This window comes from Myripristis murdjan, chromosome 15, assembly GCF_902150065.1.
Source record: "Myripristis murdjan chromosome 15, fMyrMur1.1, whole genome shotgun sequence".
In the NCBI taxonomy this organism is placed as follows: domain Eukaryota; kingdom Metazoa; phylum Chordata; class Actinopteri; order Holocentriformes; family Holocentridae; genus Myripristis; species Myripristis murdjan.
In genome coordinates, this window is record NC_043994.1 from 1,791,250 (window position 1) to 1,997,871 (window position 206,622).

At 40.0% G+C, this 206,622-nt stretch overlaps 1 protein-coding gene across 4 annotated transcripts; it reads right to left on the reverse strand.

Moving 5' to 3' along the window:
* Positions 1 to 22,526: 22,526 nt before the first annotated feature.
* On the reverse strand, positions 22,527 to 196,752 carry ltbp1 (latent transforming growth factor beta binding protein 1). 4 transcript variants are annotated; one of them, XM_030070900.1, is made up of 33 exons: positions 196,062 to 196,752; positions 192,180 to 192,250; positions 169,156 to 169,531; positions 152,091 to 152,236; positions 138,019 to 138,186; positions 121,785 to 121,991; positions 121,097 to 121,401; positions 119,320 to 119,422; positions 111,246 to 111,305; positions 103,003 to 103,125; positions 99,297 to 99,464; positions 89,643 to 89,816; positions 84,677 to 84,699; positions 83,943 to 84,045; positions 81,825 to 81,911; positions 80,148 to 80,273; positions 78,115 to 78,240; positions 74,255 to 74,380; positions 73,282 to 73,401; positions 71,615 to 71,737; positions 68,527 to 68,652; positions 65,135 to 65,263; positions 63,087 to 63,209; positions 58,315 to 58,443; positions 47,141 to 47,278; positions 39,923 to 40,084; positions 39,149 to 39,238; positions 35,087 to 35,215; positions 32,889 to 33,029; positions 31,986 to 32,171; positions 28,860 to 29,021; positions 25,243 to 25,392; positions 22,527 to 23,743 (listed from the first exon to the last, which is right to left on the reverse strand). In XM_030070900.1, the coding sequence occupies exons 1-33, from the start codon at positions 196,442 to 196,444 to the stop codon at positions 23,562 to 23,564; spliced, it is 4,965 nt and encodes a 1,654-aa protein (XP_029926760.1). In that variant the 5' UTR covers positions 196,445 to 196,752; the 3' UTR covers positions 22,527 to 23,561. The 4 variants fall into 4 exon arrangements, with proteins under 4 accessions (XP_029926760.1, XP_029926763.1, XP_029926762.1 ...); XM_030070903.1 differs by lacking the exon at positions 99,297 to 99,464; XM_030070902.1 differs by lacking the exon at positions 78,115 to 78,240.
* Between the last annotated feature and the right edge of the window lie 9,870 nt (positions 196,753 to 206,622).

Sequence of the window (206,622 nt, forward strand, 5' to 3'; positions counted from 1 at the left end):
CCCAATACAACTTGCAGTCAGGTGAGTAAATCCAGCCACTCACTCACTTCATACTCAACACCAAAATGCAACATACCCTTTTCAGTCTGAGCAGGTTCCACTTTACTTTTTCCTGTGTGTACTGCAGTCATATTTTTTTTTTGACAATTTACATAGTTACATATTGTTTACATATTGTAAAGCAAGTAGCAAAATCCAATATTTCCCTAAAACAACTCAACTTCTGCCCAAATGAGTAGATTCCTTCAATCAGCTCTACTGTACTGTAACACAGCTGACAGCAGAAAACAAAATACAGCTGTCAGTTTGAACAAGGTTCTCCTGTGAGCTACACATTCAAATGTGAACTTACAGTAAAGAATTGCATCCAAACTCAGAAAGACTTTGAGGTGAAATTTTACTGTATTGATGGAAAAACTGAAATACTATAATTCACATGCAGTATTACACAGAAAAACTCAAAGGAGTCGAAAAAAATACAGAATACAATTTATAGGCCCCTTTTTTGTAGGTGCATACTGATTGATTGGTGAATGGTGATTGGTGGAAAGGGTAGTGATGCAGGTGCACTAGTGATTTCACAGTGATGCAGGTCATTTCTATCAGCTGTGAGCAGATGTTTTGCTTTTGACGACCACAGTGAAGTCAATGGAGTCAGGGCCATGGAAATGACACGTGAGAAGTGTTGTGCAAAAGAGCGTGAAAAATGTATTAATACAATGAAAAGGTATGAACACATTTGCAAAAGAAAACTTCTGCTGTGGTTTGGAGGTGAAGATGATGACAAAGTGGATCCCAGTTTCATTAGACTGGAAAAAGCGAATGAAAAAAACTGTATTCAAAATTAAACACTTTGTTACACCTAACCTTGCCTGCTTGATCTGCTTTTGGGTTCTGTCTGCATTGGTGACAATATGACTAACTTCAGTACACGTGACAGACAACAACTTGAGATGCTGAAAGGGCAGCCTGCTTTCCAAAAGTATTGCAGAGAAAAAACACACTTCTACACTGAAATGCCTAAGATAGAGCTTTGGATAAACTGGACTTTGATTTATATCTCAGGTAAGCATCCAAACAAAAATAATGTCACAAAAAAATCATGCTTAGATGATGACATACATTTTCAGTAACTTACTCTTTGTGCATCAGGTTCACCACCTGCTGGTGAGGGGTAGGGGGTGGGTGCAGAGTTGGCTGGATAATGGGCAGGAGTGCATTTACATGTTGTGGACCTTTGCAACTGAAAATGGCCCGTGGAATATTGAAGATGACCTCTTTGGTTCTCTGCCCGAAAAAGGCGGTTTGCCCTCTCCGAGTTGGGAGTGAGTTACTGCTTCAAGAGGAGGAGTTTATGTATCTCAGAGTCTTGTTCGTGAGTTACAGTAAAATGGAGCGGGAGATTGACAAGTGGATTGGGGTGGCGACAGCAGTTATGCGGCTGCTGTACCGGACCATCGCGGTGAAGGAGTTGAGCCAGAAGGCAAGGCTCTTGATTCACCAGTCAACCTTTGGTCCAACCCTCACCAAATGGTCACGAGCTCTGGGTAGTGACCAAAAGAATGAGATTGCAGATACAAGTGGCAGAGCTGAGTTTCCTTCACAGGGCAGCGGGGTGCACCCTTAGGGCAAGGAGCTCAGACATTCACAAGGAGCTCGGAGTAGAGCCGCTGCTCCTCTGCATTGAAAGTGGTTTGGGCATCTAGTGAGGATGGCTCTCGGTCAAGATGTTCCAGGCACCACCACCTGGGAGGAGAGCCAGGGCAGACCCAGGACACACTGGGGGGACGGGTCGTGGTGGCAGCAGGCCTGAATAAAGGGCAGAAATTGAAGATGAAGACCTCTTTGGAGGGGAGTGCGCCTGAGCTGGTCATGAGTCTGAAGTATCCACTAGATCCTGGTGGGCTCACCTCTATGCAGCATGCTGCACTGGATTTCAAGCTAAACTCCTCCATAGGAGAGATCTCTTTTCTTATTCAGGTATTAGGGTTAGGGTATTAGGGTTAGGGTGAGAGGCGCCAGGGACATCGTTTTAAACTGCATGAACCATTCAGGCATGTAGGCAGTGCCTCTCAGATTAACAACATTGTACAAATGTGAGTGATTGATTCATTAGTCACTGAGCATTGAGTCTAGTGTCAGTTTTAACAGTGGACAGCTGAATCGATATAATGGCAAGTTATTAATGTCTACTGAATTAGACCAAGTTCAAGTGTATTTAAAGCCCAAAGTCACTGTTTGCAGTCTCTGTACATGCACACAAGTTTACAACAAACAGGGCAACACCCCCTGACTCAATCCTCATAGCGGGCAAGAAAAACTCCCCCAGAAAACCCAACCAGTGCTCATGCATAGTCTTTTGGGTAGGCCTTGTTCTCCATGTGTGTTGTATTTCTCACAGTAAACATTGTTTACCAAATGGACTCTTGCAACTGAATTAATGGAGCGTAGTGTTACTTACAGTAAAGGTAAAGTTAGCTTCTTGTTGGACTGTGAATTTGAGCAACTATATGAATGTGAAGATGGGTATTACTAGAAAAGAGGGTAGCACTCTGTTGACTTTCCTAGGATAAATGAAGGCTAAGAAAACATCAAAGATGAGCACCAGCTAGTGACCCCAAGTATAGCATTTCGCAATGAGCAATTCACATGGACAGCAAGCTAAGGAAAGCACTGGGGACCGTGAACATCTAAGTGCTCTCCGATTAAACAACCAACCAGCTATCAATAGAAAAACCAGCAGCAATGACAAGGCTGCCTCTCTGTTCTTCTGCACCACATCAGCATCCATACTCTACACAGAAGTGATTCCAGGACAGGAGGCAGACAGTGCTTAAAGAGAGCTAAGGTTGACCTTGACTAGATATGCATTAGAAACAAATTCCATGCATTGAAACCAAAATTTGAAACACACTATGCATTCCAGCTTTCACTGTAAACAGTGGTGGACATTAACAAAGTACATTTATTGGACTACTGTACTTAAGTACATTTATTGAGTATCTGTACTTTACTTGAGTATTTGTTGTTGTTGTTTGCAAACTTCTGACTTTCATTCCACTATATTTCAAACACAAATATTGTACTTTTGACTGCACTACATTTTTTTAAAGGCTGTTGTTACTTGTTACATTTAGGCTGTTAGTCAGCTGTTGATTCCCCCCCAAAAGCGCAGTTGGCCACACAGTAAGTTCCTCACAGGAGAAAAAACAATCACTGTTGCCGCTGATATGATCTGAGATTACAGTAAAGTGATGTAATGTTCTAAATGCAACAGATTGTTATAGCTGTTCTGTTATTTGCTCACTGCTTTTGTTCACACATTACCGACAATTAATCAATCTCATTGTGCAAATGTTTAGTGAAAGCAGCCGTAGGCATTCCCTCTATCATATCGACAGAGGTGTTTGGTCTATATTAGTCAGTTAGGTGGATTTAGAGAGGTGCGAGGTTCTGTTAATGCATCATGAAGACAACACAGCAGTGTGTTGACAACAAAAAAGAAAATGTACATTTGTACTTAAGTATTGTTAAAAGCTAGTACTCCAGTACTTTAGCTCAAGTCAAATTTAGACTGAGCAACTTTCACTTGTAGAGGAGTAACATCTGACCAAGAGGATCTGTCCTTTGACTCCAGTAAAAGCGTTGTGTACTTTGTCCACCACTGACTGTAAAATATACAATTGCAATATGTCAGCTTCATATTTCCTCCAGCGTGCAGTAAGCATAGTCTTTATGGACACCTTTTGGCTCTACTCTTAAAAGGAATGCACCATGGCACCAAGTTATCTAGGTTTGTCAGATTACACAGCTGAAAAACACAGGATGGATTTTGGTTTTCTCTTGTCCTGCATCTGGTCGCTTCACTTTATGAACCTACTGAAAATATTTGACAAATCGGTAGGTGCACCTTAAACAGATCTCGTCTGTGTGTTCTTGTGTGCAACATAAGTATGGAGGTGCATATTCGCTGAACGCCCAGAGAGTAAACATCAACACCAAGCATGCATGAATGAATGGGAACCCCCAAGTTTCTTTGTAAGAGTGATGCATCACATCCAAACTAGCTCTCACAACTGAACAGTGACCTGTAGTACAGCCTAGTGTGTGACAGGCTACTCTGCAGGCTCTAGTATGGTCTATAGAAGAAACAGGCATAGTTTGGACAGCTACAAGTTGTCAACACGTTTTCACTCCAAAAGCCTGCAGATGATTCCCCTGGTTAAGACACGTTTAACCAAAGAGGAGGAACCAATGAGTAAAACCACCTCATGTTGTGTTTGGTGGGAGTGAACATGGCACCATGGCTGCCTGTTCCCAGTATACTGCATAGGGGTCGACAATATGGTGTAGTGTTGCCATCCGGAAAATGAACAGTTTTGTGTTTTAATTGATGGCATAACATCAAGAGGTGTTCTGTTCTTCAGGCCATCTGAAACTGTGAAGATTTTCTCTGCTCAACAGTAAATATTGCCTGTTCTACTAAGTGTTGCAAAATTCCCGGAATTTTCAAAGTTGGAAAATTTCCATGGGAATTTTTGGAAATTAATGGGAATAAACATGAATAAACGGGAATTTTCCGGGAATTTTCGGGAATGTATATTCACTGCATTCACTTGATCATATACATGTACACATAATAAACATTTTGGTTTGTTTTAAGCAGATATGCATGCAAACATGTTACATTATAATGAATTTCCAGGGAATTTTCAGGAATTTTATAACTGGCAATGAGTCTTTTACATCGCTGTGGAGGAATTTTGGCCCACTCTTCTTTACAGAAATGTTTTAATTCAGCCAAGTGTTCGAGCATGAAAGGCCTGTTTAAGGTCACGCCACAGCATCTCAATTGGATTTAAGTCTGGACTTTGACTAGGCCACTCCAAAACCTTCATTTTGTTTTTGTTTTTTAAGCCATTCAGAGGTGGACTTGCTGGTGTGTTTAAAAACCGTATTTTATATTTACTTGGGTTATCTTTGTCTAATATCAAAATTTGTTTGATGATCTGAAACATTTAAGTGTGACAAATATGCAAAAAAATAAGAAATCAGGAAGGGGGCAAATACTTTTTCACAGCACTGTATGTCCCCCTCAGCAACTAAAAAAAGTGATACTGATGCTGACATTCATTTTATTGATTATTGTTTATTTTTGCCCCATTCACCTTAACAACAAAAACGAAAATTTCCAAAATTCCCAAACTTAAATTTCCATGGAAACTTTTTAAAATCCTCATTCAAATTGATGACAAAAAAACCCGAAAATTCCCAAAATTCCCAAGCCGGATTTTCCCGGGAGTTTTTGGAAAAATTGGAAAAAACGTGACAGCAAAAATCTCCTGAAAATTTCCAATATTCCTAAGCGAAAATTCCCACGGTCATTTTCGGAAACTTTCCAGGAAATTTACCGGAAACTTTCCACCCCTTTGCAACACTAGTTCTACTGTTCCGCTGTAAGACAGCATGGGACACATCAGTGCGTCAAGCAGTAGTTTCCATCTTTTCCATGTGAAATAACACGTTTATTCACACTATTTGTGTCTGTCAAATAGTTGACGCACACGCTGACGCTAAAGAGGGAGGCAGTGTGGAGGAAAATCTCAGTTGTGAACTATCGAGCAGATGTGTTTTGTTGTGGTGCTAATTTCTTGAGTGGGGTTTTAAAGTTTCTTGCTAGTTTGCACAAATATTGAGAGGAAACTGATGCCAACAGGGGCAGCTTGATGTGACTAACAAGGTGTAAAGATGTTCTTCTGTTCATCAGTTCATCTCAAACTAAAGATGGTCTCTGTTTTTTCAATCCATCTAATCTACAAAGATATTCTCCATCCTTGTGATCTTGAGAAATTCATTCTCGCCAAGATATTCACAAAGACAGAAGCGAGGACTGGCAATTACTTGATAATGATCTCTTGTGTTATGGTGTTTGACAATAAATGATCATAATTGGTGTATTAATTAAGTGAGTGGATGCTACCATTTTTATTGTATATTTTCTTGCCCAGCAAGATTTATTTGCTTTCCAGTGACGTTTCAAACCATTAGTCATTTCATCCACTGTAAAATTACATTTATGTAGAGTAATTCACAGCCCATTAAAGCAGGATGATGAAGTGTTGTCACATAAATGAATATGTTTTGCTGTTATAACTCTATGGTTGAACAGACAAAAAGAGCGTCAGTTTCAAACACTGAGACTTCATCAACAGAAGAGGATCTCACAACACTGGACACACTGTTTGACTGACTGGGAAGTGTAAAACCACCACAGCAGTAAGCTCCTGATAGCACAGAAATCAACAAAATAAAACAAAACCAAAGGTGGAGAAAACAGCAAATTCACTAAAGACAGAGACAAAATCAAAGCAGCACATCATTTAGGTTAGCTTGTGACAAAATGTGACCAGGCCTTGTTTAGATTAGGATATTCATGAACACATCAAAGCAGTTATTTATTTAGTCCCATTGTTGATTGTGTCCAGCATCAATAAATGTTGTCAAATTAAAAGATTACGATATATATGGTAAAGCTTTTGGCAAGTGGGTGTAACTTTTTCCCACCCTTTTTTACTTGGTGGAAATATGCTTGTTTCTAAAATGACATTTTGTAAACATTTGGCACTTGCTGGGTTCAAGGGTCAAATTTATGGATTATGGAGCTCAGTGCTGGGGTAAATCCAGCTTTCTACATGCAGAGGTGCAAAAGAATGCCACTCAGATTGGAAGTCAAAGATGGAGAGGAAGTCACAGAAGATCTGAGAGCTCCACATTGCCAAAATATCCATATATGACATCACAACCAAATGGCAAACAACACAGTCAACAAAAAACTTTTTCTCCGGATTTTTGTTTGAAAACACATCCAACTTCAATCTAGCATTTGCTGTGTATTTTATGATGGTGTAGATTCATTGATTCATTGTAATCAAATGTAATAAATTACATTATTCTGATGAAGTAATTAAATTACAATACTTATTACATTGTAACTAGTAATATGTGACCCATTACATCTCAGAATTACCCTTTCCAACACTGCCTATGGGCATAGTTTTTTTTTTTTTTTTTCCAGTAATAAAATGTTTAGTTGCTGTTACAAACATTACAGCAATGATGACCAGTGCCAGAGACAAAAATGAAATAGAATAAAATACAAGAAAATAATAGAAATAAATGCCTATAAATGCAATGTAATAATGCAATAATCCACCCCACCCCACCCCCATCTCTCTCTCTCTCTCTCTCTCTCTCTCTCTCTCTCTCTCTCACACACACACACACACACACACACACACACACACACACGCACACACACACACACACACACAGACACTCACACATATACTCTATAAATAGACTCAGAGTTTACTAGAAACAAGGGTCGAGGTGTTGGACAACTCAGCAAACAAAGTGTGAAGACTTACTGGAGACAGAGACAGAGGAAGAGATACGGGCAGAAATAGAGAGAGAGGAAAATATAAAGAGAGAAAGAGGTACGGAAGAGGTGTGTAGAAGATGTGTGCACAATACTGTAAAGAAGCAGAGACGGCAAGCGGACAAGGAAAAGGGAGAAATCTAGGCGAAGAGGATAATGGGACAACAGGAAGACTTTTAAATGGCACACTGTCCTTGTCATCGTCATTGGTCTTGCTCCTGAACCAAACTGCAGCACCATCAAAGCTCTGAAGTTTTACACATGACATCCTCCATGACACACTCCCATCGCAACACTGTCATTTAGCTCCATGTACAACTAATAACAGCAGGGAAATTAATACCCTTCATTCAGACAGGGAGAGGAGAGTGATGATAAGGCTGGCATGTGACCTTGTGACTGGTGAATGGTGCTTGAGAACAACACACACACACACACACACACACACACACACACACACACACACACACGCAGCAACCACAGCGTATGCATGGCCTCTCTTCCCAGCAGTGTTGTTTATCAGTGTGACCTGAGTTTTAGGAGGTTGCTGTGTCTCTTTGTGTCTCTAGTTAAGCTTCAGCAAAAAGTCACAGACAATGAAAACACAAACAGTGGCCACACTAAAGCCACACTGGCACCACTCTAAAGGTCATTACACAGCGACAACATTTTGAGGAATAACATGACATCTGCCATGTGATGGATGCTTTCTGAACAGAGCCGCAGCAGACACACTTTGAGCATGTTAGTTTCCTTTTCCCTCTCAGTCTTTCCTTGAAGCTGACGCTGCTGACTGCTCTTTCCCGGTCTCTTTAGATCTCAACATGGTGTTTGATACAGTTGGCCATGACATTCTGCTAATTTGAAAATTGGGTCAGCATCCAAAATAATGCTTTGGCAGGTTCTGCTCCCCCCTGATGAAGAGAACCTTTTTTCTTTTAGCAGAATTTGGAAGACAGTGAAGTGTGTGCTTTGCCATCCTCTGTATCCCAAGATCGACTTTGTGCAGTTGTCATTTTGGAAAGCTAGCTACAGTGGCAGCAAGTAAAAAATACAAACACATGAAATACAAATGTAAGTTGTTTATAGTGTGACCCATTTTGATTTAGAATAAATGTAAAATTAGAAAATGAAATCATAACTCCATCTTATATTTACATTAAACACCTGAGCTTAGCATAACTAAAAGTTCAGGCTGCACTAAGCAATTTCTGACCAAAAGTGGGCGCTGAGAGCTCAAACTGCATTTGCAAACAGAGTCAGTCCTGCTTCCAGCTTCACAGTACATCACCAGATCATCTGTACAACACCAAAAGCTGAGGGTAAGTTTTTGTTTTTGGATGGAAATGAGGGGCGCATGTCACTCTCACAAGGTTCCTATTGGATTACCTGGATCATGTCGTCTCTGACCTCAAAAGTGCGTTGAAGCTGCGGATTTTTCGCTGGAACTTAAGATAAGCTTTGAATGAACTTGCGGGGCTGATCTGAAATTTGGATGCGTTTATCTGCAGAATGTGCAATTCTTTGAATGAAGCTGAAGCATTCAGTTTGGAACATCACTGGCTGTTTGTTGTAGAGTAATGGTAAATGGTAAATGGTTGGAAACCCTGATGAGGTAAGGATGAATACTCAGCAGACCGTCCCATTAAGTGACTGGAAGGTCGTCTGAAGGCCAAACGTTCACAGAGCGCGTCCCTCAAAGCAGGCAGCCTCTGAATTTGGACAAAGTTAATGATTCATGCAATGTTCTTGACAATCTGTAGGCTTATATCAAGCCAGTTTTGCTATTTGAACCTGACATCTATTTTAGTGATCAATTCAGTCGTTGTTCCATCTCATTGTTATCCTGTTTTTGTTTGTCAGAAGTCTTGAAGCTGCATTTTGCTTGCATTTTAGCCCGACGTCACTGGCTGCCTGTTAAATTTAGAACTGAATATGCCACTGATAAGCTCAAAGGATCAGTGTGGCCGTGGCCCTGGCAAGTCAGCTTTTTTGTTGACTCTTTAAAAGCTGGTGCTCTCTTGGCTGTCAGGGCGGCCAAGCTCTGTCCAAGAAGTAAAGGATACTGAGTGATCGTCTTTGAAATCACTCATTAAGCCATACTTTTTAAGATGTGTTTTTTTTGTTTGTTTGTTTTTGTTTAGATTCATGTTTCATTTTGTGAGTACTGACTCTTCTTGATCTGGGATCTCTTCTGCTCGCTCTCCTATCCTTATCTCAAACTTTTTATTCACATGTTCAAGTGCTTTTTGTGTTCATGCTGTTTCTGCTGCCTTCCTACCTTTCTGTAAAGACAGGACAAAATGTTTCTGGAAAGAACTTACTTGATTCTGTCATCCACTTTGACACTTTATAAATTGCATTATGCATTATGTGATTTTTTTTTTTTTTTTTTTTTAAATCAAGGGAGGCCAGTAGCTTTGTACCATATTGGTTTATGGCACAAAGCTACTGGATCGCAGAATCAAATAGGTTCTTTACAGAAAAGAGAGCAATTTCCTTGAATTTCCTTCGGGATGAATAAAGTATCTATCTAACTATCTATCTAAATAAGTAATAAAGTTTATGTGACTATTTTCAGCCCTTTTTCAGCAAAATGACAAATCATACATCAGTTACAGAAATATGACTGACAGCAGAGTTTGAGGCATATCACTACCAGCAGATGCATTTCAAAACCACAAGTTGTCCCTGTTTTTGAATGGAGGTCTTTCAGATAGCCAGCAACCACTAAGAGTTCATTGTGAGTTAAACTATGATGCCAGCAATAACCACTGTTGCTAGACACCTGTGTAGTGGTAAATAAAAAAATGAAAAAATGATGACATCCAATGAATCAGTGATCATCAAAAGGCAAAGCAATAGTTTATCCATATCCTTTACATATGCCACATTTGCAACCCAAACTGTTAATATATAGGTTGAACTCTACCTCTCAGTTGCTGTTAGCTCCTCTTGAATGCTCCCTTGTGGTGTCCGAGCTGCTGGCTGTGGTCGTGCTGTGACACTCTGGGGGAGTTTGTATTGTGAACTGTGCCGGCTGAGCGAGCCTCAATCTGTGGAACAAGAGACCAGAGAGAAAGACACTGAAGACAGAGAGGGGAGGAGAGACAGAGAGAGAGAGTGGAGAGAGAGAGAGAGCAGGGAGAGGAGGGAAGAGCATGTGATTCCAGTCCTCTTTCTCTCCCAGCGCGGTCTCTCCTTTTCCTCTGCCTTTCCTATTTCAGCTCTAATTATCTCCTCTCATTTCCACCCTGTATTGCTCTGTTTCTCTCATTTATTATTAATCTAATCTATTTTCCTCTTCCCTTTTCTCATATTGTTGCACCTTTTTTGCTCCATTTTCTCTGCATTATTCTACCTCTTACTTAGCTGTTTGAAAAAAAAGGGGAAAAGGTGATGAGTAATTTCGCAAGAAATGACCCGAAAATTAGCAATAAATAAATAAATAATAATAATAATAAAAAAAAAAAAAAACATTATTTGTATAGCACTTCTCAAAACATAGCAGCAGTTATAAGGTCTTGTCATTTACAGTTTGTTAAGAGTCTGCCAGCCGTGTCCTGAACCAGTGGGAGTGACAACAGTCCAAGCAGGCTGAGGTGAAAGATGAGATGATGCATCTTTCACCTCAAGGCCACTTGAGATATGAAATTTTTAACTCTCGCAATGTTCCTCAGCTGGAGGAAGCCTGATCGTCTTCACTTGGTGATTTGTTTATCAAAGCAGAGGTCAGAGTCACAGAGCACATCTGGAGCACAGGCTGAGTGGTGAGGTTACCATGACTGGTTTGCAGTTCACAGGTTAGCTGTGGGGCCCAATAAGAGCACCCCAGATTTAGACTCCCTGAGCTGGAGGAAAATCTGCCACATCCAGCAGTTAATATCAGACAGACAGTTTGTAACATCAGAGAATTTGTCTGTTGCTGCCAGTCAGCAGAACATAAAGTTTGCTTATCATCTGCATAGCAGTGGAACTTAATATTATATTATAATAAAAAACAAGAAAGCTAACAAATTAATAAGCAATTACAAGAAAACTATTTGGAATCATGATCATTATATATTTAAAATTGAATTACAAAAAATTAGTGTGCCAGTAGTGGTGTTAGTGTTGGCCTCTTAGTAGCGGTGCTATCTTCCTGCTCTATATGCTAACTGTTAGCCTCCTGCCACTGAGGTGGACTCCCCCCCAACTAACATTACAGGAAAAATAAATAATAAATAAAATAAAATAAAATAAAATAAAATAAAATAAAATAAAATAAAATAATAATAATAATAATAATAATAATAATAATAATCACCTTAAACTACTCAAAATGTTAAATGATCAAAGTCAGAGTTTGATCATGTATAGCAGATTTTTTGAAGCCCACATGGTGTAAGCAAAGGTAGAACTATTTTGTGCAGTCCAAGCTCTCTGTGCTGGTCCTCAGTTAGTACGGTGGCTGGCAGGAGCCTGAAAGGTTCATGAAACATGTGATGGAGGGGAGTGGAGGAAGACAAGAAGTGAGCTACAACATTACTTTGCAGCTATCTTTTAGTATCTGCAGAAAGATGTTATGTTTGTCCTCCAACATGAGCACATGTGTTCAATAAAGAAAACAGTTGATAGCAAACTGAAGGAGTCTGCTTGTTTCTCTGTGCTGCTGCTGCTGCTCTGCTGCAGAGCAGGGTTGCCAGATCCGACTGACAGTTTCCAGCCCAATCAGACCTTAAAATCCGCCCAATTCAGTAAAAACCAGCCCAAATCATAACCTTGCCAGAAACCCATGCAAAACCGTAAAACTATTACTTACGCAACAGAAAACCAATCATAAGCATGCAAAGCTTCATATCTGCATTAAATAACCAAATAAAGAATGCACTGAGACAACCAAATACACAAACTGCAAAACGCACCTCTGGCATCGTAGCGTAACCACAATCAAGGAATCAAATACTGCAAAGAAATGTGAGCAACAAAAAATCTGGTAGGCTCTCTCTTTCTCGCACACACACCTCAGACCCAGATTAACAGTGTGGTGCCCTTGGGTGACCACACTTTTTAGATCCCCTCCTCTCACTTCCACTTCCTCAAACGTAAAAAAGTGAAATTTACTATGGATAAAGACCATAGATTTACATGAACTTATTGCTAAAGTATAGTTCTGTTATTGTTCTTTTGTTTTCAGAAACAGATAGTAAAGGAATGAAAACGCAATAGTGATTTGATATTCAATTAAAAAACACAAACAAAAAGCCATTTTCGTTTTACTGGTCTGAAACGACAGGCACAAAAATCTAAAGGATTTTTTCCTTTTCCTTCCTTAGTAAAATGGTCTTTGAACATATTTTCTATCATAAATAAACTGTACCATTATTAATGAAATAAACACCGTCTCTCTCTCTTTCTCTCCTCGCTGCTCTATACACATCCGTGACATTCAAAGACACGCGGTGCCGTTGTTATGTCTACACAGCAATAATTGATTAAGACACCGACTTGTCATAGATGCGCTCATGTCAATCAAATTTTCCAAAATAAAACGAGTGTCACAATATTTTAAAAAACCCGCCAAATGTTGACAAAAGCAGCCCAATTTTTAACTACCCGCCCAACGCGATTTTTCCCTGCCCAACGCAATTAAAAATAGCCCAATTGGGCGGAAAACCGCCCAATCTGGCAACCCTGCTGCAGAGTGATAGCCTACAGGAAGTGCAGAAACAGATGTTGATAACAGGAAGTCACAGTTACAAGCCTAGGCCTCAAAACTATCTGTGTGCACACAGTAGTCATGTGTGCTTTTTAGTTCCAGTCCACCCATTTTGAAATGGGTGGACTGGAACATCAATAAGTTGTTACAACATTAATTAGTAGACATTAATATAATGGTTGTAAACAAACGAGGTCATCATTGCCCAGACTGGTGGTCTCTGGCCTCAACACTACATTTTACATTTTGAGTTGTATTTGGCAAGAAAACCAGTGGACCAGTGGCACTGTCCTTCCACAGCAAACACCACTAAGGCTGTCAGAGTTTCTGCAAATGATAGGTGGGAGTCTACTGGTGAAAAGGTGCAGTAAGCTGGTCCAAACTGCAAAGGCAGCCATGGATAAGCTATAGCCAACCAAAATGAACAATTCCCAATATAAGCAGAAAGTGTAAGATTTTACCCTGGTTTAGGCTCACGGTGAGGACATGTTCTTACCTTTCATTCAAGCCTGAATTTTTGCCTGAACTATATATTTCCTTTTAGCCCTGTGGCATCTAGGAACATCAGAGACACAAAACACAAAACCTGGAACACTCACAGGACTCTAAGGATTAAGGAAATGTATGTGACTGTGACTGTGACTGTGACTGTGGGTCTTCTAAGCCATTCTAAGAAGAATGGCTTTGGCAGAAATCTTTCACACATTGTCTTAATACAGTCCAGTAAAATAGTTAAAAGTGGGTCTATTTTGTGAGCTTAATGACAAATGTATTTTATGATTTTTTCCCAAAGAACAAAGCCTGATATAGCGCCAATTCAACAAAGGCCCAGGAGGCACTGTAGCTTCACATACTGGAGCTTAAGTTGTTCATGTTGACCTAGCCAATCATTTCATATCCAAAGAATGTCCTCATGGGCTGGTAGAGGTGTTTCATTTCCAGTACAAACAAACAAACAAACAAAAATCTTCTTCACATCTACTTCACATTTGGGAATCCAAAAAGCAGGTGCAACATTCTAAAGACCCAGTGACATACTCCAAAAATGATCTGTAGGTCTCTCTGTGTCCAATCATATGCCCCGACCCCGCAGAGGCTGTTTCAGTCTCATACTAAAGCCATGGTAGACTTCTGTGCATGTACCACCCAAACAGAATCCACACACCCTCAAACCTAAAACCACAGACAGAATAGGAGTAGAAGAGATTCCTTTATTTAAACAAAATTAAGCAAGTAGTGACAAACATCAGAAACCAGAAATTTGTACAGGAAGGGGACAGTTGAGTTTCAAAGACCTTTGGTATTGGTTCCATTTATGGAACTGCAAAGTTCCATAAACTGCAAAGTATTTCAGAGTTGTTTTGCCCAACTGGAACAGAAACACCTTTCATGTAGAACGAGTCCAGTCATTTTATGAAAAAACCTAGGACAAATTGCAAGAGAAGCAAACTCAACTGATTTTGTATCCTCAGTTTGTCCTGAGTGAGGGGAAAAAAGTCCCAAGAAATCCCATTGGTGGAAAGTTTTGAAAATCACCTATTTATGACCACATATTACCAAAAAACACTGTTTTTAACACACAGGGGAAAGGGGTTCAAAATTTTACTTTCAGATATCACTATAAAAATTCACAAGATGATTACACACACAAAGACAAGAAAAAAAGTCAATTACCAGTTTTTTGAATTATTCTGTTCACACATGCATATCACACATTATCTGATTTGATATGCGCTAATAAGGAATATGAGGAATAAATGCCAGAACAGATATTTAAACAGTGGATTAAAAGGTTACTATATATATAGTAACCTTTTAATTCACTGTTATATAGTAACCTTTTAATTCAAGGTTACTATATATATAGTAACCTTTTCTTACTGCCTCTCATAACACAGACCTGGCTGGACACGTTGAGGGAACTCTCTGAAGCCCTGGCATTGCTGTGACACAACGACCGAGGGAAACTTGATCTGAATTTGGAGCATTTAACCATTCTTGAGTAAAGAAATTCTCAACTTCCAATCACCATCTCACTTTCATAGTTCAAAGTCACATGTCACCTTTCCATGACCGATTGCGTTTCTAACCACTGCTGCTTCTCTATGATCGATCTGTTCTTTTGTTCTGTGAGAGGGATAGAACAGAAACCTATGAAATCTACAGATGTGCAGCAACGATTTATGAAATCATATGTGTAAAAGCAAATCTAGTTTGCCAAAGTTAAACTTGGTAACATTGTTATGAGACACGAGACAGAAATATCTTTATGATAATTTAGAAACGAGGCTTCAGCGAGCACAAACACAGAATGGGGTTTGAAAAATAGGCAGGTGGATGTTAGGAGCACTGAGCAGCCATGACCTTGCTGTCGATGCGTTCTAGTTGGTCACAGATCTTAATGATGTCAGCGCATGTCGTTTCTCCCTCGCTCGCTCACCCTTCTGTCACTCAGCCCCCCCCCGCCTGCCCGCACTGCCCCATTTTCCATTGTTCCCTCTCTAGCTTCACTGATCCATGCAACCCTGAACTCTTCGACACAAATGACGGCATGTCCCTTTGTGAAGAGGCTCTGCATGAATACACACTGCTTTTCTGTTCTTTTCTTTTTTTTTTTTTTTTGTCTTGGAAAAGGTCTGGATGTTGGTGCAGCAAACATTATCCAGGTTGTTAATTAAGATTAGATTAGATGAAACATTGTTGACCTCTGTGCTGTTGAATCACCACAACAGAACACAGTAAAAGCTTACAACAAAGAAAAGTAGCATATAAATGAGGATAGAGGAAAAAACTGTATTAGTGAAAAGTACGGTGTGCAAAACAGCTTCGACAGAACTCGCAAAGACAAGGAGAAAACAGGAATATGTGAGATTTGAAAGAGTTATCCTGTTGAAACCTGAGCAAATTCTCTAGCTTTCTGTCAGAAACATGGCAAAAAAAAGGTGATTAGCCAATTTGCAAGAAGTTAATTAAAAGAAAATGATCATTTGTGAGAAATTACAAGCAAATTATTAGAAAATTGGCCAAAACATCTAGAAAACAAATATTTGTATTTTTTATAATTATATATTTCAAATTATCCTACAAGAATAAATACCATAAAACTTACTCCAATAAAAAAAGACCATAAAATTAGAAAAAAAAAAAACAAAACATCAACAACAACAACACAAAAACGTGAAAATAAATAAATACATTAAAAAAATAAAGTAAATTTTGTTCAGCCTGTTCATGGGTTCCTGGGTTTCAAATGCTTACACTAAAAAACATCATATCACCAAAAATCATCATATATACAGGAAGATAAAGAGAACACAATATATTTATGGGTAATATGTAATATAGCATATGTTACAACAAATATGTTTTCCTATTACTAGTTCTACAGAAAGTTAGACACATGAATGTAGGTGAATAGACAGGCACTGCAATATTTGTTTTATAGAAATTTGTGCAAAATGGGCATTACAAGTTGTCAAAACTGTAAATACAAAATCATTTTGACATCATCTCTGATCTGAAAGATTTACTCATGAGTGGTAATAGATATCTGTTTGCACCTTTACTTTAAAAATGCAGAGTCAAAATAACTTGAAAGCTGGCTGTTTGATGAGTTAACATGACTGAATATTTGCACTGGGTAATAGATGATGCTGCATGGCTTCCTGGTGCTCTAGCTCAGCCTCTGGCATTGGCTCTTTCCCTGTTATATGGAGCCAATGGAAATCTCTCACTACAGGATTCAGCTTAGGACTAGAACCCCCAGTCAGACTAATAAAACAGCTAGCAACAGAGGATTCCTCCAGTTCGGTCAGCTGGAAGGAATAAAGAGTGGGATAGTGGGGGAACGCTGGCCCTGGATCACCACAGAGCCACTGTAGTCACTGATGAATTAATAACTTTGGATTGACCATTATGGGCTCTCACACGCTGTTGTCAGTATAAGCTATTGACCATTCTGTTCCAGAAGTCTCTGAAACAACATTCAGATGATTATGAGACACAAAAAATTCCAGTGAAATGCAGACTGATGTAGTTACTGATCAGAATGTTAGCTGGGGGGAAGCCCACCTCAGTGGCAGATGGACTCAGTAACATTTGAGAGACTTCCCCTTTAGCTAAGGGGAATCCACAATGGGGGCTGCATAGAAACATTGGGAATATTGAACAAATGAGTAATTTAGTTAATTTTATGTGCCTGACGGTTCTGGCTCCTTGTTGTCGTACAACACATAGGCTACACTCCCAAGGACAGGGCACATCATACACACTCCACTGCACTGTTGATACACTGATGCTTTGTGGTACATAACTCTTTTTATGTTGCTCTAGGCAAATTCAATAAATTTCAATAAATTCAAGAATTTAAATTCAATAAATTCAAGAATTTATTGAAATTTAATCACAAAGTATAAATGACAGAGTTGGACAAAGAAGAGACTCCCATCCCCACTAATGGAGACATTGTAAATTCTCTACCCTATTTGTCCAAATTAGGTACTCAGACATGCTAGAAAATCCAACCAATCAGTGGAGGATAGGTGGTCATACAAACTCCCACCACAATACAGAAACAGCACCTTGAAGAGGGACCCGCTGTTAAAGGTCCAACATGCAAGGTAATAATTTACGTTCTTGAATGTGCAAATGAACATAACACAGTAACAGGGATTGATACGTGCTGTTGACCAATACTGTTCAATCCACTGTGATGGCTGCTTGGCTTTTGAGCTTTCAGAATAGTCAAGATGCTGTGATAAAAATGATTTAAAAAGTACTATTTATCTCTCATACTCATTTAACTCTTGACTCATTTAACTCTCATACTCTACTAACCACTTGATGGTGCTAAATCTCTGTAGAATTACATATTGTATCTTTAACTGACCTAAGAGAATAGCCTACACTGTTTAAATTACCAGTGAGCATTGTTAATGCACACATGTGTAGTGATTTATCTATCATGTAATTATTCTTGGAAATGTTCAATGTATTTGCTATTATTCAAATAACATTTGTTATTGATCAGTATAATCAGGTTTTTTTGAGTATGATGCAAAAATAATGTAATAAAATTACCAATATAAAATACCAATAAATTCACCTACAAGTAATTTATGTTTGATCAGGTTTATCAAAATTATAAATCCACAATATATATATAGCAAGCCTATTTAAAACAGAACAGCTTCCCTGAGACTCTATAATTAAAGCTGAACAGTTGTCAGTATTTGAACACTAATGTGCCTTTTTTTTTTTTTTTTTTTTTTTTTAAACAAAAACTTGTCTCAGTTTGCCCTCTGGTGGTTAAAATTAGGAACTGGTGCTCAAGTGATGTCGCTGCCTCAAGGACTGTCTCTCTATAGATATGTCATTTTGCAAAATCATGCAGCAGGCAGAGAGAGGCTCAAACTGGGTGCAAAATGACTCTTTAAAAACTTAGAATCTAATTCTCCATGAGAAACAAAATGTGCAAATTATCAGGTGTCACATCTGCATTTTAGAGCATCAATATATTGTTGTAAAATATAATTGTAATATCTTTGAATACTTACTGTGAGCAAAAGAGACCATAGTGGAAATGACTGGTAGCCTTCATCTGATCTTCAGAAATCAAGTTGACTGGTACACTTTCACTTTCACTGCATGTGACACTGTGTCTGCATTTGCTGGCCGTGGAAAGAAGAGTGCATGGGAGACATGGAAGTCTTTCCCAGAGGTCAGTGATGCTTTCCAGGAACTCCTGTGCATACCAAGTGAGGTCAGTGAAGATTCCATGTTACTGCTGGAACGATTTGTGGTGCTCATGTATGACCGAACCAGTGAGAGCATGGAAGTGAATGATGCCAGGAAACAGCTTTTCTCCCTGAAGTCCAGGAGTTTAGAAAACATCCCTCCAACCCAGGCTGCGCTCAAACAGCACATCAAGCGTACTTGCTTTCAGGCCAACATTTGGAACCAGTCACTGGTCCTGGATCCAGAGATGCCAGAACCATCTGACTGGGGCTGGACAAAGGAAACCACTGGGTGGCAGCCACTCTGGACCACTCCCCCTGAAGCAGCAAAGTCTTGCCATGAGCTGATCCGCTGCAACTGCCAGAAAGGGTGCACTGGACGGTGCTCGTGTGTCAAAGCTGCACTTAAGTGTACAGATCTCTGTTTTTGTTCTGGGGATTGTTAAGATTTTAGATCATTGCCATTTTGTGATCCTGACATTAAAGGACCGTCATGTTGTCTGTTTGCCACTTCTCCATCCCTTGATGGTTTTTTGTTTTGTAAAGCGACCTTAGGTTCAATGAAATTTTCTGTATAAAAAATATAAAGTTAAAAATAAATTATTAAAAAGTTAAATAATAAATCAATTAAAAATAACTTATGATAATTATTATTGTTATTATTGGCATTATTATTGTTATAATCATTTTTAACATCATCATTACTCATATTATTTTGGAAATAAACTACCTTTTTGCACTGTTCACCTCCCTTTGTCTGCATAATTTGACCTCCACATTGATCTAAATGCATATTCTTGAATTCTAGTGATTTCAGAGGTATCATAAACAGAATGGGCACCCTAAAGTTGGTAGGAAATGACACCTTAAGTGTTTTTCTACTGTGTTTGGTTCCTAAGTCCTCCAAAGGAATCTCATGTTAGCTGCTTCTATCCACCATCTCATTCATTCCTTCATTACCCAAAGCTTGTGACCAGTTGGAAGTAAGATCAACCAGTAAACAGACAACTGCTGAGGGGGCAAACCAACTTTTTTCTCCAAGAGAAAACCATGGCTTGGAGGTGCGGATCTTCATTGTGACTGTTTCAAACCTCCCCAGTGCATGCTGGAGGTCACCGCTCGATGAAGCTGGCTGGACAATATTGTTCAAAAAAAGCAGACACAAACTTTAGTTTACCATACTCGACATCCTCCAATCTCAGACTGTACCTTGGAAAGAGAACTGGTAACAAAGTACAGCCTTGGAGTAAAACAGCCTTTGGAGATGAGGTTGGCTTCAGTTATATGGGGACCAAATGGCAGTGACACTAGCATCCCATATTCTTGCAGCAGACCACAAAAGGACATCTCAGGGCACATGGTCATAAGCCTTTAGCAGGTCTACAAAGCACATGTCAACTGCATGGGCAAAGTTGGACTTGGGTAAAGAGTTTGTCCACTGTTCAGTGGCCAAGATGGAATCTGTTTCCATTCTGACGTTGAGCAGTGGGATACTGAGAGCTGGAGCACATTCTCTGGTCCCCCTTTTTAACCCTTCCAACAAATTACCCAAAACTTACATTTTTACAAATTGTAAAAAGAAAAAAGTGCAAGGAAATTACCATTAAAATGACACAAAAGACAAAAAAGACACAAATAAATAAATAAAATAAAATGAAATAAAATGAAATAAAAATAAACAAAAATAAAAAATAAAAATAAAATAATGACACAAGTCTTTATTTTTACAAGAAACCAAAAAATATAGTTACATGACATTTACATTCATAGTCATCAAAATTCTACATACGCAATTACAAGAAAATTGGCATTAAATGAAAAAGAAAGAAAGACAACAGGAAAATCACCGGTAAAAAACCCTTCAAACTTAAATGGTAATGGCATTTTTATTTATATACCAAATTAAACATGAGAATATAGGTAACATAAGCAATATAAATATGACAATATAAGCATGAGTAAAATACAAATTCTGTATCAATGAACCCCACCCCCAACACATATACAACATCAGACAGCAACTAAATAGCCCAAAACATCAACACAATCAAAGAGAAACCTCTGCTCTATCACAGAGCCACAGGTCGGGTCACAGTTAGCCAGCAAGTCAGAAATGTACTGAGGAGCTAAACCTTTAAGAGATTTATAGATTATTGTCAGAATATTGAAGGTGATTCCGTAATGTGCTGGAAGCCAGTGAAGTGATTTGTGTACTGGAGTGATATGTTCAATGCATGTAAGGACTCTGGCTGCTGCATGTTGAATGAGCTGGAGTCCTGCTGACTGCAGATAGAACGTTAACCTGATAGAAATGAATGTATGAACCAGTTTCTCAGAGTCAGGTTGAGATATTAGTGCTGTAACTTTTATAACATTTTTAAGCAATTAAACACTGTTCAAAACCAAGATCAGGATCCAAAATAAAGGTACGATTTCTGACTTGGTCTCTGGCTTTCAGAGACAGAAAGTGTGAATAAATTTCCTGTCTCTAACTTTTAGGTCCGACTACGAGTATCTCAGTCTAGTCTGTATTCAGCTGCAAAACGTTTCCTGAACTCCAGCAATTAATAAAATCAGTACAGTTAACTAGTTTGTTAAGAGGACTGAGATCACCAGATTGGGTGTCATCGGCATATGAATAATAATGAATAATAAGATATAGGCCTATTATGCCTCTTTACTATGATGCTAAGTGGGTGCATGTACAAAGTGGTCCAAGGAAACCCTTGTGGAACCCCAGAGAAATTTTTTGTATTATTCTGATAATTGTTAATCAACTGGGAAATGTAGGTTTGTCTGGCAGATTTCATATCTTTGTTGTAACAGTAGAGTATGTTTTTATAGCTCTCAAAATCAACTTTGATTTGTTTCTTTTGCATTTGCATTCAGCTGTCTGGCAGATTCTTTTTGCCCTCCTGACTTTGTCACTGTCCCTGCAAGGTGCTTTTGGTACTCCATGGCTTTTTATACCTTTGGTAGTCTGAGCAGCATGATCAGTGACCTGACACATAACATTAGAGAAACTGTCCACCATGGCATCAAATGATGCCAATGGGTAATGTGCACTTTGAAAAGTCATATATAAATATATATATAAATATTTATGTTCATGAATTTATTAATATCTATTACTAGCATGTCCTCCAGAAGACCTATTTACGTTCTTTGTATTAGACAGAAATCTCGGTGAATATACATAACTGGATCATCAGTACACTTCTTGACTATTATTTTGTTTTCTGCCCTGTTCTGCTAACAAGAAGCACTGCATAACTACATTGAATTCATCATACAGTGTGGGATACAACCAGTGATGCAGTGCTCACTATAAACTATGGCCTTCAGTAGGTGTTCATTTTCAGGCAAACAACCACAAACAAAAGAAACTAATCAATGGTGCTACACAAAAAGAATCATTAATTTGTGCATTTGTTTACCTCACAGTCCCCAGCCTCATAAGCCAATGATGCTAGTGACTATTACAGCATGTACCCTCTGAAATTACAATATAAAAATTCATGTCAGCCTAGAAAGCTCAGCTCTTTTCCACAAATAAAAAGGTGGTATAAACTGAGCTTAGCTGACTTGATCCTCTGTTACACCCCTCGGTGCAGCGTTACATCTTCAGTGGTAAAAAATGACAGGTCAGCCAGTATAAATATCACAATTTGTGATTTATTACCGAGGAGTTTAATATACATTGTAATATGAATATCCATACAAGAGCTTTATTCATGTACAAATTACAAATACATCAGCTGTTGTCTCCACTCTTCTGTTTAAATGTACAAAAGTTTTTCCTCCCATCGCTGTCCCATAGCAGCTTTGCAACCTGGCAAGACTTTGCAGTAAAATGCAGACAAAAGAGAAGTATGGAAAATACACATAAAGCAAAACTTCATTTCATTCATCTGAAAAACAAAACAAAACAATACAAAAACCAAAGAAATATAGCCAAGGAATAACCAAAGGAGGGGAATATGACTGCTCCACAGGGCAGATGAAGAAAATGAAAAGAAAGAAAGAACAAAAGAAAGAAAGACTTAAACCTGCCATTGTCCCAGAGAAGTAGTTTTACGTTTGCATTTTATTATCATCATAAAACAAAAAGGCCCCAAAAGCTTATTTCCAAAGACTTAACTTTAACAACATGCTTTAGTACAGTAAAATGTGCATACTGCACATTTGAGTGAAGCCATGGTGCAGAAACAAGCTTAATGGCAGACAGAGGGATGACGATGGAGGAAGAGAGGGAACAGAAAGCTGGCCTCTTCACAGAATTAAATATCCACACTGATTTTGACTGGGTAGAAAACAAAACTCGATCCCCCAGTAAGAGTCCATAGGGTTTGTCGGTGCGTTAAATGAGCAAAAGGCCCCCTTTAACACGCATAAAACTCCTTTTAAAACAAAATAAGAAACAAACTTACAAAAGGAACAGACAAAACAGACAATACATTTTATACAATGCTGTGTTTCTCGTCCCCACATAGGCACCACATAGATTAACTTGAATCTTCATCTCAAGTAAATTACTTTTTTGCTCATTTCATTATGTGTGTATTTTATACAGTGCAGATTATATGGGCTTTGATTAATAAGAGTGTGTGTCTGAGTGTGTATGTGTGTGTGCATATGTATGTGTGTGTGTGTTAAGTGTTTCTTGTGTCCCCCTAGTGTTTGTCCACATTCACTGTGTGTGTGCTTGTGTTGTCGGTGCTGTGTGTGTTGTTGCCTCCACACAGTAGTTTGGTTTTTCCGAGGTGGTGAAGCCTGGCAGACACACACACTGGTAGGAACCCTGGGTGTTGATGCACTTGGCATTTTTACACAGCACCATCCGAGTGTTGAGCTCCAAGCACTCGTTCACATCTGGAGGCAGAGGAAAAACGCAACATTTAATTGGAAAGAAGAGTGATATTGAATGTTTGGCCCAGTTTACCCACATTTTATGTTGCAACAAACCATTTAGTAAATCATGCTAAACATTTCACAGCATACAGTCAAAATCTGTCGATTTTCAGATTTGAATTTTTGGTTGAAACCTGATTTTATAATGTTCTACTTCTGCGGGTAACCAACCAGGTCTCATCAATCTGTGTATAAATAACATCATAATAACAATAACTTTGAAATTACATGCAGTGCATACACAAAAGTCCAGTATTACATGCCAGTCAACATCAACTTCTGTGGACAGCAGATGTACAACATAAACTCATGTGCAGATGTTACATAATTATTGAGTATACAGGAACATTAGCTCATTAGCTGAAAAACTCATGGGCAGAATACCAAAATGACTTGGTTAATTTTGGGAAAAAGGTTATAGGAAAGTTTATGGTTAAGGTTCTGAAACATTAGCTAGCAAGTTAATATTAGCAAGCTACTATTAAAAACAAACACTGGACAGAAACACTGGTTACTAGAAACTAAATTTAGCCTAAACAACAACAAAGACTTTTTTCATCAAATATTTTTAAAAAATTACAAGAAAATTGTATTTCTAATTTTAAAAATAATAAACTTAATCATTAGATCAGTGATTATGGATCGAGGTAAAATTAAACTAGTCCTAATCTTGCTGAGGGCCCTCTATAAGACCGTCAAGGGCCTCTGGGAGTCCCCAGGGACCCACTTTCAAAACCACTGTCCTACACCATCATAAAGTGCATTATTGTGCTGTCATGAAAATGAGCTCAGTGCTTGCAGGTACACAGGAGAGGATATGTTAATTCATAAGATGGCATATGAAGACCAAAACATAATTATTGCACAACCCTCTTATTCAGGGAACAAGAGGGCTCTTGATAACTCAAAATTATACCCTTTACCTAACACCGACCTCACCACTGCACTCCAAAATCATTTCACAGGCTTGCCACTTTAGAGTTCACATGAACCAGTAAAGCTTTAGAGATGCTGAGAGGCTTGTTCACATGAGTTTGATTGTGTTTCCAAGAGCAACCAAACTGACAGTGGAGGCCAGTTAAAGGTCTTGTCTGTGGTGTTGTATTGCTGGTGGAGAGCTGAGCGGCAGCATTCACCTTCAAACCATGAAGTTGCATACTGGCCAATGGTTGACCATAAAAAGGATAAAATGTCTGTTAATTCTACAATTAACAGACATTTTATCCTTTTCTCCCACCATTGGTTTCCATTCATTCCACTATGAAATGAAAATGAACTTTCAGAGACTTCAGACTGTCTTCACAGCAGTATTCCATCACTGGAATAAAGTCGTCCACATTAGTTTTCCTAAAAGCAGCAGTACTGTTGGGTTTTGAGGACTTGAAACTGGGCAGAGTGAAATGGTCTCTGGGCTAGAAAGTCATCCCTTTGTTTTTGAGTATTGCTTGTTTATCTCTTACCAATGCATGCCATGCGTGACATGTCTAGGGTGTATCCATCGAAGCAGTCGCAGGTGTAACCCTCCTGAACTCGAACACACCGGCCATTCTCACAGCCATTCAGTATCCCACACTCCTCTGCTCGCAAACCCTCAAAGGCCTGGTATGGTCCTGTAGGGCACAAACAGAACCTCAAATCCTCAGATAAAGACGTGAAATCAACTAAACAGCAGGCTAACTTGAATAAATTTGCTGTGTGAATCATTTTAACATCAATAATTCATTTTGAAAACTTATCCACCAAAAAGTGATCCAGATGGATTAAATCTGAAAATTGTATTTTCTGGAACAGATTACAATTTCTGATCTTGAGGATTTGGACCTGGAATTAGCAATCCAACCTTTAATCAGGATGTCTCATGGAAATGGAATCAGGTCAACTAGACTTAGTTATATGTCTTAAAAGACGTTTCACTCCTTATCCAAGTGGCGTCATCAGTTCATGCTGTTCACTAGACTAGACTGGTGAGTCTTGGCTGTGATCTCCATGTGTGGTGATTGGCTAATGGTATACAGGTATGCTTGGGCATGACCTCCAACCTGCAGTTAACTTAGCCCAGGGGTGTCCAATCATGTGCCATGGAGGGGAGAGGCTGCAGGTTTTCATTCCAACCAAGACCTCCACTAGGTGACTTCACATGATTGGACACCCCTGACTTAACCTGACACACACGCAACAGTGAGCGAGTCTGGTTGTGTTCACTTGTCTGCAACACAGTCACCAGAATAAAATACTGATATTTTACATTTCTGCAAACCACGGAAACATTGAAATGACACGTTTCTAAACCAACAACATTATTATTGTCACCCTGAGCTGGGTGGGCTCTGCTTTTTTTCCTTGCCACTGTAACACATAACTTTTGTTATGATTTGTCACTATACAAATAAAACTGAACTGAATTGATTTGAAAAACAATAATTCCCAAGCAACGTATATGAGATTTTTGTACACCACAAGCAAAGATCAATTCAGGGGAGAACAATGACATCAAGTGCACAAACCTCTGGTTCAGGTCCAAATGACAAAGGAGCTTCAAGGCAGTGCAAAGGGGGAATATACAGAGTGCAAAAAGGGCATGGAAGGAGGAAAGCATAGAGGCCATTTTTAAATATAGTTACACAGTTATACATATAAAGTTACACAGTCCATTAGATGAGCAGGTGTTCCTGGTGTGAGCATGAACATTGCATTGAGTGCACTCAATTCTCAACTTAGCTTTAGCCACTTTCATTAACTCATTAGCTACTTTCATTAGCTTTGTTAGCTTGTTAGCTAAGGTTAGCTAGCTATCATTGTGGTTAAGGTTAGGAAAGGGTCATGGTTAAGGTTAGAAAATGTTTTGTTGTTATAGTTAGGGTTAGTAAACGGTCAGCCAATGTTAGGTGGCTAAAAAGGAACACTGAGTTTGACATGAGAATCGAATGCAGATCTTCCAAATGAAAGTCATGTCCTCCACCCCAACCTTCTTCCTATGCAGACTTTGTTGGTCTTTAAACAACGTCATGGTACAAACTTCACTGTCACGTCATATGGATGTGGATGGATGCTATAAGTTGAAATGTTCATGTGAAATGTATTTTTGGTTGTAAAACGGCAGTGCTTGGCGTGATAGTTTTGGCTTCATCACACTCAGTCGAACACACCCTACCACAGATATCCTGCTCCTCCCTCGCAAACTGACTGTTGGCTCCCTCTGCTTTCAACCTCATTTCAGATCAATTTATTATTTTTTATTAGGAGAAACCATCAAAGAAAGTGTTGTGATTTTGACTATATGGTCCGTCATCTTTTGCCCATTGCTTTCCACACTGGATTGCTCAATTCTGAACTGGGGTGTTAAACTACTGTTCACTTTTATTTCTCAAATGATTATTATAACGGACTTGTTATCAAGTAAGAGATTCCAGTGGCCTTAGATAGGAGCTACCAATCAACATTTCCTCATTTGTTTAATTGTTACAAGGTATCATGTTTAATTTTACATTGACACACTGGTTGTACTTGTAAAGTATAAAATCATGTGAAATTACCCATAGACCAGCAGGGAATTTGTGTCTCTAAACCAAAACCCTGCAACAAATAACTCAAAGGAACACTGTATCACTTCTGTAACAGTAGAATTATTTTTTACCATTATTATGATTATTATTGTTATTGGGATATGTTTGTCGCTGTGTAACAACTACAATACTTCCACAGTTGGATGTAGAGGTATGATACAGTATACACGGGCATACTTAAACCTGAATCTATCATGAATAGGTATATCTAAGTGGACTGCAGTCAGCTAAACAGTGTAATTTCACATCATAACTCTGGAACAAGTGTTGGGCGCCCTGGTGGCTCACCGGATATGAGCGCGTACCATGCACCAAGGCTGAGTCCTGACTGCAGTGTGCTGGGTTTGAATCTGACCCCAGGCCCTTCTGCTGCATGTCATCCCCCCTCTCTCCCCTGCCTTTCCTGTCTCTCCCTACTGTGACTGTCAAATAAAGTTGAAATGCCAAAAATAAAAAAAAAAAACCTCTGGAAAATGTGTATTACATTTGAATTGCATAGTAATACACAAATGAAAACATAGTGAAGCTCAGCGGAAAAATGTACCAACTGATGCATGACGTCACTGCAGTGGGCACATATGTGATAATATGTTCACAAAACCTGGCTAAAGCTATTCCTTACATCTCCTTTCTCTAAAAAATATGTTTGTTATCTGACTCTCTTTATATTCCAAAGACACAAAAACAATAATCATTTGGAAATGTAGACATGCCAGGGTAAGTTAACCCAGTGGTGGTTTTGGGCATGCTAATCAATGTAGATTGTTAAAATGGTTTTTAAATGTTTGAAGTGTACACAATGCATGAAATGATTAAAACCACTACATGTAACAACTTTTTATGAAATGCAAGATTTCAATTCAAAACCAGTTATTAACAAAACATTCATATTCCCTCACAGGTTCTTATACTAACATGTAGATATTTGAATGGCCACAAGATGGCAGCAAAGCACTGTCACTTCTCTTTGAGTCAACAGGCATCATCTGGGAATCTGAACCCGGGCCCTGTCTTATTGCTCTTAGACAGCCTGGCTGTCTGGCCACTGTGGAGGTACATACACGCTTCCAACCTACTCACCCGCAGCATTTTACTTCTTTGGTATCACTTTGTGGAACTGCCTCCCCCTGCAAATCCTGATTTGGAAACTTCACTTTGTAATTTTTTAAAGCAGAGGTGTCAAACTGGTGCCACAGAGGGCCAAGAGGCTGCAGGTTTTCATTCCAACCAAATACCCCTGCAAGTGTTTTCACTGTTTAGTCCCTCCTTTCTGCTTTACAGTGCCAATCGCCTGATGTAGTTTTTGGTTGGAATAAACTCTACGCCACAGAAGCTATCTGTCTGTATGGCCTTGACCATACTTGTTGCAAACCCTCCACTCTTTGTATGATCTTAACATGAGTCTTCACCACAGACCCACAGATTTCTTTTCCAGGTTGCTCTTGTAAAAGACTCTCAGGTTTCAATGCTATTCCTCTGTTAGCATAAAGGACACATAAAACACAAATACTCACTCTCCTCTTCCTCGTAAAGGGGTAGGACGGCCTGCTGGTCAGGTGATGGTGCATAGTCTGGGCTGACTTCATATTCATGGACTGGGCCAGCAACAAGGGCGTCACGCCCATATGGCCGCCGGCCAGCACCCATAGGCAGGTTACACATGGAGGCATAGTCCTCTGGAAGAGAGGTAGACAGAGCAAAATGATGCATAAATCATAATTACATCTGTGTGTCTATCTATCTATCTATCTATCTATCTATGTATACATACATACATACATACATATATATATATATGTGTGTGTGTGTGTGCGTGTGTGTGTGTGTGTGTGTGTACATATATATATCATAGTATGCACCCATAGTATCATCTCTCCTCCATTAGAACTTTTCAAACACACAAAATGACTGATGATGAATGATAAATAGTTTTCTTATAAGTTGTTTATACATATATAAATAAGAAAAATACAAGAAAATAATTTAGAAATTTCCTCCAAAAATTATGTAAAAAAAAAACAAGAAAAATAAACAAAATGATTTTTTTTTTTTGTTTGGTGAATTAAAACCTTTGAAAATAAAAGGCTCCTGGGTTTGAAAGAGTTAAATCTATTACTGCAACTACTACTGTGACTACTATCAAAGCTAAGTACTGCTTCATTTACCAGTACTAATGCTGCTACTTCGACTTCACATTTTCACAACTTCAAATTTAAATCTTCCAGGTTATTTTTCTAATTTGTGGTTGCCATGACTCAGTTTCCTCATGTGACTAAATAAAGTTTCATTTTATCTTAGAATGACAGGAGGAGAAAGAAAGAGTAAATTATTCCTATTACTACTGTTACTAGCATATTCAAAATATGGCATGAATGAAAGGGAAAGGCAGACTGCGAAAGAGAGATGGGGCAGATGTCCTTTGAGAGAAAGGCAAAGGAAGAACAAAGTGAGGGACCACAGCCAAGTACAAAACCACAATTTATCTTCTTAAAATACTTCAATAACGACCATAAGTGTCACGCAAAAAACAGAAATAGGTTTGAAAAATTAGCGAGGGCTCCTCTCCTGTAAAATGGAGTCACATCAATCCAATGTCAGTAGTTTCACAGGAACTTGAAAGTAATTCCAATGCCATCCTCGCCTAGTTTAGCAGACAGTTGAGGAACCTAGGGAGGTGAAAACATGAATACTCAGCTTGGGTACTGGCTTAGCAACTTGCTTCCCCTCCAAATGAAGATTTTATCACAGGCATGTGAGCAGGAAACACTGCTTGTGTCTGCATGTGTGGAGGCATCATCTACATAAACTGGAGTGTGTGCTTAATGGAAAAGAGATGCAAACCATGTCATAATAATGACACAAGACAATATCCTCAGGATCCAATATCTTAGCCTGTAAAATCTGACCAAACCAAGGCAGTGAAGGAGCTCACTGTTTGGCCGATACAAAAAATTTAGAAAGCTCAAACCAGGAAATAACAACAGGCTGGTTATAAAATTCTATAGCGGAAGGAAACCAGAAATATAAATTTTCATATAGCAAGGGGTCTTTTTACTACACAAAACTGCACATAATATTGCTTAACATACCTTCTGCTAGCTTTAACGTCAAGAAACATACCACTGTGCTGTGGCTTCTGCTGTGGCTATGCTATCAAACACAAGAAACTCAACGCACATCCTGAAAATGATTGTCAACAATGCTTTTTAACAAGTTTTACTTAGCATTTATGATAATACATTGCCTTGTATACATTCAAATCATTCTGCTGCTAATTTGGATTATGCAGTGTTCATTTGAAATAAATTCAGTCTGAAGAGCATGGCACAAGTGCATTTAGGATGTGTGTAAGTCCACTTTTGCTATTTTAATAGCGGAAAACAGGCTGGTTGCTCAAGGCGCCTGGTTCAAAAGGCTTGTACTGAGTCTCTTCATTAGTCATGGCTGTGTTTTGGGCGTAACATGTAGTAAACCAATCAGAGCTCCTATCCCCTTTAAAAGCCAGGTGTGTCACACCTTGGTGGGTTGCTGTTATAATGGAGGATTCTCCAGGTAAGAAGGAAGGCTTCTCTGCAGAGGAAATGGATCTGCTCATGCATCAAGTGAAAGTGCACAAGGTGAAGCAGTGTCCCTGTGTGTGGAACAAGCAAAGTGGACGCCCACTGGCGCCCCCTATGTAGGCCACCATTACTATCTTGAAAATGAGCATCAACCATGTAGGGTTGAAACAAGGTCAACTGAACTCTTTGTAGATTCCTGAAGACGTTCCAAGAAGTTTCTTCAGTTCTTCCTGGATGAGAATGAAACGTCTTCAAGAATCTACAAAGAGTCCAGCTGACCTCGAATCAACCCTACATGGATAACAACAATCTGGATGACTGAGAACCTACATAGTCAATAAGGTTCAAACTTTCAGCTGCCTCCAGACAGCAACGCAGCAACACTGCAGCTGAGCACAGCTCATTTACAGAGCAACAGCCCATTGAGCTCAGATGGACACAAGACACTTTGCTATTTACACAACATGGACGCTGGACAGGAAAATTACAACTGCACTGATTGGAAACTAGTGAAGACATGCTTGGTGCCACTTTGTGCTGGGTGGAAGAGAGGGCCCATTCATATAATTGGTGGTCACGACATGTAATCTGTGCCCCAGATTTCATGCTCATTTCATGAAATTTTATGAGTTAAACACATGTAGTATAGCTATAACACTGGCATAACGGCTTTCCTTTAGTTTTAGTACACATGCAGTGTAGATGACGCCTGCACTACACTTCCACTACACTGGATTTATTACATACATGCTGATGTAATGGTATAAATTCCATAATTTCTTTGAATATTCCCCAGACATTACCATAGCAGGGAGGAAAAATCTACGTTTATGGCCACAACAGAGCCACATACTGTGTGTGTGCTATTCATAATGTTCATTAGCTAATGATGAGTTAATAAGGTGTTACAAGATAACTTGAGGCAATACATAACGTTTGCCTAAAGCTCTGTTCAGGAAACTGACCCCATTGAAATATGCAGTGAAAAACAGCAAGGGAATGAAGGATATGAGGAAAAACCCCAATAACCCTGGAATTAGCAGCGGCAGTGTGTACCACTGTTGAAAGCAGTGAGTGTACCAGTGTTTCTGGGTGGACACAGGGCACAATCCATGCCCCAGGCCTCTCCATACAGACAGCAGCACTCTGTATATGTGGTCTTCCTGTTGTTGGGTCCCAGTGGCTGAGTGCAGGTCATACTGTCTGTCAGCGTCTGCCAGCAGATACCCAGGTAGTCCACCTGCTCTGCCTTGCGGTGCTCTGAAACTGCACACAAAAACACACAGATACATACAGCACTTACTAGCACTAACTAGTGTTCATTTGTATTGTGTAAAAAGGCCACATTTCATACTTTCATTAAAAGACAAAAATAGAGAAATGCACTTGGCAATATTCTGATGTAATTTATGGTCATACAACCACAATGAAGACATGTTAGAAATAAGATGTGCGACATTTCTGGAGGCTATTGTGGACAGGCATTTTAAAGACAACTGAAGTCCTGCACACTGCCAACTCACCTGCAACCTTTATTTACTGTACTGAGTGGAATTTTCCACATAGCAAGTATTTGGGATATTCTAGTACTCAGAAGTACAGAAGAGGATTAGGGCCAAGCAAGAAACAAACCAGCAAAATTCTGAGATTAATCTCAAAATTCCGAGTCAGAACATCAGTTTCAAAATATTGAGATTCTGACTTTTTTTCTGCTTCTTTCAGACTTCTGACTTTAATCTCAAAATTCAGACCTTTTTTTTTTTTTATTTAATTTCAGAATTCTTAATTTTTTCTCACAATCCCCACCCCGCACCCCCAGGATGCTCAGCATTCTAACTTTTTTTTCCCCTTGGAAATCTGACTTTAATCTCAGAATTCTGACTCCTCTTCCATACTGAAGTATGCAGAAGTAACTGTGTCATTTTAATTTTGCCACAGTTGTTAAACAGTAAAGTGTATAGTTGCTAAAAGAGGCTTACTTACCGGCTATGTCAGAGGCCAAGACACAGCGGTTGCTGACGGGGTCCAGCTCCATGGGGTGTGAACAGAAACACATGTATGAACCGTCTGTGTTCAGGCATTCTCTCCCAGCACACACTGACTCATCCAGACACTCATTGATGTCTGAAGGGAAAAAAGAGAAAAAGAAGCATTTAAAGAAAAAAAATCATCAATAGAAATTGTGCAGACCTTTTTTTTTTTTTTTTTTTTACAATGCCAGCTGCATTTAATGATCCTGCACACCCACAAACAAAGGTAGACACATGCATACGCGCGCGTGTGCTTGTGCACACACACACACACACACACTCATTTAACATAACTCACTTAGCCAATTTAGTTCCCACTCCCTCACAACTAGGTTTTTTTTTTTTTTTTTTTTTTTTTTTATCATTGAAAAACTTTTTCCAACCTATTTCAGCTCAAAAAAGGAAATATGTTTTGGTCTATGGTATGAAACATTGCCTGCTGCAGCCAGCACACAATGAGTGTAAGACTTCATAGCTGACCAAGTGTATGAGCTTCAGATTCAGATTCAGATTCAGATTCAGGTGTCAAATATTATAGAATTATAATCCTTAAATAAAAGCTGACATCTGTCCTTCTGTCCATTTTCTTGGAATATGTAGGATATAGATACACATTTCACATTTCATAACTACATATAGCCAGTGTCATAGTTGAATAATGAATCAAACAGTCATTCAGACCATGCCTATTTCGAAAATACCATCCCTCCACTCCTTAATATTTAAAAGCATCTGCACATATAAAGAAGATGAGGCTTCTGGCCAGACCTGCGGTGGTTTTCTTAAATTGTATTATGACTCTTCAGGTCAGGCATAATGGGCCTCAAACCAAAAACCACAGCATCCAAGAACCAAAAACCTCTACTGGGCGTTGCTCTCTCCCCAGTCCTCTTCTGTCACTTTGTTTAATAAAACAGATTTTCCTTTATTCTAACCTTACATATCCTTACCACTAACAGCAAATGATAACTAAATAAATTACATTAAATTAGAAATAAATTATATTCATTCTAGAGAATGAACTCCACTACACTGGGTATTTAGAACAGCAAATGGAAAAGCTCTACCGTCAATAATTACTGCGTTATAACAGTCACAAATTAGTATCACATTAAGTAGTATCACATTATATGAAAAAGTCAAAGATTATTACCTGACCACTGAATTATTTAAACTGAAAGCCTAAAAGGCCTATAATATTGTGGCGCTTAGCTTTTTCTGCTTCCTTCCAGTGGTAGTCCAGATGGGGAGATTACTCTACAAATACCAAGCTTCCACAGATAAACAATAAACTTTGAGTAGGGTTTTGAGTAATTTTTTTTTTTTTTTTTACTCACAGTGGCTTCATGGCTTTATAGCAGTTATAGAACTGTGGAAATTAAATGTGGAAGCCTTAAAATACAATCATGTGTTTTTCACATTAAGGAATTAGGATAAACTTAATTTGTAACTGGTTGGGCTTTTGGTATGATCCTTGATGTCAAACGTGGATGTGCTTTTCTCATTTGCATCCACCCTGTGGTTGGTGTCCTGCATTAGCTGCTGTGCTCTCCACCCTGTCCTTTCTGAATAATACGTTGCTGATGTTGCAGAACACCACAAGACTGGGTGGAGGCATGTCCTAAGTGGTGGTCTGGGAGCATTGTGATCTATTTAGCCCCCAGTGGCCATCCTGGCTCACTTGGTCCCGTAGGTGAGATCATACATAGCCGCCCTCTCCCAAACAAAAAGGAAAGGTTCCTATGTTACACCACAGGGCAACAGGCACTCTTTATAATGCAATGTAAATCAGCCCCCTGAAGCCTGTGTTAACATCTTAAAATACTGCAATCATAAAGCATCATTCTCTGCAAGACTCTACAAACATTAGAAAACATTTATTCTTACAACTGAGTTCATCTAGCACCTGCACCTTGTAGCACATGGAATTCCTTGCAAATCTGCAGCCATTATATTATTCATATAAATAAAATTTATATTATTAATAGTTATGGTAGTAATGTTATTTAAATACTGAGAAGGAACATGAAATCCGAACACATAAGCCAAAGAGTTTGCATTTAACAGTCAGGTGGAGACTCGCCACACATATGTTCTGATTTGCACATACACGTAAACACACAGCCATGATGAGCTTTGTTCAACCCTGACCTCTGCACTCCAACTTGGCGGGGTCGTAGTCATGGCCGGTCTTACAGTAACACTCGTAGCTGCCCAGAGTATCCAGACAGAAGCCTCCTTTACACACCTCCTGGCCAAACAACGCACACTCATCTGCATCTGCAAAAAAGGCAGAAAGAGTACAAAAAAGGGTGTAACACTATACACACTGCGAGTGCACAAACTCACACACATAACATAAATGTTCTATTCCAACACTGGCTTTTCACAGACATACAATGTACATCCCGGATTTAGATCAACAGCATTGCTGTAACATTTCAAAATGTCTTCATTTAAGTGTGGTGTAAATGTAGAATTCATGCAGCACTTGCATAAATGGTGTCTGTGCAACACCTAAACCAGATTCAGTTTATAAGCAGTGTTGAATCTCCAGGGAAAGTAGTTATGACCTGCTTAAAAGGTCATTAAAAGTTGCTAGAAGGTTTCATACCCAAATTTGTATGGAAACCAATATGTGTGCTGTGTATGAGGAATGCTTTTGGCATCAGTTGAACAAATTTGTCACCAAATACTCTTGAAGTCAAAGCACTGATGGGATAGTTTGCTCACTTTGGAAAATATGATCATTTCACTATATGTCATTACAGCTTTTAGCTGTTGTGTAGGACAGTAGTGTTGCTCTCTTCCTCTCCTTGTTACTGAGTGCTGGATACTGGCTGGATGCTCCAAATGCTAACTGTTAGCCTCTTGCCATTGAGCTGGACTTCCCCTCAGCTAACATTCTTGAAAAAAAAACAAAAAAACAAAAAACCCCAAAAAACCCAGACTTTATCCACTCAAATAAAGTTTAACATCACTTTACAAGCAGTGTTTTCTGGAACTAAAATGCACATACATTATTTAGCATTATTTTGGTCAAATTACTGTTTTGATGGTATTTTTCTTGATATCAACATCCAGAATTAACCAGTAACTTGCTTCCATTTGTTTTCTTCATTGAGCACATGAATGCATGTTGGAGGACAAAAACAGCAACTTTCTCCTGAGTACTTAAAGATTTTTTTCTTCACTCCCCTCTGTCACACATGTTCCATGTACCTTTCAGACACATGCCAGCCAGCTGTAGCTGATAATAGCTTAGACCACACAAGGAAACTGTTCAACTGTTTTCCAACATTTTTAACACCACTATGGACAATAAAAAAAATTGCTACACATCACTAAACTAAAACCTTGTTTATTTGAGTGGATTAAGCCAGTATCCAGCACTCAGTAACAAAACTCACTAGAAAGTTGCTAAACAGTCACCAGGGGAGTCAAAAACATTGAAAATCACTAAGTTGGCCACGCTGTCTTCATGCAGGCATGAGAAGGTATTGCCACACTGTAGTGATCCCCTTGGAGGTATGGACACCTGTCTGAAAAACTGTAACCCAGTAACTGTATTGTCAAAATATATAAGAACCCAAGGAAGTTTCCTAATTTATGATTTATCCTCACTTATAACTGATTCCATTTTCTGATTTTTAAGTTAGGGCCATTCTGATTAATTGTCAGCAGGTGTTTATATCCGATGTCAAATGGTCCAAGTAAGTGTTGCAGGTAGTGGTTCTCAAAGGAAATGGTGGAAATCCGACTTCATACACAGGAAGCACAGAATGCACAGTGGCATGTGCAAACACCGCTAAGTGTGAGGGTATACACACAAACACACAATGTTGTGGTCTTCTTTAGTTTTAGCATCATGTATTGTAGCAAGAATAGAAAAGCCGGGTGTCAGTTAGCCCTGAAAAATGGTTTTCCTGACACGTCCCTTAAAATTGCTCTCTCCCTCGCTCATTTGTTCAGTGACAGTTTTCCCTGCACTTGACTGCTTCTCCAAAATGAAGTTACTGAATTAGCACTGATGAAACAGTTTTTTTAAAGCACAATATCTTGTTTACTGGAAGGTAGTGGGTAGGACAGGAGGGGAGTGCTGAAAAAAAAAGTGAGATATGTGTAACAGAGACGTGACAGAATAAAAAGAGAAGAAAAGGATGGAGAACAATGAGAGGAAGAGGGAGGAAAGTGAAAGAGGAGTGAACACATGTGGAGCTCATATGTCTAATATGTCAGACTGACAGCTCCAGCCAAGTGCTTCAACAGTCACACTTGGGCATGCAGCTAGCAGCGCTGTTACAACATCACATCATCCCTCTAATTAAAGATGACATGGATAGCTGAGGCAAGGATCACTGAGTTCTCAGGTCATTCCCAAAGCTCATAATCAATAATTCAAGTCAAAAATTCAAAGCTGAAATTTGATCCAAATCAGGGAAAAACCTATCTTGCTCTTAAGATGTCTATCAGCCCTTTGCACTGAATACCTATTCTGTTATTATTGGCAAGCTGGGCATTGTCATTTTACATATAAAATTTTGAATGTTCCTTAGAATGCCAAAATGGTGCCAGTAAAGGTTCTACATGTATCCAAAGGTTTACAAAAACAAACAAAAAAAAAAGTGCCAAAAAGTTACCAAAATTATTAAAAATGGTTCTGGATAGCATAACAAGTATGTCAGAGTCAGTTTATTTGCCATTTGCAGTAAAATAAATAAATAAATAAATAAATAAATAAATAAAAAATAAACACATTGGAAAACGATTGAGAGAGTTCACATTTAGGACATATGGGACTGTGAGACAACAATTACAATAGGTAAAATAAATAATAAAAACAGATTGATGCATAAGCTCTCAAAATGTGCCATCCCATGCATGTTGGGGCGATGCAGTTAGTGGCAGAGTGGGGTTTGAACATTTTGGCCTGATGGTAATGATAGGAAAGGTCTTGATCTCACCAAAATTGACAGGGTTCGTCCTTTGTTCATCCTTTGTTCGTCCCATTTGAGCAATGCTCAATGCTCATCAAATTGCAGCAAATGAGACAGCAAATTTGATATTTTGTTCTGAGGGTGGCGCTAGAGGAAAGTCCATGTGGTTACCAAAATTAACAGGGTTGTTTCTCTGGAGAGCATGAATGTTCTCACCAAATATCATGGCAATCTGCCCAACAGATTGTGAGATGTCAAATTTGACCCTATTTGGCCTATAGGGTGGTGCTAGAAAAAAGGTGGAGACGACACTAAAATTGTTGACATTAAAATTGTTGAGTTCATTTCCTGGAACGTATGAGTGTACTCAGCAAATTACCCAGCAAAATGTCCATTACATTTAGAGATGTCGTGAATAGGTCAAATGATCAGCCTGAGCATGGTGCTACAGATAGGATCATAGGATCACTGGGATCAAGATCTCTTGTTGACTAAGGATCTCTCCCTTTGAGCAGTGTGAATGAATTGCCAAGTATTTCTACCTTTTGCATTTTACAGTTTACAGTTACCTTTTGATACATTTTCTGTACAAAGCCGACAATTTGGCCTGGCAGTGGCACCAAAGGAAAGATAATGACGAAAGGCCATGAGGTCACCAAAACGGGCAGAATTCATCCTGAGAAACATGAATGTGCTCACCAGATTTCATGGTAATCCTCTCTACAGATTTTGAGATATGTGGTCTTGGGCTTAAGTGTTGAACAGATGGATAGATGGATGGGCCTACACCAGTGCATATGTCGCAGCAACCGAAATAAATCCAAAACAAACTTACTTGGCAGACTATTACCGTATGGGTTACACTGATTGCACAGTGACCAAAAATGTTCTGTTTAACACCAAAAAGTTATCAAAAAAGGTTGTACAAGACACTTGAAGATTACTAAAAAAGGATCTACAAAGCACCAAAAAACCAACAATTTCTACATAGAACCTTACCAATAACAGTTCTGTAACTTTTAATAAATATTAAAAGTTTATTCACCAGCACCAGAAGTCCACTGATGACTGCTACGATTGCTGCCGAAGAACATTGTAATTTTTGAAACATTTAGCCTTTTACCAACAACCCATGTATGCTTCCTGTATGATGTAATCTGAAATAAAGATTTTTTTTTTTTTTTTTTTTTTTTTTTTTTTTTTTGCATTAGCACAGAAACACTGCTCCTACACTGAGCAGACAAATAAAATTTTTGTTCTTGTGAGTCAAACTTACCTTTGTAGCTGTCTGGGGTGGGTATTCCATATACAGAGTCTCCAATAGGAATATAACCTCTTCCAGATGGACAAATCTGGTTAAACTGATCTGAAAAGAGACAGAAATATAGGTACAGATGTTTAGCATCCCTCTCATGGTCACTAGATGTACAAGCATGTATACAATATAGATATGGTGGTCGCATTATTAGGTCCTCATTTAAACAAACAACTTATTCCACCTTAGAGTGAGCTATGAAAAAATGTAGCAAAAGTAATAAATAAATAAATAAATAAATAAATAAATAAATAATCCACACAGGGCTGAGAGGTTCAGTTACTGTTCAAGTAAATGTTAGAATGGCCAGCTCCCTGATTTAAACCACTTTAAAGATGATCTGATTGGTGGAATATGAGGATTTTGGCACTCAGTGTCCTCAGTTTTTGAGGAATGGCACCGAAATCAAAAGCCATCAGTTAACCAAAACCCCTCATTGATGGGAGAGATCACAAGAAATGGCAAAAATGACTCAAGGCACAGGTAATAAAGAATCAAGAATTAGTACCCCCTTATTAAAATTATCAAAAATAATTGCATAAAAAAAATGATACACTTTCTGACTCAAATGTTCTGGTCAAGCATTTGGGAACTACTAAAAATACTAATACTTAAAATACTAAAAAAAAAACTCCAGACCCCATATAGACATTTGCCACGACGTGGAATATGATCTTTGCCACATAATATCTGCACTTCTTTAGCCAGATTTTTCCCTCCTTCCCCATTCCTCACCAGTGTCATTGACAGGACAGGGGTGAACCTCACAGTTGTCCCCCCAGCCAGCTCCCAGCGTGCAGCAGCACTCCTGCAGGGTGATGTGGCTGGTCAACACATTCTCGCACAGGTTCTCGTCATTTAGGGGATAGAAGCAGTCCTTACGCTCCACTGGCGGAACTGAGGAAGGCATGGAGGACGAAAGAAGGAAAGACGAGGAAAAGAGAAGAGGGAACATACAATTGGAGACAAGAGGAGAAGATGAGATGTGAGACTATATGCATTGGCTTAGTTCAGTGGTTCTAAACAACATGGCAACCTGCAGGTTTTCACTGAAAACAAACACTATAGCAGCTGCTTTCACTGATTCAGAGTGACCTCAACCAGTGTAATGCTTGGCTGAAATGAACACGTGCAGACTCTTGGGTTATGATGGTTGAGAACGAGTGGTTTCATAGACAAGATTTAGGTATTCATCACAGACATACTGCCTTGTGTAATTAAATTGGTTTTAAACACGCCCTATTTAATCAGACCACTAAATGGTTTGTATGTAACTTTGTATGTGACGTCTTTGCAAAGCCACTCCCCTCTCCCTCCCTGCCTTTTACCCCCTTTGTGAAGATCTGTGCCTGTTTTTCTTGCAATCCAATATTGAATTGTGTTTTATAATGATTTTTGTTGTTGTGTTTTTTTAATAACCTTCTTGTTTTGATTGAGAACATGGCTTCTTCAGCTTAGTGCCATCACTTGCCTCAGTTGCTACAGTCATTCGCTTCTTGGATTCTGTCTTTGTGAAGTTTAGGAATGGGACAGGGAGAGAATTTCTGTTAAACAGTATGGGGAGGAGAAGGAGGAGCTTGAGTCTTGCACAACTTGAGGCAAAAAACATTGAAGAGGAAGAGGAAAGGGTTGAAAACAGCAACATGGCTCATCTGAGCATGTTGGTATTGGTTTATAATTAATGATGAAATTATTTTGGTGAAGAATCCAAATTGGTTTGTTTGGGTTTGGTTTACGTTCAGTGTGTAAATGTAGGAATGGCAGACTAAAAATACAAAGGAAAATTCAAGCTGTACTAGATAATTTTGCATGTTGGCACTGTTGTACCCCTGCAATTCATGCAGGGGTACAACAGATTTCACAACAAGTAACCAATATCCCTTGATTTTCAAACTGAAGTTTTTGGTTGAAACAGCCACCTTATAATGTTCTGCTTCTCAAGTAACAAAGCTGTCAACATTCATAAGCCGCATAACTAATAATTGTCTGTGTAAAGCAAATGTTTCCCCAGGGACAACTTTCCAGCAGAAAGAAACAGGGAATCTGTTGGGTTTCTTGTTTCTCTACTATAATTTGTAGAGCGTGGTCCTTACCTGCTCTACCTGTAAAGCGTCATGAGATAACTTCTGTTGTGATTTGACGCTATATAAATAAAGTTTGATTGAAGTTTGATTGAGAAAGAACATTTCGCTCCCCCCAATTTCAAGTCACCAAAGCACAACTCTGCTGCTGCTTTTAAGAAAACTAATGTGAACGACTTTATTAAAGTGATGTAATACTGGTGTGAGGAAAGTTTGAAGTCTCTGAAAGTTCGCTGTCATATCATAGTGGACTGAATTGAAACCAATGGCTGCATAAAAGGTAGGAAAAACTATATCAGTTCTAAAATATGACTGCTTGCTTTGGGAAAAAATCAGCAGAAACGTGTGTAAAATGTGTAACGATACACATTTTGAAGATATTAGGCTTAACATACAGAATCACTGGTATGGTCCTTTAAAGTGGTAAAGAGGTTCAGCCATTGGTGGTGAGTACAGCATCATTTGATCAGTGCTGGGCATTCAGCCCCAGTTCTGCATTAGGAAGAAGTTCATGGGCAGACTTGGACCCAAACTCTGTAAGCATGAATCGGCTGGCTGTCAAGCATAAGAACTGGACTGCCTTTGGTAGGACGTCACTGGGACAGATGTATTTTGTTTGACTTTGGCAGGGACCAAAGTAGCAAAAAAGATCTGGGCCATTGCCGGAGTCATTCTGGCCTGATGCTGGTTGTGTCGGCTCAGTTCCGGCATGCATAATTGGCCCAGTTTACTGGACCGATTCCAGCTCAACATAGCTAAACATGGATAATGTGCCACAAGTGCATGGCTAGATAAAATATTATGATTCAAGACCCATGTGGAATACCTTATTGAAAAACTGAGAATAAAACTGAGAAGAAAGCTTTGGATAATAGAAAAAAATATAGTCTACAGTCATGTCTGGTTTATGTTTATGTTGTCATTTTGTATTTGCATATTGCCCCTTTCACTTTTGAATGCAGTGTATCAGTGTGTTTGGTTACAGGAGATAGATATCACACTCACTATTGTGATTTCTGTTGGAAAGTTGGCTGGTCTGCTTTTAGATCTATTAACAATGATCACAAGACCACAAGACTGATTAACTTAGTAAAGGTGTGCACACGCCTTTAGCTCAGTCCATTTGGCCAGTCCATGTGACTTTTGTTAACGAGCTATGGTTTACTTGTAATTAGGCACTGTGAGCTGAAATGAACCAAACACAAAAATACAATTAAGTACATTTTTCAACTGTGGGTTGGGAAGCTGTCACAATATCAGATTTTTACTACATGATTACTGTGCCCAAAAGAATTTGCTATAACAATATCATGATATCTATGGAAAATTTAAAATAAATAAATAATGTTATCAATCAAATTCATTTTAACATTGTTTAGTGTCTGTTTTGTTTCTTTCTTAAAGATTTTTTTTTTTTTTTTGGCATTTCAACTTTATTTTATAATGACAGTAGAGAGAGACAGGAAGGGCATGACATGCAGCAAAGGGCCATGGTCAGATTCAAACCCAGGCTGCTGCAGTAAAGACTTAGTCTTGAGAGTTTGTAACCATAGCCTGTGACCATAACTGTACAAAACAAAAAAACAATTGCACTGAATGGATAATGAAAAGACAAGCAGGTGAACTGATCAACAAACGGTCCACAGCAGTAGCCACACTCTGTAGAAGTAGCTAGTAAACTAGTTACTAAGTCCTGCAGCCCTCTCTGCTGTCTTTTTACTTTGTTACTATCAAACACACACACACACACACACACAAATTATTAGGAAATAAATGACAGTTAATTTTAAGAATATTAGCTGACAATGATCTCATCACCTACCTGTATTGCACACTTGCTGTTTAAAAGCATACCAGTTTTTTTGTGGATATGTTGGCCATTTTCAATCTGATACCAATCCCTCAAACAGGGAAAAAATAAGACACAACATTTTTCAGTCTAACTATATGTACATAACTGTGGTGTTAATGACTGCCACCCCCCACACCCCCACACCCTGCCCACCCATCCTTCCCTTGGTGACATTTTCCAAGCAGGGGCTGTATAGTGGGACAATTAGAAGCTGTGGAGCTGATTGGCCCCATGATGGATGTTGCCATGTTCTCTCCTCCGAACACACATCTACTTCATCCTGCCTTAATCATGTACCTGGAGAGCAACACACACACACACGCACGCATGCACGCACACACGCACACACGCACGCAGGCACACGCACACGCACACGCACACGCACACACACTTCCCTTTCCTTTCCTTTCCTTTAATGAGTTTCAGTCCTGCCTGGTGAATGCCAGAGATAATTACAGATAGCCAGCCATTTGTTTCCAATTGCTCATTCACAGAAAATACACTGTGGTGGCAAACAAGTAAAACGGTCCTTTTGCATTCCTACACTAAATTCCTATGATTATGTAAGTAATGTGTGTTTGTGTACACACAGAGCCATCACTTCTTTATTTATATGATGATATGATGATAGAGAAAATAAATAGCAGAGAATGTGGCGGGTCTCACAGGAAGGAATTTAAGTATTAAAGTGACAATACCCCCAGTTTCCATCCTTCTCCGCCAATCTGACTTTTCTGAAAAATATTATCACTGGTTGGAGAGCAGTTGAGGAGAAAAGGGCAAGAGATTGGGAGGAACAGCTATGGAATCAGTCTTATTATGACTTCTGGAGCATTCTCACATTCAGGCAGGTGCAGTTGTCTGCCATGGAGAGCTCCAGGCAGGCTGACAGACATCACCCTGATCTCCCTAGCATGAAGTCAGAGTAACAAAATTCCACTCTAGGGACATTCCCCAGTGTTAGTGCTAATATGGTGGTTTGGCACAATGAGCTGGCCACCACCCAAGAGAAGGATAGCCAGGAACAGGCTTTATAACATACAGTAAGCTGAGGGGATATGCAAAATATGAAAGTCCATTGCAAGTTGACACATTACTTGAAGGCTGGCTACACTCAGGGCCAGCTCTTGGCATAGGCGGTATAGGTGGTCGCCTAGGGCACCATCTGCTGGAGGGGCGCCACCAGCACCAGTCACCCTCGGGGAATAATAATAATAATAATAATAATAATAATAATAATAATAATAATAATAATAATTTCCAATGTCCATTTGCGCCCTCCCTTTGTGTTCTGTCTAGAAAATAACAAATAAAATAACCAGATAAAGAAAGAAATAAACAAAGACATGTTTGTCACATGACATCTTGGGGGTGGGCACATCTCAGAGTCAGAGGAGTCACGGGGCTTTCACATAGCGCACGCACAGCGCTATGTTTTAACTTGGGCGCGGTGCCCTGTGACAACACCTCGGCGCGTCCAATAGGAGAGAAGAGTGGAATCAGAAAAAAATCTGGTGGATTTTGGCAGAACGGAAAAACAACAATGGAGGAAAGCATCATTGTGGCTGTCTCTCTCTGTGCAGAGCTGTGGGACACCAGACTACAGTCCTACTGTGATCTCATTAAAAAAGACCAATCATGGAGAGAGAAATCCAACAATTTGGGAAAACCAAGTATGTTTAAAAACTGCCAGAGATATATGATGTTTTTGCTTTCCACTATAGGAAGGAGATGTTTTTTTTCTTTTTTCTGCAATCAAAGACCAATACTGTTGTTGACTGAAGGAAATGATTTACAATATGGACAGGAGGTGTATGTATTTAGAAACCTAGATGATTGCCATCATGAGATATGCACTACTCTTGCAAAGACAATGCAGTATGGTCATACATTTATTACTCTGCACACGTGTGCGCGCTGCTCTGCGCCCATCTGTACCGTACCCAGCGCAGAGCGCGGCCCAAACCGCATGCTATGTGAAAGCCCCTTCAGAGGTCAGGTCAAGAGGCAGGTCAAAGGTGTTTTGACTAACGTTACTTTTTCGACATGAAAAGGCTGTCCAAACAATCCGGCATCTTGTCTGATGACTGTTGTCTGGACAGGGCTGATGATGTGTCCCTCCACTGAGATTTCCAAAACAACCAAATAGACAGATACGTATCTATCCATCAGAAATTCTGATGGTTTTCTAACTGATCAGTGTGGCTGCCAGCTTACACGACAACCAGACAGCAAACTGACTAGAATAAGTAATGGACCTTAACCCTTAGGATGCACTCACATTAGGCTCAGGTGCTCCGTATCGTGCTGAAGCACGAATGCCCCCCTTTCCCAGTACCCCGGTGGCCTGCTTATTATTCCAAGCCAAACCGTGCTTAAGTGTGATTACCTCTGGTATGTACGGCATCACGTTGAAATACAACACACACATGGCTTGACGTCATCATAAATCGACTTTTGTTTATACGCGGTTGCAGCAGCACAACGGACAACGACACAGACAACATGGCTGATTGCTGATTGCGCAAGGCGGTGATTTGCAGTTAATTGTACTGCGCGCATAAAACAATTTTGCGGAGGCATGAGGAAACGGAGAGGGACGGTCACATGATTTACGTCATGTCCACGTTCGCACGCTGTGTGTGTGACCGTGCATGTGCTCGTGCATGAACGCCCGTACCGAAGCACGGAACGGAGCGCTCACACTAGTCAAATAATCCGGATTTTGGGGTCAAACGTGCTTGAGCACGGCACGAATGGGCTAATGTGAGCACGCCCTTAGAAACCGACAGGCTTGTTTTTCATTCTGAGAGGTTTTATTTCACCCTCTAAACAAAATTAAATTTATTTCTTTTTATGTACTATGTATTTATATATACCAGACACTGCATAAGAAGATACACATTTCTATGTGTTAAGATGAACTAAATCTAGACCCATTTAGGGAAAGAAATTGCCTCTGGTTAAGCAATCGTTCCCACAGCATCTTGCCTCAATGCTAGTGAAAATTGACATAATTTATTTATTTATTATTTATTTTTATTTAACCTTTATTTGTTAGAGAGGGACAGTGTACATTAATAAACATTTTAAAAAAACAGTAAAATGTAAATGCACCCAATTATAGCCAAAAGGCTAATTTCCATTGGTAGTCCCCCTGCCAGAAGGATTATGGCTATACCTAAAAGCAACAGATTACAGTAGCAATAATCACAATCGTATTATCAATAACAAGAATAACAACAACAACAACAACAACAGCAACGCTGCAAGTAAATTAAGATTAGGCCATGTGCTACAGAGGGCTCAGGTTCAGAGGTTAGTGTTGACAAGCTTGGTTTTCGGTCAGCCATTTTTTAAATTTGACTTTAAAAGAGCTGTATGGGATTTTGCAACAATGGATTTCCCGTCAGCTTATAATTCTGTCTTCATGATACATATTAGGCTGTGGACAATGACAATAATAGTCAAGTTACTGGTAGATATTTGGAATCAAATGTAGTGATCATTTTATAGCATTTAACCCTGACCACAATCTATTCTACTCTGTTTAGTAAGTGCTCAGCACTGCCCCTAATGACCAAAAGACAGTATTGCACTTTTTTGGTTGGTTGGTTGGTTTTTCTATCTTAGACCAGTCACTGGCTGTAGACTGACTTTCACTCTTAATAGGCTTTGGTTAGGGTAAACACTGTTGAATGATAGTCAGGGGAGAAGTGATGTGAATGTGCTCCCGTAATACCTTGCACTAAGTGAGTTTGCTCAGTCAGTGAAATGGAACAATAAACCAAATGGAAAACAAGACCGAAATATATCACAGTCAGTGATTCAAATCTTTGCGCTATTATTGAAAAAATTCCATGTCAATTACCACTAGGTGACTAATGTTATGTGTAGAAGTGTAAGATGGAAACATTAGCTGGTCAACTGGTTAATTATAGACAAGGTGTTGAAGCGCAACGACTATACGTAAAATGGCCCTTTGTTGACTAGTTGGCATGCAGGCTATAGAAAGCTCACCTGTGGGGACAGGGTTACACTTGGCAGTCATGGGGTTGTACTCCTGGCCATTGGGGCACAAACAGAGGAAGGTACCCTCGACGTTCTCACACTGGGCTTCACCACACACACTGCTCAGCAGCTCACACTCGTTCACATCTGTTTGGGAGAAAGGAAAGAACATTGTGGTAAGTGTGAGGGTTTTCAGGGATGCTGAACATGTCTTTCTGTGATGATAGAGCCGACACTGCGCCATCTGCTGTCTTGAGACAAAACTGCACGCTTGGCTGGGAGATCAATGAAATAACACATAGCAGCGACAAAAGGTGTTTTAACCTTGTTCCAAACATATTTTTTCTAATTGTTACACTGCTAATGGACATAGAACAGTGAAGAAATTTGGATGATGAAGGTGATGTCGATAAAAGCAATGCTTGCTACCAGAGGGCAAAGGTAATTTCCTTAGGTATATTTAGTTTTGTTATGTGTTGTGGTCACAACAGGATGTACTACTCAAATAATATCCATCTAATCTAAAATCAAACATCAGGCTCTATGCAGCAGATGTCTTACCCTAGCAGAGGAGGTCCAACCTGTCAACTGACATGGATATTCAGTGCCAGAGTCTTGTCAAAGATTTAAAAGGTACCTTAAGATAGTTCAATGCATCTGTACTCTGTCTAAATTAATGATTAAGTGAGTAGTAACAGCACAGGTTTATGTTTGCACTTTTTTCTGACTGGAAGCGTGTTTACCGATTTTTTTTATGCAAAGATATCTTTTTCTTCATCATCTAGCTACACAATATAAGCCTTTAAAGGCCACCATGTAGTGTCTGCAGCCATTGTCACCACTACAATGCTTCACTATGTTCATTCTGAAAAAAGTCACTAATTCAGAAGAAATGGGAGTGAGACAAAAAAAAAAAAAAATGAGCCAGCAGTTTATTGCAAACAATCATTAAACTGAAATAGGCTGTTCATCAGCTGATCAAAAGTTTAAGACCACTTCCTTTAAAAGCCCAAATCTTGGCAAAAATGTGGATTCAGTGTCATTTTCTGTCAGGTATCCACACTGTCATGACCTCCTGATGGCAAAGGCAAAAAAGCTTTCTTGTTAATCACCTCAAAAATTCATTTTGGCATGCTTGATGCTAGTGTTTCCAGGAGGCTAGTGGGAATGTTGCTCCAAGTGGTGAAGATGGCTTCACGGAGGGCATCCACTGTCTGGAACTGGTGTCCATTTCTGTAAACTTCCCTTGCCATCCAACCCCAAATGTTCTCAATTGGATTTAGATCAGGGGAACACGCAGGATGGTTCAAAAGAGTGATGTTATTTCTCTGGAAGAAGTCCTTTGTCAGGCGGGCATTGTGAACTGCAGCGTTGTCCTGTTGAAAAACCCAGTCATTACCACACAGACGATGGCCTTCAGTCATGAGGGATGCCTCCTGCAACATCTCCACATAGCCAGCTGCCGTTTGACGCCTCTGCACAACCTGAAGCTCCATTGTTCCATTGAAGGAAAAAGCCCCCCAGATCATGATGGCGCCCCCTCCACTGTGCCGTGTAGAAAACATCTCAGGTGGGATCTCCTTGTCATGCCAGTAACGTTGGAAGCCATCAGGACTGTCAAGGTTAAATTTTTTCTCATCAGAGAATAAAACTTTCTTCCACCTTTCAATGTCCCATGTTTGGTGCTCTCGTGCAAACTCCAAATGGACAATTTTGTGCCGTTGAAGGAGACGAGGCCTTTGAAGACGTTTTTTGTTCTTAAAACCCTTCTCTCGCAGATGCCGTCTGATGGTTATGGGACTGCAGTTGGCACCAGTGACAAGCTTAATTTGGGCCGAGGATCGTCCCGTGTCTTGATGGGCAGCCAATTGGATCCTCCGGCTCAGGGCCGGTGAAATTTTTTTGGGTCTACGACTTGACTTGTTTGTTGTTGGGCATTGCTTATGCAGCTCAACAATCCGACCGCGTTCAAAGACAGAAATTTTTTTTGCCTTGGCCATCAGGAGGTCATGACAGTGTGGATACCTGACAGAAAATGACACTGAATCCACATTTTTGCCAAGATTTGGGCTTTTAAAGGCAGCGGTATTAAACTTTTGATGAGCAGATGAACAGCCTATTTCAGTTTTATGGTTGTTTGCAATAAATTGCTTACTCAATTTTTTTTTTTTTTTTTTTTTGTCTCACTCCCATTTCTTCTTTTTGCATTTTGAAGCTCTACTTAGAACCTTTTTAAGATCCAACAAAATGTAAATTCTTGCAATTTCTCAACTGGTCTTAAGATTTTGATCAGGAGTGTATGTCACTTTGTTTTTATGTGTAATTGTACAAGTTTCCTATATGGGCTTATCTGTAATTCTGAACACTGGAAAGAAGCAGTGAGATGTATTATTTCCTCAAGTTTTATCAAAGTCAGAACGCTGGTGTGATATTGAGTGTGACATATGTTTGAAACAAATGATGTAGTGGCCCTATGAGCTGATCAAAAAAGTAAAGACAGATTACTCTTCTAATCTTTGCTAACTGACAAGTAACTGTGAAAGGCCCAAAACCTGTCAGTTTATTTGTACTCTTTAGTGAACATGATTTAAAATGTGGCTAAGTAACGTAAAGATGTACTTAAGTAAAAGTAAAATTACTAACTTTTAAAAATACTCAAAAAAGCACAAGTGCACAAAAAGCTACTTGATTACAGTAATATTTGCTGATTGCCTGGTTACAAATGTGGCTATGTGACAACTACACCAAGGTATTCCCTGGTTGATGTCTTTTCTCACTACATAATGTTCTTGGTGTCTGCACTGCTATAAATCAAAATCCCCACAACCAGCCCTGACAAATAAATATGTAGCAGAAAGAGGATTGCTTTAAAATTGATTCAAACCTCTGATTCTTCTGCAGTCTTAATTCCTAAACCCTTCTTTGGCATTTCCCTCAGTGCCAGCTAACTCCAAAGAATCTATAAGTCATCTGTGACATTAAAATATATGGCTTCACTGGTTTCATCATGCTGGCAGGAGCCTTAATTAAACTACAGATCTATGAGGTGTGACCCTGAATGCCCTTTGGGGTTTTCACCACCACCACTGATTGGGTTCAATTTCTGCACAGGCACGGAGGAAGGCTATATTGAGTGCAAAAGCCATTCAAGTTTTATTTGACACACCATGTTTTTTGCAGCTTAACACGAGGGGAAAGGACTTTCAGAGAGCACTTGAATCACCCCAGCAGCTGAGCCAGGCATATAGCTTTTCAAACCTTCCTTGTAAGCAGAAGTGCAGATATTATCTGATTCTCAGTCATGAAAAAGTAAAACAGATAGTAGTAAAAATAAACAAATAAACAAACAAATAAATAAAATAGCTGTGTTCCATCTGGGAATCAAGGAAGGGATACTTAGAAAGGAACTGGGGTGACTGGGCTGAGGTCTGTCTTTCTTTTTCAGTCTATATTTATCCTGGGAAAGTCAGCAGAGCTCTGTGCTCTTCTCCAGGAACAACTTGTTTCACTTTCATACAGTTACACTCATCCACACCTCGGAACAGCAGGCTGTATCTGGATGATATCATGAGCTAACATTGTCAGTTTTCTGCTGTCTGCCATGGGAGCTGACCAGTACAATCCCAGACTTCTGCTGTCTGCCGATATGCAGCTCCACTGGAGCAGCTGGTTAAATGCCTTACTTAGAGACACTTTGACTGTAGCTGTTGGCATAGTTGGCATATTACTAATAGGCCTCGGAATGTCATACACAACATGTTGTACAAACTGTTGCTCGAATTTGGATTTCCCTGTCAAATGCATTTTGACAGGGAGTTTTCATATAATCATTCCTGTCACAGTCTGTGATTTGAGATGGTGTTTTAAAACTTGGACATTTTGTCTGCATGTTTCTCTCTTGGGACTGGATGCAATGAATCCTACTATCGCTTTCGTATCCAAATCATTATATTGCTAAAAAAGAGCTAACACTGTGGCACACATTACATACGTCACAGCTGGGTGAACTTTGACTGGTGAATGCTTGGCCTGCTAAATTACAATCATTCTAGCCTGTGTGTAACATCATAATCATGCGATGGGTCATCACAGGTTAGGCTAACCACTTAGCTGTAAGCTGTTTGGTTTTTGAAATTACATAGATCGCTTTCAGAATTTTTTTCTTTTTTCATGTACAAAAACATGTCCAATGCTTTATGTTATTTTGAAAACTCTAGAGAAACTGCATTCATTTCTCTCATAGAAATTGATTTTATGACGTGAGATAATGTCTCAAAAGTGTTAACTCATCAGAGACAGGATGATCACTTCAGAGGCCTTTATTAAATAATCAAGGTTATTAATATTGGCTGTTAATAAGGACTAAATATATGGCATGGTGATAAATATAACATTAATAATAGGACGCATCTGGCTGATATCGTTAGCTAACATGATTAGGTCTTAGCTTCACTACTGTGTTCCAACTTGAATTCAACCATTGAGTTGGAACTTGGAACTTTGGAACTTGACTGGAAATTCTAGTGCAATGTTAAAAGATTAAGAACCGAACAGACTAGAATTTTTCAGAAACATTCCTCTTCAATTACCCTTATATTCCAAAACTTCAGTATTTTAAATCAAATAACTCATGTGAGTTAAAGAGTGGATTTTCTATTTGGGATCTTTTGAATACATTTACATTACACTTTTGGGTAGCAGTTTGAGCACTTTGAAAACTTTGGAGCACTTTTGGTTACTTAAGGTATTTTGGGGTGCTCTTGGGAAGCTAAGCACACCTTTGAATTCATTTGGATATTTAGTAGGGATGCATTTGTATGGAAAGCACTGCAATCAGACGTCTTCGGCCATGTCCACACTAATCTTGGTAAATTTGAAAATGCATCATTTTTCTCCATTTTAGCCTTCCATCCACACTAAGCTGGCAATTTCCACCCATGAAAACAGAACTTTTCAAAAATGCTCTGCAAGGTATGTAAAATTGAAAATTCTGGTTTGGTGTTTTCATGTGGATGTGAAAAATGGACATAAAATTGTCATGTGATCTCTCTCTTTCTTTATGAATGCTTCAACATTGAGTGGATGTTATGTAGAACGGAAGGTGCACAGACCCTGGCATACGCAATAAGGGACTTACTGTGTTTTCGTGTGTTTCAGTGTGGGCTTTTGTTAAATGGTCTGAAAAAGCTAGTAGAGTGTTGTGTGGATGGAAGGCCAAAACAGCATTTTTGGATTTAGCTTGGACATGGCTTTACGCAGCAAGTAGCAAGTGTACATGCGTGGCACCAGCTGTACTAATTTGCAGACTGCCAAATGCTTTGGGATATTAGCACATTAACATAGTTCTCAATGGTCTGAATATTCATTAAAATGAATATGCCAGAAGCTCTGAAAAACTGGTAAATCCAGTGGCAAAGTGACCAAGTTGGCAAGAGTGCACACTTTGAGAACAGAGGAAGAGGAGGAGAGATGCAAGACAGAGTAGAATGCAATGAAAATCAAGGGAGAGAAATGGGGACAAAGGGAGCTGAGGAGGATGCATGAAAAGTAAAAAGACAGAGGCAGAAACAGTGAAGAAGTAGAGAACATGAGGGCATGAGAGGGAGGAGGAAGAGGAGAGAGGAGAAAAATAAGGGGAGAAGAGGAAAGAGGAGAGGGGTAGACAGAGGGAAGGAAGACAGGGAGACGATATGCATTCTGAGTGGTTAGTGGTGGACCACTACCGTTGGTTTTGATGGATTATGTGTGCGTGTGTGTGTGTGTGTGTGTGTATGTCTGTGTGTGTGTGTGTGTGTGTGTGTGTGTGTGTGTGTGTGTGTGTGTGTGTGTGTATTTGTGTAAGTGAGTCCATCTGTGCTAGCCACAGTGGAGTGAAGTGATGGCTTGGCAGGAGAGAGGAGGCAGCTGGCTGGACTGAACTGGGGTGGGACCCAGCAGCACTGCCAAAGTACAGATGGGAAGTGTGTGCAAGTGTGTATGAGTACATACTGCAGTGTGCAAATGACTGCATGCTGGTACTTAATGGGGGGCGGGATGAGTAATGTGCCTATAGCTGCATGTTTGCTGATAAAATTTAAAGCACATGCGACTGTGCAATATGTGTGCAATAGTGAATGTGATGTGTTTTCAAAAACCGCAGCACATACCACAGATGATGTTACTGATGACAGCAGAGAGGTGACTGTTTTGGAAGAAGGTTGTATTTCTGACTATCGTCTGGAGGAAACGTTCCTTACTAAGGTTGTAACGTACCAACCTCTCATAACTGCTGTGTCACAGCTTGGATAGAAAGACAGACGGCGTGTGTAGGTATTTGGCAGTCTAGGGAATGTCCACAAATTGATGGTGACGTGTCCACAGTTGGCAGCAACACCCAAGATATGGGCTTAGATGCTACAAAGTTATTGCTCTGTCTCCGCAATTATTGGCAGTCACCACTTTTGTATAAGTGTCCGTGCGTGCACTCTAGGTAGGTCATTCGGAGAGTGTGTATGAGGGAAGTTCTCAATCAAGGTCCAGCAGAGGGAAAGCCAGCACTGACAACCCTTCCTGCTGGAGGAAATTGGACGAAATGAGTGCTGCATGAGCCCAGTTAGTCTAGGGAAACCACCAGCACCCATCAGCTCCAACTCATAGTGGGCCTGATGGCCAAGAAAGGGTATCTATACATTTCAGAAAGCCAAAGAAAGAAAGAAAGAAAGAAAGAAAGAAAGAAAGAAAGAAAGAAAGAAAATTATTTATTTTGGCATTTCTGCTTTATTTGACAGTCACAGTGGAGATAGACAGGAAAGGCAGGGGAGAGAGGGGATAACATGCAGCAAAGGACCTGAGGTCGGATTCAAACCCCAGTTGCTGCGATCGGGACTGAGCCTTGGTACATGGCACATGCTCTTAACTGGTGAGCCACCGGGGCACCCCAAATAAAATCTTTTAACCACTTTAAAACTGCACTGGGCAACATTTTCCCCATAAAACACCCGATTCCGATGTTATCACACCATTGAATGGGCGCCATCAGTCATAATAACCCCAAACAGGTATGGGTAGTTTAAAGCTTAAATCATAAAGTGGGCCTGCAACAGAAAACAGTGCCCCCACAAACTGAGATGCTGTACAATGGCGTCAAAAGACTAACAGTAACCAACAAGAAGCAGGGAGCAAGATCATCCTCTAGTGAGACAGTTTTCTCTGTGCAAGCAATCTACTTTGTAACAGCTAGAAGCGAGCAAGCAACAACCCAACACCTCAGAAGGTGACCTGACAGGCTTCCACAGCATCATTGTCACAAAGACGGAAACCACTCATCTAGCAGAATGGCAGTTTACTCATTTTGCACACACTTCCCATCTTTTACATGACAAAAATCAATGAGCACCTATCTTTTGATGGGTAATCTTAATTACTTGAATTTAAAATCTTTACCAGGACCTGAACACAAAAAGAGGTACAGTATAATTAGAGTATAGGGTAGAAATTGCAACTTATACTGCAAACAGAGAGGCAGACACTTCTCTACTGTCATGATGAGCCTCTCTACATCCAACTCTACTCTCCCCAGAGTGAATAACATGGAAGTTCAATGTAGCTTCCAGCTAGAGGCTTTGTATACCCACGGCAGGTTAACATGGAAACAAAGAGACCAATTGTTTTTAAGCCTAAAGTGGGGCCGCTCACTTCTCTTGCTAACGTAGTCCACACTAATCTAACTAGTACTACTAACTAGTATTGTTGGTCTTGTGATGCCACACAGTAGGCTCACCCTATTTACCTACATAAAACTGATGTTGCTGTGGTCATTTATGGGAAATCTTTTCCACACCAGAGGTGACCAATCACAACTTACAAGTCAAATCTAAAAGTGGATATAAGTGAAATCTAAAAATCTTTAACAGCAGAGAGCAGTGAAACCTGCACAATAAATCTCATATGTAATTTGATTAATAAATCCATATGCAACAACTATTGCATTTTTTGCATTCTTTGAAAAAAAATGCTATTTTAAGTTGCTGGTTAAAACAAATATAAAAGTATAATTGTGAAAGTGTTTCTTGAATGGTTTATTTGTATTCAGATATAATACATGTACTTAATACATAATAATTCCTGAAGTTTATTTTTGTTTATACTATCATATACATTTCTGAATATTGAACCAGAAATCACTACATACTAACAGGCCATGAGACAAGTAGTGGTACACAAGGTTAGACTGATGGATGATATATTATAATAAGATGATGAGACATGAAAATATTATATATAATGCCACTAATTACAAGATTCTGGAGTAAGCAATGAAAATTTTCTTGGAGTTTTTATTTTAATTTCCTAGCATGAAAATGGTGAAATTGATGGCTATTAGCAGCTTTAACACAAAATTAAAGGGATGGGTGGTATGCTTATGTCTCAACAAAATTTGCTAAGCTATAGCAATCACAAATCAATGTACTAAATACAAGTCATATCATGGTACAGACTGCTGTTGCTTGTGAGCCACTAATTTTTTTTTAGCAATGACGCTGACTTGCTAGCCAGTAAACAATTTAAAAATGTTATTACTCAATAAAGAAGCAATCTCATTCATGATTACCACAGCAGAGTAAGATCACAATTAATTTTTTTGTGCCCATGATATGCACTGCCCCATTTTTGCATTGCAATTTGCTGAAATTTATATATAAATTTATATATTTATATATTATCCACTCCCTAAAAATACTGATATCAGTATCAGACAATTAGTTGAACCCTAACAAAATGTCTGACTATACACAGCAAAGTTTTCAACAGTAATATAATTTATGTTAATGTCTCCAAACTTTCATTACGAATGATTGGTGTGTATGTGGGTGTGCGTGCGTGTGTGTCTATGGGTGTTTGTGTGTACGCGCGTGTGTGTGTATGTGTGTCTGTGTGTGGGCAAATAACTCTTTTATTTTGAGCTCCAGTGCCTTCTCCAATCCTAGCCTGTGTGCAGCAGTGTGCCAACACAGTGGGGAAATGTTTAAACCATCACAGAGGTGCACACAGAGCACCTTCAAATTGAATGAAAATAAATGGTCTCATCAATCAAGCTTCTGCCGACATCTTAGCAATCTTTTTTCTTTTCTTTACAGAGTGAGGGGAATTTTTGGTCCAACAAACAGAGTCAGAGAGAAGGCAGAACACCTTAAAACTCTGACCAACTTGCCTCAAGGTGAAGTGCATCAAACCTTATGTTCAGTCCACTTACTGAAACAAAGTGTCTGACTGCATGAATCACATGTTTCAGTTGTGGTACAAAGTACACACAGCTGAGATAAACATCTACTATGGTTAGGTTACAGGTTAGAAAAACAGAACAGTACTTTGAGGAAAGGCTAATCCATACTTTAACAGGAGATATCCATATGTAGATAATAATTAGTGATAACTAGTATTTACAGAGATTGATATTACGGTGAATTACTCGAACATATTAAGGCCCAAAAGGCTCTGGATGTGACTTTTGATGCCTGTCATTTGATGAACCTTTGTTGACGTTTCAATTCTCAGCTGCAGCTTGGACATTTTAAGTGAGAACGCCAGGGCACTAGTATTTGCATTTCATCACCACAATGAATAATATTTTGTATTATGACATACATTCTGTAATGTGTTATATAGTTTCTCTGTGCTATAAAATCTGAGGGGATCATTTTTCCATTTTGAAAAACATGATATTATTTTGCTTCTGCCCCCAGCTGTTCTGTAGGACAGTAGTGGTGCTATCTTCCCCTCATTGTTACTGAGTGCTTTCAACATGTAAGGATGTTAGCTGGGGGGAAAACTCTTACACCAGGTCGTTGTGGAGGCTCACAAAAAAACTCATCTTAATTATTCAGATCAAAAGCGAACAGCCTGTGGCACTCTTTGCACACATGCTATTGCAATCTGCATCTGTCAGAGTATGTAATATATGTGACAAGAAGCATTGCTTTTTTTTTTTTTTTAATAATCTCTACATGAAGTGACACTGTATTTATGGCCCTCTGTAGAATTGTTGATGTTGATACCATGCACATTTCACATCTTGTACTGTATATGTCCTGTAGGTTCAGCTATTTTCTTTCTTCATATTCCCATTATCCTCCAATTACTATATACAATTCTGTGTTCATGTTGTTACAGTTTACATATGTAAATTATAAATTATATTTATAGATGTTAACATGATTTCATATTTTGCTGTTTTTTCATGTTACAGCTGTTATTTTGCATATCATTATTTCCGTATATTACTTTCGTAGATTCAACTTATTTAAAATGTTGGTTGATTGCATTTTTTCCTGGTGCATCTTCTTACTCTTTGCTCTACTGACATAAGTTTCATCATATCTGGACAGATTATGGGAGATATTCCACAACCAACACATCCATGACAGACTGCCCAGTGCTCACTCAACAGTAACAACGTGGCTGGACAGGCTTCAAGATGTGTAGAAAAAAACCCCAGAAAAAACACAACTGTATTTTCCATCAAATCAATAGTACATTGGCTTTGAAAACAAAGCTCAAGCTGAAAAGTGATGTTGGCATCAAAGAACCATTCATCTGTGAAAAACTCTATATTGGCACTAAAAACAATGTAATTTTGGCACTGAAAAAAACATTAGGCTAGGTCTGTTAAAGTTGACATGTTATTGAAAGTTGAGGACCTTATAGGACAAGTTTGCTATTTTGGAACCTATCAGGATCAATTCTGAAGCAGCTAGTGAAATGATGGTCTCTACATCTCAGGATGATGCCAGATAATCTGTAAATAGAGCCTCAGTTGCAAAATAGCAAACTTGGTATTATTACGTTATTAACTTGGCGTTATTACGTTCAACTTTTAACTACTTTTGACCCTTAAGTCCACTTGCCATCACACATGCTGCCAGCACTGAGCTACTGAGTACAGATAACAAACAAAAAGAATGACAAGACAACCCGTGGGCAGTTTCCTGATGGATCTCTGGACAGAACTGAAGTCATATGTACTTAGTGAAATATTGATTAGAAAGACAGAAAGATGTGTCATCCATCAATGCTTTGCACCTGTTGAGTGTCTGTAAGGTTGCAGATGTCATCATTTATCGTTTTACATATTCATTGGTTGAATGGACTGAGAGTTCCATCTTTGTCCCTTTGGTAAGTATATACACACCAAAACTGCAACTTACCCACACAGCCGTGGCCGTCCTGGGACTCCTGGTAGCCCTGCTCACAAAGGCAACGGAAGGAGCCAACTCTGTTCTCACAGTAACCATGAGGACCACACACAGTCTCATTGATCCCACACTCATCAATATCTGCAAATCACAATAAGGAGAAAAAAAGAGGATCAGCTAATGCTACTCTGTTCTCCACATTCAACAAAAGAAAGGCCTCTGAAACCATGTTCAGACTATGTGCCTCTAAAAACCTCCTTCAACTCAGCAATTAATTGCTAATGACTTTAAGCCAGCTGTTGCCCTTACTTTGCACATCAAAAAACTTTTCGTGACCAACAAACATTACTATGGAGGTATACTTAAATACAAGTACTACAGCTAATATACAGCAATGGAGTTGTATCATATCTTCACAATCTAGCAGATTAGCAGTGGTCTTGGTGCCATTTATCTGAGATATAGTTAGCACCATTGAAAGAATGTCTCCAAAAGCCACTTGCTGACATGCAGCAGACGTTCGCCTTCCAATTTCTTGATTACCATTTTCTTGCAAGATGAACAATGGCCATACCTGTGTCTGAGCTGTAGTAAGCTTTAACAGTGAATCATCATTCAACAATAAAATACTGGGAAAGCAGGCTATGTGAATATCTAGTAATCTGGAGACAAGGGCAGAGACTTGCAACCTAAAAATATTTACATCTGCACATTCACACACACACCACATCACACACATGCAGGTTCCAACAGCCGTTCAGTTGCAAATGGGGGAAGCAGTGAAAAGCATTTGACATCTCCTCCTTCAAGGTCAATGAAACATGTGGATGTATGAATTTTTGTCTTACATTCTTTGGGGATATTGTAATGCTTTCCAACATCGTTTTCTAATCTGTACTGATTTGATTTTTGTTTTAGTGTCTACAATTCAGATTGCACACCCACTGATTCCTGGGCAGCCTCTTGCATACTTTTATACACTGAAAACACAAAACCTTTAGATTTTGGGTCAAAGGGGGTGAATGGGCAATGCTTGACACCATAGTACCCCTTAAGTTTTCACAGCGTTACAAAGTTGTAAATAGAAAAAGAAGACCCAGGTAAATGCTGTGTTTCTGTCATGGTTTTGTATTTTTGGCCTTTTGAATTCTTAGTCTCTTGTGTTTCTCTCCAGACTCTGTGTTTCGGGACTTTGTTTCTTTGAGTTCTGTTCATGCTGTGTTTTCCGTGTGTTTCAGTGGATTTTCCTCTGCCCTCTGTGAGCCTTCCTCATTTCTCAGTTGTACATCTTCAATTCCTCTCCTTGCCTCCTCTCCTCATGCCTTGGTCCTGCTCACAGGAGATGTGAGCCAAGGAGGCGAGGAAAAAACATTTTAATGCGCTGTCAATCACTGATGACATATTTCACACCTGTAAGTTATTACTGTCATTTCTTCTACCAAATGATGTTGTCATACAAAATATGAAGTGCTCTTAAGGAAACATAAATTATCCCATATCCCAGCTGAACTTATTTTATTTAAATTCCACTTTGTTGTGAAGGACAACAGGTTTTTAAAAAGTTCCATGTAAATAAACATCATTATGATGATGATGATGATGATGATTCATAACTGTCTTAAAGCATTCAATGGTTTCACATTATTACAATGCGTCAGTTTCATTTTGAGCTCAAAATACACAGCAAAAGTTGAAATTCATTCTTAAAACTTGTTACATGGGACAATGTCAATGTCTGACCACTAGAGTTTATAAATCTCAACCTGAACCCTGTCAGGCTCGACCCGACCACATCAGTTCAGTCTCACATTATTTCATTGTTCCAGTGGATTTGTGGTGGATTATAAATTAACTTGAATCTGATGATGAACTGGAATGTGCCGGCGGGGCAGGCATGGGCTCCTCCACAGTCTTATGTGTATCGGCAAATACAGAAGAGGTGAAAATAAAAAAAAAAAATGTAAAAAAAAAAAAAAAAAAAAGAAGAAGAAGATGGCAAAAACCAGCATCAGATAGACAGCCTGTGTTTTTATCCATGAAAAAGCTGCTTTATAAGCTACTTTCAGGTCAGCTGGCATTTAGTCCATCAGCTCTGACAGTTGAGCCAGATATTTTTTCTGTTGGAAAACTGACGGGTCAGCCTGGTGTTGGGATTAAACACTCACACTTCCTAAATTAACCTGCTATAATTTTAAATGCCACATAAAGTGGGTGGAGAATTTACAGCCTACATCATTCATTCAGGAAAAAAAAAGGAAAGACCTCCAGAAAGGATACACCTGTGCCTCTTTGCTCCTCGCTCCTCCAGGTGCATTTTAGGAATTGAGATATCCTTGAAGATGGCACACTGAGATTGATTTCCGGGTCAAGGCAGAAGGAGGAGAGGAGACAAGGAGGTACAAAAAAGAGAAATGCTCAAAGCCCCCTGTCAGTCTTCCCAGATTCCCACACCTGTCCTGAGTCTGTGTAATCAGCCCTGATTGTTCCTCTCAGCCAATCCTCTGTCCTCTCCAGTCTTGTGTTCCTGCCCCTTCCCCAGGTGTGTCTTGTTACCTTGTTAGTCTCTAGTCTGCTTTTCAGTTCAGGTCATTGTCTCTGTACCTTGAAGTTGTAATGCTTATGTTACCTGAGTTTGCTCTTTGTGTTTTCAGCCTGCCAGTAACCTGAGTGCAGTCATAAGTAGTTTTTGTTACTTTAGTTGCTGTGCCTGCGTGTTTGCTCCTGTGTTTGGGTACAACTCATTATTTACATTCTGACAGTGTGTGGGTTCCCTTGTCAGACTATTGTGGAGAGTGATTAGTTTAACTCACAAACACTGTCCTCTCCGTGAGTCACCATCATGTTGCTATTATCACAGAAAAGCACGTAGCGTAAGTGAGTTGCCAGTTTTATCTGACATTAAAAGGCTAGACAACATTAGCAGAAACCTTATGCTGACCTACTCTCATAGTTGAAACTTTCAGGTATGTTGCCCCTCTGGCCATACCCGCAAAGTGATGTAGCTACAGGTACTTTGCAACTGACAGCTGATAGAAATACCTGCTTCCACATCACGGTTTTATTCTGAAATGGCTTTACAGGCCCACAAGTTTACAACAGACAAACCCATTTGATTTAAATCCTGGTAGCAGCCAGGCAAATCATTAAATAAAATTAGCTGAGTAGACCAAATTTTAAAAAATGCAAAAATCAAAATCACAATGCAGAGTAAAATGACAATTTGTTGAGACATGAATGGATTGTCTCTACTCAGTGTTTCAGAGAACCAGGGTTATGACAGTGACCTAACATAAGGTGTCATTGTACAGCAATGCATAATTGGATTTAGGTTTTGCACACTGCTGATTTATTTATTGGAACTGGGCTTAAGGACAAAACATTAGCCACACAGGGCTTGCTTATTATGTTAGAGGTAACATGGATCGCATAGCTGCAGACTTGAGCCACAATTAGTGACTTGATTTTAGTACATTATCTGCTAAGAAATTCAGTTGGGAAGCATGTACACTGCACTGAGCTAAATTTCGATAGTTTACCATGAACACCAAGCCTCTCCTGTGAAACTGATACAAAAGAAACTGTTTGGAGCAGTAAAGGCTCTGGAGGGATTCATTTCATGAATCAAAGCAAAGTTTCTCTTGTTTTGTTGAGAGACTTGTTGAGTGTCTACTCATTCAATTGTTGTACATAAGTTCAAGCCAAATAAACACTAGGTTCTCAGATGCTGCTCAGGCAGTTGTGCCATAACATTGAAGCGCACTGCACCACCAGCAAGCACCCTGAACCAGAGCAAAAAAAGCAATACAATGCAAGTTCAAAGCCAAGCTGTTTGTCAGAGGCCTTGGGTCACAAGAACATCTGACAGCCTGAATGTAGTATGATGCCAAAACAAGCTTGATACCAAGGTAATCAAGTCATTCAAAATGGTAAACTGAACATTCAGTGGTCCGTCTGAACCCCAGCAGCGAGCAGACAGATGGGCACATGGCACTCGCACATGCTGGATCATGTTGGTAAATGACACAGACAGACCTAGCCAAGCTAAACTGGACAAACAAGGCAATGCAAAGTGATGAGAGGAACCACTGTGAACTGTGATATTTAGCGTGACAACCAACAGCTACCATTGATGAACTGACCATGAAAAGAATGTAACCTTAAGAAACTCAAATTTTGATAACAGAATATACAGTACTGTTGTTGACACTCATTAGACAGCAATTCTTTTAAACTGTATTTTTTTCCTTCATATTTACTTGTATGTGTCTTGTTTTCACTGCATAAGTAATTGATGCATTTCCTTCATCATATACAAGGCAAAGGATTTATGTGTGGTGTGATAATATTGCACACTACTGCTTGCTTAAGAATTTCCCATTATGATGTTCAGATGCAAAGAAATGTAGAGATAGAACATAAGACAGTGGCGGGTGACCTTTGGATTTATCCACCAAGGACAAATCTTAGCACCATTTGTTGCCTGGTATGTGGTAAATTCAGATCCTGATTACAAAAACATCAATGCTACATATACTGTAGTATATAAATCCTTCTCTTTTTTGCGTGCTATATCCCTGACCAATGAATAAAAAAGCCCATTAATTGTATGCTGTGTTTGGAATAGTGCAAAAGCAAATTGGGCCGACTGAGGTAACTGAAAAGCGTATAAATGTCACACTTCTCTGGACTAAGCAAATGGCCTATTAGGTGAGAAAGTGCCCATAGTGATTTAGCATTTTGGTGTGTAAAGTCATTCAGAATGTGTACTGGCAGGAATATCCTACCCTCACACTGGTCTCCAGCTGCTGAGGCCCTGAAGCCTGGCTCACAGGCACAGATAAAGGAGCCCTCTGTGTTCTGGCAGTGGCCTCTGGTACAGAGCAGCTCGTCCTCGCACTCATCTATATCTGAAACACCACAAACAGGACAACATGTCATTACACATTGTAAATAACCACATGATCTGTTACAACCTTTAAAAACTGTGAAAACTTGGCCCTGTAATGACTGCAGTACTGTAATTGCAGTAGCCAAATGTTGCGTATGCTTTTGCCATGACTGCCAAACCAAAGAACCTTGTGAATATCATGTGATATGAAAACAGGAATATCAGAGCTTTCCGCTGAACTCAGAACTTGGATAAATCCGACTTCCTACATGGAAACATGCAAAGGAACGCCAGTTCATTTGGAACACCGAGTTGGAATTCTGTAGCCTATCTAAAAGCTGTGAGCTGGCCAAGATACCCATAGCCTATGCCATGTCACAACAAAATGGTGGACAACATAGTCAACACTGAATTCTTTCTCTGCCTGGCCTTTTATTTGAAAACACATTCAGTTTCAATGTAGTGCTCTCTGTAGTGTTTATTTCACAAATGGTGGACATTTCTAGCGGTGTATTCTTTTAATTGGATATACAGACCTAGCTGGAGCAGTGAGGATGACTGGCTGTAGCTAGCCTAGCTTACGTAAGCAGTTCATATTCTAGCTAATGTCACAGGTTAATGTTAGTTATTGTGCTTGACTCTCATTAGCGAGTCATTTGCTGTCAGTGTACACGTCCATGTTCTATCTTCTTGCAGGCATCCAAGCTCCAAGTAGGAAGTCAGAACATCCAGCAGTCAGTGGAAAGCTCCAAAACTCTCCAGCCAAAGGACAGACGAGAAACAAGATTGTGGCAGGCAGCCAATACAGATCGCTGTAATTTTAGAGTCACCGTTTCGGTCTGTAAACCACATTTCTTTTCAAAACATTGCAGTCCTCTTTCCCTTGACTGGTCCTCTCATTCATCTTATCTGACTTTTTCTTCTCTTCTTTGACCTGATAAGCTGTAAAACAAGTTCTGACAACCGGGTAAAAGTCAAGAGTTCCTGTTACACCACATTCCTGTTTCATGCTTTAGCTAATCAGAATCACAATCAATACTGTAGCACACTAATTGCACCTATAAAAGCCATCAGATTTTTTTTTTGCAAACTGAGACACACACACACACACATGCACAAAAACACACAGTGACAGATGAGGGAAATGGCATAAGGTGAAAACTGAATGCAGCGGATTAGAGAGAAAAATGCCAACTTTGGTCAGGGTAACTGAAGCAGCTGGTGCAAACAGGCATAAAAACAAGCATGGATGAACAGATTTTGTAAAAGTGCAGGTACACACACACAAACACACCCATGCACACATACACATCTAACAGACTTGAATCTGAGCCCCCTGCATAAATCATGAGGAAGAAAGCAGAGCAGCAAATATCCCTTCTTGTCTAGACAGTGAGCTCAAAGGCTTTCTTCTGTTTCTATTTCGCTTTTTTTTCTTCCCTTTTTTTTTTTTTTTTTGAGGCAGAAAAGGGCATTAAGAAGAGCTATGGCATGGGGGGCTGGGGTTTTTGCCATGGTGGAAAAAATAGCAGCAGCATATGTGAAACAAATTAAAATTTTCTTTCCTCCCCCAGAAACAACAACACATCAACATAAAGAGAGAAGTAGAGGTGGAGGGAGCGAGGAAGGAAGGATAGAGGGAACACAAGACAATGTGGAGACAATAACAAGGATGGAGAGAGTAAGAAGGGATGATGTTCGAGGATACTAAAAGTGATTATGTTTAGCATGACATCTACAAAAAGTATACACTTCATGTTTCTGCTAATCTTTTCCCAAAGCAAGCAGTTGAATTTTAGAACTCTGGTATCATTTTCCTCCCTTTTATCCAGCCACTGCTTTCAATTCATTTCATTAGGATATGAAAATGAACCTTTAGAGACTTCAAACCCCCCAGTCTATGTATGTGAATGGGAGAGTTCAGTTATTGCAATCATGCCTTACCATCACAGAAGTGTGTGTCGGGGTTGGCAACAAAGCCGCTGTCACACACACACTGATAGGATCCCTCTGTGTTGACACATTCTCCATGGGGGGAACAAAGCTCCAGCTCATCCACACATTCATCAACATCTAGGGCAGAGTAACCCAGAGAGGTTTTTAAGTGTATTTTCTCTAAGTTACAACACTACACTACACACACACATACACATATTTATAATACATATTAATACCTTATGAACAGTATTACAAAGTGTTAATTTTAATTCTGATTCACTTTGTTCATCAGCTGTGGATCTTACCTGCCTTACCTAAAACCCAGGTTTAAACCATCTATTAATTAAAATACTGTCATGGGTAAATGGCAACAACTGCAGCTGTACAAGAAATGTCAAAAAGCAGAACATAGGTGGGAGAACTCCAGGTTTCAGATTCACTGCTTCTTTTTGAAAGATCTGCTAATCTCGTATAACAATAAAGCTAAAGATGTGAGAACAAATTATTTCTCTGAACTAATTGCCACCCATAAACATAACCCTGGATTTTTGTTTCAGACCACTGAGCAACTAATGAACCTGGCCTCTTCTGGCGTTTCTGCCTCAAGTATTTCTGACTGTGGATGTTATTTTAATCATTTTTTACTGACAAGCTGAAATTAATCAGATCCACTATTTTCCACTCTGTCACCTTTGCTAATGTTAACTGCCCAGATTGGAAACCCTGAGCCAGTTTTCACCTATTACCTCATATGAACTTTAAGTTATCATCCCACTAAAATATCACTTGGATGTAACTGATTCTGTTGGACTATGTCTGCCCTCCATTATTAACAGCTCTAAAAAAAAACTGCTAGTGTACAGCCACTTAAAAAAAAAACGCAGGCCTTGATCCATTGCTCACACAAAGGTAAAAGTTTAAAGGTCCTTTCATCTAAAGGAAGAAGAAGGGAAGGTTTCAAATCAGCTTTTTTGTAGTTTAGGCTTTGCTGCTAAACTCAAACTGTTTCTTAGATCAAGCAAAAAAGCCAGGAAGGTGGAGGGTGCACTCAAGAACCAACATTTCGGCCTTTGTTCTTAAGCCCGAATGAAGCCCAGCTAGGTCAAAATGTTGGCATTGTTTTCTTTGATTTGGCCAACAAATCTGAGGTAATGATTCTGCCTATTTCACTTTCTGGTGTTTTTTGCTTGATCTAAGTATATTTGAGGTGTTTCAATCAGGTCTCCATCAGCAGCAGAGTACTAAGACTGCTCTTCTTAGGTCACAAACGATGTCTTCATGAGTGCTCATGCAGGGGATTTGCACTATTCTAGTATTACTTGATTTAAGAACAGCTTTACCATTTCCCATAATATCTTGCCAGACAGATTGAGGTATTGAGTTGGCATCTCTGGCACCAGTCCAAGTTGTTTTTTTTCTTTTGAGGAACACTAAGTTCTGTGTTTCCATTCATAATCATGTTTCATCTTTATCCTTGATTAAGTACGGTGTGGCTCAAAGATGAATTCTAGGATCAATTTTATTCTCAATTTATATGCTTGCTCTCAACCAAACTATTAATCATCATGGCATCTCTTTTCATTGTTAAGGGCTGAATAGATATTAAGCATCCATGTTTTGCAGAGTGACCTGTTCCATGCAAATAGCCCCACTCCCTGTGTGTACACACAGGGGGAACATGAAATCTGCAAATGTTTAGCTGGTGCTACCATCGAGATAAAGATATGTGTGTGCATGTATCACGCAACTGTACAAAAATTTCACATGTTCATGCTTCACCTGCTGCTTTGTAAAGGCAACACTGCCGAAATTCCACTTCCAAACCCCCCTCCAACTGAAAATGAATGGCACATTTGCATTGCCGCTTACTGTCTGTTCAAGCCTTTATACTGATGACACCCAGTTGTACCTTATGGTAAACCCAAGTGACCCCAGAGTGCTGGGCTCACTACATGACCATCTAGCTGTACAGAAAAATGTAAAAAAAAAAAAAGTTCTTCAATCTAATTCTGATCAAACTGAAATACTTTGTCACTAGCTCTCTGCCCATATCCAAAACAGGACTCTATTTTGCTCTAGTTATCACAGGTGGAATGGCTTGCCCATCAAAAGTCGACAAGGTCTCTACTGAAATTATATTTGCATTTCGCACTGACAACATTTTTTTATATTCTAGCAAACCAGTGCCATTGCTGGACAGACTCGGAAATAAATATAATCGTTATATAATAGTTATATAATAGTTATGTTTTGTTATCACTGAGCTTTTGTTTGTTACATTGTATGTATCAATTCATGAAGCCCATATCGCCTAACAAATTTTATCATGAGATAATATGTCAGCTCCACATGTTGGATGTCAGTCCTGTTTGATTACAACTGAAATTTAGAACATCACATCACAAGGCTATTCCAGTCATGTTTTATTAGTTTTATCAAGAACAGATATGGAGTATATCATATATGTTTTTATCTCCTCTTTTGCTAATTGTCTTTGTAGGCTTGCCACTATGCTCTGACCAACTGGTACATGATCCTAGGTGCAAGTATCTTTGCTTTATCAGTGTGATGAAGGCTGGATGGCCAAAAATGTTTTGTGATATGTCATAAAAATGAGACAATCAATCTATGACGTGATTTATTTCTGAGTGTGACTCTCTTTTCTTAACATCTCCTCATGCACAGCTACTGTAATGCATTTTTTAAAACCGGTTTTATTATTATATTAATGATTTTAGAACTTTTAATCCTGTATGAGCTTGTGCACAGCCAGAGATTTTCAAGCAGGGACCTCTAGTCTGTTCAAGAATACAGCCTGAAGACTAAGCACACTGAAGCCTTTGTTGTTAGGACCTCCGGGCTCTCGAACCATCTGCCTGCAGAAATCAGGCTAGCTAAGTCAGTGTCATCTTTTCAATCTCTTCTCTTTTATCAGGTAACATACCTATAACTCCACTGTAACTTTATCTTGATTTACAGCTGAAATGTATTGTCTTTTTCTGTTACACGTTCTACACAATGTGATCTATTTATTGACATTTGTTTGGGTCTTTTTACTTTGATGTTTACTTTTTATTTATACTGTATTTTATTCTGTATTTACTTTGTTGCTGTGGCTTTTTAAACTGCTCTATGTTATTGTCATTGCCATTCTTCTTATTATTATTAGAAGTAGTAGTAGTAGAAGCAATTTGCTCCATTAATCTCTTTCCTTTGACTTTCAACACATTTGCCCCACCTTCAAATCTTTTACTGAATGAATTTTTAAGGGTCAATGATAAGGTGAGGAAATGGAAGTGATATTCTCTTCATTTTTCAACTAACACTTAAGTAAGTTTGTTTGTGTGGGTGTTCAGGTGTGTCTCCTTCTGCTTCCACAGTGTGAGCAAGGTGCTTACCTACGCAGCTAGTACCGTTGATCTGTTTGTACCCCTGGGGGCAGTTACAAGTATAGGAGCCCATGTTGTTAACACACTGTCCTTCAGCCTCACAGGGCCTGGCCTCCTCCACACACTCATCCACATCTGGAAGACACACACGACATCAGTCATCATGATAAAAACAGATGGTGGTCATACTGCACACACAAATGTTCCTAGGAACAGCAAAACCTCATCCAGTATTTGCAATAAGGTGTGACTGAGAGGTGTTCTTGAAGGCCGATAACAACATTTACAGATTGATGCCAATGAACTGGCATCTTGCAATGATATTTAAAATTTTTAAATTCAATATCTTTAAATTTGACCATTTGCATGCCAGGGAACAATCCACCCCACTCCATTCAATGATAGGGAAAGTCTGGGAAACATTCCTGTGTTTACATATATGGTGTCTGCTATAGTAGTTAGATGTGTACAGTAATGCCTTGGAAATAAAAGATAAAATAAACATGACTCTATACTCTCTCATAAGTCATATGTTAGAAAAATATTACTTAGGATTTAATAATTCATGCATAAAAAGGTTAATTTAAATTGTAACATACTTGAATGATTACATGAAAACATAAAATGTGCAAAGAAAATCAACTTTTTTTCCACGATTAATTTTATGTAGCTGTGGTTGGGGAGGGAAAAACAACAGTACTGGTCAATATTCATTTTTTAATAAAAGGCCAAGACTGTCTTACCAGTGTTACCCCAATGTGCAAATAGAAAGACACAAACACATACAATACATATACACAAACCCTTGTACAGGACACATTATCACATACAAGCCCCACATATTGGCAGACAGACAGCTACACTGGCCAAAGAGATGTGTGCAATTCTCTGTCTTAAGTCAGTTTAAGGTTTTAATTACAACTGATGCCCTCTGTCAGGATTTAACAGGAACCATAAAACAGAAATATATCATAGACATGTCATGCGATTTTGCATCAGCAACAAACCTTGACATCTGGCAGGCAGCAGAAACAGTCAAAAGAGGAGGGAAGTACTTTAATAATTTACAGCTTATTAACTGGGAAAAAATGTGAATGCTGGCAGCCAAAATGTGAAACACAACTATTTGACATCAGATGAACTGTAGTTACATTTCCACACTGCTCATATGTCCTTATTTCTGTTTCTGCACAACAACAAATGCAATATACATACAGGCAGTAACATAATACGATAAGCCAAATTTCCTTTTTTTTTTCATTGGTGTCATTGTTTTAACATAAATTGGCCTGAAGGCCAGTGCTGTTGCCTAAAAATGATGTTCCCATACAGCTAAACTGCATTCTTATTTATGTTTAGGGGGAAGCTTATTTTTTTGTGGATAACATTTGTTTCTGATGTATCACAAATAATTTCCGAATAAACATGGCTTGTTCCCATACAACTTAACTGTATTCTCTATTATGTTTCAATGGAAATGTTGTTTTGTTTGTTTGTTTTGTCACAGGTCACGTTTGTTTCTGACATATCACAACTGAGTTTCTGATCAAAATATCTTGTGTATCATGTCGGGTGGCACTTTTCAGTTTCATTACTTTAGCTAAGTGGTTAAGGTTATAGAAAGGTTAGGTTCAGGAATAAAAAACACTTGTTCAAGGTTAGGGAACGGTTAGGTTTAGGCATAAAAACCACTTGGTAATGATAATATAACATATCATATGTAACATTTGCTACAAACAAACACTGTCACTTTGCACTGAACTCAGGTCACGAGGGTGAAACCTGCCACCCTGTCTATCTCCTAGCACCTTCAGACTAAGTGATTATAAACATTCATTCATTCAACAGTTATTTGATACTCTCAAATGTAGTGCAATTACAACATATGTTAATTGAGACTGCAGTTTTTTTATGAGGACATAATTTCTACGAGACAGGGCTTTGGAGGGTAAATATGTTCCATAATCAAATTCATAATCTCATAATCAAATTTTGACAAGTCTAATATTTTGCCTCAGAATCATCTTTTGCTGTGAAAACACAAACACATACATTAACCTATAAAGGTTAATGGAAAAAAAAAAGGCATGCAGCCTGGGTTATGTGATGATGACAGCCACTTCCACACCCTCTGTGTCTGGAGCAGCTGAATTGAACATGCACCTCTCATTTAACACCCAGGACTGCCTAATACTGGATCATGATCACTGGCTCATATGCCAAGCCCTAATTTAATTAGGAAATAGGACCTGTATTACATAGAAATATGGGTACCACTTTACAATAAGACTACCCTCATAAAGTCTTATGAATGGTTTATAATTATAGTTAATGATTTATAAAGTCTTTACAAGCTAATTAATAACCTAATTATAAGCCATTTATAAACCCTTTATAAGGCTAGAATAATTGTAAAATGGTACCAAAACATGTCACTCCACCCATCTTCAATGACATTCGAGTCATTTTTTGGGTAATTTATGTACATTTAAAATGTGCTCACTTACAATGGATCAATGATCACTTAAAGTGGTGTTCCATACAGTGCAATATGTAAATCAAGTCCTGTCTCCTAAAAATTGCATTTTGAGAGGAACAAATTTTGCAGATTACGTTTGTTTGCAATCTATTACAAGAACATTTATAATCATTTATTCTCAAGTCTGCACCAAGAGATAGACGGGGTGGTAGATGGGTCAAACAAGCAACTGTCACCCAGGTGACCTGAGTTCAACTTCTGTGTGAAGCAACAGTGGTGTTGGTTTGTTGCAAATGTTGCACACGTTACTCCTGTGTAACCAGGCATTTTTATGCCTAAACCTAACCTTTCCCTCACCTTAACCAAGTGGCTGTTTCTTCCTCTTGAAAACAAATTTATGCAAATTTATGTATATTTTGCTTGTCTATTAGTACACCTTGAACATTTTCATGTTGTTATTTTTTGTTGGGGTTATTATTTCATTTTGATTGTTGCTTTCACAGAGCTACTCATTAACATAATTTCTTCATTGTTGTCATGAAATAAAAAACAATTGCTTGTCCAAAATTTGTTTGACAAAATGAACACTGGTGTATTGAAAGGGATGTGATATCCTACCCTCACACTGGTCTCCAGCTGCTGAGGCCCTGAAGCCAGGCTCACAGGCACAGATAAAGGAGCCCTCTGTGTTCTGGCAGTGGCCTCTGGTACAGAGCAGCTCGTTCTCGCACTCATCTATATCTGAAACACCACAAACAACAGGACATGTCATTACACATTGTAAATAACCACCTAATCTATTACAACCATAAAAACTGTGAAAACTTGGCCTCTGCAACGACTGCAAACTGTGTAACTGCAGTAGCCAAATTTTGCGTATGCTTTTGCTATGATTTCCAGAGCAAAAAATTAATACTGGTGTGAAGAAAGTTCTCTGAAAGTTCATTTTCATATCATACTGGAATGAATTTAAACCAATGAGTGGATGACAGTTATATTTTAGATTTCCAATTTCATTTTTCCTACCTGTTTGCTGTGGGGCTAAACCTGCAAAATCACTGGTATGGCCCTTTAAACCATGGGTATGTTTTCATGATCTAGCATTCCAGAGCCTGAACTTATGATTTGAGTCTTGGCAGCAGAAGTATCACAAACAGGGAAATGAATGTATTATTATTATAGTGTTATAGTATTATAGTATTGTTTTTCTGGTTTGTAAAGCCAAGAAAAGTCACCAAATGCAAGTAAATAGCTGTAGCCCTGGTTTAAGCACAAAAAGACCCCTGTATGTGGATGAAGATGAAATAAAATGGTCTAAAATGTCAAGAAATGCCTTTTCTTTTTCTGGAGGGGGAGCCCCAAACCCTTCTACCCTTTTCTGCACATATGTAAGTAGTCACCATGTCAATGCTTAGAGCAGCCTGGAAATGGACAGCTGGTGAAGAATACGTAACTGTTAAGTTTCTATAACTTTGGTAACCACTGATCATAAGGTTTCCACACATATTACTGTGGAGGCAGTAAGGGTTTTGATTTGCAGAGTCATGATAATATGCAGAGCTGAGGATTTCCTAAATAAAAACCAAAGGGCTAAACAGGTCAATAGTCAGTTAGTCAATACTATACTGATATATATGAAATGACAAATTGTGTGGCCATCTGAAATAATGAAACTTTAATGTTTCATATTTTACTTGGATACGACTTCACATTCTGATGTTCCATCATTTGGTGAACAAGACCAGCATGTTTTCCTAAAGGTGAGGGATCAGTGGCTGCTTTGAAAAGGACTGCTGGTGTCACCTCATGCCTGAAAGATTTAGAAACTCAGGGACTAAGGTCTCTACTTTGACTGAGGTTCTATGTGAGTGACACGACCGACTCCTTGGAAGAAAGTTGATGAAAAAAAAGAGCGCTGTGCTGAGCTAAAGCAAAGGGCTCTGAACAGGCGAGCCATTAATTATGTAATTTCCACAAACACTCCCCAAATAAATTAGTGATTATGAGGTGGCAGCTTAGTTTTATGGCACTGGGTTTTTGCAGTTATTATGCTGTTTATATTTATAGAGTATTCCTGACCACCAGAGTTCCTGACCAGCAGCTTAGTCATTGTGCCCTTAAAACGGTATGTCTAATGTCTTACAAGCAATGACATCATTTGGCAAAATTCCCAGGACAATTCCAAAAGTCAAGGACACATGCTGCTTGTCTTATCCCCCTTGATGAAAATCACATCAATACTACTGAGGACTAGACATAGCACACTGAATAAAATACATTATTACCATGGCAAGATTCTCCGTAAAGCAGCTGGAAACCTTCGTTACATGAACAAGTGAAGGAGCCTTCAAAGTTGGTGCATTTTCCATTGGCACAAGTTGCAAGGTCCAGGCATTCGTCGATATCTGGAAGGGGTCAAGGAAGAAGGTAACAGAGAAAAATATATTCAAAGACAAAGCACAGAAATGTTTTGGGGGTCTGACAAACATGCAAACACTCAAAATACTGGCACGATGAATTTGGACAACAAGCAGGCCATTCATGACAGACAAGAGCAAGCTGTGGAGACACACTACATTCCATACAGACACACAGACTCAGGACATACACACTCTCTCACACACACACACACACATACACACAAGAAATCTGACATTTCTGTGAGTTTGGCAGTGTCATTTAAACATCTGTGAGCTGGGTTATTGCTTCTATAAAGGCTTGTGGACTCTGTCGCATGGACTAATTATTTCCTCTTGCCGCCACCACCATTCATTGCCACCCCACTGTGGCTTGGCTTGTCTTACATGGTGTGTGAACACTCAAAACCTCACAGCTAACCCTTTGCCACATGGAATACGGCATAAACTAACTCCAAACTCCAAAAGGGGAGAGATGGGCACACCTGTGGTTTTTGGTAGAAATGTTCCACTTTCAGGAAAATGTGGTGATTTTCCACTTCCAGGAAAATGCGGTGATTTTTTAAAAAAAGTTTCATTGGTTTTATTGCTTGATTAGCAGAATTTTATGCACTGCATCTGCGTCCTGAGCTGTTTTCTATATATGTTGATGGTCGACATTACGCACGATGGGGTTTGGAAATGATCTAGCTATTCCAAGAATGGTGTGTTCATTATGAAGTCTTGACAATTGAGCTTGGAGACTGCCTCAAGTTTAGGTGCACAGTATATTTAAGGTGAGACCTGACACTGCATTGCAAGTGCAAACAATGAAATGTATCTGTCTTTAAAGTTGCTCTACCTTCACAGACTCCAGTGTGGCTTAACCTGAAACCTCTTTCACAGCCACGGCACTGAAATGAGCCAATGGTGTTGAGACAGGTCTCTCCCTCTGGACATACATATGGTGTCAGACACTCATCTACATCTGAAGAGAAAGAGAAAGTTTGGAAAGAGGGAGAGACAGAGTTAAAAATGGTAAGGGGAAAAAGGATGGAGCACAGGGAGGAAGAGGTGATGCATTAATTTCAAGGATGGGGTAACAGAAGGAGGGGGCAAGACTGAAATACTGGTTAATGAATATGATTACTGAAAGATTGTAGATACACATTAACATACTATCTCCTATGTACTCCTCTTTTTTCTCTCACTTTCTACCTTTATAAGTGCTGCATTTGATTTGGGACATAGACAAAATGTATATGTAAAACAGAGGATAACCAAACCTTTCAGTCTTTTTTGTCTTTATAAAATGGATTGCGTGCATCTGTGACTAATTTTATAGACCCATATCTATTCACTAATTTGAGAATCTCAAATAGTCTGCTCCCACCTGGTATTAACATCTGTCCTGAGAAACCCAGATACAAGTGGACAGCTGTCAGTCTGTCCCTACACACCTAGCATTAACATGTGTCTCCAAATGTGTCTCACCTGCCCACTTGTGTTCAGATCTCACTTTCCTGCTCTACATGCAAATAAACACAAATCATTCCAGGGAGGGAGAGAGAGAGAAGACTTCCATGCAAAAACAGGCAGCAGGTATTTAACAAAAAGGGACACCCTCGCACACTCCAGCCTCATTTTAATGCGGCTGTCAATCACTGAAGACGAGTTTCACATCTGTTACAGGCTCCATCCGATCACATTCAGGCTCCGATTATTGAATTATTCCAGAGGGTTTGAGAGGGTTCTTAGGGGTATTGGCCTGGATAAGACAGAGGACGTCAGGTGAGTGGGCGGTCCTTCCATCTGTCCCGGGACACCTGTCTGTTTACACCTCTAATGCGATGCGGATGCAAGCGTCCCAGACCACCTCCAAATGCGTCCTAAGATCTCATCACTTAGGACGCATTTCTGCTGTTTACACCTGAACTCAGAGGTGTCAGTTTGTATCCAAATTTCTCAGAACAGTTGAAAATACCAAGTGGGAACAGGCCCAAAGAGCACATTTGCAGATCTGGGTATTGCATATTTGGCTCACTGAAATGGCTCAAATGGTTCATTGGGTCAAATTGGCTACTGTGAAAAGGTCTTACCCTATTTGCAAAGTTTCTTCAATGAATTAGGTGTTAAAGTGCTGATAGTAGCAGTCACAACTGATTCTTTGTAAATTCACCCCAAACTGTCAGAAATCACAAATAAAGCATGCTTGTAAATTTTGTTTAGCTGACTTTCCAACACAGTGTATCAACATCACTTTATTATTTAAAAAAATATATAAATATTTCTACTCCTAAACCTCTTATTGTAGTAATCCTCATAAAGGAACATTCATTACACATGCAAGTGCACATAAAACCGCAAAAAAATATAAATAATATTTTCATATTTCCTCTTCTTCACCACTGAAGAAAGGAGATTTTTTATTGCAGTTATCAGGAAATAACCATCAGACCTATTTGCCCTCACAGCCCTCATTCAGTATTATTTTGGTGGATGGGGGAACTTTCATTGAAATACCAGGAAACCACTTAATCACAGACTGCCTTGTATTTATATCTGAATATGGGGACTGAGACAGGGAGGGGAGCAGCACAGATGGTGGTAATGAGCAACACAGTGCGATCCCTGGTCTTATTCAAAATACCGGACAGGCTATGCCTGCCATTGACTTGTAATTTTACTTATTAGGCACTTTTAGTGTGCATGCTTGATATTTTAAGTGTCATACAGAAATGATAAAATGACTCCTGATGTTTGATGCAAACATATCATTATGAATTGATTTGAACTGATTGTTGGTAGTATTAATTATGCCTTTTCAAACAGGGTGATTGACTCTGTCGTGGGTGAAAGGCAAAAGTAAAATACAGATTCATGGCAATGAAGGGTGTTAAGGTGAAAAAAATGCAGAATTCTGAGATTAAAATCGTAACTTTATGAAAACACTCACAAATTTATGTGAAAAAAACTTGAAAATTCTGACCTTATAAAGTCACAAATTTACAAGAAAAAATTTGGAAAAATTGTTTACTTTTTGGTAACATGGCTTTATTTGCTGCTGCTTGCCATATCTAGCATGCATTTGATGACCTCATCAAATTCAACTTTGCAGAGGGATTTAGTAACACTGAAATCCTGGTGATTTTTGCACAGAATCACAATATTGTTTTCTTCTGAATCAGCCCAAGTCACAACAATGTCTCTTCAAAGTCCAGATTCTGATGCTAATATTGTGATTCTGAGCTCAAATCACCAGGATTTCATTCTTATTAAATCCCGGAGTAGAAGAAAAACTAGTTTTCCCATTTTTTTCTTTCATGACTTAATAATCTCAGAATTTGTGAGGTTTTTTCTCATTTACCACTTTAATCGCAGTGAATACATCCTCTTCACACATCCAGGTTCTTTGTAACGGAAGACGTCTTAGATGGGTAAGTCAGCTAGCAATGCCAGCACTTCTGAATAGTTATATATCTAAAGTATTTTCATCCTTACTAAGATATTTATTTTTTTCTACAAACGATATTGTTCTTTCGGGGATGAACCCTCAGTCAAATAAATGATGAGGCCTGTCAAGAGCTACAAACTGTTTTTTGAGAATAATTTTATCTCAAACAGACACGCTTCAAGGTTAGCCAATGTACTTGGTCATTGTACTTGATATGGATGAAGATCTGAGTGTCGTCAGCATAACAGTGGAAGCTAATGTTATAGCTGCGGAAGATATCCCCCAGAGGGAGCATGTAGATGGAGAACAGGAGAGGGCTAAGGACCAGTCCCTGAGGAACACCATAGTTAAGCTCTCAATACTCCGAGGTCATATTGTTGTAGTACTGCTTTCTCTCTGAGAGATAAGATTTAAACCAAGAGAGCGCCAAGCCATGAATACCAATCAGATCTTCCAGAAGCTTTAACAATTGTGTGTGATTGACTGTGACAAATGTTGCACTCAGATCAAGTAGGACAAATATAGAGGTAGCACCAGCACCATCCAATATTGTAAACAGGCAGAACTTGTACTTTGGGGTTTCACCACAAATAAACGGAGACAACTGGTGATGAGGAGTTCTGTTTACCACTATGACACTGGGCTCTTAACTGCATTAGCTTGACTAATACTAATACTAATAATACTACTACTAATAATGATATGATATGTATTATAAGCACTGACATCTGTAAAGAAGCAAAATAACAATAATAATAATGGACCTAGCCTATATATTAAGCATAACCACAATCAAGCAATTTTGTGCTAGGTAACGGCCACATTGAAATTAACTTATTTATCCTTTTATTTTAACATTACTACATGAGGGGGCACAAGTGGAGCCAAAGCTGGGGATGGCAGTGGACATGGCTTCACATAAAAATGCATGTAACTTTCAAAAGGATTCATGCAACATCAAGAAACTTTGTGAAAAGGCCAGTCATGTGACAAGCAAGCACAGATTAGCTTTTCACACTGATTGGCCAAAGGGGGGTGTGGTAACAGGTGTGATTCAATTTTGGTCACCCAAAGAACAAAGTTTTTTGTGGAAAAATCCAGTAAATATTGTAGTGAGGAAGAAAATATATGTGTCACCTTTCATATTCATATTTCACAAAGCATGTGAAAGGAAGGGGTGGGAGGAACAGGAACTGAAAATATGTTAGTAGGAGTAATACGAAGAGAGATCAGTCATGTATTAGGTGCTTGGCTTGCGATCTTTTCACCTATACAACTGGTTCCCTCTTCATCAGTCATGAATCCCGGCTGGCAGAAACACAAGAAGCTGCCGGCGGTATTCTTACAGCGACCGTTGAAGCAAAAAGACGGGCTTTCCGAACATTCATCAATATCTGGACATAAACACATGATGGCACACAACATAGGACACTAACATTAGTTCACTTTTGGAGGGGAACAAATACTTAGATTGTATATGAGGCACACATTTGGTCTTAGTAGACCATTTTTAGCAAATATACAATGGTTTAGGGTGTACTGAACATACAAATGTCACAAGTTGGATTACACTGCACTATGACTACAGTTTTTGGAACCTTCATGCTCCATGAGGCAGGACCATACCAGTCATTTTAAATGGTTTACCCACATTTTACATTGCAACAAACCATTTTGCAAATTATGTGTGTGTACTAAAGATTTTACAACATAAACACAGTCCCTTGATTTTTTTTTTTTATTTGAATTTTTGTTTGAAACAGCCACCTTATAATTCTCTGCTTCTGTGGCTGACAAAGTCATCACCATTCATAAACTACAGCACTGATATTTATCTATGGAAAGCAAATATTTCCCCAGGGACTGTTTTCCATCAGAGAGAGAGAGACTATTCATTCCACTAAATTTCAAGTCATCAAAACACAACAGTGCTGCTGCTTTTAGGAAAACTAATGTGGACAACTTTATTACAGTGATGGAATACCGGGGTGAAGAAAGTCTGAAGTCTCTGAAAGTTCATTTTCATATTGTGGTAGAATGAATGAAAACCAATGGCTGGATAAAAGGTAGGAAAATGAAATAAATACCATAATAAAATACAACTGCTTGCTTTGGAAAAAGAGTGACTGAAGTAAATTTGAAGATGTACATTTTGAAATACTGTGCTAAACATGAAAAATCACTGGTATGGTCCTTTAAAAGTTTATCTGTTGGACATTAAAGACAGAGAGTAAATAATGCATAAATAAATATATAATTTTTGTATTCCTAAGTATTCCTGTGTATGTGTCTTTGTACATACACTCCTGATCAAAATTTTAAGACCAGTTGAGGGGGCATCCCTCATGACTGAAGGCCATCGTCTGTGTGGTAATGACTGACTGGGTTTTTCAACAGGACAACGCTGCAGTTCACAATGCCCGCCTGACAAAGGACTTCTTCCAGAGAAATAACATCACTCTTTTGAACCATCCTGCGTGTTCCCCTGATCTAAATCCAATTGAGAACATTTGGGGTTGGATGGCAAGGGAAGTTTACAGAAATGGACACCAGTTCCAGACAGTGGATGCCTTCTGTGAAGCCATCTTCACCACTTGGAGCAATATTCCCACTAGCCTCCTGGAAACACTAGCATCAAGCATGCTGAAGCAATTTTTTGAGGTGATTAACAAGAAAGCTTTTTTGCCTTTGCCATCAGGAGACAGTGTGGATACCTGACAGAAAATGACACTGAATCCACATTTTTGCCAAGATTTGGGCTTTTAAAGGCTGTGGTCTTAAACTTTTGATCAGCTGATGAACAGCCTATTTCAGTTTAATGGTTGTTTGCAATAAATTGCTTACTCAATTTTTTTTTGTCTCACTCCCATTTCTTCTTTTTGCATTTTGAAGCTCTACTTAGAACCTTCTTAAGATCCAACAGTGCAAAATGTAAATTTTTGCAATTCTTCAACTGGTCTTAAAATTTTGATCAGGAGTGTATGTGTGCATATTTGTTCCAAACTTGTTCCAAACCTAGGATGGAGCAAGCTGCTTTCTTTTAGTGGATTTTAGGAAATCAGGAATGGTATTTATGGGACACATGTTGGGCCTCAAAAAACTTTCCTGAAATAATTCTCACATACATTTTTGAGAAGAGTCCATCCAGCTATCCATCCATTTTCCATACCTGCTTATCCCTAATCAGGGTCGCTTGGGGCTGGAGCCTATCCCAGCATGCATTGGCCAGAAGGTAGGGAAAGATAATAGGACTGATCACCAGTCCATCACAGGGCAAACACAGACAAATAAAATCACTCACCTACACAGGTGTTGTGCTCATTGTCCAGGCGAAAGCCCTCATCACAGTGGCAGGTGTAGCCTTCAGCTGTGTTGTAACAAACCCCCCCGCCACAAATGTGAGGGTTGATCTGACATTCATCCACTTCTAGACCAGAGGACAGAGAGAAGGAATGTATTATTGAAGCAGCCATGTTCAGTATTAGGTCCAACTAATCATGATCAAGTATCACAAAGAAACAGATACTACTACAAAGTCCACACAAAAAAACAGAAACTGAAAACACAGTGTACCACACAGAATCACACAGAATTGGGAAATAATACAAAGCATACACCAAAGTTCAACAAGGCTACCACAATGACATCATATAATAACACAAAGTACTGCACTGGTTCCCATGGCATAATTTCACTCAATTTTATTTAGGGGTCCAAGAACTAAAGGTGCTGGAGCCCTATTGTATTCTTTAACAATTATTTACTTCTTCCCTTTCTGCCCTAAAAGTATCTAGATTTCAGAAACCATCTCAGCTGAGACCATCTCAACTGATCTCAGCAACCAAACTTGGTAGTTAGATAGTAAACCTTATCCACACTCAAGCATAAACAAACAAACAAACAAATAAACAAACAAACAAATAAATAAACAATCAATTAACCACAAGGTGGCATTGTACCACCAAACTTTAAAATTGGGCCTATAACTCAGATTTTCTGCCATTTAGAACATTTCCTAAAACTTTTTTTTTTTTGCTACTCATCCTATAATTTTTGTCATTATATTATATTATATAATATTATATTATATTACATCATATCCTGTGCTCATAGTTGTGCCAGTTCTTCATTGCACTTCCCAGAATGAAGGACCATCCTCCTTTATCCATGTGAATTCCTCTTTCACTATCGCTTAATCACTATTTTAGCCGTTGACCTGCCAGGAACTCGTGCAGTGTTCAGAGCAAACCAAGGATCCGTTAATCACTGAGGGACACAGATACACTGTGGCTATATGAACCCAGCCTTCTGCATGGCATGCTTCATTCATGCTTTTTAAATGACCAGTGTCTGTATACGTGTGTGTGTGTGTGTGTGTGTGTGTGTGTGTGTGTGCATGTGTGCATGTGTGCGTGTGTGAGAGAGAGAGAGAGAGAGAGAGAGAGAGAGAGAGAGAGAGAGATGGGGGAGTCAGGTATTTACCAAGGACAGTTCTATTATCAAGCTGTCAGCTGTGCATTCACCTGTTCACTAAAGTCTTATATCAAATATCAAAACAGAATAGAATAGAATATGAGAAGAGCAGAGACTAGAATAGATAAGATTAGACTAGAATAGGAAGAGAAGAGAAGAGAAGAGAAGAGAAGAGAAGAGAGAAAATGGAAGAAAATAAATTAACCTTTTCACGTAATTTCAGTCAAAAACAGGGTGAAAAGGGCAATGCGCAAATTAGCAAGAAATTGTCTGAAAATTAGCAAGAAATTAGTAAAAAGTTTCAAGAAAATGATCTTAAAATTATCAAGACATGAGTTAAAAAAAGATGCTCAGAAAATCAACAAAAAGAAGAAGAAGAAGAAAGAAGAAACAAAATAAAGTGAATTTTGTTAACCCAACCCAAGGGCTCCTGAGATTCAAAGGGTTAAACAAATTGAAAGAAAATACATGAAAAGAAGTGAGAGCACAACTGTTCTAGTCTTACCAGCTGACTGGGTGGGGGCGATGTCCTGGCCCGCATTGGATGGGAGGATCTCCACCGGGGTCGGAGGAGAGCTCCTCTCAACAACCTCTAACAAGTCCAAAAACACCGGAAAGAAGAGTAAAGGACGGTGTAAAAACAAGTAATAACATGATATTCCTTGATTAAACACATTTTCTCAAAATAAATGTGGTATATTGTTTGTTACACAGATGAAATTCTGACCTTACAACAGAAATTCAGGCCCAAATTATGACAAATATTTTCCTTATCTCATAGCCAATGAAAAATTAATCACAAACACACTATGGACACAGTAAAGAATACACCAAAATGAAAGCACAACAATACAGATATAAAGAATAAAATAGAGGACAAGAGTAAAAATGTTGTCTCCCACCTGTCATTGCAATGTAATTTCGAAAACGCTTGACTGTAGTGGCGGGACACATAATTCCCACAAATCCAAACCCAACCAGCATATAATGACAAGGGAAACAAACACATGAACCAACAGCAATCCATTGGCGCGCCCCCACGCCTTCCCACCTCCCTCTCAACGTCACTGTGGGACACAAACTGCAGTGTCCCGTCCCACGTCCATGTTGGTGATGAAAAAATTAGACCGAATTTCTACTTAACTCTAATTTTGTATGATATGATGTTAGCTCTCTGACTCCCAGTCTGATCATCTGCCTTCCTCTGTTCTATGGACACCACAATTACATTAACCCTTGAGTGAGAAAATTCATAAATTCACTTCATTTCTTTCAACATCATGAGCAAAAAGACAATGAGCAAATGACCCAAAACTTAGCTTAAAAAATGTATAAAATGACCAAAAAGTAATCAGAAAATTAGAAGAAAAATAATAGCTAAACTAAAGACAATTCTTGAAACAATTACCAGAAAATTACTTAAGTTAAAAAAAAAATTACAGAAAAAAAAACAGGCATCATAACCATAAAATATCTATCTCTATATAAACATTGCACAAAAAGTAAGGAAATTTGTGTTTGGTAGATTATTGCTTTGTTGTAACAATGCTTCTTGGCAATAAATCTTATACCGTTGGAAAGCCTGTTTATTTCCCTTTTAAAGGGTGCCACATTTGTAAGGAACATGCATTTGTGTGAGCAGCAGAGCTGAGTATGTGGGTTGCGCCCATGAAAAATTTGCCAAATCTTCTCTGCCAGTGCCAAACAGCTTATTCTGCCATTGACTCTTGTTTGGTGTTTGATGGATTGGATGACTGAAGTTTGAAGAAACAAGACATATTGGCAATTTTACAATTTATTCATTTAACAAACAGGAGCCTCAGTAGCGTGTGGAAGAACCATACACATCCAGGTACCAGGTTCTGGTACCTGGGGGTACCAGAAACTCAAAACAAGAGTCAATAGCAACAGCAGAATAAGCTGTTTGGCTTTGGCAGGGAAGATTTGGCAAATTTTTCATTGGCGCAACCCACATACTCAGCTCTGCTGCTCATCCCACAAATGCATGTTCCTTACAAATGTGGCACCCTTTAAAAGGGAAATAAAGAGGCTTTATTAAGATTTATTGCCAAGAAGCATTGTTACAACAAAGAAATAATCTACCAAACACAAATTTCCTTACTTTTTGTGCAATGTTTAGATCGCTGTTGTTGTTGTTCAGAGAGGTATATAAAACCTTTCAGAAAAATGACTGCCCCTGAGATAACTATAGCCTGGAGCTTAGCTTAGTCTCAATTCACACTTGTACTTAACCCAGGAATAACAGTTAGCTCTTGGTTAAGGATTCACATCTGAAAATTAAAGCCCAGGGTTAACGTCTTCAGAATATTTGTACAACAGAATAGTTGGACAACAAACATTCTGTTGCTTTTCAACAGTATGCTATTGCTGTTGTTCTAATCCTGATTCTAACCCCAATTCACACAACAGACTTTAACCCTGACTTTTTGGGGATATCCCCAGAAAATGATTTTAACCAAACCATGACGATTCATATTGTAGCCATACATGATTAAAATGTCTCATTTCCAGTAGTCATCCTGGATGAATGTAGCTCTTGCAAGCCAAAAAATGCCACTGATATAATTGCCAAAGGTATGAAGAAGGGTAGTGAAGTGGACACCTGGGAAGGCTGTCTCCATCCTGACAGTGAACACACCAGGAGAGAGCTGGGGCAGGATAGGTCCAATTACTGGCCTATCGCTAACCACAGGAACTACCAGCTCCTTCAACGACAAGACACAGACAATATTGCCAAGGGATCATTAATACACAGTATGTTTATAGATATGACTATCTGTAATCTTTTGCCTCAGCTTTGCAATGCAGCACACTGCTACTGCCATGCGATATAGGCGTGTCATGTGAAGCAAATCAGCATCTGGCTTGCATGGCAATTGCCTACAGAATAAGAACAGAGAAAGAATGGACGGCTTGTAGAGCAAGACACAAAGCAAATTAGAGATACAACAATTTCTGTCTGAAATTTGCTTTGGACATTGTCAGGGATTACTGTTTGAAGTGAATTATGCTCAGATCCTGGTCCAACATTTAAAAGACCTCTGAGCAGATGTACCCAGTGCCTATTTTGGTACTTATCATACCAGTACTGTACAGACTGAAGAAAAGGTTGCATAAAAGCACAAAGAGCAATGACTCAGCAGCGATCATTGACAAAGAGTAAAGGTATTCTTCAGTGATTTGGCGCTCACAGTGTTGACCAGCTCAAAGTCATGCAGCAACATTGCTGACTTCATGCAGAGGTGATGCTGCGACTCCTGTATACCTTAGAGGCAAAAGGAGTGTCTTTGTGCATGCAAACTTTTACATTTTAAGTTTTGAAGGTATCCAACCTACCTGATCTGGTGCAGCTGTCACTACTGACCATAGAAAAAAAATGTGAAACAAATTTTTTTTTAAAAAAAGGTTTGCAAAACAACCAAATAATAGAAACATTGCTTGGATGTATAGATCTCTTTCATGTATCAGTCTATTGTTATTCTAGCAGAAAATCTACCTCCAAGCCCCAATCCACAATTTGTGTAACACCTCTGCCATCACAACATGATTGAAACAGCATGGTTCACATTCCTCATAGGTGACTCTATGTGGTCTGCATTTTCCTATGTGTAATGTGAGGACTCTATACTACATGAGTCTATAGAGAATGTGGACTGTTTCTGCTGAACAATTTTGGGACCACTGAGGTATCACAATTGTGGATTGGGGGGCCTAATAGCTGCAGTGGGCTACTTTGCATGTTGACGTCCCCAAATGGCAGTGAGAGCTAGCTGTTTGAATTCTGAGGACCTAAATACCTGGAAATCCTATAAAGTGACATCAGACATGATATTGTGAAGAGATTCTGTTATTGCTGGTGAGAGCATTTTCTGCAGACTGGCCTTTCCATTCAACAAGGAACTGGTTTTCTTCTGTTTCGCAAACCTAATTTCAAACTGCTGTGAATTGGTTTGGAACCTGAAAACTTGGTTCCCGGATAGAACCAAAAAAATAGTAGGACCTGAGGTGGGAATCATGAGAACAACATGAGTGGAGGTGTATTATTCTACATGGACAGATGGAGATGACAGAAAAATCGAAGTGCATGCAGTGGTCTGCCAAAAAAAACAAAACTATTACCTCGACTTTGGACTGAATTTCAGGAAAAGATTGAGGGAGTACTTGAAAAGGTAAATTATATTTAAAAAGTGCTGAAGAGTTGGACCAAATTATGAAGACAATCTGGGCGATATTATCAACAAGTTAAAAAAAAAAAAATGGAAGGAGTACTGAGACTCCAAAAAGGACCTGGTGAACAGTGGTGCTGGACAGGATAATATGGACTATCATGAACTCAGCAACATGCTGGGTCATAGACCAGCAAACCAGCAGACTGAGGCTGAATTCAGCCACAGCAATGCTGGAATCACTGACCAGCAACCATGACGCAATGGTTCCACTCCTAACTGGTGCAAACATGAAGGGGGTTCACTAGTTTGCACCTTGGTTCCAAGAATCCCAAACAAACCCAGTTCAAGAACCAGAACTGTTTTGGTCAAAAAGAGGTATAGGTGCTCCATCCCAACTGTTTTGAAGTTATCTTGTTATTTCGTTCTTAGGTTTCAATTCATCATTCCCTGTGCAGAGATTTCCCACTAGTGACTATAGTGGCCATACAGCTCAACTTGGACCAATACAATCATTCTATAGCATCTCAGTTTGTGAAGACAGGGCGTTTTGCATCACCACTTTGTCATTTTGTCTAAGAAGTTAGCCATTTTCTATATAATAATATTACCTGGTGTGGCTTTATTGATAGCTATTAAAATATTTCAGGATTTCAGTCAAAGACCTGACCATTTGCAATTCTGAAGTCATTTTAGCTATTTGGAACACCTGTCTTTCTCACAGCTATCAGACAGATGGTAATCAGCAAGCAGGCATCTACCACATATTAAACCCCTGGCTATAGTGAACACCATGACAGGATGAGGCCCTCAGTTTTTTATGTTTTCCCTTCACAAAGGTCATACAAAATAACCAATATCACATTATTAGGTCTGTGATACTACATAACTGAGGATAATAATTAAGAATAAATTAATTAATTTAAACAAACAAAAAAAAAAAAACCTTCCTCTCATCCTTTCACACAGGTAGGCTCTGAACTCTGATGTGCCAAGATGCCAAGGTGTAAGGCTGCCAGGCGCCACATTAGCCTCTGGTTGTATCCAAACACTGATCTACACAGGTCTGGGCACTGGATTTCTGTCAGATTGTTTTTCGAAGGCTGTTCTCTGTGCCTTGGATCCTCAGCACTCCTCTGCTCCAGAGAAGCTTAGCAGTAATTTGGACTCTGTCTGGCTTTAGCTCAGATGCTGCCAAGTTTCTCTTTCCTTTGCCAAGCATGTTCTGAATAAAAACAGAGAGGGTGAAGCTCCTTCCTCTTTCCCTGTCTCTTCAGTCCACATCCAGGTTTTTCTGTCTGGCTCTCTTTTTTTGTTATTGCTGAAATGTTATGGATCCAGGGAGTGGGTGGGGGACTTTGTCCTCTACAAACATGTCACAACAGTTTTATTTGCTGTTGAAAGGTCTTATCATATGCAAGCATAATAAATAAAGGTGTATGGTGTAACTTGAACACTGTTATTTGTTACATGAAGACTGCTACTCTTCACAGTCTGGACATTTTTATGCACTAATGGTTTTGTGTTGTTGATAAATCAACATCAATGAGGCCACACATCAGACACAAGTGGTGGGCAAAACTTGTTACACTGTTTAAGGCCAATTACCTTTTCATTAGTCATGCACAGACACATTTCAAATTAAGTTTCTGTCTCTAGCTGTTTAAATAGCAATCCTTCAAAAATTACATTGACTTCAGTCAGTTAAGACAGTGCCAAATAAAATACACTTCAGGTTTCTTAGTGTCTCTCAGTATTTTGAAAATCGCCCTGTGATGGACTGGCAACAGGGTGTTTCCCTGCCTTTTGCCCAGCACATGCTGGGATAGATTCTAGTAACTTAGCACAGCCAGGTTTATTTTGTTTTGAGTCACAAAAGCCTGACTACACTCCAAATAAAGTGTTAAATTAAAAGCCACAAAACGGCAAAACCAATGACCATCCATTGATTACAATGAGAAACAACTACAGGACATCAATGTGCATTTTTCTTTGAAAAACTAAAACAAAATAATTTTGTACCAACATGCTAACAAGCTAGAGATATGCTTACCCATATGCTTGCTCACTTTCACCTTAACAGGCCCTGCTGTTTGTTTTGGTTTGGTGCTCTAAGACTATGAATACGGTTTGTCTCTCTGACATGACTTACCTCATGATAGACAGATGGTTGATCCAATTACCCAATATATTTTTTTGTAAACGCATGTTGCTGCCATGGCTTTTCCAAACAAACTGAAACCAACAATAACGAATCAGAGTATGGATCTGCCAGGCTCACACTCCAACCATCTGTGACTCCAAGAAGGAATAAGTGATTACGGAAAATGGATGGATGCATCTTGAAAATATTTAGCCAAACGGTTGTAGGGTTGTTTATGTAGATTAGAATCAGAGGTAGTTTTAGACTAGGAGCAAGTGGAAAGTTTGTGGAAAGTTTGCTGAAAGGTGATGGTGCCATAACCTGGCACAACCAGCTGATTTCTAGAGTTCATATTAGCTTTGACTGACAAAACCATCTGGCCATACTCCAACCGAAAACTGGCTCCAAGGCAAAGGCTTCGGTTGCAAAGCACTGAAATATTCATGTGCAAACAAACACTCAAGCAAACCATAATTACCTCAAATAAGAAAGAAAGAAAGAAAGAAAGAAAGAAAGAAAGAAAAAGAAAGAAAGAGAGAAAGAAAGAAAGAAGAATCGATAATTGTTTTGCTTAAAGTGTTTGCTTCATATAGGTTTCACCTGGACATTAACATTTTTTTTTTTTTTAATTTTCTGATTTTTTATTTCAAGTGAATGAATTGAATTAATAGAGTCAACCTAATATACTTTCTTTGCGTAAACAACCTGTAGCTTATAGGTAACATTAAGCTATTGGCTATCATTACACTATTTTAAAAGCTATTTTGTTCATGTTGCTCTTGGATGTCCTTCTTGGTGGTTATCTTGAATAGTGATTCAGCGAGAAAAGGCCCAGTCCCCATCATAATATTTCATGATGTTTGCTGCTCATGTGATTGATTTTTGATTTTGTCATGAAATATCACATGAGTGTAACACTGTTTCGCAGCTGACTTTGAAGACCTTCCTTCTAGTTGCAAGATTATGTTTGTACTGCACTGACATGAATGGAAACAAATGGCTGGCTGGAAAGCGGGAAAACGAATTTCAAAAGTATGGTCTACTTTGGCAAATGGTAAGTAGTAATGTAAAGTACATGTGAACTGTATTACATGGACTCAGTTATGCAAAAAACACTGGTATGGTCCTTTAATAAGTGTGGCAGCACCTCTACATGACAAGGCTCACCCTGCCTCTTCAGTGGAGGGAACACTGTTGTGAACAGTGAACAAGTCAACAAAATGTTCAGATAGATGTTGTTGAGTCTAAGGCTGTGTTATAGTGCGATATATAGCATGGAAAGAGAGAAAAATGTCAATGCCATATCAATAGATATTTTCCTCTATGGTTTCTATCTCTATTTTCGTAAAAGCATCTTTATGGCATTATTTTACTTCACTGAGCCAGAGCTCCTACTTGTCTTAAATGCACCATTACTACATGTGTGTCCAATAAGAAACAAACATGGAGGAACATGACAAGAATGAAACTCCCTGCAACACTCCGATGCAGAACAGGACTAAGCCCAGCCAGAACAAGATCAGGAACCTGTTGGGATGTCATCTGAATATGTGAAATCTGGCACTGACCAGAAAATGGTACTTTGCAAAGTATGCCGCAGAGAGCAAAAGCAAACCTCAGGTCTGTTCAACATCACTACCAAATAAAAGGAGAAAAGAGATAGTGCCTTTCATATATGTTTAGTTGTATCATGATATATATTGTTATCTAGATATGAAATGATCCATGTCATATCGCCTTAGTAGAGGTAATGATATGCCATAATGTTGGAAGATGATACATGTGGTTTAGGAGGCCTTGCCAAGTTCATGCTAGCAGTAATATTGGTTGTACTACTGAGTTAAGGAATACTAGTGAACTAGATTTACTACAGTGCCCCCAAGACGATCACAGCTGGTAAGCATCTAACTAGTGCTAAGCACATGTTGTTTGACATGGCACACTAAACTAAACACAGTTAAACACCCTCTGGTTATATTGCATGAGGACTCACCTGGCACAACCTCCTCTTGTTTCCCAAAAGCTTCCACAGGTTTCTCTGGGGTTGGCAGGGGTTGTGGGGGTGGCAAGGCCACAGGCTCCTGGTAGGGGATGGCTGGCTTATTGACAGGTGGCTTTGGTAGAACAGTGTAGCCCATTCCACCAGGACATATTTCTTTGAACTTAGCTATATAATTAAAAAGAAAGAAAGAAAGAAAGATATACAATGTAAACAGTGCAGAACATACAATATTAAATTAAATGTAATATTTTCTGTTTTACACAAAAAGGATATGGTTCTCATATGGTTCTGTAGATGTTAATTAAATAAATATAACATTCTTTTGCCAACTTCTTTGAAATACTAAATAAGTATCTGGGATTCTTACTAAACTAAATTCTTACTAAATTCTTACTCAACTTTATTTGGGATAGATAAATAAGGACTAAATCTATTAAAAATCAAAATCATGTTTTATGCATTTATATTAAACCACAATCTGTGTTTTGCAGTTCTTATTTCAAAAATTTAAAAAAAAAAAGTATGAAATGTTCATCATTTCTGCTGATAGATAACCTTAAATTTAAGTCACTCAACTCCATCCTTGTAATTAATATTTTATTAAGGACCTGACAACATTTACGTGGGGATGAGTCAAATATCTAACATCTCAATTTACCAAGGAAGGAAAAATCTATTCTTTCTATTCTCATATGAGTATATTACAAAAGAATACATATGACAAAAGAGAAATTATTAAAATAGTTAATAAGGAAACACAATTAAAAAGCAGTAGCTAGTAAGCATCACAAAGCTCAATCACCAACCAAAAATGCCAAGAAAAAGTATTCCCCCACCAAAGAAAACATCATTATATTATTTATAACTGTATGACACAGCAGCACGGACAGTTACATCTACAATGTTCCAGAAGACATTAATAATAGTCACCTTGACCCTCACTTCAGTTGACTACCTACTCTACAGTCCCTCTACATTCCCCTCCAAGAGACAATATCAGTCCATTCCTGACAAAACCACCCAGTTCAGAAAGTGCTTTAGCCCCTCAGCCACCACAGCTCTGAACTCTCCAAGCTCACTAAGGCTGCAAGGCTCAGACTACACAACTTCCGCAATCTCAAAATCCATGAGCCGCTCAAATTACACAATCACGTCTTGCGGACGTTGTGCACATACTACACACCTGAACCAATAAAATAATAAACAAATGACTATATTAACTTTTTCACCTATTTTATTATAGTATGTAATCTGTTTTATATTGCCCTGTGTAGATTTTCTGGTATTAATGATTGTGATTAAGCATGATTAATTTTATTAAGGTAATTGTTTGATTTAACTGTTCACAGTTTTGTGTTTTGCTGCTGTTAGAGATTAAGGGCCCTATCTTGCGCCAGACTCCCTAAACCCGCTATTTGCGGATTTAGGATTTAGGAGGAGGCGTTCCCCCGTAAAAGTTGCTATCTTGTGCACCTCCCGCTATCCGCAAAACACCTGCGCTACCCGCTATATTATGCATAGGCGTGTTTTGGGCATTACGCCAGTTAAACCAATCAGTGTGCCAGGTGCCATTGCCTTTAAGGGCAGGCTGCGCTATCCTAAATCCTAAATCCTAAACCCGCGATGGAGAGAGGGAGGGAGATTTTCTCAGGGCTTCTACTGAGGCTAAAGCAAGTTGGCTTTATATATATACATATTATATATTATATTATAGGCCAAGTGGACGTGTCACAAGGTTGTACTGATTGAGTAAAATCCCCGGGCCACACCACCGACACACAAGAGGCAGAGGTGGAACTATGTGTAAACTAATTTATTGACAAGGTAGATTGGGCAAATAAAATTCATTCATTCATTCATCTTCTAAACCGCTTTTCCTCACTAGGGTCGCGGGGGGGTGCTGGAGCCTATCCCAGCGCACATAGGGCGAAGGCAGTGAAACACCCTGGACAGGTCGCCAGTCCATCACAGGGCAAATAAAATATTAAAAATAAAAATATAGCACAGCTGCTGGCTTATGATAAAACAATAAAACGTGCTGGCGTAAGTGTCCAATTAAAACAGTCTTTCCTCTAAACAGTCTATATGAGTAATATACTCAGTCCATTCCGGCGGCGTCCCGGTATCAGTCCGACCGTGTGCGTGGCGAGGCTCCGTCGGGGCGTGCATTGAGGCCGCCTGGGCGCGCTCTCCTAACAGCCCAAACTTTAGGGATAGCGGATAGCGGGTGGTCCGGACCACCCGCTATCCGCTTTCCCTAAACTGTGTGCGCAAGATAGCAACTTAAGGGATAGCGCATGAAACACACCCACGGACACACCTCCAGGCGCAAATGACGGAGTCGGCATAAGGATAGCGGGTAGCGTGGGCGCAAGATACCGTTTAGGGATAGCGGAAGCTCCTAAATCCGCAATTTGCAGGTAGCGGGTAGTGGCAGCGGATAGCGGGTGGCACAAGATAGGGCCCTAAATCATTAATAACTGTGTTGGCTGCATATTTGTAGATACTGACAGAGCTGGACACTGAGGCAAGCCTCAGTGTGACCTAGGTATGTTTGATCTACATACTCTGGTATCACTGATTCTTGGGAATTTGGATAAAACAGGTTTTAATTTTGAAAAAAAAAAAGTGCGTTAAATTACAAAATCTGAAGGTATATCATTATAGGCCAAGGTCTTGGCTGTTCAGCAATGTACCGGTGCAACCTCCTCATTTTGCATTTTTTTCATAAAATAGGTTTTTCCAGTTATTAGGCTACTTTGTTTTTGTCAACACCGTCACCGTAATGTTTTTTTTTTTTTTTAATTTGAAAAACATATTTTTGTATTAAAGAGACTAATACTTTAATAACTCAACAGCACCAAAGAAACATATTGTAAGCATATTCATTTAAAACCAATATAACTGCCTCTGACGGTGGTGACACTAATCTGACGGTGGTGACAGTCGCCTCATTAAAACATACATTTCCAAACTTTATACCACTCAAGTCAATGGCTTCTTGCTTAACAACTTTATTTAACTATTTGGTACAAAAAATAACAATCCTGAGCACTGTTAGCCTATAAGCATTTTTCAGACTTCAGTCATTACCGTCACACAGAAAACCTGACGGTGGTGACGTCTGACGGTGGAGACAAAAACCTGCTCTTTCACATGATAAGCATGAGTTGTTCACATTAGCCAGCTTGTTTTCACCCTGTTGCTACCTGCATCAGACCTCTTCTTAAAAAGTATACATTTATTCCATAATCTAATCTAATATTTTTTATACAAAAGTGACGGTGTTGACATGTTATGGTTGTGACAGCAGCAGTGTCCAAAAATATGAAGAGAGTTAAGAGAAAATAGCAAACTTCCAGGAGCCTGAGTGGTCTTGAAGCATGCAGTAGAGCTGAAGGTTTGAAAAGGGCTCCTCAGGAATGGAATTGACCTTGTAGTTTTTTTATTATTATTTTTTAAATAAATATCTGACGGTGGTGACGAATATCTGGGACACATTTTGAGCAACCACAAAATAATAGTAAATATTGTTCAAAACCCATCGTTTGTAGTTTTTAATACATATTATGATGTACTCTTTCATGTGGTAAAGATATTATTCAATGAAATTATTACTTTTTGTTGTTTTAATCAAGTTGAAATGATTATCTCCTATCCAAGGACATCTGGTTTTGTAGGCCATGGGCCAACATATAATCATTAAATTAATACAAATTAAAAATAAACCTATAAAAGAAGCTTACAAATGTGCAAAGGACCCCCTGATTATGCCCTTGATTCTTTTTATTCATTAAAATGTTGTAAATTTCCAGCAGAAATAGCATTTTTCTTAGTGGGACATGATTTATCCAAATTCTCAAGAATCAGTGGTATGCATACTGCCCAATGTATGCTACTTTTTTGATGTCTTTATGTACAATGCCATTCTCCCTGTGGTTACTGTCTGTTTCAGAATATTTCTTTGTGTATTTTTGTGTAAGATATCAGAACTGAGATCTATGCTGTACTTAACATAAATACCACCAGCCCTGTTGCATGGCATTAAGAGTAATCTCAATCTTGACCTTTATCTTGATGTAATCTTCACACTAGCAGCAGCCGCAGCACTGTTGGGTTTTGATGACTTGAATCACTTGAAATTGCATGTAGTCTGCCAGAAAATAGTTCCTGAGGAAACATTTGCTTTACAGAACCAATAATTAGTTGTGGTTTATAAATGTTAGCCAAATAAGCATTATGACATTATAAGGTTGTGTTTCAATCAAAAATTCATATTAAAAAATGAGAGTTTTTTTTATTATATGTTGTGAAATCTTTAGTACCCCCAAATAATTTGCAAAATGTTTTTTTGGTTTTTTTTTGCAATGTAAAATAGACAGACAGATAGATAACACTTTTTTTGTGCAGCAACAGCAGCCCCCTTTTGTAACAGCACATAACAAAAAAGAAATTAAATGTAGACAAACTGTAGAAGACTGGCCAAACATTCATAATCATTGGTATGGTCCCTTAATTTTGTCCATAGACCCATTCTCCTTCCCTCGGGTGGCGCCTACTGCACCACCCGAGGGAGCCCAGAAAAACTGGCAACCCCACCATTTTTTTGACAAGTGCTGTTTATCAAGTCGACATTTTTCTTTGCAATTAATTATCTCCAGATTCTATCCAGTCTTCAGAACCACCTACTGCACGTACTGTACAGCGTCATGCTGGCATCTTTCATGGATTTGGCTACCTAGGGGATATGGCTAGCAAAAGATTCCTGTTTTTAATTGAAATCAGGCTAAGACATCCAGGAATGTGCCAGGAGTGCAGACAATTCAGGGAAAGAGACAAGGATTAAGCTTGTTCCAAGACTGAGTTCACTCGTGTAATGGAATGCTTTACATGCTGCTGCTCAAAGAAAAAATAGGGAAAACACTGAAAGGGACCATGTAGTTAGGCCTATGACGTAATAATTTACATTTTGTAATGTTTAAAAAAAGTATTTTAAAAAATTTGGAAGAGCTTCATTCAACTAGAAACCTGTGTGCTGTCTTACTATTTAATCTCATTATTCGGACAAAAAAACGTACTGAATTTCAAATGGGCGAACAAATAAAATCTTTATGCAGCTGTCCTTATAATTTTTTTTAGTTTTTAAATACACAAACGTGTTTGTATGGCTCTTGCATTCAACCATCTAATAAAAATTACGTTTTGAATTAGGTTTAGGGAGAAACATATTTTGTCATGGATTATATTTGTTTCTGACATATCAAAAATATGTTGTAAATATTTTATTTATTTAAGTTTTTTTCTGGGCATTTCTGTAACAGCACAGAGAGACGGACAGGGCAGGGCAAGGAGAGGGGATGACAAGCATCAAACAGTCTGGGCTGGATTCAAACCCAAGCTGCTGCAGCTTGGCCTTAGTGTTACATCGTTTGTGCTCTACAAGGTAATTCACAGGGACACCCCCAATTACTATGTTATTACAATGGTCTATTAAGTCCATCTCAATGGCAAGAGGTTAACACATGTATGCATGTTGGAGGACAAGTCATGTTGTGGCTAGTTTCTTCTCCTCTGCTCCCCACACATTTCATGTACCAGTAAGATTAGAACGCATGAGAAAATAGTTCCACCACTGACTTTTATTTTTAATTTTGGAAAAAGAAATGGAAAAAAGTCAAAATTCTGGAAATAAATTGGGAAACACAAAAAATACAAAAACAAAACAAAAAAAAAAACATATCATCATTTGTTGATTCACTGTATTTTCAGTCTGAGTGGGAATAATGTCATTTTTTTTAAACGGGTGACAGCATTCTGATTGCTACAAGTTGTGACACAAACCCATAAGAATGTGCAAATTATCTAAAAATTAGTTAACACTGAATTGATTTGCATTGTTGAAAACAAGAATGGAGAAGAGAAAGTTAGTAGCTGTTCTACTTGCTCCTAAGTAAGAGAAGGCTGAGCTCTTTCTGAAATGGAAGAACTAAAAGTTAATGGTACTCCCAAGGAAACAGTAACATTAAAGCTTTATTTCCCCTCCGGGTGCTGCAGTTTTTTCTCTCTCTGCCACTGATTGTGATGTGCAAAAGGGCTAAAGTTGAAATGTTCAATTTTGTGGAATGCACAAGGCAGCACCACAAAACACATTGTGAACATGGTGTGAGGTGCACATTTGGAGAAGACATGTGCCTGCCATGATGAAATCACTGAGAAGAACTGAAAAAGGCACAGGAACATTCAGAAAGCATCCCATGTGATCACAGCCTAACAGTGCAAATGGCCATAACTGCCCCGATCAAGCTGAACTGACATAACATGGCGTGCAACAGTGAAATTAAGACACACTGGGGGAGTGAAGCAAAGTGGCTGTGGTGACAGCTAATGTAAAGGACATCTGTAACAAATCTAAAAGCAACGACAGCAGAGCTGTGAATCTCATGCAGACAGGAAGTGTGTATTGGGGGTAAAAGAACGGGACAAATCGGGGAACTCTGACCTTTGTGCTCCAGACATCATTCTCTGTATTCAGCTGCAGAGTAATGGCAGCTCCACATAAAAGGCTGTTTTTGGGGAACTTCAAATGTTGTAATCAGTACTGAAGGATATTATTTCACTTACTACCTAGCCTCGTGCAAGACACTGGATGGATTCTCCAAATGCCAACCATTAACCTCCTGACACTGAAGTGAACTTCCTATTGGCTTTCTTCTGCAATTCCTGTATCACTCCATGCCAAAGGATCAGTAGCCATGACACAGATGGAAGTAGATTGCTTGAGTTTGCTATCATTTGTTTTCTTCATTAAACATGTGTATGCATGTTGGAGGACATTCATGTTGTGGCTAGTTTCTTCTTTTCCTCTGCTCCCCTCTATCACACACATTTCATGTACCAGCAAGATTAGAACGCATGAGAAAATAGTTCCACCACTGACTTTTTTTTAATTACAAAAAAAAAAAAAAAAAAAGTCAACATTTTTTATGCCATTTTTGGGCTGTACTGTACAAACTTTGTTTATTCACTGTATTTGCAATCTGAGTGGATTAAAGTGGTTATATTTAAGAATGTTAGCTGGGGGAAGTCCACCTCAGTGGCAGGAGGCTAACAGTTAGCATTTGGAGCATCCAGCCAGTATCCAACACTCAGTAACAATAAGAGGAAGATAGCACTACCTACTGTCCTACAGAACAGCTGGGGGGAAGTGAAATGATATCACATTTTTCAAAATGGGTGAACTCTACCTTTTAATGTGCACAATGAGTTAACACCTATGTTCTTCATTTCACTATTCAGGGATCCTATTCAGATCATATTATCTCTTCAATTCCATGGAAATACTTCTACTTCTTACTTGCAGGGGCAATATATTACACTTTGATTAAATCCTACTAGGACTTCTGAGAGGAATCCTTTGTCATGATGAGTTGTGTTAAAGGAAATGTTATTCATTCACTCAACATTGTAGTCCCTGGTCATGATGTACCCATGTGATTTTCTGAGTACATACAACTAAATGTATGAATAGCTAGACAATGTGACCCGAGTCTTCTGGGCACTGCAAAGTATCCATGAATCCATATTCATATCCATATTCATTCCAAATAAGGAATTACAGTTCATACAGAGCAGCCTTTCTATAAATTCCTACTGTGAGGGCTTTGTGTAAAACCTAAAGACCAAGTTTCTGTATGATCTATAGAGGTTTTTTTTTTTATAATTTTTGATGACAATCATTTCTATTCTGCCGCACAGTACTATTGCTATACTATCTGCTATTCTAACAGTGAGGCCTTCTATTAGTTCCTAGAACACCAATATGCTCAATTCTCTTAAATGGAGAAGATCATGCCAAAATCTGCTAAAAAATTTGGCATTTTAATGTGGTGTTGTTTATCATCAAATGTACACATACATACCGCATAGAGCATGATTTTGACCTCCTACAGATCATTGGTAGCCACTCCCCAATTACACCATATAATAGTAATAATAATGATGGATATACCAAACAGCGCTTATAATGGTGTACCTGTTATCCCCAATCTGCTTTCATTAAAATACACGGTGGAGTCAGGTAGGAAGTGAGTGAGATCTGATTCTGAGTTGAGATTGGTAGGAGGGGACGCATGTGTACTTCCTTGCTAAGGGCAATGTTGAGTGCTGAACTATGAAATTTCAATGTTCAAAAAATAGAAAAAAGCAGCACATCAGAAAAAGATGATGTGTTTCAGTATCACTTCTTCAACATAGCATCATGACAAGGAAAAGGAGGGCCAACCTCTTCTATCAACTTCTAGTAATTAGGGGACAACATGCACCTTCCATCAGCAGTGCCATATAGGTGAGAAACACACTGTTTTTGTTTGTTTGTTTGTTTGTTTTTTAACATCTTTACTTATATGATTTGCTTCTATGCTGTCAGCATAGAAGCTGTCATTTTAGTTCAGCTGACCTTGTTTTTTGGACAGCCCATTTTAATTATAATTATTGTTTGTGGTGATTTTGTGATTGATATGTATATGTACATATAACATATACATATGTATTAACACACACACATACACATATGTCAAATGTATACATGTGTGTGTACATGGGTGTATGTATATACATGCACACACACACACACACACACACACACACACACACACGTATATATACATGTGTGTATATATACATACACACACACACACACACACACACACATTTATATATATTATTGTCATATTTATGTATTTATAGTAGTGTGGCTAGTGCAACTTGTCACCTGCTTACTAGAAGGAGATAAAAGAGGTTGGCCTTCTTTTCTTTGGTAAGATGCTCTGATGAAGATATGAAGCATAATAAATTAGTGCAAAATTTTTCTATTGTGTTGCTTTTTTCTGCCTCGATGCTGAGATTATATTCTATATTCTATTCTATGTGTGGTAGATCATTTCAGCAGAAGATCAAAATGATTTATAAAATGTCTTAAAGGCCCCATGGCATGAAAAATGCAATTTTTTTTTTTTTGGTGATAGGGAAGGTCCCATAAATACTGTCCCATGCATTAAACCTGTGATAAACGGAGAAATGTACACAGCCCATTTTTTGAAACTCTCCCTTTAAGACGAGTGGACAGCACTTCCTCCATTCTGTGATGTCATACATAAGGCTGTCTGGACCAACGTCAACTCCACGACCAGTAAGTGATTTTTAGTCATGACAGTCATACATAATATAGATCTATATAAGATGATGATTCCTGTTTACCGGTGAGTACCGTAGGTTTCAGTTACTTGCCTGTGATTGGCCCGACCATATGTCACTCAGAAAACAGCCAGCCAATCAGTGGAGAGGGGCTGATTCTCTCTTCTGATTGGCTTAATGAACCGTGCTGCCAGAGCTCCAGGAGAAAGGCAAGAGAGAGGAGCTGTGAAACTATATTTAGCAGACCACAGGTACTCAAAACCACAAATACATCTTGCAGGGAGATCAACAGTTGGAACATCAACACCTGGAAGAGTGGACAGCATGGGGCCCTTAAATCACGCTCTTTGAGGTATGTATGTTTGCCTTTTTGCAAGGCCACACTGAACTGCCACACTGTTGAATGGAGGATGGCCTAACAGGGCGGATGTCTGGCATGGCATGGGGCCTTACCTGTTCCTGGGGGGGGGCATTTGTCGCAGTGAGGGCCCCAGGCTTTGCCCACACTGCAGCAGCAGAGCTGTTTGCTCAGCTGAGCAGACACCGGGTGTAAGCACTGCCTCCCCGAGCTGACCAAACGGAAGCAAGCCCCTTTCTCCTCTTGGATGGCAGGCATGTTGGCTGAAGAGGAGCACAGGAGGCGGATGAAGAGGAGGAGGATGGAGGACGGAGTGGGAGGGAGACGTAAGCGGAGGTGCGCCAGAGTGTAGGAGACACATATATGAGGGAAAGACAGAAAAAGAGAGGGAGGAGAAATAAAGAAGTCCCCTTCACCAAAGCATACCTCCCTTCCCATCAATACAAAACCCTGCCCCCAAAACAGTTCTACAACAGTTCTAAAACAACATGAAAAGTGCAAAAAGGAAAAAAATATATATGAAATCTCACGGTGAAAGTCAGGCCACCACCAAAACATTTCATATTTTCATGAGGGTTTTTGTGCGATGGGTAAGACAAGTACATTAAACAAGTGAAAGCAGAACACAAAACATACACACACAGACAAGCAAAAAAACAAAAAAAGCTCTCGTCCCATGCCAATGCCTCATGCACTATCAAATAAACTCAAATGTTGGCTCCAATATAGGCATGCAGCAGAGCTTGGCTGGTTTAGTCAGGCTTTTTGCAAGTGTTACATATCGTGAGGGGAATGTAAAACAATCCTAAAACCAAATGGGGGCTGGGAAGTGCACTATAGCAAAGCACCCCTGGAACACTGACAGAACGCTGACATCCAAGGAGAGTGAATAATGTTTCTTTTTTCAGCTATGTTACCATAAGTAAGTCATGTCTATGACTTGTTAATATGAAACATCACTTGCCCATAAATATTGCCCCGCGCCTATTTCATATATTGGTGACGTGCTTTGCTCCACACTGGGACAGGAGATGCAGTAGTGGGTGTGTTGTTAGTAATCAGGTAGCACACAATTTTGGTGCCACCACCACATGTGCCCACCAGTGCTGATCTGCTTGAGCCAGGTCGATGCGCACTCACATTTTGTATTATTTATGTCACTTTAGCTCATGGAGGTACAAGCAGGTACACATCCCTGAAATCACAAACTTCCTTTGTTCTGCATTACACTTGTCTGTTTCACTTTGACATTAATCTCTCAAGATGGAAAACATATTTAAATACATATTTATCCCTTCTAAAGGCCACGGCAGACAACAAATGGAGCTGACACGGAGCTGAAGCGGAGCGGACCACTTTCATTTCAGCTCCCATAATGGACATGCTTTCTTAGACATCCCTTGAGTGTTATTAATGGCCATAGGCTGTGTGTTATCATCAGCATTAGCATCCTTTCTAGATTAGCACGTGGCTGGATAACTAGCTAACAAAGCCAAAGCCCACCTCTTTGCTCAGATGAACAGAGCTGACTCTATGTCAGTCACCTGCAGCTGTCCACCGCGCGTGATGCTTTTTTTCCACCTCCACAGCGGAAAGACAAACTCTTTCAAGCACAATAAAATACACCATATATTGCCTTACATTTATTACTATGGCGTATTAGGGCCAATGTAGGGAGAGGAAAAAATTACAGCACCAGGTGAAGGGGGGGAATATTCTGAGAAAAAAAACTCCAGTTTCCAAGTTTCCAAGTTTCAATTTCCAAGATTAAATTTGTAACTTTGTGAGGAAAAAAAATGGATATTCTCTGAGATTAATGTGGTAAATTTATAAGAAAAAACTCACAAACTTATGAGAACTTCAATACTTCTTTTTGTTATGCTGAGAACAACTGGCGACTTCAGTGGGAGATTTGTCTTAAATGTGAGAGGGAACAAACAGACGTTCCAAATATGGGTGGTACTTAAAATCAGAAACAAACAAATTTTTTTCAAACAAAGCATCCATTTTTCAGGTGTTCTCTAGGTCGATAGCGTTTGTGGTGTTGTCTGTTACTTGAAACCTATTTGCTCCTACCCCGGACACATTAACTGCACAGACTAGTGTAAGTTTATTTCTGAAGTAGGTAGGCTCTTGATGACAGCCATGGGTGTATCCCCAGCCACTTGTCAAGATGCAGACCTGACAGAGAACTCTTGACCAGAACTACATTTGGCCCCGCAGGATTAAGCATGAACACCACAAAGTTTAAATGACCACAGTGACCACATGCGAGCCCATTATGCTTTGCTAAAGTCACAAGGACTAGAACTGAACCCCCTCCTCCATACAACACTGGCACCAAACAAATCCACTGAGTAACAAATGATGACTCTGACCTTAAAAAACTAACTGTATGTGTGCTTCCACCCTGACTGCTGACACACCTCTCCTGCTATGAGGCCTTTAAGTGGTAGTTCATCCATTTTGGGAAGAAAAAAAAAATACAATGTTATGTCCCTTCCCCCCCAGCTAGACAGTAGTGGTGCTATCTTTGTCTCACTGTTAGTGAGTGAGTGGGTGCTGGATATTGGCTGGATGCTCCACATGCTAACTTTTTTTTGTTTGTTTGTTTGTTTGTTTTTTGGGGGGAGGGCGGGTTATATAGTGTGATTTTTTCTATTTCTATTTCTTCTGAAATTCATACTTCTTTCACACATTCTCCTAGTTCCAACAATGTATGCGGATATCATTTGAATTTATGCATTCTTAAATTAAGAAATATTTTTTGTTTTATCACCAAGTAAAGTGGAAAGGGATAAGGGATCCAATATCTAAATCTAGCATTGATGTTTGCAGTCACAGGTGATATATGTGCTCAGTGTGCTTGTGCATGTGTGAATTTGCAGGGAGATGGGGGGGGTCAGTGGTGGCTTGTCTCTGATGAATTTCCCAAGTCCCTCTTTTCCATGTAAGAACAAGCCAGGAGCTGGGCTCCTTGGATTAACCGGTGATGCTGATGAATGGCCTCTCGGCTTTGATTAGCTGTAAGATAAATAGAGGACGACCAGGAGAAAGCCACTCCCAGCACCCTGTTCACATACACACACACAAACAGAAATGTACTTGCACACACACACAAACGCAAACTCCTGGTTTTGACAAAATGAGGGAAGACATGCTCAGTAACATGCCATGATGAGGGGACATTGCTGATCAACACTGCAAATCAATCACTCTTGATCAAAACCACAGAGATTCACTTTGATAAGACCTTGGTCTTACTAATCTTACTCTCCCCTTATTCTCCCTTCCTTTCCCTTCCTGCCCTCTTCTATTCCTGCTTCTCTCACTCTTCTTCCTCTTCCTCCATCTCCCTCCAGCTGAGAGATATGAGATCTGCTGGGTCTGGCAGTATGTTGTGCCTTGACCTCCATGCTTGAGGGAAGAATCTGATATGATAAACACCATGCTTTCATCCATGCATTTTCATTTGTTTCCCACATTCATATGCATACCATCAATCAAACAGCTTTAGCAGCATTCCCAGTGATCCTTGCTACGCGTGTCCTTTGGAGCAGGTGGAAATAATGGAAATGAAATTATATTTCCCATGTCTTTTGTTGAAAAGTAAGCCATGGAAAATAAACTCATATTGGAAAACTAGTGAAGGAGCAAATCTGAACTACAGAATCTAACATGCAAATGCATTTCTTGATGTCAGTGTAAGACACTGCACTCTGAGATATCCCTGGTCTGTGACATTATCAGTGTGGAAGTGAGGGGAGCAGGAAAGTGATAGTGTTAGACTTCAAGACTTACGTATGCATGTGGAGAGCGTGGGGTCGGGGATGTAGCCAGGTTTACATATGCACCTATAGCTGCCTATGGCGTTCATGCAGTCTCCATTAGGACACACCCCCTGCAGCTGGCACTCATTTACATCTGTGAATCCACACAACACAATACACAATTAATGCCAATGCAGTTAACCAAGGGAAATTGTTGTTGGAACCTCTCCTGGCAGGCCCCACATTGACAATATGGGAACATACTGTCACGCTCACACCATGCTGCAACATTTTTTATGTGAATGAACTCCATTAAAATATAATGTATCTCAAACATACAAGAATCAATGATCTACACAAACTGACCCTATAACAGCTGCAGCATTGATCTCCATTTTTCAGTTTGATAAATGTATTTGCTGTTTTCAGTTAAAAAGCCTTCAAAGACGAATTTATGTACACTTTTATTTTCTGCTGTTTCACAGCTCAAATCGCAGCATTCAGAAATTAGGACCTGAGGACATCCCAAGGGTGATAGCAGTATTAATGCAAAATGTTGGCTGTCAAGTTAAGATTCTTGAAAGATTACAGTTTGTAGTACTGGGTTTAAATCCTGGTGTTTGTGAGCTGGTTGATTTCCTTAAGGTTAGGGTTAGCTCAAAGTTCAATGATATGCAGTTATTCTTAAGGCACCTATTGTCCACCTCAATAGCAGGAGGCTAACAGTTAGCATTTGGAGCATCCAGCCAGTATCCAGCACTCAGTAACAATGAGAGGAAGAGAGCACCACTACTGTCCTACAGAACAGCTGGGGGTGGGGGGAAGTGAAATAACGTCAAATTTTTCAGAATAGTAGAATTATCCCTTTAACCCTCCTATTATGTTTGGGGTCAATTTGACCCCAGCCAATGTTTAACATCTCTAAATAAATGATTAACGTCATTTTTTTTTGCTTCATATTTAATGAGTGTTCCTAATGTAATGGGCACTACCGGGTAAACATGAAATTGACATGATATGTTTTCAATGTCCTCTACACACTTTGTAACGCACTGGTTATAAATAACAAAAATCTGTACTTAGAAATAATATAAAGCCATTAAAACACCAAAAATTAATATTTATTTCCAGTTTTAGGTCAATCAGTGAGATTTTATGGTGATTTGAATATTTTTCCATTGTCATCTAATAGGAATACTGGATGTATAAATGGGGGTGGGAGGGAGTTATGTTTTATTCAAAGGGCTATTTAGGTAATCAACAAAGAAACATAAAGTACCTGACACATAAACTTTGATAACAAATTTAATTATAATAATTTTGTGGAAGTTTAAACTGCAGGGGTCAAATTGACCCCAAACATAAAAGATGTTCAAAATGTGAACATAACAGGAGGGTTAAAGGGCTATTATGTACATTATCAATTCATCTCTAACAGTAGGGCCTGCAATTATTGATGGAACTGTCTCCCCCTGCCCTCTTGGCAGGCTGTAACTCAACAAACAACAGTCCTGTAAAGGGACTTTAAGGGCTAACTCAGACACACTGAAAATTCATCCACATTAGCCCAGAAAATTTGCACAGAGCTTGCACAGCATGTTCAGTTAGTGACAGAAATCAACAGAACAGCCTCCTTAGTGGATTGCATTTTCCACAGATTAGATTAGATTAGATTAGATTAGATTAGATTAGATTAGAAAGTTTTATGATTAATGCTGCGCACATCAGATTATATCAGTATTTATTTATTTATCTATTTATTTATTTATGTAGAATACAAAAGACAGGCAGCCAAACATTTGTTGTTTGGTCTCTCAGTTGAATGCAATGCACATATAGATGCTGTTTTGGATCAAAACCAGAAAACAGAAATGGTACAGGACAGAAAGGTGAAGAAAATGATTATCTTAATTTCTTTGGAATTGAATCCATGGCCATGTTGAGAGCTGATTTGCACTGCCCAATCTAATAATCCTCTTCCCTCCATTCAAATCTATGGATCAGTCTGTGGTACTGTACCTGCAGATTTTGGATTGACCTGTGCATAAAAACAGCAGAGATAAAGCATAAAATTCTGGTCACCATTCAGCATCAGTTGCTGCTTGGAAGGGATGAACAGAACTCATAAATTTGTTCTGGTATTTCTAGTGTGGTCTGGTATTTCCAGTGTGGATATTGTTATGGACGAGACCTGAATTTGAAGCATGTGTTAGGAGGATAAGTCCAAAAAATTTTGCTTCCAGAATGCCATCTGTTGTTTCCAACTTCCTCTGCTGTAAAAGGGACCAAGATGGCAACCAATATTCAGGAATCCTGGATGCTTTTGTCTGAGTGCAATATCCAAAGACCAGTTTGCAAACATTAATTTCACCTATACCACATAAAGCCATAAAGAATATGTAAATATACACAGTATATATCACACTCTTTTACTTTACCATAAGTTAATAAGAGAAGGGACTGCTTCAGGCAGCCTATTAATATTTTATGTGGATATATTACAGCGATGGTTTTACCACAGGACGCCTTTGCACTCAGTACTGTCAAACAGTGAGAATCTCTTGGATCTAAGCCATGAACACTGTGGCTGGTGAAAGTTTGCCCCTCAGGGCAGGTGAATGAGGGCGTTTCAAAGCTACTTGCCTCACAAAACAGATGATGCAATCACCTTATGTAAAACCTCAAAATCAGACAAGGGTACCACTTCAGTTTTTTTTTTTTTTGTTTTGTTTTGTTTTGTTTTGTTTTTTACAATAATGTTCCGTTGCCGGGAATATCAATGACTTAATTAACCGAAACACAGCTGTTCTTGCAGGCCACACCCACTACAGTCAATCATTAGCTTGACATTAAAATTACCTTGAGGCTACAAAATGCCTCTGGAATGAAGTGAACAGAGAAAGGATATTGGTTTCCATCTGCATTTGCTAATCAGAGGGTAAGCTATCATTTGTCTTTAATTAAAATGTTTTATCAAAAACATTCTAATTCATGTAGTCTAAATGATGGGTTCTATATTTTGTGTAGTTTTTCTTAAGGAGAATGCCTACAACATTCAGATGTAGCATCGTTTTACATATTTTGAAAAGCAGCTGAAAAGTTATGACACGATTCAAGACCAGCAGAGGCACACTCTGCCTTGACTGTCTTGTAGTGTGACTATTTTTAAGAACATAAAAAATGTTCAAAAAAAACCCCAAAAAGAACAAAAAAAAAGACATAATTTAATGATGTGTAGCAGAATTTTGAACATAAAAAGTGTGATAGCAGAGAGCAGAGCAAAAGAAGCTAGGGGAAGTTCACCCCTATGGCAGGTGGCAAACAGTTAGCATTTGGAGTATCCAGCCAGTATCCAGCAGCTATCCAAAAGCTAGGCGCGAAGTGAAATAATATCACATTTTTCAAAATGGGTGAACTATCCCTTTAAGTTGTCCACAGGTCTGAACAAGATGAAACCGGTAGAGAAAACGAAATACCAATTGATAGCATGCAATTTGTTCTTATTTCCTCATCATGGTGTGACCACAGCATATCACTGGCTCTCGAGAACAGTTTGAATAGGGTACTGATTCAAAGTGTGGGAACCTAGGCTCACTCATCACTGTCACTGTCTTCACTGTGACTGAGCAAAAAGGTAGAGTGCACCACATGGCATTTCAACATGAATGTCCTAAGACGACCAACTGATGTTTCAGGTAGCCCAAATCAACTGGCTACACTTGCTGTAACATGCACATATGCATAGTAACTTACTCTCTCTCTCTCTGTCCCTCTCTCTCTCACACACACACACGCACGCACACACGCACGCACGCACACACTCAGCTGCCCTTTTCTGCACTCTTCCGATGCCAGCCACAGGCCTGGCAAACACCATGTTGCTGTGGGCCAGTGAATCCTGCTCCCTCTGTTGTCGCTGTGAAGAACCACAAACTTAGCTTACAACACTGTGGTGCTTGTGAGGAGAGGTATTCTGCTTACCAACGGAAGGAAAAGAAAAACCATTTTGTTTTTAACTTAATTCTTACCTTTCCAGAAAGTTTGATTACCCTGTAAAAATGTCCACATATCCGCATTCTCATGCCATAGGTTTAAGCACTAACATGGCACGTGTGATCAAACTGAATCTTTACCCAAACTTCCCTTGAGAAACAGGCTGTTTAAACTGGAGGCACTAGGCCTCATTCACTTATTTATCAGTGCAGAAATGTTCTTACTTTAGTAAATATCTGTACCAACCAATTTTGTTGTTATCCCATGTTACTGAATCAGAATCAGTCTAAACTGATAAGCACCTGCAAGCAATTAGCATATTACCACACTACGGAAAGAAGCCCTTTTGCAGAGCTATAGCTGTGGAGAAAGCAAATCATGCTCTGAAAAAGGAAAACATGGCCCCTAAAGGTAAAAAGAAGAAAAATCTAAAAGATAGCTTCAGAGGAAGAATCCAGGATAGGTGTACTTTTCCATACAGAGTCTCGTCTGGAGTGACAGCTGAAAAGAACAAGGTTTGGACTGCAATAACGGAGGCAGTAAATATTGTGTCCCCTGAGGTGCGGTCTCTGGCTGAAGCTAAAAAAGTGGCTCAATACTGAGGAGCATGCCAAAAGAAGAGGAATGCCCCCCCCCCCCCCCCCCCCCCCCCCCCCAAAAAAAGTAAGAAACAGATGGAGGACAGGGGCCACCTGAGCTGTCAGTCCTGGATCAAAGGCTTGCAGTGATCAGGAAAATTTGATAAATTTCAAAGGAAAGAGGGTGAGAGCTGATGACATCCAGCAAGGACTTTCACCTAGCGACAGTTTATTTTATTTCACAATTTTAAGTCAGTTTGTTGTAAAGTAAAGATTCTGAATGGGCTATTGTAGTTGGGTAAGCAACAAAATCACATAGTAATGGACAGAAATCATTATAGGAAAGCTTCACTGCCACACGCAGCTTTGGCCAACCAATGTGAAAAATGATCAACTCTTCCTTGTTCCATGACCAACCTTTCCTCTAAGTTTCATGCAAATCCAGTCAGAACTTCCATATTCCACCATCAGCTGGAAGTGGGATTATTGCAAAGTGGAAGCGTTTAGGAACCACAGCAACTCAGCCACCAGGGGGCAGCACCATGTAAAGTTGCCATGTAAAGAGCGGGTTCGCCGTGCGCTGAGGCTCATAGCGCGTAAAAGTGTCCGACGCTCTGGTGCCTCAGTAACTGCAGAGTTTCAAACCTCCTGTGGCATCAACATCAGCACAGAAACTGAGCCGGGAGCTTCATGGCATGGGTTTCCATGACCGAACAGCCGCACACAGGCCTTACATCACTGAGCACAACGGCGAGTGCTGGATGAAGCGATGTAAAGAACGCCACCACTGGACTGGACTGGAGCGGTGGAAACGTGTTTTGTGGAGCGACCAATCACACTTCTCTATGTGGCGGTCTGATGGACGAGTCTGGGTTTGGTGAACGCCAGGAGAACGTTCCCTGCCTGAGCGCATTGTGCTGACTGTGCAGTTTGCTGGAGGAGGGATCACGCTGTGGGCTGGTTTTTCTGGGCTTGGCCTCGACCCCTCAGTTCCACTGAAGGGAAATCTTAATGCTTCAGCTCATTAAAGGCGGGGCTGGCTGAGTTTGGTGTGGAGGAACTTGAGCGGCCCACACAGAGCCCTGACCTCAACCCCATCCAACACCTTTGGGATCAACTAGTACAGAGATTGTGAGCCAGGCCCTCTGGGCCAGCATCAGTGTCTGACCTCACAAATGCTCTTCTGGATGAACGGGCAAAAATTCCCACAGACACACTGCAAAATCTTGTAGAAAGCCTTTGCAGAAGAGTGGAAGCTGTTCTAGCTGCAAAGGGGAACCAGCTCCATATTAATGCCTATGGATTTAGAATGGGAGGTCAGACAAGCTCCTGTAGGTGGAATGTATAGGTGGCCCAATATCTTTGTTTATATATTAAGAAGAATAAGAAACTAGGCCTGTACATTCATGTCTGCATGGAAAAAACATAAAGACACACAGAAACACATTCCTCCTCCCTCTCCTCGTCTTGTCTGAGTTGTGACTGAGTGGTTGAGGAGGAGCAGGTTTGATTCAGTGTCTGACCTGCTCTGCCACTCAGGTTTGCCACCATCTGTCTTTATCCCATCCAAATCAATACAGATTAAGATAATCTATCAACTACCTACAAGAAAGAAAGAAACACAGAAAAAGACAAAGACAGAAAAATAAATCCTGAGTGGATTTAACACAATTTATGTTGATTCCTCAATCCAATGAGAAATCAACACCGTCTCTCAGCAGATAAGGATTTATGCAATGTCACACTAACAGATAGCTCTCTCTTAGTGGGGAGATAATAAACCGTAAACCGTCATAAACCCTTCTAGCGATGGCATCAAGCAGAAGAACAACGTGTGAAAACAAACACAAGCCACATTCTTAAGGCTGATTTATGGTTGTGTGGACACTGGATGGTGCGTGCACACAGTCGCTCCACAGCTGGTGTGTGCGTCTCACGTTTCTGCGTCCTGCGTCCGGTCTAGTACGCTAAGCAATTCCCCGCCGATATATTAATATCATATTGTTACCTCCACTGACAAGCCTTTTCAAAAACCTTATTTATGGCATTGTAAATAAGCAGTCATGTTTTTACAAAACTTACTTGTTTTATTTTCTCAAACTTGTTTTATTTTCTTGCAAACAAGGTGCAAAATAATTGAAATGCGCACGTTAGGTACAAATGGTGCAAAAGAATTGAAATGCACAAATCAATACAAACAAAAGGTGCAAAGTAGTGAGGTGAAAACTCTTGGAATGTGGTACTACAGCAGGCAGTGAAGCCGAAGGGGTGAAATGCCAGAAATGATGTAGTTCGGCGGACCAATCATAGCTCTTGTGAAACTGCCATCAGATCCCGGTACCATCGTAGAAGGCTGGATATACTACATTGTGTCATGATTTCACAACTGCATAAGGAAGGATACCAATGAGGTAATGTACAATAGGATGTTTCTCAACCCACAGTTGGCAGCATTGGTGTGGTTACTAATCAGACTGAACTGAATCTTGACTGAATATCTGGTGCGCACCAGGGCTCACTTAGGGTATTCACATCAACCCAAATGAATTGCATCAAGGAGATAAACAAAGCAGGGTCCGACTCAGCCACAGGTGTGAAAGCAACCTAAGCCTATTTAAAAAATGAACAGTTGGCTTCTATCTATCTAATCTATTTCTTATGGAATATAGCTAATATAGCTTTTTAACTCTACACATGAGTGGTTTAAGACTAAGGTTGTCAGGATGTTAACAAAAAAAAGGTGAACAGACAACCTTAGCGAGCAAAGCGGGTCCCCATTCAGCAACATTCATTAGTGGTTTGGAAGCACGAGCGTGAGGACATACAAGCATGCCATGAGCACCAAGGTGAAGTAGTACACCATATGTGTGGGGAGAGAGGGCCTGTGCACCAATACAGGAAGTTTTTCTTCTCAACTTACTCAATGAACATGTCCGTAAAAGAAAGAGGGGTCATTTAAAAGTGATAGGATAAGTAGTGAAATCAAATCATTTGAAATCTGTGAAGGTTTTAATGGCTCAGTTTTTTTTTTTTATTTATGCCCCCTAGGGCAGCGTGAGGCCCAGAGTAAAGATATCAGCTGTGTTCCAATTCAGCGGCCACCTCCTTCAAGGGTTGCATTTCAAGATCGTATACGTCATGGTCGCTCATCAAGGCTGTACCAATCCAAAGTGTCCTTCAAATGTGGCCCAGATATGCAGCCTTCCTCTGGTGTATCCTTTGCTGTCCTCCATATGCCAAGATCTGTTTTGCGCAGCTATCATTTTGGAATGTTACTGTGGTGACAAGTGAAAAGGAAGGTCAAGACTACATACAAATGTAAGTGCAAGTTATTACCTCTGCCAAGCAGGATACCTCAATAAAGTTATGAATGGATGTGCATAAAATTTGGAGGAAAGGTTGGTCATGGGGCAACGAAGAAATGATTGACTTTTCATACTGATTGGCCAAAGGGGGCATGGGAGTGGGCAGGGCTTCTCAGAAAAAAACATTTAACTTCTGAACAGATGATCTAACCCTTGAATTTGGAAACAGTTATTCATTTGTCCAGGAAGTAAAGGCTTGGGAGCTCATTTCATGGTATCTTTAATTTGTAAGGTTGATAGATTAAAGACATGGTATGGTTACCTCAACAAGCTTGCAACTTAAAAAAAAGGAAAAAGAAAGAGTAGAAAAGTGTAATCCTGTGTTGCTGTGTTCCTACCTTGGCAGTGAGAGCTGTTGATGCGCTTGTAACCTTGAGGACAGTCCAACAGAGGGATAGCTGAGGAGGGGGGCAGAGAAGACAAAAATGGGGAGAGGGAAGAGCGGGGTAAACATGTTACTGTCTAGTCATTGTGTCATTCAAATATTTCCTATATGGTTAACAGAGCAGAAGCAATAACATTAGCAGTGCTGGTACTAGCATCTTCGGCAGTATCTACTACTGTCTAGGTAAGGGACTTCTCCAGGTTTTACAATAGCCCCAATTGGTGAAGTTCTTTCATATATGGAGATAATACAGCATCACACTCCATTATAGATTCTCCTCTAGCAATGTGGCAGTTTCTAGCAAATGTTACATCATATAGTGTCACACAATCCTCTTTTCTGAAACCTTACGATCTGCAGGTATTTTTGCCATACAACTGATCCACATAGCAGCAAGAATTAATTAAACCCCAACCTTTGTAACTGAAAATCTGCACACCAGCGCAAATTCCTAATATTGAAGGGATCAAAAACACTGGAACATATTTTTTTAAGGTGCTGAATGATATCTAAGTGTTTCTTGAGGTAGACAGTGGCACTAGGCATCACCTCCACAAAGTGCATATGTTTGCATATAGGTGCTAAATTAACAATTCCCTTTTTTTGCATGGTTAAAAAATCAAAACTAGGTGAACATCACTAGTTAATTCATAGTGTTGTATTTTCAATTGCCTCTGTGTAATCAGATTGATTTGATTTGATTTGTGAGACTGTATTTTCCCCTAACATAACTATTAAAACTGTCAACAGTGAACACCTTTTGTGTACAACAGAATTTCTAGGGCTATAGCTGTTGAAATTAATATCTTTAACAGTATTTTTCCTAATTCTTTCAGTAACACAATGGCTGCATGCACAACAATACAGTACATAATGTATTCTATAAACTTGCTAGGCTGTAATAAAGAGATTCTCCACTGTTCTGGTCATTCAATCAACTGCTCCTTGCATTGTGAATTTCAATAAATCATCTGTCTTTCTGGATTTTTTTGTTTTTGTTTTTGTTTTTATTAAGTGTCAAAACACCAAACATCAAATCCTGGTACAATTTCACCCAACACACTGGCTGGAAACTTTAACTCTAAATTTCCAGCAATATTTTAATACTTCCATATACACAGTTTTTGTTGATGCCATGAATGTTATTGTTTCAAATTCTGTTATTTTTTATGATACATAATTTTTCTTCCCTTTCAATGTGTGTGTGTCTTCCATACTGACAACCTCTGATGCAAAGTGGGGATCAGTCATTTTTTAATCCCTTTTATCTGTATTTGTCAGTTTTTCCCTCCTCTTTTACCTGTCTTTCTTTCTGCCTTACTGCTGTGAGGATTGCTCTAAAATATTGAATATTTCGAGGACATATCACAAGTTCTTTTCTGTATGTAAGAAAACCTAAAAAATCACTTGTTTTTCTTTCTTCCTCTGTTTTCTGTTTTTGCTCTCTTTCTGCATCTCTCTCTCTCTCTCTCTCTCTCTCTCTCTCTCTCTCTCTCTCTCTCTCTCTGTCACTGAAACCCAACCGGAGTCCTCGTCAACAGATGCTGGCTCTATTCTATGGCATTCTGCAATGCAAGCAATTAGCTTCAACTCTTCAGAGATGAACTAGCGTGGATACATGGTGTTTGGCATTTTGAGGCGGCCTAAGGAAGGAGAAATGTGCTTTTACAGCTTGTTTTGTCCATGAGGTTCAAAGGCCAGTGGGAAAAACAGGTTAACAAGCTTGAGTAGAAGTGAAGTACAAAAAAATTTAACTCAGAAGAGAATCATTTCACCAACCAAAATTATTGTTATACATTTTCCATAGAAATATGTAAGCATACCTATAAACTTTAAGTAAACCATGGCACCAAGAGGACATGATATTGAGTAGATTACAAATAATAATAATAATAATAAAAAAATATGGAAACAAAGTGGCATTGTACGGAGCCCCTAAAGGGACATGGGGAAAAATTTATTTTAGATATGTTTCTCGTGCGCACGAGATACTTTTTCATGCACACTAGAAAACATCTCGTGCTCACAATCATATGCTAAAATATGAGTTTCTATAATATATTTTATTCAGTGAATCCAAATTATTTTTATCTAGACATTTAGTAAGGTTATATGAATTTCACTCAGATATTTAGTAAATATAAAACAATTTTCTCCAGATATCAATTTAAAACATGCTCACTGACTCATGCAGTGGATTAAATTGATTAAGTTACTTTAAGTACATATAAGTTAACTGTTACTTTATTATACTGTATTTTACAAATTGCTCACAGTACAAGACGGTTCATTTAACTACTGCCGGTGAAACAAGCATATTAAATTACAGCCTCCTGAACTGAACTGGTGGGCTCACTGATAGAAACTGAGATAGAGAGTCAGGGGAAGACAGGGAGAACAAAAGGCAAAGAGAGAGAAAGAGAGGGGAACAGACAGAGGTGGAGCCTGAGGCCATGCTACTGAGAGCTCATGAAAGCACCACAGCGCCGCTGGCTCACGGTGAGGTACAGCCTCTTCTGCTCGTCTTCTGCTCACAAACTAGGATCTGCTGTGAAGGTGCACAGAGGCACCAGTGAAGGGGTGGTACCCAACTACCTGAAAGCAGATTGCCAACTTGCTCAGTGGGGAACAACAAGGCGATGTTTGTTTGACGGTTAAAGCCAGATCCTTAACAGCTACAAGTGTCTCCGAGGCACAATGAGGCAGTTCACTGCAAAGCCAGTGCAACGCAAACCTCCCGCCCCTGTCATTCCTTAGAAGGAACAGATGGAAGGAGAACAGTGGTGCTTTGTAGCACCTCCCACTTCATTCTAAACAGAAACAAGGGGCTTGGAGGCAGAAACTTTGAAAGGCTGGGAAACAGGACCACACCAGTGATTTTGAATGTTTGGCTAATTAACTACAACTAACCACATTGTACATTGCAACAAACTATTTTGTAAATCATGTGGGAGTACTAAAAATTTCGCAACATACAATCAAAATGCAATTTTAAAATTTTCATTTTTGGTTGAGACACCTACCTTTTAATGTTCTGGTTCTGGAGCGAACAAAGTTGTGGCATTTCATAAACCATGGAACTGATAATTCACTGCGTAAAGCAAATGTGTGAAGAAAGTTTAAAGTCTGAGAAAGTTCATTTGCATATCTTAATGGAATGAATAGAATCCATCCAATGGTTTGGGAAAAGATTAGCAGAAATGTGTAGTATACTGTTTGTAGATATTAAGCTAAAGATGCAAAATCAGTGGTATGGTCCTCTAAAGGGGTGGTTAACCCAGTTAAGAACAGGGATGTTATCAGTATTATTCTTGTGTACTATCTACATCATCCACCAAGATCTGAGAGCTCCTAAAAGTCAGTAACTATAATTAAATGGCATTTTAGTAGCTGCATTTTCTATAGTAATCAATTCAAGCAGGGCTCCGTGGGCAGTCCCCTTCAGATAAAGACATTGTTGCGACTCTGGTAAGACCAACTGCAGTGAAAATAGCTCACATATTAGAACTAGCACTGCAACAATATGTTAGCAAATATTTTCATGGCTAACAGCAATCTGGCACAGTTATACTGTGATTTCATTACCATCGTTTACTACATGAAACACAATCTGAGCACAGTCGGATTCAAACTCTTTGGAAAAGGGGCAGCCACGATTGACATTTACAAAAAATACATGGCAGGTGACTGGATCAGCCATCTGTCAGTCATTAGCCAACTCTCCAATCAAAGCAGCACAATGTGGCACAACACCAGCGCTGTTTTCTTGTGTCGTTTCTGTTTCTTGTGTCGTCATCACCTAAAAGTCCGCACTCCTTCAACCAACACGTCATTTGAAGAGTGGCTCGACTTGTTTCATGAGTCAAACTAATTTAATCTAATATAATTCTCCATGTGCCATAGTAACACACTAACAGTTACTGTTTCTAATGTTTGCATCAGATTTTTTTTTTTTTTAAATTGCTATTTGTGTAAGCTATACTGGGAATGTAGTTTCTGGAGAAAACCAATACCTGTACAATACGTGTACATGTCATATTCCAAGGTGGACCAAAAGGTTAGCTACACCAGAGGGAGGCTACACACAGTGCAATAACAAAATAAGCTGTTGTGATTATCTGATAGCTATCAAATCAAAAGGGTTTAATCTGTTTGCAGAGGAGTATTGTCTGAGCTGAGCAGGATATGATGCTTTGATACGTGTCTGATAGCTGCAGGGTAACAGGCTGCTATGTGGGAGAAATGAGCTTTTTATTAACTTCCTCTGAGGCTATTCATGTGAAACTACCCACCCACACCTCCCCTTCAGTTGAATAAGGGGAAACAGCACTCACATACACACAAGAGAATGCATTCACACACACAAGCATGTCTTCTCATGCTCTAGATCTCATAGCTCTGGCTTCGAAGACAAATTCCATAGTTCTATAAATGGAGTGGGGCTGAATAGCTACCAGCTACCACATACAGAGCAGAGCCTCAACCAGGCTCCCCACCTTCTTTTCCCCTGCTTCCTCTGGGTAATAAGCTCTCTAAAATAAGCCCAGGAAGTGAGGGGGTATGGGGGGAACACCAAGTGCCACCATGCTATTTAGTGCTTTTACCCCACTGGAAATAACTCCCAGGGTGAAAGTCGCCTGTCTTTTTATACCCAGGCAAACACAAGGGTCATATAATGTTTCCAACTTGCTGTGACTCGGCATCTTTATTTTGCCTGTTGCTAGTCAAAGCAAAATACTGGGAGAGCAACTCTTTAAGCTGCATTAAGACATTTATAAGTGTAGATTTTCAGCCAGCTGGGCCTTTTGGCTCCCACTGTATCTAGGGAAGATGCTATGGATGTGCCAGACGTTACACTGAGGTTCCTAAAACTATATTTGTGAGTACTGTGTTGGTGTATCTCTAAGAGGCAGGATAACAGTGGCTTAAGGTTATCAGTCTGAATGTGCACTGGGGCGTGGAGACTGCTTGTGTTGGTCTGCTAACGTCATGTAAATGTAACTCTAACTGTGAATGGTAACAAAGGAAGGCTTCTAGTTGCTCAGAGGAACAGTTGGATAAGGAACACAGATTACAACCCTGCCTTTCATCCCCATTAATGTTAGTCACAGTACCTTTATGTAGTTTGAATCTTTTAGAACTTAAATGTATTACTTAGGTATATATTTTTCTTTAGGATGACCAGTCAGTGGATTCACTGCTATGTCTAGTGAGATGCTGAAATAACTGGCCTGCATTAAAGCAAAACTGAACTTTTGTAGACTGTTGGGTTGTATAATTACCTGGGTGTGATCAGAGTCCACGTGGAGAAGAGATAATGCTAATCCACAATACAGTATTTCTATCTCAAGTGGATTATGCCAATAAAAAAAAGAAACTGGAAAGTAGATCCGGCAGGTAGCATCTGCAGGAAACCTCCGCAGAGTAATCTTGCGCTAGGAAGAGACAACCTGAGAGTACAGGGACTTTTTTTTTTTTTTTTTAATTGGCATAATCCACTTTGTTCACATTCATTTATGGATTGAAAGTGTTATTTTGGGAGCTTTTTCTGCCATAGAAGTGAATGGAGGGACAGAAATGCAGCATTGTGGATTAGCAGCCCATAGGAACGTGGAGCAACTGATGAGGATATCTCACCTCCATGTGGACTCATATCACACCCAGGTAACAACCCGACACTCTACCACAGTTCAGTTTGCTGTACGACTCCACAGCAAACTTCCTGTCTTCCTTCGTTCTTGTCATGAGAATGGGAGTTCTCCTTACTGTGGCCACTAGCCTCACCTATAGCCACTCCCTCTAGCCATACTCATACAACACGGCCACAGAAGATGGTAGTCTCAGTATATTTCCCAAGATGTCCCCAACATAACTTAACAGCTGCAGATAATGTACAATATATCCATGTTATATGTTATTATGTAAATGTGAAAAAAAAATTGCACATGGCAGCTTTCCCACAATGGGAGATAAAATGACCAGTCCCACTGAAATGAATTACATGACAGCATTTGTATGCAGCTTTTTGTCCGTCTGACACAAGTTCCCCACAGTTTTTTGCTCTGAGACAAACATTCTAGCATTTCATTGTTCCAAAATGTTTAATATAGAGTGGGAGAGATCAACCTGATATGTCTGGATTTGGGAGCCTCTTGTGTTCAAACAGCATTACATTTAAATATGGACATCATAATGCTTTGAGAAAAAGACTTGCGAACACTTCAGGGATAACAGAGAAGTGAAATTCTCTAGAAAGAATGTGGCTAGTGAGTCAGTAAGCAATACCAACTAGGTCATGTTTCAGAGGAATTGGATTAATTATGGAAATTCAGGCAGGACCGTGGACTGGAGTTGCTGCTGTTTGCCATGTGAGTCAACATAGCAACACTCCAGTGTTCACTGAACTCCACTGTTCATCCAACTGCAGGCACACACTCACTCCAAGTGCGTCACTTTGGTTCAGGAAGAATGAAAATACTGCCTCTTCTTTTGAAAGAAGCTGGAAAGTGGAGCTCTTATAGACTAGACTGAGCGTTACCATTTAATGAAGTCAGCAGCTACTGATTAGACTGTGTATACACACACAATAAGCCACAGATTTTACGGGAACAGTACTGTTCCTGTTGCTTTTGTATGAAATGGTGGGACTGTCTTCAGTATATTAATGACGCAAGTTAAACCTGTGAGTATAAGGGGGAATGAGTGTGTTACTCATTCTTATACAGTGTCTAATAAGAACTATTTTAAAGGGTTTCAAAGCAATTATAATGTAGTGAAGTTAACAATATGGATAAAAAACTGCTCCTTTTTTTGCTTAAAGGCAGAATGAGTTGGATTTTCCTACAAAAAAAACAATGTATAGACTTATACAATAATAATCCCTCTCAATAATCACCTATGAGCCACTAGAAGTGTGTATTGGTGTGTGTGTCAGCCCATAGCAGCATGTAGTGTCAGACTGATAGAACAATATCCAATAGGAAGCTACAAAAATCGTGGACTGTGGAAAAATGGAAATAGTGAGGCAAAAGGCTAAGCGGACAAAGCTCACCATCCTAGGAAATGAAAACTGCCTGCCAGCAGTTAGATTAGCCAGGGAGGAGGGGCCGACTCTGAATGTCAGCTGACAAATCCTGCTCATGCCGCCTTTAAGGATCCTTGGATGTCCACAACACTAGCAGACTAGACCAGGGACACTCAAATAGTTCAAGCTTTGGGCCACATTTGGAAAATGTCAGGGGTCATTCTGTCCACGATGACATAGCCGTTGTACAATTATTGACAAAGGACTTGACCTACTGCACATCATCGTGTTTCAAATGCTTGCTGGACAGTAGCAATATTGACTTGTGACACAATGATATGATTGAGGAGCCCTGTCTCCTACAAATGACATTCTCACCCAGCTAAACTGCATTGTCAGTTACGTTTGGAAGGGAACGTGTTTTATCGCGGATTATGTTTGTGTGTAACGTATCACAAGAACGTTTGCAAATACTTACTTGAAAGTCTGTTCTAGGAGGTGAGCAGGATGGCAAATGAGATGAAGCCCAGCGCAAAGTGACAGCGGTATTCATTTGGACGAGTTAGGTACATTAGGTTCCGTTACTGTGACCAAGTGTTTTTATACCTAAACCTAACCTTTCTCTAACCTTAACCAATTTGTTTTGATGGCTGGAGATAACAAAACTGGCTAGAATGCTGTCCAACATGATATACAAGATAAGTAGAAACATATTTGTGGTATGTCAGAAACAAATGTAATCTGTGACAAAGACATGATGATTATTAATATACAGAAACGAATGTAAACCATGACAAAATACGTTTTCCTTAAACTTAAATAAGAATGTAGTTTAGCTGTATAGGAATGTCATTTTTAGGAGACAGGGTTAGATTGATACAATATACAAAAAACAAGAAATTATTAGAAGAAACTGGGAGTTTCTAACAAAAAAAAATCATCAGATATCCAAAAAACACAGAACACTCATTTGAAAAATTCCACCTACGGCTACTGTACTTACATGGATTCTTGGGACACTTCTGACATTTGTGGAAACCCCAGGATGTCCCAATGGTGCCACAGCAGTCCTCCTGTTTACTGAGACCCGGCAGAGCCTTCCCACACTGATTTATACAGATAGGCACAGACAAAGAGTGAAAGAGTAGGATGGAAGGACAAGACAAGAAACAGAGAGAGAGAGTGAGAGAGAGACAAACAAAACGTAGCCAGATGAATGGGAATGCAAGAGTGGGAGAAAGAAATGGGAAGATGTTGTGGACAGGATTGAAAGACATGGGAGTAAAGTGAAAATCAAAGAGAGGAAAACAAAGCAATAACAAGAATGAGAGGAGCACAAAAAAGCAAGAAAGTGAATGGAAAAGTGGAGGCAGAAAAGAAAGAGAAAAGAGTGATGAATCTCAGCATTTTTGTGGGAAAAAATATTGTTCTGCACCCCACCTTACTAAACTTTATGTCTGATCCCAAGTGTCTGACCAAATAGCCACACCAGCCCCCCTCTAGATGGCCAGGCGGATGTTCCCAGAAATGAACACACACCTTTCTCCTTCTCTACCCCACAATCACTGTCAGACCATTATTTTTCCACGCACCATGTGACTGCAGAATGAAAGCCAAACTGAATGGTGACATGTGGCAGATAAGAGGGTTTAATAATGTGGGGTGCATTTCTTTGGGTTCCAAGGCTATTTTCATGCACACAAAGGATTGTTCTAGACAAGATCTTCATTTTCTGGGCATAAACAGGGATTATTGTATCTCTGTTTGTAAATAATGATTGTAAATAACTGGATATGGGGGTATTTAAACATATATTATATACTACATGATATCATACAATATATAGATAGCTAGATAGCTAGCTAGCTAGCTAGATAGATAGATAGATAGATAGATTAATAACCTAATATGTCTACAATAATATAATAAATAATAATACAACAAATATATTAGTAATATGGTTATGTATGATACTGACATTTACCTTCTATCTAAACAAAGTTAAGACTATCTAGTTTGTATAAATAGCACAAAGCTGAATAATTACCGATCATTATCTGATGGAGAGAGTTCAGAATTCTCCTGACTCCTTTTCCAATATGTTTGTGTTCTGATCATTTCTTTTGCCCTGAGCTGTTCATGGTTGTATGCTATTTGATTTTTGTCCCTCTCTGTTTATTTGTTTTTTAATGTTCTCTTTCCTTTTACAAGTTTGATTTCTAGATATGTGGCCTGCATGAGAGAAGATATTGAGAAAGGTAGCTATTGATAACTACTGATGTGCATGACACAGAACTTTACAGTTCCATGTTATAGGAATAAACAGTCAATGTTGCTACATGCTGATTAATCCAAAGCATATTGTGCAGAAAATCTGTAGTTATAAAGTATTATTCTTATGAATAACCATGTGGATATAGTGTCAGATCTTTCAGCATCAAGAACTCGGGCTGTTGCAAATCCTTGCCTGAGTTCCTGAATAGGTATTCTGAGTTGAGAGGGTGGTTTGAATTTTTTTTTTTTTTAATTTCTTAGTGGGATGTTGATGCCTTGTTAGGCTGGTAAAATGGCCACAGATCTTCACAACAATACACATAAACACAGCAGGATGATCAAAGCCACCGCCTCAATCATCCTACTTTTTTTTTTTTTTTTTTTTTTTTTGAAAGGGAGGGTCCATTTTACTCTGTTCAAGTTCTGTGGTGTGCATATGTGTAGAGCATGATTTGCATGTTTCAGTTTCAGCTAAACTTAGCTAACAGTGATTTCTGGCAACATACCTGACTCCCTGTGGTCTCCTGGAAGCAGCGGCCCAGCTGGCTCTTGGAGGTGACAGGCTGGTACTGCGGAGGCTGATAGCCATGCTGGCTGGGATACATCATGTTGTGGCCGTGGTGCTGGATCTTTTGGCTGCTTTCCGCATGGTGGTAGCTGTAGCTGGTGGAGGAAGAAGAGCCCGACTGGGAGCCCTTCATTGTGTGGCCATTGTGGTGATAGCTGTCCAACTGAGAGACCTGGTGGATCTGAACGGAGGCCTCTGGAGGATGTTTAATGTGGATGTTGACAATGCTGGGGCTGAACTTCACTGGGGGCATATTGCAGAGAGGGATTATGATCAATATCACAGTGCACTATCATTAAAGATGCTTTTCACAAGCATTTAAACACAAGAAATCTAACATTGATCCAGCATCACTGATCTGACCTTTACATATATCATTTAAATCATTTTAAATATAGTTTTCTTATTATAAATATAGTTTTCTTATAATTTTTGGAAGGCTGGGGCCAAGGTGCTGTACCCGATCTGCCCAGTGCCCAGAGTCAGACAGCTCTGTTAAGATGTATTTTACCAACTAGTGTAAAGAACTGAACCAGCAATTCCTCTCTAACCTAATCTAATCATCACTCCAAATACAAAGTAACATATTAACTAGTTGTATTTTGAATGTCTTGTTTTTCTCTTACCAGGATTCTGCCCATTGTTATAGGTCAAAGGCAGCGTGTGTGTGGAGTACACTTGTGTTTGACTGTAACTGCCTGAAGTCTGCGGGTGTTGCTGGTGCCCATTCTGGATGGGCACCTGGCAGAACTTTCCAGTGAAGTTTGGCGGGCACTGGCACTTGTCCCTGGCACTGCACTTGCCACCATTCATGCAGGGCAGATGACACACCACTGGGAAAAGAAAAATGCATAGAAATTGCTAAGTATCAGCATTTAGCTACCCACAAGTTAGCCAGAAGTAACACACACAAACACATATAATTTCCTGGAATCCTGTTGTGAAAACTGAAGATCCCAGACACACAGTCACAGCTTTGTTCGACAGTTTAAGTTTTTTTAACCTCACATTTAAAAAAAAAAAAAAATCATCTAGCCCTATACAGCAACCATTATTTGAATCACCTATAGTCATTTACCAGGGGTTTCCATGCCTTTACATATTCAGCTCAGCGTCCAAATTGTCACCCCACTCTCTCGCCATCAATATTCATCACTGTGGGGCGGATGGCAAATGATCCATTACACCCGCAGACTGCATAATTCCTCAGCAAACCCTCATTTAATTGAGCTGCCTAGTAATATATTCATGTATTCAGTCAGAGGGTTTGTTTGCCAGTCGAGCGCTGACACCATGTGCGCAGTCCCTGTTTAAGGAGAATAAGTGTTCAGGCCCAGATAAAAATGTTCTGAGACACCAGACTAAAATAACAGAGAACCAACCCCCCAACAGCAGTATCTCTGTGCGTATGCCAATGTGTCCATGCGAATGTGTTGCCGATATAGAATCTGTATTAGATAGTGCAGTTATGCACACTGCATAACTGCACTGTCCAGGGTTCAGATTCCCCCCAGGGATTTTTGTTGCATGTCAACACCCATTTTTGCTCTCTCTTCACTGTGAACCATCTAAAAAAGCACAAATGCTATAAAAAATATTACCTGCTGGCAGCTTCAATTAAAAAGTGTCTCTACTGATACTGGCCCACAAAATCCGTATCGTCAACCCTCCAAGCCATGATAAAGTTGTTCAACTTATTGTGAGAGAAACTATTTATCAGCTTCATCAACTTCATGTCATTCATCAGTACGAGACAAACGACCACCAATATAATCAAAAGTCTATTAAATTTTCTTTAAAGTATTAACTATAAACATATACAGGAATATAACCATATATATGAAAATTCAATGAGGAAAGAGTGCATTGCTTTTACAGTGCTGCAAGAATTTTTCAGTCACAATGCCCTAACTTACTTAAGTTTGATGCCACTTACTACAATATATGTTATAAATTTACATTTTAAAAGACCATACCAGTGATTCTGAATGTGTGACCCATTTACTACAGTTTACTCACACTGCAACAACCCATTCTTCAAGTCATGCAGGGTGCTAAAGATTTCAAAACACATTATCAAAATCCCTCCTTTTTAAATTTCAAGTTTTTGTTGAAACAGCCACCTTATAATGTTCTGCTTCTCTGGCTAACAATATCATCAACATTCATAAGCCATGGAACTGATAATTGGCTGTGAAAAGCAGCCAAAGTTTCCTGGAGAACTATTTTTCAGCGGACTGACCATTTCAGGCGCCCAATTTCAAGTCATCAAAACCCAACAGTGCTGCTGCTTTCAGGAAAACGAATGTGAACGGCTTTATTACAGTGATGGAATACTGCTGTGAGGAAAGTCTGAAGGCTCTGAAAGTTCATTTTCATTTCATAGTGGAATGAATGGAAACCAATGGCTGAAGAAAAGGGGGAAAAAATCACATCCAAGTTCTGACTTTTTGCGTTGGGAAAAGGTTAACAGAAACATGAAGTTTATACATTTTTACAGTTTATACATACATTATAGATTTTACAGGGCACATGCAATATCACTGGTGTGGCCTTTTAAAGATTTATGTAAGTTTTAAAAGGTGATTAAACACAAAAGAAAAGGTGGGGTTTGCCCTCACCTACATCTGTGATAACATGTTATTGTGAAATACATCAAACAAGGATAAACAGGCCCGGGTGGTGTAATGTGTGGTAATTTAATCATACCCTAAATGTCAGATTCAAGGGCAGTGGGGAACCAGCTTCTTACTAGTGTTTCATTTTAAATTCATGTGTGTGTTACAGCAATTGCATTCATTACAGCATTCATTATACCACAAAAAAAGAATTTCACCCCATGCAAGGTGACATTATTCTTTGGTAAGAACATCAAGCCTTGCACGCAGAGCTTCGCAGCTATTTTACAATTGCAAAACCACAGCCCTTTGTTTACTTTGGTGTTTCTCCTTCTAGGATTTGCAGAAGTGACACATAATGACAGAGTAAATAAATCTGTTTCACCCCAACCCACTCATTACATTCACAACACCAGTGTTAGAAACCTCATCCCTATCTCTGATGTCATCTGCAGCTCAAAGCTCCTCTCCTCTACCTTTTGAGGTCTTTCTCTCTTTCACTGCCTATCTGTCTTATTCATTCTCAAACTCTTGTTTCATTTCCCCTTTCTCTAAATCTTTCCATCTCTCATAAATAAGTCCCTTTGGAGTATATCAGTCTGTTTTCCTGCCCCCTTTGCACCAATTCTTGTGTTGTAGAGACATCTGTGGGCTCTTACTGCAACCAAATTTCACATAAAATAAGTTACAGAAAGCATGCGGATATTAACCCCTTGTAGACTATTGTCGCGAATTCATCTCAAACCACTTCCAGTCTTAATGCAGCCACGGTGGTGTATGTATCCCACTGATGCTGTTGATGCATATTTCACACATACCAAGAACTGTATTGGAAGCACTCTACCACCAAAAATTTAGCATATGCTTGAAGGCAAAAATACAAACAATTTATTTTTGTAGATAATTGTAAATAAATTCAGGCAGTAAGGGGTTAACTTCAACTGAAACTCAAAACTCATAAATGGATAGTTCACTCATTTAAAAAACAACATCATCTGTGTCTCTTTCCAAAAATAAAATGCATATACAACTATCCAGTTTAGTTTAGATGGCAAACAGTGCAAAAGGTGGTTGGATCAATTCAAGTTATCCCTATATATAATGAGTTATCCCAAGTTTAATAAGTACAAAAAAGTAACAGAATATATGGTGAGCGTGAATTTACTGAATTACTGCCTCGGAGAAACTAAGTAATTAAATTACTTTTGAAAAAAGCAAATAATAACACATGAATGATGCGGTCTCCTTCATGTCCAATCAGAGGCAAGTATCAGTGTAGTTTTGAAATGCCATAGTAATGCACTGAGATGCATGACTGTCCCGATTGTCATTAATATCACTTATATCTGAGATACTGCACAAGCTTGGGTGGATGAATGAGCCAATGGAGGAAAACCAACCCATTGTTCTCCATCTCAGTTTTATCATGACAGATAATGAGTAAGAAGCATTGAGGCTGGCTTTACTCACAGACAATATGAAGTTTTATAACCACGTTCAGGAACAAAGACCACGCCTTGAACACATTGCACTTGTGCACAGAAGCATTCAGACAAACCGTATCCGTTCCTCTGCTCTTCGTCTCAGTTTTTGCATTTGTTGAAGACTAGAACCACAGGGGGGTCAGTCTAATCAGACTGCATGAAGAGATGGCTCCTCAGAGACTCGATTCCCCTGCTCCTTGACCCTGATTTTTTTTTATCATTCCATCCCTCAACCCTTGTCTCTTTATCCCTAACCCCCATCATTCCCTCCCTTCATCCTTCAACCCTCATCCCTTCATCCCTCCATCCCTCCATTCCTTCATCTTTTGACCCTTGTCCCTCCATCCCATCATGTCTAATCCTTCATTCATCCATCCATTAGTCCTTTGACCCTTATCCTCTCATTCCTCAACCATCAACCCCATCCCTCCATCTTTCCATCCCTCAGCCATCCTTCTGGATCTTCAGTCCATCCCTCCTACATCATCTTGGTTCTCCACCATACAATAAACTATTTTGATTTTGTATCCTGTTGCTGTGGTCTTTTGTTAGTGAAACTGGCATTGAACCAAAACAGCTCCTGGTGAATGACAGCAGCTTTGACCACTTTGTATGCTGCCATGCCATGGTAGAGACAGGGTGTAACCAGAAGCTTCTCATTAAGGTATGAGTGATTGCTAAAGCACAGATTTCTGCGTAAAATGGCCACCTCTCTGCCCTGTGTGGTGCACCTCATTAAGAGTCAGCTCTTACAAGTAGCAACCACTCCTTTGCCACAATGGTTATACACTCTCTACACTTGTTGTGGCCAAACCACATGCTGCTGTGGCCTTCAGAGTGATCAAAGATCTGAAGGTGGCAGAAGAAAACACCACACATCTTAAATCTTGAGAGGGGGGGGAATCAAAGCCTTGTCAACAGGATATAACTATAACAATAAAAAAACACTGGAATGTGATAAATATCATGATATACAATTTGCCTTCTGGTTTGTCATGAAGACTGATGTTGACTCAGAGTGAGTGATTTGGCTGTTGTGGCCAGATGGGGAGTACATGTAGAGAGCCACATCAAACATAAGAATTCCTTTTGCATGACTACTTTAAGAATATAAAACATGCAAAAGATAACCCCTGAGAAATGCACATTACAGAGTTGACTCAGGGTGAGTAGTCTGGCATGTGTGGCCAGATTTCGGCTGCCAAATATGTATGTGTGTATGAATGTGTCCTGTTGGTCCAGTACAACCACAGTGTTCTACCGTCAGCCAGCAGGCAGCTCTACTGAAGCACTTAAACATCTTGTACAAAAGCTGTTTATAATGGAGAGGAAAGCATTACTCCTTCACTTTCCTGCTTAGTTAAGAGATTTGAACTGGCAACTTTCCAGACACAAGCCAGCCTCTTTATCCTTTAAGGCAAATCCACAGGGTGGTGAAATATCCTCATTAGTTAGCGCCAAAGTTAATCCAGAATACTGTATTTGTATCTCTCCAGTTACTTCCATGGCACAAAAACTCCCAAAATAACACTTTTAGCACATAAACAAACATGAACAAAGCAGATTATGCCAATATAAAAAACAAGTTACAGTACTCTTTTTTCATGTAATTACAGGTATTTGTTTAAGTACTATCAGGTTGTTTTTCCTGGTGCAAGGTTACAATGCAGAAGTTACCTACAGACACTATCTGCCAGATCTATAGGAAAATAGCAAGAAAAGAGCCATTTCCTAAAAAAAAAAAAATAAAAAAAAAAAGGGGTACCAAGATTTATTGCATTTTATACAGGTATAAAAAGTGCTCATTTATGTTAAAAAAAAAAAAAAAAAGAGGATATTTCACCTCCATGTGGGTTCATATCACACCTAACAATACAACCCAATACTCTACCAAAGTTCAGTTCTACTTTTAACATATAAAAGCCTAGCCACTATCAGTTGACAGCCCACCCACCCAAGAGTCACCTTATGTACAGTACTGTTAAATTTGCACAACCATGCAGGGAAGTACTAGTTACAATATATTTAGCCTGGTCAACTGAAGCCTTGTCCTTCTCATAGACCACTCGCAAATCTCTCGGTCTTCACAATCAAAATTGTGTCAAATGCAACTGGAGGTGCTGAGGCAGAGCTAGACTGGTGTGTCTGAAGTGTGAAGAGAAGACATGAAGTGCCACGTGAACTAGAACCTGGCAGTTGGTGACAATGCAAGAAGCTACAGTGCACTGGAAAACAGAAACAACACAACATCAAAGTAGATTTGCCTTGCAAAATCAGTAAGAATCATGCATAAACATGCTAACAAGCAATATGCTTACTGATATTTTTGCTCGCTTTCACAATAACAGTTGCTGCAGTTTATTTAGCTTCAGCGCTCTCATGGTATGTGTGTATATGTTTTGTTTGTCTGATTGGACAAGTTAGCTAATGACAACCAAATTATTCACCAAATCACCTGCTATACATTTTCAAATGCCCGCTGCTGCCGCTCTGAACCCATCAGTGCCTAGACTCTGTTTAGTGAAATGAACAAACAGAAACCAAATCCGAGCACGGCTGTGCCAGGCTACACGGTTTAACCAGCAGCAGAGTGACTGGACCTCATAGCCCAGATCAGCTCAGTCTTATGGGATCCAGATGGGGCCCTTGGCTGGAACCCCAATAAAAGGCTTTTAATGAGCTGCTGCGGCAACACACACTCAGGCACACACACAGGCACACACACACAGACATTCAGGCAGACTACCACACTCTCACTAGCATAAATACCCATTCATACAACCAGGCTGAGTCAATTCATATACTTTGAGGAGAAAGTATGTGTGTGTGTATGTGTGCGTGCGCGTGTCTATTTGTGCAAGTGTGGAAACAAACGCAATGACACACAAGTGAGTGAGTGAAAATGCATGTACCTCTCATGCCTGTGTTATGTATTATGTGGGACACAGTGAATGTGAAAGGAGCCTGGAGGTATGGACCCTCCTGTAGGTATGAAGGTCATGAGCCCTGACTCCCTGGAGGATATCTGTAAAGTCCCTGGCCTACGGCGCTCCCCAGGCCTGGAGGTGGCGCTTACAGCTGCCTGTATCTCCAAGCCCCCAGGAGCCTGATGAGATTTTAAGACGCCCGGTCTGCCTGGCAGTTCTCACAAAAATCTCACTTAGTGGTTAGAGCAGTGGGGCAGGCTGGCCCAGATAAGGCAACCCTAGACTCACCAGGCAGCCCAAATCCTGCTGTTTACTACTGGTGAAGGATGTAGCAAGCCAAGCTGCACTCTCTCTTACCTCGCCCACTGTCCAACTTCCATCAGAGCTTGGTAATGGAGTGTGTGTGCAGATGGAGTGTGTGTGGGTCTGTGTATGTTTGTGTGTGTTGAGGTGGGGGATACTGAAAGAGTAAAATATGGGCCAAACGCTCCCTACCCTTTTGGGTGCCAGGTAAAGGGATGGCAAACAAATCTATGTATATATATATATAAAAAAAAAGTGAGGTTAGAGGAAAAACTGACAGTGTGTAATGAACCTGACAAAGAGGAAATGACAGCTAGCAGAGGAGCAGCCATCACACACTCTTTCTGTGAAGGAGTCTGCACAGCTAGCAAACTCCCCACCAAACCGGGCAGCCTGGAAACTCCTCACTCCACTGTCTGTCACTCCCTCACTGCCTTTCCAATGTCTGAAATTAAAGAGATGGTTCTCCAATTTTTGAATTTTTGAAAATTTGATATTACTATACTTACTATACTGAATACTGCACTGCAAAAAGTCAAAATCTTACCAAGATTATTTGTCTTATTTCAAGTAAAAATGTCTTATTTCTAGACGTCTTATTTCTAGACGACACACAAGTAGATTTTCAAGTGAAAATCTACTTGAAACAAGTGAAAATTAGCTTGAAACAAGAAACAAATTTTGCCAATGGAACAAGCAAATTTTTACTTGTGACACAAGTGAACAAGTAAAAATTTCTGAGCTGATCATGTCTTATTTTAAGCGTAATATTTTGACTAGAAATAAGACATTTTTACTTGAAATAAGACAAATAATCTTGGTAAGATTTTGACTTTTTGCAGTGTGTACAGTATAGTATACAGTATACTGAGTGCTGGATACTGGCTGGATGCTCCAAATGCTAACTGTTAGCCTCCTGCCATTGAGGTGGACTTCCCACCAGCTAACATTCTTGAAAGTAACAGTAAAAAAAAAAAAAAAGGTACGTGAAATGTGTGTGATGAAGGAAAAATGAAGCTAGCCACAACATTACCTGCCAGCTATGTTTACATATTCAGGAGAAAGGTGTTATTTCCATCTTCCAACATGTGTACATGTTCAGTGGAGAAAACAAACTGCAGCAAACGTCAGCAGTCTGCTGCTGTCTCTGTGGTGGCTGCTGTGTCTCTGACCAAGAGACACAGGAAATGCACAAGGTACTACAGAAGTTGATACCAAGAAAAATACAATTCTAAATAGTAATTTAAGCAAAACTGTCTACTGTGTGAACTCAGTAATAATATGTGTTTTTCTGTTTTGGAAAGTGATGTTACATCTTATTTGAGTGGATGAAGGCAGTTATTTTTGAGAGTGTTATCTGGGGGGAAGTCCAGCTCAGTGGCAGGAGGCTAACAGTTAGCATTTGGAGCATCCAGCCAGTATCCAGCACTCAGTAACAATGAGAAGACGGCTTTTGCCGTAGCGGCTTTTGCCGTAGCGGCTCCAACACTTTGGAATCGATTGCCGCTGCACATTAGGCAGGCCTCCTCACTATCTCATTTTAAAACCCTTCTTAAAACCCACTTCTTTTCTTTAGCTTTTGATACCATGTAGGATTTATGATTTTATGATTTATGATTTTATGTGTGCATGTTTTTTCTTTAATGCTGTGCAGGCAGTGCATTTTACATTATTTTATTCTATTAAAATTATAATTGTATTATTATTTTATTTTATTTGATCTTATTATTTTATTTTAATATTTTTTTATATTTTTTATTTATTCGATCCTATTTTGTTTTATTATTTTATTATTATGATTATTATTATTACTATTATTATTTTACTTTATTTGATTTCATTTTAATTGATCTTATTTTATCGTGTTATCCTACTGTGTTTTTTTACCTTTTTATTCTGCTTCTGTTGTGTTATCTTGTGGTGTTTTATCTTGCTGTGCAGCACTTTGGAAAACCTTGTGTTTGTTAAAATTGTGCTCGATAAATAAAGTGGATTGGATTGGATTGGAGAAGAGGATAGAAACACTACTGTCCTACAGAGCAGCTCAGGGGGAGGTGAAATAATATCACATTTTTCAAAATGGCTGAAGCTCTTAACCGTTAGGCCCATCTGCCAATGACTGGTAACCTGAAACAAAATTTGCAAAATTTTACAGGCCGGCACTCAGTGTAAAGCTGTGTAAAAGGTAGCCAGTGAGAAACCTGCCTCGCCACTGATTTGCTCTGATTTGATTGGTTCATTTTCAGTGAGCGTAGGGAGAGTAGCAGCCAGTTTCTAGAAAGACAAAGACAAATACCGAAAGCTTTATGTAGTTATGACATATTCAGATACCATTTTTCCAAAACATAGATACAAGTGGGCTGGATGAACCTTACTGATGTAACTACCAATGACAAATGTTTTTGGCATTCAACATTTGGGGGCTATAACTCATCATTTCAGACACTGCTCCATATATGAGGCAATCTGAGAGTCACCAACACACACACACACACACACACACAGCCCCCTGACAAGACTTGCCCCCTTCCCAAAGTTAACACCCCAGGGCAATCCCTTCCATTTCAGCTCTCCTTACCTCAACACAACTTCACAGATTGTACCTGAAGAACTGAAAAAGTAATGGAACCAAAACGAAAATCAGCCCACTTCTTTTACTGTGGCTGCTGCAAAAAATATCACATATTGGCAGGAGTCAATATAATGTATATAATGTAATAAAAAGGCTTAAGGGAGATGACTGCTGAAAATACTTTCCAAAAGTACTGTATTACTCCCCCTCTCATTCCCTTTAACCCTCACTCCTTCCTTTCCATGCTCGACTCTCCTCCCATACAAAACTCCCCAAAAATTCTGCTTGTTTTAGTCTGCCCATAAGTGCTGTGATATTGTCGGGACCACAACTGACACACACTAGCTGGCAGCCGTAAGTGTCTTTAATAAGACAACTGAGAGCTTGGGGCCAGACAGTTCTCAGCACTTGGCCAGCTGCTGCACTCACCTGGAAGAAAATATGCCAGAGGAGCTACAAAAAAAAAAAAAAAAAAAAAAAAAAAAAAAAACCTGCAAAAATGTACTCCCGAGAAAACAGACCAGGCTAAATGGGAGAGAAATACAGCGAGGAAAATTGTTCAGATGTGCATAAAAGCACCTCAATTAGTATACACCTAGAATCTGAGGCATGAATATTTTCAGAATTTCAGCTGTCGCAAAACTACTGTATCTTGCTGATCACCTATGACAGCCATTTTGCATTTGTCAAGAAATGGGCAATATATGCATATGTGTGTCTGTGTGGATTAAGATGATTATTTTTAAGAGTGACATATGAAGTGCAGAAATTACAAAATTTTAAGAATGTTCGCTGGGGAAGTCCACCTAACAGCATGTGGAGCATCCAGCCAGTATCCAGCACTCAGTAACACTGAGAGGAAGACAGCACCACTACTGTCCTACACAACAGCTGGGGGGAAGTGAAATAATATCTACTTTTTTCAAAATAGGTGAACTCTTTAAATCTTGGGTTCATATCCAGCCTCTTTTCAAATATCATCCCCCTATTTCTCTCATCTTTCCTTTCCTCTCTCCATCGTGACTCTGTCCAGAGAAAGCAGAGATGGCAAAAGATAAACTGTTTATATTGTCTTGCAATAGAAAATTCAAAGATATTGTCTAAAGAAATTTAAATTTAAAATTTTAGTTCAAATTTTAAGAGAAGTGAGAGCATTAGCCTTTTCCCATGGGGCTGTCTGACAGCAAAAGGACAAGGAAAGGATTATGGCATGAATGAATGTGTTTCTGAAAACATCTCTGTTTCTGTTGAAGGCATTTGGCCATATGATGAATGCTGACTGGAACTGATAGGTTATGTATCTTTATATTTAACACCACACTGGATCGTTAGGTAGTGATGGACAAAGAGTGAGAGACAGAGTAAGATTCACCAACAGAAACAAAGACACACACGCATGCACGCACGCGCACGCACACACACACACACACACACACACACACACACACACACACACACACACACACAGTCGTGTTTCCATCACTTCAGAGGACATTACATTGACTTACATTCATTTCCTGGAGATTTATCCTAACCTTAACCCTAACCACTACCTGCCTAACCCTAACCCTAACCCTAACCTTAACCTAACTTACCTTTAAATCAATCATGAGGGAGGCGAGTCCCCACAACATGACTGTGAAAACAGATTTATGTCCCCACTACATTAGCAATACCTAGACCACATACACACACACACACACACACACACACACACACACACACACACACACACACACACACGCAACTCAGTCAGAACACAGCCAGTCAAGCTTGAGGACAGTAAGTCAGAGAGATGCTGAAGATGTTTTTGCAGACTGAGCTGATGACTGTTGGTGTGCAAGTGTGTGTGAGAGTGTGCAGTGTGTGTGAGAGTGTGCAGCCCAAAAACCACCAGCCAAGTCTGCAGCCCTCAGCGCTGATGAAGCAGGATCCCTGTCCATAAGGAATGTGGTGAAAAGTGGAACTCCGGTCACTCATAAAGCAGACGGACACTGCTTAAAGAAATCACCCCAGTGCTTTCCTTTAAATTCCAAACTCTAGGCCTTCTTCCCCAAATTTTCTGTGATTCCCATTCCTTTTGGACTCAATGTGCTTTGAGTCCCTCAAATGAAAGCCATGTAAGTGCAGGACAGGCTGACCCGCTCTGCTGCTATGTGCACTGCAGCCAGACCTCCATACACATATAAATTGTAATTACACAATTTATGACATTTGCCATATTTCTTTAGTCTTATTTGCTAGCTCTGCCTTGACAAAAATATCACCAAATAGTAAGAATCTGTCAACACCTCTAATATTACAGTTGTCTCCATGTGCGATACACAAGGAATCAGACCACATTTGCCTCAATAATTGGCTACAAGGTGACAGGTTGGGCCGTGATACTGATCTTTGACAATGGCTAAAGACATCCTAAATACAACAGAGAAGGATAAACCCAGCACAACTCCTTATTTCAACAGTCTTGCTTTCTGGTTTTGCCTTCACAAAATCTAACATAGTTACATCAAAACAGAACCTACGATGAATCTACACGGGACTATCTATGTCATACACATGTATAAGACATTTTCATGTTTTCTTAGACCTTAAATTTGGATAATTCAAGACCTTGTAGGAACTTGTGTCTAACATTATACGTAAGTCACCAATCCCATAACAACAAAAGCAGTGGTAAGGCCGCATTCACACAGGATCCAGCATTGCGGCACTGTGTGCAGGTTTGTGCGGAGGTGTCGAAGTGTCACTGCATTTTTGCCGCAGTGCCTGATCCTGTCTGCATGCGGGCTAACTAACCCTTTTCTCATGGGCTTGGTGTTTGTGTTAACTGGCCAACATGGTGCAGGCTGTGGGCAAGTTGAAACAGATCCAGGCCTTCCTTTCATTTTGTCAGAGAGTAACCCTCCTCCCTTGCCGCCTCTCTCATCAGGTAGACATGATAAACAAGACAAGTGTGTTTTACTCCGTGTCGGCTCTTGGAGCTGGAGCAGGACTGCAAATAAACTTCTGGCCCCCCAGTTCTTTGGCTCAGGCCTACGCTCCATCATACGGGAAGATAGACTGAGGGGAAGGAAGAAAATACAAAGAATCTTGCATGCCTGGACAGATACATTAAGCTGAGCTTCCATTTTAGCAGCTCAAATCACTCTGGTTGATGACACAATTTCTCAAAATATGAACAGAATCTTAATAGTAATAATCAGCTTCATTTTCATTTAAATAAATGGCCATTTTTGGTTTCTGAGTTACATAACACAATAGTTATTCAACCTATTGCCAGTTCATGACAGCTTTTACATTTGCTGTTCTAAGCAGCTGGAGCCCTATTTTTGTGTGCCAAAACAGATGGTGAAGTGCCGTCAGGTGCTCAGTGTGCAGCGTGCAGGAGGGGAGAATGGTCAACCTTTGGTATCCCTGTGACAAAATGTGTCTGGTGCATATGGGAAAAGGGTGGGATTTAGATCAATATATTATCAGTGGGTGTGCGCTCTACACAATACCATTTTTGTGATAAGTGTGAGAGTGACAGACAGAGTATGAATGAACCTAAGGAAATGCTGCACACATATTTGGTATGCTAATTTAAAAGCAATTATTTTTTTAAAATAGTTACGACATAAAATGTAACAAAACTAAGTGTATGTTTGTAACAATACTGTTTATAATCAAAATTGTTTCAAGGTTAAATGTTCCATTTTTTCATTTCCTAATTTACAGTTAAGGTGTTCAGAAGAGGACTATTTTATATAGTGTAGTACTGCAAGAAATTCTTATCATATGCATTACACATAATTTGCATTTCTTGCATGTTCATTGTTGTTTGACCATCTGGCCATCTGGTCATGCTCCAACCCATTGGAAGCCAACAACCTGCCAGGCCAATCAGCGTCCTTTGAGGAGTTACAGGTGTGATTAGCTGATGACGATGCTGGAAGCTACAGAGCACTTGTTTTTTTCAGTGCAACAGAAAAAAACAAGACATCAGTGTAGACTTTCCTCACAGAAACAGCACGAATCACGTACCAACATGCTGACGAGCTAGCAATATGCTTACCAGTATGCTAGTGAGTGAATGATCTAATTACAAGCTATGTATTTTGATAAATGCCTTTTTGCTGCTACCCCTTCTCTGGTTTGAACCCCACAGTGCCCAAACTGTTTTATGCCGACAGAAATCAATAAACAATGAATTAAAATATTTTGGCCTCGCTTTCAAGCATTGATGGATGCAAATTGCAGTCATCCATAGCACAACACACTCACAACTGTGTCTCTCCTCCCACCTCCACTCACGGCGCATCACCAAAATACCAAATGGACTCAGGCAAGGAGAAACCATCACTGCTCCAGCAACTGTCATGCCTTACGTAGTGTGCCTGTACGAAAATAGGGTCCACTGTGCCTGGTACTTTAATTGGATAAAATCCTGTGGTGCACATGAAGTGATATGTTTTATGTTTATTTGTGATATATAAAAGAAGGGCTAGGTAGCTAGCATGAACTGCAACATATCTTTTATGCAGCAGCCATGAAATAGCATGGTAAACACGGGTGGTACCAATGATATTAACTAAGGCTCTGTTCCATATAAAGGCTGAATTATGCTTCTGTGTAGGAAGAGCGTACGGGGGTTGTGCGAAGCACGCATTTCCTACGCAGCGCGTGTGTGTCCAACATACCTCTGCGAAACACACTGAGCAATTCTCCTCCCACCAACGTAGACCCTGTGACGTATGGTCGCTGCTCTTCTGTACGTCTTTGTAATGGTGAGAGGACGAGTTGTATAGGTGCGGGTACTTGCGCACCTCCTCGGCCAGGCGTTGTTCCACGAGATCCAGCACTCTCCAAAGTTTTCAAACACAACCGACGAGTCGAGACACAACAGTTGTTTTAAAAACGGCGCTGCCGGCCGGCACAACAACAGGATGTGATACCGGTTGCAACGAAATGCCGGAAATGATGTACTTCGGCGGACCAATCACAGCTCTTGTGGGGCTGCGTAGGGTCTGCGTAGTTACAATTTTTGGGAGGCGCGCGGCAAGGCCCTGCGGCGGTCGCACAACCCCTGTAAGCTTCGCACAACCTCCGTACGCTCTTCCTACGCAGAAGCATAATTCAGCCTTAAGTGAACCAGAGCCTTTCCAGTGAGCCAGCATTAACAAAAGCAGGACCTTGGCTCTGTTAGACGTAAATGAAAAAAAAAAAAAACTTGATGTCATTAACAACACCTGTGTTTACACTGCTGTTTCATCTCAAAATGGCTGCTGTGAAAAATGTCTACAGCTACCATGACTGATCAGGGAGTCGACAGCACCTTCCTACAAAAACTCAAACTTCATCAACGGAAACCCCACTGAAAAACATATAATAGCACCGGACACACCGTTTGATTTACAACTGATTTCTGTAACGTGCAGCACAATGCCACAGTGGTGAATGCTTAGCACCAATGATGGACAAAAAATTATACAACTGCAAAACACCACAGCAATGAGCACATAGCTACAAAGACAGCAACAAAACAGGGGAAAGGGGGATCTTGTGGATTACCAGTTTAAATAAACTCTTTCTTGAAAAATCAGTGCTTTCATCAATCAGCACTAACATGGTCCCAGCTAAAATCTCTGGACACTCACTATTTATGAAATGAGGGTTATTGATATTAATTGGTATGAGATTATGTTCACATTATTTAGATAGGAGAACTGGTTATTGAACAATCACTGTTCAGTAAAGGTGTGTTCATGAAGAGAATGGTCTCATACGTTTGGTATTATTAAGAGTTTATATTAGATATTGATAGCGTCTGACATTTTTTTCTTTAAGTAATTGTGAATTTAGATTTTATGATAAACATGATGTGACACTCCGTGCTGCAGTATGAGAATAGCTCATATCTGAGGTCTCCTACAACAGATCACATCTGATCACAAACATCAAGAATTCTTTGAGGTCATACAGGGTTAAAACCCTCCTCCTGTAAATCTCTCTCTCTCTCTCTCTCTCTCTCTCTCTCTCTCTCTCTCTCTCTCTCTCTCTCTCTCCCTCTCTCTCTCTCTCTCTCTGTGCCAATCCAGCTACATTGACATAATCTGTTGAGTCAGACAGGAATTCATCTTATTTTACTCTTCCGGCATGTCTGCATGTGTCCAAACAGGAGACATCAATCTGCTCCTTTTAAGGACTGAGGTAGGTTCAGGCTCCACAGTTTGCCAGTGTCTGTGTAACACATTAAAGAACAACCACCTACTAAGTTCCATTATACAGCAGACAATGGTGCTACACTGACTTTGCAGCTTTATTGTCAATTCAAGGACATTTTCCCTATTCTATTGAATGAATGGCCAATAAATCAAGCCGTGCTTTTTGCCATTGCATTTCTTTGTCATAACTTCCAGACGTTTCCAGGATTCTGAAGCGCACCCAAATGGCTATCATCCAAAAATACCTATATGAAATATACAACCAGATGTATGCTAGCAGGGATAGCGCATACATACCGAATTCTTCCTAGCCTTCATTGACATAACATGATGATATGCGAGGAACACGATCAACAAGTCCATTCATTTGCTACAGAGCTGATCAACAAGGAACAGTCAGCAAGCATGGCAGCTGAGAAAAGTTGGCTATGATTGAATTTTTTGCAGTCGTTGGCCAGCAGCCAATCTGACTTTTGTGCAAATGGGATTTCACCTGGCTTCCCAGGTCTTGACAGCTTTTACTTGAAAGATAACAGGAATAAGCATCTCAACTCAATGCTTGGAGAATGGGCACAATGTCCCTTTCTTCTAATTATCATTCGCTAGCTACTTGCATTAATTTGTCCAGAAATGTGATAAACAATGTGGTTTGTCTGTTCAAAACTTTGGACCTACAGACCAAGCTATCACAGATCCCAAATAGAGCAGTGATGAAAAAGTAAGATATAAGATAAAAGCAATGTCACTCACCTACTCTGAAGTTGGGTGCAGTAAGGGTGTCTGTTGCATGGCCATTTTCACTGATGATGGTGGTGGTGTTGCCCAGCTCACAGTTGTTGTGGCATCTGCCTCCTGTGCATGTTACTTTACAGATGGTGGGTGTGAAGACCACCTTGATCCGTCCAGTGTGATTACCCACTGCATGCCGAACCAAAGTGCAAACCACAAGGAGGGGGAGGGAGAGAAGACAAAGTTTACTTAGTCTGAGATCCATTGGTAAAAGTTCAATCACTTGTAAGCTCAAACTTCTCCAAATGAACTGTTGTGGCTCCAGTCAAAACAATGGCAAAGGGGTGCCTCTATGTAATTTTCAATTTTGCAAATCTTGTGAATCCTCCACCCAGCAGCCATATACTTTCAATTGCCCTTTTCAATCCGTTTCTCCTTCACTCCCAATGCACCTAAATCCAGTGGCGCCTCTGAAACATGAGTAGAGATACAGAAAAAAATGCTGAGAGAGAAAGAACTCAGTAAACAAAACTCTGGGATGTACTCCAATTCTTCATCAGAAGTCTCTGAGCGGTGGGTATTGGCATATCACAATGCCACACTTTATTCCAAAGCAGACAGACAGCAGGCATAGCAGCTTCAGCTTTTGTGTCTGCTTTCTCTCTTCTTCAGTTTTGCTCTCGCTCTCTTTCTTGTGCCGTCTTTTTTGCACTTGACTTCCACAAAACTATCCTCGGGGTCTTTGGCACTTCAAACAAGAAAAAGAAGCTTAAAAAATCTTCTGCTGTGTCAACAGTGAGATCATGATGAAGTCACATCTGACCATAAAAGTATGGTAAGAGAAACACTTACCCTATCTCCCAGTCCGCCCAGTCTTCTTCCCTCCCTCTCTACCAAACCCAGCCCTAAGTAAAGACAGACAACGAGTGGGAATAACAGACAAGTATGGACTACAAACTCTCCCAGGGCTACCGCATCCCATCTCAGACTACCCTACTTTCCTACCTACATACAACCCAAATTCCTTTTAGACCTCTCCTCAGATACCCTTTGCTTTTTCCTCTCATTCATTCCTTCTAATGCTCTAGTTGTCAACAATCCTGGATCTTTCTGCCCCCCACCCTCCCCACTCCCTGCTGGCAGTTCTTGGCATCCCCCTGTCAGGTCCAAACCTCCCCCAAAAAACCCCAGTCTCCAATGTTCAGCGCTGTGTCAGCAGCCGTCAGCTGTTCAACACCAGACAGAGTGGAGACGCATGGAGCTAAGCCAAGCAGCAAGAGGGATATTTTCTAAACTTGAGAGGCAGGAAAAACCACTGCATGAGAAGCTCTGGACTGCTTAAATATTTGCTCAAAGGTGCAAAAAGAGGACAATTAAAAGAGGACCTAATATGGTGCAAGCCAAATGCCAGTAGACAGTTGGCTTTAAAAAAGCTGCCAGGATTATATATAGGCATCCAAGATTTCAACAAGTTTAAACATGATTTGCTCAACTGGCTTAGGAGGGATGACTACTTCCAAAGAGAAATGAAAAGAGAAAAGAGTCTGGCAGAAGAACTTGTAATGAGGAAAGCAAAGGGTCTCGGTTCTTTCTCAACATCCTTGTAACATCCTGCAGACGAGGGGTTCTCAAATATTATCAGGTCGAGGACCCTAAAATAGGCCACATACCCCAGTTTGAAGCGATTTTTGTCTTAATCATTATCACATATGAGGAGATTTTAGCTGTTGACTGAATATGAAATACTCAACCTGTCTACACTGTACACAAGGGCTGTGTGATGGTATGATATATATCATGGGAAGAAAGAAAATTGTTGTGGCAAAAGCCACTTTATGGCAGCACTTCATGTGACCGAGTCAGAGCTCTGAGTTGTCTTGAATTCACCATTACTATACATGGGCTCGTATAACAAACAAACATGGAGGGGAACATGACAAAAAAACAAAACTACGACACAGAGCAGAACTCAACCTGACCAAGACAAGATAAGGAACTTGTGCCTAAGAAAGGGGGTATTCTTTAGTTTAGTAGTAAAGTGGATATAAGAAATCTGACACTGACCAGCAAATGGTAGTTTGCAAAGTATGCCACAGACCATTTCCCACATCAGTCTCCAACACAACAAACAAACCTTGTACCACTTACAGAAAAACCATAAAAGATAGTACAGGCAGAGCCAAAACATGCAAGCTACATGGAAAGCAAGTGTTGAAAGCAAAAGCAAACCTCAATTCTGTTCAATGTCACTTCCAAATAAGAGAAGTAAAAAATTCTTTTGTATTTGGTTCACAGAATTATCAAAAAGCAGTCATGACGCATGTGATTATTTTGTATAGATAATTTGGATCAAATTTACAGGAAGCATACTATATTATGATATGTATTGTTATCAAGATATGAAATTATCCATATCATGGAAGATTTTGTCCCTGCTGTTCACAGGGAAATAGTAGTACTGTGAATCAGAATGAGAAAGTATTTATTAATCCCCGAGCAGAAATTGGGAGAGCAAAAGTTATAATCATTGTTATTGTTGGACATTTTCTATTCTGTTCCTCTATTCTTTCTATTCTGTAAATAAAAATCATTTGCCTTTTTGCTGGGGACCCCCTGGAATACCCTCAGAGATGCCTGATGGTTGCTGGACCCCAAGTTTTAGAAGCACCGCTGTGGACATAAAAGGCTCCACTCAGCTGACTCTTGGTAGAGGTCCATCAGGTTCTGGATCCCCTGCTTCTTGCCTGCTGACAATTGATGCATTCTTTTACCTCAGCAAAAATGTATCCCACTGGGGCTGAAGGTGTTATACCAGGCCATGTTACTCTCAAGACCTCACCTCTCATATCATTCAGCCTCTCTGTTTTATGGCAGTTTGTGTGTCTCACCTCATTTGAACGTGACCTGAAATAGTAGTTGTTTCTGTCTCTAGGGGAAGACAGAAGAATTTTGCACTCCCTACAAGTCTTACATCAGATCCTCATATTTTTAAAATACTGACATCTTTTAGGCCTACCATTGTGAGCATCACATAGGATCCAATCAGTCTGAAAGGGGTTTTATGGCTGTTTTCCCCAATGAGTATGACTATGATTGCAGACAGGTAGGATAGATTTGTGCACCAGAGCAGGAATACATCTTAAAAAAAAAAAAAAAAAAAAAAAGCCTCAAACTCCCACCACATGGAGATCTGGAGAAGAACATATTGTTTTCTGACAGTTCTTTCCCGAGTGCCATGTTCTACACAAGACTTAACTGCTTTGAGTAGCAGGTCTCTGGACACAACAATGATAAAACATGCCTGGACCCTCAAAAACCTCCCTTGTGTCTACATCAGGCATGGCATCATTCGCACAGTGATGACATATTTCTTCAGTTATGTGGAACATATGGAGAGGGAGTCAAGAGAGTGTATCAGACACAACACAGACATCAATCAACTTGGGGGGAAGAAAATGTTGAGGGACAATACTGCATTGATAGTGGGACAGCTGAGATTCACCCAGGCTGGGGGGATGCATAGGAATGTCAGCAGAGGAATAGATTTGTTTTCTTCTGGGACTTTGCAATGGACTACCTGAGATTCAGTGATCCCAAAAAGTTATGAGGCATCAGGTGTGCAGTGCAGAAACTGGGGTCAGAGGCCATATTACAGAAATCTCCTGTCTTAAACCTTGAGATAAGTTTGAAAGAGTCTAAGAAAGGATTTTCCCCATTTTTATAGTTCAGAAGCAAATCGTTACTAATTTTAGGAAACTCATCTTATTGTACTTCACCCTATCTTATATCAGGGTACAGAATCCTGAATACTCAATCCAACATTACTTCTCAACCTTTTTGTCTGTTACAGAGCAACCGATGCTACTTGTTTCATCCTGCCGAGCTAAACATGACTTTGTGCTCTTGGAAACGAGGGAATAGAGAAGACTAGAAAAACAAGAAGGCAGTCCAGGCACTCACAATATTTTATTTTATAAATCCTTTATTTAGCCAGGAAGGTCCCATTGAGATACAAGATCTCCTCTTCCAGGTAGTCTTGGTCAAGGCAGCAGCACAATTAGTTTCACATAAAAAACAATTTCACATGATAGAACACAAATAGTGAAGGAGAGGAGGCATGCAGGCTCTACCAGCGATATCCAAACACAGTCTACCTCAAGTCAAGGAAATTATGTAAAAAATAAGAAAACGTAATAGCAAGGAGGGAGATATTAGAACACATCCAGTCAATGGATCCCAAAAGCTTCCCTTTGGTTAAGTTTCTGTATTCTGCCACCCCATGACCCATATTGTCTGTTTGAAAGTCCTATTGAAGACCTACTGTGGTCGAAACATATTGTTTTTTTAGTGACTCAGCCACTATCTCTAACACTCAAGCGATCCCAGGTTACAGGCAAGACTTTGCTAATTGTTGGTGTTACCTTGGTTAAACTGTGTGCCATTGTTTGATGTCACACAGTTTAAATTGTCATTAGGCTTTTGGAGTAATGTCTTTTGACATTTTGTTGGTTCGGCAAATGCAATAAAACAGCAGCCATATGGATTAAGCAAGTCAGCTAACACTACCTGGTGGAACACTGAAACCTGAAACAGTTAGCTCAGCTTCACACTTACCCTTTAAGTTAGCATGGATTTTTTAAGGTTCTGGAAAGTTAGGATGCTTGAGTAATACACTTTCCTATCTAAAGTTAGGATACGAATACTGACTTAGGAACTAATAATCTGTAATGGCTATTTTCCTAAATCCCTAATTATCATGGTTACCAAATGATTTGCAAGTATGTAAGTTTCCAAAATATGGCCCCAGATTCAATGGTATTATACTGAAAAGCAAATTTGCACATTCCTAAAACATAATTTTGTCATATTCATTGAACAATGTTTGTACCCCAGTTTGTGAGATTAAAAACATTGAAAAAAGGACTTTAAGTACCCACTTCATTACCATCTGAAAGCACAAAAAGCGTGATTTAGCTTTAACACTAAACTACCAAAGCTGGCACCCTTATAGCCCTTAAAGCCCCTTTATAACTGGAGCATTCTCTGATCTGTTCTGAGTTTCTAGGATGGAAATCATTGTCCCTTGCTTGATTTTTTGGCAACAATCTTAATTCAAGCAGCAGTGATTGTAGCCATGTTCTTAAACATATACTCCAGTAGTCAGTGTGATGAAATGTGGACTGGGTGAAATCTCAATTTGCATGGCCTTGCCTACAAATTACATGGGCAAAATAATAAAATACACTCATAATGTACATATGTAGGCCCATGACAGGCACATAGAGGCTTTCATTTTTGACTGGCACCATTTGACATAAAATCCATTCACTACCAACATATAATGATTCTCACTGAACTCTGATTTGTTCATATAGGTGATATTTGGTAATATAGTATGTGATTTCTCTGGTGTAAATTTTAAGTAAGGGCCTCAGAGTCCTCACTTTTGTCTGAGGGTATTTTGTCAGTATGGGAGAGCTGAATGCTAGCCGAGCAGCGATGAAGAATGGCTTTCCCAGATGTGGCACCATAGCTAGCTGCTGACAGGCTGTCTGTCGCGTGGGACAGGGCTGACAGAGAGGCTGCAGGCTTCCTGATTTAGGAGTGCAAACATTTCTCCTACTCTCACCAAGCAGAGCGCTGACTGCATGCTGGGCTAAAACCAACAGTGATATCCCCAGTAATTTAGGCTCAGCGATCTGAGGTGCTATTTGCAGAGACACAGCTCTGCTGTAAGTGTTTCACAAGATGATGTGGGTCAGTGGTTCAGCTTTAGCTAAGGATTTCACTCTGTGCTGTACCAGGTGTTTCTTTCCAACCTAGCATTTTCACATTGAATAGATGTTCAGACCCTGTCCTGCACCAATATAAATGCACTTCCATAAATGTAGCGTCAAAATTAAAGTTTAGGTATATTACAAAGAGTTCCTATCTCAAGTCTTAAAACAGGAATAATCTAAGAAAGGATTTTCTCAATCTGGGATTACAGGAGCAAATCTTACCTAACTTTAGCAATTCTATCTTATCTTACTTCATCCTGTCTTATCTCAAGTTAGGAAATCCTAAATACTCAATCAACACTACTGTCTTTGATCTTATGGTGCTAAGCATTACTTTGTAACCATTTGCTTTACTCAAAGAAACTTTTGATTAGCTATCAGAAATAGCTTCAAATGTTTACGAAGCCATATTTCTACTAATTAGTCAAACAGACCACATAAAACCTTGTCAGTCACCAACACTGCTCTACTTTCTCATGTAATGGATATGGATGTGTTTGGAAGTTTTGTTTGCCAAGAATATTGCCATAGCTTAGGGTCTCATAAATCTTTAATTTCCCTCCCTCATCATCCATATATCTGTCTCCGTCCATTTTCCTTCTCCACCTTTGATGTCTGGCCATTTCTCTGGTGGTTGCAACCTCTTGGTTGAGTCAAAGTGAACTAAGAAGGTTATTTGTAGCTAAGGGTCCCTGTGGCCAGTTCTAGGTTTGCTTGAGACTGCAGCCATAGACAACTGTCAACAATGTTGTGCCTGTTGGCCTCTCCATTAACAACCCTGGGTCTGTCTTGTGTGGACAGAGGCAGAAGTCCACAAATTCTTTGAAAAATATGTACTCACTCATAACCACATACTGGCAAGCTGAGATGGAAATAACTAATTATGTTTCCTCATGTTACTGTAATTGGGCAGCTTTTTATGTACCAGTGGAAGCAGTGTGTCACAGATCTCGAGGGCACTTGAACGATGATGATGATGATGATTATGTACCTGTATGTTTTTGAGTATTTTTTTTAAATCAGCAATTTTACTTTTAATTACGATTTAAGTACATTTTTGCTTAAGGATTTCACTTCACATTTTAAAGTACATTTTAAATCACCTCTCATCCAGAGTACAAATCTTGTAGACTCTCCATAAGCATCAAAACTGACTATAACAAACTGACTCATTGTGAAACAATGAACAGTCAGTGAACAAAGATGAAAAGAGTAAGAATCAGAATTTACTCAGTTGGAGATTTTTTTTTGTCATTTACAAATTTCCAATTAAACATGTACTATGAAATATTGTACAGAGTTGATGGAAGCAATGACATTTTTGGACGTAACTGACATAAATGTGGAATAGGTGTAGGGTTTTATGTGCTTATTCCATATTTTTTGTCAGCTGAGTCTAGAGGGTGCTCACTTTAATCAACCATCATGGGGAAAAACCTGTTCCACAGCCTAGTAGTCTGTGTTTTTAGAGCGCGGTATCTCTTTCCTGATGGTAGGGGGACAAACACAGAATGTCCAGGGTGAGTTTTGTCTGTGCTGATGGATCTTGCTTTCCTCTGCAGACAGTCAGCGTACACAAAGTGCAGCTCCCACTGTCCTCTGAGCTGTCTTAAGCGCCCGGAACAGGTCCCTCCTGTTTTCTGTTGTACAGCTGGCATACCACACTATGCAGCCCTGGCAAAGGATGCTCTCTGTTGTACCCCTGTTTGCACAATGCTCCTTTAAAAGATTCTAGTTTCAGATTTATACTCTCATCCTTTAGGAATGCATGGAAAAGATCATACCTAACAAAGGTTATTCTTACCCCCACGTTGGACTGGGTACCAAATTTAGATACTTGGTGCCAAAACCAAACTGCTTCAATGCTATCGAGTATTGAAAAATGCCATGGTACCAAAATTTGGTAGCGAACGACCTAAAGAGTAATACAGGTGATTGCTTGTCTAATGTGATATGTCATACATGGATGCAAGAAAAACACTACACAATTACAAAATTGATTTTATAATGAGATTTTATAAAATCAGTATTGAAAAAAGCATTGTTCAGGAACCGGTATCAAAGTCAAGGTATGGGTATCAGTACCAGTATTAAGATTTTAGAATGACACCCAGCCCTACACCCACCGTTGGAGTTGGGGCTTATGTTTTCACCCAGTTTCATCTGTTTGTTTGTTATTTGGATATTTCAAAAAGTTATGAATGAATTTGTATGAAACTTTGGGGAAAAGTTGATCACGGGCCAAGGATGAGTTTTTCACTCTGATTGGTCAAAAAGATTTGTGCAATATCATGAAACTTGGTGGAAAGGTTGGTCATGTGACAAGGAAGCACAGATTAGCTTTTCACACTGATTGGCCAAAGGGGGGTGTGGCTGTGGGCGTGATTAACTTGGTGAATATCTAACAAGTGCCTGTCTTGATATCTGACATAGTGTTGTTGGAGGTGTATGTTTTAATGCGTATGTTTTTCTAATTTTAAAAAAGTAATTCAGTAACAGTTATTCTGGGTGCAGCAAAAATGATCTTTTTACTTTTACTCAAGTAGATTTTTATAGTGGCTTTTAGAGTGACTTAACTAAGTGACTTAACTAAATTATCAGCAAAGGAACAACACGTCTACCGGAGTATCAATATCTAGTATCAAGTTGGAATCAAGCCTTGAAATTATCACGAGCCATGAGCTATACCTAACGGCTGGCAAATACTAGCTGTTGCTGATCTGTCAAATATATGAGGCAGTTTGGCGCACAGCTAAATATGACTCGCAGAGTCTTTTTTTCTCTAAATATTACTTCATTTCAGAAGTGAAAATCATAGTGAATTCTGAGGTTACAGGTAAACGCAGCCATTCATGGGAAACTGAGCAGTGTATAACAAATGAGTGCAGGGAAATATGGTACATCAGGCGCAGGAGTATAAATACATGCCATGGAAAGGGAGGTTAATAAATTGAAAACCTCCAACCCAATCAACCTCCCAGCTACTGGTAATGCTCTGTTCATGGCATTGTGTTTCAGAAAACATTTAACCGCTGGGTTCCACCATATACTGTAAATGGGAGATAATATGTCTTCTGTGACAGGGCCATTGAGTAGAAGAGAGCCTTAAACAGGGAGTAGATTACAGGTATTCAGTAGCTCCACTCCCCTCCATTCATATCCATTCAAGGCACTTGTTGTTCCAGCAATTCAGGGGTTCTCTCCTGGATGACACAGTTTATCGCCTTTGCTCTGTCATTTTATTCCCTCGCTTCCTCTCTCGCTTTCCCCCTCACACTTCCCGCCTTTATCTGAAATTGCCCTCACAAAATGAGACTAATAATTCATTTTCAACAGCCTCACACAGCAGGGAATGCTTAAGTCTTTATGCCATTACCACTGGGGCTGCAATTTGAACAAATCCAATTGCTTCCCAACTTCAAGCTCCACATTCTCTCTACATCCTTGCAGCATTAGAGCAGATGCAGTGTGAACGTGCGTGTGTGTGTGTGTGTGTGTGTGTGTGTGTGTGTGTGTCCACGCCTGTGAGGAACAATAACCCACTTTCTGTGAATTGCCATGGAAAACAAAGACTGAATCATTTAACATGCAAAAGCAAAACCTATAAAACAAAATGCGACTTTTGTTTTTACTGGACAAACCACTCATCCTCACGCCACCATGTTTCCCCCTTTATTCTTCATGCGTTATCTGAATGTCACCACAAGATGCACTCAATCACCAGTCTGCCTCTCTAATTGAAACTTCACATGTTTAAACAGTTTGGTTCTCTCTCTGTTACCAGGAAGCAGCTCAGCAACATAATTATATCAAACCTCTACACCTACCATCACCACAAACACACCAATTAGCTTCCCCAATTAGACCAGAGCATGCTATTATTTGACTCTGTTGACATGAGGATATAGCAGCAGCCATTCCTTTGGGAGGTATGTGTGTGTGCGTACATAAATATGTGCATGTGTGTATATGTGTGTTTGTGTGTGTGGGATGATGGTTGGGTGGGGGGGCTTGTTAAAATTGCCCTGTTTTTTGTATATAACGTGAGAAACAGGGTCCCGCCCAACCCACTGATCTAAAATAATGACGGGCCAACCCAAAGTAGAGCAGTGCAACCATGACCATTTGGCAGTGATTAATGGTTGGCGGGGATCAATTCAGCAGCCCTGAAATAACAAGCTGCCTCTGGTGTAATTGGCTTGGTTGGATCCTGAACCCTGAACACTAGTTAGTACACTAGCTCTATAAATGAATGGTCTTTCCCAACACAAACGGTAGGTTCTGTGGTGGCATGACAACATATATTGGTGTACTGATTGGCTTTTTACTAAAAAAACAAAAAGACAGAAGAGAGACAGTGTATCCACCTTTGATTCGATTGTGGTGACAGCCTCACCACAAGATATGTTTTTATTACCTCCGCCAGTGGAGTTAGCCAGGGTTATGTTTTCGCCCCATTCCATCTGTTTGTTTCTCTGTTTGTTTGCAGGATATCTCAAGAAGTCATGAATGGATTTGCACAAAACTCTGTAGAGAGGTTGGTCATGGGCCAAGAAAGAGCTAATTAACTTTTCATGCTGATTGGTCGTAAGGGGACGAGGTGGTGGGTATCAACAATCACAAAAAGGTTTACGAGACATGGCAAAAATTTGGGGAAAGCTTGGTCATGGGGCAACAACAACATGATTAATGCTGACTGGCTAAAATGGGACACGCCAATTGGCCAAAAGGGAATGTTGCGGTGGGTGTGGCCTATCACAAAAAGGTGCATAACTCCATCCTCAGACATGCTTCATAAATTAATCACACATACATAACTGTTTAATGTTTGAATTTATAAAACAAAAGTCATTACTTTCAATTAAACACATGCAAAGGAAGATCTGACGAAAGCTTTATTTGATCAGGCGTGTGATGTGGAAATAGCATATCCATCATCCAGTGGTATGCACGCTACTGCGCACCGTCTTTCTAGTTATTATTATTTTTCATGTCAGACATTTGAGCTGGTTGGTGGCTAGTTGGTGGCTCTGTGACTAGTATTGTTGCAAGAGTTCATATCTCTGGCCTTGTCCCTCTGTGTGAAGCATGAATTATTAAACTCTGGATGACCTACCAAAAATGATGCTCCATTCAGTTGAATGTTCTCCCTGTGTTTTGGTGGGTTTCCTCTCTAAAGTCCCAAGACATGCAGATCACATGGACTGATCACTCGAAATTAGTTGTGAGGTCATGTCCAAACAGAAACATAATGTTATGTTATGTTATGTTATGTTATGTTATGTTATGTTATGCTTATTTATAATGCGCCCCCCATCCAACTATTACATTGGCCCGGGGCGCAGCCCGGGAACAAAAGAGACAATACATGACAAGAACAACAGGAAGACCCACACATTCATCTCACATACACTCCACAACACACAGCATACCAAATCAGAGACCCCCATTGAAAAGGTGAGTTTTCAGTTTGGCCCTGAAGGACTCGAGAGTGGGGGCAGACTTGAAGGACTCGAGAGTGGGGGCAGACTTGATGTCCAGAGGGAACCTGTTCCACAACTTCCACAATGTTGTTTATTATTATTGAAAATGTATTTGTTTTTTTTTTAATCAGCCCACAAGAGAGCGTTTTCAAAAATATCTCTGTAGTCTTTGCGATATGAGCATGCAGTATGGGCAAAGCAGCTGAGGCTGAGAGCTTTATATGGACGAAGGATCATCATCCCGTTGTGCACAGGTGCACCAGTGTGATAGCACCATTATGAAACTGTTTCATTTTCACAGTCCACACCACAAAAGAAAAACAGTGTTTATGAAAAAATTTTCAAAAGTTTTCCAAAAGTTGTATTTTGTTGATCAAAAACACTGTCTCCATGTGGACAGAAGGTCACCACGGAAAAGAAAAAGCTGTGTTTAAAAAAAATTGCCTCTGTAGCAGGAATAGGTGATCAAATGACATGTGGCTAGGACATTTCAGCCTGCATCAATGATGGTTCTAACAAATGCAATAACATTTCTACCTGCATGATGACGTCTGTACCTGTACCCATACTGATGATGTTTCTGTCTGTTGAGATAAGATGGCTACCTTGCAGCACTGACTTCCTCTTTCCAAACACAACCCATGCAGACAACCTCTACCTGCAATGTTGACATTTAGTCCATGGTGACTTTTCTAGCTACTGTGGCCTCTACCAGTGACTATGATACAAGTAAAAGAACAAGAACAAGAGCTGGCAGATCAGTGCAGCAGAGCATTGCTTTAGAACTGGGTTTAGTTTCACTTTTAGTGTAGTCCTAATAACTACCATACACAGCTTGGCTTAGCACTCAGCTGAGACTTTCTGAAGACATACCCGGACAGCTGAGCCAAAAAGACAATATGACATTTTGTTATTTTCCGTCACCAGGTTTCACCATGAGCTTGTCACAGTGTGTAAAGCACAGGCTTTTTAGTGAACTGAAGGGCATTCCATCTCAGTGTGAGCTAATGACTTGTTTGCAGCTAATAGTACCCCTTGATTTCAATGATCAATGCTAGCAATACTAACAAGGCATTATTCGGAAAAGTAAATACTTGAAAAGTAAAATCTTACCTTGCATATGTGGTTTCCAGTTTTGAATCACAGTAAACATCTGGCAAAATGATTCAAACAGTTGAAAACTATTTTGATGTTTTCAGACTACGTTCAATGGCCTGTTTGGATCATGAAAGGCAAAGCAGAACTAACCCTAGATTGGAGCCACTGCTCTGATCACTTATTAGTCTTACCCTGCAAGTGTTGTTTCCACAGTTGACTTCATCTAAATGTCTCATAGGATAAGTCAACTCAGTTAGATCAAAAACACAATTCCCTCTTAGACACTTGACTCACCATTAATAGCCCAGATGCTTAGGCTGTCATCTAGATAAATATTATTTTAATTTAATTCTGGAAATCTAAAAGTACAACATAAATAAATAAGAAGCAGCACATTCTGGGGTTAACTCCCTCTAGCTGACTAGAGGGGTCACTGGGCTTTTGCTCAACAAAGGTTTTGTTAGTAATAGCTGCTTCTCTCATAAAGTGTAAGCTTTAAAACTCCTGTGTCTGGCAAACTGTTAAACTTAAACAACATGAACTGTACCTTTTAATTTGAAAAGGGACAGAGTCAACATCATTTTCATGTCAAAAAACTGATCTGTGAACAGGGCTCAGGGGCACCTTCACCTTACACCAGCTATAAACCAGCAGTGTTCAATAAAACACATTATGTTTGATCAAAATCGGCATGTATATGTACAGTATTTGTGAACAGTAACAATATCAGAAATTTGTAAAAGGTACAATTCCAGCTCCAGGTTTAAGGGATATGACTGATGTGTTTAAGAGTGTATCACAACCTCAAACCTTAAGGCTCTAATTTAGTTTTTTTGGTCACTTTATAATATACTGCACATACGGTATATTTTCATCTTTCATCTTGGACGTATTTATTTTTCATCCCAGCAGTATTAATTTCTTCAAGGAAGACGATGACAAAAAATGTTCATCAACAACATTTTTTTTCTATGACGAAGATGAGACGAGCTAAAAATACATCACAGATAATAACAACTATAATGACGTGTATGTTTGGTTTTCACTGACGAGACGGGACAAAAATGTTTTTAGTAGACTGTCAGACGTTCAAAGAATCCCCCCTCTTGTGCATCTCTCAGTATATAAGCTTGCAGTGTGTGCAGTGTCCCCAGCCACAGCCACACCGAGTTCACTGTGATTCAAACAAGCCTCCAACCAAGCTCACTGAAGAGCTCTATGGACACACTGTGCTTACAATGCTGCAGAAAATAATAACTTCAGTGTTTTGTTTGTTGATAATTCAGATGACTAAAATGTGACTAAAACTAATGTGCATTTTAGCCAAAAGACTACGACTAAGACTAAATCAAAATCAGCTGCCAAAATTAACACTGCATCTGGGAAAGATCTTACCTGACGTCTCACTTTAAGTTTGGATGAACAGACTAAAAGGTGTTACATATAATCTGCAATACATTTTGAGCTGTGCTAGGTTTCAGAGGCTCCAAAAGGCAATGCAAACAGTTCACAAACATATGAATAGGGCACCCCTGTAGCTGGCCTGGTAGAGCGCGTAAGCAGCCAGTTTCACCCCCCCCCCCCCCCCCCCCCTCCCCTGCCTTTCCTGTCTCTCTCGACTATCCGTACAGAATAAAGCTGGAACGCCCTAAAACTAACCGTACAAAAAAAAAAAAAAAAAAAAAAACATATCGATATGCATCTATGAGAGTCATATTTGTGATCTGCTTACCGTGGATGGGGTTGTGTCCCACTGTCAGGGGAATTGGCCTCTCAGGTTGTGGCTGGACGTGGGTCTGGGTGTGTGTGGTGTGTGTGTGGTAATATTTGGGCTTGATGACATACTGCTGGCTCTGACCCAGGTGCATGGGCCGGACCCTGGAGGAGAAAAAGAATACAATTATAATTTAGCCATTTTTAACAGGACCATAAATTGAGCGAGGCATGTTACTAAGTCACGCCTTATAATCACACGACTTTTCCCTGTAATGGAAAAGTAAGACATTACTGTTCTAATTTTAATAATCTCATTTAAATTACTAATCACACAGACAGGTTGTTACTTATATTACATTTGTTACAGTACAATGCATAATTGACACAGGTAAAAATCTAATTTATGTGTTTTACAGTTACCATAGCAATGGGCTGCTGCAAAATAATATGAATATGAGATGTAAATGATAAAAAAAAAAAAATTGCCAGAATGTTAGGGGGGATGGGGGAAAATTTTGATTCAAGAACAAATCATAATTTTTATATTGTCACACTGACCCTGAATTGAAACAGTGGTAAATATTTTACAATAGTAAATATTTTAATTATAAGTCAATTACAGTTCAATTAAAATGCATTAGACACATCAAAATATGCAATACTTTCATATAGTATGTGATGTCCTTATTGTTTTACTTTTGTTTATATTTTTTTCTTTTAAATTTGTATTTTAACTTTAATTTTACTTTTTTAATTTAGTGAATTATAATTTTTTAATATTTTTTTCTAATATGTGTACATTAATTAACAGATGGTTTAAGAATCTGAGAGCACGATTTCTTAAACAAGAGTACAGATTTACACGTTTTTTGTTTGTTTGTTTGTTTTCTCAGCTGACCCCAGGGGGGCTCATTATTAATAACAGTGATCATAAAATTAAAAAGTCCTAAACATTCTCCAGAGTCACACAATATTGGATCACAATTCTAACAAAATCACAATGATTACAAAATTGCAATATAAATTGGATGGGCACCCAAGTATCTTGAGTTGTATCATATCTGGCAGTCACTGCTGATTCCCATTACCAAATGTTACATGTTAGGTATGCCGGCCCCGTCTACTATTTTAAATCTCTCAGATGAAGGCAATGACTACGTTTACATGCACACCATATTCCGGTTCAGGTCAATATTCCGATTAAGGTAACTGCGCTGCAGCAACTGGAATATTCCGTTTACATGTTACTTGGCATATTCCCATGTTTCGGTGTATTCCACTCTCTTACGTAATGCGACACTCAGCTGCGGGGGGGAGCAGTACGCGTATAGGCGTCTGGTCTGCCGAAAATACAGAAGAAGAAGAAGAAGAAGAAGCAGTAGAAGAAGAAGCTCTCACTATTTCAATGTTTTCTCCCATCGATATACTCCATGATATTTAAGTTCATTAGCTGAAGGCGGACTGCAGTCTCCTCCTCACTCCAAAAATGCTGACTCTTGCTGCTTTTCGCCATGCTGTTCAGCAGGTCGTTCTCCCCACTTGCAGTCACCATAGCAACAAAGACGCCCCAGGATTCATTGTGAGTCGAGCATGCGCAGATGCGACTGAATATTCCGGTTCGGGGGCATTTTCTGACAAAGGTGTTTACATGGCACAGTATTCCGGTTGGAACAGGCATATTCCAGGGGTCTTATTCGGAATTCTCTCCAACCGGAATATGACCTAAATCGGGTTCGGTGCGTGTTTACATGACATGTGCGCAACTGGAATATTGCGAATATTCCGGTTAAAACAGGAATAAGGTGTGCATGTAAACGTACTTATTGTTAAGACACCATTGTAAGACGCTGGTAAGGCTCAGGGATGGCTGTTCCAAAGTGACAGTGACTATGGTATAATATGGATTGAAGTAGCACAAGGTGTCGCTACTCTGCTGACTCCCTGGGCTGCACTCGCTGCTCTCTGAGGCTGTGAGTCATCCACCGTCACTGTATGCATGCTCAGTAGTAGGACTACCTGTGGACTGACAAGATGTTATTGCACTGAATCGCTTTGTGCTCAGAGCACGGCCGGAGAAAAAGCTGAGCCTAAGAGGTTCCTTGTGTTGGTAAATTCTACAGCAACCCACGCTACAAAGGTACAATCTGAAACGTATTTGCTGAACTGGCTTTCCTGCAGCCGGTCTCGTTCTCCCCAACAGGAAACAATGAGTCACTTGAACTTTCTTTTATGTGCCTTTTCTCGAGCCAAAGCATGCCTTTCAGTTTTCTTTCTTTCTTTTTTTTTTATTCTCCATTGAGCATCCACATCCCCAGGCCATCTTCAGCAGGTAAGGAGGAGCCTGATGTGAAGCTCAGCAGGAGAGCTGAATTTAATGGCTCATTAAAGACCACACTAATGGAACTGCATCTTTCACTGCTTGTTCACACTACGAGCAATTTGGTTGATAGTTTGCTCTGATCTGCATGGGTGGTGCCAAAAGCTCTGATTGAATCTGTGGGTCACATTTTCTTTGGATAGTATCCTACAGATCTATCATATTACCTATATATCAATTGACAAAATGTCAATTGATATATGTGACTATGGTATAATATGTATAATATGTAAAACTGCAACAAGGGGTCAGGGTCAGCAGCCATAAATTATATTTTACCTACATTTTGCATGCCTATTGACATTAGGTTGTATGTTTTCTGACTTTTACAAAAATTATTGACATTATTGCCTGACACTCACTGTGTTATTATGAAACCCACCAGAGTTCTAGGCAAGATACGCCCACAGGGATAAGGTTAGGTTATGGTTGGGTGATGGCTAATGCAAAGCCTGTTGCAGTGAATGGGAAACTTATATGACCAATCCCAGTGCTGGTGGGTGTATCTTGCTCACTACTCTGAAGGGATCTGTAATAACACTTAACACACATGTTGTTGAAATGTAATTTGTGGTTTGTTAATATTCTACTTAACTCTTGCTGATATCTAAAATATATAAACTGATATATAGGGGACTATTATTATGTGTTACCAGTCTAGGTGATGCTCTTCAGCCACAAAGTTTTGGATAGGCAAACATATTTTTCTCTGCTTTCATATTGCCATTCAAAGTGTGACACTTTTTTGACGTTCCCATGTCTTGTGCTGTTGCCAGACTGGACCCTGTTGTGTATTACTTCAGGAGTGCAGCGAAAATAGCAAGTAAATCTTTTTGAGCCCCCAAATCCTCCTGGCAAGGGCTTGCGGTAAAAATAAAAGCCAATCTGAATATATCTATCTCTGCTCCTCACTGTTTGGTCAGCTGTTATAGATAGGAACAACCAGTAATCATCTTTATCCTCTAATATTTAAACTGAGGACTACTAGAGGTTTTGAATGCCCATGGTGTGCTGGGACATATACTGTGTTTCACATCATTTGTATTTTCAAATAGGTCAGACATACAGTATACAATCAGCCCTGTTTACCTAGAGACTAAATGCCAAAGCTTCATTGACAGTCACATGGGGCATGTGCTCTGAATTGTGATCATGCAGTATGAATTTATTAGAGATAAGCAGCTTATCTCCACTTAGTTCCAGAGATGAATCACGCGCCAACAGATAGAGGGGAAGGTTGTTGAAATGAATCCAGGGGAATTTATGATGTTAACAATGTACCAAATAGTGACTAATGAATGCTACATCTTTCCCAGATGCATCCATTCCGCTAGCAAATCAGAGAAGATCGCCACTTTGCAAATAAGTCGGTCGTTTTTCATGTTGTCAGCAGCACCCGATAAAGAGCTATAAGAACTCCAAGTAATTTACATCACGAAAATAATCACTTTGGAGGCAAAACTCAAATAAAAACAAGAATATTTTAGCCTAGATTCATATTGACTATAAAATCTCCAAATAATCCCTTACGTCAGTCTCAACCACATTAAAGCAAATTCCCCCTCCCAACACGACCTGGGCGAGCACAGGAGCGGCTAATCTGCACTGACGTTGAAGGGTACAAGTGGAAGTAGAAAAGGCTCTCTTTACAAGACATGGCTGATGCATTTAAAAGGCCAGAAATTGGTGCCTAACCCTCTCCAAGAATAATTAGACTTTGAGGAACACCAGGAGAGATAAAAGGGCCTTCCAGCAACCATGCACTTGTGAACCAGGGAGCAGACCATCCTCCTTACGGCTTGCCTCTACGCACGGAAGTCATAAGAAAAGGAGAAAGAGAGCAAGGACACAGCCAGCGAGAAAGCAGGGGAGCAATAAAGGCAGAATATTAAAACATAAGTTGAAGGATAAAAGGACTGAACATAACGGAAATCCCGTCCATGACAACAAAACCAGGTCAAAGTTGACCCCTGCCCAGAGGAGCAAATATTTACACAAGAGACTAAAGAAAACTAGGACATGGATGAGAAAACCCAGAATGTGGTATAGGATTAGCTGGGGGCACAGGCCCAGAAGGAGGACGACAAGCAGACTTGTGACTTATATACTTAGATACTTTTAGATCACTGTTCAGCTGCAAAATATCAAGCTTCCAGTGCATATCTTTATTACAACTATGATATGTAGCTGTTCACCAAATGTGAGGCTTCCTCTCTTGTATTATGCTTAAAAATCAGACAGTATACCCTATCGATAACAGTATCAGCCCCAAAAATGCAATATCAGTCAGGCTCAAATAAAAATAGCATCAAAATAGATAGATAGATAGATAGATAGATAGATAGATAGATAGATAGGTATACTTTATTGATCCCAGACTGGGAAATTCACACGTTACAGCAGCATCATCAATAAAAACAAAAAATTAAAAATTAAAATTAAAAGTATATACAATAGAGACTAAATATGCAAAATATATACACTAAAGACAATAAGGGCTAAGCATATACAATAAAGTAGCCTGAGAATATGAGATGTTTAAGTGTTGAAATGTAAGAAATGTAAGATATACTGATGAAAATAATAAATATGAAAAATGAAAAATACAGATAGTAGATGGTATGGCACAGGGTAAGCTTGAAACCATGGAACCAGGGAAGCCAAGTGGCAGAACCCGACGCCCGGTAATGGGATTCGGCGACTGTCCGACTTGATTTGGTCTCATGGAATCACCACTTGAATGCTCAGATGACATTCTTTGCTGTTACTTGTCTCAAAATCGCTGATGAGGTGTTTCTTTGATATAAGCAACCAATATAGTTTCCAAAACAGAGTTTCCCATTCAAATCAAATGGCAGGAGGGTGAAAGCAGCAGTCATTTTTCTGTGAATGGTTGCCATGGAACAGGGCTAGCTTCTGTATAGCTTAGGTGAGAGCATTTGCAGCGAGGAGCAAAGCAGTGGAAAGACATCTTGTTTCAGCCGGTGTCCATTAGCTGTTTAAAGTTAACAAACACTTTTTATTTTCCACTAAAGCCGGGCTAAACTACAACAGTTTGGAGCATTTAACATTTACAAGGTTACGTTATGTAAAAGGTATGTAAATGCATGATATGTGATAGCTCTATAAATAGCTGTTTTCCCCTGTAATGTCTTAAATAGATACTTTGTTTCTGCTACGCATGTTATGTGTAGTCTGTGTGTGAGTCAATTGTGTGGCATGTGTGCATAGAACTGTGTGCATGGGATGTTAAACTCTGCTGCATGCACAGCCCTTGTTTAGGAGACTGGTAAAAGCTTTCAGACAGTATGTTAGTATTAAGTTCCTTTGTGAATTTGTGTGTGTTTACATATTTGTGTGTGGGATTCAGTTAGTGTGTATGCTTGCACTGTATGTGTAAGCCTGTGTGCATGTGTGTGCATGTATGTGTATGTGTGTGTGCATGCATATACGGGCCTATACATACCAGGGTAGCAATTTTGATGTTGTACGGGCTTGTGCTCGTGTCTGCATGTCCAAGTGTTTGGGTATGTGCCATACATCCATTCCAAAAATAGAGAGTGAGGTGGCCATGTCTTTGACATCCTCCCATTTGGCTTAAGGTGGCATGAGGGGTGGGGGTGGGGGGTGAGCTGGGGGTGGTTTCCTTTTCCTATGGCTCTATGCAACATAAGGCGTATTAACAACTTAAAGAGGCCATGTCTATACCGCTCCCCCACCCTTCCACCCCTCCCCCCACCCTTCCTTTTTATTTGCATGGCAGCCATAATTAATATACATCATATCTGAGGCAGGCAACACAAGACTCAACTACTTTTGGAATTTATTTAAAAAACAAACAAACAAAAAACAAAACAAAAAACAAAAAGCAAATAGCGCCTGGACTGGCTTATATTCATAATATTGTTCCATAATGTTTATTAATATTAGCAGTTAGCTACTTCATGTTGGCTAGCTAACTTTAGCTACATTTCCCCAACAGCTTACATACATGTCATAAAACATAAACAACATAAATGTCAAAGCAGCATGAGGAATATGAATTTACATTAGCACATTAATGATGTTTCACATGATAATGTTAATAATTTGAACTATTTTGGTGATAAAGTATCTGACAGTATCTGGCCCATTTACTACAATTTACCCACATTTTACATAGCCAAAAAAAAAAAAAAAAAAAAGCAAAAAAAAAAAGCAAAAAAAAATAAACATTTTGCAAATCATGTAGGAGCACTAAAGATTTCACCACAGTATAGCAGTAAGCAAAATCCATTTTTCAAATCTGAAATCAAATCTGGTTTCTAACACCCACCTTACAATGTTCTGCTTTGGCACTCCACCTATTTTCAAGTCATTAAAACACAGCAGTGGACAACTTTACTACAGTGATGCAATGAAGTTCATTTATATAACGCAGTGGCATGAATGGAAACCACTGACTGGATAAAAGGGAGGAAACACGACTAAAATCCGAGTGGCTCAGAAATGTCAAGTGTAGATATTACGCTAAATATACAAAATTGATCCTTATGGTCCTTTTTTTTATTTCGCCATCACTGAAGTTTCATGTTATTTCATTTTACATATTCCTCAGGCACATAGAGTGAGCTATGGCCCATTTGGGAATGGGTGCTTTGTAGCACTGACACTGTACATCTAGCTAGGCAACCAAACCCCTTGCTCTTTCTCCCTATGTGTCTGTCGACATTCAGTACAGATCTTCCTATTGCACTGAAATATCATTATCTCATTGCTTATCTCTTGACTTCACCTCCCAAGGTGGGTATAGACTGTCAGTGTAAACATTGAAGCAGCTTGTATTCAGAGCCAGAGCAAACACACGTACACAAACTGAAGTGTGGTGAACAAATCTGGAGCTCCAGAAAGGCTATTGTCACCAAGTCTGTGCTGTTGGGTCAGTTTTGGGTCAATTCCTTGTTCTGCCAGGAAATAGCAAATGACATACACAACAATGCAGGACTGTGTGAGTCAGGAGTTTCCTGAACATTTCTCACAAAGGTACAATCCAATAAGAATCAGGGTTTAGCCACAGCACTGAGGGATTTCACTACTGGTGGCAGGTACGCATATTGTTATGGCGTCAGATAAATACAATCGTTTCTACAGAAGCTCAGCCCTAAATATGCCAGCAACAAAGAGCTGAAAATATGAGAGAGAGAGAGAGAGAGAGAGAGAGAGAGAGAGAGAGAGAGAGAGAGAGAGAGAGAGAGAGAGAGAGAGAAATAATCAGGGCAAGAGAGAAGTTATAAACATAGGATCTCATTTCAGTCTCAACAAAATATCTGGCATGATCGGGTATGTTGGCAATGGCTGCAAAATCAAATGAAAGAAAGAAAGAAAGAAAGAAAGAAGGAAAGAAAGAAAGAAAGAAAGAAAAGAAGATTTTGAACAACATCCAAGCAATGGTTATAAGAGCCTGCTACTCTTGTGTATCAGAGAAATCTTTCTTATTTCTGCATAAACAGATTGGTGAGTGGGGGATGGGGCTGGGAGGATGAATCTGTTCAGTCTCGGCCTTCATTGCTCTGAATTCTCTGGCCACATTCACACTCCACCGCTGGCCTCTACACTTTCGCCTTCCAAGTCCTCCTCCTCCTCCCCACGAGAGCTGACATACTCTGGTCTACCGTAATGAACCCACTGAACCTCACCAGAGCCCTGTTGGATAATAACAATACTACAATGTAAGGGCAGGCAGACTGAAAAGAGGAAAAGGAAGGATATCCCTGTATGTCAGCTGGCTGGTTAGGTTTCCAACTAAGTGACTGAAGGACTAACAGCACCCAGTCTATTCCTAACAAGTCTCTGGGCCAATATAGCCTGCATTTACAAAGGCAATATTTTCTGAGCCAGTGTGTCATGAAAAATAGGATGAAAGGATGCAGTAAATTGACAGGCTTTTAGCTGTGTGAAGAAATTCCTGTGTCAGCGAGGGTTCCACTATTGTACACACCCATAAAAAACTTGGACATCAGAAAAATCCAAATGACCCTGCTCTTGCAGCAGCCAAAGCAAGGAGAATTCAATGCAGGGAATGTGAGAGATCGAAGTCATCCTGCTGTGTTCTCCCTTCCTCTGACTCGGTTACTGCTGCTGCTACTCTCATCTGCGTGAAGAGGAAAGGTTCCACAGCCGAAACCAAGGCCTGACCCTACAGCAAGCAGCTCCACTTCCAAAAAGGCAACAGTAAACATTGTTATCCCCTATAAATGCTGTATGGAGCTTTCCGCTGAACTCGACGTGTAAAAGTGTAACGTCAGAACTCCAAGTCGGAATTCCAGAGAAGATATGAAAGCTCCAAGTTTGCCAAGTACTCATACATGATGTCACTAATGGTGGACAACATAGTCAATGATTAACTTCACTTTTCTGAAAACATGTTAAATTCATTCCAGTGTTCTCTTTAATGTTTATTTTATGAAAGTATAGATTTATTTACGGCGTATTTTTTTAATTTGATGAATGGACCTAGCACCAGCAGCTGTAGCTAGTGTTAGCTGATAAGATTAGCTATCATCTTTGATTCTCATTAGTGATTAATTAATGAAACACATTCAGGATGGAGGTGGAAAGTCACAATTCGGAAGTGCTCTATTAGATAGGTCACCTTTTCACCTGTAACTGTACTGCCTTTCTTTTTGTTGAAGAGTGTTTTGGGGCATTTCTACTTCATTTGACCGTCCCAGTGGAAAGAGCCAGGACAGTCAGGGCAGAAAGAGGAGAGGACATGCAGGTAAGGGTCTGGGCCGGATTTGAAGCAAGGCCACTGCAGCTTAGCTTGAGCGCGGTACACGCTCTACATGGTGAGCCACTGAGGCGCCCTGTGCTGCCTTTCTTGAACCAATCAGGGTGGCTTTGAAAATGCTGGAAAAATGACTGATGTCAGACATATTGTGCATGACACATGGACCGATGAATGACCCAGCAATGTAGTGTTCAACCTTGGACCAATCAATGCAGTTTTGAAATACCAGGAAGACGGTGATGAGATGTGTCATTCCCTAAAGTCTGATAGGGAATGTCTGGGATATTTGTGTGATAGACAAATGAGAAAGATTCTATGAGTAAGAATAAGCAACTGACCAAATGGTAAAAGTGAAATATGGCAGATGTGGTGACAACAAGAAATGTTACGCTATGCATATGTGGGTAGATGACACATTGCCTACTCACTAAGCTCACATGGTTTCTTCAGTAAAAGGAGAAGGATAGATAGATAGAAGTGGACTGAGAGAGATAAAAATAGAAAGAGAGAAAGTAGGGAAGAGCAAAGTGATAGACACTGTAAAAGAGGTATTACTCATCAGTGACCAGCTCCAGAGCAGGGACTCATACATTACTAACAGGATCCCTGGTGCTTGGAATGTTTCCCTACCCTCTCAAAGGGTCACTCCGGAAACCACTGGGATGCAAGTTCAGACAGACAGCTGCTCAATTTGGCCTTGGAACAACACCCAGTACAAGGACTGACCACAGAGATTCCATTAATCAGCAACATCGTACACTAAACACTTAATGACCATAACCATTTATATTGTCTGTGTCAATGAATAACCTTAAAGCTCCCCAGTGGGAATGCAAGGCTGAGAAGGAGACAGACAGATGGCTCTTGTGTTTACTTAGCAGAGCCACTGGATCTGAGAGCTAAGTAGTCTATCAAGGCACCTGTGCCCACCTCTGTTTCTGGTTACTCCTTTCACCTCATTTCATCTTTTTCCCCTTGTTATTTAGAGCCGAAGAGAAAACAAGAAGTGAATGCGATTTTCCTTCAACGGTAGTTTTCAACAGTTCTTGTCCAGAATCTGTAATAAAGATCATAACGAGAAATGGGTGTGGTTGTGTGTCAACAAATGTATCAGCAGCTACATGTCGAGTAGGACACACACCCACACACAAGACCCCCCTTTGGAGAAACAGTGTGATCCTTAGCCCAAGACAAACCTTGTGTCAAAATGTTGTGGTCTTATATTAATCCATTGGGAAGTTGTGTTACTTTTTGCAGTATATCACACCCACTGCCACTGTTAATCAGGTCTTCAGTGGCCCATGACATACTGTCAAAGTTTGGACAAAGTTTGGATGATGCATGAATCCATTCAGAAGTTATGAGCCACACCCACTATCACACCTCTGTTTGGCCAAAGACGGCAAAAAGTTAGCTCCTTCTTCCTCAACCCAGGAACCCACCAGTTTGGTGGAAATGTGAGCATCCCTTTAGAAATTATGCTACTCTTATGACATATCATGGCCACTTTAGGCCAAGGGGTGGGAAAACTTCGATGGCCCATGGCCAACCCTCCCATCAAATTTGGTAGAAATCTGAGCATCTGTTTGGAAGTTATGGCGCTGTGTGACAAATGGACAAACAGATGACCCAACAGACCACCCTCCCCCCATCACTTCATCAGGTGGCAGACAGTTATTTCTTGGCTGGTAATGTTGGCATTAGAGAGGAGAACAATACCAGAAATTGTGGACAGTAAAGTAGTAGAAAGTAGTAGAAAGAGGCCTCTTTCATCCCACTGGCTAAAGCTAGGGACACACCAAGCAGAGCACTTTAACATAGCGTGTGAAAAGTTGTCCTTTAACACAATGTAAAAACTGCAGCTGACAGCCGACATACACATGTTCTGTGCCTGCATGAGAGGAAATAGCTCTCATATCAGGAGGTGGCAGTAATGCAAAAAAGCAAACCAGAAGCCTCAGGATAGCAGAATGATACAACAAACTTGCATTAGGCCACCATTTTCATGGCAGTCTATCTATTCAAAGGGTTACGTCATACAAATTGAGAATGTCTGATGAAAAGTTACAGCTGAAGCTGGTGCTGTCAGCCCTTGGTTCTTGGTTCAACCCTTTCTGGCTGGCTAGGTGGTTAGCACAATATCGATACAACACAACTTGCATTTCTCTTGTTATTCCCTAATTTGCTTGGGCTGAATAGTCAGTCAGAAAGCTCTCTGACCAGTGGCCTACACCACAGATTCTACATGCTGAATAAACGGATTGGCTGCTGATGAGGGCCAATGAGGGTTGAAGATGTGAGTCATAACACACAAACCATGATCATCAGCCACAAATAGCAAAGACAATTCCAACAAATATCTGCATAATTGGTGGTAATGGCAGTGGGGGTTGTAATTATTTTTTGTGTTATGCTCGTGCAAAACTCTGCATCAACACCTTACCTTACCTTACCTTACATTGCTGACTGACTACCTTTAATCTAATATATTAAGTATTAATACTTAATGCCAATTGCCAAAACATTTCCTACTGAGACCAAGAAACTGAAATTTGACATTTCTGTCTTCTTGAGTCACATACATAGGCTATTGTAATGGTATTTATGTTCCTCACTGTTCTCCTGTATGAATAAGGTTAGACCTACTGATGGCAGACCACCTCTCACCACACCCATTACATATACACACACAGCAAATGCCCCCTTCAATACACACATATGCACCGACACCCCAACACGTTGAACATTCATCCCCCTGTTACGCCAAATAAAGAAACCTGATCCAAGGTTAAACCCATTTAACTGCTCTTTGATCTCTAGAAGGAAACACAGCTGCCTGAACCAAAATATGTGAAAAAAAAAAAGAATATGTACTGATAATGTATCATAAGTAGCGCTTGTATGCTCCTATGTGATGCATTCCTATGTAACTTACAACCTCTATTCATCCAATAGCGGGCAGTTTGACTGTCATGTCAAACTGAGTGCAGCTCAACTAGTTCAAATATTTGTAACTATTCATTTCACTATAATTTTGCCCAGATCAGTCAACAAATCTCGCTCAGTTTGTCCAAGCATCTGAACATCTAATCTGGGGGATTCTCTGAGGTCAGCTATTGAAAGTCATGCCAAAGAATGGGCCCTCTCTTGCTCAAATTCCAAATAAACCCCATGTTTATCCTTTTTCTTCCTAAGGGAAATTGTATTATTCTGCACAGTAACATGTTTTATCCATCTATATTTTCCCTTGTGTGACAGCTCAAAAGGTTACCAGAAGCAGAGGATTGCTGTCATAAAGTTCCTGGATGTTAAGCAATAGTATTTGACCCTAGCAGCTGAACCATAGTGACAGCCATTGCAGTAGCATTAACCTGTCACCCAAGATTTATGTGTTGGACTCGGCACAGGGGTAGCACTCTTCATTGCAATTTAGTCTTGAACTGAATTGAAATCACTCTGAAACCATGCACTTGCAGGGAACTGCCACTGATATCTCACTGCAATTGCTCATTGTAGTACTGACAGACAAAACAGTTCCCCTGAATATTTACCAGTCCACTTTAATAGTACCTGTTGGTTGGTAGTTTTTCTCTCAGTTGAAGTGGTGGCCTAACATTTTCAATCACTGATGATGAATGAATGAGAGTGTTTGAAACTGGATGCTTTTCTAAGACTATATTTTGGGAATCACAAACCGGTTGTTTCCTCACTTCTGTGTATAGTACATACAAAAAAAAAAATGGTTCTAAAATGATTCTTACAAAGACTGTTTGGATGCATAAAGAACCATCAAATGCTAAAGAGCAGTTTCTAGTTTTTCCAAGACAGTTGGTGGGTCTTTGAAGAATATTTGAGGATTCTTTGAACAACCATTTAAAGAAACAGTTCTTTAAACAACCATGGTCTGAAAGATGTGCTGTCAAATCAGAAATAGTTATCCTATAGCATCACCATGAATAACTATTTTCTGATCCAGTTGATTTTAAGAGATTAGGTTTAACTTCTATGTACCTTTCTATTCTCTCTTGTTTGAAGAACCATTGCTGGTTCTTCAGTTAACTGTTTTTTAGTCACTTTGCATTTGAGCCATTTTAAAAAATGTTTTTTTGGTCCTTGGTGCAATCATTAAAGGTTCTCCTATGGCAGGGATATTAATACTCAGCAGCAATTGGGCCAAACTGGAAATTCACTTGGTATTTGTGGGCCACACAGAATAATTTGTAAATGAATGGCTACAGGTAACTCTTACTCTCACAGTATAATGTTAATAGATCTATAATTACATGAAATATAACAGCCATGCACATTTCTTTTTTTTCCATTTTAATGGTATCATAATAATCACTGTAATACAATACAATACAACCTGATACATTATTGTTAAAGGTTAGGCTGCATCTAAGAAATCATATGGGCCCATGACATGGGCCCCCACTTTAATTCTGCAATCACAACAAGCAGCAGTAAGCACTGTGTCCTTGTGCAGGGTCAGTGGGGGCATATCCAAACTCACGCACTATTTTCATTTGTCTGAGCGCAGCCTGGTGCTGGATAGTGCTGGGTGTAGTGAAAATGTATTAGGCTACAGGGGCCATTTCAGTGCAACACCCCTCCCACCCTTGCAGCAAGCCAAGTGCACAAGCAGGAATACACCACATGAACAGGCAAAGCGTGTTTCCAGGTCACCAAAACACCAACTGGTCATAGCTCTGCTTGCGATGGTCTTTATGCACCCACGACAACCCATCATGTTGTTCTGACAGGTCCTTATCCATAAAGATAGAAAACAGAATGATTATAGGGTAACACACTATCCATCAGGCTAACAGTAGCCTGTGTAGGCCTGTAGTCTATGTCAATTTTTCTATCATGGGCTATCACTGATGCCAGCCTGATTTACTCGCAGCCACTGGTGGACCATAGAAACAATCAAACATCAAAAGGGCCCTATCTGGCCCATGAACCGCTGGTTGAATAGGCCTGTCCTATGGCGTCACTCTGAAGAACCATTTTCAGTTCCAGATGTCACCTTTATTTTTCTGTGTAGCAAATTTTGATGAGTCCTGGCTATATTTCCTCTGTCTGGGCGAGGGGTGGCTAACAGTGATGGTATGAAAGGTACTCCAGAATGAATTTGCTCTAAATTATGTAACCGTTATTGTCAGTCTTTCAAATAATATTGTGATGTAAGTTTAGAATCATAATATGCCCTAATTTGGTGCAACAGTGGTTTGGTGGAATTATCAACTTTCTTTTGGCATGCATGGCATAGAGGGCATTAGATATATATGTGATAGCTGCTGGGACACAGAAAATGAGTCACTGGGAGGGAGAACTGGGTGCCAAAAGACTGTGTTGCTGGATAATCTCTGTAGACTTAATATCAAAATAATATCTTTAGATATTATCTGAAATCTGCTAAATTTGAAGACATATTGGGTAGATCTTGTTCAAATACTTTATGCATGACAAAAATGAAGCTCGTCTATCTCTTTCTCTTTGCTGCTTGTGCGTACCTTACTCATTTGATTAGGGAGTTATTGACCCAGAGATTATTGCAATATTTTTCCCTCTATCAGGTGACAAGTTTCTCTGTTTCTATGAGCAATGGGAAAATGGCTCCCTGTGAGAGATAAATCCCCTCTGGAAATTGAGAGCAGTTTTCGAGGACACAGATCTGGTAGCAATTATTCTCGCCTGTGCAGCGCATAAAACCTTTGACGTTTTACAGCAAGCGCATGTAAAACACAGCACATAAAATGTATTCATTAACTTTTAAAATATCATTCATCGATATCAGAGTCTGGCGTGGTCTGTGCCAACATTACTGGTTCTCTCTGCCAGGTATTTTAGACGTTTCCATCAACATGCTGCCCCACATTCAACTGAAAGGCAGGGATTTGTTTCAAGTGTGCATTCACTCCAATTGGACTTGACAAGGCGAGGGGTGCTTTTTTGCCATGTCTGATGCGATTGCACATTTTCCAGCCATCTACTGTCGTGACAGGCAAAACAAACCAACAGTTAACCACAGTTAGTGGCATTTCAACTGCACTTAATTAAATTGGTGCGAGAAATTCTCCCTATCATACTGATGGATGGTGATAATGAAAGTGTATAAGAATCCATGTTTTAAAAAAAACTCCAGAGGAAAACATTAATATACATTGTGTTAATAACAGTCTAGTTTCTGTGCAGAGTTGGCTTGGGGGTGGGGGCGCTTACCATTCACCGCACTGTCAGACAGTCAGTATAGTACTAAACACAATGCCTGTATGATTATCAACAGATGAGCCCTCATACCAGTTTGGGAAGATATTTGACAGAAAATACCATAGGAATTCCATCAACAAAACTGTAAGGGGTTGCAAAGCAAAACCAGATTGCAGCAAATTTATTCTATATACTTGCTTGTCTACATTTTGTCAGCACATTGATACTTTACCAAGCAACACCCACTAGGATGTGTTTGGGATTCATCAGGAATGGCAGGAGTTGTTAGAGTTGTGGCCTGCTGGCTAAAAGGTCATCACTTCAAATCCTCAAAGAGGTTGGCACTATGTGGTTAGGGAGCGTGAATGAGAATCTACCCTCTTTTAAAAATTACCATATTTTGCCCTTGAGCAAAGCCCTGAATTCTATTTTATTGCCTAAACCCAACCTTTCTCCAACCTCAACCAGGTTGTTTTGTTGCCTAAACCTAACCACGTGATGCTGACACGTGATTAAAGTGAAAAAGCCTGATATATCTCATCCTGACACCAAAGTTTGCCTTTAGTGTCAGTGTCAGACATGAAAGACCAAGCTGTGGTATTTGACAACCTGGGAAGGAGCTTGTGATGCACAGGGAAGCTCCAGGATTTTACGAACAAAACAATGTATAGTTATGTGTTACAACTTTACGATGTCTGTCTTTGAGCTCAGTAGGCCAATTTCTTGTAGACCAACTGATTTTTCATTTTCAAACTGGCTCAAACATGGATTGTGCATCTCTCTGAGCCTAATTATATTTATTACTTTTAGCAATATTATTGTTAATAAAAACATAATTATACAATAAGTATAACAGTAGGCCTACAAATCTGTTAAATAAATGATTTTATGTGAAGGTACAAGTGATCACTGCACCATCTACTATCTTGAGGCAGAACTGCAGGTTGGCTGCGAGATCAGTGGAATAACACAAAGTTGCAATAAAAGTGTCTTCTACTGGTTGAAGGCGATGTCAGTCAAAGTCATGTTTGCTATCAGAAGGTGAAGGTAATTTCCTTAGCTATATTTAGCTTTGCTACATGTTCTGGTCAAAATGGGACATATTACACAAATAATGTCCATCTGATCTAAAATCAAACATTCAGCTTGTTGATGGATATTTTATGGATATTTACTGCAGGCATGTGGTTTAAGATTAAAAAGGTACATTAAAATAGTTCAATGCATTCGTATTTTGTCTAAATTAGTGCAGCAGTAACAACACACATTTATTTTGCACTTGTAGATGTATTTTCTGACTGATAATGTGTTCATGGATTTCTTGATGTTAACATTATGTTTTATTTCATCATCTAGCTATACATTATTGGCCATTAAAAGCCACCATGTTGTGCAGACATAATTTTGTCTTTCTAAGTAGACATTTTCATTACTTATGAAAAACAGCGGCATGGAGAAAGTTAATATTTTCTTTGTGTAGCTTGTAGAACCTTCAACAACTGCTATCCGGTTTTTGTAGATTAGAACACAGTGCTGTTTTTCCGAACAGCAGAAAGCTTGTGTAAACAAACAGTGTCCACAGGTGTTGTCACCACTAGAGGGCTCCACTATGTTAGGTCTGAAAATCTCCCATTAAGTCAGTAAGTCAGTGACATAAAAATTTCTAGTCTTCCCACAAGTGGGAGTCCAGCAATAAAAGTTGATTAAGAAGCGTATACTCACTGTTGCTGGATGTACTGGGGTCGGGCCAGCTGCGGGGCCTGCTTGACGGTCAGCCTCATCTGTGCCATGTTACTGACAGAAGGGGAGGCAGGGGCCGTATAACCTTGCGGGGGTACCTGCTGAGGTATGGGCCGCTGGGGTATCATATTGTGTCCATTGGTGTGACCATTAGTATGACCAGTGGTGTGACCATTTGAGTGACCAGTGCTGTGTCCATTGGTGTTTCCATTGGTGGGTGTATTCCCAGGCACAGCTGGAAAGGGGGGGCTGTGCGCTGTCTTCTGCTCACATGCCTTGCCCTTGGAACCAGGCTTGCAGACACAGAGCTGAGGCCTCAGGCACATTCCTCCATTCTGGCACTGTGGGATGCAGTTGGCTATAGCACAAAGCCCAGACACAGAGAAAAGGGGAGAGAGAGAGAGAGAGAGAGAGAGAGAGAGAGAGAGAGAGAGAGAGAGAGAGAGAGAGAGAGAGAGAGAGAGAGAGAGAGAGAGGGTGAGAACAAGTGATGAGGATATGAGGTCACACACACACACACACACACACAACAACACAAAGGAAGATACAAGTGTGTGGACCAACTGGACATGAGTTTCCAAGGTATCTGTGGGTCAAGTCATTAGGTCTGAAAAAGTGTTACAGTATGTAAATTTAGTATCTTTAAATTTCTTAAAATGTCTTAAATCCTGTTACTAGATGTGTTTTAATACAATGATAGTGTTAAGTTTACCAATATGCATACAGTCTGCATTATGAAATATGGCTGATAGGCTAGAAATGACAGCTTTGTTTCAATATTTTTATTTTTAAATTGGTCTTAAGTTCCATGTAGTATGCACTCCTACTACAGTTTAGCACACACATACACAACACACATCCGCACAAGTATGTGCTTACACACACACACACACACACACACACAGTTTATCCACCATCTGACACAATGTTCCATGCTAGATGCCACATGTATGATGTCATCATAGAGATCCCTCTGGCAGCAATTTTCAGTCATTTAGTCATTAGTACTCAAAACCACCTACTAAACAGCTTTGGCATAGCTTAGTTTGACGTGCACTTGCAAGCATGTATGCACATATAATATTCAGAACTTTACAGTTCATAATGCTGCGTTCACATTTTGTCCAAAGAGGCTGTAGAATGTGATGACACTCTTACACACTGACTGTGACACTGCTAGATATCTTTTTGCAATCCACCCCCACACACAGTTTTGATCAGTAATAACAGAAACACAATGTGCAACCAGAGGTGGACGTGGCTGTGTGTCAACCAACTTGTCGGCAGCTACACGCAAAGTCAGAGGACACCCCTTTGGAATAATGCGATGAGCTGACGCAGGCATGGCCTGAGAGGACATGGGCCTGGTCCAATCAGTGTGACAAGTTCATATGTTGTTCCTTAGCCCAGGACAAACTATGCGTCTTCATTTTGTGTTATGCTAATGCGCTGGAGAGTTATGTTTAACACGTTTTGTGGTATGCCACGCCCACTGACATACTAGTTGGCTAGCAAATGCTGTTCCCCAAGAGGATGAGCATCATAGCGACATGCATGGGCAAGATGGTGGGAGGGGCTTGGAAGAGGAGGGAAAGATAAGCAGTTTGACTTCAGATTTTTGACAAAATTCTACCAATTACACATAGATATCTATGCAAGCTTTAAGCTTTATTTTACAAAGAACTTTCATTCTCATTCTCACATATGTGTGTGTGTATACACATGTATATATATATACAGTACAGGCCAAAAGTTTGGACACACCTTCTCATTCCATGCGTTTTCTTTATTTTCATGACTATTTACATTGTAGATTCTAACTGAAGGAATCAAAACTATGAATGAACACATGTGGAGTTATGTACTTAACAAAAAAAGGTGAAATAACTGAAAACATGTTTTATATTCTAGTTTCTTCAAAATAGCCACCCTTTGCTCTGATTACTGCTTCGCACACTCTTGGCATTCTCTCCATGAGCTTCAAGAGGTAGTCACCTGAAATGGTTTTCACTTCACAGGTGTGCCTTATCAGGGTTAATTAGTGGAATTTCTTGCTTTATCAATGGGGTTGGGACCATCAGTTGTGTTGTGCAGAAGTCAGGTTACTACACAGCCGACAGCCCTATTGGACAACTGTTAAAATTCATATTATGGCAAGAACCAATCAGCTAACTAAAGAAAAACGAGTGGCCATCATTACTTTAAGAAATGAAGGTCAGTCAGTCCGGAAAATTGCAAAAACTTTAAATGTGTCCCCAAGTGGAGTCGCAAAAACCATCAAGTGCTACAACGAAACTGGCATACATGAGGACCGACCCAGGAAAGGAAGACCAAGAGTCACCTCTGCTTCTGAGGACAAGTTCATCCGAGTCACCAGCCTCAGAAATCACAAGTTAACAGCAGCTCAGATCAGAGACCAGATAAATGCCACACAGAGTTCTAGCAGCAGACCCATCTCTAGAACAACTGTTAAGAGGAGACTGCGCCAATCAGGCCTTCATGGTCAAATAGCTGCTAGGAAACCACTGCTAAGGAGAGGCAACAAGCAGAAGAGATTTGTTTGGGCCAAGAAACACAAGGAATGGACATCAGACCAGTGGAAATCTGTGCTTTGGTCTGATGAGTCCAAATTTGAGATCTTTGCTTCCAACCGCCGTGTCTTTGTGAGACGCAGAAAAGGTGAACGGATGGATTCCACATGCCTGGTTCCCACTGTGAAGCATGGAGGAGGAGGTGTGATGGTGTGGGGCTGTTTTGCTGGTGACACTGTTGGGGATTTATTCAAAATTGAAGGCACACTGAACCAGCATGGCTACCACAGCATCCTGCAGCGACATGCCATCCCATCCGGTTTGTGTTTAGTTGGACCATCATTTATTTTTCAACAGGACAATGACCCCAAACACACCTCCAGGCTGTGTAAGGGCTATTTGACCAAGAAGGAGAGTGATGGAGTGCTGCAGCAGATGACCTGGCCTCCACAGTCACCGGACCTGAACCCAATCCAGATGGTTTGGGGTGAGCTGGACCGCAGAGTGAAGGCAAAGGGGCCAACAAGTGCTAAACACCTCTGGGAACTCCTTCAAGACTGTTGGAAAACCATTTCAGGTGACTACCTCTTGAAGCTCATCGAGAGAATACCAAGAGTGTGCAAAGCAGTAATCAGAGCAAAGGGTGGCTATTTTGAAGAAACTAGAATATAAAACATGTTTTCAGTTATTTCACCTTTTTTTGTTAAGTACATAACTCCACGTGTTCATTCATAGTTTTGATGCCTTCAGTGAGAATCTACAATGTAAATAGTCATGAAAATAAAGAAAACGCATTGAATGAGAATATATGTGCGTGTGTGTGTGTGTATATACACACACACACACACACACACACACATATATATATATATACACACACATAAATTTTTTTTTTTTTTCTTTGTCCCATGGCACCTAATGAATGCTTGGTAATATAGTAATCTGCTGGCCCTACTTTTATGTCTTGTATGTGCCAATAAAAATTGAGAATTCATTGTACATAGGCAAATACAAAGGATACTATCTAATCTACTATCTCTAGAATACTATCTAAAATGTTGAGTTCTAGAGGTTAGAAGCCTTTCTACAACTGATGCTGAAGTCAATTGCCTTTGGCTTACTTGTATTTTTAGCGGCCATTTTCAGTCTAGTACAGCATGTTGCAAGGACATAACTCAGGCTGTAAGTTAATAAAGTATATTTTATACAGGCCGTGAATGAGTGCAGGATTCTGTTGCTGATGTACTGTTGTATTGTTCTGTTTTACTTTTTTGCTGTATCAACTTTACTCCACTTTAATTCCATTTTACTTTGGCCTTGACCGCTTCTACTTTAGTATATGATTTCCTCCATTTGACAATAACAAAACTTATACTCAGGTGTGGATTTCATGTGACCAGAGTGAAGTAGACTGTGGATATTCAATGGGTATATTTTCTTTAATTTTGAAACCAGTGGACATAAAATGTTCTTCCTCTTCCAGTAATCACAAGTATATTCATCAGCGTGGTTTTACATGTTTGCTGTATGAGTTATTCAAGGCACAGGGCTGCCAACCGTTACGCACTGAACGTGAGTCACATAATTTAGTCCTCTCACATGCTCTCAAGCTGCACTTCCTATTTCTAACACTTGTAAAGAATTATTTCTCAATTTTGTTATTTTGAGAAATCAAAAGCCAAATTTCTGCTAGCACAGGTACTCCTCCTGTCCTGTCTCTCATCAAAGCCCTGTTGCCAGAGAATGTGCCTCAACCTACCCTCAAGTGCACGAGGCACAACCCTCTCTTGGAAGAGCAACACTTCCACTTTAATCAACACTGCACTGGCTCTGCATTAAGCTTGCCTTGCAGCTCCATCACACGTGTGTCACCGCAAGCTTCTTTTCTTTTTCTTGTCTTTTTTCATTTCAAATCATTTTTTTTCTCTTTACACATTTAAACACACCATTGTCAATTCACGACTTAGGCTTTAACCATTTATACATCAGTATTTCTGTCTATCTTTTGCCTCGCTTGGAAGCGGGAGCATATATGTCACCTTGTAGGTCAGTCAGTTGTTAGGTCCTGAACAGCATATCTCCAAAATTGTTATGGATGCCTAGAACAGTGATTCCCACACGTTAGTACCACCAGAGGTACATGAGGCTCCACCTGGTGGTATGCAAGAGCCTTTCTCAAACGCCTAACAATTGCACTTAAACTGGTCCTTAATTCAAACCCCAAAATTGTCACTTCTGTTCATGTTATTGCAGATAACAGTTATTACATGTACACATCATACAATAATAATGTAAAATTTATTGTCAATTGTTGAAATATTTTAGAAATACTATTTGCCTGTGCCTAGCTACATGGGGTGATGTCACAGACAACTAGTAATGTCCTTCTTGTGTGGTCCTTGGGAAATTTAGTTTTTTTGATGACCTTCCCTCTAGCACCACTAGCAGGCTAAAAATTTAATCTTGTGCATTAATGTCTTAAAAACTACTTTTTGTATTGCCAGGAAATGTGGCATCACTAGATCGACTTTGGTGACTCCATGACCTTTCCTCTGGTGCCACCAGCAGGTCAGACTGTCAACTCTGAAGTTGTGATTTCCTGACCAAAAGAAAAGCCAAGCTATTCACCTACAAGTCTATGTGAGAACACGTTTGCTGTTATTGTTATTTGCTGGAGAAAATGTGTCTCATTAAGGTCCCAAAAGCTGTGTTGAAAGAAGAAGAAAAAAAACAGCAAAAAAAAAAAATAATAATAATAATCACAATTTGGATCTGTTTATCTTAATCTTTGAAAAACTAACCAAAACTTGAAATTAAAAACAAAATGACCCAGTTGTGATAGACCTTGAATTTAAGAAACTGGACATAATATTTTGGAAATCTTTTAATATGATGTCACTGTCTGACCAAATGTTGTCTATGCATGGTCGCTTAACTGCACAAATAAGAAAATGCACCACCCAAAAACAAGATGGACCCAGAAATGCACCAAAATTGCCAAAAGGTGTATTCCCTAACATTTACAGTATATCTGATAAGATGTGAAAAAGTCATTATTCCAATTGTGGACCAATCAATGTGATGCAATCAGTTACTTGTTTACTGCTGGATCCAGTGGTGATATTATGGGCATGCGGTTGTCTTTTGTGTGTGTGTGTGTGTGTGTGTGTGTGTGTGTCTTGAATTTTACAGGAGGCTGGCAGACAGCCTGTAATTACACTAGACTCCATCCTCCCCAGGCAGATGATAGAGGCTTCGATTTTTCAACTACAAAGCCTGCCTAATGGGCAGTGTGGCTAAAGTTTACACACACACACACACACACACACACACACACATGAACATTCATTCAAAGATTTGTCTAATGAAAACAAACAAAATATATTTTTGGCAAATGCAGATCTTCGCACCTGCATGTGCTTGCACGTGCCCATGCACACACACATACCACACACACACATAATACTATACTTGTGAGAACTTTCCATTGACCACATCCATTCCCGATTCCATAAGCTATTTTTTTCATAACTCCAAATCTAAGTCTTAATCCTTAAAGGGATAGTTCACCCACTTTGAGTATCCAGCACTAAGCAATAATGAGAGGAAGATAGCACCACTACTGTCCTACATAACAACTAGGGGGGAAGTGAAATAATGACACATTTTTCTAAATGGGTGAACTATCCATTTAAGTTGCCCATGGAAGAGGTGAGGACTGACGAAAATGTCCTCACTCCGGGGGTCTACAAATCAAACCTGTTCTCACAAAGACAGAAGTACAAGAACACATACACACACCACATGCTCTGTTAAATGCAAAAGACTATCTGTGTGTGTCCGTGTGTGCAGAGCTGGCAGGGGAAATGAGTCAGAAAGAGGCCAGTCACTCCCATAATCCCCCAGGGCCCCCGAGGGTGTGTCACCTCCTCACTAAACTTGTTAGCCTAATTAGTGGCTTTGTGTGTGAAAATGATTAATGAAAGAGAAACTAAAAAGCGAGCAAAAGACATCTGCCAATGCAGTGGGGGGGAGAAAACTCCTACAAGTTCAATATGCAGACCCTAATCCACAACAGCACTGCAGGACAATATACTGTAACAAAGAGTATATGGGGCCAGTATGGGTCTCTTATTGAAAATAAGATCAGGTCTAGTTGGTGTTGTCCCCCTCTTATATGATGGATATGATGCATTTGATGAAGAATTGCTTAATACTAGGCTACACTAACTGTCTATGGAAAAACTGAAACTGTATTGAAATGACTCTAATGTGATATTTTCATTAGATTCCAGACTAAACTATATTGTTCCATAGTCTAAATGAATTTTCAGAGGCTTTTACACCAAGGAGCATGCAATATTAGAGAACAGCAAATACTTGGAATATTTTGGCATGAAGATGGCATCAGTATCAGCATTCAGAAATGTCCTATAAGTTGAGGTCTAGTTACAATTACAATTAAAATTACCATTCACATTTGACAGGAACTTTTATCCAAAGCTATGTACATATGAGATTTTTATACACCACAAGCAAAGTTCTATTCAGGAGAGAACAACGACATCAAGTTCCTGGTTCTGGTCCAAAGGACAGAGGAGCTACAAGGCAGTGCAAGGAAGTAATGTATAGAGTGCATTAAGTGCATAGAGGAAGGAAGAAAGCATAAGGGCAGATTTTTTTGTTTTTTTTTTGTATTACATGGAGGATTATACTATCCATTAGGTGAGAAGGTGATCCCTAAAGAGCTGGGTTTTTAGCCCTCTCTTAAAGAGTGAGAGGGATTCTACAAAGCCAATGCAGTTTGGTAGCACCTTCAACCACCAAGGAACCACAGAAGAGTCAAGCTAGTGATTTAGGGCCTTGTTGTGCTGGCAGCACCAAGCACCGTGGCAGAGTGAAGTGGGCAGAGGCATAAACCTGAAAGAGGGAGTCCAGGTAGGTAGGAGCAGTTTTGGTTTCTGCTTTGTAGGTGAGTGTCAAGGATTTGAATTTGATGCGAGCAGCAACTGGGAGCCAGTGGAGGGATATGAACAGTGGAGTGATGTGCAGTTTTCAACTGGTTGTATACCAGACACACAGCCACATTCTGGATCATCTGCAGGGGCTTGACATGCTTACCGTGAGCCCTGCTAGTAAGAGCCCTGCTTGTCCCAGGAGTTGTGCTGCATGTTCAGGCAGGTATTGTCTGATTTTCCTGATGTTGTACAGCACAAATCAGCATGGGCGAGCCACGGAAGCTACATGTTCCTTAAAGGTCAGCTGGGCATCACTTATGACTCCCAAGTTTCTGGCATATTTGATGGGAATGAGCTGTGCATAATCCTGTTGGATACTGATCTGTTGTTATACAGAGGGACCAGCTGGGAAGACAAGGAGCTCAGTCTATAACAGGTTGAGCTGAAAGTGACATTCCTTCATCCATGCTGAGATATAAGTGAGGCATGCTGATCTTCATGCTGAGACTGGAGGGGTCATCTGGCTGGAAGCATAGAAGGAGCTGGGTATCAGCATCAGCACTCTCTAGCATAAGAGTGGCATGAAAAGCCATGTGAGCGGATAACTGCACCAAGGGAGGAGGTGTATATTGGAAGGAGAAGGGAACCAAGCAATGACCCTTGAGGTACCCCAGTGGACAAGTGGTAGGATTTAGACATTTCCCCTCTGCATGACACTCTGAAGGATCTCCCTGATCCTGAGTTCGAGTGCAGCAAGTGCAGAGAGGAGGATTTGGTGGTTAACCGTTTCAAAGGCAGCTGATAGGTCAAGCACAAGTAGGACAGAGGACTGACCAGCAGCTCTAGCTGATCATCCCGTTTCCACTACAGACAGGAGTGCAGTCTCAATAGTGTCCGCTTTTGAATGCAGACTGGTTAGGATCATGTAGGTTATTCTCAACGAGAAATTCAGAGACTTGATTAAAGACTATGGGCCCTATCTTGCGCCAGAGTCCCTAAACCCGTTATTTGGGGATTTAGCATTGCGCAAGAGGCGTTCCCCCACAAAAGTTGCTATCTTGCGCACCTGCTGTTATCCATAAAACACTTGCGCTACCCACTATATTATGCATAGGCGTGTTTTGGGCTTTACGCCAGTTAAACCAATCAGTGTGCCAGGTGCCATTGCCTTTAAGGGCAGGCTGCGCTATCCTAAATCCTAAATCCTAAACCCGCGATGGAGAGAGGGAGGTAGATTTTCTCAGGGCTTCTACTGAGGCTAAAGCAAGTTGGCTTTATATACATATTATATATTATATTATAGGCGAGTTAATTCGGGAGGTGGAGCCACATGTGTCCAAGTGGACGTGTCACAAAGTTGTACTGATTGAGTAAAATCCCGGGGTCACACCACACACACACACAAGAGGCAGAGGTGGAACTATGTGTAAACTAATTTATTGACAAGGTAGATTGGGCAAATAAAATATTAAAAATAAAAATATAGCACAGCTGCTGGCTTATGATAAAACAATAAAACACACTGGCATAAGTGTCCAATTAAAACAGTCTTTCCTCTAAACAGTCTATATGAGTAATATACTCAGTCCATTCTGACGGCGTCCCGGTATCAGTCCGACCGTGTGCGTGGCGAGGCTCCGTCGGGGCGCGCATTGAAGCCGCCTGGGAGCGCTCTTGTTAAAGCCCAAACTTCAGGGAAAGCGGATAGCGGGTGGTCCTGAGCACCCGCTATCCGCTATCCCTAAAGTGTGTGCTGAAGATAGCAATTTTATGGATAGCGCATGAAACACGCCCACGGACACACCTCCAGGCGCTAATAACGGATAGCGGGTAGCGTGGGCGCAAGATACCGTTTAGGGATAGTGGAAGCTCCTAAATGTGCCATTCACGGGTAGCAGGTAGTGGCAACGGGTAGCGGGTGGCACAAGATAGGGCCCTATGTGCTCAAGTGTTTTGGACAGCAGGGACAGGAGTCAAACTGGCCTGTAATTTTCAGTGTAGGTTTCTTTAGCAGCTGGGTAATTCAGGCCTGCTTAAAAGCTTAAAAGCTGTGGGGAACACACCCGATGTGAGTGAGGAGTTGATGAGGTTCGTGATTGCAGGGATAAGTGTATGTGAAACGTCCTGCAGGAGGTTGTAGGGCATAGGGTCGATTGGACAGGTAGCAGGACAAAGAGTCAAGAAAACGTTTGGAGTTTTTTGGAGTTAGTGACATTGTTAAATGAGAGGAATGAGGGCTCATTAGCTGGCGGTGGCACAGTGAGTTGGTCAGGCTCAGAAAACTGAATACTGATGGCAGAAACCTTATCAGTAAAGAAGGATGCAAAGTGGTCTGTAGTGAGCAGAGCTGATGGGGGTGGCAGCGGATTGCAGAGGAATAAGTTAAAAGTTCTGTTTTTGCCTCAGACCCCAGATCCCCACTGGCTTGCCTTGTCCAGGAATGCTAGCTCAGACATCTTAAAACTGAGCCAATTTCACTTGGCTCAGGTGAAATTGGGAAATTTAAGGAATTAAAGTTGTTTGTGGAATATCTTTTACACACTTGGGTTATACTTGCAGCAAAATGTGATGGAATATTTGGAATGAAATTCATGAATTATTGCCACAAATGCCAGCCAATTGGAACATCAATTCAAACATACCTGTATCAGAATCGACCTCAAACAACCCATATCAGTCAAGATCTTTGCCAACCCTTTTCCAAAGGCAACACTGAGGTGTGATTACTTCAAAAATTACATCACTTCTATGTTTTTCCCGTTGGTGCTGAGTTATGTTGGGTTTTGAAATACCCCCACACTACAATTTCCCACTTGGGGAAATACTTTTTTGCTTTCTTTTCCAACTAGCGTAAATAGTTTTCTTTCCTCCACCCTTCTCTGGCCTGGAGCTGAGGCTGCCATCTTTTTCATGAATAGTTTTCCCTCTCTCTTTCTCAGAGTGAGGTCACCTGTATAAGAGCTCTGTTCTGTGACAAAGGTGACGGACTAAGTGATGGCAATTTAACTGCAAGCTGGAGACAGGAAACAGATCAATCAAGGTGCCGTCTTTGCCCTTTTGATCAAACTACACTTTGGCTGACATGCAGGAAGCCCCCTCACTGAGCTCTGCTGGGGATTGTAGGTGTTAAAAATATCTGTGTGCATGCCCCTGTGTGTGGGTTAATGTGCGTGTGTGGTTGTATTCATGTGTTAGGGAGCTTAGGTGAGAAGCATAAACTGGGAGGCATGTCTGCGTATAATGACTTTCTTTGTGTCACTGCCTTGATACAAGACCTTAAAAATCTGAAGTGAAGGAATGGAATTGCTTAGGCTAAACAGGTAACTGCAACAGGTAACTTTGGATAAGGCTGGGGCAGATGATCACTGTAGTGAGAGATGAAGAGGTATGACATCAATATATGAGATATTGCATCCTGCTTTACCTGAGTCACTGCTGCACCCTTGGGTCCAGATTAGTTCTGATAAGATAGCCTACCTGTCTGTACAGATCCTATGGACCTCACTAACCCCTCTGGGGAAGAGAAATACTTGTCTTCCACTGGCCTGCACTGACTATACACCTGATCACATTTAAAGGGATAGTTTAGCCATTTTGAAAAATGTAAATGAAAAATGAAATAATATCACATTTTACAAAATGTTTGAACTATGCCTTTAATATCCTAGTTGGTAACAAAAGCAGTCTATATCCACTTTGTATTAAAGTGATCTGTCTTGACTAAAACAATTAATGACAGTAACACTACCATCAAGTTATGTAATGGTAAATAAAAAAAGGCATTGGTGGGGTGGTAAAAAAAAAAAAAAAAAAAAAAAAGAACTACAATACACTCATAGTGCCTAATAACCATGAATGTTTGCTTTCAAATTCTATTTATGCATGGAAATGTTTGACAAGAAAAAAAGAGAGAAATGATTGCCTGGCAGCTTTTGCTTCTTCTTCTCTTTCTTCTACTCTCCCTCTAGCTCTGTCTCTCCCTCTCTCTGGCAAATCTTTGTTTTTATGTGGGATGGCCAGAAGAACACCTGGCGACTTGCTGACTCAAGTGGTTTGTTTCTCATTGCCCGGTGGCCAAGCCCATTACAGCTCATTATTGTGTCCATCAGCAACGTTGACACAGGAGGGCTCTGTGCTGAATGCAGTTGCAATAAACTGAATGGGGAGGCACAGTAAACGTTCAGCTGCTGACAATTCAGTTCACAGGGCACTAGGGGAGTCAAGTCAATTCAGACATTCCTGTCATTGGGCATTGTGTCTGGATGAAGTCCATGCTCACCCCACTTAACCACTATTTCAGATACAAGGCCTGTGAAAGAGTTCTGCAACAATGGAGGCAGCCATCCATGTTTTCCCCCATCAAGAGCTAACCACACATTGCAGGTGCAGCTAACATCACTCAGTTTTCCTGGGTGGTACAATGTCATTGTCTACAGGCTTGGAGACTGAATCTCCTTGATAAGATTTACGGTGCTCTTCGCACGCTCTCATTTTAATACCTTTTCCTTTTGGAAAAGAAATGGCAAAGTGTGCTGATTTTTGCACAAGCAGGAAGCTGCCATGGCAGAGAAATGCAAAGTATGTATGCATAGAAGAGAGCAAAGCCAAAGACTAAACACATACGTGGAGGCTTTGTGGAACCAAAGAAATCTATGAAAAAATAAAGACTTCTGCAGGAGGTCAGCATATGAGGCCTCAGATGGGGAAGAGGAATCCCTCTGACAAGAAAGGCACAAACGTGAGGGAATCTGAAAGAATTTTCACAGACTTCAGTAATACAGGAATTAACAGCAAAATGCATGAAATAGTACTTGCAAAAAGGGTGATGTATATTAGATTACAGGTATATTAGATTGGGCTAAATTAACTACCTTACAAGGATCTGCTGTATCCAGCAAGATGTGTTTTAATCTGCAACTTTTTCCTCTTAAGAGTTGCACTCATCCCTCTGAGCATACATGAGTTAAAGCTAAATGATGAAGGAGCACAAAGACACTTTTATGAGTCTCTTCTCATCCTCAGTCAGCATTACTTGGCTGCCTCCAGCATCCTCTGACGTCTTTGGAAAAAAAAAATGACAAAAAGGCACAAGAGCTGAAATTTTGAAATCATTGTCACAATCTTTTAATTGTGAAGTTTAAAGCACCACTTTTTTGAGCAAGACACAGTAGCTTCATGAAAAATACGCTCTGTGTTGTAAAATGAAAAGTGAACTGTTTTTTTTGTCATGTTTGGTCTGGCAACTCTGCCTACTTTCTGGGTAAAAACATTCTGCGAAGGAGAAGAATGGAGCTGGGCAGACTGTCAAAGTGTGTGATTCCACATTGTGCTCGCCATAGCTCTTCCAAAATGTCTATTAAAGCATGGTTGATTGAGCCTTAGCATGATGATAATAATGATGATAATGATGATTATGTTGACGATGATGAAATAAAATCCACAGAGATTTGGAACTCCAGTATTCAGCCAAACAAAGACCAGAGCACCAACTTACTCCAACTGCGCCACTTGCAGCCAGCGGAAACCAAATCACATCATCTGTCATGAAGTACTCCTCTCCCTGCAGCACCTCCAGCTCCCAGTCCACCTCCTCGAGCTTGCCCCAGATTCAGACCAGTCCTACATTGCAGAAGGTCCCCATTGTGGAATCCAGCAACTCCTTATCCAGGTTCACCTTTTCTGATTACAGACACAGGGCACACATCTCCACCAGACTTCTCAGTCAGACTCACCCTAACCCTAACCCTAACCCAGTAGCGGATGATCTAATGAACACCAAAAGCTCCTAAGAATGAGAGATTTAACTGTGAGATTTCTTGTGCTCCCAGCCTGTGCCACCTACTGTTTGTGCCCTGCTGGTAAGTGGGGCCTAAAGATAGTTGTGTTGTTCCATCAAGTCCATCAGTCTATCCATCCATTTGTCCGATCAACACTTCCTTCAAGGGAACATACCTTGAAATCTATTGGGTAGATTACCATGAAATTTGGTAAGCACATTCATGCTCCACAGAGCGTGAACCCTTTCAGTTCTGGTGACCTCACAACCTTTACCCTAGTGCCACCTTCTGACCAAAATTTCAGATGTGCTATCTAATAATTTACTAGAAAAGCCACTGTTAAGAGTTGATATGACATCTAATATGGCTCCCAGAGGGTGTGCTGTATCAACTGTTATATATGTAATTAGCTTCAAAGGTAATGGATGTCCATACAGTACTATATCCCACTGTCTACAGATGTATAACTTTGTTTCAGGCAAGTAAATTGGGTGATTCTACAAAGAATCACGTTGTTTCCAGACATAGGCATGATGAGTTCACATTAGGTGGATTCAACAGAGCACTACTCTGTCCTGGAATTTAATAATCTGCAGACATCATCCACAGAGTCTGGAAGAGACTGAATACTTGGAATGTCTCCTTATCATTTCTATTGAATCACAGTCCATTATGGACAACGAGAAGAGTTTAGGGTAGCTGAATCACACGTCCGTAACCATGGATGCCAGGAAAAGAGATGCACACAGACATCTATGTTCTACACCAGGAGCTGAAGGTCCAAAATAAGTTTGTCTGCATTCCTGTCTTACTTATGGTAGTTGGGAAGGAACACTAGGAACAGCCTCACAATACAAAATTGACAAAAAGACTAAAAAAACAAAAATAATCTCATCTCTGGCATTGCTGTAAGTCGTGTTTCTTTGAAGTTCTCTTAAGCCATGCTAAAAGCCCTTGTTATGTATGATATGTGACTTAACATGGAAAATACCTAGGATTAAACTTGTCACAAGTAACACTGGGCAGGGTGGTATTAAAAAAAGCCTGTGTTGGTGGGAGGTTTCCAAGTTCTGTGACTGACAATCTGAAAGAGGACTTTATGCAAGGAGGCTAACAGGCTCGTGTGGGCCATGTAGGGCAGTGCCATGACAAACACAATTCATTCCTGTTAAAATGAATTGGGGGGCTAGGTGCTAAAAAATGCGACCACAGATTAAGAATCCTGAGGAGTACTACAGAGACAATGCTGAAAGTCACGTTGAGCCAAAAATATAGAGAACTGGAGAAAGGTATGACTTGTGCAGAGTGACTTATTGACTTATTTTCAATGTGGTTTCAGAACCAAGAGAACTGAAGGGGAAAATTCAAGTATTATTCACATACAAACTATTATTCATTTGGCTTATCTACAACAGTCCAATGCTAAAGATTAGCTGAACTTTCCCCTGTGCCTCATTCATATCATACTATACTGTATGAGTTAACCTTTATTGATCCACATTAATTAGTATATGATTCTGCTAGAACTACATAGAGCAGTGCTTTAATTTATATCATCTTTATATCATCTTAATTTCTAGGGTCCATACCAGTGATTCTTAACAGTTACGCTTAAAGCAGTTATTTTAACTGGAGGCACAATTCAGTAAAATGCTAGTTAGGAAGCAGCTGATTTCAGCTAGTTCACCTTATTCCTCCTTATTCCTCCATAACAGACAGAATTTCAGTTTAAGAGCCCACTGCTGTTTGCAATTTAGTGTGAGCTGCCTATATGTTGTTTCACATTAATTTTATTGCAGTTAAGGTCTATGCATTGTGGATATTTGTACACTAGTAACAGATGTTTTATTTTTGTATTTTGTATTTTGTATTTCTTCCACCTAACTTTGTGACTTTGTGCAAATGCCAAAGACCAGCTGATACTTCCCTATACTCCCCTTTCTTCTTTTCAGATAAACCACCTACCATCAAGTCCAAAGGTCTGAATCTCTGTATTTTTTCTGTTGTTTAATACAAAGTAATGCACCCATTTATTGCCCTTTATAACAAACACAATTCATTCCTATTAAAACTTTTTTGTTAACAATTTGGTGTGGCAAGGGCTAGGTGGTGTACTCAGGGCTATTACATCTTCTTCAGTAAAGATTCTCAGCAGCAGCTGCTGCTATTCTTATTCATAGTTCTCAGTACAGAAATATGAATTATGTACACACATTTTTAATTCCACTGAAAATGATGTTCAAGTTGTTCATTATGCAATAACCCAGGGGTGCCCAAATTCTTCTCAGTGGAGGGCCAAAAATGAATCGGGGTGGAGGGTCACTGCAATAATTTAACAATATGTTAAATTATTATTATTTTAAAAATGTAAATTACTTATCAAACAGACCTAGCAATTCAGCTACCAATGAATGAGCAGTAGTATGCATGTGATAACATAGATTGAAAAATAAGCCGAAGTGATACCTCTTCTATGAATAGACAAGCTAAGCCAGTGTGCTGCTGTTAGCCAGTGAAAATAGAGCGGAGTGGCAACTCTTCACTTCCATTCTCTTGTTCAGTTGGAGGTTAACTTTGATAGCAAGTCCCCAGCCTTCACCTTTCTCTCCTCTCCAGTGTATTTTGAGAGCTGTTGGGAACGCCGCGTTTTGTAGTGCCGACGATGATTATATTCTTTTAAAACAGCGACTCTCTGGCTACATTAAGGATTTTTTAAACTTTCTCTTATCGGTGTGCCACTGCCTCCCACGTTGCATCCTAGTCTAGCATCCTCTCACTCTCTGGTCATCGTGTTCCTGCCGGATTTGAGGTGATGGGAGCTCAACAGCGCTACCCTACCCCCAATGTAACACAATGTTAATTTGTGGTCAGGAGCGGAAGTCCAACAATAAATAAAAGAGATATTCCATTGGCAGCAGGAAAATAATAATAATTAAAAGTATTAAAAAGGGCAAGGGCAGTGGGCCATTGGCCCGCGGGCCCCAAATTGTGCAGCCCTGCAATAACCACTATATCATTGTCCCTTATGTTGCAGTCCTGTCCTCCAACTAAGTATCTGGCATGTGAATATGGGTGACTGACATCAAACAAACAAATCAAGGCTGAAGGAACCTGAGGAATTTCCACTACTTGTCATTGTAAGGAAATGTTGCACAGCATTTCCCATGTCCATGTAAATAAAGAGTTCCCTCTCCCATGGTACAACTCAACTTGGGTTGAACTGATATGGCCTTCTGTAGGCTGATATCAATATTTTTGGCTGCTGTTAAAATATATTCATTTTGACCATTTTTATGTCCACAATAGGACAAATATTTAGTGTTTCCACCAGAATTTTATCAAAAAGGCCAATTTTCCTGATTGCCAGGTTAATATGGAGGGAAGGCCAAAACAGGGGCAGTGAAGGATGTGATTTCAAATGTACCCAGTTTAGTGTAAACAAAGCCTGACTGTGTAGATTCAGTGTAAACCTAAACCTAGCATGAATGTGATACAGTGGCACAGTAACAATTCCTAAAAACAAAGTTCTTGAAACTGTTTTGAACCTAATGCCCCAGAGATATTTACAGAACATTTTTCCATCTTTCAAAAGGCTCAATCTAAACGCATTTAGTGACATTTGTTACACATTTGTTCCACTGGCTCCTCCCATAGGAGGAGCCAGTGGAACAACAGGAGGAGCCAGTGGAACAGTGGAACAAGTCATCTTCTCTGCTGACCCTAACTAGAGCCATGTCGCCACCTGCTGTCATGTAAATGGCTGTCATTTTCAAGCACTAGACATGTATATATTGGATACATAGATATAGGATGATACGTAGCTATAGGATAGATATAAGGACCTCACTTTTTCTGATGTAACTTCCAGATGAAAATCTTGTGTTGCGTTCGGGACAACTCGGTATATACATTTTGTAGATATTACATTAAACATGTAAAATCACTGATATGGTACTGTTACAAACACCCCCGCACCACATTGGAAACCTGGGCAAAAAAAACCCTCACAACCTTCATCGTATGTTACATTGTAAGTACGAACTATAAGATACATAGCAACAATGTAGTTTGGCACCATATGTATATGACGATTTACCACTATTTAGTTAGAGATAAAATATTACTGTAGTATCTCTACCATGCTTTTACTGAAAGAAAATTCATCACTGGTGATTTACTATTATACTACTTACTAAACCGTTTTGCACTTAGAATTTTTTCTTACACCCATGGTGTAATCTTTGGCGCATATTTTCAGTAGCAACTGAATTAACTATATGACTATAGAAATGACTATAGAAATATTAAATACAGACATACCACGGGGTACTAAAAGTGGCAGTGAGTCTATGTGCATCCCTAGGTCCGCAATAATAACATTGTTTGTTATTATTGATTATGAAAGTGCCTGGTCCATGTATAACCCGCCCAATCCATTTTTGTTTTGCAGTGGTAGACCTGTTTTCATTTCCAATGTAAAACACTGGAAGTTGCATTAGGGGTTTAATCGTTTCTGTCTTGGGACATGGAGTTCCCTCTCTGGGTATAGCCCACCTCCCTCCATGCACTGCCTCGAAGGTCTAACTGTGCACTCACACAGGCACCAACTTTGTTACTGTATGCTGCCTAGTAGCTGTCTGTGTCTGTCTCTGCAACTGGACTTCAAGGAACTGAAATCAGTGGAAGTTCTCTCACTAAACTTTTCTCAACTGTTCCATGTTGTGTGGTCACTGGGATCTTGTTGCCAGGGTAAAGAATTTCCCGTTTCCACAAAGATGAAGGGGGTACCTCACAAGCCATAGCAGGACATGCTGATGCATTCCGGGGTATAAACTGCCTACGTGCCCCCTGGTGCAATTGTTCTTATATATATAGTAGGTATGTGCAAAGATATAGCATCTAAAGCCCGATGTCATTGGAGAGCTGTACATAAACTGCGTGACGCATCTGGCACTTTGATCTTTACATTCACAAGTCGTGAATGGGAAATCATACTGCTATGTCTATGTGAGTTTGTCTGGAAAAGGTGCAGGAGGGCTGGTACTTTCCGCTTACACATAACTTCAGTGGTGTGGAGAATGAAGCTTGAGAATCTGGCCCAGTGCCACTGCAAAAGCCAGGCAGAGCTCCAGAGAGCTAATTGATTTTGCATTTTTAGGATAATAAATACAAAATGTACGTTCTTTGCATTTCTGTTCTCCAATATCATTTTTCTTCCCTTTCATCCAGCCATTGGTTTCCATTCATTCCACTATGATATGAAAATGAACATTCAGAGACTTCAAACATTTTGCATATCAGTATTCCGTCACTGTATTAAGGTCACTCACATTAGTTTTCCTAAAAGCAGCAGCGCTGTTGTGTTTTGAGGACTTGAAATTAGTTAGAGCCCCACTCTAGCCGCTTAACGACTTCAACATACACACACATTGAAAACTGAAAAAAAAATAAAAAAATAGCATTTTTGTACTATTTTTCATTATCCTGCGTGTTTCTTATTCTTCATCTTCTTATTTCGACTTCCTCTTCCATAAAATTTCGGTTCGCTACTCCGCCCACAGTTTCGAAAAAACCTATGACATTATTATTATGAAAACGTATGTCTCAGTCAGGAATGGTGTACTATGACTTCTCTATATTAGTGGAGTTACCATGGCGACAAAAATCCCCCCAAACAACTGCACAAATGTCCCATCCACAATGAATGCCACAAATTTCGCAAGGCCCGTACTTCTACACCGTCGAGAATACCTCGACACAGTCAATGTACGAAATGTGCGGTTTGGTCAGATCTCCTAGCCTGCAAATTTTGGTTGCAATCGCAGTTACCATGGCAACATAAATCGCGATTTAGGTTTTCAGAAAATCCCATAGGAAATGAATGGGGACTTTGAAGCCACATATCTCAGTCATGCGGTCACGCAGAAACGTGAATCAAACTTTAAAAAGGTGACATTGACCAGGACTATTTTTGGTGTAAGGGGTATTTTCAAACACCTTACCGTTTTTTATAAAATCACAGTTTAAAGTTTTTCCCACCTTTTTCAAGCCAGTTTTCAATGTGTGTGTATGTGGAAGTCGTTGAGCGGCTAGAGTGGGGCTCTAACTGACAGAGTGGGGAGCCGGGGTGAAGATTATCCAAAAAAATAAAACGTAAATCACCCTCATGGGCACATAGTTTGAAGTACACATGTCATTTTTTCCAAAGTGGTAGAGATTTATGTCCTCTCTCACACGATGCATCTACTTTTACTTTCTACTTTTACCGAAAATTCAAATTTGAAAATTAATGGATTATATATTTCAGGATACATTTGATTGTATGTTTTGAAATCGTTGTCATGCAGGGGCATGATTTGCAAAATGGTTTGTTGCAATGTAAAATGTGGACAACTTGTAGTAGATGGGCCAAACATTTAAAATCACTGTTATGACACCCCAATAGGGGAACATTGACTGAACTACCATTGTGAAAGCTTCTCCCTGTTAAATGTGAGATCTAATGGAAATCTCCAGATCACATGACCTACATGGTGATCAGACCAAGAGGTGTGCATCATCCTGCAGATCAGGGCACACCAGCCCACCCCCCTTCCCTAATCTTAACCTCAGTGGCCATGATGACGTCTTTTGTTGTGATGTCAGTGAACACGCCTTGCACCGGGCATGTTTTACATTGACGTAGCTCGTGCTTTCTGCATATAGATGAATTTTATTTGACACATTTGCCAACCGGTCTTCTTTCAAAATAAATGGAGTATGTAGAAGAACACACTGATGCCACACTGTTAAGAACACAATGCTTTTAGTGAAATTCAAGTGTTCGAGCAATGACAGAACCAAATGCTGTGGGATCTATAAAACACAGAAACTGGCCTTCTATTCTTCAGAAACTCCTTCTTTTCTTCCCCAGGGCCTGAACATAAGCAGTCTCACCCGTCAGAAATCCACCAGACTGGGCCCTGAGATGTAGAAAAGCTGTCTACTTCTTATATAACAATTTGGTAAGGCCCTGTGGTCAAATAAGAAAGTGATCTGGCCAATGTGTCTGGGCCAAGAGATACAATCCATTCCAACCCTGTTTCTCTTTCACCCTAACACCCATGCAATCGCCAGTTGGTCCTATATAATAATAATCTTTTCATGACTCGGCAGAGGCAGGGACGGAAAACACTGACAGTCCAGTCATTGTTCCCCAGCTTGGCAGATCCCAAGTCAGCCCAATACACCTTATTTCTATATAAAGTGACCACAGAAAACCACTGTTTAACACTCTGTCACAACAGATAACCCATTACTGCCCACAGATCATGATGTGGGTTTTTAAAATCTGTGCATGATACATGTTGTATGTGCACTATACTGTGTATGTGTTATAGGAGTAGACAAATTAATGTAAAATAATGGGGGGAAAATGAAGTAACACAATTACAAAGCCAGCTATATGAATGAGTACGTCATATTAAGTTGAAGCCAACTAGCAGTATCAGGAGCTTTGACCGTCAGTACCTTAACATGTGAGCTTCATAATAGCATGAGGCAGCCACACATGCCAAACAATGGCACCTGAATTTCAGGAGCATGAGTCACAAAAACTGAACTGATAGACTGCACTGGTGAAGAGGAACAGCGATGACAAGTGGAAGAAACAGGGATGGACAGGCACTTAACAGAGAACTATAGCCTCGAAACCTACTACGAAACTGAATTAAAGGGATACTTCGCCTATTTTGAAAAAAATGACATTAGTTCACTTCCCCCCCCAGCTGTTCTGTAGGACAGAAGTGGTGCTATCTTCCTCTGATTGACTACGTTTACATGCACACCATATTCCCATTCGGGTCAATATTCTGGTTACAGTAATTTTCCGAATAAGGTGTTTATATGCGCTGCAGCAACTGGAATATTCCGTTTACATGTTACTTGGCATATTCCCGTGTTTCGGCATATTCCATGGTCTTATGTAATGCAACACTCAACCTGCAGGGGGCAGCAATATGCCTATAGCCATCTGGTCTGCCGGAAATACAGAAGAAGAAGAAGATGCCGCTATGTTTTCTCCCATCGATGTCCTCAATGATATTTAGGTCTTTCATTAGCTGAAGGCAGACTGCAGGCATATGCATATGCCAGGCATATGCCAGGGGTCTTATTTGGAATTTTCTCCAACCGGAATATGACCTTAATCGGGTTTGGTACATGTTTGCATGACTCGTACGCAACTGGAATATTGAGGATATTACGAATAATATAGGAATATGGTGTGCATGTAAACGTGCTCATTGTCACTGGGTGTTGGACACTGGCTGGATGCTCCAAATGCTAACTGTTAGCCTCCTGCCACTGAGGTGGACTTCCCCCCAGCTAACACTCTGAAAAAAAACTTTAATTCATTCAAATGGTTACATAAACAAAGCTAGTTTGGTGATTTGTAGCAGAATCTTTATAGCCTGAAATGGCAAAAAAAAATTGATAATGTTCAAAAACAAATAACAAAACACCGCCAACAAGAGAACTATTTTCATGTTTGTTCTGAGCTCTCTGTGCTGGTCCTCAGTTACTACGGTGGATGGCAGATGCCTGAAAAGTACAAGAAACATGTGATAGAGGGGAGTTATTTTTAAGAATATTAGCCAGGGCGAAGTCCACCTCAGTGGCAGGAGGCTAACAGTTAGCATGTGGAGCATCCAGCCAGTATCCAGCACTCAGTAACAATGAGAGGAAGATAGAAGCACTGCAGTCCTATAAAACAACTAGGGGTGAGTGAAATAATATCACAGTTTTCAAAGTAAGTGAGCTATACCTTTAATATCTCTGCAGCACAGTCCCAACTGAGACAGTACTAAGCCTCACAAAGTTGGTATTTATAGCCGGGAAGATGCATAACCTTATGTAAAGAGCACAAAACCTGATCCCCTGGGCAGTGGGAAAAAGTAATCTGGTCTGATGAGTCTTTCAGCCGTCTCACTCCACCCAAATAAGTTTACATTTGGGAGAGGACAATGAAAGCCCTCAAGTCACAATGTCTGCTGCCAGCTGGTAAACTTGGCAGCGGATCTGCACTGGTATAGCACCATCTACCGAGAGTCACTAGGTCTGGCTGAATGATCGGCTGGTATAATGGACACTGAATATGGGGCCATTTTACAGGACAGGGCACACTGTAGGGTGCAAATACTGCTTCCTCATGATGTTCAGATATTCCAAGATAATAATGCCCTCATACACGAAGCTGGAACAGCAGATCTAAACATTTCTTAATCTTTATGGGACGCGGATTTCCATCTTCGTCATACCTCAAAGAGCTATAGGCCAAGGTCCAACATCCAGTCAAGTTCAGGATGTGGTGCGACAGCAAGACAAGATATCTAGCAGTAAATGTGTGCATTTTGTCCCCCCCTTTATATGTGTCTTATAGAGGTTCCAGGTTCCAGGTGGTGTGATTCAGGGGCCAGTGAGCAGATGATTCTGTTAGTACTGATTTGTACACAGGATTTCGATACATGTGCCAATGCATGAAGAACAGGAACAAAGAGCTTTCCCACTACCCACATTTAAACCCTCCTATCAAAGGGAAAAAAAACCCGAAAAAAGTTGTTGTCAAGCACTGGAAAGAGTGTGGTTGGATGCCTGGAGCTCTTTGGCTGGAATTCAGGGTGTAAGTGCATGTAATGGAGTTACTGTACAAGTGCATAGTGTGGAAACGGCGCTGTGTTGTATGGATTTTAGTGCAAACTCACGCTTGGTGCAGCGCTGTGACCCCTGGGCTTTACTCCATCCGTGACAGCACTGCCCTCCACAGACATTCACCCTGCAAATACAAAATAGCACAGGGGGATGAAACACGACCGGCAGTCAAACACACACACACACACACACACACACACACACACAGAGATTCTCAGAGATCACTAACACCAGCAAATACAAAGAAACACTGATAGCACAGTCATGCTCATGCTCACACACTGACCCAGAAACAAACCGTTGATGATATAACACTTTCTTTCACTCACTCTCCCTCTGCCTCTTGTTGCTGCCTTCAAGTGCTGTCAGAAACACTGTAATTATGAGCAGAGCTGCACTTGAACAACCCCACACGGTAGCAAATATGACTGGAAAAGTGGTAATTTTCCATTACACCTCAGTTGCAGAGGAATGTTCAGACGATGTAGAGCATGGAAAATGATGTTGCTTGTTTTATTATATGTTCCTGTTTGGCATCTTATATGAATGAATGTGGCTTCTGTTTTTGCTCATTGTGTAACTTTTAGTGATGACAAATTTTTGTGTTTTAATTAATTAACAGTAGAATGGCTAATAGATTTTGCAGCCATCAAATGAAGTGGATGCATGAATCCCGCCGGCACCAACCGACCTTTAACATTTAAATTTGGTTGAAAAAATGTCAGCTGAAGATAAAAAAAAAAAAAACATTGTTTCAATATGGAAATAACATTTACGGTGTAACAGCTGAACCAATGTTAATTATTAATCAACACTGAAATTAAAATATGAGCTGTACATTGAATTAACATAATGTCTTCAAACACGTGTAAAATGTAAAATTCTCCCCTTTTTTGAGTCAGCATTGTTATTATTAACATTATTTTGAGTGTCCAGTGGCGTACAGCACAGAGCAAAAAGCAAAGTTAGTCCATGTTCAACTCACATTGTCATTTCAACATTGATTCCGTTTGCAAAGTAAAACCAAATTCAAAAGTGATTCAGCATGACCCATGACGCTGATGAATAAAAGTTCAAATGCTGTCTGACAACTATTACTCCCTTGTGTGATTTTAAACACACTGGTTTGTACAAAGTGTGCACTGAGGAAAGCATGTGGTGGAGCGCCGTGAAAGCTGACACATTTCACTTCTAAAATTCCAAACCACAATCAACTGATGGCTGGTGATTGTAGTGATAAAGTGTCAATTAAATGTCCAATCAGCATTTTCTCCTCTCCTCTTGTCCTGCTGTGGCATGTATAGTACCTCAGTGTCCATCCGTTAATTTCTAAAATAAAAGAACAGCTACAAAAAAGTTAATATTTTTTCTGACCAAAAAAAGGTTTGAATAGAACAAGTTGCATTTGCAACTTCCAAACTCAAAAACTGGAGCTTACATGAAGGCAGCACATGTCCGTTAGGCTTCCAAATGACCACAACACACACACACACACACACACACACACACACACACACACACACACACTGTTTTGTTATGCTATATGGTTTTGAGGACTTTCCATTCATTCCCTGACCCCTGTCCTTGACCCTTAATGGACCATCCCAGTGATTTGGCATGTTTAGTCTAATATCTACAAAATGTCCATAGTTCATGTTGCAGTTCATCTTTTCCCAAAGAAAACATGTTTTAGAACTCCAGGATAATTTTTTCTTCCATTTTATCCAGCCATTGTTTTCCATTCATTCCACTTTGATATGAAAATGAACTTTCAGACACTTCAAACTTTCCTGACACCAGAATAAAGTCATCCACATTAGTTTTCCTAAAAGCTGCTGCACTGTTGTGTTTTGATGACTTGAAATTGGCTGGAGTGAAACAGTCCTGCCAGAAAACAGCTGCTGGGGAAACGTTTGCTGTACGCAGTCAATTATCAGTTCCATGCTTTATGAAAGGCAATGACTTTGCTAGCTGCAGAAGCACAACACTATAAGGGGGTGTTACAACCATAACCATTACAACCATAATTTAATGCTAAACCTAGACTAACTTCTAATCATAATCCTAAACCTGCATGCTAATACTAAACAGTCTCCTGTTTAGTATTTTGAGATGATGGGCTGCAAAATTGTCTTTACTTTGAAGGATTTCCCTCATCTTTCACTCCAAGAACATTTGGTGTTCATAACTATGGGATTAGAAGAACACACACACACACACACACACACACACACACACTTCCCGCCACCACACACCCCTCAAGCCTTGTATGACCTGGTAACATTCTGGAAAGAGGAATTTGCTTTAAGAGGAGCTGACGTTTACTGTGGAATTGTACTCCCACATCACATATCACCAAGAGAGCTCCACTCACTGAGGAGCCAGAGTCATGCTGTCACACCAGACAGAGACTAGTTCAACCCATTCACTTTAATATATTTGGTTTTCTTAGTTATCACAGACAAGATAAGATGAAAATTTGACGCATGTGGACAAGTTTGCAAATAGTGGCATATTTGCAAATAGTTGGCTATAGCAAAGGAAAATATATTTGGATTAAAATAGACTATAAAACGTTGAGGTCAGATCATCCCAACGTCTATGCAGCTGACAATTTCAGCACATTCAGAAGACTAGAAGAGGGAAGTATAACAAATAGTATGAATGACATTCATTTACATATTTTCGAAACCTTGTAATTCAATAACATTTTGACATACATATTTACTTTGGTGCAAAACTTAATAGTTGCTCATTTAGGCCTTAGTTTAAACTAAGTTTTAGCTACTAAATTAAGAAACAAGACTTTTTACTATTTTGACATTGTGTTCTCACTTCATGTAATGTTGCAGCACATGTATTGTGATGCTTTGTGCACTACAAACTGCTCTGACTGAACTCCTCAACTTTGTCCATGACAGGGATGCCCCACACCTCCATCTGGTAAAGATTACAGACTGCCTCTAGCCTTGGTGTGAAGCGAGAGCCCCCTGAATATTTTATAACTTCTGCTAATTGAAGTGAGTTGTTCTTATGTGGCTGGCTTGGGACTGCTGCCCTGAGCATCCTTAAGGACCCCTGGGTGTCCCTGGGCCCCTGTACTGAGAGGCCCTGCCTCATAATATGTGGTTTGACCTGACAGAAGTGTACAGTCACTGCACTGTCTGCTCACACTGTCTGCTCTCTGTGAGATGAAGCCAAGGATGCACTGAAGGGTAAGCCTGCAAGAAGGCAGTTTACCACTGGGGCTGGGCAATATATCAATATTATATTGTAATCATGATATGACATCAGATATCATCTGAGATTTTGAATATCATGTTATTGCATACTGATTTTAAAGGCTGAATTAGCTACAGTAAAAGGATGCAATTTTCTGAACTTATCAGACTGTTCTATCTGTTCTATAATCATAGCCATATTACTAATGAATGTTTATCAAAAATCGTTTTTTATCGTATTTATCTTACAAAAGCACCAATAGTTATCCCTACAATATGATCCCAATATTGATATTGAGGTATTCAGCCCTATTTACCACTCTTTAAGGCTGACAGGAACATTTATGACCTAACTAGATGGATAGATGGTATGCATGGTAGTAAGCTGTATCAAGCTGATGTCATTTAGGTAGTTTTGTATGTAGCATCAGAGTCAATTGAACACTTTGGATAGTTGTAACCAGAGAGAGAGAGAGAGAGAGAGAGAGAGAGAGAGAGAGAGAGAGAGAGAGAGAGAGAGAGAGATGTCAACAGTTGATTCTTAACTCGTGGACTCCAAGCAGTTGTCACTAAAAAATGCTGAAACTATTTTTGATGTAGAAAATTAGATGTAGAGTGTAGCTACAGCTTATAGTGAGTGTCCCTCAGAGTGGGTCCTGTCAGGCAGAGGGCAGAGACAGGATGGATTATCTGACTGACTGTGAACTTTCTTACCCAGTCAGTTTCATCTGCTGGCTCTGCTGGTTCTGCGGGTGTCCGGTCTGGCTGCTGCTGCTGTGCCGGACGACCGACTGATGCTGAGCAAACTGCGGGATTGGATTCGCTTGGTTTCCCATTCTGCGGGTCCGGATCTGGCCGCCGAAGCTGGCGGTGAGCTCCACGTTGTATGAGTGAGGCTGCCCCGCCGCGCCGGGACGCGACGAGATGGAGCTGACGCGCACCCCGTCGGCCCCGGCCAGACCCTGTCCTGGTCCCGGTCCGGGCTGCAGCACATACAGTCTCCTGAAGCTGCTCTGGCTCTGCTGCTCCGCGGACACAAATACCGGAGAAACGAATAAACCTATGGAAAGTAAGAGGTTCCATCTAATCCAAGCCATGTCCACACCGAATCCGCTAGGGGGAAAAGAATAAGAAAAGAAGGGAAAGTTTGGGAAGGGAAATTCCTTTAAAAAAAAAAAAAAAAAAAAAAAAGACACACACACAGAGGTTCAGGTTTGTTTCGGCTCGGTGTAAAAGAACAACTCCTGTCACTTCAAAGGAAAAACTTCTCTAGCCCTGCGCATATTCCTCTAGGCATCGACTTCCAACCCGGCATGGGAATAGACAAATATCCAACAAAAACGAAGGCTTGACTTGGGGAAGTTAAAAATAAAACAGGGCATGTGAAAATGGTCCTAGGGTGTCTAACTGGCCACAGCACCGTTGTATGTCTCCTTGGAGCGGGGCAGTGAGGGGGTCCGGGCTGCTGCGGGTCCTGGGAGCGATCCTTGACTTGGTCCGCGGTCAGATGAGATTGAAAACTCAAGTAAAGTTTTGCTGTTAGAGGTGAAGCGGAGTTTAAGTGTCAGACTGAACAGCCAGCCTCCAGACATGACGTCAGGAGGGGAGGGGGGGGCTACACACTACCCCCAAAAAAGTTTGCTGAGGGTTTTTCTTGGGGGTGGGTGGGGAAGGTGTCAGGAGAGCCGTATCACAGGCTGCAGCCCCAGCAGCCCTCACTCTCCAGCACAGGCTGCTCCGCTTCAGACGAGCTGACTCTGGGTCTGAGCAGGACTGAGAGCCTCCTCAGAGCGGAGCTGCACTACAAGGACTCTCCAGTACAAACTTCACAGTGTACATGTGTGCAATCTAAATATATTGAGATACTTTAAAATATATGTCTATCTGTAGACCTATGTCTTTGCCAGCAAGTTCAACTATTGCATTGAATTTTATCTCCATCAGGCAACACCCTGGAAGAGACCTTGTGTGTGGTCTTTTGTGTGTGTGTGTGTGTGTGTGTGTGTGTGTGTGTCTGTCTGTCTGCAGCTAACTGTGTATACTACTGGGTGTGTAACCCTGAAATTTCTGTGCACAGTTATGAATGTATGATGAAGAACCTCTTGTAGTTGTGGTTTGGTTACCTCTGCTCACTCTTTTCATTCACTGTGAGCTCGCTCGGCCACTGCTGCTCTCTCTCTCTCTCTCTCTCTCTCTCTCTCTCTCTCTCTCTCTCTCTCTCTCTCTCCCTCTCTCTCTCTTCCAGGGTGCTGCTTCCTCACATTGGTCACTGTGATCTCACTTGACTGCCGTTGCTGTCTCTCTCTCTCTCTCTCTCTTCCCGGGTCGCTATGCTGCTCCCTCACTGTATTCACTGTGAACTCGCTCGACCTCCGCTGCTCTCTCTCTCTCTCTCTCTTACAGGATCTTTAGCATGCTGTTTTTTTTAAATTTTTTTATTTGTAACACTGTGTCTGTGTTGGCTCAGATCAACAGTGAAAAAACCCAGGATGCGTGTTATGTTTTTTGGGCGAGTTTACACAGAAGGTTCCAGTTGTAGTCTGCAGTGCTACAAGACACACCCACTCCCATCACGGGCCCCAGCCTTAACCTCAGGGGAGTGGGCATTTCTTGTACTTAGAAGTGGCTTTTTTTTTTTTTTTAAGTCTCTGTGGGCGTTTCTTGTGCTATTGGTGAAGTGCAAAAGGTCTCTGCTATGACAGGCAGCTTTTCCTGTTGAAAGTGGGGGAGGTGGACCTGCTGGGCGTTCCAGCCTCCTACAGGTCCGTGTTGCAGGCGTGGCAGGTTCCCATAGCTACTTGACAGATGACTGGGCCTGTAGCTTTCTGAGGAAGTTCTGCTCTTCAGTGGGCTGCTACTGTCAAGGTCCCTGATGTCGCCTCACCTGCGTGAAAACCTGTGTCAGGCTGTGTGGAGTTAGGCCTGCTGCTGAGGACCACCAGCACATCAGCTGAGACACTGGGTGAGTTGGCTCAGATAGAATCAGCAGGGACTCTGCACAGGATCAAAAGAGAGGTCGGTGGGTTCCTGCCAAGCTGCAACAGAGTGTTTGTGGAGAACAGTTTCCTGTACAACCAGTGGAGTGATGAATGGGAATATGCTTTTCCCATTCGGGTCTGCTCCTGCTGTTGAGGGCTGGCAGGAGGAAGGTGGAATCTTATCTTTTGCAACCCCGGAGTTGGGAAAGTTGGACAAGGTTGGGAAAAAGACTCTTTTTCCCACTAGTGTGAAAGGGTCACACAAGTTCTCTGGGAGGGATGACGATGTCAAGTTGGGCCAGATGTTTTGGTCCAGACTTTTCCCCTGAGAGACTGCTGGCAGGCCCTGTACAAGCCATCATGTGAAAAGAGTGTGGCAGACCACCAATGTAGGATTGTGCAAAGGTCGACAAACAGGTATGTGGCTCACCTTGATCCTAGGAGTGGGGCGGGTTGGACCTTTTGTTCTGCTATTGAAACATTGTATCATTTGCTTGTGTAGGCTAGCTGAGGGGCTGGTTCAGCTTTGGGGGTGCCCTTCTTTTTCTACCACATTACGTCACCAGTCCACATTATGATAAGACAAAACTCTAATAATTGGCTGTGGAAAGCAAATGTTTCCCTTGGGACTATTTTCTGGCAGAGGGACCGTTTCAATCCAATTTCAAGTCATCAAAACCCAACAGTGCTGCTGCCTTTAGGAAAACTAATGTAGACGACTTTATTATGGTGAATACTAGTGTGAAGAAAGTTGGAAGTCTCTGAAAGTTCATTTTCATATCGTAGTGGAATGAACTGAAACTGGTAGCTGGATTAAAGGGAAGGAAAATGATATCAGATGTCAAAAATACAACCACTTGGTTTTGGAAAAGACTAGCAAAAATGTTATTATACATTTTGTAGATATTAGGTTAAACATACTAAATCACTGGGACAGTCCTTTAATGCTTGTCTCAGTAAGGTGGACAGCAGCAGTGTTGAACTCTTGTGCCACATGAAATGAGTCAGAATTGGACCGTCTCATTTCTGAACCTTTTCTGGTGAAGGAAATGGAAAAGTGAGGGGTTAATATTTCATGTGTCCTCATAAATGATGACAGAGAGAACTGACATAAGCATTCAATGAAACACTCCCACTCTGAAGTAACTTGCAAGTGGAATAACTGTGAAATCAAACTTGCTGGGGACCTCCTAGTCGCCCCACATGATTGGGTACAGATACTTCATAGATGTCCTCATTTCATCCCCACAGCCAAAAACAATATGAAACTGTTGAATCAGTACTTGTGTGCTTTAGGAAAAATGATAGCAATGTTGTGTCCTGTGACATCTGTTTCTCTTGAGAGGTGCAGCTCGTAATTGTTTCCTGAAAACCCCCACGGCCTCCGCTGGGATAAGCAGTGGGTGGGTGGATACAGCAATGACACAATCTAAACTCTTATTTATAGAAAGCAAAAAAGCACCAAACCACAAGAATTTTCCCTCCAGAATGCTTGGGGGTAGGAGAGAGAGAGCTCCTCCAAGAGATGTGTGTGTGTGTCCAGGCATGGAAAAGTGCTTGTTTGGGGTTAGCAGTTTGGTGGTGGGGGCTCAGAGGACACTGCTCTGATTTGTCCCAGGAAGGATGGTGATGTCCAGGATCCAGTGACTATGTAACAGCACTCTCTGGAAAGGGCTCGGAGGGTGGAGGGTGCTAGATATTTACCAAATTTGTGGGAAGGACATGGCAAGGCTCTAAGTGGGGGCTGCATTCAGGATGTAAGCTATAATCATCACCGATGATGCAATGTTAAATAGTTGGACAGAGATGCAATTCTCTATTCAGTCATCCTGTATCTGGGTCATTGGGACAGAGATAGCATTCATATAGGACCAAAGTGTCCATCTGCCCAGGAAACAAGAGTCTCAGGATAGTGACAGGAAAGGACATCCGGCTTAGATGAGGAGGACAGCTCATTTTATTTTGGTTTTTAGCAGAGGACGAGGTAGCAGCAGTAGTAGTAACAGCAGCAGCAGTAGTAGTGGTAATAATAGCAGCAGTGGTGGTGGTCGTACTGCTAATTGTAACAGAGCGAGGTCTGGAAAAGACATGGCTACTTTTTCAGAGTCCTGGACATTAGGAATAACTAACAATGTTTGGTTTTGCATCAACTAGCAGCCTCAACCAAACGGTTGACATTTGAACACATTTCTCTGTAGAATGTGCTGAGAAGATGGCAAAACACAAATGTATTGCATGAGAAAATGTTCAATTTTATGGCAATTTTATTGCAATATAATTTAAAATATATAATATAATAATTACGTTTGTATATATGTCATCATTTCTTAAAACAAGTTTTTGCTAATCTTTTAGGCAGTTCTTTTGCAAATTTTATGGGACTTCACTAATAATTATTAGGTTTTTCCCACCAATGTTATTGCTCATTTGTGGTCATTTTCTGACAATTTATTTTGAACTAATATTTTCTTTCACAAATTGCCTAATAATTTTCTTGTAATTTTTTTTATGTTTTCTTGTCATTTTCTGCTAATTTATCAGTTATCTTGGTTGAAAACTTAATTATATAGAAATAAAAAAAAAACAACTTAAATATATATATATAAATAAATATATAAGCTTGAAATAACAGTTGCAAGTAGAAACGTCATTTTTTTTCTGTGTATGTTATTGGTTCTTGAACATTTGCAATGCAGCGTTTGTAGCTGCATTAAGATATTTAATGAAAAATATCCCAGTGGTAACAACACAAGATTTACACGTTAAATGTTTTTTTTTCCTCATTTATCATTTATTTTGGTAGAAAACTTGAGATTTAATTCAATTGATTATCACTTTTCTCCATATGAAATCAACACATGATGATTTTGAAGAATAAAATGAATTAAAATGTATAGCAACTGAGTGGCACGGCTGTCCAAATTAGCTTCACTTAGGCTGCATGCATTTTTCAAGAAGTCGTTAAAAGTGAAAATGTGATCTATCATCTACAACAAAAATACAAAATGTTGAAGTGTTAATGACTGCTATGACAAAATTGACTCATTGCAGCGGCAAATGGAAATCAGGATGGAGCAAAGGAGAACAGGGAATGTATCAGAGAGGAACAAATGGGCGATGTAAACAGTTTGCAAACAGTGCTCCCAGACTGGGGAAGCGTTGCTGTTACCAGTAGAAAGGTTCACGATTCTGCTCTTGGAACGAAATGTAGTTCCATGTCAGAAGCAGGCACCATTTGCAATTGGGTGGAGTCAGCAAGACTTCCCCCCTGTCCTGGGACAGCTGGTCCAGGTGCTGGCTGCACAGCCCAGCCCAGCACCCGCACCGCTGCACCAGTTTCTCTCTAAACACTTTTGTGATGTGGTTCTGCTTTGCATCATTTTTTGGCTTACACAGCTGAATGTTGAAGTGTTATTGTTGTGTCCAAAGTCCAGAAAATTTAAATTCAGGCAAAACTGGTCGAGTGTTGGGTTGTCTGGTTCCACATGGTGGAGGAATTTCCTCATTAGTGACCCTGCGCTCACCTGGGCTCTCTTTTCTCTTTTTCTTTCACTTCCATGGTGCAGAAAAACAAATCCTATAGCACTTTTAGCGCTTAAACAAACATAAACAAAACAGATTGGAATATAAAATAGAAAAAATAAGTCCAGGTACACATTTTTTCCCCATGCAATTGCAATGATTTGTGATTTCCGGCCTACACGATGTACCGGATCTACTTTCCAACTGAAATAAGAAAATAACACGAAAAGTGCTGCTTAATTTCCTGGAAAAATGGGTACCGGTACTTGTTTTTCATTGTGGCATAATCTGCTTTGCTGGTTATGTGCTTCAAGTGCTTTGCCTTAGTATGGACCTGAATCTAAAATGCAGTGGACAGGCAAGTAGAGACTCAGCAACGGTTCATCTGGGGGTCATGATATTTATGTCTCAAAGTGTATGTATAATTGATTTACTAATGGTTAAATGCTACAAATATCACCTTTAAAGGGAGACATGATGATGTTTGTGAAGCTCATGCATGGTGAATAACTCCGTAGGTTGCTTTTTTGTTCTCCTATGCTTTAATAAACAAATAAATCTATACTACAAGTATATCAAGGATATGCTGTGTGCTGTTCTCCCCTTTTGCTTTTCACTTTAACTAATAAACCTCTGCAAATTATGAGCAAGTGAACAGTCAAAGGTAGTAAAGCTTGAGCACAATAATATCACTGGAAGGGAAAACAAGGGAATGGAAAAGAGTAAACTCTTCCAGTCCTATTCCACAAAAAAGGACGCTGGTTGTGAGTCAACCTTTATGTGATATGGCAATCTGTAGAAGCCTCGCTAAAATAGTATCCCCTCCGACATTTACCACATTGGGTCCTTGCTGTTCATTTATACTCGACTTACAAACATACAGCTTGACGTCATGGGGGTTTTCCTGACCAACAGTGACATCAGCTCAGGATTTCAGCTGCTTTACGAGGACTACTGAGGAATACCAACAATTCTGGGAGCCTGAACCTGAGGCAGAACACACAAACCTCTGTTTGCTTTGCTCCTCGCCCTCCGTGAGGCTCTGACGTAATGGCAGCAAATCAGTCTACTGAGGTTTGTCTGGGAATAGTGTTCAGGAAATTTAAAGTACCATTAAAAGACAGATTTTAGTGACTAATTCCATGTGTCTCCTGAATGAGTGATATCATTTTGAGATGACTGATGATACAGACCTCAAAATGAACCATTATGTCTTGTCATTTTTATTTCATGACTGACATTTTAAGCTGGAAATCTGAACTTGATAATGTGTCATATCCTGAGTAGTGGTATGTTAGCTCATGCAGTTTGGTATGCAGACAACTGTGTGGCAGTAGGAACAGACTAATGCACTGACAAATGCTTTAAAAGGATATTTCACCCATTTTCAAAAAAAAAAAAAAAAAAAAAAATTACTTCACTTCCCCCCAGCTGTTCTGTAGGACAGTAGTGGGTCTGTCTTCCTCTCATTGTTACTGAGTGCTGGATACTGGCTGGATGCTCCAAATGCTAACTGTTAGCCTCCTGCCATTGAGGTGGACTTCCCCCCAGCTAACATTCTTAAGAATAACCACCTTAATCCAATTGAAGGTTTAACATCACTTTACAAACTCTACAGACTGCTCTTCCAGTAGAAGTACTGTTCCTCTGCTGGTATCTGACCGCAGTAGAAGTAGAAGTAGGGAGACTGGGGTAAGATGAGCCATTTTTCATATTTAGGATCACTACATGAAGGCATTCATAGTTTTGTCGCTAACAAACATATCTGCATATATTTCAGGATGTTGTGCATCTCTTCAAACAAACAGAATGAGTGTAAACATAACTGTTTCTGTAATATAGCATGTCCAAAAAAAGTGGTCTCGTGGCACAACTTACCCCGTGTATGGGGTAAGTTGAGCATAGGAGCGGGGTAAGTTGAGCCGTATCCCTACTCCCCCCCCATCCTCCTCCCCACCTCCGTCCCACCACTCCCTCACCTTCCCCCTCCCTAAATAACAGTCACTTCTTCACATTCATGTGTATTTTTATTTATTAAACACAATTCAACAGGTACAATAAACAGCTGTTTTAACATGCCTTAAAGTGCGCTTGGGAAGAGAACATTAACAGCTGTGTTTTTGGAAAGAAAACACTACAACACTAGTTTCTTGGTGTCCTTGCTGACAGTAAGGTCAGTTATGAACATATGAACATAACACATTTGGTGGCCATGGCCACCACTGGCCGTGGCCCCATGCCCCCATGCCCACCAGGGGCATGGGGGCATGGGGGAGGGTTAATATTTATTTAATATTTTAGACATATAGGCTACAGCCAAAATACACTTACCCCATACACTTAATAAGTAATTGATATTTATTATTTTATTTATTATTTAATAGACATAGGCTACAGCCAAAATACACTTATTAAGTGTATGGGCCTCCGGCTCAACTTACCCCTGGCCAAATGGCTCAACTTACCCCAGAGCTACCATTTTGACTTTTTTAGTCCCCACAGCTAAAATGGTGCACTTTTATGCTAGGTTTATGACCTCATGTTGTAGCTCATAGATACCACAACTGATGTATAAAACAAATTTAAAATGATCTGTTTTGGTCTTAACACAATTCTCATGAAACTGATGATAGACTAAATTCACTTTTAAGAGTAAAAAATGTTTTTTTGGAAATAAATGTCTAACCACTTTACCCATGTGGTTCTTACCTTCACAGACTCCATGAAATGATGCCTTCCTCCTAAATATTTGGTCACATGATCAATATTTTTTATCGTTTCCTAGCAACAGGGGGTGGCTCAACTTACCCTTTGGCTCAACTTACCCCAGTCTCCCCTACTGTTCCTCTGCTGGTATGTGACTGCAGTAGAAGTAGAAGTACTGTTCCTCTGCTGGTATGTGACTGCAGTAGAAGTAGAAGTACTGTTCCTCTGCTGGTATGTGACTGCAGTAGAAGTAGAAGTAGTGCAGTAAAAATGTCCTGCAGTAAAAGTCCAAAGTGTCTCATGTCAAATGTCCTGGCAGTAAAAGTGACTGAGCTCCTTTTTCCAAACAGTAACTGTGTTAGCTGGGATCTTTTCCCTGCAGTTAGAAAAGGAGGAGAGAACACGCTGCACACTGCATGCTTTTAAAGGGGCATTGCACTCAACTGAGGTGAGGACCCTGTAGACTCAACTGACATACGTGGAATAAGCATGTAATATCATGATTGAGTCTACATGGTTCTCATCGTCATTACACAGCTTTTATTGTGACATTTGGAAATGACAGAAAACAGAACCAATAAAGCAGAAGCAGGTTCCTCTTCTCATCTTTGTCGACTGTTTTGAAACATTCTGCAATTTGTCATTGAACATTTGTTCTCTGTAATGGATGTGATTTAAAATAAAGTGAAACTCGAGCAAAAATGGACTTGAGTCAAAGTCAAATGATCAACTTTAAAAATACTCCAACAATACTCAAAAAAGTGCACAAAAAGCTACTCAATTACAGTAACACGAGAAAATGTAATGCCACCTCTGCTTTGCAAGTGGCGCTTTCCAAAACTAAAACACTCGGTTACCAGGCAACAGTTTTGCTCAAATTACTGTTTAAAACTTCATCTTACCTGGAAACTTCTGGTAACTTCTCCACTTCCTGTTTCAGCCCACACCTGAGCAGCAGCAGCCACAGAGGCACAAGTAGACTGCTTGAGTTTGCCATCATTTGCTCTCTTCACTGAACACGTGTGCATGTTGGAGGACAGAAACCAGAGCTCTGAGAGACAGCAGACAACAGTCTCCACGTCTCTCTCACATTCTTCATTCCTCAGCTTCTTCTCTACTCTCAGTTTTGACCGTGGAGTTTTCTGTGGTACAAACCTGTTCTCCTCGGTCTTGGTGAGTGGCTGTCGTCTGGGTTTTGCTGTGTGGACGTGGCTCCCATCTTTAGGTGGACGGCATGTCCCCGCTCCTGCTCCTCCCACAGCCATCAGCTTTGCTTCATCCATGGATTTATGTGCCATATCCTCACTTTGCTTTATTAAGTCTTGGTACCTCCCTAATGTTTTCCTCTTCTCCTCATCTCCTGCATGTGTCTCATGTGCTTCAGTATGAAGTGTGACTGTCCTCGTCCACTCCTGCACCCCCCTCATCCTCATCATCCCTCCTCTTCACCCTCCTCGTCCTGGTTGTTGCATGGCTTCATGGCTGGGCTAGTGTTAGCTGGGCTAGTTTTTCTCTTTAGTTTTCTCTTTTGCTTACTTGTGATGTCTGTTAGTTCTGTCTGTCTGTTTTTGTTTGATTTCTTGTGCTTTGTAAAGCGTCCTTGGGTGTTTTGAAAGGCGCTATATAAATCAAAGTTATTATTATTATTATTATGGCCGGCCTCTGTCCTGTACTGCTGTGGCTGTGTGGCCTGCCTCAGCCGTGGCTCCATGTTGTTTTTGTGTTTTTTTTTTTCGTCTTTTCTTTGGTCATATAACTGCATTGGTTTGGTGATTTGCTCACTGGGTCGTCACCTATTTCACACCTGCCTGGCCATGAAGGCGTCTCCTCTCTCTGTGGGCCTTATCAAGATTTCTTCCATTTTTCCCTGTCCCACCTCTGGTTTTTTTGGGGCAGTTTTTTTCTTGCCTGCTATGAGGATTAAGTCAGGGGGTGTTGTCCTGTTTTCTCAGTTGTGTACTTGTGGGCCTGAAAAGCACTTTGAGACCGTAAACAGTGATTTGGGGCTTTAAATAAACTTTAATTTGAACTTGAACTTGACAAGTAATGTTGTGCTTCTTCTTTACCTC

What these genes read in the sequence shown, in the direction of transcription:
- ltbp1 (XM_030070900.1), bottom strand. Translation starts at nt 196,444, where the DNA reads ATGGCTTGGATTAGATGGAACCTCTTACTTTCCATAGGTTTATTCGTT. An exon ending in CAACAGCTCTCACTGCCAAG is followed by an intron (nt 103,126 to 111,245) that starts GTAGGAACACAG and finishes GTGGATTCACAG; the next exon opens with ATGTAAATGAGTGCCAGCTG. An exon ending in CAACGGTACTAGCTGCGTAG is followed by an intron (nt 65,264 to 68,526) that starts GTAAGCACCTTG and finishes ACTCTGCCCTAG; the next exon opens with ATGTTGATGAATGTGTGGAT.